This window comes from Mobula birostris, chromosome 6 (assembly GCF_030028105.1).
Source record: "Mobula birostris isolate sMobBir1 chromosome 6, sMobBir1.hap1, whole genome shotgun sequence".
Classification (NCBI taxonomy): Eukaryota; Metazoa; Chordata; class Chondrichthyes; order Myliobatiformes; family Myliobatidae; genus Mobula; species Mobula birostris.
The window spans coordinates 87,915,344-88,203,701 of record NC_092375.1 but is presented as its reverse complement, the minus strand read 5'-3'; the positions used below and the strand labels follow the sequence as shown (position 1 = coordinate 88,203,701).

Genomic DNA, 288,358 nt, shown 5'->3' with positions numbered 1-288,358 from the left:
CCACTGTCCAGTCTCCTCATTCTACCCCACTGTCCTTCTTCCTCATTCTACCCAGCTTTCAATCTTCCACATTCTATCCCACTGTCCATCTTCTTCAACGTACCCCACTCTCCATCTTCCTCATTCTTCCCCACTGTCCATCTTCCTCATTCTACCGCACTGTCCATCCTGCTCATTGTACCACACTGTCAATCTTCCTCATCCTACCCCATGGTCGATCCTCCTCATTCTTTCCCACTGTCCAGTCTCCTCGTTCCACGCCACAGTCCATCTTCCCCATTCTACGTCACAGACCATCTTCCTCATTCTACCCCACTGTCCATCTTCCTCATTCTACCCCACTGTCCATCTTCCTCATTCTACCCCAATGTCCATCTTCCTCATTCTACACTACTGTCCATCCTCCTCATTCCACCCCACTTTCCTTCTTTCTCGTTCTACACCACTGTCCAGCTTCCTCATTCTACCCCACTGTCCAGTCTCCTCTTTCTACCCCACTGTCCTTCTTTCTCATTCTACCCAGCTTTCCAACTTTCACATTCTATCCCACTGTCCATCTTCTTCATCGTACCTCACTGTCCATCTTCCTCACTCTTCCCCACTTTCCATCTTCCTCATTCTACCCCACTGTCCACCTTCCTCATTCTACCTCACTGCCCATCTTCCTCATTCTACCCCACTTTCCATCTTCCTCATTCTACCCCACTGTCTATCTTTGTCATTCCAACCCACAGTCCAGTTTCCTCATTCTACCCGACTGTACATCTTCCTCATTCGACCCCACTGTCCATCTTCCTCATTCTACCCCACTGTCCAGTTTCCTCATTCTACCCCACTGTCCATCCTGCTCATTGTACCCCACTGTCCATCTTCCTCATTCTACCCCACTGTCCATCTTCCTCATTCTACCCCAATGTCCATCTTCCCCATTCTATCCCACTATCGATATTCCTCATCCAACCCCACTGTCCATCTTCCTCATTCTACCGCACTGTCCATCTTCTTCATCGTACCCGCTGTCCATCTTCCTCATTCTACCCCACTGTCCATCTTCCTCATTCTACCCCACTGTCCATCTTCCTTAGTCTACCCCACTATCCATCTTCTTCATTCTACCCCACTGTCCATCTTCCTCATTCTGTCCCACAGTCCATCTTCCTCATTCTACCCTGCTGTCCATCTTCCCCATTCTATCCCACTATCGATATTCCTCATCCAACCCCACTGTCCATCTTCCTCATTCTACCGCACTGTCCATCTTCCTCATTCTACCCCACTGTCCATTCTCCTCTTTCTACCCCACTGTCCTTCTTTCTCATTCTACCCAGCTTTCCAACTTTCACATTCTATCCCACTGTCCATCTTCTTCATCGTACCTCACTGTCCATCTTCCTCACTCTTCCCCACTGTCCATCTTCCTCATTCTACCCCACTGTCCACCTTCCTCATTCTACCTCACTGCCCATCTTCCTCATTCTACCCCACTTTCCATCTTCCTCATTCTACCCCACTGTCTATCTTTGTCATTCCAACCCACAGTCCAGTTTCCTCATTCTACCACACTGTCCTTCTTTCTGATTCTACCCAGCTTTCCAACTTTCACATTCTATCCCACTGTCCATCTTCTTCATCGTACCTCACTGTCCATCTTCCTCACTCTTCCCCACTGTCCATCTTCCTCATTCTACCCCACTGTCCACCTTCCTCATTCTACCTCACTGTCCATCTTCCTCATTCTACCCCACTTTCCATCTTCCTCATTCTACCCCGCTGTCTATCTTCGTCATTCCAACCCACAGTCCAGTTTCCTCATTCTACCCGACTGTACATCTTCCTCATCCGACCCCACTGTCCATCTTCCTCATTCTACCCCACTGTCCAGTTTCCTCATCCTATCCCACTGTCCATCTTCCTCATTCTACCCCACTGTCCAGTTTCCTCATTCTACCCCACTGTCCATCCTGCTCATTGTACCACACTGTCCATCTTCCTCATTCTACCCCACTGTCCATCTTCCTCATTCTACCCCAGTGTCCATCTTCCTCATTCTACCCCACTGTCCAGTTTCTTCATTCTACCCCCTGTCCATCTTCCTCATCCTATCCCATTGTCCATCTTCCTCATTCCACCCCACTGTCCGTCTTCCTCATTCCACCCCACTCTCCATCTTCCTCACTCTACGCCACTGTCCATCTTCCTCATTCTACCCAGCTTTCCATCTTCCACATTCTATCCCACTGTCCATCTTCTTCATCCTACCCCACTGTCCATCTTGCTCATTCTTCCCCACTGTCCATCTTCCTCATTCTACCCCACTGTACATCTTCCTCATCCGACCCCACTGTCCATCTTCCTCATTCTGCCCCACTGTCCAGTTTCCTCATTCTACCCCACTGTCCATCCTGCTCATTGTACCACACTGTCCATCTTCCTCATTTTACCCCACTGTCCATCTTCCTCATTCTACCCCACTGTCCATCTTCCTCATTCTGCCCCACTGTCCATCTTCCTCATTCTACCCCACTGTCCATCTTCCTCATTCTATCCTGCTGTCCATCTTCCCCATTCTATCCCACTATCGATATTCCTCATCCAACCCCACTGTCCATCTTCCTCATTCTACCGCACTGTCCATCTTCCTCATTCTACCCCACTGTCCATTCTCCTCTTTCTACCCCACTGTCCTTCTTTCTCATTCTACCCAGCTTTCCAACTTTCACATTCTATCCCACTGTCTATCTTCTTCATCGTACCTCACTGTCCATCTTCCTCACTCTTCCCCACTGTCCATCTTCCTCATTCTACCCCACTGTCCACCTTCCTCATTCTACCTCACTGCCCATCTTCCTCATTCTACCCCACTTTCCATCTTCCTCATTCTACCCCACTGTCTATCTTTGTCATTCCAACCCACAGTCCAGTTTCCTCATTCTACCCGACTGTACATCTTCCTCATCCGACCACACTGTCCATCTTCCTCATTCTGCCCCACTGTCCAGTTTCCTCATTCTACCCCACTGTCCATCCTGCTCATTGTACCACACTGTCCATCTTCCTCATTCTACCCCACTGTCCATCTTCCTCATTCTACCCCACTGTCCATCTTCCTCATTCTACCCTGCTGTCCATCTTCCCCATTCTATCCCACTATCGATATTCCTCATCCAACCCCACTGTCCATCTTCCTCATTCTACCGCACTGTCCATCTTCTTCATCGTACCCGCTGTCCATCTTCCTCATTCTACCCCACTGTCCATCTTCCTCATTCTACCCCACTGTCCATCTTCCTTAGTCTACCCCACTATCCATCTTCTTCATTCTACCCCACTGTCCATCTTCCTCATTCTGTCCCACAGTCCATCTTCCTCATTCTACCCTGCTGTCCATCTTCCCCATTCTATCCCACTATCGATATTCCTCATCCAACACCACTGTCCATCTTCCTCATTCTACCGCACTGTCCCTCTTCCTCATTCTTCACCACTGTCCATCCTCCTCATTCCACCCCACTTTCATTCTTCCTCGTTCTACCCCACTGTCCAGTCTACTCATCCGACCCCACTGTCCATCTTCCTCATTCTACCGCACTTTCCATCTTCCTCATTCTACCCCGCTGTCTATCTTCCTCATTCCAACCCACAGTCCAGTTTCCTCATTCTACCCCAATGTCTATCTTCCTCATTCTTTCCCACTGTCCAGTTTCCTCATTCTACCACACTGTCCTTCTTTCTGATTCTACCCAGCTTTCCAACTTTCACATTCTATCCCACTGTCCATCTTCTTCATCGTACCTCACTGTCCATCTTCCTCACTCTTCCCCACTGTCCATCTTCCTCATTCTACCCCACTGTCCACCTTCCTCATTCTACCTCACTGTCCATCTTCCTCATTCTACCCCACTTTCCATCTTCCTCATTCTACCCCGCTGTCTATCTTCGTCATTCCAACCCACAGTCCAGTTTCCTCATTCTACCCGACTGTACATCTTCCTCATCCGACCCCACTGTCCATCTTCCTCATTCTACCCCACTGTCCAGTTTCCTCATCCTATCCCACTGTCCATCTTCCTCATTCTACCCCACTGTCCAGTTTCCTCATTCTACCCCACTGTCCATCCTGCTCATTGTACCCCACTGTCCATCTTCCTCATTCTACCCCACTGTCCATCTTCCTCATTCTACCCCAGTGTCCATCTTCCTCATTCTACCCCACTGTCCAGTTTCTTCATTCTACCCCCTGTCCATCTTCCTCATCCTATCCCATTGTCCATCTTCCTCATTCCACCCCACTGTCCGTCTTCCTCATTCCACCCCACTCTCCATCTTCCTCACTCTACGCCACTGTCCATCTTCCTCATTCTACCCAGCTTTCCATCTTCCACATTCTATCCCACTGTCCATCTTCTTCATCCTACCCCACTGTCCATCTTGCTCATTCTTCCCCACTGTCCATCTTCCTCATTCTACCCCACTGTTCATTTTCCGCATTCTACACCACTGTCCATCTTCCTCACCCTACCCCACTGTCAATCTTCCTCATCCTACCCCATGGTCGATCCTCCTCATTCTTTCCCACTGTCCAGTCTCCTCGTTCCACGCCACAGTCCATCTTCCCCATTCTACGTCACAGACCATCTTCCTCATTCTACCCCACTGTCCATCTTCCTCATTCTACCCCACTGTCCATCTTCCTCATTCTACCCCAATGTCCATCTTCCTCATTCTACACTACTGTCCATCCTCCTCATTCCACCCCACTTTCCTTCTTTCTCGTTCTACACCACTGTCCAGCTTCCTCATTCTACCCCACTGTCCATTCTCCTCTTTCTACCCCACTGTCCTTCTTTCTCATTCTGCCCAGCTTTCCAACTTTCACATTCTATCCCACTGTCCATCTTCTTCATCGTACCTCACTGTCCATCTTCCTCACTCTTCCCCACTGTCCATCTTCCTCATTCTACCCCACTGTCCACCTTCCTCATTCTACCTCACTGCCCATCTTCCTCATTCTACCCCACTTTCCATCTTCCTCATTCTACCCCACTGTCTATCTTTGTCATTCCAACCCACAGTCCAGTTTCCTCATTCTACCCGACTGTACATCTTCCTCATCCGACCCCACTGTCCATCTTCCTCATTCTGCCCCACTGTCCAGTTTCCTCATTCTACCCCACTGTCCATCCTGCTCATTGTACCACACTGTCCATCTTCCTCATTTTACCCCACTGTCCATCTTCCTCATTCTACCCCACTGTCCATCTTCCTCATTCTGCCCCACTGTCCATCTTCCTCATTCTACCCCACTGTCCATCTTCCTCATTCTACCCTGCTGTCCATCTTCCCCATTCTATCCCACTATCGATATTCCTCATCCAACCCCACTGTCCATCTTCCTCATTCTACCGCACTGTCCATCTTCCTCATTCTACCCCACTGTCCATTCTCCTCTTTCTACCCCACTGTCCTTCTTTCTCATTCTACCCAGCTTTCCAACTTTCACATTCTATCCCACTGTCTATCTTCTTCATCGTACCTCACTGTCCATCTTCCTCACTCTTCCCCACTGTCCATCTTCCTCATTCTACCCCACTGTCCACCTTCCTCATTCTACCTCACTGCCCATCTTCCTCATTCTACCCCACTTTCCATCTTCCTCATTCTACCCCACTGTCTATCTTTGTCATTCCAACCCACAGTCCAGTTTCCTCATTCTACCCGACTGTACATCTTCCTCATCCGACCACACTGTCCATCTTCCTCATTCTGCCCCACTGTCCAGTTTCCTCATTCTACCCCACTGTCCATCCTGCTCATTGTACCACACTGTCCATCTTCCTCATTCTACCCCACTGTCCATCTTCCTCATTCTACCCCACTGTCCATCTTCCTCATTCTACCCTGCTGTCCATCTTCCCCATTCTATCCCACTATCGATATTCCTCATCCAACCCCACTGTCCATCTTCCTCATTCTACCGCACTGTCCATCTTCTTCATCGTACCCGCTGTCCATCTTCCTCATTCTACCCCACTGTCCATCTTCCTCATTCTACCCCACTGTCCATCTTCCTTAGTCTACCCCACTATCCATCTTCTTCATTCTACCCCACTGTCCATCTTCCTCATTCTGTCCCACAGTCCATCTTCCTCATTCTACCCTGCTGTCCATCTTCCCCATTCTATCCCACTATCGATATTCCTCATCCAACACCACTGTCCATCTTCCTCATTCTACCGCACTGTCCCTCTTCCTCATTCTTCACCACTGTCCATCCTCCTCATTCCACCCCACTTTCATTCTTCCTCGTTCTACCCCACTGTCCAGTCTACTCATCCGACCCCACTGTCCATCTTCCTCATTCTACCGCACTTTCCATCTTCCTCATTCTACCCCGCTGTCTATCTTCCTCATTCCAACCCACAGTCCAGTTTCCTCATTCTACCCCAATGTCTATCTTCCTCATTCTTTCCCACTGTCCAGTCTCCTCATTCTACGCCACAGTCCATCTTCATCATTCTACTCCACTGTCTATTTTCCTAATTCTACCCCACTGTCCAGTTTCCTCATTTAACACCACTGTCCATCTTCCTCAACCTACCCCACTGTCCATCTTCCCCATTCTACCCCACTGTCCATATTACCCATTCTACCCCACTATCCATCTTCCTCATTCTGCCCCACGATCCATCCTCCTCATTCTACCCTGCTGTCCATCTTCCCCATTCTATCCCACTATCCATATTCCTCATCCAACTCCACTGTCCATCTTCCTCATTCTACCCCACTGTCCATCTTCCTCATTCTACCCCACTGTCCAGCTTCCTCATTCTACCCCACTGTCCATCTTTCTCATTCTACACCACGGTCCATCTTCCTCATTCATCCTTGCTTTCCTTTTCTTTTCAAATCTTTTTATTGTATATATAGGAAAAATAACATGAGTACATTGAAGTAACAACGCTTACAATGCCTCAGAAAAAACCATCATCTTAAAGATTGAAAACAAAATTTTGTGATAACAGAAAAAAACCTACTGAGCAGAAAAGTGAGAAAAAAAAAGAACACCCATAGGTGTACAACCCTGGAATCATGTGTAAGGGGGTTTTGTCTTTTATGTTACTGCGGAGGCTAATTAAAATGGCGTCTTTGTTATGTTAATCTGGGGAATGCGGCTTTGTTGTGTTAAACGCTGAGAAAGTTTGCGCTAGCAGCTTGTTGTGGTTTAGAGGGTGATGAGAAATACGTTATTAACCAATTGGGATAGCTGTTATGGTTTTGGTGTATTTGAAGATACTGTATGCGCGGGGTTTTGGGGGAGAAGGCGGGAGAGCGAGACAGAGGATGGACGAGGTGCTGTGAGTCCCTAACGGGGTCGGACCCTGAACGGGACGTTCAGCGAGGAGACGGAGATGGACTCGTGTGGAGCGTCTGGTCGACCACCGCTGTTGGTCCCAGGCGGCCGGTCGAGGTGGTCCGAGGGGGTCGCAGGATGAAGAAGAAGGTCCTTGAGCTCCAACGGTTTTGTGCACGAAGAGATTGAACTTTGATAAGTGTGGCGCCTTTTATTTTCCTTTTATATTTTATTCTCTTTTAATTATATAGTTCCAGTAATATCTATAAACTGTAAATCACTTAATTGCATCTGGTGTATTGTCTGTTATTTGGGCGGGGTGGGGTATCTCACACAGCATCCACACAAACGAATTATCCAGTTTGGCGGGGCCGAGGCTGTTTCCCTAGACGACAGCGAGCCGAGCGATCCTGAGGGTGGCCGGGGGTGGGGGGGGTGGTCTACACATGCGTCATACAAAAAGCTTCTAAAAATAAACATCAAACCACCAGCAAGAAAAGAAAATATACTAAAAAAATTTACAATTAGATCGTGAAAAAATTATATCAATTAACTCAAATGATAATAACAAGCAAATGAGCCCTATCTTTTCTCAAAATCAAATAAAGGTTTAAAGGTTCGACTTCTAATTTTCTCCAAACTAAGACATAGCATCACTTGAGAGAACTATTGTGACAACGTGGGAGCTGATGTATCCTTCCACTTCAACAAAATGGCCCTCCTAGCTACCAATGTAACAAGTGCAATAACATGTTGGTCAGACACAGAAATACCATGAAAATTTTGAGGAACTATTCCAAAAAGCACAGTTAATTTATTAGGTTGTAAATTAATTTTAAGTGCTTTAGAAATTGTTGAGAAAACCGACTTCCAGAACCATTCCAATATAGAACAAGACCAAAACATATGCGTCAGTATTGCTATCTCAGTTTTACATCTATCACAATGACGATCAACAATAGGAAAGATTTTAGAAAGTCTCTCGTTTGTCAAATGATAACGATGTACAATTTTAAATTGAATCAATGAATGGCTAGCACAAATTGAAGAAGAGTTAACCAACTTCAATATCCGCATCCAATCCTCCGTCATAAGAGTCAAATTAAGTTCCTTTTCCCAATCCTGTTTAATCTTTGACAAAGGACGCTTATCCCATTGTAATAGTAAATTATAAATTCTTCCGAATGAACCCTTAATCAAAGGATTCATACTCATAATAGTATCTAAGAGGGCAGCCTCCAATATGTAAGGGAAATTGCTTAAATATTTTTGTAAAAAATATCTAACTTGAAGCTATTGCAGAAAGTGTGAGTATGAAAGAGAATATTTATCAATTAATTGTTCAAAGGACATCAATGAATCTTCTTTAAATTTATCCAAAAAAGAATTAATACCTTAATTTTCCCAAAGCAGAAAAATTGGATCACTCAAAGAAGGCTTAAAAAAGTAATTTCAGTAAATTAAACTACAAAGTTTAAATTTTTTAAGTTTAAAAAAATTGCGGAACTGGAGCCAAATTTGTAAAGAATACTTAATCACAGGACATAGGTTTAAATTAACAACTTTACCTAATTGCATAGGTAAAGGAGCCCCCAATAACGAGGTTAAATAAAACTGTTTTACAACTTTTAGTTCCAGGTCTACCCAAATTGGCCGATCACTCTGATCAACCCAGTATAACCAAAAAGACGTATATCACAGATTAACAGCCCAATAATACATTCTAAAATTAGGCAAAGCAAGACCTCCATCCCTTTTCAATTTTTGTAAATGACATTTACTAATTCTTGGTCTTTTATTATTCCAAATAAAAGATAAAATAATAGAATCAATCCAATCAAAAAACTTCCTAGTCAAAAAAACAGGAATATTCTGAAATAAATATAAAAATTTCGGTAGAATCATCATTTTAACTATATGAATACGGCCAACAAGTGAAAATGTAAGTGGACTCCATCTACTAAATAAATACTTTATAGAGTCTACTAAGGGAACAAGATTAGCTTTATAAAGATCCTTATATTTTTTAGTAATTATAATACCTAAATATCTAAAAGAGTCTGAAACTTTAAAAGGAGTATTATCATATATAGAAACAGAATCATTTAAAGGAAATAATTCACTTTTACTAAAATTAATTTTATATCCTGAAAACCCTCCAAATTCATTAAATAATTTTAGCAGGGCAGGAATGGATTCGTCAGGGTTAGATATATAAACCAATAAATCATCAGCATAAAGAGAGACCTTATGCATGGTCTCATTCACAAATATCCCATGGATACTTTTAGCCTCACGAAGAGCAATAGCAAGGGGTTCTAATATTAAATTAAACAACAAAGGACTTAATGGACAGCCTTGCCTTGTCCCTCGTGAAAGCTGAAAAAAAGGAGACCTACGATTGTTAGTGACAACAGTAGCAATAGGGGCTTTATATATCATTTTAATCCAATTATTAAAATTAACACCAAAGCCAAATTTCTCTAAAACATTGAATAAATGTTTCCATTCGACTCGGTCGAACGCGTTTTCAGCATCCAAAGATACAGCACGTTGTGGAATATTAGAAGAGGATGAATATATAATGTTAAGCAGTCTCCGGACACTTGAAAAGGAATAGCGACCCTTTATAAAGCCTATTTGATCTTTACAAATAATTTTACCCAAAATATTCTCCAACCGTTTGGCCATTATCTTTGACAAAATCTTAGCGTCAACATTCAGTAATGAACTAGGTCTATATGAAGCACAGTCAGCAGGATCTTTATCTTTTTTAAGAATTAAAGAAATAGAGGCCTCATAAGAAATAGAGGGAACAACGCAGCGGGAAACCCCGCTTTCCATCTTCCTCATTCTACCACACTTTCCAGTTTCCGCATTGTAGCCATCGTCCATTTTCCTCATTCTAACCATTGTCCATCTTCCTCATTCCACCCCACTGTCCATCTTCCTCAGCCTACCCCACTGTCCATCTTCCTCATTTTACCCCACAGTCCATCTTCCTCATTCCACCCCACTGTCCATCTTCCTCATTCTACCCCACTGTCCATCTTCCTCAGTCTACCCTACAGTCCATCTTCCTCATTCTGCCCCACTGTCCACCTTCCTCATTCTACCCCACTGTCCATCTTCCTCATTCTACCCCACTGTCCATCTTCCTCAGACTACCAAACTGTCAAACTTCCTCAATCTACACCACTGTCTATCTTCCTCATTCTACCCCACAGTCCAGTTTCCTCATTCTGCCCCACTGTCCAGTTTCCTTGTTCTAACCCATTGTCCATCTTCCTCATTCTACCCCACTGACCATCCTCTTCATTCTAACCCACTGTCAATCTTCCTCATGCTATCCCACTGTGCATCTTCCCCATTCTGCACCACTGTCCATCTTCCTCGTTCTGCACCACGGTCCATCTTCCTCATTCAAACTCACTGTCCAGTTTCCTCATTCTAGCCACTATCCATTTTCCTCATTCCACCCCACTGTCCATCTTCCTCATTCTTCCCCACTGTAAATCTTCTACCCCACTGTCCATCTTCCTCATTCTATCCCACTGTCCATCTTCTAGATTCTACCCCACTAACCATGTTCCTCATTCTACCCCATGGTCTATCTTCCTCAGTCTATACCACTGTCCATCTTTCTCATCCTACCCCACTATGCATCGTCCTCATTCTACCCTGCTGTGCAGTTTCCTCGTTCTACACGACTCTCCATCTTCCTCATTCTTCCCCACTGTCCATTTTCCTCATTCTTCCGCACTGTCCATCTTCCTCATTCTACCCTGCTGTGCAGTTTCCTCCTTCTTCCCCACTGTCTATCTTCTACATTCTACCCCACTATCCATCTTCCTCATTCTACCCCACTGTCCATCTTCCTCATTCTTCCCCACTGTCCATCTTCCTCATTCTACCCCTCTGTCCAGTTTCTTCATTCTCCCCGACTGTCCATCTTCCTCATTCTATCCACTGTTCATCTTATACATTCTAACCCAATGTCCATTTTCCTCATCCCATCCCACTGTCCTTCTTCCTCAGTCTACCCCACAGTCCATCTTCCTCATTCAACCCCACTGTCCATCTTCCTCATTCTACACTGCTGTCCAGCTTCCTCCATCTACACCATTGTCCAGTTTCCTCGTTCTACCTATTGTCCATCTTCCACACACTACCCCAGTGTCCACCTTCCTAATTCCACCCCACTCTCCATCTTCAGGCAATTCAGGCAATAGGGGTGACACATTGAAACCTATCGAATTGTGCATCCTTGAGAGGATGTTCCCTATGGTGGAGGAGTCTGAAACCAGAGGATACAGCCTCAGAATAGAGGGGCATCCTTTTGAAACAGAGATGAGGAGGAATTCCTTTCACTAGAGAGTGGTGAATCTGTGGAATTCATTGCCACAGGCGGCTGTGGAGGCCATGTCATGGGAGAGGTTGATAGATTCTTGGGCATGACAGGATATGTGGGGGGGGAGAGGCAGGAACTTGGGGCTGAGAGGTAAAGTGGATCAGCCATGATGAATGATGGAGCAAACTCGATGGGCCAAATGGCCTAAATCTGCTCCTATGTCGTATGGTCTTATGTTCTCTCCACCCACCCTGCAGAAGCTGAGTTCCTTCAGAAGACTGATTGTTCCTTAAGGTAGGCATCATCCTCCCCGTTATAGGATTTTGCACAGATGACGGTTTACAATATGTGTATTGAAACTTAACACTTTCAAAAGCATTAAATTGGGTTAAGGATAGACTGTCCAGATAACAGGTTAGACGGAAAAACGCCAGAGAATTTAAATTTAAATAAATACTAATTAATTGGGATCTAGAATCCAGCAAAACTTGTTTGATGAGCTAATATGATTTACAGTATGCTAGTAGCTGAACTCACTTTTTTCCTCATTCCTCATGAATACATCTTTATATTTCTGAGACTATTAGGTCTGCACATAAAACTTATGTTCCTTCATTTTCTAACTAAAAGCAGGCTGTGAATAGGTTAGCTTTGTTGCATACCCAAGCACACAGCTCATTACTTCAAATCCTTGAAGCAAATATTTTACAGTGATCCTTACGCTGGCAAAGTGGCAGGTTAGTAAGCTTTGAAAACCGTGCAGGTGCTGCTCTTTATTTTCTTCCCCAAATGTAAAGTGCTCTTTGTCGCCTTGTCTCCAGCAGTCAGAGTAAAGCGTTGCACCTGACAGCTTCATCCGGGGGGTGGAGCGGGGGGCTGGCCTCTGGCTCCAAGCAAAAAAACAAGACCCATTTCATCCCAGAAGCAGCAGAGTGGTGCAAATAAGATCTCCACTGCAGACCGTGTATGCAAAGATCTGGTTAGTCCAACTGGTATAATTAGAAATCACAGCTACTGTTCCATAAAAAGCACTCAAAATAGGGCTTTGAGTATGTAAAAGCATTAATTCTTAATTGTGCATTTCAGTATAAACATACCTATGGCTAATGAGTGCATACATATGTTTTCCCATACGTATTTAAAAGTGTGGTGCCTCAGATGAGGAGGCATCTAAAAGCAGACATTTCCTGCAGTGGTTTGTAGGTAATGACTTGCAAAATGCCCCACTCTTCAGCAGTAACTGGTGTTATTTTTAACCATGAAAGCTCTCTCACTTTCAGCAGCAGCAAGTACAACATGGACCTCAGCAACCAAATGACATCTTCTGTGACCATAGTGCACTGATCTCTCCTCAGTAGCTATTGGATCCTGTGATTTGTAGTTTGGAGATTGTTTGGGAGTCTCAGAGCTCTGCAGTCTCCAGGAGGATTCTGGGAGGCAGAGGCATCGTGCAGGAACCTCTTGGCAAGAAAGCCACAAGCAGATATTTGAATCTATTTCTCTGACTAAAGTGACAATGGAGATTGAAGCATCAAGGCGAATGTGGAAGGTGAGTGCCTGTTGCCTGTCTTTTTAGTGATGGTGGGATCAGTGTGCTACCAGAGAGGGGAGAATGCCTATTGATGGGTGGTGGGATCACTCTACTATGGAGGGGAGAGTCTGGACTATTGATGGCTGGTGAGATTGTTCTGCTGCCAGAGAGGGGAGACCGCCTATTGATCACTGGTGAGATCGCTCAATGCCAGAGAGGTAAAGGGCTACCACTGTGCCAGGAGAGTGTTCCCCAGGTTTTCTGCCCTTTGGATATGGACTTGGACTATAGATATTTTCAGTCTTATAGTTTTTTATATTCTTTGTTCTTCACGCGATGTTTCTATTTTTTTTCTATGCAGGGCAGGGGAAATTGGGGGGTTGGGAGGTCGATGTATCTGTTCCGTTATTGTTCATTTTCTGTGCAGGGAGGAGGGATTGGGGGTGGGGGTGGATGATCATGCTGTCATTCTTTTCTCTCTTGGTTTTGTGGCTATCTGGAGAAGAAGAATTTCAGAATTGTATACTTTGACAATAAATGAACCTCTGAACCTTTGAACTGTTACCTTAACCTTCCTCCATCTTATCACAACGACATCAGGAGGGCCCTGTACTGCATTTGTCTCCTTATTTAAGTGAAGGATTGGTTACTTACTGCTTGTTACACCACTGGTGCTTAGGGCAGCAATGAAGGTCGTCCATCTCTGTCTGTCCTTGGCCACATACAGATATAGGATTGTTCATTGGTCTTTTTGTAACAGTTTTGTTTGTCCAGTCAGGATTGTTAGCCCTGAGCTGAACCCCTGAACCTGGAGGACTAGCGGACCACTCTTAGTCTGGCCTCTACCCCTTGACCTGTTTGACATGGATGACCCTACCAAGAGCCAAAGCATAAAGGCCTGACTTCAGCCAACCTAGCTCTCTGGGTCACTGAGGCACGCAAGCCTCCAAACCACAGCAAGGTGGTGGTCCTCTTGGAGGTAAGGAATTGGTCAAAACAGTCAGAATATACTGGTTTTGTTATGAGGAAAGGTAGTAAAGGCTAAGATTTTATCTACAGAGTTTAGAAAAGTGAATAGAAACCTGGTTGAAATGGGGCCCTGATATGGTAGATGCAGAGAGCATATTTCCTCTTCTGGAGAATTAGAACTAGCAATGCTATTTTTAAAAACCAAACTGTGGCCCATTTAAAACCGATATTTTTTCTCTCAAAGTAAGGCGGATGGTGGGGGGGGGGGTGCTGAGAACGGTGTTGGAATGTGAGATTTTGGAACTCTCTTCATCAAAGGACAGAGAAACAGAAGGTGGGAATGCTTTTAAGGCAGATGGACAGATCCCGGATAAGAAGTGGGGTGGGCAAGAGTGTGGTCTTGAAGTTACGGTCAGACTGTCATGGTCTCATTGAGTGGGCAGGCTGGAGGGATAAAGTGGCTTGCGTCTGTACGTTCACATGGTGACAAAATGAATCATGTGAAGGACAGTAACTTAAGCACCGATAAGTGAAGCGGTTATCATTGTGGATGAGCTGTTTCAGTATTGGAGGTGGGTGAGATGTTGACTGAATGAATCTGTTGGGATGGTCACATTTCGATTCTCCAAGCGTGCCAGCCCACTCCCAACTTGCTGACTCACTGATAGCACAACATGCTATGAACAAACAGACTGAGAGAGGTCGGGGCATAAAATGTGTTCAGATTCTGATTAATGTTTTCTGAATGAGATTTGTTTGTTCAGTAGAAAGAAAAATCAACCTTAAAACTCATTGCACAGATATTGTGCGGCTGAGAAATGGTGGCACAAATTTAACATGCATCGTTTGTAAGGTCTAAAGCTCCTGATCAGGAAATTGTCCTTCCTTCCCTCTCTCCCCACCCTATCTTCCTCCTCATGTGAGTCATAGAAGGGGAGAGCCAGAGCCAGTGACTGCGGTTACGTGGAATGCTGTGTGACACTGCTCGACAAACAGCAGCTGCACAGTTATCAGGCTTCACACATTGCCCTTGTGAATTCTGGTAAGTATTCTGGCTAGAGTTTATTGTCTCCACCTCCAAGAGGGCCACAACCTTGTCGTGGTTTGGAGGCCTGCATGCCCCAATGATCCGGAGAGCTATGCTGGCTGGAGTCAGGGCTTTATGCTTTGGCTCTTGGTAGGGTCACCCATGACAAACAGGTCAAAGGGTAGAGGCCAGACTAAGAGTGGTCCACCGGTCCTCCAGGTCCGGGGGCTCAGCTCAGGCCTAACAGCTCTGAGTGGTCAAACAAAACTGTTACAGAAACAGCAATGAAGAACCCTTCCACATCTGAGTGTGATGGTGTTCCTGTGTCTCCTCCTGGCACTGACAGTAGTGAAAGCAGAGAGGAAGCTACTGACATGATGAAGGACTGCCAGGGGTGGAGGGCCTTCATTGCTGCCCGAATCGGGCAAAAGAAAGAAGAACAACACAACTTCCCACTTGTATAGATGATATCACAATTCCTGTAGCCCCCTCTTTCTGTTCTACCAGCTTCTGAACACTGGTGGAAGTTGGGGGACGGGGGATGAATTTTAGACCCACCCACAAAAATGAAATAAGTCATCTTTTTGAACTAATCCAAGTCCATATATTTAAAAGTATTCTTCTCCAACTACTATCCATATGCAGGCTCTCACTTTTGTTTGGAAATTGGAATCGATGCAGTGAATTTAACCCAGGGCTAATTGGATTTGTAAGCATTTCCAGGTGAGGTCATGAAATGAAATGCAGCCGGATACTTCCTGAGCCATAGCGATCCCACATGCCACATCAGGAACCCAGGGTATCTCGCTGTTCCGTAAGCGCTCCATTTGGAGGATGCGGCCCACCTCATCCCCATGCACCCCAAGCTCAGGGCCAGTTTCTCAGTCCCAATGCGGAACACTGGGAGCATAGCTCCACAAACTAACTGTTTCAGAAACAATGACACCTGCTAGTGTGAAATTATTTCTGTTTGGTTTAGGCAACATATGACACACTATATGGAATGTTTCATTACAACAGTGAGCAGATCTCAAATATCCTACCAGACTCCATGAGTACAATTTGCTTCTTGCACTTCTGCTTGGTGAAATCATGAATTAGTGGGAAAATGGCATTCAGTTGAGCAGTTTCACCTACATTAACTGGGTACAGTGCCAAACTGGTACCTGCATTGAAGGGTCTCGGCCTGAAACATCGACTGTACCTCTTCCTAGAGATGCTGCCTGGCCTGCTGCGTTCACCAGCAACTTTGATGTGTGTTGCTTGAATATGGTGTAAGGCTCACTTGTGGAGACCAGGACAAGGGCAGTAACAGCACAGGAAAATGAGTAGGAAGGTGGCCTCAGTAAGATGTCCCTAGTGTGTTGGGAGAATAGAAAACTTTTCTACAGGATTGTGTTTTCTCTGAGAGCTGACGAAGACTTGATGGGCTGAATGGCCTCTTTCAATGTCATGAAGAAACGTGAAAATGAAAAATCATCGCCTCTTTTGGGTCTCCACAAAGTCATGCACGATCCTAAACTGGAAACACATTGTGAATCCCCATCGTGTCTGGGCCTCTATCCTGGAACTCCCCCCTCAACTGCACAAAGGAACCATCATGACCAGAAGGACTGCAGAGGCTCACCACCACCTTCCCAAGCACTTAGAGATGGGCAACAAATGCCGGCCTTGACGGCAATGTCCTGATAGTAAAAAAAATACATATTTTTAAAAAATGAAAAATAATCTCCAAAAATGCCTTATCTTTTTTTCTCCAGTCCTGCTGAAGGGTCTTGGCCTGAAATATTGACCGCATACTCTTTTCCATACATGCTACCTGCTCTGCTGGGTTCCTCCGGCATTTCGTGTGCGTTCCAAGAAAGCATGCTTGGCTGGTAGTAGTGGAATGAGACTTTGTATCCCTGCTACTTAAGAAATGTTGTGGGAGTCGGGGGGGGGGGTGGAGAAGAAAGGAACTAAGGAACTGCAGACTAGCTAGTCCAACCTTAGTGAGAGGAGATGCTGTGGGAACTTGTAACAGAGCTTTCATTGCTCCAGTTCAATCCTGGCATCGGGCACTCTCTCCCTGTCACCATGTGGGTTTCCTCCATTTTCCCCCAATATTCCAAAGACTTGCAGGTTGCTAGGTTAATTGGTTGACGCAAATGTTGCCCAGTGCGTAGGCAAGTGATAGAACTGATGGGAATGTGGGTAGAATAAACTGGGATTAGCATAGTGTAAATGGGTAGTTTCACCTGATGTCAGACAAAGGACCTGTTTGCATGCTGCACGACTGTGACTTTGAAATTAACAATAGGATTTAAGGAAGGGAAATCATGTTTGACAAATCTGCATGTTTCGTTCCAGCAGAATAAAGGAGGAACCAGTGAATATGATCTTTCAGAATGCCTTTGGTAAGGTGCCACACAAGAGGTTATGAAACAAAAGTACAGCTCATGGTCTTAGGGGGCAACAAGTGGATCGAGAATCAGTCAGCAGATAGAATCCAGCTGGTAGGTGGGCCGGTTGGTGGCACAACGACATCGGCGCCGGACCCGAGAGCGGAGGTTCCCGGGTTCGAAACCAGTCAGGTCCACTTTCCATCCGTGCCACGTTGAGTGTCGAGATTGCAAAGGGAAAATACTACGAAAATGTCTGTGTGGGGAGTGGCGTGCCACACCGTCTCTCTTTCTCGCTCCGTGCCCTGGAAAAAGCCATGAAAAATCCATCATCACGGACACGTAGACGCACACGCACAGACCCGCACGCACGCAGGCACACGCCAAAAAAAAAGAATCCAGCTAGTAGGAATAAATGGGGCTACCTTGAGTTGGGACTATAACTAGGGATGAAGCAGGGCTTACTGACATTTCTGCAGCTCTCACCAGTGAGCAGGATGAGGAGATCTAGTGTAAATAAATCCAAGTTGCTGGTGATGCATGTCTGGGCAATAAGATGGGTGGAGTGGAGAAAGAGGATTAAGGCTAAGATAAGTGAGTGGGTGGTGTGGAATTTAAAGTCAAAATATTGTGCTCATCTACTTTAATTGAAGAAATAGAATGGAGAGGCATTGAAACATGGTGCTCACCCTGCATACAGATCAACAAAAGTCAACATTCAGGAGGAGGGCAAGTGGCACATTGACTCTATTGCAAGAGTCATATTCCACTTGTATAGGATTCTGGTGATCCTGAAGGAGGACATTCTTGCTGTCGATGGAGTCGGTGCCCCTTGTTGGGATGTCTACAACCAATGGTTTCCCTTGCTGGGGCATCTAGAACCAATGGTTCCCCTTGCTGGGACATCTAGAACCAATGGTTCCCTTTGCTGGGGCACCTAGAACCAATGGTTCCCCTTGCTGGGGCATCTAGAACCAATGGTTCCCTTTGCTGGAGCAACTAGAACCAATGATTCCTCTTGCTGGGGCACCTAGAACCAATGGTACTACTTGCTGGGGCATCTAGAACCAATGGTTCCCATTGCTGGGGCCTCTAGAACCAATGGTTCCCCTTGCTGGGGCATCTAGAACCAATGGTTCCCTTTGCTGGGGCATCTAGAACCAACATTTCCCCTCGCTGGGGCACCTAGAACCAATGGTTCCCCTTGCTGGGGCATCTAGAACCAATGGTACTCCTTGCTGGGTCATCTAGAACCAATGTTTCCCCTTGCTGGTTCATCTAGAACCAATGGTTCCCCTTGCTGGGGCATCTAGAACCAATGGTACTCCTTGCTGGGGCATCTAGAACCAATTGTTCCCCTTGCTGTGGCATCTAGAACCAATGGTTCCCATTGCTGGGGCATCTAGAACCAATGTTTCCCCTTGCTGGGGCATCTAGAACCAATCGTTCCCCTTGCTGTGGCATCTAGAACCAATGGTTCCCATTGCTGGGGCATCTAGAACCAATGTTTCCCCTTGCTGGGGCATCTAGAACCAATCATTCCCCTTGCTGTGGCATCTAGAACCAATGGTTCCCATTGCTGGGGCATCTAGAACCAATGTTTCCCCTTGCTGTGGCATCTAGAACCAATGGTTCCCCTTGCTGGGGCATCTAGAACCAATGTTTCACCTTGTTGGGGCATCTAGAACCAATGGTCACATTCTCAAGATAAGCTGTTGGCCATTCAGGACGAAAGAGAGTAGAAATTTCTTCACCCAAAGGAAAGGTGTTCTTTGGAATTTTAATCCATACATACAAGATTGTTTAATGTCATTTCCTGTACACAAGTGTAAAGGAGAACGAAATAATTGTTTCTCCAGTTGTGATGCAGCACCAAAGAACAAAATAAGAAATAAAGAACACAATAATAACACTAAAAAACACACAATAAACATTGGTAAATACATAAGATAGTTAATATACACAGATTGACTGTATGTCCATTAGGTGACACCAGGCTTTACGTAAGGTGACAAATGGGAAATAATAAAGTAGTGGTGGAGTTAGTGGGTGGAGCTGTTGATCAATCTTACTGCGTGGAGAAAGGAACTGTTTTTGAGTTTGGTTGTCCTGGTGTGAATGCTATGTAGCCTTCTCCCTGATGGGAGTTGGACAATCGATGAGGTCCTTCATGATGTTACTGGCACCTTCCTGTACAGATGTCCTTGATGGTGTGTAGGTTGGTACTGATGATACGTAGGGCAGTTTTGACTCCCCATTGTAGAGCTTTCTTGTCATCCTCAGTGCAGTTTCCGTATCAATCAGTGATGCGGCTTGTTAGGATGCTCCCCACTGCATGTCTGTAGGGTGAAGTGAGTATAGATGTGCGTAGTCCGGCTCTCATCAGCCTCCTCAGAAAGTAGAGGTGTGGGAGAGCTTTCCTGACTGTGTAAGTGTGTTCTCAGACCTTGAGAAGGTGTGAATGCTATGATTTAAAACTGCTCAGTTTTCTCTGGTGTGCCAACCAATGTAAAGAGTGTGAGTGCTGAGAGTTCTCCTGAAGTCGATAACCACCTGCTTTATTGATGTTGAGGAAGACGTTATTTGCCTGGAACTGGGCCTTCAGCTCTTCCACCTCCTCTCTGTAGTCCATCTCATCATTGTTGGTGATGAGTCCCACCACTGTCGCGTCGTCAGTGAACTTGACGATGAATGATGTGATTGCTCAAGTGTTTGGCTGTGCAGTTACGTGTGAGGAGAACGTACAACAACAGGATCAGCACAGAGCGCTGGGAGCTACCCGTGTTGAGGATAATGGGGAGGGAGGAGCGGTTGTACATGCTGACTACCTGAGGTCTGTTTGTTAGGAAGTCCAACACCCAATTGCACAGTGGTGTATTTAGACTGTGGAGTAAGAATTTGTTCACCAGGTTCTGTGGGACACTTTTCTGTCCAAAAGGGCAGTGGAGACTTAGCTACTGAGTATATCCTGGAGATTGTTAGATGTTTGGAATCGAGAGATGTGGGCTTCCTGCCGGAGTGTGGTGATGAGGTGAAAGATCAACCATGATCTTATTGAATGGTGAAGGAGGCAGGATAGGCTGAGTGGTCTACCATGCTTCTATACCTTATGAAGGCAGTAATTGTGAACCATATTGCCTTTTTGCACGGGTTGTGTGAGCGCTACTGATTTGGGGAGCATTTGATTTACAAGTGGACAGTCCCAGTCACCAGCTCCTGATCCAAATACACATCACAGGGCTCCTGACCTTTCCTCAGGGTTGAGCACACATCAGGTTGCATCCGGATTCAGGCACCATGTTTCCACTTGGATCAACCTCAATTGGAAGCTCCACATGACAGCCATTGTGCATCATTCCCAGTGCAGCTCCTTAGAGTGCCTTTCTCATCACTCAGAGGGACCCCATTGACCTTTCTCATCACTCAGAGGGACCCCGTTGACCTTTCTTATCACTCAGAGGGACCCCGTTGACTGGGCAGCCTCAGAGCAGCTTGGAACTCCACGAGAGCATGATAACCAAGAGGGAGTGAAATCTCCAACATTCAGACACCAAGATACTCATTCCTGTGGTGACCAGTGGTGTTCTTCCTGGCTGTTCTCCACCAACAGGACCTTGTAAAAGCCATGCTGCTCACTCATGGTGAACCAGGGCTCCTGGAAATGTCCATTTGTGAAGGGCCTGCTCTCTGGGTTTTCAGAGGTACCATCACCAACCCAGACCTCTCAATGTGCAACGTATTCATAGACTCAAGAGATTCCGCAGGCGCTGGAAGTCTAGAGCAACACACACCAAATGCTGGAGGACCTCAGCAGTCCAGGCAGCATCTGTGGAGATGAATAAACTTTCGACGTTTCGGGCCAAGACCCTTCATCAGGACTGGAAAGGAAAGGGGGAAGATGCCAGAACAAAAAAATGAGGGGAGGGGAAGAAGGACTAGCTGGAAGGTGATTGGTGAAGCCAGGTGGATGGGAAAGGTAGAGGGCTGGAGAGGAAGGAATCTGATGGGATAGGAGAGTGGACCATGGGAGAAAGGGAAGAAGGAAGAGCACCAGGTAGAGGTGATTGGCAAGTGAGGAGAAAAGGTAAGAGGCCAGAGTGGGGAATAGAAAAAGGGAAGGGAAGGGGAAAAGTTATCAGGAGAAACCGATGCTCATTCCATCAGGTTGGAGGCTACCCAGACAGAATAAGAGGTGTTGCTCTTCCACTCTGAGAGTGGCCTCTCATCGTGGCACAAGAGGAGATCATGGACTGACATGTCGGGACGGGAATGGAGATAGGAATTAAAATGGTTGGCCACCAGGAAATTCCACTTTTGTGGGATGGAGCAGAGGTACTCAACAAAGCCGTATCCATTTTACGTCGGGTCTCACTGATGTAAAGGAGGGCTGCGTGGGGAGTACTGGGTACAATAGTCGATCCCAGCCGGTTCGCAGGTGAAGTGTTGCCTCACCTGGGAGGACTGTTTGGGGGGCTGAATGGAGGTGAGGGAGGAGGTGAATGGGTGGGTGTAACATTACTGTTGCTTGCAGGGCTAAGTGCCCAGAAGGAGATGAGTGGTGAGGGACAACTGGGCAAGGGAATCACAGAGGGAGAGATCCCTGTGGAAATCAGAGAGTGGGGTGGAGGGAAGATAAAGATGCATAAACATCATCCTCTGCAACCTCTGCCATATTCAACAGGATCATACTACCAAACATGTGCCGGTGGTCAACCATTCTAATTCCTATCCCCTTCCCTTTCCAACATCTTGGCCCATGGTCTCCTCTCGTGCCACAATGACACCACTCTCAGAGTGGAGGGGCAACACCTCATATTCCGTCTTGGTAGCCTCCAACTGGAAGGCATGATCACTGATCCCTTCTTATCCCTTCCCCCTTCCCTCTTCTTCTATTCCCCTTTCCGGCCACTTTCCTCTTCTCCTCACCTGGTGCTCCTCCTTCTTCCCTTTTTCCCATAGTGCCCTCTCCTCGCTGTCCAGATTCCTTCTCCTGCAGCCCTTCACCTTTCCCGCTCACCTGGCTTCGCCCATTGCCTTCTTGCTCGTCCTCCTCCCCCTCACCCTCACCTCTTTACTCTGGCATCTTCCCCCTTCCTGCCAAACAGCACGATGTGAAACGTGTTGTTGCTGGCCCTCTTCCTTCCAGCAGCCACCAGTGTTGTAGCATTCTTGGAACACGTTGGCAACATCTTGAAAACTCACTGGCCAATGACGAAAGGGCTAGTTGACAGGCAACAGGGTGTAATCAGGTTACTTTGAGGGCAGTGACTGCTCAGCTTGCCCAGGCCTCCCCTTTCCCACAGCTTGGCTCAGGTGTGCTGGCGAGCATGTAGGGACTGGAATGGCCATATCATTCGTCACCAGTTACTCACCGGACTGTGAATGAACAAAGTCCAAAGTAAATTTATTATCAACAGACATATATAACCATATAACCCTGAGGTTCATTTTCTTAAAGGCATTCAGAGTAAGTACAAGAAACACAATAGAATCAAAGGCTGATAAACAACCAGTGTGCAAAAGACAAGAAGCTGTGCAAGAACAAAAAGAAAAATAATAAATAATAAATTAATAAATAAATAGCTAGATAGATAGATAAATAAATAAGATAGATAAGCAAGCAAGCAATAAATATCGAGAGCATGAGATGACGTGTCCTTGAAAGTGGGTCAATTGGTTCTGGGCTGGGGTGAGTCCAGTTCAGTGAAGTTATCCCCCCTGAGGATTGAGGGGTAATAACTGTTGTGAACCTGGTGGTGTGGGTTCTGAGGCTCCTGTACCACCTTCCTGACAGCAGCCTAGGTGCCGGGGGTTGTTAATGATGGATGCTGCTTTCACGTAGGTGAGGATTGGCTCTGGTTTCCTTCTTCTGAGGTCAATAATCAGCTCCTTAGTTTTGCTAACATTGAGTGAGAGGTGGTTGTGGCACCACTCAGTCAGATTTTCAGTCTCCCTCCTGTATGCTGATTCATCACCACCTTAGATTTGGCCGGCCTGTGACAGTGGTGTCACCAGCAAACTTGAGTATGGAATTGGAGCTGTGTTTATCCACACAGTCACAAGTATATATCGAGTAGAGCAGGGGACTAAGCACACAGCCTTGCGGTGCACTTGTGCTGATGGAGATTGTGGAGATGTTGTCGCCAATCTGAACTGACTGGGGTCTGTAAGTGAGGACTCTGAGGATCCAATTCACAAGGAGATATCGAGGCCAAGGTCTTGAAACTTATTGATTAGTTTTGAGGGGATGGTAGTATTGAATGCCGAGCTGTGGTCAATGAAGAACATCCTGATATATGTATTTTCGTTGTCCAGATGTTCCAGGATTGGCATCTGCAATTGTCCTGTTGTGATGGTAGCAGATCCAAGTCGCTCTTCAGACAAGAGTTCATATGTTTCATCACCTACTTCTCAAAGCAGTTCATCACAGTGGATGTAAGTACTACTGGGCAACAGTCATTGAGGTAGATTATCGCGTTGTTCTTCGTCACCAGTATAACTGAAGCCAGGTCGAAGCAGGCTCAGACTGATGAAGCAAGAGCTTAAGGCTATCAGTGAAGACTCCGGCCAGTTGATCAGCACAGGTCTATAGTATTCGTCCAGGTACCCCGTCTTGGGTCGAATTCTTTGCCGAACATCCTGCAATGTACAAATAAATGAGAGCTTTCTAACATGAGTTAAGTCCTTACGTGGGATTACAGACTTGTGATTTCAGTTGATGTTTATGCCTCATTTCAGGCTGGTACAATTGGACATCAAATTGATTTGCAAGGGTATGGGATTAAGGCTATTGCTGTAGTTTAATAATAATAATAATAATAAGGGAGTACAAAGCAGGTTCACCAGATTGATTCCTGGGATGGCAGGACTTTCATATGAAGAAAGACTGGATGAACTGGGCTTGTACTCGTTGGAATTTAGAAGATTGAGAGGGGATCTTATTAAACATATAAAATCCTAAAGGGATTGGACAGGCTAGATGCAGGAAGATTGTTCCCGATGTTGGGGAAGTCCAGAACGAGGGGTCACAGTTTGAGGATAAAGGGGAAGCCTTTTAGGACCGAGATTAGGAAAAACTTCTTCACACAGAGAGTGGTGAATCTGTGGAATTCTCTGCCACAGGAAACAGTTGAGGCCAGTTCATTGGCTATATTTAAGAGGGGGTTAGATATGGCCCTTGTGGCTAAAGGGATCGGGGGTATGGGGGGGTAGGCTGGTACAGGGTTCTGAGTTGGATGATCAGCCATGATCATACTGAATGGCGGTGCAGGCTCGAAGGGCCGAATGGCCTACTCCTGCACCTATTTTCTATGTTTCTATGTTTCTATTAAGCTGCAGCAATAGCTTTTATCCCATACATTTGCAGATCAATTTGAGGTCCAATAGATGAATTTGTATCAGCCTGAAATGAGGCATAAACAACAACTGAGATCACAAGTCACAATAATAATAATAATAATTATTATTATTATTATAAATACTTTATTGATCCTGAGTGGGAAATACTTCTGTTACAGCAGCAACATTTGAAAACACACTTAACAGTGTGCAGACTCAATTAATGATAAAGTACAGAATAATAATATACACAGCAATGATTTCCCAATGTGCAATACTGTGCAATAATAATATATGAAATAATAAAACAGAGACCATTGTACTAAGATGACTGTTCTCCTGTCACACAGAGATGAACTGTTGTATTTGCTTAATGCATTTGGTAGGAAAAATTTTCTGCAATGGGGGTGTGGCACTGTTGATCAGAGATAGTGTCACGGCTTCAGAAAAGGAGGAAGTCATGGAGGGGTTGTCTACGGAGTCTCTGTGGGTGGAAGTTAGGAACAGGAAGGGGTCAATAACTCTACTGGGTGTTTTTATAGACCACCCAATAGTAACACAGATATTGAGGAGCAGATAGGGAGACAGATTCTGGAAAGGAGTAATAATAACAGGGTTGTCGTGGTGGGAGATTTTAATTTCCCAAATATTCTTTGGAATGTCCCTAGATCAAGGTGTTCAGGAAGATTTCTTGACACAATATGTAGAGAAGCCTACAAGAGGAGAGGCTGTACTTGATCTGGTATTGGGAAATGAACCTGGTCAGGTATCAGGTCTCTCAGTGGGAGAGCATTTTGGAAATAGTGATCACAGTTCTATCTCCTTTACAATAGCATTGGAGAGAGATAGGAACAGACAAGTTAGAAAAGCCTGGAGTAAGGGGAATTATGAGGCTATCTGGCAGAAACTTGGAAGCACAAATTGGGAACAGATGTTCCCAGGGAAATGTACAGAAGAAATGCGGCAAATGTTCAGGGGATATTTGCATGGAGTTCTGCATAGGTACGTTCCAATGAGACAGGGAAAGGATGGTAGGGTACAGGAACTGTGGTGTACAAAGGCTGTTGTAAATCTAGTCAAGAAGAAAAGAAGAGCTTATGAAAGGTTCAAAAAACTACGTAATGTGCTGGAGCTTTTGGAAAGCATGAGGTTGGATAAGTCGCCGGGACCAGATGAGATGTACCCCAGGCTACTGTGGGAGGCGAGGGAGGAGATTGCTGATCCTCTGACGATGATCTTTGCATCATCAGTGGGGACAGGAGAGGTTCCAGAGGATTGGAGGGTTGTGGATGTTGTTCATTATTCAAGAAAGGGAATAGAGACAACCCAGGAAATTATAGACCAGTGAGTCTTACTTCAGTGGTTGGTAAATTGATGGAGAAGATTCTGAGAGGCAGGATTTATGAACATTTGGAGCGACATAATATGATTAGGAATAGTCAGCATGGCTTTGTCAAAGGCAAGTCGTGCCTTATGAGCCTGATTGAATTTTTTGAGAATGTGACTAAACACATTGATGAAGGTAGAGCAGTAGATGTAGTGTATATGGATTTCAGCAAGGCATTTAACATGGTCGTCGTCATCGTGGCTATCCCTCGAGGTCGAGGATGATAGCCTTCATTCTGTTGATCTACTTAAGGGCTCTCAAGTGGCTTATGAGTCCAATCTTGGCTTTGAAAGTTCTTCTGCATTCAGGACAGGTAGTTCCAGATGGCAGATCGGGCTTTGGTTGTTGCTGCCTCTCTTTCCATTTTCTTCTCTTTTCTTCTAATTCCGCACAACCTGTTGGCTTCGAAAGTTGCTGTTCCTTCTCGGATGATGGCTTGCCAGAGTTTCCTGTCCTTGGCATTGGTTTCCCAATTGCTGATGTCGATGTTACGTTTCTTCATGTTGGCTTTTAAGACATCTTTGAATCTCTTCTGTTGTCCACCTCTTTTACATTTGCCTTCTTTAAGCTGGGAGTAGAAGATTTGTTTCGGCAAACGTTCGTCTTTCATCCGAACAACATGACAGCTCCATCTTATTTGGTTCTTGATGACGTAAGCTTCAATGCTTGTTGTTTTTGCTTCATTTATCACGCTGACATTGGTTCTTCTATCTTCCCAGCTGATATTTAAGATGTTTCGAAGACAGCGTTGATGGAACTTTTCAAGTGCCTTCAGATGTCGTCGGTATGTTGTCCAGGTTTCTGATGGATACAGGAACCTCATGCAAGGCTAATTGAGAAAGTAAGGAGGCATTGGATCCAAGGGGACATTGCGTTGTGGATCGAGAACGCAAGCCATGCCCACAGAAGGCAAAGAGTGGTTGTAGACGTGTCATATTCTGCATGGAGGTCAGTGACCAGTGATGTGCCTCAGGGATCTGTTCTGGGATCCCTACTCTTTGTGATTTTTATAAATGACCTGGATGAGGAAGTGGAGATATGTGTTAGTAAGTTTGCTGATGACACAAAGGTTGGGTGTGTTGTGGATAGTATGGAGGGCTGTCGGAGATTACAGCGGGACATTGATAGGATGCAAAACTGGGCTGAGTTTTGATGGAGTTCAACCCAGATAAGTGTGGAGTGGTTCATTTTGGTAGGTCAAATATGATGGAAGAATATGGCATTAATGGTAGTGTGGAGGATCAGGGGGATCTTGGGGTCAGAGTCCATGGGACACTCAAAGCTGCTGCGCAGGTTGACTCTGTGGTTAAGAGAGTATACGGTGCATTGGTCTTTATCAATCGTGGGATTGTGTTTAATTATGCAGCTCTATAGGATCCTGGTCAGACCCCACTTGGAGTACTGTGCTCATTTCTGGTCTCCTCACTACGGGAAGGATGTGGAAACTATAGAAAGGGTACAGAGGAGATTTACAAGGATGTTGCCTGGATTGGGGAGCATGCCTAATGAGAACAGGTTGAGTGAACTTGGCCTTTTCTCCTTGGAGCGATGGAGGATGAGAGGTGACCTGACAGAGATGTATAAGATGATGAGAGGCATTGATTGTGTGGATAGACAGAGGCTTTTTCCCAGGGCTGAAATGGCTAGCACGAGGGGGCACAGTTTTAAGTTGCTTGTAATTAGGTACAGAGGAGATGTCAGGGGTAAATTTTTTACGCAGAGAGTTGTGAGTGCGTGGAATGGGCTGTCAGCAACGGTGGTGGAGGCCGATACGACAGGGTCTTTTTAAGAGACTCCTGGACAGGTACATGGAGCTCAGAAAAATAGAGGGCTATGGGTAACCCTAGGTAACTTCACAGGTAAGGACATGTTCGGCACAGCTTTGTGGGCCGAAAGGCCTGTATTGTGCTGTATGTTTTCTATGTTTCTATGATCCTTGTGACAGCAGAGCTGAATGAATCTGTTCGAAAGGGTGCTCCACTGCTTATTCAGTAGATCATGGGGAAGATATGCCAGGTTGTCCATATTGTCTGTTTAGTGACCTCTTCTCCACCAGGAACTCAAAAGGAGATTTCAAAATCAAGAAGGTTTTGCACTGCTGTGTTCCTAGTTGTACCATTTCTCCGCTGAATCTAATTATTCTAAGGAGTGTATTATAAATGTGTTAAACCTTTGAGTCTGACGCTTGATGCCAATAGGCTCTGATCTAATCAGGTGACTGATTTGTGACTTTTTGTTCTATTCCTTCAGGTTCTGATCGATGGGTTTTCTTCCCATTGGACTCACATATTGTTTTTTACATATTTTCATTAGTCACTATTAAAGAAGTCTGTGTCAGCCAAGGTTTTGGCTGGTAGCAGTTTGAGTGCTTCCAGCAAACAGTCAATTTTCCAAACAACAGGAATTCTGCAGATGCTGGAAATTCAAGCTACACACATCAAAGTTGCTGGTGAACGCAGCAGGCCAGGCAGCATCTCCAGGAAGAGGTACAGTCGACGTTTCAGGCCGAGACCCTTTGCCAGTCCTGCCAGTTCTCAGGATTGCTGCCCGTGCTACGTGGCAGTGATGGTAAGAATTGGAGGAGATGGCAGTTGAATGCGTGGCTGAGGAGTTGGTGCAGGGAGCAGGGTTTTAGATTTTTAGATCATTGGGATCTCTTCTGGGGAAGGTGGGACCTGTACAGATAGGATGGGTAGAACCTGAACTCGAAGGGGTGCAATATCCTTGCAGGTAGGTTTGCTAGCATGGTTTGGGAGGGTTTAAACTAATTTGCGAGGGGGATGGGACCCAGAGCGATAGAGCAGTGAAAGAAGTGCATGGAGTAAAGCCAGATCTAACATACAGAGAGGCTTTGAGGAAAGAGAAGCAGAATAAATGGTGTAGAGACAGTAAGGTAGAAGGGCTGAAATGTGTGTACCTCAATGCAAGAAGCATCAGGAGCAAAGGTGATGAACTGAGAGCTTGGATACATACATGGAATTATGATGTAGTGGCCATTACAGAAACTTGGCTGGCACCAGGGCAGGAATGGATTCTCAATATTCCTGGATTTCAGTGCTTTAAAAGGGATAGAGCGGGAGGAAAAAGGGGAGGAGGTGTGGCATTACTGGTCAGGGATACTATTACACCTACAGAAAGGGTGGGTAATGTAGCAGGATCCTCTTTTGAGTCAATATGGGTGGAAGTCAGGAACAGGAAGGGAGCAGTTACTCCATTGGGGGTATTCTATAGGCCCCCTGGTAGCAGCAGAGATACACAGGAGCAGATTGGAAGGCAGGTTTTGGAAAGGTGCAAAAATAACAGGGTTGTTATCATGGGTGACTTTAACTTCCCTAATATTGATTGGCACCTGATTAGTTCCAAGGGTTTAGATGGGGCAGAATTTGTTAAGTGTGTCCAGGATGGATTCCTGTCACAGTATGTGGACAGGCCGACCAGGGGGAATGCCATATTAGATCTAGTACTAGGTAATGAACCGGGTCAGGTCACAGATCTCTCAGTGGGTGAGCATCTGGGGGACAGTGACCACCGCTCCCTGGCCTTTATAATTATCATGGAAAAGGAAAGAATCAAAGAGGACAGGAAAATTTTTAATTGGGGAAAGGCAAACTATGAGGCTATAAGGCTAGAACTTGCGGGTGTGAATTGGGATGATGTTTTTGCAGGGGAATGTACTATGGACATGTGGTCGATGTTTAGAGATCTCTTGCAGGATGTTAGGGATAAATTTGTCCTGGTGAGGAAGATAAAGAATGGTAGGGTGAAGGAACCATGGGTGACAAGTGAGGTGGAGAATCTAGTCAGGAGGATGAAGGCAGCATACATGAGGTTTAGGAAGCAAGGATCAGATGGGTCTATTGAGGAATATAGGGAAGCAAGAAAGGAGCTTAAGAAGGAGCTGAGAAGAGCAAGAAGGGGGCATGAGAAGGCCTTGGTGAGTAGGGTAGAGGAAAACCTCAAGGCATTCTTCAATTATGTGAAGAAAAAAAGGATGACAGGAGTGAAGGTAGGACCAATTAGAGATAAAGGTGGGAAGATGTGCCTGGAGGCTGTGGAAGTGAGCGAGGTCCTCAATGAATACTTCTCTTCGATATTCACCAATGAAAGGGAACTTGATGATGGTGAGGACAATATGAGTGAGGTTGATGTTCTGGAGCATGCTGATATTAAGGGAGAGGAGGTGTTGGAGTTGTTAAAATACATTAGGACAGATAAGTCCCCGGGGCCTGACGGAATATTCCCCCGGCTGCTCCACGAGGTGAGAGAAGAGATTGCTGAGCCTCTGGCTAGGATCTTTATGTCCTCGTTGTCCACGGGAATGGTACCGGAGGATTGGAGGGAGGTGAATGTTGTTCCCTTGTTCAAAAAAGGTAGTAGGGATAGTCCGGGTAATTATAGACCAGTGAGCCTTACGTCTGTGGTGGGAAAGCTGTTGGAAAAGATTCTTAGAGATAGGATCTATAGGCATTTAGAGAATCATGGTCTGCTCAGGGACAGCCAGCATGGCTTTGTGAAGGGCAGATCGTGTCTAACAAGCCTGATAGAGTTCTTTGAGGAGGTGACCAGGCATATAGATGAGGGTAGTGCAGTGGATGTGATCTATATGGATTTTAGTAAGGCATTTGACAAGGTTCCACACGGTAGGCTTATTCAGAAAGTTAGGAGGCATGGGATCCAGGGAAGTTTGGCCAGGTGGATTCAGAATTGGCTTGCCTGCAGAAGGCAGAGAGTGGTGGTGGAGGGAGTACATTCAGATTGGAGGATTGTGACTAGTGGTGTCCCACAAGGATCTGTTCTGGGACCTCTACTTTTCGTGATTTTTATTAATGACCTGGATGTGGGGGTAGAAGGGTGGGTTGGCAAGTTTGCAGACGCCACAAAGGTTGGTGGTGTTGTAGATAGTGTAGAGGATTGTCAAAGATTGCAGAGAGACATTGATAGGATGCAGAAGTGGGCTGAGAAGTGGCAGATGGAGTTCAACCCGGAGAAGTGTGAGGTGGTACACTTTGGAAGGACAAACTCCAAGGCAGAGTACAAAGTAAATGGCAGGATACTTGGTAGTGTGGAGGAGCAGAGGGATCTCAGGGTACATGTCCACAGATCCCTGAAAGTTGCCTCACAGGTTGATAGGGTAGTTAAGAAAGCTTATGGGGTGTTAGCTTTCATAAGTCGAGGGATAGAGTTTAAGAGTCGCGATGTGATGATGCAGCTCTATAAAACTCTGGTTAGGGCACACTTGGAGTATTGTGTCCCGTTCTGGTCACCTCACTATAGGAAGGATGTGAAAGCATTGGAAAGGGTACAGAGGAGATTTACCAGGATGCTGCCTGGTTTAGACAGTATGCATTATGATCAGAGATCAAGGGAGCTAGGGCTTTACTCTTTGGAGAGAAGGAGGATGAGAGGAGACATGATAGAGGTGTACAAAATAATAACAGGAATAGATAGAGTGGATAGCCAGCGCCTCTTCCCCAGGGCACCACTGCTCAATACAAGAGGACATGGCTTTAAGGTAAGGGGTGGGAAGTTCAAGGGGGATATTAGAGGAAGGTTTTTTACTCAGAGAGTGGTTGGTGCGTGGAATGCACTGCCTGAGTCAGTGGTGGAGGCAGATACACTAGTGAAATTTAAGAGACTACTAGACAAGTATATGGAGGAATCTAAGGTGGGGGCTTATATGGGAGGCAGGGTTTGAGGGTCGGCACAACATTGTGGGCCGAAGGGCCTGTACTGTGCTGTACTATTCTATGTTCTATGTTAAGAACTTTTAAGGAGCAGAAAAAAAACAGAATCTACCAAAAATAAAAGTACATCAATCTCTGCCAGCAGGTTAATGTCACCAGAAGTTCAAGTTGGAAGACAAGAGATGCGCGAAGTAACTGTTCAGTTGAATTTGGACCACAAAATGGAACGTGATCAGCAAGTCTGACTGACATTGAAATTACACAATCACGGCCACGCCAACGTAATAGCGGAGATTGCTCCAAAATCTCTGTGGAGGGTGAAGCTGGTGTACAGTTTGATGAGCATTCATCATGTTCACTCAGCCTTGGAGATGTGTCTCTATTTCCACGTTTAGTTCTCTTCCAAATTCTGTGATTAGCCAAGGAGTGTCCGCTCTACTGTCATTTGTTACAATGTAAATGCTTTTTTAGGCAAAGTGCTGATAAGTTCAGAAAGAAGTTAGGTTTGAACCAGGAACAGAAAGATTTTGTTGAAGTTTTTATTGGTGTGCTTGTTGTTGACAATTTTAGTTAAGTTATTGTGCAGTTCAAATGGTGTGGTGATATCACGTGCAATGACGTGTAAGAACGTGATTGGAGAGAGTTCTGAGCATGAGCAGAAATGTTAGAATGATCTGGAACATGGCTTGGTAAAAACGTGGTTTGGTTTTGTTGCTGTAAGTAAAAGTTCTAATTCTTCCAAAATATGATTCTCTATTGTTAACCCACGGTACGTATAAATATAAGAACACAACATGGTGTCAGAAGTTGGTCTGGAAGAATAATACGTTAGCTAACACAGAAGAAGCAAAGATAATCGAAGCAAAAAGAATTCAAACTGTTTGGTGTTTGCTAACAGTTTTAAAAATGAAAGGTTTGCAACCTCCGCCAACACTTCAGCTGACTGGGAACGTAGCCTAAACTGGAGAAAATTCAAGCAACGTTTTGAATTTTATTTGTCAGCGATCGAAGCTGATGGAAAACCGGAAAAAACAAAAGCTGCGTTTCCACTCCACATAATAGGTGACGATGCAATTGAGGTATATAATCATTTTATTTTTGAAGATGGAGGTGGTTTAAAATTGGAATCGGAAATGGACAAATTTGAAGCATTTTGTATCCCGAAGTGTAATTTGACGTACGAAAGGCATAAACTTTCTACACATGCACAAAGAGCTGCTGAAACAATTGATCAATATGTTACGGAGTTGAGACACCATAGTAAAACATGTGAGTTTGGAGAACTGACAGACTCTGTCATTAAAGACAGAATTGTTTGTGGCATTCGGGATAATGGTCTGAGAGAAAGACTGTTAAGAGAACAAGATTTCAACTTGGAAAAAGCCTTGATGCTTTGCAAAGCTTTGGAGACAATGATGTCGCAGGCTAAAGAACTTTTCATTAAAACCTGCCACGTAGACGCTGTGGAAAAGCACAAACATGTTAGAAATAATAATAAAATGACAACAAAACCGACAGAGAACAAGACGAAATCTGAGAGGAAAAAGTTATCTGATTACTGTGGGCGGCAGCATCGACCAAAACAGTGGTATGGGAAAATGGGAAAATGTGCAACGACTGTGGTAAGAGTAATCATCTTTCACGCTGTTGCAGAAGTAGAAAGAAAATAAAACAAGTAAATGCAGTGCTTGAAAATGAACTTGAGGAGTTTTATATAGATGTGCTTTGTGAAAACAAACAAAGTAAGAATGACTGGACTATTCCATTGCAATTTAACCAAAACAATATTCTGTTTAAACTTCATACTGGAGCACAAGTAAATGTTCTTGCAGAATCTGAGTTTAATGCATTAAAACCAAGACCAAAGTTACATCAGACAAATATAAAAGTGACTGGTTATTCAGGTGCAGACATTCCAGTTAAAGGAACACATGTGGCAAAAGTATCACACAAAAATATTGTGCACACACTTTCATTTGTGAAGGTGCCAAAGAATGTACGGTCAATACTGGATCTATCTGAGAGTCAGAGTACAGTGACTTGATGAAAGAGTATGAAGTCATAAAGAAAGCTCCCAGACCCATCCCTTTCTTACCAGCATCTGACAAATCATTGCCACCAAAACCAGGAGTCGCAATTTTGCCCTCTGGAAGTAACACACATGCATCAATGGGCCATGCATTCCATCACAATCTCACCTCTGCAGGAGGACAGAGGCCAAACTTGCCGGTACAGTACAATACTGATCTGAAGCCAAAGAGTGACAAGAATCAGGATCCAGCTGAAGAAGTGAAAGCACAAGTGAAGGAATTGAGAAGTTTTATTGAAATGATGAAGTCTCAACATAAAAAAAGAGATTACACTGTTAATGAATGAATTAGATGAAGAAAAGATGATTCATATTTTCTGTATTTTTAGCTTTCTGCCTAACTACCTATATGTGCTCTTCAGGACCTCATACCTTTTCCTACTTTTGTTGTTGGTACCAATGTGTACCATGACTTCTGGCTGTTCACCCTCCCCTTTCAGAGGCTAGACTCAATGAAACTTAGAAAAATAGAGGGCTATGTGCTAGGGTAATTCTAGACAGTTTCTAGAGTAGATTACATGGTCAGCACAACATTGTGGGCCGAAGGGCCTGTAATGTGCTGTAGATTTCTATGTTCTATGTTCATTACAAATGGAAGTGAAGGAATTAAGAAAGCTGCAGTACTTGAAGAAGTACAACCCAGATCGTACATGGTCCAAACAGAAGAAGGAACAATGTTAAGAAGAAATCGCAAAGACCTCAAGAAAGAGCCAACTTCAGAGTTTCAGTTAACTGATGCAGACCAGACAAAACATGGAAATAGCAATGAAACACAAGAACTGTGTGAACCACTTAGAAGCTCTACTCGTGTTCGTAAACCCCCAGAGAGACTGATAGAAACATGTTAAATTATGCATTTGCTCTGGTTAATGTTGCTGATTGTTTTTCTTTTTAAGGAAGGGAAGATGTGGTGATATCACGTGTAATGACGTGTAAGAACGTGATTGGAGAAAGTTCTGAGCATGTGCAGAAATGTTAGAATGATCTGGAACATAGCTTGGTAAAAATGTGGTTTGGTTTTGTTGCTGTAAATAAAAGTTCTAATTCTTCCAGAATATGACTCTTTATTGTTAACCCATGGTACGTATAAATATAAGAACACAACAAATGGTAGAGATTGGATGAACAATTATTTAGGAAATGGGGATTTAACATATGAGGGACTTCCTCAGTCCTGCGGGGGACTGCTGGTCTTGCTGCTTGATTGGAACTCAAATATAGAAACTTCTGATTTATGGCGAGTTCCAGGCTGGCAGTGGAGCAGGAAGCCTCCAGTGCGACCTTGAGACAAGCTGGGCTTCCCATTCTGCCTACTGAATGATTGGGAATGACCGATAAACTTGTCCAAGTTTGCCAGTTAGTATGGCTGGAGGACAAGGCATTCAGCAGCTCGTACACATTCACATTATCAGCTGTGGGAATCATTGAAACCATGTAGGCAGTGCATGCGGCCCTGCTGACCATTAAATGCAATCACTATAATTACATTTCCTTTTACAATTTTCCTTATCCAAAACGCATCTAATTTCCTTTTAAATTCTGTTAGTTCTAATCTTTGTCTCAATTGTTGCTTGTGGTTGAGCATTCTTTCTTGTAATAACACCCAATGTGCAAACTATTTGTTCCAATTTCTCTGTTCGTTCTTCCAGTCGCCCTTATTCCCAGATTCTTCTGTGAACCCATCAACATCGCCCATAGTCTGGAAATTGGACCAGATTGCTCGTCACCCTTCTCTGTTTCAGCCTTTCTTTGTATATTGCATCTAATTTCTGGCATAACTTTGGTGATTTCTTGCAGATCTGACAAATGTCTTCCCTGTAGAAGGTAACAGTAACTACATATATTAATTATTCCAAACAACAGCCTCATAACAGCAGTGGATGAGGGAAGATTTGTCAACGTAGGCTTGCATTTACCAAAGCTTAGAGTAATGAGCGGGGACTTCATTGCAACATATAAGATCCTGATGGCTTTTTACAGGGTCGGGCGTTTCCAATCTTTTAATGCCATGGAGCCCTACCATTAACCAAGGGGACCCCTGGACAGGGTGGACGTGTAGAGGGTGTTTCATCCCAAGCTTCAATCCTGACCTCGAAGGTTGTTCATGAGGAGTTTGCACGCTCTCCTTAGTGTGTTCTGGCTTCCTTCCACATTCCAAAAATGTGCGGATTGCTAGGTTAACTGCTAGGTTATTTGACCCTGGTATGTAGGCGAGTGGGAGAGTATGGGGACAGCTGGTGGCAATGTGGGATTTGTGTAAGAAGGGTGCCAGATCTCCTGCACAGTCATGATGCGCTGTTTCCTTTGTTCAAAATAGAGAACCGGGGTTACTGTTTAAAACTAAGGTGTCATCCATTTGAGAAAGAGCTAAGATGACCTTCTTGAAAACATGAAAAACGGCAGATCAGACGCTGAAATCTGATTCAACAAACTGCTGGAGAAACTCAGGAGGTCGAGCTGCAACTGTGGGAGGAAAGGAACTGTCGACTTTTTGTGTGGCCCCCCACCTGCCCCATAAAGGACAGATAAAGCAGAGTTTTGATCGTTCCTAAGGTTGAGATAGATGAATTCTCGACCAACAAATTATCTGCTGAAGAAACTCAGCAGGTCGCGTAGCAACAATGGAAGCAAAGCAATTGTCAATGTTTCAGGCTGAAACCCTGCCACAGGACTGATACTGATACTTGGCTTTGAACTGAGGTGCCAACAATTCCTTTCCTCCCACAGATACCGATTGACGTACCGCGTCCGTCCACAGATACCGATCGACGTACCGAGTCCCCCCCACAGATACCGATCGACGTACCGAGTCCCTTCCCACAGATACCGATCGACGTACCGAGTCCCCCCCACAGATACCGATCGACATACAGAGTCCCCCCACAGATACCGATCGACATACCCAGTCCTCCCACAGATACCGATCGACGTACCAAGTCCCCTCACAGATACCGATCGACGTACCAAGTCCCCCCACAGATACCGATTGACGTACCAAGTCCGTCCACAGATACCGATCGATGTACCGAGTCCCCCCCACAGATACCGATCGACGTACCGAGTCCCCCCCCACATATACCGATCGACGTACCGAGTCTCCCCCACAGATACCGATCGACGTACCGAGTCCCCCCCACAGATACCGATCGACGTACCGAGTCCCCCCACAGATACCGATCGATGTACCGAGTCCGTCCACAGATACCGATCGACGTACCGAGTCCCCCCCCTCACAGATACCGATCGACGTACCGAGTCCCCCCCACAGATACCGATCAACGTACCGAGTCCCCCCACAGATACCGATCGACGTACCGAGTCCGTCCACAGATACCGATCGACGTACCGAGTCCCCCTCCCCACAGATACCGATCGACGTACCGAGTCCCCCCCCCAGATACCGATCGACGTACCGAGTCCATCCACAGATACCGATCAACGTACCGAGTCCCCCCCCCACAGATACCGATCGACGTACCGAGTCCCCCCCACAGATACCGATCGACATACCGAGTCCCCCCCCACAGATACCGATCGATATACCAAGTCCCCCCACAGATACCGATCGACGTACCCAGTCCCCCCACAGATACCGATCGACGTACCCAGTCCCCCCCACAGATACTGATCGACGTACCGAGTCCCCCCCACAGATATCGATCGACGTACCGAGTCCCCCCCACAGATACTGATCGACATACCGAGTCCCCCCGCACAGATACCGATCGACGTACCGAGTCCCCCCACAGATACCGATCGACGTACCCAGTCCCCCCACAGATACCGATCGACGTACCGAGTCCCCCTCCCCACAGATACCGATCGACGTACCGAGTCCCCCCTGCACAGATACCGATCGATGTACCGAGTCCCCCCCCACAGATACCAATCGATGTACCGAGTCCCCCCCACAGATACCGATCGACGAACCGAGTCCGTCCACAGATACCGATCGACGTACCGAGTCCCTCCCCACAGATACCGATCGACGTACCGAGTCCGTCCACAGATACCGATCGACGTACCGAGTCCCCCCCCAGATACTGATCGACGTACCGAGTCCGTCCACAGATACCGATCGACGTACCGAGTCCCCCCCCACAGATACCGATCGACGTACCGAGTCCCCCCACAGATACCGATCGACGTACCGTCCCCCCACAGATACCGATGGAGGTACCGAGTCCCCCCCACAGATACCGATCGATGTACCCAATCCCCGCACAGATACCGATCGACATATCGAGTCCCCCCACAGATATCGATCGACGTACCGAGTCCCCCCCACAGATACCGATCGACGTACCGAGTCCCCCCCCCACAGATACCGATCGACGTACCGAGTCCCCCCACAGATACCGATCGACGTACCGAGTCCGTCCACAGATACCGATCGACGTACCGAGTCCCCCCCACAGATATCGATCGACGTACCGAGTCCCCCCACAGATACCGATCGACGTACCGAGTCCGTCCACAGATACCGATCAACGTACCGAGTCCCCCTCTACAGATACCGATCGACGTACCCAGTCCCCCCACAGATACCGATCGACGTACCGAGTCCCCCCCACAGATACTGATCGACGTACCGAGTCCCCCCCACAGATATCGATCGACGTACCGAGTCCCCCCCACAGATACCGATCGACATACCAAGTCCCCCCCACAGATACCGATCGACGTACCGAGTCCCCCCGCACAGATACCGATCGACGTACCGAGTCCCCCCTGCACAGATACCGATCGATGTACCGAGTCCCCCCGCACAGATACCGATCGACGTACCGAGTCCCCCCCCACAGATACCGATCGACATACCGTCCCTCCACAGATACCGATCGACGTACCGAGTCCCCCCACAGATACCAATCGACGTACCGTCCCCCCACAGATACCGATCGACGTACCGAGTCCCCCCCCACAGATACCGATCGACGTAACGTCCCCCCACAGATACCGATCGACGTACCGTCCCCCCACAGATACCGATCGATGTACCGAGTCCGTCCACAGATACCGATGGAGGTACCGAGTCCCCCCCACAGATACCGATCAATGTACCCAGTCCCCGCACAGATACCGATCGACGTACCGAGTCCCCCCACAGATTCCGATTGACGTATCGAGTCCCCCCCACGCAGATACCGATCGACGTACCGTCCCCCCACAGATACCGATCGATGTACCGAGTCCGTCCACAGATACCGATGGAGGTACCGAGTCCCCCCCACAGATACCGATCAATGTACCCAGTCCCCGCACAGATACCGATCGACGTACCGAGTCCCCCCACAGATTCCGATTGACGTATCGAGTCCCCCCCACACAGATACCGATCGACGTACCGAGTCCCCCCACAGATACCGATCGACGTACCGAGTCCATCCTGCAGAATATCTGTTGCTCTGGAACCCAGCGTCTGCAATCTCTTGTGTCGCTATAGCTAATTTTTTGACAAGCAAAGTGGTACAAGGTTACTATTGGTGAACAGATATGTGAAGTTGAGATTAATTTAAATGGTGGAGAATCTTTTCTCAACTTTCTTAGTTTGTCTTTAAATTCAGTGTCCCCTCCCATATCCCTTGGTATTACCTTTGAGTTCCTTAGGGCTAATAACACTTACAGGAATAGATATAGATGTTGGTAGCCTCACACTCAACCATTAGCCAAGGATGGAGAATTTGGGAGAGGCAGCCCTTCGTCCAAGCTGGGAATTTTGGGGGAGTTCCAGGGAACTGACCCTGAAGCCTATAATTTGTATGTCAATCTGCTGCTCTGAACTTCTGACTGTGGGCAGTGCAGATTCACAGAGACAGTGCAAGTGCTTTCTCGTTTCGGAAGCCAGCCCCTGGTCCATAAACATGACTGGAGCTTGTCAGTGTTGAGGTGATGCTGGGTTCCAAGATGACACTGTTCTAAATTGTTGTTGGAGTTTCACTCAAGTGGGCGAGTGGGAAGTATTCCATTACAGGCCTAATTTGATGTGTATGTGGTGAAAACCGCTTCAGGGTATCAGGAGCTGAGTCAGTTGCTGCAGATACCTCGTCCCTGGCATGCTGACAGAGCCACAGTATCAATGTGGTTGGTCCAGCAGGGTGTTAGTAATGACTCTGTACATCCAGGGTAAGTGATGAGATGGTCATACTCCAGTGCTGCCTGGCACCCTTGGGTGTGGTCTGACTCTTACAGCTGCCTCACCTGCTGAGGAGTTGTAAATGGAACTGAACACCAGCCAGTCATTAGCAGACACCTCTGTGTTAGAGGGAAGAAACAGTTGAAGATTCTTGGGCCTGGGACACTCTGTCCCAAAGAGCCCCTGTTGTAAGCTGCTGGGATGAGTAACCTTGCTCTGGAGCCTGGTCATCCTGGAAAAACTCAAACCAGTCAGCAGAGAGCAGATTATTGACTGATGGCATTGTTGGTGACGTCTCCCATAACTTTCCACACTGAGTTAGTTTGTCTTGCTTTGTGTAGACAAGGGATGTGTGTGCAAATAACAGTTCTATATGTTGGTGGTTGACTTAATCTTCATTTCACACCTTGACTTCTCTGGCAGTGGTTTCAACACTGATCCAATGCAAGCTATCAAAGGTATCAACTGTAAACAAGTAGGTTTCTTATAACATTGTATTCTCATGTCAAACAATGCCCTGTCCCATTGGGACAGCAATTCAGTAATTAGAGGGTGGTGAATCTGTGGAATTTATTGACCCTTATGGCTGTGGAGGCCAATATTTAAAGTGGAGGTTGATAGGTTCTTGGTTAGTCAAGGCATCAAAGATTTAAAGGTTGAGAGGGATCATAAATCAGCCCTGATGGAATGGAGGGGCAGACTAAATAGGCTGAGTGGCCTAATTCTGCTCCTGAGTCTTGTGGTTTTATGGTCTAATAAGAGATGTATAATTCTGCTACCAGAGTAAAACTGTGTCCCTTTAAATGTTGGCTTGGGGTAATCAAAAATTGATGGACCCTCTGTGAAGCACCAGTTTGAGTTTAATTCAGTAATTTCCCTCTCTTTTGAAGTGGGAAAACTCTGGATCGCTTGAAGGTGTAAATTGCAGACATGTGTCCTTCATCGGTCGACATTTTCAATGCAGTTTCTCAATTACTTTTGTTTTAAGAAATAATTTGCTTGGAATGAAACACAACAGATTATGAAGTCAGCTGGTCAGGTAGGCATGAACACGCATGCCTTGCAGCAGTCACTTTCTTAAACTTGGTAGTTGACATTTGTCTTCACTCCCCAGTCGTTGAATTTCCCCAGTGTTTTTTTCGACTCCAGTTACTACTTGTCCTAGTTAATTATCTACATGAATATAGAATTTGTTGTCAGTGCAATAAAGAATTTTGCATGTAGGTTTACTAACGGCCACATTAACAGCATTCAAAGGCACTTGGACAAGTACCTAGATAGAGGGATATGGGCCAAGTGGGACTAACTTAGATAAGAACCTAGGCTGACATGGGCCATTTGAGCCAAAAGGCCCGTTTCTACGCAGAACGATTCTATAACTGAAGTGTACAGATGAGGGTGTATACAATCTACCTTTGTATCTATATTTTCCTTATGCTTGGTGTGCATTTCATAATCGATCACATTCACTTACCTCTTCCTCACCAACCCTGAAGCTAGCCTCATGAGCTGCTCTTGCAAACCTTTTGATCCACTTTAATTATTTCACTTGTTAATACCTGCCTGCCTTTGCAGATATTAAACTTCTTCGTCTTGGCTAGTAAAGTGCTCTACCTGCAGCTTCATGCCAAGGACGTGATCTGCTCTTCGAAGCTCCAGCTGTAAACAACATTCTGATTTATTGGGAATTCGCAGAACTGGTTATGAAATGTAGCAGTGCGCACCTTGTTGCATCCAAAGTGGTTTCTGCTGCCTTGGTAACGGAGGTTTATCTTAAAACAGTCGGGAATGGAAACTGGTTTGCTGATGCTCAGACAAGAAATTTAGGCATATCAGTCCAATACAGAAGGATGGCTCTACTTTATATGAAGGAAATAGGTCACACAACCTACTACATTAAATTTGACCAAATAAATTCATGCAATAGTCGCATTGACAGAGAACGTTCATGTTAGATGCTATTGGCTGTAAACCAGCTGGCATAAGCAGAGCTTGCTATGCCTCAGTGAGCACATGTGCAGAAACCATTCCGAATAACTCCTGCCTCTAATTTCTCTGCACAGAATCTTTGCCGTGAGGCTCGCTTCAGTTTATCTCCCCTCCCCTTCAATTAATATCTCCTTTTGTCCCATGCCCAGTATGTTCTTCAAAGCTCGTTTTAGCACAGGAACAGACCTTTTGGCCCAGTGTGTTGTGCTGAAATAACTAAACTAATAACTCCTAACTAGACTAATCTCTTCTTCCCGCATATGGTCCACATCCCTCCATTTTGATTTGCTATGAGCCTCTTAAATGCATCTTCCTTTTCCTGACAGCCACACCTCAAAAGAAAACAACCATTGTTGGCCAGCTCTCTCCTTTCCCTCATAACTTTCTTTAAATATGTGCTTCCTGCCATTTCCTTGCCCATCCCTTGAACTTCCCAATCAGATGATGTATTGATTACTTTATCAACCACACAAATGGACTAGTTGTTGCTGTACCCTTTATTTATCCTCTTCCAGATCTCTGTGACATTTTGCACAGGGGATCCTCCTACTTCTTCTGAGGCAAAGGAGGCTAAGTGTGAGCAGACAGCTCAGTCCCCGCACTGCCGATAAACTACAACAGTGTCCCATGAATCCGATCCTGACTCTACCCCTACCTGGTGCCACCTGACCATCATCCCAGTCTGCATGTCTCCTTGGGCTCCTGTCTCACTCCTGCCCTTCTCTTTATACTGACCCTCATTATCCCCTCCTCCTTCAGTACTGATGCAGTGTCTCCAAACAAAATGTTGACAATAACCCCCCCACCCCACCCCCAAATGGATGCTGCTCATTCTATTTCAAATATCAGTAGTCTCTTGCATCTGCTTGATTCCACTCTGCCATCTGCAGACCCCCAGCATCTCTTTACTCCACCCTCTCTCTACCGGTCAGTGACATGAAGTGCAGGCCTCGAGACATTTGCTCTCCCAGCAATGAGGATATTTATACCTGTCATCCTCTGCATGGACTGCCTGCCCCATGGATTCCATCCCCTCCCTCCTGCCTAAGTCAGAGAACACGCAGCCGTGCGCATTTTGTGTGCTAAAATCAGAGACCGGGGGTTCGGAGACGGTAATCCTGAGGGTGAAGGAGGAGGAGATGCTGCCAAAAGACAGATGCAACATTGGACAAAGTGAAGGAGGCAGCAAGGCTGCAGAGACTTTGTACACTTTGGCTGATAGGCCAGTGAGATCAGGGCAGCTGGTGGATGTGAGCCGGCACCCTCGTAACAGTGAGCGTGAAAGGAAGGGACGAATGGAGCTGTGGAGGGAGACAACCCGTCTACACAGTCTATGCTGACCATCGACCACTCACCTTACCCACATTCCCACCAGCTCTCCCTTCCCCACACAGCATCTGCCACTCACTGACACACCAGGGGAAACTTAGCCCAACAAGCCCCCAGAGTTTTGGGACGTGTGAGGAAACCAGAGTACCAGGGTGAGGCAGCCCACACGGGGAGACTGTGCAGACACCACACAGACAACACCAGGGGTCAGGACCGAATCTGGGGCTCCGGGACTGTCAGCCTGTGGAACTACTAGCTGTGATACCACACCATCCACAATGACCCAGCACCAAATCCGGGAACATTCTCACTCAAGAACTCTCCAGTTAATGTTGAAATAGGAGCTGAGCCGAGCCATTGGTTCAGTCACAGTAACAAGCTCCCATGTTACTGTGACCTGTGGTTAGTTGCAAGGTTCCCCATGAACTGAAAGTGCAAGTTTGATATGTTCCATCACTGAGAGGCTAAAACGACAGTCACACAGAGGAAAGTGATACTGTAAATGTTGCCGCTGTATTTATTGTAAATATTTTCATTGAAACCCACAGTAATTGTAGAAGAGACAAGATATGAAGTATAACAATAGCAATAGAATTAACAAATAGAAACAAGTAAATGGCTTTAAGAGAATGTGGAGAAGATCTTAAAATAGTCAATTTTACTCAAGTACCCAACTAAAGATAAATACAGTATTTTCAGAACAGCTTCTGCAGTTTACCAAATGTTTATTTTTAAATTAATATATTTGTAAAATTGCCACCTGTACCAAGGTACAGCTTTCTGTCCATACAGATCCGCTCATTACAACATGCACTGAGTAGTACAAGGTGAACAACAATGGAGAGCAGAATATAGTGATACAGAGAGTACAGTGATACAGAGAGAGTACAGTGATACAGTTACAGAGTACAGTGATACAGTTACAGGGAGTACAGTCATACAGTTACAGAGCATAGTGTGATACAGTTACAGGGAGAGTACAGTGATACGGTGACAGAGAGTACAGTGATACTGTTACAGAGAGAGTGCAGTGATACAGTGACAGAGAGTACAGTGATACAGTAACTGAGAGAACAGTGATACAGTTACAAAGTACAGTGATACCATTACATGCAGAGTACAGTGACACAGTTACAGAGAGTACAGTGATACAGTGACAGAGAGTACAGTGATAGTTACAGAGAGAATACAGTGATACAGTTACAGAGTCCAGTGATACTGTTACAGAAAGAATGCAGTGATACAGTTACAGAGAGTACAGTGATACAGTTACAGAGAGAGTACAGTGATACAGTGACAGAGAGTACAGTGAAACAGTTACAGTGAGAGTACAATGATACAGTTACAGAGAGAGTACAGTGATACAGTTACAGAGAGTCCAGTGATACTGTTACAGAGAGTCCAGTGATATTGTTAGAGAGTACAGTGATGCAGTTACAGAGAGTCCAGTGATATGGTTAAAATGAGAGTACAGTGATACTGTTACAGAGAGTCCAGTGATACTGTTACAGAGAGAGTACAGTCATACAGTTACAGAGCATAGTGATACAGTTACAGAGAGAGTACAGTGATACAGTTACAGAGAGTACAGTCATACAATTACAGAGCATACAGTGATAGTTACAGGGAGAGTACAGTGATACAGTTATGGAGATAGTACAGTGATACTGTTACAGTGATAGTTACAGAGTCCAGTGGTACAGTGACAGAGAGAACAGCCATACAGTTACAGAGTACAGTGATATGGTTACAAAGAGAGTACAGTGATACTGTTACAGAGAGAGTGCAGTGATACAGTTACAGAGAGAGTACAGTGATACTGTTAGAGAGTACAGTGATACAGTGACAGAGAGTACAGTGATACTGTTACAGAGAGAGTGCAGTGATACAGTAACTGAGAGAATAGTGATACAGTTACAAAGTACAGTGATACTATTACATGCAGAGTACAGTGACACAGTTACAGAGAGAGTACAGTGATACTGTTAGAGAGTACAGTGATACAGTTACAGAGAGTACAGTGATACAGTTACAGCGAGAGTACAGTGATACAGTTAAAGAGTACAGTGATACAGTTTCAGAGAGTCCAGTGATATGGTTGAAGTGAGAGTATAGTGATACAGTTACAGAGTCCAGTGATACTGTTACAGAGAGTACAGTGATACAGTGACAGAGAGAGTACAGTGATGCAGTTACAGAGAGAGTACAGTGATATAGTGACAGAGAATACAGTGATACAGTTACAGAGAGTCCAGTGATACAGTGACAGAGAGTCCAGTGATACAGTTACAGAGAGAGTACAGTGATGCAGTTACAGAGAGTACAGTGATATGGTTGAAGTGAGAGTATAGTGATACAGTTACAGAGAGTCCAGTGATACAGTTACAGAGAGTACAGCGATACAGTGACAGAGAGAGTACAGTGATGCGGTTACAGAGAGAGTACAGTGATACAGTTACAGAGAGTCCAGTGATACAGTGACAGAGAGTCCAGTGATACAGTTACAGAGAGAGTACATTGATGCAGTTAGAGTCCAGTGACACAGTTACAGAAAGAGTACAGTGATACGGTGACAAAGAGTACAGTGCAGGCAGATAAAAAGATACAAACAAGGCCATGAAAAGGTTAAGTGTCCATGGAATCGATCAGTACCAGGGAATTGTTCAGTAGTGTTATAATAGCATAGAAGCTGTGCTTGAGCCTGTTGGTACGTGCTTTCGGACTTCTGTGTCTTGTCCTCAAAAGGAGTGGTTAGAAGAGAGAACGCCCTGTGTGGATAGAGTCTTTACTGAGCCAACAAGGAGTGCAGACAATTTATGGAGAGGTTGGTTTCTGTGTTGTGTAGTGCTATGTCCATAACAATCTACGGTTTCTTGCGGTCTTGGGCAGACCAGTTCCTCTCCCAGCCGTGATGAAATTTTCCATGGTGTACTTATAGAAATTGGTTTGGCTCAAAGTGGACCACCTGATTCCTTTCCAATCAGATCCTAACGCAGAAAAAAAACAGAGTCTTCAGGAACTTTTGAGGAGTTTTGGGTTTAAATGCTTGGAAAATTATAACAACCAATAAGCTTGAGGAGGCCTATTGGGGAAAAGCCTAATGTATTTTCAAAAATAATAACAGATTTTAATATTAGTACTTTGTTTGGATGACAAGCACAATTCTACAGCGGATTAGGAATAATACTGAGGATTTCCTATCTGAATATCACCTGGTAAATGACAGGTATCTTTATTTTTGAAGACAGGAAAATAGTGTCTGAACAAACATTTGCCTAATGCTGAAAGGTGCTCATGTGCATCTGGGTCTTCCATGTGAAGCACACCATCCAGCCCTTCATTCTTGCCGCATCTTTCTGAAGAATCATGGCTAATTATCTCAGTGCCACTTTCCTGAATTAATCCATACAGCACGGCATATCAAAATCCCTCTCTTCATTATCATGACCCAATCTCCACAGCTTGTTGGATAGAGAGATCTATTCTCACCTCAGCTCTGAATGGCCGACACCTTATTCTGAGATTGTAACTCCTGGTTCTAGACAGCCCAGCCAGGCTTTCCTACCTCTATGTGAACCCACGTTTTGCCAGAATGCTTTCCATCTGCTATGTGCTCTGATCCTGTGAAGCACTTGCCCTCACATCCTCCATAATAAATTCCAGACATTTCCCCAACCCTGATGTCCTTCTCTCTAAATATGCTCATGTTTGCTACCGTCCTCTCTCTGGGAACTGCTCTAAGATTGATGCAAGTTTTGAAAATGAAAACCACTATTTCACATCCATCTCCTCTAAAACCATTGAATGTAAGTAACTGGCTATTTGCAGTTCACCTGTCTGCAGGGGACCTGTCCTCCATTATTTCCTGTTTTAGTTTTTGTTTTCCTGAATTAAAACACAACTCTTCAAATTGTGACCCATGCTTAGGGCTCCCAATAAGCAACGTGCTTTGGACATTCTGGGTGGTGAACAGACGTAGATAAAGTAGGAAGTGTCAATGTTGGCTGGGCTCGTGTAAAATTTAAAAAAAAAGTTTATTGGCAAATGCAATGTTAGAATTTATTTTGAGAGGACTAGAATATAAAAGCAAGGATGTAATGCTGAGACTTCATGAGGCATTGGTCAGCCTGCACTTGGAGTATTGTGAGCAGTTTTGGGCCCCGTATCTAAGAAAGGATGTGCTGGCATTGGACAGGGTCCAGAGGAAGTTCACAAGAATGATCCCAGGAATGAAAGGGTTAACGTATAAGGAGCTTTTGATGGCTCTGGCCCTGTACTTGCTGGAGTTCAGAGGACTGAGAGATGATTTCATTGAACCATTCTGAGTCCTGAAAGGCCAAGACAGAGTGGATGTGAAGGGGATGTTTCCAATACCAGGTAAGTCTAGGACCAGAGGACACAGCCTCAGAATAGAAGGGAATCCCTTTAGAATAGAGGTGTGGAGGAATATCTTTAGCCAGAGGATGGCAATAGTGTGGAATTCATTGCCACAAGTCATTGGGTGGTGAAAGTGGAGGTTAATTAAGTTATTGATTAGGAAGGGTGTAAAAAGTTATGGGGACAAGGCAGGAAAATGGGGTGGAGAGGGATAATAAAAACCTATGATGAAAGGGTGGAGCAGCCTTGATCGGTTGGATGGCCTAATTCTGCTCCTACACCTTATATGCACAAGTATATTTCTGCACAGCTGCCATGGTGAACAGCATCACAGGATAGCCAGAATCTTTTCCCCAGAGTAATTTTTTTCCCAGCTTCTTAAACACCACCATCGTATCAAGTACCAGAGAACATGTGTTTAAGGTAAGAGGGGAAAAGTTTGAAAATGTATGGAGCAAGTATTTTTTGGACAAAATTGTAATACAAAAGAATTGACGCCCTTGAACTTGGATGCTGGAGGGAAGTGTTCAGAGTTCGTTGGACAGTAAGAAGATCCAACAAGTCAGTACTTGAAGAAATACAGCCAGACTGCTCACTCAGAGGCTTGATTATGAGACAAAAGCTCAAATACTTTGGCCACACCATGAGAAGACAGGGTTCCTTGGAGAAGACTCCCACCTTAGGTAAAACAGAAGGTAAGTGGAGAGGACGACAGAGGCTATGATGGATAGATAATATTACTCAGACAATGCGTGTGACCTTGGGGGATCTCAGAGACAGTTTCCAACAAGAAGGCTTGATGTGTCGGAGTCTATGAGGTCATGAACGGTCAGACTCGACAATGGCTGAACAAGAAAAGTAGATGCCTCCTGCCAATTAGCCAATACTCTATCCATCTTGTATCTTTCATGTAATTCCAGGGGCTCCTATCTTGTTAAGCAGCCTCATGTGTGGAACCTTGTCAAAGGCCTCCTGAAAGTGCACAACACTAACTGATTCTCCTTTGTCTATCCTGCTTGTTATTTCCTCAAAGAATTCCAACAGATTTGTCAGGTAAGGTTTTCACATAAGGAAACCATGCTGACTTTGGCCTATTTTATCATTTGCTTCCAAGAACCCCAAAACCACATCCTTAGCAATCGACTCCAACATCTTCCCAACTGTGAAGTCAAGCTAAACGGCCTATAATTTCCTTTCTTCTGCCTCCTTCCCTTTTTGAAGAGTGGAGTGACATTTGCAATTTTCCCATCCTCCAGAATCATTCCGAATCTAGTGTTTCTTGAAAGATCATTAATAATCCCTCCACGATCTATTCAGCCACCTCCTTCAGAATTGTGGAGTGTAGTCCATCAGGTCCAGGTGACTGATCTACCTTCCAACCTTTCAGTTTCCCAAGCGTCTTCTTCCTAGTAATAGCAACCCTAACCCTAATGTGTCGCCCAGGTGATCCAAAGCCGTGTGAAGAGCCAATGAGATTACATCTGCCATTGACTTATTGTGAAGGAACCCTGTTGGTTCCAGGAGCAATGGATTCATCCAGCCTGGATATATTTGTTATATCGATATATCTAGAAGCTCTAGCCATTTCTGCTCTGCCATCATTCTTGCTAGTGTCCCTTCCAATCAACTTCGGCAAGTTCATCTCTCGTGCCTCTGTAATTCCCTTTACTCCACTGTAATACTGATACATCTGACTTTAGCTTCTCCCTCTCAAATTGCAAGGTGAATTCTTTCATATTATGTTCACTGCCTTCCAAGGGTTCCTTCACCTTAAGCTCACTTCATTTAATCCAGTTCATTGCACAACACCCAATCCAGAATCGCTGATCCTCTAGTGGGCTCAACCACAAGCTGCTCCGTAAAGCCATTTCATGGGCATTGTACAGATTCCCTCCCTTGGGATCCAACACCAAGCTGATTTTCCCAATCTACCTGCCTATTGAAATTCCCCATTGTAACATTGCCCTCTTGACCTGCTCCTTTTGTACAGGTCATACCTACCCCCGAAGAGACCTCGATGATCCGGAAATTTAAAACCTTGCCCCTTGCACCAGTTTCTCAACACATTCATCTGCCAAATCATCCTCCTCTTACCTTCACTGGCACGTGGCACAGACAGAAATTTATAGATTGCTACCTCGGAGGTCCTAACTTTCAGCTCTTTACCTGACTCCCTAAATTATTTTTTCAGAATCTCCTTGCTTTTCCTACCTGTGAAGACTTTTGGCTGCTCACTCTCCCCATTTAGAACGTTGTGGACCTGATCCAAGACAATCCCTGGGGGCAACATACCATCTGGGTGTCTCCATCGTGTTCTACTTCTACAACAATGGTGATTCACTACCCTATCACCACTGTCGTCCTCTTCTCCCCGCTCCCCTTCCCTTCTGAGCCACAGCACCAGATGCAAAGCCAGAGCACTAGTTGCAGTGGTTACACCCTGGTAGGTCGTCCCTCTCAACAGTGTCCAAAACCGTATACAGTACATATTATTGGGGGAATGGCCACAGGGGTACTCTGTATTGGCTGCCCACTTCCCTTCCATCTCCTGACAGTCATCTACTTTTCTGCCTTCTGCAACTTAGGGGTAACTGCCTCCCTGTCATCTTCTCAGTTTTCCATATGAGCTGTAGCTCCAGTTCCTTGACATGTTCTCCAGGGTTGCTGCAGCTCAGTGCATCTGGCGCCGATGTGGTAACCTGAGAGTCTGGAGGTCTCCCAGAACACCCACATCTCACGTAACAAACACAGCACAGCCCCCAGACCCATTCTCGTTGCTCTAACTATGAAATAACAGACGAAGAATGAAGAAGAAACTTACCAGTTCCATACCTTGTCCAAGCTTGTTCTCATTGAAGTCTGATGACCCAAAGCCTCACCACTCTAACATTGGTCCACTCACACAATGGCCACTCTGCTTGTCCCTGACTTATTTTTATTTGCCCTTGCTAATGTACAAGGCCTCCAGCATCAATCTGACTGCAACTGTGCCACCAAGAAAAAACTGAAAAAAAAAGTTCTATTAATTTTTAATTAGTTATGAAAAAGGACAGATCTGGTCAACAAAGTAAAATTCTAAATCGGAGCAAGGTAAATTTTGACAGACCATGTGGCTGTCATTGTTTTCAGGCAAAAGGACATTTGGCAAAGAGGAGGCTTTGAGAAGTGATTGTGAGCATTCAAAATCTGTATGTTCCTGTCATCCAGTACAGAAGCCTGGATGATCACAGATATCAAGGCTCTGATCAGGAAAAAGCTGTTTTAAGTACAAGCAGGTGGGATTAAATGAATCCCTGGAGCGGTACGGGGTATGTTGAAGTACATTTGGAAATCACAAAGGCAGAAAAGACATGAGATAGGTGAGCAAACTCTTTTCGGGCTTCCAGTCAGGTACAGGTATCGATTATAAAGGCTCCTTGATGCAGATTTCCACAGTGTGTCCCGTCTGGCCGATATACGCTGCTCCACATTCACAGGAAGTCCTGTAAACGTCAGCCGTCCTGAGTCCCAGGTCATCCTTGTCTGGCATAAGCTGTGATTGGAGCTTCCTTACGGTTTTGTGGATAGTATTAATCCAGTATTTTTTTTAGGATCCTGGTGATCCTTTTGGAAACTGTGGATATATAGGGAAGACAGGTGGTAGCGACAGGTTCCTCCTCGTTGAGAGGAGCATCAAGGAGAACAGGTGTATCTGTTTGGGATACCCAGAGAAACAGGTGGTAGTAAGACATTGCATTCACAATAGCCATAGGATTGACTTCAATGGCACAAAACTTCTGTGCTATACCAATGGCTTTTGATACCACCTGGTGAAGGAAACCATTGAAATAAAACTACAGGAAAAAGTTTTTAACAAAGACAGGTCTTGTTCCAAGGAAGAACTGGAATTCAATTGTAAACAAGGTGGGAGAGCGGAAAGCTGATTGGATGACCAATCGGGGGTGTCAGACTCCGGGAGTATAAATACCAGCAGACTAGACATCATCCTTGATGAAAATGGCAGAGTTTGTCATTGAAATGTTGGTTAAAATCAATACCTGTACCTAGCTGGAAGCCCAAAAAGAGTTTATTCGTCATAAATGCCGGTAAAGCACAAGATTTTTTTTGGCATAAGATAGCTTTGACAGAGAAGTTTAAGGAGAATTCAAACATTTTTTTTAATGTACATTAAGGGGAAAAGAATAATCAGGAAGAGGATAGGGCCTCAGACCAAAGTAGACATCTTCATGTGGACCTGTAGGAAATAAGTGAGGTATTTAATGAATATTTCTTCTATATTCACTATGAAGAAGGGCATAAGTCTTCAGAACAAAATAGTGAATGGAGACACCTTGGTGATATTCCACAGCAGAGTAGATGCTGGCTATCTTAAAAGCATATGAAGTTAGATAAATCTCCAGGGTTTGATGAGGTAATACTGTGGGAAGTTAAAGACACTTGCAGGAGCCCAGGTGAGGTATATGCATCATCATTAGTGAAAGGTAAAATAGCAGAAGACTGAATGGGGGTTATTGTTGTGCCTTTACAAAGAGCTGCAAAGAAGAAAGACTGGGAACTGTAGACCAGTAAGTTACTAGTGGGATACAGGAGTTCACATTTACTACCTCAGGGGACAGAAGACCCCTGTGGGAAAAGATATACTTGAATTTCTTCATCTTTACTAGGTTCCTGATAAAGTGATTGTTCTCGAAGTTTTTCCTTCCACATTTCATTCCCCTTGCATCCACCGAAAGAGATGTCTGATTAATCAGGAGTCACGTATCAAGTCTCCAAGAGCAGAATAGCCCTGCAGATATTGAAATTTCAAAAAAGAAAATGGCGGAAACACTCTGCAGCTCTTGTGGAGAGTTGATATTTTACCTTTCTAATGATAGATTCTTAAATTGCTCAGTTATTCCATTTTCTGTTTCAAACTTTCAACATCTGCAGGGGTACTCTGCTCTTTAGAGGCTGAATATACGATTCCCAATTAATCATTAGTAATGATCTTTCAAGAATCACTAGATTTTGGTATGGTTCTGGAAGAATGGAAAATTTCAAAGGTCACTCCGCTCTTCAAAAGGGGAGAGAGGCAAAAGAAAGGAAACCTGACTTCAGTGATTGGGAAGATGTTGAAGTTGACTTCCAAGGATGAGGTCTCAGGGTACTCAAAGGCACATGATAAAAATAGGCCAGAGTCAGCATGGTTTCCTCAAGGGAAAATCTTGCCTGACAAATCTTTTGGAATCCTTTGAAGGAACAAGCAGGATAGATGAAGGAGAATCGGATGATGTCGTGTACTTGGATTTTCAGAAAACTTTTGACAAGGTGCCACACATGAGGCTGCTTAACAAGCTACGAGCCCATGGTATTACAGGAAAGTTTCTAGCATGGATAAAGCAGTGGCTGATTGGCAGGAAGCAAAGCGTGGGAATAAAGAAAGCCCTTTCTGCTTGGCTGTTGGTGACTAGTGGTGCTCCACAGGGGTCTGTGTTGGGACAATTCTTTTTATGTTATATGTCAATGATTTGGATGATGGAATTGATGGCTTTGTTGCAAAATTTGCAGACAATACCAAGATAGGTGGAGGGGCAGGTAGTTTTGAGGAAGTAGAGGGGCTACAGAAGGACCTAGATTGGGAGAATGGACAAAGAAATGGCAGATGGATAACGGTGTCAGGAAGTGTATGGTCATGAACTTTGGTAAAAGTAGTGAAAGGGTTGGCTACTTTCTAAATGGAAAGAACATACAAAAATCTGAGGTGCAAAGGGACTTGGGAGTTTTTGTACAGGATTCCCTAAATGTTAATTTGCAGGTTGAGTATGGTGGGGAAGGCAAATGCAACGTTAACATTCCTTTCAAGAGGACGAGAATATAAAAGCAAGGATGTAACATTGAAACTTTATAAAGCATGGTGAGGCCTCACTTGGAGTATTGAGAGCAGGTTTGGGCCCCTTATCTGAAAGGACGTGATGACATTGGAGAGGGTTCAAAGGAGGTTCACAAAAATGATTCCAGGATTGAATGGCTTGTCATACAAAGACTTTGATGGATCTGGGCCTGTATTCACTCAAATTCAGAAGAGTGAAGGGTGACCTTATTGAAATCTATCGAATTGTTAAAGCCCTGGATAAAGTTGATGTGGAGAGGATGTTTCTTATGGTGGGAGAGTATAAGACCAGATGACACAGCCTCAGAATAGAGAGGTGTCTTTTTGGAACAGAGGTGAGGAGGAATTTCTTTAACCAGAGAGCGGTGAACCTGTGGAATTCTTTGCCACAGACAGCTATGGAGGCCAAGTCTTTATGTATATTTAAGGCAGAGGTTGATAAATTCTTGATTGGTCAGGGCACAAAGGGATACAGAGAGAAGGCAGGAGATTGGGGCTGAAAGGAAAATAGCCTTGATGAAAAGAGACTTCACAGGCCAAATTCTGCTGCCATGTCTTATATTTGTTGCTATCATGTAGTTATGCCATCTCAATTAATTTTAAATCCAATGCTATGTATATTTCATCAGTCGCACAGGTTTCTATTTGTCAAGACATTGTCAAAGCAAATTTAGGTTAGGCTTGCATATGAGGTTTCAGAAAATACTCCCAAAAACTAGCATTTTTCTGGATATTATCAGCTCCAGTGGATGCTTTAGGATCTGATGATCTTTTATCAGGTGTTTTACCACAATATTTGGTCTTGAATTCATTCACACTGTTTATAATTTTTCAAAGTTTAAACGAGTTGCAAAGCCTACGCTTGGGGCAAAGTTTTAAAGAAATTAGTAGCAAACTTGGTAAGCTAACAAAGGGTCTTCGATCCAAAATGTTAACTTTCTTTTCCCATCTTCTATTGTTATTTTAGTAACTAACTTAAGGTATGTTTTAAATAGTTTTACAATATGATGGGTTGTACAAACACAAGAGGTTCAGTGGAAATGAAGAAACCATTTCAGTGGTAGTGATACATAAACACAGCAATTTATAAAAACTTTCATGGACAGGAACAGATTTGCAATGTGAATGACGATGAGAACTCAAACACTGTAGCTCCTTTACAGCTTCAGTCATATCCACACATGTACAATTGAGGCAAGTCAAATCTTCCTCAGTCTACACCTTAAAAAGGAGAAAAGTTAAAGATGTAATATCAGAATTTGGAGCAACTGCTTAAGTTATCCTGATTTAACAAGATCAAATTCAATGCCAATGATGAAGTTCATCTTATTTTTCTGAATGGCTAACTTTGAGAAAATCCCAGCTGTACAGATGAAGCAGAAAATTTTAACTTACATAAGCCATGCATAAAGTATGCACAGAAAAATGTTGCGATTTGTGCAATGAAATGCTCTAGCCTGTAGAATTTTGACTTAAAATAGATTGTTTCTTAATAAAAAGCAAATCTTCCATTGGGTGCTCTGTCTTTTTGTTTCTTTTGCAGCATTGATCCTCATTTTCATCATAATTTGGGTTCAGCTGCTCAGGTGGTGATTAATAGAATAAATTTATTCAACCAAATAACATTTCTTTTAAACTATCCAATTGCAGTCTATAGTTACAGGTAACACTGAAAAAAACAAATGCACAGTCAATTATTTACCAACATGAGTTTATTGAAAGTTTAGAAGTTGTGCAGCAGTCAAGTATAACTGAATGTGTTACAACTGTTTCAGAACATGCACCAGAATATAAGCAACACTATTACTGTTAATGTGAAATCTATAGCAGAGATCAGAACTGCTAACAGAATTTTTCAGGTCTGGGAGTGCTTAATTATGAAAACACACTCTTCGTGGGTGTTCTAAATATTGTACTACTGTTGAATACAGTTTTCTCAGAAGGTATTTAACAACCAACTAGAAGCAACAAATATATCCAGGCTGGATGAATCCATTGCTCCTGGAACCTACAGGAATCTAACCATTACAGTATAGATTTTGACAGACCAAAGGACTACTGAACCAACAGCATTCACAAAGAATCAATTTCACTGGAACCCAGGGACTCCCACCTCTCAAAGCCATTTCTGACTAAGAGACCACTCTGTCAGTGCAGTATTTGCCACTGCTTTACCTTGATAGAAATGGGACCAGTGGACCACTTTCTATTATCTGTCACGTACCATTAACTTACAAAAAAAAAGTCTTCCAGGCCTACAGTATTTTTGAACAGCATAATTGTTCACAAATGCCATTTCTGTTCAACAGCATAAAAAATGTCCAAATGCAATTGGATCAATGAAACAGCAAGATTTCAATCTGTACAACCTAATAGTTACAGCTCTATATTACACAATACTTACACTACATACACAATATACATTAGATGAACAATCTTTTGGATTGCCACAGATCTTTAGAGTCACATCTAAATTGAAAAATCGACCCCTCTCCACATCTTGGAGAAGAAGTGTAAACAAAGCAAACTTGTCCATTTAAGGTCCAAGGTGATAGTTCTGTAGTTCAAGTTAAATACTGCTAGTTTTGCCTTCATACTCCCATTTTGCCTTCATAGCTCATTTATAATTCAAAGTGGTCCACGGCACTGTAAAGGAGGGCACAGCCCCCTCGACTCCACAGACAGTATCTGATTGCCTCTGATCCACGTCTTCCTCAACCTTGTCAGGTAGTGGTTATATCAGCGCACGCACATACATGCGCATGCACACTCGACTATAGCTGTGCTGAACGAAATAAAACTGTGCACGCATTCTCACAGCACCAGCAGTGATCAGTAAGCAGCACTCGGGACTGCATGATAGCTTCTCCCCTTGTGCATACAACCACTCTCTTTGAGAACAAGGTTCCATTCCACACCCCTAAAGCAAACTCCTTTAGCTAAAGACAACTGCCTTATCACCGAAGAGAGTTTCCTTCTGGCTTTATACAACTCTAGTTCCCATAACCAATTAAGAATTGTCGGTGTGCGATGAAATATTACATGATGATTGAAATGACAGATTTATTTCTCCTCTCTGCAAAGCCCGATGGCCCCAGTGGTTTCTACAGCATGGACTTTAAGCTGATGATCCGCCGTTAGGTGGTGTGGATTGAGTGGTTTGTCCTGATTGAGACACTGGTGGAGAACAGCCAGTTGTCTGGAGCTGTGCTTGAAACTGAGCTAATTGCTCAGGACTAGCCAGAGTCTTCAGCAGATTGTTCTCCTGTTCTAACTGAGAGTTTCTCTCCACCAGCTCTTTGATCTGTTCCTTAAGGACTTCCACTTCCTCCCTCACTGCGTACATCAAGTGACTCTTCACCAGATCCTACAAAATAAAGATTCCAATTAAAGACCATTACATTGCACTGTACAAAACCACGATTTTAAACACTTATCCACTGCACATATAAAAAGAACCACGATCTGTTCAAGCAGTCAAATGATCTTTTCTGCTCGCTTGAGATGTTTCCTTGCCAAGATATTAATTTAACATCTGCCAAGAATAAACCACCTCTATAATACATTACAAAGCTTTTTATGGTTTCCCACGAGGATATTTGAAGATACTTATCTGTGATCTTCTGTTTAAAATTTCTAATTTATTAATATAATTTTCTCAATTTTTGAGAAGAAGCGAAATAGAATATGAAAATCCTTCAGGTGTTGAGATTTCAAATCTTGTGTAAAATCAGAAAAGCACATTCTTTGCAACACCCATCTCGTGAGAATACTCAAGACACAGATGGGTGGGTCTGAGAGTGTTAAAGGAAAGCGGAGCCAGGAGCGAACCAGCAGCTGGAGCAGGTGTGAGGGTCTATTCCTGCTTCCCGTGTCATATCCAACCTTTTACACAAAGCCACATCCCAAATGTTTGCCACCAGCACCCCGCTTCAGCTAATGCCCAAAGAGCTCTGATTTGTCACCTGCTTGTGAGTGAACTGAGTTTTCACCAATAAACTGCATACCTGGCACAAAACAGCACAAAATGGAGCAAGAGTGTAAGCAGGACATGAAGGGTGAGGCAGGAGAAACATACAGCTGAGTTAGTTACTTTATGTCGGCGCTCACAGAAGAGGGCATTGAAGGAACACTACTGACATCGAACAGGAGAAGTCAGATGAGAAGAGTTGGTGACACGGTAAATGGTCAGGAACATTTACAAGTGGAAAACTGCTAAACTCAGTTCTCTGAGTGAGTGGGTGCTAAACTCAAACACATTGTATCGCAGTAGTACAGAGCCCGACCAACTATCATTTTCCAGTTATCTGAGTGAGTGGCTGCATATTCATTCCCAAGACTGCCGTTTTTCCAGTGTTGGATCTTAGAATATTAATTTAACATCTGCCAAGAATAAACCACCTCTATAATACATTACAAAGCTTTTTATGATCTCAGGCACCAAAATTGTTTTTTTGACAGCAAAGAAAACGATGTTCCAGTAAGATATCTATGGACCAGCTAAGTGCCTGCAAACTGGAATTTAATCTATAGCTGTGAAAGGTGAGAAAATGCACAATGCAGTTTGAAGGAACAGCAGCGTTTGTGATGCACACGCACCTATGACAAGTAGCACGTTAGCTAAGGTGTTAAGGCAGCATTTGTGATGCTCGCCTTCACTGACACCGATCACAAGAGTAGGGAAGTCACGCCGGGACAGAACGAAGCTACAACTAGAGTAGTGTACAGTTCTGGTCATCACACTGAAGGATGGCTGAGATAACAGAAATGTTGCCAGGCTACAGAAGTTTAGTTATGAGCAGAGATTGCGTCATTTTCTTTGGCACACAAGATGGTCAGGAGAGAGGGGGAATTACACGAGGGTGTAAAATTGTGCTACAATCACATTCCCCTTGAAAGGAAGGTCAATAACGAGAAAAAGTAGTGAAAGCATATTTGATTTTTTGCCAGAATGAATGGGAGTTGAACTCCCAGTCTGAAAGATAGATATAGAAACCCTCATCAAATTTAAAACTGATGCACCCACAGAGATATTCAAAGGGTAGAAGTGGGAGAAATAGACAAGGATGGCTATGACACAACAGACGCTTGTATGATTAACTCTACCCATTCCCATGACTGAGGCAATTATTTGAAGCCAAGCTGAGATTCTGACCCGATTCTCTCTCAGTAAGCACATGTTCTACCTGTGCAACATCCCTTACTTGGGCTTATCCACCGCCAACTCTCTCTCTTGTGCTTACATCTACTCTCCCTATCTGGCTTAATCTACACGTGAAAACATACACAGCAGAAATCTGACTGTTAGTGCCCCAACTTCCTCAGCACTCTGATTACCCCTCTGCTCATTCACTCACACTGGTGTTAGCTTAAAATGCTCACTCTGGTTTGCATTCCCTCCCTATGTTCCCTTGTGCCAATTCCCTGCCCCTTTCCCCACTTATCCATTGGATGAGGCTTCAATTCCTGCTTGCTGAATACACAAATTTACAGCAGTGCGTGCCGCGATTTTAAAAGCATTAAACCAAAGGCAATTGGATTTGTGCCAAATGCTTTAAATGTTTGGGAAGTGGGAAGTGCGTTCAGTGAATGGAGGAGCTCCAACGCTATCACTAGCTACCGATTGACTCCCGCAGCAATCCTGGACCGTCTGCACTGCCCACCCCTCCCCCTCCCCGACCTGCATTCCCACTTCCGTCGTCTCCCGCTCTTGACAACTGTTGACGTCACCAAAACCCACAGAGTGCGCCACGTCACTGGCCGTGACCAATCGGCAGCCGAGTTATTTATAGCCGGGGTTTAAGGCTTGCGATCGAGCGGCGGCAGGCGGAAGATCGATGCGAGCGGCAGAGGCGCTGCGCCGGGGTTCGGGCTCTGCCACCCACCGGTCCGGGACCCGGAGCCACCTCGCCTAGCCCAACCAGTTCGAACACAGCCTCAGGGGACGGGGCGGAGCGGAGCGGGGCGGCCAGAGCGACTCCGTCCTCCACTCGCCATCGTGTGTCCGCTGGCCTCGGTGTTTCCAGCAAATTCTGGCATATTCGGACCCGCGGGGAGCTCAACGCTCTACCGCCTCCTGCAGCTGCAATATACAAAGGCCCGACCCCACTGGCCTGCTGCTACAAATATTAAAGAGCAGGCTAGTGTCTTGTACCACAATCTCTCACCCAATGCCATACCCAGATCTCCAGGACACTTGTAATACAAACGGAATGTTCACACACACAAGCACGGCAAAATAAACTCGACGTATGCTATGTGCAAGGCATTGCACAAACAGGGAAACTGTTCACTCAATCTGACGTTTCAGTAACATGAAAAGGTATTTTAATTTAGTCCGAATTATAAACATGAACATTTAGCCTCGCCCTGCAGAGACAGTTTCTGCCCGCGGTCATGCCATACAAAACAGATACAGGGAAGTGTAAACGCTGTCTCTGCTTCACCTTGAGCATCTCTGCAATGATTCATTCGCACAATAAATGTCCTCAGAGGACTAGCGGTGGAAACACTAAACACAATGTACAGCCATTCCTGAGTAGCATTATTGCAACCTGTGATTTGTGAATTATTTCTATTCCTAGCCTTACCTCTTCGGCATAGTCCCACAAAAATATTGCCCTTTCTCGCTCTCTCCCTGCTTCCCATAATTGCTGCATCCAAGAGCTCATCAAATTATCAAAATTGTCCCCCGGTATTACTGTGCGAGTAATAAATTTCTCTTTTCCCCTAACCGCCATATAGATATTTGGCTCCACTTACCATGGCTTGCTCGATCTTGTTGTCTATGGCTACCACACTGGCACCAGAAGAACTGGAAACGAAACACAAGAAAATAAGATTAAGGCTGCTATTCCCACTGATGCACAAAAAAACATGCGAATAACAGCCAAATCAATTCCCTGCCAAGATCAAATGTAGCACTGAAACCTGATAATAGCCTTGTTTTTGTGATATCTGATGCATTATATTCAACTACTCCCCCTCCCGTGCGAGCAGTTTGCAAGGTATGCAACACGGCGATATCCCACCACCCCAGTAATATTTTAAATAGATTTTAATTCATTGTAGGATCAAGCTTTGGACAAAAAGAAGACGCCGTTATCTTGACTTTTTGCTGACTCCGGGGTCCCCCGCTGTAATGCGGCAAAATAACAAGCCGGTGAGACGACGCCAGCCATTTTTCCCCCGCATTGCTCGACAATATATCCAGGAGCATACATTAAAGCAGAAGCTCCCAGGACTCAGAAAACACTCAAAAAAAAAACAAACTCGCTTTCCTCAGAAATACCCCCTCCCCCCACCACAAAGAGCTTAAGACTTCGAAGAAGCTGTCACCGCCTTTAGCATCGCAGACTGTTGCAATACAAGAGGCATTTGCTAAACTGTTATCTGCTCCCTCAAACAGAAACGACCTTTCATTGCTCCAAAAAGGCAACCACCGACATTTACCTACTGTCTAATTTCACGGAGGCGTTTTCTGTTCCAAGCAAAGAGGAAAGGAATGAAATCGAGAAATTCCTCAGCTGGTAAACCCCAAGCTCCATCGCCAGTGACTTAAAATATTCAGCATTCATGCTATTTCAAAAGGAAGATGCTTGAGAAACGGTGCTTTGCTGCCTGTGCCTGCCCGATCGCCGCAGAGGGAGTGTTGTGAGGGTTGGAGAGTGTGGATTTTGTCTGGGACTGCTAGTGAACCTGGAAAGCCACCTCCACGGCTCCACAAAGAACCCTGAGATGGTGACAAACAGCGCCCGCCGCCGCTCCTCCACAAAACCCCACGGCACACTCATCAGCATAATACATGCAGAGAACGCCGACAGCTGCGCCGCCCATTGGCTCACCTGATCGTCATTAGCATAATATATACGCACGGAGCCGAAGCCGCAGCCGGAGCCGCGCAGGTTCAGCGGGCCCGATTTCAGAATTTTCGCACGCCAGGTTACACATTCAGGAACGCCTGCAGTGTCAGGTCCGGGGCAGGTAGCGCACAGACTGTCAACAGCTCGAAACCCCCTTCTCTTCACTCATTATACAACGATTACGGGAAACTTTCAAAGGCGCACGAAGGCAAATTAAACTCATCTGCGACTAACGCACAAAGAACCTCCCTTGTTTGGTGGTAAAAGTACAGGATAACAATCCCAACGAATTGAAAATAAGTTTCAGATAATTTTAAAATAAAACAAAAAATCTACAAACAGCACCCAATAAAATGCAAAATAAAAACTGCTCAGCAATCCAGGCAGCACCTATGAAAAGGGAATTGGGGTTAATGTTTCAGTTTGAACGGTCAATATAGGCCAGCTCTGCGTGTCTTACTGAAGAAAAACTGCCAGCTAGTTCCGTAAACACTCAACAAGCAAAAATAAAACACATCTAGAATCTAGATTTAATTTTTTACTTAGAGATACAGTGCAGAACAGGTCCTTCAAACTGCACCACCCAGCAATCCCCAACAATACACAATGACCAATTCCTCCCTCCGTGTGACTTCGGAATGTGGGAAGAAAACCGGGGAACGCAGAGAAAACTTTCGCATTCCATAGGGCGGACGTACGGAGACGCCTTACAGAGGCTGCCGGCATTGAACTCTGAACTCCAACGCCCCATCACAGGGCATGGTTAAATAATCTGCCAGGTGCATGGAAATAGAAATTCAGTCCAGAGGCAAATCCGCCATTTGTCAGCTCTTCAGTTCCTTTTAATCACTACTATTAGAACTAATCCCACTGATTTGCATTTCCCTTCCAAGGTAAACTGTAGTTCTCTGGCTAATTCTTAAAATCCAACCACGAAGATGCTACAGTCAAGAAGGCTAACCTCAGAAAGCTGAAGAATTTTTTATTGCTGCATCATAGAAAGCATCCTATCCTGATGCACAACGTGACAAGACACTGAGGAGTTGTGGACCTCGCACAGCACATCACAGAAACCAGCCTCCCCTCTACGGACCGTTGATACTTCAGTGCTGCTTCGGAAAAGCAACCAGCATAATCAAAGACCCTACCCACTCATCCTCTCCTCTCCCTGCTTCCATTAGATGGAAGAAACAAAAGCCTGCAAGCACATACCATCAGGCTCAAGGACAGCTTCTACACCGCTAATATGGTTATTGAACAGACATCTTGTATATCAAGGTGGACTCTTGACCTCATGTTATGGTCTCGCACTTAATCATTTACCTGTACTGCACTTTCTCTTTAACCTTACGCTTTGTTTCTACATTGTTATTGTTTCACCTCGTTCTACCTCAATGCACTGTGTAACTATCTGATCTGTATGAACACTGTGCAGGACAAGCATTTCACTGTACACATAATAATAAACCAATACCAATATAATAATAATCAAATCATTCCTGCATCTCATCTGAGATATTTCCGCAAACAATTTTGATAGCAAGACATATTTTGGTGAAAGGTTAATACCATTTTCTCTGCAGCAATTTGAGTACTTCCAGTATTTTCAATTTTTCATATATTGTTGTACCATAGACAACCCAAGGTTAAAACCCACACATGAGATTTCCAGAATATATCTGCTGATGCCTGCTGTAATCATGCACTTATGTAATATTTATATGGTGTTTCACAGATCTATAAAACTAAATGAAACTAAGCCACATAAGGAAATGTTTGGATAGGTGACCTATAGCACAATTAAAGTAGTAAATGTTGAGAAGGGTTGTAAAAAGGTGGAAGGCAGCTAAATGTAAAAATTTACAGAGAGAAATTGGAATATTCTCAAGACCAGAACTAGATACGTGTAGAAGTGCTCCATGCTCTATGACACTTGGAGAGAGAGTTACATACTTAAATACCGGAACAAGGGCTAACTCTGGATTTAGGTCATGTTGTCCTCTATATAACTGTATTAGGCCTTTCTTGCTAATAATACATCAATTAAAATCAGTAAAATAAAGAAATTAAACTGAAAATTACATTTTACAAAAATAATACAAAATTATTTCAGCCTGGTTTGAAAAATCTTTGTTATAGACAAATTGTGCTCAACTAATGTGAAAGAGGATTTTGATTAAGTAATGAAAGTTTGTTTTTCAAACTGAAGGGAAAAATAGAGAGTTCCCCTGGGGTCAGTACAAGGTCTACCACATTTCATAATGTGTATCAACAGCCCCGAGTTAAGTATAGAAGGCACTAATTCTTAGAGGTGGAGTGAACTGCAAGGAGGATAGTGAACGACTTGAAGGAGATGCATTCAGGCTAGTAGAATGGGCAGATAAACATTGAGAAATGAAAAGTTTTACATTTTGAAAGCAATACTGAAAAGGGGATTATAAAAGAGAATATAATTCCAAGAGGGGTTCAAAAACAGGTTTCATAATGCATTGAAAGTGGCAAGCTGGGTTTAACGGTTAGACCCCTGGGTTTTATACACTGAGCTATAGAGCCATACAGCATAACAGCAACAACATAGTCATAATGAACTCTGGTTTAGCAACAGCTGCAGTGTTTCAATTTCTGGGCACCATCAGGAAAAATGTGAAGGTTCTAGTTCTGTGTGAAAACTGGAGAAATTGGGGTGGTTCTTCTAGGAACTGAGGAGTTTGTGAGGAGATCTAATACAGGGATTTTAAAACATGACAGTTATAAATTAGGTTAATAGAGATAAACTGTTTGGCAAAAGGGTCAAACTAGGAGACAGAATGAAAATGATGGGCAAAAATGCAATTTAACACAAAAAATAAACATAGTAATAGTCTGCAATGCACCGCCACAGGTAGTCCTAATGGCAGATTCATTAGGACTATAAAGAGAGCTGCTTAAGTACCTCAAGGAAAAGTGTATAATATTTTATAATTTATTATTTTACTGCATAACAACAGAAGTAAAGTTGGTGATTATGAGTTTATAACAAACTATGCCCTACACTAACTTTATATCAGAAGGTGGCTATTACGCTCTTGCTTGGCATATTTTCTTGTAATATCAATGAGTGGGTGTAAAATAAATACCATATTCAATCACTGGGCTTTAATATACAAACATACTGTCCCCTACTGTTCATGACTGGTAATAACATTCAACAGCTCAGCCGAAGAGCTACTAAATATACAAACACTACTCAAATTCATTAAGCAGTTGATTCTAACTCCATAGAAACTATGCTCATTTTGAAAGATGACAGAAATTGAGACAGCATTCTACAGAATGTTTTCTGAATTTCCCATAATGGCCTTTAATGCTTCCAGCATTTTTCACTTATATTTAACACTCCACATTGCATATTAAAAGGATCGTAATGGAAAACATTTTGGCACCAATTCACACAGAGATGACTAAAACCTTAGTCAAAGTGGTAAATGTTGAAGAACATTTTAAAAGAGATGAGAGGGTGACAGACAGGGAGAGAGAAAATGTCAGAGCTCAAGGCTAATGTAGTTGAAAACATGAAGTGTTGAAAATCAGCACTGCACAAGTGATCACGACTCTAAAAGGAGGAATTAATAACCTGATCAAAATTACAGAAAACAAACTATCAAATCCAGGAGAATAACAAAGGACACAGCGAAGCATGGAGGTTTGATTATAAATCCATCAAAAGCTGCTGATTTCTTTTCCAAACTTTGAAACTGTCCTGAGGGAGTGGTAGTAAGTTTTCTTTTTAAACCATTCTAATGTCTTCTGCAGGTGCTCCTATAGTGATGCTAAGATTTTGACCTAACAAAGAGATAGACCATTCTTCATGATGAGAGTGGCTCAATCCCCGCCAGGGAAAAGGGTTGTTCATATCAGAAGTAACACAACACAAGGCTGATAGGTTTTCTTTCTAACCTTCACTGTAATCTGTCACCTTTACGATCATTTTAATGACATCAGCTGCAAAAAGTTCCTGTTGCTTTCTCAAAATCCCTAAAATGCTGTTGGGATTTGAACTTGTGTTCTGCAGATTCATGCGAGACTAGCAACGTACAACTGATCAATCTCTTCTTAAATTATTACATCAAATTGAGCACAGCACAGTGAAGATCATCTCAATTTGTGGCTTTTGTAACCACATGTTTATCATTTTGTTTGTTTCTTGTAGAAAAAGAGCTTTGGATTCATCTTTCCGCCAGTGTAAAAGAATAACTTGTACCCAGTGCCACAAAGCCACTCAAAATTAAAATTCTGTAACCACAAAGCCTCTAAAATCTTTTTCGTCAAAGTGTTTTCCATCAAATGTGTCCCTATTGCCAAATTTTGGATTAACTCCATCAAGTAGGAGCAAATATAAAAACAAACAAGATGCCAAGAATCTGAAACAAATAACCAAAAGAATAATGTGTGCTCATAGTTCAGGTGAGATCCTTCATCAGTGCAAGGGGTTTCTGTTTTACTCTAGCTGCACACCTGGTATCAGTCAAAATAAACAACTTGCAGGCAGACATTCAAAATGGTATCGGACATTGAAAAAAACCTAACTGTGAAAATGTGACCACGGAGAAGAAGGAACATTTTAGAATAAAGTTACTTTAGCAGGAGATGAATCTTTTGTTCTCATAGGTTTTAATCTTACCTTGGAAAACAAAAAAAAACTTGCACAACTTGAAAGCAAAGTGCTGTAAATAATTATAAAAATAGGTCAGGCACAATCTGCAGAGGGAGAAACAGGTTAAGGTAAACAAAAAGAAAAAACTGATAGGATGGAAATTGAGAAAGATTGCACAACAGAAAATGATGCAATGATTGCTTATAACTGTACGTTAGGGACCAAACTGAAGTCTTGTATTTATAAGGCACCTTGCACACATTGGGATTTTCCACAGTAAAGAGAGATTAGCTTTGTCACATGTACATTGAAACATACAATGAAATGTGTTATTTTGCATCAAATCCAATCAGCGAAGGCTACAACATGCCCACAGCTCACTAACACTATCTGTACATCTTTGGAGGAAACTGGAGCACCTAGAGGAAACCCACATGGTCACAGGGAGAACATACAAAATGCTTGCTATAAAGTGCTGCACTAACCACAATGTTACCATGCCGGCCCACCGTACAGTACTCTAGCGCCAATATTTTGAAGTGCCATTACTATTGAAAAGGAGTAAACATTGCCTGGATCAGTATTACCAAAAAAAAAACACTATTGTGCTAACGATCACAAATAATAAATATTGGCCAGGGTGGAGGAATAACTCTAAATTTCATGCTGTCTTTTATGTCCAAACCAAGAACACATACAAAGCTTCAATTGATGCTTATGGTACAGCACACTTCAGTACACTGGCAGCATTTGTCTCCACACTGAAACAACAACCTTAACTTTGTCAACAGTGCTACCAGCTGAGCCATCCAATCTCCATAGATGTTGAAATCTACTGGACTGGGTGAACAATTTGAGGCATTGAGTTCAAGAGTCAGGAAATTACATTGCTGCTTTATGAAAATCTGGTGAGAGCACATCCGGAGTATTGCATTCAATTCTGATTGCCCCATCGCAAGGAGAGGTTTACCAGGGTGCTGCCTGGATTAGAGGATGTGTGCTATAGAGGTTGGACAAACTAGGATTGTTTTTTTATTGGGGCAGTGGAGACAGAGGACAGACCTGATGGAAGTGTATAAAATTATGAGAGATAGGGATACTCAGTATCTTTTGCCTTGGGTCAAAATGTCTAATTCTAGAGGGCATGCATTTAAGCTGAGGGGGGCATTTCAAAGGACATGTGCAGGCAAGTTTGTGTTTTTAAAAAATATATATAGAAAGTGTGGTGGGTGCCTGGTGGTGGTGGAGGCAGTAAAGAGGCTCTTAGACAGGCAAAGGAATATGTGGAGAAGAGGGACATGGACCATGTGCCGTCAGAAGGGATTAGGTGCACATAACTTAATTAGATTGGTAGAACATAATGGGCCGAAGGGCTCATTCCTGTTCTATGTACTCATGAGAACCATGCGCTGGTCAAAGCAGAAAACTTCATTCCTTGTTATAGCTTTCTGCAGGACTTCTGACATAAATCGCTGGGTTAATTCAGAAGGCAATTAAAAGTGCTATGGCTCTAATGGCACATATGGTTCAGACCAGCAAACCTTCTTCCCAAAAATAAAGTATTAATGAATCCAATCCATTTTCGTAATAATTCTGTAGATTTAATGCTTTACACTCTCAACGTAGTTGTGATCTCCGTTTGAATTCCCTAGTTTGGTAGAACCTGGACGACAGTAGACGAGAGTGTGTGGAAAATAAAGGATCTATGTATACAAGCTATTTTATGCATTTATATTTACTCATTATTGTCTTCTTTATCTTACTGTGCTTTTTTTTCAGCTGCATCAGATCTGGAGTAACAATTATTTTGTTCTCCTTTACACCTGTGTACTGGAAATCACATTAAACAATCTTGAATAATGTAAGATTGATATAAATGGGTGGTTCACAGTAAGTACAAACTCAATGGGCTGAAGAGTTCATTTCCCCGGTGCTCGGCACTAAGGTGAGGATTTGAATTCATGTCTACTTCACCAATTGTGCTGGAATGATTCCTGTTATCACATGGTTCTTGGGTATCTTGTTAGAAACACAAGGAACAAGAATTGGCAACAAGAAAAGCTCTTGAGCATGCTCATCTACTACCTCGACTCCATTTTACCCTAAGACAAGAAAATCTGGAGATGCTGGAAGTCCAGAACAACACACAGAAAATGCTGGGGGAACTCAGCAGGCCAGGCAGCATCTATGGAAATGGGTACACGGTCGACGCTTTGGTCTGAGACCTGGAAAAAAAGATGAGACACCAGAGCAAAAAGGTGGGGGGGGGGGGGAGAAGAGGGAGAAAGTAGTACAAGGTGGTAGGTGATAGGTGAAACCGAGAGAGGGGGGAGGGTTGAAGTAAAGAGCTGGGAAGTTGATTGGTGAATGATAAAGGGCTGGAGAAGAGGGAATCTGATAGGAGAGGGTAGAAGACCATGGAAGAAAGGGAAGGGGAGGAGCACCAGAGGCAGATGATTGGCAAGTAAGGAGATATCAATGCTCATGCCATCAGGTTGGAAGCTAGTCAGACAGAATATAAGGTATTGCTCCTCCAACCTAAGTGTGGCCTCATTGCAGCAGCAGAGGCAGCCATGGACTGATCCATTTTACCCTACCCTATCTCCATATTCCTCATTTCTTTACTCCAATAATCTTTCATTGCTAGGTTTAATTTACCTCAATGACTAAGTATATCCCGTAGGGATCTCTGCAGTCACATTTTGCAACCTTACCTTGGTAAAACAACAAGGAGGTGTTTATAGAGTCCCAACTACCCCACTTCTTTTACTTTTCATTATCTTAATTTAGCTAACATTAGCCCTTTCTTTTTTGTTCCTTGATTTCTCATGGCTTTCCCAGCAATTTCCACAACTATGTATTAGAAATGCACAGTACAAGGAACAATAACAACACAGAGCACATTATCCAACATTGATATAATCCCAATGTAATGAAGGGACACTCAGAAGTTGAACCTGCAAAGTCCCTCTTCTAACTCAATTCATCCTTCCAGGCCCCTCTGTTGCCATCCCCCAGCACTATGTTTGTCCCATCCACATTCAGGAGGAACACAAAGGGCAGCAGCATGTTACTGAGCAGGTGGAAAGAAGTGACCCTAGAAATCAACAATGGTTCTGGATCCTGTTAAGGTGAAACTGTGTGAAGGAAATCTTTTGCCAGGACCTACTACTTTCCCCACTTGATGAATCAGTAATTCTCTAGGTTGCTCACCACTTGGGAGAAGCACAGAATAACAAGGACAAATGATGTACTCTGGATGGGAGAAATACAAGGGAGGTTTGGGAGATATACGACAGCAAGTTGACCAAGACTTGAAGTTTGTGGTGATTAAAGAAACACAGGTGTAGATGTAGGTAACCTACTTAACATTATCTTTACTAGTCTACCTGCAGTCATGTACTAGTGACTACTGCACCATTTTTGTGAAGGCTATGTCCTATCTGTATACTGAAAGTATGTTTGGTTGTGCTGGGGCTGATTGTGTCAAATTCAGAATGGATCAACCAACTCAGAATCTAACTGTGCTGCTAATTGCCCTCAGTATGCCCAAGTCTATCAACCTGTCTCATTTGGCTTGAGACCCATTATCTTAGCCCTGTGATGCTGTTGCAGGACTTTCTATGGTGGAAATGTTCACTATGGACTGAAGTGGCCTGATTCTTCTCCTCAAACCGAAGCGGTCTTTGAAGGACATAACTGTGCCAAAATGCCATCTTTTCCCATAAATATTATAACATTTTCACCATACAATAATCAAGTCTAACCTCTGACATTTAATAACACGATCATCAAATCCGTCAGCAAGCATGCTCAGTGGTCACTTTATGGAGGTACACCTGCTCATTAATGCAAATATCTAACTCAAAGGCACTCTGATCCACTCAGTGTAAAACATCAGCCAGTCATTTGCTTCATTTTTATCTTCCTATTCACAAATGCTACCAGTCTACTCTACACTGCAAGAATATTCAGATTTACACTCAGTGGCCACTTTACTAAATACACATACCTGATAATGTAAATATTTAATCAATTATGTGGCAGCAACTCAGTGCATAAGAGCATGTAGACATGGTCAAGAGGTTCAGTTACTGGCCAGACCAAATATCAGAATACACAAGAAATGTAATCTAAATGACTTTGACCGTGGAATGATAGTTGGTGCCAGACAGCATGGTTTCATCATCTCAAACTGCTGATTCCCTGGGATTTTCCATGCACAAAAGTCGAGGGTTTACAGAGAATGGTGTGAAAAGAAACAAAACATCCAGTGAGTGGAGGTCTGTGGATGGAAACATCTTGTTAATGAGAGAGGTCAGAGAATGGCCAAATTGTTTCAAGCCAACAGTAACTCAAATGACCACGTGTTACAACAGAGGTGTGCAGAAGAGAGAAAAGCTTCTCTGATCACACAACAAGTCGAACCTTGAAGTGGAGGGGCTACAGAAGACGACGACAGCACCGGGTTCCATTCCCATACCTAATAAAGTAGCCACTGTGTGTATATCTGGTGACCACTGATCAAAAACTAAATTACACTAGTTGCAGAAATACCTTGCAGATCACAGGCTGGGTATTCCACTGATGCACCTACTCTGCTGGTCATCAATTCACCTGGTTTATATTTTCAGGAGAAACTGAAATAGTAATTTGGTGATGGACTTCCCCTGTGTGAGATCTGCACAGCAATGTACAAAATGATTTAAAATACTCTCATTATAATTACAAGCTACCATTACAAGTTTCTAATTGCAGGCATATTTACTGGATGCTTCATTTGGTACTTGGGCCCAATTATAATAGTGGGCTTTTCAAATAAAAATTGAGATCCTTCTATCTTGCTTCTTATGTGTTTACATTTAATGTGAGACTGGCATCATGCTGTGCTGGTTGCTCCACTTGCTGCTTTCAATTAAGGAAACATGGCCCATCACTTTGGATGGCCTCAGGCAGCGTATTATTTTATTTCCCCAAAGATTTCTATTCACTGGCCTCAGGAAGATTTGCAATAAAATCAAAGCTGCAAATGAGCATATCAAACATTACAGGAAAGAATTGCTGGAGTAAGTAAGTAAGTTAACACTGCAATTATATTCTGGACCACTATTGGGATGAACTATACGTCTTTTTTTGGAAAGGAGGGAATCTGAAGGATGAACCAGCTTATATGGTCAGAGTGGGATTATAAAAACTCGAGGATCCATGGGCTGCAATAATGTGACTCTCAGAAAGTTGCATAGTGTGATGAAAAATATTTAAATTAAGCTCAAACATCTATGAAATTAACAAATAAAGCTTCACACTTGCATTAATAAAAACTCAACTGTCAAGCAAAATAGTGACTTGAGGAGAGACCTAGTTTCACTGTACATGACCGTCATCACTTGTTTGTGATTTGAGCAGGAATGAAAGCTGGATGAGGAGCCCAGTTTTAACCACTGCGTTCACAGCAATTGTTCTGCATTTCTGTGTCTCCTGTTTAAAACTGCTGAACCGATGCCCAGTTTTGGACCCACACCGACTTTCAACTCCAAATTAAATCACTATCACACCTGTTAACCCTGACAACATGGACTTGGATTTAGTTCAAGATTAAAAAGGCACAAGAACCATACTTGAAATGAATTTATTCATACTATTCCTAGTTGGAACATACCAAAAAAAAATCTGACCAGTCTGGCACTGAATAAGTAATTTCCTCACACAGAGGTCATGAGAAGGACTAGGGAGGGAAATGGCAAATCAGAACAGAGTCGTTGCCATGGTTTAAATTTTCTATAAGTTCCTTTTACTGTCCAAATTTCACAGAAATTTGCATGAGAACCCTGTCCCTTGAACACAATTTTATCTTGCATGATTTTGCAGTAACTGTGTAATACTTTCCCTGCACTAAAAATTAAACCGTGCAATAATCACCTTGGCTTTATATAAGAATTGGTGAGGAAGATTAGAAATGACTGAGCTCTTAATCAAAAAGCTAAGATTTATAGCAGCTTTTAGACACAAAGAGAAACAAAGGAGGTTGAGGGAATTCAATTCCAGCAGGGGTCAGGAAAAAATAATAGTAAATTCACCTCCAATAATTGGTGGAGTATACCCGTCCGATAAAAGGGTGTGGAAGTGGACACTGAAGTGGAGGATGTTATAGAGGCAAAGTGCAAGGCTGAGGGGATTTGAAAAGGAAAAGACTGATTCTGAATTCCATGCACACAGGATGCGGAGGTTGGAGGGCTCAAGGAAATTAGTGTAAATATTATCTAGTCAGTAACAAATAGCAAATGCATGACCAAGTCATGCAATGTAAATTTAACTTAGAAGACTTAATAACTATAGCACTGTCACAAATTATGGCCTGAAATTAGCAATAGAGCTGGGAGCTCTTGACAGAACTGTCAGCTTTCTCTCTAACAATATGGAAGTTTGGTATTCTGTAAAATGAATGTCTCAAATTGATCACTATTATTCAGACTGTATTCCAACACAAGATTGGTTGAGCTCATCAACAGATCCTGATTTCCTTTGATTCTTAGCAGTTACACTAGGAAAACTGCCCATTGCTCTGGACCAGTTCAGAGAGAGGAACAGCTGTGAAAGAGAAAGGCAAACTACAGGTAATTCACCAATTAGAGTTAACTAAACGTATTTCTGAAATTCTTTCAAATTTTGAACATTTTAAATATCTTGCTTTAAATGTCAATAATGTAGATTTTTAAAAAATATTTTTCAAATGTTACATCCACAAATATCTGAATTCTTTTGACAGCCAATTCAGCCAAGTGAAAGTTGTGAATAAATTGATTTAAGAAGCCACAGAATGTATGATCAGAAGGGCCTGAACTATCAGGTCAAAGCTGGCATTCTACAAGATTTGAATGGACCCTTTGGCCCATCACATCCATGTCCATCTATACTAGAACTATCCCTTAGGAACCATTCAATGGAAAGCTAGAGTTAAATGTCAAAGTGGCTGTGAGGAAATTCCAGGCTATTCTTTCCTTCCAGTATTACAATACTCTGCTGACCCATAATATAAAAAGAGGTTTTTAGGTAACAAGCCTCCAGAAAATGTCTCTTTAAGGTTCTTCGGAATCAGTATCAGGTTTATTATCACCAGCATGTGACGTAAAATTTGTTAATGCTGATACACCAGTTTACATTTGAGAGCTCCTTCAAAGAACAAGAAAAGTTCTTCAAACTGAGAACAACTAGGGGATCCGCAGATTTTCACGTTATTAGTAATTGTGCTTTGGCTATGTAGAAATTAGTTTTTTTAAAATAAAATATACCTTTTATAAGATATTATTTGAATTAATGCAAGACTAAAATCATAGTTTTTGCTTACATTTTTAACTCACGTATTTTTCACAATGTGGTTCTTACTAGCAGAAGGCAGAATAGCAGTTACAAATACCTTTTCATTTTTTGATCAGCTAAGTATTAGCAGATTACACACATTATAAATTTTTTAATTGTGTAGTCTATTAACACACATTGATCATTGCTTCATGATCAAGTCATCATGGTGCACAGATGTGACGGTTGTGTCTCAGTCCCGCTCCTCTGACTTGGAACATCTGGCGGTCAGGTAACTAACATCCATTCAGTCTGCTGAGGGAGTTTGGCACTGTCATCCTAGTTGCAGTGTACGTTTCACCCGGCCAACATTAGGCTGGCTGGCACTGGAGGAGTAAAGCACTGTGATAAGCAGCCACGAGACAGTGCACCCTGATGCCCTTCTGCTCATTGTGGGGTCCTCAAATGGGCTAACTTAGTCTCTGTCAAGCACCACCAGCATGTCACCTGTGGAACCAGAAGACCCAGGCACTTGACCACTGTTAAATTACCATCAAGAACACTTAATACACCATCCCGCACCTGCATACTGGTAAGTGTGATCATCTGGCAGTATTTTTACTCCCAGCATATAGGCAGAGACTGAGGACCTCAACACCAATGGTGAGGATGCAGAAGGTATAATGAAGGGAGGCAGAGAAGCCCTTACAGGACTGCTCTGAATCAGCAGATTCGACCATATGCAGGGATTTGTGTTTGGATCTGAATGAATGTGCCACAATTGTCACCAACTTTATTAAGATCTGTGTGGTTAAGTGCGTGCCTTTGAGAACATACCAGACATACACAAACCAGAAGCTATAGATAAACCAGGAGATTCACAGTTCTCTGAGGGCTAGATCTGTTGCATTCAAAACTGGTGATCCGGAAATCCACACAAGTCCAGATATGACCTACTGCTATCTTAAGAGTGAGAAAGCAATTCCGAGTTAAGTTGGAGACTGAATCGAACGCACGTCAGCTATGCCAAGGTTTGCAGACCATTATCTCATAACAAGGCAAAATCTATCATACATGCCTGTAATGCATCACTCCCTGATGAGCTGCACACCTTTTATGCACACTTTAAGAGAGAATAAAGCTATACCTGTGCAAATCTCTGCAGCATCTGGCAACCCTGTGATAGATGTCTCAGAGGCCGTAGTCAGAACATCTTTCAAAAAGATGAACCCTTGCAAGGTGTCTGGCCCTGATGGTATATACCTGGCAGGGCACCGAAAACCTATGGCAGCCAAATGGCGGGAGTGTTCAGGGACACCTTCAATTTCTCACTGCTGCAGTTACAAGCTCCCAGCTGCTTCAAAAGGGCATCAATCATACCAGTGCCCAAGATCAGAGCCAGTTGCTTCAATGACTATCACTCAGTAGCGCTCACATCTACTGTGATACAGTGCATTGACAGATTAGTCATGGCAAGAATTAACTCCTGTCTGAACAAGGACCTGGAACTGCTGAAATTTCAAATATCAAAGTAAGTCTATTATCAAAGCACCAGATACAACCTGAGATTCATCCTCTTGTGGGCAATCACAGTAAATACAAGAAACACAAGAGAATCAGTGAAAGGCCACACCCAACAAAATGGACAAACAATCAATGTAAGCAATAAATAGAGAACATAAGATGAGGAGTCCGTGAAAGCCAGTCCACTGGTTGTAGGTACAGTTCAGTAAACGGGGTGTGTGAAAATTAGTGAAGTAACCCCCCCGGTTCAAGAGCCTGAAGGTTGAGGGTATAATTGTTCCCGAACTCGATGGTGTAGGTCCTGAGATTCCTGTGCCTTCCTGATGGCAGTGGTAAGAAGAAAGCATGGTTTGGATTGTGGGGGTCCTGGATGATGGTTGCTCCCTGTTAATGTGCTCAATGTTGGAAAGGGCTTTACCTGTGATGGACTAGGCTATATCACCTACTTTTTGTAGGCTTTTCCATTCAAGTGTATTGCGTTTCCATACCAGGCTGTGCTGCAGCCGTCAATATACTCTCCACCGCTCATTTATAGAAGCTTGTCATAGCTTTAGACGACATGCCAAATCTTCGCAAACTTTACGTAGAGGTGCTGTCTTGCGTTCTTTGTAATAGTGCTTACATGCTGGAACATATCTTCTGAAATGTTAATACCGGAGAATTTAAAAGTGAGAATCAGAATCAAGTTTATTATCACCGACATGTGACGTGAAATTTGTTAGCTTAGCAGCAGCAATTCAATACAATACATAATATAGAAGAGAGAAAAAATAAAGTAAATCAATTACAGTATACGTATATTGAATAGATTAAAAACATGAAAAAAGCAGAAAGACTGTATATTAAAAAAACTGAGGTAGTGTCCAAGGGATCAATTCCATTCAGGAATCGGATTGCAAAGGGGAAGAAGCTGTTCCTGAATCACTGAGTATGTACCTTCAGGCTTCTGTACCTCCTACCTGATGGTTAACAGTGAGAAAAGGGCATGCCCTGGGTGCTGGAGGTCTTTAATAATGGACGCTGCCTCTCTGAGACACCGCTCCCTGAAGATGTCCTGGGTACTTTTTAGGCTAGTACCCAAGGTGGAGCTGACTAGATTTACAACCCTCTGTAGCCTCTTTTGGTCCTGTGCAGCAGCACCCCATACTAGACAGTGATGCAGCCTGTCAGAATGCTCTCCACAGTACATCAATAGAAGTTTTTGAGTGTATTTGTTGACATGCCAAATCTCTTTAAATTCCTAACGAAATACAGTCGCTGCTTTGCCTGCTTTATAACTGCATCAATATGTTGGGACCAGGTTAGATCCTCAGAGATCTTGACACCCAGGAACTTGAAACTGCTCACTCTCTTCACTTCTGATCCCTCTATGAGGATTGGTATGCATTCCTTCATCTTACCCTTCCTGAAGTCCACAATCAGCTCTTTTGTCTGGGTCACGGACCTCGGGTTTCCTCCTCTTGTAGTCAATAATCAGCTCCTTGGTCTTGCTGGCATTGAGTGTGGGGTTGTTTTTATGTCACCACTCAGCCTGATTTTCAGTCTCCCTCCTATGTGTTGAGTCATCACTGCCTTTGATTTGGCCGGCCAATGCCAGTGGTTGCTCAACGTGTACAATGACCCAGTAAAAACATTTAATCATACTACTCTTGTCGATCTTCTATATGTATCATCTGCGCATATGTAACATTAGTCCTCTGGAAATGAATGTTAACATGTCATTTGCCTCCCTTCTGACTGACTCAACATGCAAGTTTTTCTTTAGGGAATCCTGTAGAGGGATTCCCAAGTCCCTTTTTACCTCCGATTTCTGAATTTCCTCATTTAGAAAATAGACTACACCTTTATTCCTTCTACTGAAATGCATGAACATATACGTCCCTACACTATATTCCATCTGCCACTTCTTTGCCCATTCTCTCAATCTGCCGATGTTACTTGTGCAAGACTCCATTTCTTCAATACTACCTGCCATCCACATACCATCGTATCACCTGCAAACTCGGCCATCAATTCCATCATCAAAATCACTGACATATAACATGAAAAGTAGTTCCAACACCAACCCCTGTGGAACATAACAATTCTCCAGCAGGCCCCTTTTATCCCCTTCTTTGCCTCCTTCCAGTTAGCCAAATCTTCTATTCACGTTAGTAACTTTCTTGTAATACCATGGGCTCTTTCTTGCCTTGTTAAACAGCCTCATGTGCAGCACCTCGTCAAAGGCCTTCTGAAAATCCAATTAAACAGCATCACTGACCCTGACCCTCCTTTGCCTATTCTTTCCTCAAAGAATTCCGAAAGATTTGAGAGAGAAGATTTCCCCTTAAGGAAACTATGCTGACATGCTGATTTTATCATGTGCTGCAAACCCCAAAACCTCAACCTTAATAAAAGAATCCAGCACCTTCCCAACCACTGAGGTTAGACCAACTTACCTATAATTTCCTTTCTTCTGCCTCCCTCTCTCCCTTCTTAAAGAGTGGAGTGACATTTGCAATTTTCCTTTCCTCTGGACCAACTCCAGAATCTTGTAATTCTTGAAAGATCATTACTAATGCCTCCACAATCTCCTCAGCTACCGCTTTCAAAATCTGGGTGTACTCTATTTGGTCCAGGTGACTTATCTACCTTCAGACCTTTCAGCTTCCCAAGCACCTTCTCCTTACTAACAGCAACTATATATACTTCTGCCCCCGACTCTCACATTTTCGGCATGCTGCTAGTATCTTCCAGTGAAGACTGATGCAAAATACTTACCAAATTTGTCTGCCACCTCTTTGTTCCCCATTACTACCTCTCCAGCATCATTTTGGAGTGGCCAGATATCCACTCTCGCCTCTCATTCACTATATTACTTGGCTAACTTAACCCTCATGTTTCATCTTTTCTCTCCTTATGAATTCTGTTGGTTTTTAAAAGGTTGCCTATCGTCTAATTTCCCACCAATTTTTGCTGTATTAAATGCCTTCTCTCACTGTTATGCTGTCTTTGTCTTCCTTTTACAGCCATAGTCGGGTCATCTTTCCTTTAGAAATCTTTGGGATGTATCTGTATCTGTATATTCCAAATATCTCCCAGAAACTCCAGCCATCGTTGTTCTGCCGTTGACCCTACTAGTGTTCCTTTTCAATTAATTTTGGCCAGCTCCTTTCCGATATACTTTATACTTTATTGTCGCCAAACAATTGGTACTAGAACGTACAATCATCACAGCGATATTTGATTCTGCGCTTTACACTCCCTGGATTATAAATATTAAATATTAAAGATATTAAAAATAGTTAAAATTAGTAAATATTAAAAATTTAAATTATAAACCATAAATAGAAAATAGAAAAATGGGAAGTAAGGTAGTGCAAAAAAAACCGAGAGGCAGGTCCGGATATTTAGAGGGTACGGCCCAGATCTGGTCAGGATCCGTTCAGCAGCCTTATCACAGCTGGAAAGAAGCTGTTCCCAAATCTGGCCGTACGATTCTTCAAGCCTCTGTAATTCCCTTTACTCCCACCATTAAGCACATCTTTCCCTCCCCTCCTCGCTCTGCTTTCCACAGGGATCGCTCCCTACACGACTCCCTTATTCATTCGTCCCCCCCATCCCTTCCCACCGATCTCCCTCCTGCCACTTATCCTTGTAAGTGGAACAAGTGCTACATATGCCCTTACACTTCCTCCCTCACCACCATTCAGGGCCCCAGACAGTCCTTCCAGGTGAGGCAACACTTCACCTGTGAGTCGGCTGGGGTGATATACTGCGTCCGGTGCTCCCGATGTGGCCTTCTATATATTGGCAAAACTCGACGCAGGCTGGGAGACCATTTTGCTGAACACCTACTCTCTGTCCGTCAGAGGAAGCAGGATCTCCCAGTGGCCACACATTTTAATTCCACATCCCATTCTGATATGTCTATCCACGGCCTCCTCTACTGTCAAGATGACGCCACACTCCGGCTGGAGGAATAACACCTTATATTCCGTCTGGGTAGCCTCCAACCTGATGGCATGAACATTGACTTCTCTAACTTCCATTAATGCCCCACCTTCCCTTCATACCCCATCCGTTATTTATTTATTTACCCCTCTCTCTCTTTTTTCTCCCTCTGTCCCTCTCACTATACTCCTTGCCGATCCTCTGGGCTTCCCCCCTCCCCCTTTCTTTCTCCCTAGGCCTCCCGTCCTATGATCCTCCCTTTCTCCAGCTGTATCCTTTGCCAATCAACTTTCCAGCTCTTAGCTTTATCCCTCCCCCTCTTGTCTTCTCTTATCATTTCAGATCTCCACCTCCCACTTTCAAATCTCTTACTATCTCTTCTTTCAGTTAGTCCTGACGAAGAGTCTTAGCCCGAAACGTCGTCTGTACCTCTTCCTAGAGATGCTGCCTGGCCTGCTGCGTTCACCAGCAACTTTTGTGAATGATGAAGATAACCTGTCTCAAGCATTCTTAATGCACCTTAACTAACAATAAACATAGGAAGTCATTACAAAGCCTCAGAGGGAAAGAATAATGTGAAAAGCCTTAAGAGCGCTATCTAATTTATTTCTGGAAGCCAAGAATAACCTATTTTAGAAGCCAATTAAATAATCGGACTAAAGATAATGCAAGCACCTTAACACTTCACGTCATCAGTCATCCTAAAGAGCTTAGTTGGCTCTATCCTGATCCCATGCCCTTTTAGTGCTCAATATTTAGTTACGAATAAATAGCTAATTTTACCGTGACACTGCTTCAGGTCACCAAACAGTGCATTTTATGGCTTTAATACGTTTTGCTGATGAAGTGTCAAGTATATTGTACAGTGCATCGGCATCAATTTCCCTCATTCTACATCAGATTGCAATTCCACAATGAAAAATTACCAATTTTACAGTATTTGATTGCTTATTATTTAAAAATGCTCACTTAGCTGAACTGTGAAAGTTCCCACTATCTAATCTATTCTGATGTAGCACTACTCTCTTGCACCAGTTTACTTCAAAAAAAAATCCAAACATTTTTATAACTAAACCAATGCCATTTTGAATGGAGAAGCAGGAGGCTTTGAGATGCATCACTGTGCCAGTAAGGCAGCAAGATAAAAGAGGCAGAAAAATCTTAGATTAACAAGATCCAATAACTCCCTAAGACATGGGGCCTGAAGTTGTTGACTTCTACAGAGCAATCAACCCACCTACACAATATTAACATGCTACCTATTACAAATAATAGGGTCAAAATGCTCGCACATTAATAAAATAATCAAATAAGCCATAATTGCTTCATCACATTGATTTGCTATTGTCACAAGTTCCATTGCTTCTCAGCTACCCACTCACAAAATATTAAATCAGTAATTGGCTTGAAATGTTTTGATATCAAAACAAGTCAATCCATATTCTTCATATGAACTCTTCCAAAGGCATAATCCTTTTCCCAGTGAAACAATGATATCAAGTCTATAACTGAAAATTAGCTGTAGAACACAGCTGGAAATAGAATGAGCGTTAAGCCAACGACCCTTACCTCAATATACATGAGACTTCTAGAGTACTAAATGGATGGAACCTATTGCTCCTTCTGGACTTATTCTTAGAGACTGACAATCACACGTGTCCAGTTCTATCATGCCAAATGCTAAAAGATTTACAGAGTTATTGTTTTATAGGACAGAAATAGGCCCTTCTGCCCATGTCAACAAAGATGCTAGTCCCATTTGCCAGCATTTGGTCCATAATCTAAACCTTTCCACGCCGTGTACCTGTCCAATTATCTTTTAAACATTGTTATTGTACCTGCCTCAACCACTTTGTCTGGCAACTCATTCCGCATGTAACGCCCTTTGTCTGTAAAAAGGGTTGCCTCAAGTTCCTATTAAATCTTCTCTCCACACCCCCCTCACTTCACAAACCTATGCCCTCTGGTTCAAATCTGGGGAAAAGACGAAGTGCATTCACTCTATTTATGCCCCTCAGGCTCCTACACTCCAACAAGTAAAGTCCTGTTCAGTTTCCTTCCATTATGCAGTACCTGAGATTTTGGCAATATCCTTGCAAATCTTTTCTGCATCCCTTCCAGATTAATAATATGTTATTGATCAAAATTGATGTTACAGTTTGAATTCCTCAGACATATATTCCATATGAAAAGGGCCTGTATAATCAGATCAAATTCATGACAAAGAGAATTGCATCTTACTAATATGTTAAAATGAAGTAGGGTTCTAATACCTTATTCAGCTGATTCTCATTGTCTTTTACCTTTCAAGTGGCTATAAACACCCCACTATCAGACTACTTTAAGTTAAAACCAACAGATCATTTTAAAGTCAAATAATTAGAGGCGATTTGAATGCTGCAAACAGACTGAATTAGTTGACAGAAGAGCTTATTCCTTTGTATCGCATGATAATGTGAAGCGCTTCTATAGGAAAAGGCTTTCGCTAATTTGATGTAATGGCTGCACATTTTTGAAGTTATTAGACATACAATCTGATTGTTATTAAATTTAAACGTATTGAAATTCTGCATTAAATGTCCCAAATCTGCCGAATCATATTCAGAGGTATTAAATACTAGAGCATTAAATGAATGGAACAAATTTATGATACCAAAAATTTGAAACTCAAAATGCTGGGAGATACTTAACAAATTAGGTAATATCTGTGCATGAAATATAACAGTTGTAGTTTAAGGTATAAAATCTTCAATCAGAACTGAAGGATATTATAAACAGTAATTAAGAAACATCAGTGTGGAAAGAGGAAACAAGTGCAATCAGAAAGACCACACAAGAAGATACACAGATTGGATTCACAAGTTGATTAACAGACAGAGTGATGGTCCAGGAAACAAAGAATGAGATCAAAGATAGGAAACATTTACAAGACAGTTCTTGAAGAGCTAAAGAGCAAATAGCAAATGTAATTAATTGGAAGTGTGAAAGTGAAGCAGACTCAAATGCTCTAGACATCTATTGAAAGAAATAGGTCCAAAAGGAACACACCATCACACAAATTCATGAGGGGAGGTTGGGATGGACAACCTTGCCCCTTAACATTAACCAACTTGCAGCTCCTATTTATGGAAACAAAGGCGATCATCACGCCACATCATCAGGTGAAGAGAAAATGGGAAACTCATTAAGGCATAAAGTTATTAAAGGGCAGAATGTTACAAAAAGCCCAGTCAAAAATTGAGGCTAAATGGAAGTCTAATAGTCAGGCTTGGTTGGCATCTGGTATGCTTTAACAGTCTGTTGTTACCAATACTATGCGGTGGTGTGCTGGGGCAAAGGCATCAACATGGGTGATGCCAACAAGCTCAATAAACTGTTTAGAAAGGCTGGCTCTGTTATAGGAGTCAAACTGGACACACTGGAGGCTGTGGTAGAACAAAGGACCGGACAGAAAACCCTGGCAACTCTGGACAATGTTTCTCACCCTCTGCATACCATCTTGGCTAAACAGAAGAGCACTTTCAGTAACTGCTCCAAAGAGCGCCATGAGGTAATTCTCACCCTCAGCCATTAGACTCTATAATGAGTCAACCTATAGCTAGGGAAGTGATGACCCCTCCTGTCCTGACGAAGGGTCTCAGCCTGAAACGTCGACTGTATCTCTTCCTAGAGATGCTGCCTGGCCTGCTGCGTTCACCAGCAACTTTGATGTGTGTTGTTGTGACCCTTCCTGTTAGACTGTTTGAGGTAACTTTTTTTTTATTCTTTCTACTTCTCATCTGATATTTGTACATCTGTGCACTGGTAATGTTACTGTGACACTGTAATTTCCTTGGGGATCAATAAAGTATCTATCTATCTACAGGTAGCCTGAACACACACACTCAATGTTTTAGGAACAGCTCCTTCCCCTCTGCCAGCAGTTTTCTGAATGGTCCATGAAAACTACCTCACTATTTAGCTTTTTATTTGCACTACTTTTTTTTATATTTCGATAGTAATCTTTTGCATGTAATACACCGTACTGCTGCTGCGAAGTAACACGTTTCATGTCATACGTCAGTGATAATAATCCTGATTCTCAGTAGGTGACAAAGACAGATACACTCACTAGAAGTACATTTGAATCTCCAAGGCATTGAAGACTCTGGATGTAATGCGGGTGAATAGGATTAAACAGGTGGCACAATGCTGGGCCAAAAGGCTGTTTCTGTGCTTTAGGAGTATGACTTTTTACCCCATATAGCTGTCAGGTGAGATAATACATGAAGCAGCAATACTTGAATACTCATTTTCCCAAGCTCCAGAATTCTATCATTAAGTTCTTTATCATCTCTCCCATTCTCTGAGATGCTCTGCAAGACCTACCAAACCTTGATACCTGTCTTAATATCTGTGCTTCTGCATCAAGTTTTCTTTGATAACAGATTTGAAGCACTTTGTAGCATGTTGCCAAGTCAAATGTGCCATATGAATGGGCAACCTTATTAATCCACTGTGAAAGCAGAATGTTAATCATAATAACATTAACCCTTTTTTATCGACACCACTCTAAAACAAGAGAAAAGGTAAGGTTGATCCTACACTCGACAATTAACGGTTGAGCTCCTCCTGTGAAATTACTGTTGAAATGTAGAAAGCATAACAGCAATGTGCATGTCAAGCTCCCTTAACAAAATTAATAACTACATAATCTATTTTTTAAATGTTGATTAACTGATAAAGATGAAATCCCTGTTCTTATTAAAAAGTAACGGCATAGCAAGTTTTCTGTCCAGCTGGGAGAACAGATGGGGCTTCAGTTTTGACATCTTACCCTGTCCTAGATATCTGTGCTCAAATCTTTGGAGTGGGACCAAAGATTAACAACTGTGTAGCTCTAAGGCAAAAGTGCCTATGACTGAGATTTGGCAGATTTAAGTCAATAATATTTATTGATCATATTTGTCTTGTTGATCACTGGCCTGCATAAGCTGAACATTAAGCATCAATTGCATTAAAAATCTTGAACAAGAGAAAATCTGCAGATGCTAGGAATTCAAGCAACACACACAAAATGCTGGAGGAACTCAGCAGGCCAGACAGCATCTACGGAAAAGCGTGCAGTGGCCGTTGGGCTGAAACATCGATTGTGCCTTTTTCCATAGATGCTGCCTGGCCTGCTGCGTTCCTCCAGCATTTTGTGTGTATTACAAATTTTGTTCCCTTAAAGTGTATATTAACTATTTCAGTACTCTTGTTAAAGTTTGCGAGCAACTCATTTTATTCCTGTATACATGCTGCATTAATGTTCATGTTCCTCTTGTTTGCCCCTAGGATGCAAATATTTACTGCAGGTCATTCTGGAATTGCATTTCAATCCAACACCTCTCTTGGTTTTATAACAGCAAGGTTGTATTAATAAAGCAATGCAGGCTAGTTAATTCAGTACTATAAATTAGAAATAGTAGCATACATTCTCAGACCTTAACACAGAATACATTCACCACTCCTCCGCTTCCCAACTCCCTTAAAGGGACTTTCCTTTCTAACCTGCAATTTCTTATTCACTCAAGGTTTAACCTGGATCCCATAGTTTTGAGTGTAATTAATAACCTTTCATGTGAAACTCTGTCAAATGAAAAAGGATCTAGTGCTTTCCTAGCATATATGATAAATAAACTCTTCTTGGGCTTCCAGTCGGGTAGAGTTTATTGATTATAACCGACGTTTTGATGACTAACTCTACCATCTTCATCAGGGATGGCATGCCCAGGCATCATCCCTGATGAAGATGGCAGAGTTAGTCATCAAAACATTGGTTATAATCAATAAACTCTGCCCGACTGGGAGCCCAAGAAGAGTTTATTCATCTGTCAAATGACTTTAGAACACTAGTCTGACATTTCATTGGAGGTTGGGAAGGCTGGTCAGCAAAGCAAACAGGCTTCAACTAAAATATTACTGTTCACAGATGACGCTTGAGCAGTTCCTGCAGTTTTTACTTCAGAATTTTAAAAAGCAAATGCTGGAATTTTCTACTTATGGATCACCATGGACTGTTGTGAAATATATGTATATTCTTTTAATATAAATATATTAATTCATTGGATTTGGTTACTGAGAATTCCAACATTTATTGTCCATTCCCAAGTATTGCTGAAAGTATGTCAGGCTGGGTAGGAATGGCATATTTCTTTCCCTGAAGAATAGTGAACCAGTTAGGCTTTAATAACAACCTAGCAGTTCTAAGCTTACCATTATAGAGACAAGTGTTTAATTTTAATTATTTAAATTGAATATCCCCTCAGCCTTTGTGGGATTCAAGCTTGTGTTTCTGGCACAGTGGTCCAGAACTCTTCCATTAGTCTATCAGTCAAAGCACCACATTCACTTTTACATTTTAAGCTTCAATACCTAATTACACAAAGAATAGCCCCGTGGGATTTTGATAACACCTCCCTAACCCACGTCTCATGGAATGATATTGTATGAGATCCAAAGAAATATGACTCCAAACTTATCCTTGAGTTGCAAAATATACCATCTTCTTGATTGGGTCAAAATTCTGAAATTTCATATCTAGAGACACTGGGAGACCCTCACCTGCAGGAGGTGAAATAAATAATCATCATAAAAATATAGGTTATTGTAATAAATACCCACATTATCACCCACTTGTCTAAATTAATCTTTTTGATACACAACAATCTATCTTATAGATGGATTGACTGTTTCAAAAGTTACAGGAAGGAGAAATTCCAGTGAATTTCAAACAATAGATTTCCCTAAACTGGCAACTATAATAGAAGTGAATCACTTGAGAAATTAAATAGAAACCAGAATAGAAAGGGATTCTGTGAAAAGAGAGGTTGATATACAAACCCTGATTTACAGGGAATCAGGCATGGAATAATGGTTAAATGGAGTGGGGGGTGGGGGAGGTGGTGAAAGTAAACATTGTCACAGTAATTTTGACAAGTGTACATAGTTGTCACCGGTTTTTAAAATATTCCCTAAGTATTTAGAAAGAAAATTACATTTGCGTTCTGCTTCAAAAATTGCCTTCATGAAATTTTCTTTTAAACAATGGATAAAATGCTGCTATCATATCCATAAATAGTGAAAGTAATAGTGTTAGTTTGCCTCAGTAATCCATTAACAGATAAATACATATCGTGTTGCGTTGTACAAGGTCTTATCTCTGTTCTAACAACAGATTAATCATCAATACACAGATTAAAATGGAAGAATTTTTAACAAGCATAAATATGCAAGGAAAGAACTGAAGACTTGAAAATGTGCAAGTTGGATATTTTGTTTAAATCAAGCAGGCTATTCACTGATAGGAGGAAAATGTGCCCTGGTGTAATATTTTAATTCTTTTCATATTTGTGCTATGAAATAAAACAATTTAAGTGTTTTATTTCTCTGGGCACATCTTAATCACCTGTTCGACCATCTTCAAGAAGACTGAATTAGGAATAAGAGGTGTGGATTTTCAGCCCAAATCCCAGCAACATAGGAGTGATATACCCTTGGGTTATTTTACTGCATAATTTAGGATTGTATGAATTTACACAGCACACGAAGGGTCACAGTTGTGACTGACGGCAGTAAACCTGCACTCGAAGAATGCAAATTTGGACGATGGAATAAACCAAAAGTAAATTCTTTGATACACTCAAGGAAAGAGAATACAAGCCAAATGAAATGTGTACCGGTGGCTCACCAAACTAGGTTTTCACTTGGGAGCTCAGTTTGCAAATATTGGAATTATACAGCATTTATAAGATGAATACTTTTGAGATTCAATACAAATTATCTTATAGAAAGTACATGTCACAATCTACAAGTTTCAGAAGTAAAACCCAATGCAAACAGTGATTCAGGCTCTAAAATTTAGATATTACCAATATAGCACATTTTTAGATACAGCACATTTATTTTTTTTATATACACAAAGATTCTCTAGTTTCCATCTCTCCAGACCATCCACCCCCTTAATTGCACACACAAGCTCTTATTCTAATGCTGAAATAGACCACCAGTTCATTAATCAAGCAAACTGAATCTCATACAAGTACCCAAATGCTATTGGATCTGCTCCATCAAAAGCCATTCAAGCACTGAACCAGCATTTACACAACAAGTTCTGATACCCCTCTACATGGTGTATGTGTAGATCATGGACCCACTTCATGACACAATTTTAAACATTGTTATATATTAATGGAGTGTCGGCTCGTACCCCTTCTTTGTGTCCTGTGTCAAAGAGTAACAGTGGGAGGAAGAGGATGACAAGTGCTCAGTGCTGGGCAGCCAGATACTCCATGTAACTCATGACTCATTGCCATATTTACCTAGATAACTTGGAGAAAGGAAACTGAGATAGCATATGTATTAGTGGATTCAGTGCAGATGTTTATTATAAATTGGAAGAATCTTGCTGGCTGAGGATGGTAATCAAGGCCAACTCACTGCATCTAGATGTGAGCACTCTAGCCACACAGTGCAGTGGTGTGACAGGAATATGTTGGTAATTTTATTATGCTAAGGATAGTGCCTCATAGGTCTTGGGCCATTTACATCAAGCATAGCAACTGAAACTCCAATAATGTGACTAGGAATTCTTGGCCTGCAAATTAGGAAGCAAATGGATCATGTATGTAAAATAGCTAGCTTTTCTTTGGTGCTTTTTCTACTTTATTTACTTCAATGTTAATTTTTTAAATATGTCTAAGTGTCAGAAATATTTAATGCAGCAATGGTTTTGAGAACTAGCAAAGCTCTTTGCCCAGCTTTATCTTCTAATAAAGCCAGTAAAGGATTATCTGAAGGCAATACTAGATGCCCAGTCACCTGGACCTTGGCACTTAATACCTGAGTGCAAAGGATCAGTGACACAGGTTCTTAACATCTAATCCAGCAAAGTACAAACAAGGTGTGTGGGACCCAAATAATATTGTATCTATAAAAGTACATCCAAATCACTATAATAGACAAACACAATCTGCCTAAACTTATTACACAAATAATTATACTTCTTCTTGTCAATACTGAGAATACCATTTAAATAGAAAGATGTGATCCTCCGGAGTAATACTTTCTACAAAAGTTATTTGGAGTCAGGTGTTCCAATCAATGAGATGAAATTGGAGGTGTAGGTCGTAGAGGTGCACTGCTCTTTAAAAAAGACACACTAGGTCAGGTTACGGACAGAGCCTGCACTTCTCTATGTACACCATGCCTCAATCAAAACAACTTTCAGAGGAACACACATAAAAGTTGCTGGTGAACGCAGCAGGCCAGGCAGCATCGCTAGGAAGAGGTGCAGTCGACGTTTCAGGCCGAGACCCTTCGTCAGGACTAACTGAAGGAAGACTTTCAGAGGACCTTAGAAGAATTGTAGACACACATGAAGCTGAAAAAGGCGACAAAAACATTTCTGAAAAAGTGAGTGTTCATCAGTCCACAGTAAGAGAAATTGTCTACAAATGCTGGAAACTTAGTACTGATGCTACTCTCCCAAGGAGTGGCCATCCCACAAAGATCACAATGTGCAGTGTTAGAGGAGGTGAAAGAGAACTCAAGGGTAACAGCAAAAGACCTGCAGAAATCTCAATTTGCTAGTCTCTGTTCATGTGTCCACTATAAGAAAAACACTGAACAATGGTGTTCATGAAAGGACGCAATGGAGAAAACCATTGCTGTCCAAAAAAATTATTGCTGCATGTCTAAAGTTTGCAAAAGACCACCAGAACATTCTACAATGCTTCTGGAACAATGTTCTGTGGACAAGTGAGACAAAAGTTGAACTTTTTGGCAGAAGCACACATTGCTACGTTCGGTTGGAACACCAACACCAAAAACCTCATCCCAACTGTGAAGCATGGTGGAAGGAGAATCATAGTTTGGGGCTAGTTCGCTGCCTCAAGGCCTGGACAGTATGCCATCATTGAGGGAACAATGAATTCAAAATTGCGTCGAGACATTTTACAGGAGAATGTCAAGGTGGTGGTCCATCACCTGAAGCTTAATAAAAAAGTTGGATAATGATCTGAAGCAAGAAAAAAAAATATCAACAACTGAATGTCTTAAAAAGAAGAAAATTCAGGTTTTGGAAAGGCCAAGTCAGAGCCCAGATCTCAACCCAACTGAGATGCTGTGGTATGACCTGAAGAGGACTGTTCATATAAGGTATCCCAGAAATACTGATGAACTAAAACAGTTTTGCACAGAGGAATGGTCTAAAATTACTCCTTGTCGTTGTGCAATTCTGATCAGCAGCTCCAGGAAACGTTTGGTGGAGATTATTGCTGCTAAAGGAGGTTCTACCAGTTATTCAGTACAAAGGTTCACATATTTTTTCCAGCCTGGAATGTGAGTCATTAAACAATGTGTTCAATAAAGACATGAAAAGTACAATTGTTTGTTATTAGCTTAGGCAGAATGTGTTTTGTCTATTATTGTGACTTAGATGAAGCACAGACCACATTTTAAGTAATTATGCAGAAAGCCAGGCAGGTAATTGCAAAGGGTTCATAAACCTTTCCTTGCAACTGTACAAATCTGATCTTTCTCTTTGCTAAGTCTAAGCTCAATTAGTAAAAGAGACATCAATTACTGTCTGCACTAACAAGCAGTGCTGTCTAATAATTTGCTTACCAATGCCCTATTTGAATTCCTGCAATAACACTTGGTCTCTGACTATATGAAAGGCTTACTCCAAAAACATCTACAAGAGCAGAGTTCCAAGAGAAACGGTAACTACCCTGGATACCAAGACCTTACAGCAAAGTAAATAAAAATTAGGATTGCCTAAAGAATCATGGTTGCTACTATTGGAATTCAGTCATATCCATCCTTGAACTTCCAAAATGGACTACACTGAGCCATCAGGAAATGATTTGTCTATTAACCATCTCTCCATGACGCAGTCAAAAGTGCAGGTGAATTATACCACAAGAGGACTGCTTTGCTAAATGAGGCAAAATATAATGCACTCAACAAACGTCCCCAGAGTCCCCAAAGACTTCCACATTTCAGGAACATGATGGAATATTCCACTTTGCTGAAGCTCAAGACAATCCAGGAGAAGGCAATCCTTGACTGCCATTCCCATCTTTAACATACACTGTGTGGGCATTTGTTTTTATTCATGTAGCATTGGATTTCAAACAAGCAGCATGAAAGGAGACAAAGGAGGGTGATAATTTGGAAGCATTTTGCATGAGGGGCAAAAAACAAGCTGCTAGAGGAACTCAGGTCAGGCAGCATGTATGGGGATAAAAGAATGATCAATATTTTGGTCAAAGGCCTGCATCAGGACTGAGTTTAAAAGGATAAGAGGAGGGGTGGGGCAGTGGTGGGAAGTAATAAGTGGCTCCAGGTGCCCAGGGGTTGATTGGGAGATGAGTCAGGTGGGGAGTGGAGAAAGGAGACAGCAACATCCATGCTATGCTCTCCTTTTGCTGCTGCCTTTGGGAAGGAGGTACATGAGTATTAGGTCCCACACCATCAGGTCCAAGAACAATTACTCTTCAACCCTTAGGCTCCTGAACAATCATGGATAGCTTCACTCACCTCAACACTGAACTGATTCCACAACCTATGGACTCACTTTCAAGGACTCAAGTTCAAGTATATTGTCATTCAGCTGTACTCATGTATACAACTAAACTAAACAATCTTCCTCTGGGACCAAGGTGCAAAGCAAAATACATTTTTCATATACAACACACAAAACAATTTTAACACAATAATATTAATATAAAATACAAAACAAATCCAAATTGACAAAGTACATACACAACAATGAGTTAAACATACAACAGCGTAACACTACTGACGTTGTTGTAAATAATGTGTACTGGGTGGTAGCAGGATGTTCACAAGTCTCAGCCTGGGGGAAGAAGCTGTTACCAGCCAAACAGTCCTTGTTCTTGTACCGTGGTGTCTTCTGCCCAGCGGTAGGCAGTTGTGAGATGGATGGGAAGGGTCCAAGACAACACTGTGGGTTCTGCGTGCACTGTGCTTCTGGATATATGGGGGTGGGGTAGCACTGATGAATCTCTCAACAGACTCATAATCCATGGCAGGGTCATAATCCAAAATACCTTGCAATTCCCAGACCAGACAGGGTCAGGACAGAAAGTGCTTCACAATGTAGTATGCTCAATCTATTTTGTTTTCCAAATCAATGCCAATGATTTACAACCCTATAACTTATTTCCTCTATATTATTTCATTTTTCCCTATTTGCAGAGTTTGGTTTTTTTTGCACATGTTTGTTATTGTGTATGGCTTTTCCCATTGATTCTATTGTATTCCTTTATCCTACTGTGAATGCCCTGAGGCACACCACTGGTCACCAACCTCCATGCAGAATATGAGCCGTCTAGAACCACTCTTTGCCTTCTATGAGCAGACAATACTGGATCCACAAAGATCCCCTTGGATCCCATTACTCCTTACTTTCTTAATGAGCCTTGCATGGGGTACCTTATCAAATGCATTACTGAAATCCATATACACTACATCTACTGCTCTACCGTCATCAATGTGCTTAGTCACATCCTCAAAAAATTCAATCAGGCTCGTAAGGCACGACCTGCCTTTGACAAAGCCATGCTGCTATTCCTAATCATATTATGCCTCTCCAAACATTCATAAATCCTGCCTCTTTGGATCTTTTCCTTCAACTTACCAATACTCACAGGTCTATAATTTCCTGGGCTATCTCTACTCCCTTTCGTGAATAAGGGAACAACATCTGCAACCCTCCAATCCTCCTGAACCTCTCCCATACCCATGGATGATAAAGATCATTGCCAGAGGCTCAGCAATCTCCTCCCTCGCCTCCCACAGTAGCCTGGGGTACACCTCATCTGGTCCCAGAGACTTATCCAACTTGATGCTTTCCAAAAGCTCCAGCACATCCTCTACCTTAATGTCTATATGCTCAAGCTTTTCAATCCACTGTAGGTCATCCCTACAATCACCAAGATCCTTTTCCATAGTGAATACTGAAGCAAAGTATTCATTAAGCATCGCTGCTATCTCCTGTTCCATACACACTTTTCCATTGTCACACTTGATTGATACTATTCTCTCACGTCTTATCCTCTTGCTCTTCACATACTTGTAGAATGCCTTGGGGTTTTCCTTAATCCTGCTCACCAAGGCCTTCTCATGGCCCCTTCCGGCTCTCCTAATTTCATTCTTAAGCTCCTTCCTGCTAGCCTTAGATCTCTAACATTGCCCATCTCGATCTCTAACATTGCCTAGTTTTTTGAACCTTTCGTAAGCTTTTCTTTTCTTCTTGACTAGATTTTCAATAGCCTTTGTACGTCACGGTTCCAGTACCCTACCATCCTTTCCCTGTCTCACTGGAACATACCTATGCAGAACGCCACGCAAATACCCCCTGAACAATTACCACATTTCTTCCACACATTCTCCTGAGAACTGTTCCCAATTTGTTATTCCAAGCTCTTGCCTGCTTCATATTTCCCCTTACTCCAACTAAACACTTTCCTAACTTGTCTGTTCCTATCCCTCTCCAACGCTATGGTAAAGGAGATAGTGATCACAATTCTATCTCCAAAATGCCCTCCCACTGAGAGATCTGACACCTGACCAGGTTCATTTCCCAATACCAGATCAAGTACAGCCTCTCTTGTAAGCTTATCTACATATTGTCTTTTTTTAATTTTTTATTTTTATTGAAGGAATGACACAATACAGAATATATAATGGATTACATTTTCCTCCATTTTGCTTTAATATCGTACCCCCAAAATAAACCTCCCCCCACCTGCCTTCCCCGAACATATCACGGTAGCTAATATATTTTCAACACAACAATTCACAGATACAAGTACGGACATTTCACAACCATACCCCCACACTACTTCAAGACGACAGCTCACACACATCTGCAACATATCAGATGATCCAAAATACACTCATATTTACAATTCATCAACCACCCTGTGAGGTAAATTATAAGCGTGTTAAATGGGAGGCAACTTCCCAAGTACAATCAAATGCCCTCAACTAGTAGGTAACTCCTTAAGACTCCCAAAATATGATAAGAAAGGTCCCAATTTCGAACAGAACTTTTTCACAGACCCCCTCAAAGTGAATTTAATCTTTTCTAATTTCAGAAAAAACATTACATCTTCTAACCAAGCAGCAGCAGTTGGGGGAGTGGCAGATTTCCAAACCAGCAAAATTCTCCTACGGGCCAATAGCAATGTAAGTGCAATGATATCCGACTGGCTTGCATTTAAACCCAAATCATCATCTGCCACACCAAATACAGCTATAAGAGGGCAAGGTCTCAGTGTCACCCCCAAAACCTCACTGATAATTTTAAAAGCCAGTGCCCAATAGTCATCAAGCCGAGGGCATGACCAAAATGCACGTACTAAACCAGCCGGAGAGAAGGAACACCTGTCACAGCCAGCATCTGTCCCAGGGTATATGTCTGCAAGTCTGGCTTTACTTAAATGTACCCTGTGTAAAACTTTAAATTGTATGAGCCCCAGTCTAGCACATGATGATGAGAAATGAACCCTATTCAATACTTTTGCCCAATATTCCTCAGCCAGATCGATACCAAGGTTATCCTCCCACTTAGTCTTAGTTTTGTTTAGATCTTGAACTCCAAAAGACATCAGCTGAGAGTATAGTTCAGAGATCAGCCCTTTATTGTTAAAGCTAAGAGTGAGTTTTTCCCCATAACATTGCAGGTGGTAGGTCAGGAAAAGAGGGAAATTTTTTCTTGACAAAGTAAATCTGCGAATCTGCAGATATTTAAAAAAAATGATTATGCAGAAGGCCATACTTACCGTGCAGGTTATCAAAACTATCAAATATGTTATCAGTATACAAATCCTTAATGCGCATGGGAGGCAGATTTTGGAAAGATGCAAAAATAACAGGGTTGTTATCATGGGTGATTTTAACTTCCCTAATATTGATTGGCACCTGATTAGTTCCAAGGGCTTAGATGGGGCAGAGTTTGTTAAGTGTGTCCAGGATGGATTCCTGTCACAGTATGTGGACAGGCCGACCAGGGGGAATGCCATACTAGATCTAGTACTAGGTAATGAACCGGGTCAGGTCACAGATCTCTCAGTGGGTGAGCATCTGGGGGACAGTGACCACCGCTCCCTGGCCTTTATAATTATCATGGAAAAGGATAGAATCAAAGGGAACAGGAAAATTTTTAATTGGGAAAAGGCAAACTATGAGGCTATAAGGCTAGAACTTGCGGGTGTGAACTGGGATGATGTTTTTGCAGGGGAATGTACTATGGACATGTGGTCAATGTTTAGAGATCTCTTGCGGGATGTAAAGGATAAATTTGTCCCAGTGAGGAAGATAAAGAATGGTAGGGTGAAGGAACCATGGGTGACAAGTGAGGTGGAAAATCTAGTCAGGTGGAAGGCGGCAGCATACATGAGGTTTAAGAAGCAAGGATCAGATGGGTCTATTGAGGAATATAGGGAAGCAAGAAAGGAGCTTAAGAAGGGGCTGAGAAGAGCAAGAAGGGGGCATGAGAAGGCCTTGGCGAGTAGGGTAAAGGAAAACCCCAAGGGATTCTTCAATTATGTGAAGAAAAAAAGGATGACAGGAGTGAAGGTAGGACCGATTAAAGATAAAGGTGGGAAGATGTGCCTGGAGGCTGTGGAAGTGAGCGAGGTCCTCAATGAATACTTCTCTTCGGTATTCACCAATGAGAGGGAACTTGATGATGGTGAGGACAATATGAGTGAGGTTGATGTTCTGGAGCGTGTTGATATTAAGGGAGAGGAGGTGTTGGAGTTGTTAAAATACATTAGGACAGATAAGTCCCCGGGGCCTGACGGAATATTCCCCCGGCTGCTCCACGAGGCGAGAGAAGAGATTGCTGAGCCTCTGGCTAGGACCTTTATGTCCTCGTTGTCCACGGGAATGGTACCGGAGGATTGGAGGGAGGCAAATGTTGTTCCCTTGTTCAAAAAAGGTAGTAGGGATAGTCCGGGTAATTATAGACCAGTGAGCCTTACGTCTGTGGTGGGAAAGCTGTTGAAAAAGATTCTTAGAGATAGGATCTATAGGCATTTAGAGAATCATGATCTGATCAGGGACAGTCAGCATGGTTTTGTGAAGGGCAGATCGTGTCTAACAAGCCTGATAGAGTTCTTTGAGGAGGTGACCAGGCATATAGATGAGGGTAGTGCAGTGGATGTGATCTATACGGATTTTAGTAAGGCATTTGACAAGGTTCCACACAGTAGGCTTATTCAGAAGGTTAGAAGGCATGGGATCCAGGGAAGTTTGGCCAGGTGGATTCAGAATTGGCTTGCCTGCAGAAGGCAGAGGGTGGTGGTAGAGGGAGTACATTCAGATTGGAGGATTGTGACTGGTGGTGTCCCACAAGGATCTGTTCTGGGACCTCTACTTTTCGTGATTTTTATTAACGACCTGGATGTGGGGGTAGAAGGGTGGGTTGGCAAGTTTGCAGACGCCACAAAGGTTGGTGGTGTTGTAGATAGTGTAGAGGATTGTCAAAGATTGCAGAGAGACATTGATAGGATGCAGAAGTGGGCTGAGAAGTGGCAGATGGAGTTCAACCCGGAGAAGTGTGAGGTGGTACACTTTGGAAGGACAAACTCCAAGGCAGAGTACAAAGTAAATGGCAGGATACTTGGTAGTGTGGAGGAGCAGAGGGACCTCAGGGTACATGTCCACAGATCCCTGAAAGTTGCCTCACAGGTGGATAGGGTAGTAAAGAAAGCTTATGGGGTGTTAGCTTTCATAAGTCGAGGGATAGAGTTTAAGAGTCGCGATGCAATAATGCAGCTCTATAAAACTCTGGTTAGGCCACACTTGGAGTACTGTGTCCAGTTCTGGTCACCTCACTATAGGAAGGATGTGAAAGCATTGGAAAGGGTACAGAGGAGATTTACCAGGATGCTGCCTGGTTTAGAAAGTATGCATTATGATCAGAGATTGAGGGAGCTAGTGCTGTACTCTTTGGAGAGAAGGAGGATGAGAGGAGACATGATAGAGCTGTACAAGATAATAAGAGGAATAGATAGAGTGGATAGCCAGTGCCTCTTCCCCAGGGCACCACTGCTCAATACAAGAGGACATGGCTTTAAGGTAAGGGGTGGGAAGTTCAAGGGGGATATTAGAGGAAGGTTTTTTACTCAGAGAGTGGTTGGTGCGTGGAATGCACTGCCTGAGTCAGTGGAGGCAGGTACACTAGTGAAGTTTAAGAGACTACTAGACAGGTATATAGAGGAATCTAAGGTGGGGGGTTATATGGGAGGCAGGGTTTGAGGGTCGGTACAACATTGTGGGCCGAAGGGCCTGTACTGTGCTGTACTATTCTAGTCTATGTCTATGTCTATAAGACCGTTCAAACCCCATTGTCTGAAAGCTGAACTGAATGTGGAGGGAGGAAATAAATGGTTTTTATGAATCGGGCCCAAAACTGAAGCTGATATGAACTTACAGTGGCAGCGAAATTGATTAAAAAATTTGAGGGTGGAGGCTTATCTACATATTGTGTCAGGAAACCTTGCTGAACATACCTAACAAATTCCACGCCATCTAAACCCCTCACTCTAGGGAGATGCCAATCAATATTTGGGAAATTAAAATCTCCCACCACAACAACCCTGTCATTATTATACCTTTCTCCAGAATCCGTCCCCCTATCTGTTCCTCGATACCCCTGTTACTATTGGGTGATCTATAAAAAACACCCAGTAGAGTTATTGATCCCTTCCTGTTTCTAACTTCCAACCACAGAGATTCAGTAGACAATCCCTCCATGACTTCCTCCTTTTCTGCAGCCGTGACACTATCTCTGATCAAGAGCCACGCCCCCATCTCTTTCACCTCCCTACCCTGTCCTTTCTGAAACATCTAATGCCTACATGTAATGTCTACATGAAATTTGCTTTCATAACACCAAATCACATTCCATGAGCTGGGGCTGGGTCACATTCCAATTGCTTTCAAGCTTTGTGTAGCAGCATTTGCTTTCTTTTTCAACGTAACTTGATCATAACTTGCCATTTCCATGCATTGTACACGATATGACTTGCACATGGATAACCATCTGAACCCAGGCCTGCAACTCGCATCATGACCATGTAGATAAAAGGGCAAAAGGCATAAATGGGCAACCAAGGAAACTTGCACTGTTAAAGCAACTCCTATTTTGTTTCATCTTAGCCAAGTACAAAACTTTGCATTTGACTAGACCTGTTCCTTGCAAAAGGTATTTTTAAAAAGTATGTAACTGTCATCTTGAAGTATTTAAAAACTGAGCTTGTCGTCTGGAACTTTGCAATTGCACTCAAATTCAGCTCAAATTATTTGGGGTGCATGGAGGGGGGGAATAACAGTGTCTGTTTTGTTTGACACCATGCCTTGCCCCATATACAGAAAAATCATTAATAGTGACACAGCTCACATTTATAGTGAAACTCACAATTCAGTTTTGAATGTGCATCAGTAGAGTAGTGCAAGGCAAGATTGAAAATTGAGCTTCAAAATCCATATGATCTATTACACATGCTCATTTTTATCTTCAGAACTTTGCTTGCCTAACTCAGCTTTGCTGTGACCAACTTTGCATCTCTTATCCATACTCTCTTATTCAATGTTTCCCCAACCTTGATCACCCAACGGTCAAATGCCGTCCGTTCTACTTACAGAGGGAGTTCTCCTCCATGGCTCTGAGTGCAGCTTACAAACCACCAGTGTCCAGCCCAACACATTTCAAATCATAGTCGGGGACTTCAACCACACTTGTTTGAAGAAAACCCTGTCCAATTATCATCAACATAATCTGTACCACTAGAGGTTCCAACATACTAGGCCACCATTATACGAGGATAAGGAATGTCTACTGATTCATGCCCAGACCACATTTCATAGAATTGGTTCACTTGGCTCTCCCTCCTCTACCTATAGGCAGACGGAGGCTGAAGAGCAAAGCTTCAGAGATTAGGACAACAATGAGTTGGTTGCGGGAGGCTGAAGAGTGGCTATGGGATTGCTTTAAGTTGGTAGACTGGGCCATGCTCAAGATCTCATCTGTGGATCTGAATGAATACACCATGGTTGTCACGGATTTTATTAAAACAGGTGTACATGACTGCGTCCCCACAAAAATCAATAGCTTTCCCAACCAGAAGACCTAGATGAAGCAGGGTTCAATTATACCAATGCCTAAGAAGTAACCTGCCTCAAAGACTACCGGCCAGTAGTATTTACATCCACACTGATGAAGTGTTTTTTTCAGAGGTTGGTCATGAAACATATCACTCCTGCCTGACAGGGGACTTGGATCCACTCCAATTTGCCTACTGGAGCAACAGGTCCATAGCACATGCCATCTCATTGGCTCCTCATTCAACCCTGGAACATTTGGACAGCAAAGGATGCTTTTTATCGACTGGTTTGACATTCAATACCATTCAACCCCTCAAAATAAGCTTCAAGCCCTTGGCCTCAATACCACCTTGTGCAACTGGATTCTCATTTTCCTCAGTTGTAGACCCCAGTCCTTCAGGATCACCAACAGCACAGGTGCACCACAAGTTTACGTGCTGAGCCCCCTGCTCTACTCTCTTTACACTTATGACCGTGAGGCTAAGCATAGCTCCAATGCCATATTCAAGTTTGCTGACAACACCACTGTCATAAGTATCAAAGGTGGTGATGAATCAGCATGCAGAGGGGAGACTGAGAATCTGCCTGAGTGGTGCCAGAACAACCACCTCTCACTCAATGTCAGCAAGACCAAGGAGCTGACTATTAACTTCAGGAGGAAACCAGAGGTCCATGAGCCAGCCCTCATCAGAGGTCAGGTGGAGAGGGTTAGCAACTTTAAATTCCTCAGTATTATTATTTTGGAGGATCTGTCCTGGGCCCAGCTTGCAAGTGCAATTATAATGAAAGCACAGCAGCATCTATACTTCCTTGGGACTTTGTGAAGATTTGCCATAACATCTTAAATTCTGACAAACTTCTATAGTTGTGTGGAGGAGTATATTGCTGGCTACATCACAACCTAGTATGGGAACACCAATGCCCTTGAAAGGAAAATCCTACAAAAAGTAATGGATACAACCCAGTCCATCACAGGTAAAACCCTCCACACCATTGAGCACATCTACACAAAACATTGCCGCAGGAAAGTAGCATCCATCATCGGGGGCCATCCCCAACACCAGCATCCAGGACATGCTCTCTTTACGCTGCTGCTATCAAGGTACAGAAGCCTCAGGACTCACACCACCAGGTTCAGGAACAGTTATTACCCCCTCAGCCAGCAGTCTCCTGAACCAGAGGGGATAAATTCACTCAATTTCACTTGCCCCATCACTAAAATGTTCCCACAGCCTATTCAAGGACTTTGCACCTCATGTTCTCAATACTTATTGCTTATTTATTATTTTGTTTTGTACTTTGTTTACTGTCTTTTACACACTGGTTGAAAGCCCAAGTTGATGCAGTCTTTTATTGACTCTATTATGGTTATTATTCTATTAAAGATTTATTGAGTATGCTGGCAAGAAAATGGATATCTGGGTTGTATGTGATGACATTTATGTACTTCCATAATAAGCTTACTTTGAACTTTGATCTTAATGCTCAATATTTCTAAAGTTTTCTTTCACTGAGAAACTCAAACTGATATCCTATTCCATAAACATATCAAATTACTCTCACTGCCTATTGTCAATATTCCAGATCAAAATCATCTTAATTTACAAATAATTATACATCAGAAAAGGGGAAATAAGAGCACAACAGAATCTCGGCTTTATGTCAATTGACTATTGTAAAATGATGTGGCTTTGTTGAACTTCTACAATACATTTGCATACCTCTTTGGGTATTTTATTTGTATCAAAAGTTAGAAAATGCTGTTGCACAAATTCTCCAGAACATAATAGCCAAACAAGGCCAAGTCATGGAAAAAATAAACTGCATCGAGGATGATTACATTGTGGAATTCTGTGCTATAAACCTTTGTTAAAGTACAGCCCATTAAGTATTTCTAAAGGGGAAGTCAACACTGCCACACAAAAAACAAAACTGCACTGAGAGAAAAAGCTTTAAAAAAAATGGGTGTCTAACTTCACTGCTATTTTCTACTGTTTACCTCACAAGTGCCTCAAGACCCCTGTTATTTGAAACATGCAACATAAATGAACTTGGTAGTGGCCATTGTTGAACCTGCCTTTGTGAAGAATTTGATACTGAGGAAGGTTTGTGAAAAAACTCATTCCTGCTCAAGCAGGTATTTCACACTTTCAGTAACTGTAGTCACCATTTACCTTTGGACTCTGTAAGAATATTTAATATATGAAGCATACAAAGACAAGACTGATTCAAGTACAATGCTAAACCAACAGGGTGGATAGACTTGTAAAGCTGGAACTGTACAATAAAATCCAAAGCCCTTAAGGAATGTTCATCATCAGGCCAAAAATCCTTTAAAAACAACAAAGAAAACATGTATGTATAGCCTTGCGCAAGAAAGGTGAAAACTTTGTTTTGTTGAATACCTGAGCACAATGAGTGAAAATTAATCACTACAGGATCTGGTCAACATAATATTCATATCAACATGCATATGGTCTTCAATGATTTTTGTCATACTTACAAAATGTATTTCTTTTCGGGGGGGGGGGAGGGGGGAGAAGAACTTCTGACCAAAATATCTAACACTTTGTACAAATACTATCCACTGTACAACCTGTATGCCTGCAGGCTACAGGGGCATATAATCTGAATGCACAATGAAAACCAAGCAGCTTAACAATAAAACAAGTGCATGTAAATGTGCTGCACAAAAAGCCACCGAAACGGTTGGTTATCTATTTAAAATTTTGTAAGCAGCTCAAACGTTAGGTATGTTGAAATTTTTTTTTGCTGGAAAGCACTACAGCAATGAGGTTTGAAACAAGGAATTCCAGTTTACCCATTTTATTGCAGTCAAACACAGTCTGAATTGCCTAGAACAGAGTTGACATGCAAACTGCGACAAAGGGGATTGCGAGCACCATCAGGAAAAAACAGCCTCCATTTGTTTCTCCAAAAAGTTACCGAAGGACGCGATAAATCCAAACATTGATATTAATTAACCTACTCTGGTTAATAGACACAATTCAGAATATGTCAAAAATAGATTAAAATCAGATTACTGACGCAGGTAGTAAACTACTCCAAATCAACATGTGCACTATGAAATCCACGTGTGAACTTGGCATTGCTTCATCAAAATGGAATTGCCTGATGATTGGTAAAAATGTTTTTTTTAAACAAAATATATTTCGTAATTTCATAGAACTGTTCCAGAAATACCTCTTTAAATGTTGCTCCAACTCCCAAAATAGCACTTTGATGGCCACTCTGTCTCGGCCTCGAGCACGGAGCACTGTATTTTTCATTGATATAGTCTTACGTTGCATGATCCAAAGAAAAAAAGTAATCAATAACTCCAAAGAATCTATTTCTGAGATACAATCCAGCATTCTCCAAGAAACAACACTATGCAGTTCATAGTAAGATCAGAAAACACACGCAGGCCACTTCTTAAACACACACGTATTCTGTAATGTCTGCGGAGTTTCAGTGTACGGCTAAGCTTATTTACTTCTTACACGCAAGATTGTTCCACACCTCCCAGCTGGTTCCTGGCAAGTGTGGAAAAAAAACAAGTCAGGTAATGACATCACTGGATTTTGATCACCTGACACAGTTATATAAACCGTCAGAGATTAAAATCTTTAGTATAAGCGATTATACAACTCAGTAAGCACAGACCTACAAACCAACATAATAGCTCCTGTAACTAAAAGTGCTTTTAATGAGCATTAAATGTATTTGGAATCTTGTTCAATTTATAAACTAAAACTCAACTCTGGTATATTTTTGTTGCAATACTTAACAATTAACAGAAGGCAGCACTTTCTGCTAATTGAAAAGCAAGATTACTTTTCATATGCAGGCCCATCCATGGCCCTAATTTTTAACCTCAAGGGTAAGTGCAACTACTGGCATATGTAGAACACCTTTAATATAATAAAATGCCCACACAAGCGTTATCAAATAAAATGGAATTCAAACTGCACAAAGAAATAGCAGGATAAAGGACAAAACATTTAGCCAAACAAGGTTTTAAGAAGCATCTCAAAAAGGGAGAGGTAGTGAAACAAGAAAGTAAGGAAGTCCCAGAAAGTCAGGTTCAGGCAGCTGAAGGCATGACAGCCAATGAGAAAGTAATGAAAACTGGGTGCTCATTCTGTGATTAGACTTGGAGATTACAGAGTTAGCAGGTAGGTTGCCTATAGAACAACATGAAAAGAAGAATAAGATTTTTTTTTTAAAAAGACACTACTATATTAGCTGATACTTTCACCAGATATTGCTACAAGTTTTGGTAGCAACTCAACACCCCCCGATTTATACAGATGCAATAAATGCAGATCTTTCCGGTGGCACAACTTGTCAATGAGAAAGTGTGAAAGATATCCACTTCTAATTTTGTGTCATGTGAGAAGCTACAGTTTCTGCGTTGAGTACTCCTCCAAGGTCAACCGAAAACTGACTTTATTCAACGGTAGCCACAGGGCGGGAAGCAGAGTGAGGGAATTCAAGCTCTGCCCCATCTCCACATATGCCCCATGCAGGTCAACTGAAATCCAAATATCAGACCATGAGAAAGAGACCATGCAAAATAAATAACCACAGCCAGTAACAGTGAAAAGGTCCTGCAATGGACGCTGCTTGACCACATGAACCATTCTAAGAGTTCAGTAACAATGTGATTTTCTTGCTTATTCTATCCATCTATGAGTTTGCACAGAGACAAATTACTGATCAGTAAATATCAAAAGTGAGGACATCAAATGTTAGCAACGATTCATTACTTTAACTTGGAAGCACAAAATCAGTTTGAATAGCCTTGCTCCAGATTTTATGGTTTATTTCAGCATTTATCTTGCCCCAAACTTCTTTCCTCTCCCAACCCCACCTCCCACTAAGCAGCATACATTACAAATAAAAATTTTATTTCTTACATCCATCTCACAACATGAGGGAGTAAAAATCTTTATGTTGCATGTCCATCACTATGTACAAACAATAAGATAGGGAAATGTGGGAAGAAACTGCCCGAACACCAAGATTGTACACATATTTGTTTCGTATACATGTAAGTACAGTCAGACATGCAATCAGATCAATGTGTATTGATAAATCTGATGGCCTGGTGAAAGAAGCTGTCCCAGAGCCTGTTGCTCCTGGCCTTAATGCAGCGATACCGTTTGCCAGATGGAAGCAGCTGAAACAGCTTGTGGTTGAGATGGCTAGAGTCCCTGATAATCCTCCAGGCCCTTTTTAAACACCTGCTGCTGTAAATGTCCTGAATAGAGGGAAGTTCACATCCACAGATGCGCTGGGCTGTCTGCACCACTTTCTGCAATGCCCTGCGATTGAGGGTAATACAGTTCTCATACCAGACGGAGGCACAACCAGTCTGGATGCTCTCGATGGTGCCCCTGTAGAAAGTCCTGAGAATTTGGGGACTCATGCCAAACCTTTTCAGCCGTCTGAGGTGAAAGAGGTGCTGTTGTGGCTTTTTCGCCACACTGCCAGTATGTACAGTCCAGGTGAGATCCTCATTGATGTATATACCAAGGAATCTGAAAATATTTCCCCACTCAACTGCAGTCCCATTGATGTCAATCAACAGGCACTACCTATCTCTGTTCCTGCTGTAACCTACCATCAACTCCTTTGTTTTTATGACATGGCTGAGAGGTTGTTTTCTTGGCACCACTGTGTCAGGGCATTGACTTCTCCTCTGTAGATTCTCATCTTTGTTGGAAATACGGCCTATCAATGTCGTGTCATTTGAAAATTCAACCGGAAGCAGCAAGCAGAAATCCTGATTGTTTTCAAAAAAAAGATAAAGGAAAACAGAGAAAGAAGGATCTCTATCAAAGCTTCAAATGAATATTACATTTGGATTGAGCACCTCATGCTAGCTACAATAAAAACATGCTTTCAGTGGTAAACAGCAAAATATAAACAAGATAAAAACATGAAGAGCTTTGTTACATTCTATTATAATGAGGTCTTTGTAATACATCAGGAATACCAGGTGAGGACTTGCAGCTGACGTGATTGCACCCTCCTAACAAAGAGGTCTGGACAATCAGACCGTGAGCCTTGAGGGATCACTTACCCACATCACATTGTCGTCTCTAGACAGTTGCTAAGAGTTTAGAAAGGTACAAGATTTATTTTCATTCAGACAACTGGATTGCAATTTCTTATGTAAGAATTGAAAAGTGTTTGGGAAAATAGTAAATTAAACCAATTTGCTTATTTTCGGTTATTAAATCAAGAATATTATGAAATTCCTCAATTCCACTGGAACATATCAAAATTTGAAACAAATGGCATCAATACACCATTTAAAATATTGCAGATGCTGGAAGTCTAAAATGTAAGCAACTTTCTGGTGATACCAAGCAGGTCAGACAGCCCTGTAGAAAGAAAAAAAACTTAACAATTCAGGTCGTTAGTCTTTTACAATAAGATCAATAACCTGAAACATTAGCTCTTTCTCTCTCTCCATAAATGCTGCTCGACTTGCTGACCATCACCAATAATTGTTCATATCTCAAAACTCAACATGTTGGTTGGGTGCCCAAAATAGGAGAATTACCTTTGTAGCTGGGAGTTGAACTGTAAATTAAACTGCACTTAAAACTGAACCACTAAGTTAAAGAAAAAGGCTTTAACTGCATCTGGGATAGGACAAAGCAGAATGGAAAGTACTAATTCCCAAGAAGTTCAACCTGACATTGGAAGGACAAACACTGTGTGGTTTCTAAATTCTAGAGGTGAGATAAAGATGAAGCAAGCATTGGCAGAAGAATGGAGAGTGGTGTTCAGAAAAAGTAGCCTCTGTATAGGGAGTGGGAATTTTTCCCCAAGGAGGCACTTATATAGAATGAACTGCCAGCAGAACTGGCTGAGGCAAGTACAATGACAACATTTAAAAGCTACTTGAACAGATACATGGATAGGAATGACTTCCCAACCTGGGGTTCACTGACTCCTAGGTTAATGATAAAGGGTCCCCTAATGGTAGAACCCAATTCAGAAAGATAGGGGCTAAACATAGGTAAATGGCTCCATCTTAGATGGCTGAATTGTTCAGCGTGGGTAAGTTGGGTTAACAGGTTATACTATAGTGTAAAACTATGACTATGGTTTACATATATGGTGCAAGTTTAAAGCCTGTACTTTGAAGTGAGGGATCCTCAGGGGTAGAACTGAACTTTTTAAATATATTATTTTGAATACGGTATGTAAACTAAAGTTAAAGTCTGTCCCAAGGCTTGTGGCCCATCAGGCCGGTGCTTATGCTGGTTTCTGTATGTAAACTAAGAGTCACAAATTTCAAGGCACTATTATATCATAAAAAGGCAATTAAGTGCAATTGCTAGCAGAATTTGAACCCAAGTACAAAATCAAGAATTGATCATGAAGTTTGTGAAGCATAAATTAAGGTTGATACCCAAATTAGTTTATTGGGATCATAGTAATTTTAAATAGAATACTGAGTTTCAAACTGCTTCTTATAAAGTGCCTTGTAAAGGTATGCAGCCCCCGAATCTTTTGAGTATCACAAGCAAAGATTTTGATCAATTTAGCTTTTATTTGTGAATCACACACTCCTTTATCCTCGCCCCCCACAATAGAGTCCAAAAAACAGGTTAAACTGTGAAGCATGAACTAAAATCTGAAATGTCAGCAGTTCAAAAGTATTCACCCGCCCTTTGCTCAGTACAACAACCTCTCACAGCTGTTACAGTCAGTAGTCTAATCACAAACAAGAGAAAACCTGCAGGTGCTGGGAATCCAAGCAACATACACAAAATGCTGCAGGAACTCAGCAGGCCAGGCAGCATCTATGGGAAAGAGTACAGTTGTCGTTTCAGGCCGAGACCCTTCAGAGGACAGTCTTTTTGGATAAGTCTCTACTAGCTTTGCACAACACAATGCAGCAAGATTTGCCCATTCCTCCTTGCAAAATTTGTGCCAGGGTTAGTTGAAGAGAGGTGGTGGACAGCAACTTTGAGGTCTTGCCAGAGATGAAGGATCAGGATTCTCAGTAGGCCACTCAATGGCATCAATTTTCTTCATCTGAAGCCTCTATGATTATGCTGGCAATGTGCTTTGGGTCATTGTCCTGCTGAAAGACAAGCTTCCTCTCCAGTTTAAGCTTTCTGGCAGAGGCTAGCAGGTTTTTAACCCAGGATCTCTCTGTATTTAGCAGCAGTCAATTTCCTATTAATCCTGACCAGATTTCCAGTCCCTACTGCTGAAAAGCATCCCCTTAATATGATGCTACCTCCACCATACTTTACAGAAGGGATGGTGTTACCTGACTGATGTGCAGTATTAGATTTGCACCACACCTACTGCTTAGTGTTGAGCCAAAAAATTTCCACTTCAGTCTCATCCGACCACAAGACCTTCTTCCACATCTTCTAAGTGACACTCTGCAAAGTCTTTACAGGCAAGGAGTTGCTCTTTTTTTCAAAAAAAAGAGCCAGGGCTTCTTCCTTGTCACTCCTCCTTAAATACTCTTTTTGTATGAGCCTTAGAGATTATGGAGCCATGAACTTTATCTCCAGTGGTAACCTGACTTCTGCAGCTCACTCGGAGTGACTGTTGGAATCACAGTAGCCTTTCTTACAAGGGCCATTCTTCGCCAGTGACTAAGTTTACGGGACAGCCTGAGCTAGGCACTGTGGCTGTGGTTTCATATTTTTTCCACGATGCACTCCACTGAGCTTCAAGGTAAGTTCAGTGTCTTTGAAGTGGTCTCGTGCCTTACCCCAGGTTTGTGCTTCTCTATTATCATTTCCCCAACTTGTCTTGAATGCTCTTTTGTCTTCATTTTGGTTTGTTCTGTTGAAAATCTACCATACTGTTGGACCTTACGGAGAGGGAGTATTCATTTTCAAGCATTCATTGAAAACAGGTGATCATCTAACTTTCTACATCAGCAAATTGGGTGAGTTGGTAAGGTAATACACAGTATTGCACCTGAGGAAAGTTGGTGTAGTAATTATAAAGGGATGAATACTTTTTCAGCCTCACAATTTTGGTTGTCAATTTTTAGCAAATTGTTTACACGCTTTGGAATTTTTCTTTTGATTTGACATGATGCACAATGTTCTTTAGATTAGCTCAAAAGTCCTACTTCAATATATTTTAAATTTAGAAAATGACAGTGAAATGTGAGAATAGTTGTGGGGGCTAAATACTTTTTCAAAGCACAGCATGGTAAAGGTTAAATGACTGAATTTCATCTTTAATGTGCTGTGTCATTTATCACTGTCTTGCAATGGTCTCATCGGGGTGAATTTGTACCAGTATTACAGGTAATACAAGCAACTTATAAGAGATCATTTGTTGACCTTTGTAAACAACAAATCATCTCCAACTTGGATATGGAATCTCCTCATTCAATTACATTGACAGCAGTTGGCAATGGTTGATGAAACTATCCCAACTTGAGATATTATCTCCTGAAAGTTTTAACTAATCTGTCATTTTCATACACGAGAGAACCCAAAGATCAGACAGAACTACTTTTAAGTCACATACTTCTAAAATGTTTTTTAAATTTTGAAACAGAAGGCAATCAGTACCTTATGATAATGCATTTTCAAAAGCAAATGCATAGAGAACAGAAGCAAGAGATGACAGAAATACAAAAGGAAAAGTGATAAATTAGCACAATTAGACTGGCAAAAGATTATAGATTCCAGTACTCAGTACTGTTTGAGGGACAGATCCAAGCACAATATAGGCTAATGCTCCAGTGTAACATTTAAATACTGCTACTCTGTTAAACCAGTTTACTCATTTGAGTAGGCATAAAAGATCTCATCATATTATTTCAAACAACAGCAGAGAAGCAATCATAGTCAAACAACTAATAATACATTGAATCCATGGAAGAATGGATCCAAAACGGTTGATGAATGTTTTTGAGATTCCAAAGCTATTTACCAGTGGTATTCTAGCATGCTCAGTATTTAGTACACTGCTTTCTGTGATACACACTAATAGTTTACACAAACATGAGGTGCATAATAAAGTTTGCAGACAATACGTACGCTGAACTTGTGATTAACAAGAGGAAAATTTTAGACTATCTGTATCTAAATAGTCTTATCAATTGGCCAGAAAACGACCAATGGAATTTACAAGAGGTTAACAGAAGAAAAACTTGAGATTACACGAAGATACAGATGTTGTGGTCAATTGGTCAGAAAATGACCAATGGAATTTAATGCAGAGTAGGGCAAGGTAAAGCATTTGGAAGGTGTGGCTTGGCAAGGGAATGTATGATGAATGGGGTATATCCTATACTGTGGCGGAACAGTGAGTAAATCCAGAGGTAGTTCAAAAAGTATAGATGAAGTATAGACAATATAACATTAGTTATGTCATAGCGAACGCTGCAAAAAAATTCTGATGATAGACAGAGCTTGCTTACTTGCTTCTTTTCAAACATGGACAGATGGAGTGAGTCTTAATTAAGATACAAAATTATCAGGGCCCATAAATAAAGTAAATAGTATTATCCAGCTTTTCCTGGCAAGAGGGTGAAAATGCAGAGAGAAGAATTTCCTTATACCAAAGGTTGAATGAATCTTGAAAGCAGTAGGAATCCAGAAAGTAGTGCTTGAAGTAAATTCAGTATCATTTAAACATTATTTGAAGAGCTGTAACCTACAGAGCTATGAACCTTGTGCTGGAAGTTTGGTTTTTTTTCCAGCCAGCAAGAACACAGTGTGCTGAAATTTTCTACAATTCTACATTTGCCCTTCAGTTAACATCACTGGAACAGATTATCTCATCTTTATCGCATTGCTTATCATGAGCAATTTGGCTGAGGTATTTCTGCAAATAGTACAATAAAATGATCATCCCCATTTATATGATAACTTAAAAGTTAAAAACGCAAAATAGTAAATGCTATGATCTGTATTATAACAGTAATATGGGAGAGTTTAAAAACATTACAGAATTAATGAAGTGAAGCAGAAAGGATACGTGTGATTACCATTACCGGAGAAAACCATCAAATGGACAAATTTGGAGAAGAAAAGATTACTTTCCTTCTAAAAGGCTGAGGGAAGAGGAATTAACAGCATTCAAAAATCATGAGTTTGATAAATTAAATTAGGAGAACCAATTCCAATTGGCATACAGTTCAGTAATTGCATGGAACAATTGTAATGTTGTTAGGAAAAGAAATGAAGTGTAGCTCTTTTTAAACCAAAGGTCTTCAGCAGTTTTGAGAAAGGCAATTGGATACAAAAGATTAAGCTTTTGTATTTCATTTCAATGGCCTTTACATGCATGAAAAAAAGCACTGGCAAATGCTGACAAATGTAAAGCTCTACAAGTCACTTCAAAATACAATAGACTTTAAAGAACAGCAAACTGTAGAAGTATGATAAAATTGGTAAAAATTTACCATACCATGATAAAAGATAAAATTGTTCCATTTTTAAAATTAGAAACTTTTTCATAAAATTTATCATTGAATCTGAAGAACTAACCTTTACTGAAACATTCTAATTTAATTGTCTTTTTTCTAATTTTCAGATGTCATCAGCAATTTGGTGAATAGGTTAGATGATTCAAGGGCATTAATAGGAACAGGCAAGTAAGACACCTTTCCAATTAAAGCAACACAGACAAAGATTTTCTTTTGTTAGCAATTAAATATGGCTTAAAGGGGAGCAGGAATGACAGCTTAATGTTATTGGTTACAGGGTTTTCAGATGAGATAGAGAATGGGATTAAAAAGGTAATGGAATGTTGGTTAAAAAATAAAGCTGAGAAGGGATAGGTTAGAAGCATCATCAAATGACATTATTGGTATTTGTCAGGAGCAGGGAGGAATTCTGGATTAAGGTTAATGAAGGGAAGTTCGACAGGTGTATGGAGAGTCTAGAAAGAACATATGTAGTAGTAATCACATTTCAGAGTCATGGAAAAATATAACAAGCAGAATTAGGACACAGTCAATTTTACTGAAAATATTTTACTGAAATTATTTAGTAAAATTAAACTGGAAGCAGCTATTTATGGGTAAATCAGTCCCAGACTTCTGAGGGATGCTCAAGAAGATTCAAGGGCTTCAAGATAAACATATCTCCATACATGTCTGAGATTGCTGCTCCCCACAAGGATGAGGGGGGCGGCTGTAGGAAAGATGAGCGACAGAACCATGGCACTGTGATTCAGGGGCCATTCAGGAGGGAAGAGAGAAATGCTGTTATAATTGGAGGGGGAAAGACACAATTCTCCCTTACAAGGATCAAGAGTCCTGAAGGTTGTAGTGTCTGCCTGGTGCCTGGGTTTAAACAGTTCATCTGAGTTGCAAAGGAACTTGGAGCGGTAAAGATCCAGTTGTCAAGGTGCAAATGAGTACCACGACTTAGGAAAAACAAGGAAAGAGGCTCTGCTGAAGGAATTTACACAATTAGTGACTAAATTAAAATGCAGAAGCAAAAAAGTAATAATCTCTCGATTGTTATCTAAAACCCATGTAAATTGGCACAGAGTTAGTAAAATCAAAGATTAAATATGCAGCTCAAAGATTGATGGGAGTTGTATACAGGCCTCCATACAACAGTCAGGATGTGGAGTACAAATTACAGTGGAAGATATAAAAGGAATGCAAAAGGCAATGTTACAATGGTCACGGGGGATTTCAGTATGTATTAGGAAAAACAGGTTGGAGCTGGATCCCAAGAGAAGAAATTTGTAGAAAGCCCATGAGATTTGCTTTAAGAATAGCTTGTGGTCGAGCCTACTCAGAAAAAGGCTTCTCTGGATTAGATGTTGTGAAATGAATATTTGATTAGGGATCTTAAGGTTTCAATAGGTACATTTAATATCAGAGAAATGCATAAAATATAACATCCTGAAATTCTTCTTCTTCGCAAACATCACGAAAATAGAGGAGTGCCTTGAAGAATGAAAGACAGTTATAATATTAGAATCCCAAAGCTCCCCAACTCCCCCCTCCCACGCATAAGTAGCAGCAAAGCAACAACCCTTAAGAGGCAGTAATCATAACATGATGGAATTCACCCTGTAGTTTGAGAAGGAAAAGCTAAAATCAGATTTATCAGTTTTACAGTGAAGGGAACTAAAGAGGCATGAGAGAGGAGCTGGCCAAAGTTGACTGGAAGGAGACACTGGCATAGATGATGGCAAAACAGCAATGGTTGGAGTTTTTTTTTGGAAGTAATTCAGAAGGCACGGGAAAGACACATCCCAAAGATGAAGTAGTATTCTAAAGGGAGGATGAGGCCCCGTGGCCAACAAGGGAAGTCAAAAACAGTATAAAAGCAAAAGAGGGTATATAACAAAAAAGTGGGAAGTTAGAGGATTGGCAAGCTTATAAAAAGGGGCAAACAAAAAAAGCAATGAGAGAAAAGATGACATATGAACACAAGTTGACTGTGGTTGTTACTTTTTAAGGTGGTGCTTGGGAAGCTGAAGGTAGATAAGTCACCTAGATCAGATGGACTACACCCCAGGGTTCTGAAAGAGATAGCGGAAGAGATTGTGGAGGCATTAGTAGTAATCGTTGAAGTTTCACCGGACTCTGGAATGGTTCCGGAGGGGCTGGAAAAATCACAAATATCACTCCACTCTTTAAAGGAGGGAGGGGGACAAAAGGAAGGACATTATAGGCCAGTTAGCCTGACTTCAGTAGTTGGCAAGATGTTAAAGGCCATTAGTAAGGATGATCCTTTGGGGTAGTTAGGGCCACATAATAAAATAGGTTGAAGTCAGCATGGGTCCTTAAGGGGAATGTTGCCTGACAAATTTGTTGTAATTCTTTGAGGAAATAACAGGCAGAATAGACAAACCAGCACCAGTGGATGTTGTTTACTTGGATTTTCAGAAGGCCTTTGACAAGGCACATTAAGATGCTAAACAAGGTAAGAACATGGCATTACAGTAAAGAGACTAGCACAGATAGAAGATTGGCTGACTGGAAGGAGGCAAAGAGTGGGAATAAAGGGAGCCTTTACTGGTTGGCTGGCTGTGGCAAACAGTTCTGCAGGGGTAGTGTTGGGGCTGCTACTTTTCACCTTACATGGTAATGATCTGGATGACAAGATTGTTGGATTTGTGGCCAAGTTTGCAGATGATACGAAGATAGGTGGAGGGGCAGGGAATGTTGATGTAGAGGCAGAGGAGGTTCACAAGAATGATCTGAGGAATTAAATGATTAATGTATGGGGATGGTATGATCGCCTCTGGCCTGTACTTGGAGTTTAGAAGAATGCAGGGGAGGAGGTAAAATCACATTGAAGCCCAGCAAGAATTGAAAGGTGCAGACAGAGTGGACATGTGGATGTGGAGAGAATGTTTCCAATAATGGGAGAGTCCAGGACCAGAAGGCACAGCCTCAGAACCGTGATGAGTAGGAATGAGTAGGAATTTCTGTTAATTTCATTTAGGTATACTTAAAGCAGAGGTTGATAGGTTCTTGATAAGCAAGGGGGTCAAAGATTACAGTACAAAGGCTTAAAATGAGGTTGAGAGGATAAATAAATCAGACATGATCAAATGGTGAAGCAGACCTGAAGGGCTGAATGGCCTAATTATGCTTCTATGTCTTATGCTTTTATAAAGAAAAAGCACAAGACAGACAAATCTAGAGATCCCTGAATGACTCAACTAAGGGCTCATTATTGGTAAGAAAAGCTTAAAATGGAAACTTCTGCATTATTGAGCTCCATAGAGAAACCCTGAAAGATTAGAGAAAGTGTGGATGTTAAATTAAAAAGGGAAATAAGGAAAACAACGAGGTTGTGATGAACAACCAGCAAGTAATATTAAAACAAGTCCAAATCAATTTTATGTATATAAAGTGTAAGTGGATAATTAAGGAAATGAACAGATAACTACTATAAGGGAGTCCAATAAGATAACTAAATTGTGGAAACAAATGTAGAGAAAGTTCTTACTATGTTCTATCATCATCATCATAAGGATAATGACAATATTGTAAGAAGGTGGCAAAATACTAGCTGGGAGAAAGAAAGAGGAAGGCTTTGAAAGTGAAGAAATCACTGTGCTCAAGTCTTTTTGCAATAATGACTGAACTAAACCAGCAGCTTTCTAAATTGTTTGCTGAGTCTATGTACTAACTTTAACAAATTAAGAGTTTTGTGTTCAAAAACACCCAAGTTCCTCTGGACACCAGAGATTTCCAATCTTGCACCATTTAACATGCTCTGCTTTCTATTTTACTGCCAAAGTAAATTTCAGCATATTTTTGTCAGATATTTTCCCTTAGTCTTGCTCTTGCCCGTTTACTTCGCCTGCCCACATCCCTCACGCCACCCTGCCAAACTCTACCTTACTGAATCATTAGCAAATTCCTATCCAAATCAGAAAAAAAGCTGTGAAAGACTTAAGTCATAGAAATGATCTCTTCTATCCTCTATTGGCCACAACCTCCATAACCCATTTATCCCTACTCAGCCCATTAATTAATCCTCACTCTTCAATAGCATATCATTTCCATTACCTTGCCGTGTAGTTTTGTAATAATAATCTCTGGCATGGTACTTGGTATCTTATCTGAAAGTGCATGTGCATCAACAGGTTTACTCTGCAATTTATGGACTCTAAAGGTTCCAACAGATTTGTTAAACATAACATCCATTTCAGAAATCCAAAGACACCCAACAGTTCCTTTGTAATGTTGATGTGTTGCAGGATATCACTGTACATCTGCAGAACTCACCAACTTCAAACCCTTCTCCCTGGTAAAAACGAATGAGAAATATTCTTTTAAAACCTTGCTCATTTTTGACTCCATACATAAATTACAAGACTGGGCATTAAGGGAAACTATTCTTTGCCTAGTTACTCCTGAATTATTTAAGGATTCTCCTTTCTCAGGGATATTTCATACCCCCTTACTGCTACATTCCTTTTACACCTTCAGGTGCTCGCTTGATTCCAAACTGTCTATACCTGACATACAGCTTTTCCCAGACTAGACCCTCAATATCTCTCATCAACCAGTGTTTCCCAAACATTCCAGTTTTGTATTCCACACTGAAAGGAACAAGCCAGTCCCGACTCTTCCAATCTCATTTCTGAAAGACTCTCACTTACCAGACATCCCATTACCTGCAAACACTGCAATCAACTTCTGAAAATTCCAGTTTGTTGCCATCAAAATGAGCCGTTGTCCAATTTAGATCTTCAACTTGTTCCCATCTTTTTCCAAAATTATTTTGAAACCAACAAAATGACGATCACTAGTCCCAGAGTACTCTACCATTGTCATATCAACTACTTGCCCAGCCTCACTTAAGGAGGTCAAATGCAGCTGTCACAAGGCCATCAACACATTGCTTCAAAAGCACTTCACATATTCTGCCCAAAATTTTAGCAAAGCTTTTCCACAAGGTAGGCCTACAAAGTAAAAGTGCACATGACCAAAATACAATGGCAAGTTGGATCTAAAATTAGATCAGTGTCAGAAAGCAAAGGGCAATTGTTGCAATTACCAGTGATGTTCAGTACTCACTCAATTCTTTGCTTTTTGTATTAAATATTTAAGATTAATGTGTGGAACATACTAACGCAGATCATACAAACATTGTCTGGGTTGCAAACAATGCAGAAGGAATGCTTCAAACTGAAAGTGGATTTCAATAGACTGGTCAATTGCAGAGAGAAGTGGCAAATGGATCTCAGCTTGGAGAAGTGCAAGGTCATAACTGGGAAGGCACAATAAAGCAAGGGAACACACGGTAAAAATTAGAATACCAGGAGATGTAGATCTTGGAACACATGTGCACAGATACTTAAAATTAGCAAGACTAGTGATTCTACGGTCTAAAAGTCACGTGGGTCCTTTTTCCTTTCTTATTCAAGATAAAATGTAAGAGCAAGAAGAATATACCAGAAAACTATGTAGCATAAGCTGGAACACAGCTTGAGCAGTGCAAACGTTCTGGTCAAATTATAGAAGTACAACTGCTATAAAGAGAGTTCATATAAAACAGTTATTTCTAATCCTAGTAAACTCCAAGTATGGATTGGCAGTTAGAAAAAGGAAGGACAAGCACAGTCGGTGATCCAAAGATGGGCACTACGGTAGCATCGTGGTTCATGTGATGCTATTACAACTCGGCGTTGGAGTTCAGAGTTCAAACCCAGCATCCTCCGTAAGAAAGTTTGTACGTTCTCTCTGTTTGCGCATGTGTTTGTTCCTGGTGCTCCAGTTTCCTCCCACAGTCCAAAGACATGCTGATTAGTAGGTTAATTGGTCATTGGTATTGTCCTGTGATTAGACTAGGGTAAAAATAGGTGGGTTTCTGAAGGTGCAGCTGTTGGGGCAGAAGAGCCTGTTTTGTATCTCTAAATAATGTGGAGACTACATCCCTCTGAATAAACTTTCTTTTATGACATGACAAGGTTGCTTACATAATTACAAAACTGAGGGACCAGAGTCATAGCAAAAAAAGCCACAGTCATCCAAGTCAAAACAAATATATAGTCTTAGAATTTACGTCAGATTATGAAGGTTACTGCTGCATAAATTTACAAATGCAAATCTTAAATTGGAGACCAGATCAAAATCAGAACCACACAAATACAAAATACTGTGCGATTTAAGGCAGCATTGGTGTCAGGAGAAACAAGAGTTAACCCTTCTGCTTGATGATTTGTCTGCTTTTTCTATTTTAGAAGCAGAAGCAGCAATTTTAATAAAGCAAAGACAATCGTGATGCAGTGCTGTAATTTGGGGGGGAGGGGAAAGAAGAGAGAAACAAGAGCTTGGATAATGTGATAGTCAAGTTACTACCACCAAGAGAGCAAAGCTGAGGTGATTGCCACAGTTGTATGTTCTCTAAACAGAAAATTAACATGCTACCAAATAAGAAGTCCCAAATGGTCCACCTCAAAGCTTGAACTGCTGAACAGAAAGAATAACAAAATTTAGGGATATATTTCAGATATGCAAATTTTTTTTCGAAAGTACTCAGAACTTTGATGTGAAAAGAATTGATTTGAATGAGAAAAGCCATCGAGATGACAAGTGAAGGTGACACAGGTTACAATTCCATATACATCAACAAACAAGCCTAACAATGTACTGCTGTTTTAACTACATATTCTTCAAAAGCACTAAATCCAGAGTGCATTGCAAAATTTCAATCCCTACAAAGAATGCTGATGTTAAATATTTCATAATACAAGACACTACTACCAGATACGGTAAGTTTCCTACAAAATGGTATCTTTTATAAGACAACTATTGCCATGAGCTAAGACTTCAGACAAAATAAAACATTCTTACCAATATGAAAAACATAATAGAAGCTGAGACACATACAAAATACTGGAGGAACTCGGCAGGCCAGACAGCATCTATAGAAAAAAGTACAGTCGATGTTTCAGGCCAAAGCCCTTTGTCAGGACTGGAGGGAAAAAAACTGAGGGGTAGATTTAAAAACTGGGTGGAGGGGAGAGAGAAACACAAGGTGATTGCAGAAACCTGAAGGGGGAAGGATAAAGTGAAGAGCTGGGAAGTTGATTGGAGAAAAGAGATACAAGGCTGTAGAAGGGGGAGTCCGATAGGAGAGAACAGGCCATGGAAGAAAGAAAAGGGGGTAGGACCACCAGAGGGAGATGATGGGCAGGCAAGGAGATAAGGTGAGAGAAGGAAAAGCAGACCGGGAAATGGTTGGGGGGGGGGGGGGGGGGCGGTGGCATTAGCGAAAGTTCAAGAAATTGATGATCATACCATCAAGTTGGAGGCTACCCAGGCGGAATACAAGGTGTTGCTCCTTCAGTCTGAGTGTGACCTCATCGTGACAGTAAAGGACCGCGGATTGACATATTGGAATGGGAAGTGGAATTAAAATGGGTGGCCACTGGGAGATCCCACTTCTTCTGGCCGACGGAGCATAGGTGCTCGGCAAAGCAGTCTCCCAATCCCCATCGAGTCTCACCAAAACAGACTCATGGGTGAAGTGTCGTCTCACCTGGAAGGAATGTTTGGGGCCCTGAATGGTAGTGAGGGAGGAGGTGTGGCACTGGTTCTGCTTGCAAGGATAAGTGCCAAGAGGGAGATCAGTGGGGAGAGACAAGGAAGTCGCATTGGGAGCGATCCCTGTGGAAAGCAGAAAGGGGGGGGAGGGAGGGAAAGATGTGTTTGGTGATGGGACGCCATTGGAGATGGTGGAAGTTCCCAAGAATTACGTGGACACAGGGGATAGTGGGGTGGCAGGGCAGGACAAAAGGAACCCTATCCCTGGTATGGTGGTGGGAAAATGGAAGAGATGCAGTTGATGGCAGCATTGATGGTGGAGGAAGAAAAAGGAGGACATCTCCTTCGTTCTAGAATGAAAAGCCTCATCCTGAGAGCAGATGCAACAGAGACGGAGAAATTGAGAAGGGGGTGATATTTTTATAAGTAAAAGGGTGGGAAGAGGTATCACTGTCCAGGAGACAGTGAAATCAAGAAAGGGGAGGGAGGTTCAGGTAAATTTGAGGCAGGGTGGAAGTTGGAGGCAAAGTTGATGAAGTTGACAAGCTCAGCATGAGATTTAATTGCTTACAGGCAGCCACAAAGCAAGAAGCCCAAAAGAACCCAATTACCAAAAGTAAAGACCAACACCTAATGTGGGGGCAAAAACCTGCCCCTTTTCCTTGAAGCTTCCAAGCTATTTAAAGGTTGTTATCTAATTGTTTGAATCTTGAAATTAGATTCATTGAAATACTAAAAATAACCCTAAAAGACTGATCAGTATTTGTACGTCACACAATTAAAGCCACAGGTAATGCTGCACGTGAAGAAGAGCTGACTTAGAGAACAGCTCAAGTTTAGATGTCTTGGAATTGACTGGGACAATTATATAAAACAAAGATCACTTCCAGCCTTTAAACCAGTGATTCCCAACAGGGCAGTACTGCACTACCTCCCCCAACCCAGAGGTAGTTACATGTCCTAAGGGGGCATTAGGGGAAATAGAAATTGTCGGGAGGTGTTCAAGATACTTGTTGGGGGGGTGGGGGGGGGGGTAACCATAATTTCCAGAACAAGACCCAGCCAACCGTTAGCAGAACAGGCACCTCCAAAACAAAAAGGATGAGGCATTGAAACATGGCAAGGACCAGAGCTCTGTAGGCAGTGAGTGCTGGTCGTCATAACATGTCTAAACCTCAGCAATCTCATCCAACCTTACTAACCAAATAGACACCATTGGGGATGCATAAATAAGCAAGCAAGGTGCCCAACAGTTCCCCTTGACTCGTGACACAGAACGAGTTCATGCAATTTAACAGTTGGTAAGTCAAGTACACCCTCGCAATGATACAGCGCTGGCCAGAACCGAGCGGTTAAATAGAGCCGATCAGTGAACCTGCCAACTCCAAGTGTGCCTCTTGAGGTGTTCAAAGTGACCTCAGCTTCATATGTGCAGTCAAGAACTATCTTTAGGGATTACGAGACCTTATATGATTAGTCAATCGCACCAACTGGAATAGTATGAAGGTAGCCTGCCAGCTCTATCCCAACCAACATTCAGATTCCAATCTGAATCCTTGCCAATGTAATTTTTACTGTTGCGATCGTCTTCATCTTCGTCTCATCGTTTCATCTGTGTCAACTTGCTGCCGTTGTCAACATCCAATAGGCATTCCAAGTTTGTGTTAACTTTTTTATTCTAATTTAGCCCTGTTAATGATGGATAAATAAATACAGCACAATCCCTGAGTCTGAAGGCAGTGAAGTCTTGAATTCTGTTCCTGCTAAGAAACAGAAATTATGGGAAGTGCACCAATACAAAGTTACACACCCGGAGTATGGTCTTATTCCATTCCCGTCAGATCAGCAACACCCCACGAGTCTCATTTGTAATACTGTACTGTCTAATAAAGCCATGAAACCATCAAGATGGCAGGAACACTTCGTAAAAGGTACCTGAAAAGGCTACTTATGGTATTACTCGGTTCTAGAAGATGAAAGAAGCATTTGAAAAACGTTGTGCACTCAGGTCATTTGCCAAGAAAGCTAAAAGTGAGCTTGGTAGTGGTCTCGATGCTTCCTATAACATTTCCAGAAAGCTAGCAAAGTGTGGAAAATCTCATACAATTGGTGAGAGATTATTAATGCCTGCTGTATCAGAAGTGCTCACCACTGTTCTCAAAATGGATCCCAGAATTTTATAATCAATTCCTCTAAGTAATAACTGTAGCTCATTGTATTGACGAAATGAGCGAAGACATTGAGCATCAACTATGCACAGAGCTACAAAAAAAACAGAATTTGGGATACAACTAGATGAGTCAACTGTGTGAGACAACAAGGCATTACTAATGGCATATGTATAGTTTATCAAAAATGGAAACGTTTATGAAGAGATTCTCTTTTGTAAAATGTTAAAAGCAAATATCAACAGAGAATCAATCCACAACAAGCTCAAAATGTATATAGAGGATAAAAGTATATGGAATAGGAATACGATTTCTTGCGCAACAGATGGCGCACCATATGACTGGTCACCATGCTGGTTTAGTGGCATTTATGAAAAAAGAAATTCCAAGTCTGTTTGTGATCCATTGTGTAATTCATCGTCTACATCTCACAGCCAAAAACTTCAGCAGGATTCTTGCTATCAACAAAATTCAAGCTCATCCATTAAATAACAGAATTGGACAATCTGGAAATTCTGGACTAGGCAATTAACTCATTTATTTGCAAGGTGGAAGAATAGGACGAGAGCTTACAAGAAGAAATTACTGAAATTTAGAATAAAGCAACAGCAAAAATGTTTTTCAAAAATATCGGCTTTTGTGGGACGTGTCTACACTGTCATACAAAGTTTTCTGGGCTTTGGTGAAGAGCCAAATTGCTCTTCATTGCATTTCCATCCTCCTACCTTGTTGAAAGAGGCTTCAGTGCAGTGAGTCACATACTCACAAAAATCAGAAACCACTTGGACATTGCTATGTGTGGGGACCCAAGCTTTTGCTGACACAACTTGAACCAGATATTTCAGCTCTTCCTAAAAGCCATCAAGCTCAAGGATCACATTAATATCGAAGTTGCTATACAGCACACAGGTACTATGTAAACTAAGTTTAAAAACAAATAAAAGTTTAAAGCAGAATCATTTTTATCATGTTAGCATATGGTAGATACGTTTTTACACTGTGGGGGTGTTAGAAAGTATATTGTACCCAAGAGTGGCATTGGCGAGTATGCAGGTGCTTTAGGGGGCCATTGGGCGTAAAAAAGGTTGGGAAACACTGCTCTTAGCATATAGGAACATTGCTATGTAAGGAAGCAGCAAATGAATCCCCATAATTCACAAAATTATTCAGTCCAGAGAACAGCCTTTTGCCCAGTTTGTCCAAATTGGTTCTCTGAAATGCAATCCAATTAAGATCACTTTATTTTACCCCTGACCTCCCCCACCAAATAGCCCTACAAATGTATCCCCTTGAATTATCTAAATTCTTGAAGTTCTTGAACCTGTTTCCACCATCCTTCTAGTAAAATTGTTCCAAATACAGATGGTTAGAAAGTGTTCCCTTTAAATAAGCAACTATAATCTAAGAATCAAACTGAAGTGCAAGTAGGCAGAAAACTGGATACAAAAACAGAAATTCAGTCACACGTCATATGTGGAAACAGAAACACGTCTCAGGTCAGGGACATTCCCTCATAACTGAGGGAGGATGGAGTGGAGGGATGTCAGTTCCAAAGCTGAGTTTTTGGCGGGGTGGAGGGGACTAAAGTGCAAAACTATATGGAGATTGGGCAAGATAAATTAGGTGATAAAGACAATAACCATTGCTGATGGAATGTGTTGAGAAAGGAACACAAATAGAATAATGGGAAATGGAGAATATAGAGAAGGTCACACTGCGAACATTGAATGCAGTTCACTGGGTTGGGAAATGTGAGTGAATCACTGCTTCACCTGGAATAATGTCTGGCTTGCTAGATGGAGGAAAGGGGAGATGCTGTATCACCTGCAAGTTGCAAAAATAAATAGTGCAAAAGACAAATAACAAAATAGTGTTCATAGACCATTTTGAAACATGATAGCAGAGGGGAAGAAGCTGTTCCTAAAATGTAGAATATGGGTCTTCAGGCTCCTGTACCTCCTCCCCAATGGTAGTAACGCAAAGGGGACAACGTCCTGGATGGTGAGGGCCTTTAATAATGGGTGCTGTCTTCTTGAAGATGTCCTCTATGGCAGGGCGGGGTGCCCCCAAGATGGAGCTGGGTGAGTCGAACTCTCTGCAGCTTTTTGCAATCTGTGTACTGGAGATTCTAGTACACAGACTGGAAGAGGCTGCAGAGGGTTATAATGTGTCAGAATGTGCTCCGCCGTACCTCAATAGAAATTTGCAAATTGTTTTGCACAGTTATACCCAAGAACTTACAGCTGCTCACCTTTACCACCACTGATCTCTCAATGAAGAGAGGTGCGTACTCCCCTGAACTCTTGAAGTTCACAATCAATTTCTTGGTCTTGCTGACATTGAGGGCAAGGTTGTATGTGAAGGAGGCATAGAACTGGGAGAGGTGGATGTGGACTGAAAAACAGCCCAGGGAAACCATGATCTCAAGGAAATGCAGAAAATAGAGAAAAGACATGACAGGTGCTGGGATCATGTTGGAGCTGGAAACATGGCATCTTCTGTATTGGGGAAACACAACACAGATTGGGTAATCAGTTTGTGGAACACCTGCACACAAGTCCCAAGGGAATCCTAAACTTCCTGGTGTAGGTTACTTTAATTCTCAACCGCACTCTAATTCCAACATTCCTGCATTACCATACTGAGGTCAAACACAAAACTAAAAGAACATCACACCCTTCCTTCAAGGCATTTTGCAGCTTTCTGGAATGTACATTACATTCTCTAACTTCAGAAAAACTGCTCTCTCATCACTTCCACATTATTGTATTTATTTCCCTTTCCTAACCAATTTCTTTAAAATGCCTCGGTAATGGGCAGTGCACATGCTTTGTATCTATCACCTGATCAATTTAATCCATCTCCATATATAAACTATTCTACACCCAGCCCCATATCAGTTACAAGGTCAACTTCTGAACATACCTCCAATAAATTTAAACATCCACATAGGTAAAAGCACTCTTACCTACAAGCGGCAGAACTAGTTTTCTCTCTAGCCACTTTTAGTGAATACACTTAGGTGCTTTTGATGCCATTTATTGAAATACTGTGGAGATATGGTTACCCTATCAAGTGATCTTGTGTATTTTCCAATTGTGGGCAAAATCAATTTATGGGCATCTGTAAAAAAATTGACTGTAGTCTTTTCCTGATACCTCATACCACCTCTCCCCTCACCTAGATCAGCTTTGAAGCCAGCACATCCTGCTCTCTCCCTAGCTTTAATGAAGGGTCCCTGTCCCTAAACATTAACTGGTTTCTCTTTCTGCAGATGCTGCTTGATTGATACCACTCAGCCAGATTTTCAATCTCCCTCCTATATGCTGATTCATTACCACTTTTCATTCGGTCAACGACAGTTGGAAACTTAAATATGGCATTGAAGCTGAGCTTAGCCTCACAGTGATAAGTATAAAGCAAGTACAGCAGGAGGCAAAATGCACAGCCCTGTGGTGACCTGTGCTGATAGAGATCATGGAGTTGTTGTTGACAATCCAAACTGACTGAAGTCTGCAAGTGATGAAATTGAGGATCCAGTTGAACAAGGAGGTATTGAGGCCAAGGTCTTGAAGCTTACTGATTAGTTTTCAGGGGATAATAGTATCAAATGTGGAGCTGTAGTCAATGAAAAGCATCCTGATGTATGCATCTTCACTGTCCAGATGTTCCAGGGTTGAGTGAAGAGCCAATGAAATGGCATCCACTGTTAACCTGTTGTGACCTTAGACAAATTAAAGACTTAGAATGATTTTGTGGGGACACACTCCTCTGTTTTTATAAAGTTCATGATAACTGTGGTGTATTCATTCAGATTCTTTGAAGAGCCCCTGAACTCAGCCCAATCCACCAACTCGAAGTAATCATGTAGCTGTTCCTCTGCCTCCTGCGACTACCTCTGTTGTCCTTGTCTCTGGAGCTTTGTTCTTTAACCTCTGCCTGTATTCAGGTGGGAGGACAGCCAAGTGATTAGATCTCCAAAATGCAGTCCAGGCATGGAACAGTAGGCATTCCTAATCGTAGTATAGCAGTGGTCAAGAGTGTTGGGACCCCTGGTGCTGCAGGTGGCGTGTTGATAACTGGCAGAGATTTCTTCAAAACAATCCCGATGGAGGTCAGTGACAATGACTTGGAAGACACTGGGGTAGGTTGTTTCCTGTCTGCTGATGGCAGCACTCCATATCTCAAATGCCTTTTTAATGTCAGCCTTTGGCAGTGTGTAAAATGCTGCCATGATCACATGAGAGAGCTCTCTTGGTAGTAGAAAGGTCAGCCCTAACCATTAAATGTTCCAAGTAAGAGGGAAAAAGTGCTATTGCTTAAGAAACTACCAATAAATGTGAGAATTCATTTGCTCTCCTCCAAACTTCTAAAGAGTGAACTTAGGAAACCATACAATACCATTCTGGTTTCAAATTTCGCAATATTAAAGTCTCCAATCGAACAAGCAGATCAAACAGCTGATCTACATGCTTAAGCTGGCTGGTCAGGTAAGCACCTTCTGTTTTAGATCTCTCTTTCTCTGGCCTTTAAAAGATCCGGCTAAAACAATCATTCAAAAGCAATAACTGAAACCACATCTCTTTCATGACAAGACTATCAAACTAAACTGTTCCTTCACCATTTGCGTACAAGCACCTAGGAATTTGTCAATTCTCCACTCACTGGGCAACTATTCCATTCTGAACACTTGAAATCTTTCAGTTTAACCAAGCAGATGCCGACATTTAAAAAATACATTCTAAATTTTATTAATAACCAGAGTGGGCTTGTGGCCAAGTGGTTAAGGCATTCGACTAGTGATCTGAAGGTCATGAGTTCGAGCCCCAGCCGAAGCAGCGTGTTGTGTCCTTGAGCAAGGTACTTAACTACACAGTGCTCTGCGATGACACTGGTGCCAAGCTGTATCGGCCCTCCTTGGACAACATCGGTGTCATGGAGAGGGGAGACTTGCAGCATGGGCAACTGCCAGTCTTCCATTCAACTTTGCCCTGGAGATTGAAGACCTTCCAGGCGCAGATCCATGGTCTCGCAAGACTAACGGATGCCTTTATTTAATAACCATGTACACGTCCATACTGTTTTTGCACAAGTCAATAATTGTTTTCAAAGTAAACTTGTTTTTAAAACATCATCTTTCTTTCACAGCCTATATTAATCAAATTAATTTTCAAAGTCTTGATTATTCCAGACAATTGATAACCACCTACATTTTTGTTCCTTCTGAATCCAAATCATGGAAAAAAAGTAACCACTGTTTTATGAATTAAACACTCCATTGAACAGTACACAGATGTATTAGGTTAGTTCTATCAACTTTCAATTGCTCAACATTTCAGTGGATGCTAGCTTTAAAGCTGGTGTTGAAATGCTCTTAATTTTGAATTCATAACTACAAGACATGAATATAAACATGTAGTCAGTTGCTTAAAAAGTCATTACAATATCAAGCACTGTGCATAAACATCTCAAATGCTTGAGGTACCTCCTACAGTAGATAAAGTAATCCCTGACAGAGATAAATTGAGTTATTTTATTGTCCTTCAAACAGGAATTTATATCTCAAGAAGACGACCATGTAAGCCATTATAATTATTCAGCCAAGATAAGCTATGAAGGTTAAGTTGACTTTCTAACTCTTGACCCTTAAAGTGTTCGTTCTTCAGCAGTTCATCCAAGTACTTTTAAAATGAAATTGGGATTTTTGCCTCATTACTCTTTCAGGTAGAAGCTTCAGGATCCACACCCCCCCCAATTCTTTTTGAAAAAAAAGTATTTCTCAAATGTGATCTAATCCTTCTTTTGGCCTTTTATTGTGCCCACTTAACCAGCGCATTTAATTGCTTGCGCAGCCAGCAATGACCTTGCTATCAATTCAAAGAGTCACGTACATTTATTAACCGAATTTGTACTATACAGAATACAACCGTGAGATTCGTCCTCCCACAGGCAGCCACAAAACAAACACCATGGAACCTGTTCACAGAAAACACCAAACCCCCATCACGTGATAAAAGAACAGAATGGCAAAAGCAAACCAACATATAGAATACTAAACATCAAACCAGAAGTATTCAGTTTAGTTCAGTGTTGCACCACTAGCTGACTGCAGTCTGCAAAACCAGCCTTCGCCCCACCACTCTGTGTAAAAAAAACTTACTCCCGACATCTCCTCGGTACCTATTTCCATGCACCTTAAAACTATGCCCCCTTGTGTTAGCCAATTCAGCCCTGGGAAAAAGCCTCTGGCTATCCACATGATCAATGCCTCTCATCATCTTGTACACCTTTATCAGGTCACCCCTCACCCTCTGTCGCTCCAAGGAGAAAAGGCCTAGTACACTTAGCCTGCTCTCATAAGGTACGTCCCCCAATCCAGGCAACATCCTTGTAAATCTCCTCTGCACTCTCGCTATAGTATCCACACCCTTCCCGTAGTGAGGGGACCAGAACTGAACACAGTACTCCAAGTGGAGTCTGACCAAGGTCTTATGTGACTGCCCCAGTTAGCTCCTGGTCAATGGTGACCAACTGCACACTAACGTTTGGGAAAATCTGCAACCTCAAGGGTAGCACACTCTTAGAGACAATCACTGCAAATGTCATTTACCAATAACCAGACCATACTCGGCTGTTGTCCATGTCCTACACCATCTAGACACACACTTTGTTTTCTGAGGAGTTGAGAAAGGAGTTGAATGTTGATGGTGGTTAATGGTCAGGAATGGGGGCATTTGACAATGAACATTCAATTTCATTTGCAAATCTTTTTTTTAAAAAAAAAGCAATTCACATACGTGCACAGTAGGACCAAGGTAACATCCAGATAGGGTTGAGGTGTAGCAAATGACATTTATACCATAAAACTGCCACACAACTAAAGAGTTTAAAAACCTACGTACCTTGAACTGCGTTTCCCATCAAATGACATAAATCTTGATAGAAATAGATCACTGTTTTACTATCAATATCCCCAAGGGCTACCACAGGCCAGGAAATCAATCGAAACACAAATAAATTCTATGGTTACGGGAGAAGGTCAGGTGGAAATGTGTGGTCACACCACCAAAGTCAAGATTGCCATGAAATATTCCCCAATTAGTTGGTTAAGTATAACCCCAACCACTCTCAAGAGGCCTTACACCAACAACATACATATCCACCAACTCATTTGATTACCTTCCCATTAACCAGCTTTGATGCTCATTTCTTCTATGACCATCATAAGCTGATTGCAGGTGGAGCCATCCTCAAAATGTGCCAGAGATTTCAGCAATTTTGTCAAAATATACCAAACTAAGGTAATGCTTTGGTTAAGATATCTTCTGTTATGCTGTAGATATTTCATTTTAGCAGTTTTTGCAAAAGCAGTGTGTCCTGTTGGTATAATATTTTTGGTTTCGGCTAAAGATAATGGGCTATGATGCTCGACTTAGGAATGTTGTGTCAGCCAATCAGGATGGTGGAATTAGGAGAAGGTTCTAGAGAGTGCTGAGTGGAGAAAGATTTGTGACAGATACCGGTGGGGCTCGTGGTCTTTTTGGCAGGAGCTGCGGAAAGGACAGGAGGGAAGATGCCTGAGAATGCCCTGGGAAGGAGTGTCCCTGTTGCATGAAGCGCTTTGTCCAGATGGATGGCCCCAGGAGAAAGGGCCAATACTCCCGAGAGAGAGCCTGTTTGTTCAAGATGGATTTTGAGCGAAGTTCAGAATCTGGTGTGTGCTTTCACACAGACCACAGGTCCAGCACGAGTAAAAAGATAACTTCAAGTTGAGATCCAATTTTATATGCACATTTGGACTAGGTTAATGGAAATGGGCCATTTTTTTTTCTTTCTTTTCCCTCTAACTGTTCAATGAAGTTGAAATTTATAAATATACTTCCTTTATAATTTAATGTGGTGTACGATCTGTTATTTCTTGCTGACCAACAATTGTGTATCAGCAGTATTTACAGAGCATTAGCTCAAATCGAAGTTTCTTTATTCGGAATATCACAACGTTCCTGTTTGGCTGAACCCCAAATCATATCAACCCTAGACGTATATTGTTTATGAAAGGTGGCCTTCTCACCACTGTCGTGTGACTGCTAGCAGAGCTGGCTAATGAGCCAAGTTTGCATATGAGCCCGGTGAGGGGGTTACACTAATAATCTGTCACCAATTTACTACATGGTAATGCCAGCTTCCCCTCCAAGTCACACACTATCCTGACTTGGAAATATATTGCTATTGCATCATTGAATCACATCCAGATCCTTAAACACTGAGGAAGAATTTACTATCCAATTCAAACAGGCCACCTCCTTCATTCTCCTTCCACTTCGCTTCTAGAGTTAATAGTCTGTGTCATTGTGGATGGGCATTAAATTCCCAGAAAATCACAACAAGTCACAAACAGAATAGACTTTAGACTTCAAAAAATTAAGGAATTCTTTATTCAGTATAAAATTTTCAACTTGGCATCCATAAGTAAGCTTTTCTATAAGATTTAAAGAATGAGCAAAAGACATTATACATCCAAAGTAAAAACAAAAATATCCAACAGGCCAGACAGCATCTGTTGGGAGAGAAACAGAGCACAGCAGGTCAATAACCTTTCATCAAAACAATACAACTACAAATCAAAGACGTTTTTAGTTGTGAGGAAGGAGGAAAGATGCAGAGCAAAAGAAAATGTCTGAGAGGGTGAAGTCCAAAAAAGGTTAAATCATGCAAATGATTGCAAGTGTTGGAGGATGATGGAGGTTTGTTAATTACAATTAATCACTCATCTTCTATCAATACTATTTGCCTCACTTGGTCTGCAACCTACCACAGATGTGTCTTTTTTCCCCTCTCCCTTCCACTCCTTTGCACCCAAACAAGCATTTTTTAAACTTTTCCTAGTTATAACAAAAGGTTTTTTCACCTAAACTGATTTTTCTCTCCACAGATGCTGTCTGACCCAAGTATTCCTGGCATTTTTCATTTGAATTCAAGCTTCAATAGAAAGGCCAATGCCTTCAAGTGTTTGGTTGATTGGAGAAAACTGTGGAGACAAATATTTTACCAACTTCCACCATAATCGTTTGAGGCTTATGATGAGAAGCCCGTTTTCACAAGGATGATTAATATCTGGAACAGGCACTACTCCTGAATTATTCACTTGCAGTCGCGTAAGAAGATTAAGAAATCACAGGAATCTTGAAGAGGAAATCTCAGATTTTCTGTAAAGGGTGGCTAACATTTATGTTTAAATGCCAATTCATAAAAACACAATTTGACCAATAATATTATTTACACCATCCTGATAAGTCTCGGTACAAAATATAATAGCAAAATTTAGAATCTCTTCAGCACCCTTTTTACAGAGCCAGTTGGATAATACGACAAAGCCAGCTGAAGAAATTTAAGTCACATGAAGAAAAAATTAGAGTGCAAGAAGCAGTAAGTATTTGGAATGTGCCATCGATGGAAAGTAACCTTCAAAAGGGAACTGGCTAAATAAATGAAAGTTACAAGAATGTAAGCAAGTGGGACTGCCTGCATTACACGACTGAAGATGCACAAGTAGTAACAATGGGCTAAACAATCTCCATCTGTGCTGTACTATTTTACAATTCCATGATCTGCATGCATAACACTTCTCATTACCAATCACGTTAATCACTTTCACTACAAACTAAACCCAGCTCAGAAATAGGTTTTACGCCAATTCAGAGAAGATGCAATGCCAATTAAGAATTTATAAACCACAGTTAAGCTGATCACCAGGGAACCACAAGCTGAGAAGCTGACCAGGTTCTAGTACAAGACCAGGTGTGTTTCAGAACTCAATTGCTATTCAGCAATATTTAAATAAAACATTCATTTTGTTTCCATCAGAACAATGTACAGAGCATTCAAATACACAAAAAGTTAACTTTCACACAACAGAAAGTGTACAAGATAAATAACTCTGGATTTAGATCACATTTTGATCTTTGTATTATATAATGTGAAATTACTCACACATGCAAACAGACCCCAATAAAAATAGGGCTATTTTAACTGCTCCTTAATCCAATGGAAGTTTAACCTACCACATCCAGTTAAGCACCTATGCAGTTATAATTAGAACTGAGACCTGAAAAAGCAGGTTCCCAAAAATAACCAAACCAGTTTGCATTGAGGACTATATTATCTGATAAATAATCAGTGTTAATTGCCACTTGTAAAAATTTCCATTGCTTCATTCCAATCATTGGATAATTAACTTCTTTGTGCATTAAGAACAACTGAAGTGAACTAGTAGTCCATCTCACGGATAACACTGCAAAAAACCAATGGTATAATCTTACAATGCCTTTCATGTAAATATTGAAAGAATCAATTCTGCTGCATGAATCACAAAGTTCAATATGGTTTATAATTATTTTCCTACTAATACAGCCTTAATGCATCAAAAACAATCAGATGGCAGCAGAATATGGTGATATGTCATTTATAGAACTTTCTGTGCCTGACATGTTGTGTGTGTAGTCTCTAGCTTGCTCCAACCCCAACTGCCCACCCACTCTCCCCCCAATAATATCATGAAATCAGTTCTTCGTTCTTCTATTGCCATTTTCTGTAGGTCTTCCTCTAGACAAGATACAAAGCACAAGGCAATCCACAACTTGTATGACCCTCTAGATAAGGGTGTTTTTCCTCAAACTTCAGGGCGAAAATCTTTTAATGCACTAGTTGCTTTACACGAAAGCAATGAAGAGACCAAGGATATCTGGATGCTGGTCAAAGGACCAGAGATGTTACTTTGATCAGTGAAGGATGAGGGCTTCCTAGAAATCAGTGGGGATGATGTTTTATTTCTGTAAGGAAGCTTCAAACACATCTGTGAATCTTTTCCTCTGACACCTGGCAATCTTTTGCTGTGTCAGAGCTGCTAACAGAGTTACTATTTTGGAAGTTTGGTATTGGACATGTGAAGAACATGGTCTGTCCAATGACTGTGCTTCATAGCTAGGACATTAAGCTTAGGGGAGGACATTAACACTTATTTCTTCACTTGTCTTCCAAATTCATTGGAAGTATTTTATATCATTCGCGGTATCTTTCCGGCGCCTTGAAATGCTGGTAGGCAGTTCTAACCAAGGGATCAGTGTTGCCCAATAAATCATAAAAGTTTTGTACCAAGGACTGACCTGTAAAGACCTTTTTCTTCAACTGACCCATGGCTGTGTATGTGCATTGAAGCCAATGTGAATTTCGTCACTGAAACTTGATATGCTGAGGGGTATTAATCACCCAGCTCTACTTCCTTTGATTGATGAGATTTGGTGTGTCAACAAAGATTCTTGTAAATTTCCATAGATGGGATAGTGGAGAGCATTCTGACTGGTTACATCACAGGGTGGTATAGAAACATAGAAAATAGGTGCAGGAGTAGGCCATTCGGCCCTTCGAGCCTGCACCGCCATTTATTATGATCATGGCTGATCATCCAACTCAGAACACCGCCCCAGCCTTCCCTCCATACCCCCGACCCCCGTAGCCACAAGGGCCATATCTAACTCCCTCTTAAATATAGCCAATGAACTGGCCTCAACTGTTTCCTGTGGCAGAGAATTCCACAGATTCACCATTCTCTGTGTGAAGAAGTTTTTCCTAATCTCGGTCCTAAAAGGCTTCCCCTCTATCCTCAAACTGTGACCCCTCGTTCTGGACTTCCCCAACATCGGGAACAATCTTCCTGCATCTAGCCTGTCCAATCCCTTTAGGATCTTATACGTTTCAATCAGATCCCCCCTCAATCTTCTAAATTCCAACGAGTACAAGCCCAGTTCATCCAGTCTTTCTTCATATGAAAGTCCTGCCATCCCAGGAATCAATCTGGTGAACCTTCTCTGTACTCCCTCTATGGCAAGGATGTCTTTCCTCAGATTAGAGGACCAAAACTGCACACAATACTCCAGGTGTGGTCTCACCAAGGCCTTGTACAACTGCAGTAGTACCTCCCTGCTCCTGTATTCAAATCCTCTCGCTATAAATGCCAGCATACCATTCGCCTTTTTCACCGCCTGCTGTACCTGCATGCCCACTTTCAATGACTGGTGTATAATGACACCCAGGTCTCGTTGCACCTCCCCTTTTCCTAATCGGCCACCATTCAGATAATAATCTGTTTTCCTATTTTTGCCACCAAAGTGGATAACTTCACATTTATCCACATTAAATTGCATCTGCCATGAATTTGCCCACTCACCCAACCTATCCAAGTCACCCTGCATCCTCCTCACAGCTAACACTGCCACCCAGCTTCGTGTCATCCGCAAACTTGGAGATGCTGCATTTAATTCCCTCATCCAAGTCATTAATATATATTGTAAACAACTGGGGTCCCAGCACTGAGCCTTGCGGTACCCCACTAGTCACCGCCTGCCATTCTGAAAAGGTCCCGTTTATTCCCACTCTTTGCTTCCTGTCTGCTAACCAATTCTCCACCCACACCAATACCTTACCCCCAATACCGTGTGCTTTAAGTTTGCACACTAATCTCCTGTGTGGGACCTTGTCAAAAGCCTTCTGAAAATCCAAATATACCACATCCACTGGTTCTCCCCTATCCACTCTACTAGTTACATCCTCAAAAAATTCTATGAGATTCGTCAGACATGATTTTCCTTTCACAAATCCATGCTGACTTTGTCCGATCATTTCACCGCTTTCCAAATGTGCTGTTATCACATCCTTGATAACTGACTCCAGCAGTTTCCCCACCACCGACGTTAGGCTAACCGGTCTATAATTCCCCGGTTTCTCTCTCCCTCCTTTTTTAAAAAGTGGGGTTACATTAGCCACCCTCCAGTCCTCAGGAACTAGTCCAGAATCTAACGAGTTTTGAAAAATTATCACTAATGCAACCACTATTTCTTGGGCTACTTCCTTAAGCACTCTGGGATGCAGACCATCTGGCCCTGGGGATTTATCTGCCTTCAATCCCTTCAATTTACCTAACACCACTTCCCTACTAACATGTATTTCGCTCAGTTTCTCCATCTCACTGGACCCTCTGTCCCCTACTATGGAACCTTCAACACACAGGATCACAAAAGGCTGCAGAGGGTTAGACTCTGCCAATTCCATTACAGGCACAACCTTCCCACTATTGAGGACATCTTCAAAAGAGGCTGCCTCAAAGAAGCGACATCCATCATTAAGGACCGTCACTCGCCGGGACATGCCCATTTCTTGTTACTACGTCATGGGGGGAATCCTCGAGCTTGTGGACTCAAACTCAATGATTCGGAAACTGCTTTTTGCACTTTTTACCTGCTTCGCAATTTCACGTCTTCACAATGTATTACTGCAGCAGAGCAACAAGTTTCACATCATAAGACAGTGATAACAAATGTGTCTCTGCGGCAACTCCCAAGATATGTGGTGTCCTACATTTACCCAATTCTTGACACGATCACTGCTTAAGTACCATTGTATAAGCATATACACTATGACTTGCCTTTCTTGAAGCATTTCATTTTCATCACAATTTTAGCTAGCAATAACAAATTAAATTCTGGGCTTATAAACAGATTTCTTTAGTGTCAGAGAACATAGTTATGAAATAAACAAAGGAGGTAATTTTTACCCCGCTCCATATTATGCCTGATTGAATGCCTTGAATCTCATGATGTTGGAGCTCACCATGAGACATGCTTCAAGATTTCATTAACTGTTTCTTTGGATGCCAAGAACCTCCATTTGGGATGTAGCACTAACATAAAATTGTACTTTTGAGGTTTATTAGCATGGAGCATTGTACTTTCTAAGGAATAAATGCAATCTCTTGTGCAAACATAGGAACTTTAACATAGAAATTCAGTTCCTTTGTAGGTCAACTTTGAGGCAGGATACCAATACAGCACAAGTAACATAAGGAACAGTGTTAAATTTCAGTATCTCTACTTGATACTATAAAATGGGACATAGAACATTATAGCACACTACAGGCCATTTGGCCTACAAATCACTTCACAAGTCACTTTTACAAGTTACACAAAGGCAGTTTGGAAATAATGAATAATATTTCGACTACTTAAACCATGTGTTTGTTTTAAGCATAGACAGAATATACCCCAAGGTATGAAAGCAGCCCACATAGGTACATCCAGGTTAGGATTGGTCATACTTAGAGGACTACTGGGAAAGTTCAAATTATTAATCATACAAGCTGAAGTGAAAAGCTTCCGATTTCAGTTAAACTATTCCAGTACATGTTATCTGTCAATAAGGAGAGTATAATGATGACAAAAGGAGTTATGAAGTCACAATCAAACGTTCAAATTCCACCTTCAACAGTTGTGGAACTTCAGTTCAGTTAACCAGGAATTTTTTAAAAATAGTCATTATTGACAACTGCAAAATTATCCAATTACTGTGTTAAAAATCAGCAATTATTAAATGACCTCTGGTAGGAATATCTGCCATCTCTACCTGGTCTGGCCTATATGCGATACCAGACCCACCAATATGCCCTCTGAAGTGACCGAACAAGTCACTCTACGTAAACATTACAGCACAGTACAGGACCTTCAACCCATGATGTTGTGCCAACCTTACATCTCACTCTAAAATCAATCTAACCATGACCTCCTACATAGGCACATGGATAATAGAAAAATTAAGGGCTAAGAGTTTCTTAAAGGTCCCTAATGTGTCTGCCTTTACCACCACCCCTAGCAATGCATCCCATGCACCCACCACTCTCCGTGTAAAGAACTTACCTCGGACATCCCCACTCTACTTTCCTCCAATCACCTTAAAATTATGCCCCTTTGTATTAGTCATATCTGCCTTGGGAAAAAGTCTCTAGCTAACTACTCTACCCTTGTCTCTCATCATCTTGTACACCACTATCAAGTCATCTCTCAACCTCCTTCCTCCAAAGAGAAAAACCCTAGGTAGCTCAACATATCTTCATAAGACATGCTCTCTAGTCTAGGCAGAATCCCAGTAAATCTCCTTTAGCCTTCTAAAGTTTCCACATTGTTCCACAAGTGGATACATTGCAATAATCTGTGGGCCACTAGCCTGGGGAAGTGTACAGCGATACAGACACAGCAGAGAAGTCAGAGAAGTTGAGTGAAGTCTCAGGGAGAGAAAAGATGTTTGTAGTTGAAAATAATAAACAAACAGTAAGATGGAGCAAATACCTGCAGCACCTACTTACCTAATAAAGTGACTCTCTCCCCACCCCCACAAAGACATTTGACTTTGAGAGAAAGCTCAGACACAGATTTAGGGTTACAAGCAATTTCACTCACGCTTCAGAAGAGCATAAAGTAAGCACACCTTGGTCAGACCCCACTTGCAATACTGTGCTCAGTTCTGGTCACCTCACTACAGGAAGGATGTGGAAACTATAGAAAGGGTGCAGAGGAGATTTACAAGGATGTTGCCTGGATTGGATAGCGTGCCTTATGAGAATAGGTTGAGTGAACTTGGCCTTTTCTCCTTGCAGCGACAGAGGATGAGAAGTGACTTAAAAGAGGTGTACAAGATGATGAGAGGCATTGATCGCGTGGATAGCCAGAGGCTTTTTCCCAGGGCTGAAATGGCTAACATAAAGGGGCATAGTTTTAAGGTGCTTAGAAATAAGTACCAAGGGGATGTCAGGAGTAAGTTTTTCCACGCAGAGCGGTGAGAGCGTGGAATGCACTGCTGGCGGCAGTGATGGAAGCAGATAGAATAGGGTCTTTAAGAGCCTCTTAAATAGGTATATGGAGTTTAGAAAAAATAGAGGGCTATGTGGTAGGGAAATTCTATGCAGTTTCTAGAGTAGGTTACATGGTCGGCACAACATTGTGGGCCGAAGGGCCTGTAATGTGCTATAAATTTCTATGTTCTATGTATATACTGCATGGGGAACAAAGCAGATGACATCATGGGAGGACTAGGACTGACAGGTGCTTAGGAAAAGGAGTACAAAACAGTGCAGGCCAAATTCAAAGAACATTTCACAGGAAAGCACAATGTGATACTGTATATGACAGGAAACAAGGTGCAGTCAGAAAAGCTCAGCCGAAATACAGAGAAGTGTAACAAAGCAGGTTAAGTATCCAACTTTAGATGTAGCAAATATCTATTCCACAAAGTGTTCTGCCCAGCAAAAGTTGAAATGCCACCAATGCAATAGAGTTGGCCATTATAAAAGTGTCACTCAAAAACATTTCTTCAGGAGGTCAAAGAAGACCACAATTCAAATGAAGAGGGAGCTTTCCTTGGGGCTCTAGATTCAATTGGACAAGGCTGACTCAGTTGCAAAATGAGGCAGCGACTTTCAAAACAGGCACTGGGGCAGATGTCACAGCCATCCCCAAATGTCTTGTTCACAAAACTGGCAAAGAAAACATGCATTACTCTAAACCCAACAAATAAGGTGCTCAAGGGACCAAGGAAACACAAGTTCAGTGTGAAAAAAGTGTTTAATACTTCCATCTGTAAAAATGAGACACAGTTAAAAGAGGATATCTGTTGTTCAGAATCTCTTCTCACTACTACTGGGATAACATGCCATCAAGAAGCTGAACCTCATTGCAGGGCTGGATTCACTAAACAATATTCAGTGGCAGGTGAAGTACCCAGGGCTGTTCACAGGCCTGGAAGTACTGAAAGAAGAGATCCATCCAACAGAGCAGTGTTGGCATCCTACCCTCTAACCACAGTGAGGCATTTAGCAGTCCCTTTGATGAAAGAAGTCAAAGCTGAACTTGAGAGAATGGAGGTGGTTGACTTCAAAAGTAGAGTGAATGGACGTACTGACTGGTGTGCGGGCATTGTTCCTGTTCCCAAACCACAATGAGGATCTGTGTCGATCTAACAAAGGTGGGAGACGTTTACTCTGTTTCTGTTGAGCACACATTGGCTATATTGGACAGAGCAATGATCTTCATCAAACTACATCCAAACTCAGGATTCTGGAAGATCAATTTAGCTCCCGAGTCGCAGAAGCTCACAACCTTTATCAGATAAATGGGCCATATGCCTTCAACAGACTCCCTTTTGCCATCTCATCAGCCCCTGAACTCTTTCAGAGGAGGATGAACCAAATTTTGAAAGGCTTAGACAGAGTAGATGTGGAAAGGATGTTTCCCACAGAATGGGAGTCCAGGACAAGGGAGCACAGACTCAGGATAGAGGGGTGTCCATTTAAAACAAAGGTACAGAGAAATTTTTTTAGCCAGAGGGTAGTGAATTTGTGGAATTTGTTACCACAGGCAATTGTGGAGGCCAGATCATTGGGTGTATTTAAGGCAGAGCTTGATAAGTTCTTCATTGGACACAGCATCAAAGGTTACAAGGAGAAGGCTACGGAGTGTGGCTGAGGAGGGGAAAAAAGGATCAGCCATGATTGAATGGCGGAGCAGACTCAATGGGCCAAATGGCCTAATTCTATTACTATATCTTATGGTTTAAAATGACAGGACACAGACGATGTGCAGTTAGATGGGATTAGTTTAATTTGGTATCCTGGGCCAAAGGGCCTATCCTTAAGCTGCACTATTCTATATCCTGTTCTGAAATTTAAAGAGATTAGTGAGGTTTGTTTTATTTGTCACATGCACATCAAAACATTGAAACTGAGTGAAATGTGTCATTTGTATCAACAACCAACACAGTCTGTGGATATACTGGGGGTAGCCAGCAAGTATTGGCATGCTTAAGGCGCCAACGTAAGTTGTCCACAATTTCCTAACACTAACCCACATGTCTTAAGAATGTGGGAGGAAACCAGAGCATCAGGATAAAACCCAGGTAGTTACAGGAGAAAGTACAACTCTTTACAGACGGTGGAGGGGAAACGAGTTGGGTCACTTGTACGGTTACCTTGCTGCCACACTGTACTGTTCATAAGAGGGGTGATACAGCTCTGTGTTCTGAACTGGATACCCACTCTTATGGATGGAGAAGAGTACATAATGAGAAATCTACTGAAGCATACATTAAGCCACTGATATTCCTACAACATTTTCCTCATAGCACTTGTAAAGTATAAAGGTATAAAATGATTTTCAGGTTCTACAAGGCTGAACACAAAGCAGGATGATGCTTCAAAAAGCTTTGAGGAACGCCTACATTCAGACCTTATGGCAACCCTGAGATTCCCATGACCTGCTGTTTCAATTTTCCAAACCACTCTGACCTATTGTCCTCTCATGTCCTGTCAAAATGAGACAAGCCTGAGGAACACTTGGCCCATCTGGGACACTGCAGCCCTCTGGAGACTCTGTATTGAATTCTACAGCAGACTTCTCACTCTGTAACAGTCATTTATCAGAGATATTGGCTCAGGGTGGTTTTGTCCCTTGCGTGTGTGGATGTACCCAGCCTCATCTCTGGGAATATCTAAAACACGAGACACTCTGCAGATGCTGGAAATCCAACTCAGAAGGTCAGACAGCATCTGTGGAAATGAATAAACAGTCAACATTTCTGCCCGAGATTCTTCTGCAGGACTGGAACGAAAGGAGGAAGATGCCAGAATAAAAAGGTGGAAGGATAGTGAGAAAGATAGGTGAAGCCAGGTGGGAAGGAAAGGTTAAGGGCTGGAGATGAAAGATTCTGATAGGAGAGAAAAGTGGACCACAGGAGAAAGGGAAGTGGTGCAGTGGGGGTGGAGGGGTGGGGGAAGAGACCTAGGTGGAAGTGAGAGCAAGGTGAGAACAAGTAAGAGGCTAGAATTCAGAATAGAGGAAGAGGAGAGGGGAGAGAGATTTTTTTTAAACCAGAAGGAGAAATCAATATTCATGTCATCAGGTTGGAGGCTACCCAGACAGATGAGATGGTTGCCTCATTGTGGCACAAGATGAGGCCACAGACAAACATGTTGGAACAGGAATGGGAATCAGAATTAAAACGTTTAGCTACCGGAAAGTTCCACTTTTGGTAGATGGAGCGAGGTGTCTGATGAAGTGGTCCCCTCATTTACGACGGTTCTCACCTATGTAGAGGCTGTATCAGGAGAACCGGACACAACAGACGACACCAGCAGCTTCGCAGGTGAAGTGTTGCCTCACCTGGAAGGACTACTTGGGACCCTGAATAGGTAGATGTAGCACATTGGCCAATTGCAGGGATAAGTGCCAGGATAAAGATTAGTGGGGAGGTACAAATGGACAAAGGGATCATGGAGGAAATGAAATGCAAACACAAGGAAATCTGCAGAGGCTGGAAATTCAAGCCACACACACAAAATGCTGGTGGAACGCAGCAGGCCAGGCAGCATCTATAGGAAAAAGTACAGATGATGTTTTGGGCCGAGACCCTTTGTCAGGACTAACTGAACGAAGAGATAGCAAGAGATTTCAAAGTTGGAGGAGGAGGGGAGATCCGAAATGATAGGGGAAGACAGGAGGGGGCGGGATGAAGCTAAGAGCTGTAAAGTTGATTGGCAAATGGGATACAGAGCTGCAGAAGGGGGAGGATCATGGGATGGGAGGCCTGGGGAGAAAGAAAGGGGGAGGGGAGCCCAGAGGAAGATGGAGAACAGGCAAGGAGTTACTGTGAGAGGGACAGAGAGAAAAAAAAGGAGGGGGAGAATAATAAATAAATAAGGGATGGGGTAAGAAAGGAAGAAGGGCATTAATGGAAACTAGAGGAATCAATGTTCATGCCATCAGGTTGGAGGCTACTCCCTTGTCCATTCGTAACCCCCCCCATCCCTACCCACCGATCTCCCTCCCGGCACTTATCCTTGTAAGTGGAACAAGTGCTACACCTGCCCTTACACTTCCTCCCTCACCACCATTCAGGGCCCCAGATAGTCCTTCCAGGTGAAACGACACTTAATCTGTGAGTCAGCTGGGGTGATATACTGCATCCAGTGCACCCGGTGCAGCCTTTTATATATTGGCGAGACCCAACGCAGTCTGGGAGACCATTTCGTTGAACATCTACACTGTCCGCCAGAGAAAGCAAGATCTCCCAGTGGCCACACATTTTAATTCCATGTCCCATTCCCATTCTGATATGTCTATCCACGGCCTTCTCTACTGTCAAGATGAAGGTACACCCAGGTTGGAGGAACAATACCTTATATTCTGTCTGGGTAGCCTCCAACCTGATGGCATAAACATTGACTTCTCTAACTTCTGTTAATGCCCCACCTCCCCTTCGTACCCCATCCCTTATTTTTTTCCTCCCTCCCTCTCCTTTTTCTCCCTCTGTCCCTTTCACTATAACTCCTTGCCCATCCTCTGGGCTCCCCTCCTCCTTTCTTTCTCCCTAGGCCTCCTGTCCCATGATCCTCCCCCTCCTCCAGTTCTGTATCCCTTTTGCCAATCAACTTTCCAGCTCTTAGCTCCATCCCTCCCCCTCCTGTCTTCTCCTATCATTTCAGATCTCCCCCCCCACTTTCAAATCTCTTACCATCTCTTCTTTCAGTTAGTCCTGACGAAGGGTCTCGGCCCGAAACATCGACTGTACCTCTTCCCATAGATGCTGCCTGGCCTGCTGCATTCACTAGCAATTTTTATGTGCGTTGCTTGAAATTCCAGCATCTGCAGAACTCCTCATGTTTGCATCTCTAAATAACTGGATGCTTTCAATGAATATGTTAGAATAATCAACTTCAAATTCCATATTTGTTTAGAGTTTTATATCCTGTGGTGCAATGTACATCAATTCATATTTCATGATAAAGATCTTCTTAGTTTGCTAGCACAATTTGACCAGATTATTAATACTAACTTGTGGTCTCCACTAAATATTATTCCAGTCCAAGAAGCCTCTACAACATCAGTTACAAACAGCAAGGACTTTTGTTCCTGACCAGACCCTGGAATTCTACTGACCACAGTCTATTTGACAAAGCCTTTCACTACAACTCTGACAATTTTCAGTGTTAGATTATTTGCCATTCATTTCATAAGCCCTAGGCTACTCTGCAAATCACTGACGTGCCCTCTGAAATGCAAGTTATTGCATTTATTGGATAATCCTTCTCTACTTACTTGGTTACCTCCACAAAGAATTCCAGCAGTTTTGTGAGGCATAACCCATTAAGCTCTGAAACCCTTGCTGCTACAGCATTATTCTGGATGAAGAGAGAGTGAGTTTACTACCACACTTTATTATGAATGATTACTGTTTAATATTTTTCTTTGCTCTGGAATCTTTCAAATCCATGTTTTTTTAAAATTTTATGTCATTGATTAATGAAAAGCTGATTAATGAAAAGCAGATTAATGGAAACCTTGAACTTTATCCTTTTGTTGCTGAGTTAGTGGATTCCCTCCCAGTCTACAGGTAATACAAATAGTGTTCTCCAGTTACATATTGGCACTCTGGATACGATTATCAACCCTGCACGCATAGGTGCCAGGTACTTCTACCACACCAGATGAAGGAATTATTATACTCCCAGTCTGAGATTAAAATTTAAACCATTAATTAATTCTGCTCTTATCAGACATAATTGCTGTCCACCACACAACTCAAAATTATTTAAGAATAAAAAAGGGAAAAAACAAGCGTTCTCTATTCCAACCAAAACCATAGGCTCCTGACAAACACATATAGACCTTCTGGCAATACAGTACTAATATCTTTTTTTTCTCCATCCCTGCTTAACTGTAGCTGATTAGGCACACTTTGAAATAAATGCTTTATGATTACTCACTGTCTTGATTGGCTTGTCCCAAGCAAAATATTCAGAAATAATATACATTTTGATTCTAAAACATCAGGCTGTCCCGGAATGGTTCAATATCTCACATTACAAAAGTATTATTTGCCGATTCTGAGGAAACCAAAAGTAAATTTGAAAATTATAAACTTGCAAAAGCAACAGAATGCAAGATTATTACATGGAGCATGTTCATCCAGCAGCAGGAGGAAGGGGCAGTTCTTAATTACTGCACATTATAATCATGTTACTGAGTATTAGCAGCTGCAAAAAAAATCCCTTATAATTTAAGATACTGTAATTAAAGTTGCTGAGTATGTAAAATAATAACTGGTTTGGGCAGACCACAGCATTGCTTTAGAAAGCTTGAGAGGCTTTCAAAACAACTCTCAAACTGTGGGGCACATGAAGGGGCAAAACACTCATATTTGTGACACAGCATGAAAAAAAAAGGAACACCAAAATCCAAAGCTTTACTTAATGGGACTATCGACAGAGTTAACATTTTTAAAGGAGTTTCATTTCATGCCATTCTGAGTGGAAGGGACTTTAATCATTTTACGCAAGCCACTAGTAATCCACACACAAAGGTACAAGCAGTGAACACTGCACAGGCAGAGTTGCCATGGGGAACAATCTTTCACTCCGTGGTTAGCTAGAGCAATTAACTGTTGTTACTGACAACAGATCTTTTCCATTCACAAGCTCAAGATTAAACAGAAATTGAAATAACAGACTGAACTGGGACAATTCCAAAAAACCCCACAAACTTGAGCATTAAGTATTTATACAGGGAAAACAGAATTTTATATACTGGCACGAAATCATTGGTATGTACGAGCACTGAAGAAATGTTTAATCTTAAATGTTAACAATTTGAGATTGAGACAAGGATATTATTACAATTTACATTAAAGAAAAACTCTTAATACATAATCCATAATTTGATTTAAAGTTGGAAAACTTTTTATTTTTAAATTTAAGTCTATTGTTTTCAGTCTTTAAAACAAAATTCTCATAGTCTAAATAAAAATATTTTCCAACATTAAAGGGTAACTGAGAAGTCAACAGGTTCACATAGAAACATAGAAAACCTACAGCACAATACAGGCCCTTCGGCCCACAATGCTGTGCCGAACATTAATTTGCCCTTTCTCATTTGTTTAAGTTCTTCTGTAGCTTCACTAATTCTTCCAAACTACCTGCCCCTCCATTTATCTTCATATCATCTACAAACTTTACAACAAAGCCATCAATTCCATCATCCAAATCATTGACATATAATGTAAAAAGAATCAGTCCCAAAATAGACCCCTGTAGAACACCACTAGTCATTGCAGCCAACCAGAAAAGGCTCCCTTTATTCCCACTCTTTGCCTCCTGCCAATCAGCCACTGTTTTATCTAACCTCCTTTAAAGATTTCCGGTACGAATCATTTCCAGGCAACAAGATTCACTAGTGCAACTCAAGAAAGGTAAGTAAATATTTCCCCACAACTCAAGGTTCAATCAGTAATGAAACATCAAGACTGTCAAACAAGGCTGCGAATTTCCATCTCATTTGACCTATGGATTTTATTTATTTTTACTCGCATAATGTAGCACTAAAAAGGCAATACATGAATCAGAAATTGTTTTATTGTTGTACTGTTAACCCTGAAATATTCAACAGAACAGCAGCTATAAATGTTCACACATTGTAGTTGCCTTGTATTAAACTGAAAAAAAAATTTTGTTCACAAATCAAGATTGGCCCAATAATCACATTTTCCAACAATAACATGGATTTACACTACATCTCTAACATATAAAGCATCTAAACATAGAAAATAGGTGGAGTAGGCCATTCGGTCCTTCGAGCCTGCACCGTCATTCAGTATGATCATGGCTGATCATCCAACTCAGAACCCTGTACCAGCCTTCCCCCCATACCCCCTGATCCCTTTAGCCACAAGGGTCATATCTAACTCCCTCTTAAATACAGCCAATGAACTGGCCTCAACTGTTCCCTGTGGCAGAGAATTCCACAGATTCACCACCCTCTGTGTGAAGAAGTTTTTCCCTCATCTCAGTCCTAAAAGGCTTCCCCTTTATCCTCAAACTGTGACCCCTCGTTCTGGACTTCCCCAACATCTGGAACAATCTTCCTGCATCTAGCCTGTCCAATCCCTTTAGAATTTTATATGTTTCAATAAGATCCTCCCCCTCAATCTTCTAAATTCCAACGAGTACAAGCCTAGTTGATCCAGTCTTTCATCATATGAAAGTCCTGCCATCCCAGGAATCAATCTGGTGAACCTTCTTTGTACTCCCTCTATGGTAAGGATGGCCTTTCCTCAGATTAGGGGACCAAAACTGCACACAATACTCCAGGTGTGGTCTCACCAAGGCCTTGTACAACTGCAGCAGTACCTCCCTGCTCCTGTACTCGAACCTCTTGCTATGAATGCCAGCATACCATTCGCCTTTTTCACCGCCTGCTGTACCTGCATGCCCACTTTCAATGACTGGTGTATAATGACACCCAGGTCTCGTTGCACTTCCCCTTTTCCTAATCGGCCACCATTCAGATAATAATCTGTTTTCCAGTTTTTGCCACCAAAGTGGATAACCTCACATTTATCCACATTAAATTGCATCCGCCATGAATTTGCCCACTCACCTAACCTATCCAAGTCACCCTGCATCCTCTTAGCATCCTCCTCACAGCAAACACTGCCGCCCAGCGTCGTGTCATCTGCAAACCAGGAGATGCTGCATTTAATTCCCTTATCTAAGTCATTAAACTTCCCAAAGGCAATGCATTTGGGAAGTCGAGCTGAAGGACAAAAACAACAGACACAGTAGTAATGAAATAAAAGGGATTTGTAAGCAAAGCTGGCAAATTGAAAATCAAAGCACTGCCACCCTGGGAGCCAATATGGATTAATAAATATTGAGGTGATGGTTGAACTGGGGACTGATGCAAGTTCAGAGACAAAACAGTTTTAATCAGCTCACATTTATGAAGAAGTCAACTCAATGCCACATTGGAGCACTAGAACAGATGAGTCTAACATAGGCACAGATGAGACTTTTACTCACAGGCAAAGCGAAGCAAGGACTACAGTGGGCTGTTATGAAGCTGGAAGTAGGATGCCATAGTGAGGGAGCAAATGAAGACCACTTTTTCCTCATTTCCCATGCAAATGAGGTAGAAATGTGGTGTCAACAAAAGGTGATTAAACAATTTATGATTCACCAAATTAAATATTTAGTTAAAGAATCATTGTAATTATCAGCACAAAAGAAAAAACGCTTAAAAGCAATAAATGTCAGTATTGGAAATCTACAAGTAAAACAGTAAGTGCTGGAGGTACACAGCAAGCTGGACAGCATCAGTGGAGAAAGAAACAAAACTGATGATCTTCCATCATGTTTTCAAAGGTGATCATCAACCTGAATTCTTCCTGTGCTCCTCTCCACAGATGCCTCCTGCCCTAATAGGTCCTGTTTTAATTTTGAATAAACTTCTACCATTGGAAGACATTTAAACTCTGGTATAATGACATCTGTGGGGTCAATACACAATATTGTTGTCAGTTAGACATGGGCATCATCGCTTGTCTATTTTACATCTCATCTCTTTAACCAAAATAAGTCAATGTGCAACAATGCCTCCTTTTTTTTTACAAGCACTATTAAAGCAAATGGCTTACAAGTAGATGTGGACATAACCTTGCACCTTAACCACTTGATTTCTCCCGGAAAAATGCAAAGCAGAGAACAGTGCAAACAATACAGACAAATGCTCGTTGCATTTTTATGTTAATCGTAAAAGGAAGTTTTTGGACATATGGTACATGTCAATATCTTGTCAGACAAATCTAGTTAATTCAAATACTTGTCTCTTTCACTGCTGCACTGCATCTCTCCTCATTAGATCCTCGCCTATTTTCCCAGTATTTATCCAATTGCATTTGAAGACCATTTCCAAATTAGCTTCCAATATCCAATTCAAAATTACTCACTGTTTGAAGAGGTTTCATCATATACCTTCATTTTACCAGTCACCTTATTTTCAGGACAAAAAACTATAGTTATTTAGTTGCTCAACAGTAAAATTCTGTAGACACAAGTAATCAAAGGGCATTTGTCCAAAATGAAAGAATGTAGTGGACTACAGGGGGACTTTATCCTTACATATATAATGGTGCATATTATATTCCTGCTGGAATGCTGGGTCACAGCAGTTACCAACTCACTGGATTTCATGCACCGCTGCTGGAGATGAGGCTTAGTTGTATTAGTTGAGTGAAAGGATACCTTTTATATTTTCCCCCTCTGCTTTATATTTAAGATGGCTGGCATATCTACCTAGACCTCATTCATTTGAGGAGGGGTCGTCCATGAGGATTTAGAAATAAATTTGTTTTCTTTATTTTTAATCTTAATGTTAATTTCAGTTCAAATAATTTTTCAGGTTTATCTAAATTGTTTCAATTCTTTTAAAATGCTTCGGATTAATATTAAGCTAATGAAAAGACTGTTTGTGGTTCAAGATGATTGAAGTTGAGGGGGTATACCAGAGGGCCCTTGGATCTGCCCTGAGAACTGGTCAACAAGCTACTTGGTTTCTTCGGATGGTCACAGCAGGAAGACCGATGGGGCCACAGGAAGGTTATCCAGCATGGTAATTAAGGCACAAGCAAGGTGGTATGTGATGCAGTTCATCAATTTAAAAGATGTTCCCAATAAGAATGCAACACTAATACTAAGCACAGATTGAAAATGTACAAAAGCTGCTCTCGCTACACAAAAACACTAGTGAAGTTCCATGTCTCTCTCCCCCAAAAGTGCCTCAGATTTTTATCAGAAGCAGAAAATAACTATGTATGCATCAAAGCTGAAATACTTTCACCTAAAATCTGGATCAAAACATTCAAGGTTCTTAGGTTTACAGATGACAAAGATAAGCCACATGAATTCAAAGTGGCAAGAAAATTAATAGAGTAAGCTGTTCTTGATTCGGAGAATACTGGGTATTTCCAGGTATACAATGCAACATTATCATAGAGTATGTGAAAATAATTTCATGGATTTATGTATCACTTTCTTCACATGGGGAACAACCAGCCAGGGAAATGGTTATTTTAAATTTAGTATTGTGTAATCTGAAAGGGTTAATGTGATGAGCTAACATTAAGAGGCCCTCAGGGAAGAGTTATCACCATTTAGAAAATTAAAGTGATTTAGTTAAATATGGAACTAAGGTATTGAAACTTTGATGCAGAATCAAAAAGGGTAGCAAATACTGTACTCAGTGTTATATCTCAATGCACAGAGTACAAGAAATAAGGTGGACGATCTTGTTGCACTATTACAGATGATCAGGTATGATGTTGTGGCCATCACTGAATCGTGGCTGAAGGACGGTTCTAGTTGGGCACTGAATGTCCAAAGTTACACGTTGTATTGGAGAGATAAGCAAAGGGGGTGGCGTGGCGTGGCTCTGCTGCTAAATAATGGCATCAAATCAGTAGATAGATGTGAAATAGGATTGGAAGATATTGAATCCTTGTGGGTTGAGTTAAGAAACTGCAAGGGTAAAAGGACCCTGATGGCAGTTATATACAGGCCATCCAGAAGCAGTCAGGATGTGGACTACAGATTACAATGGGAAATAAACAGGCATGTCACAATTTCAACATGCAGGTCAATTGGGAAAATCAAGTTGGTATTGGTTTTCAAGAAAGTGAGTTTGTTGAATGCCTACAAGATAGTTTTTTTTAAAAAAAGAGTGGTTTGCCATTGAGCCTACTAAGGGATCAACTATTCTGGATTGGGTGTTATGTAATGAACAGAGGTCATTAGGGAGCTTAAGGTAAAATAACCCTGAGGAGACAGTAATCACAGTATGATCGAGTTCAATTTGAAATTTGATAGGTTGAAAGTAAAGGTTAACATAGTAGTATTTCCATAGAGTAAAGGAAATTACAGTGGTATGAGAGAGGAGTTGACCAAAGTAAATTGGAAGGAGATACTGGCAGGGATGACAGAGCAGCAATGATGAGAGCTTCTGAGAAAAATGAGGAAGGTGCAAGATAAATGTATTCAAAAAACAAAGAATACTCAATAGTACAACTGTGGCTGACAAGGAAAGTCAAACCTAATGTAAAAGCAAAAGGGAGGGCATACAACAAAAAAATTAGTGGGAAGATAGAGGATTGGGAAGTTTTCAAAAATCTACAAAGAGCAACCAAAAGAATCATTAGAAGGGAAAAGATTAAATATGAAAGCAAGCTAACAAACAAAATCAAAGTTTTTCAAGTATGTAAAAAGTAAAAGATGTGAATGGATATAGGACGGCTAGAAAATGAGACCGGAGAAATAATAATAGGGGACAGATGGCAGATAAATTAAATTACTATTTTGCATCAGTCTTCACTGTGGAAGACACTGGCAATGTGCCAAATGTCGAAAGGTGTGAGGGAAGAGAAGTGAGTGCAGTTACTATTTCAAGGGGGAAAGTGCTCAAAAAGGTGAAAGACCTAAAAGGTACACAAGTCATCCGGACCAGATAATTTGCACCCTAGAATTCTGAAAGAGATAATGCTAGACATTGTGGAGGCATAGGTAATGATCTTTCAAAAATTATTGGACTCTGACATGGTGCCAGAGGACTGGAAAACTGCAAATGTCACTCCATCCTTTAAGAAAGGAAGAAGGCAACAGAAAGGAAATTATAGACCAGTTAGCCTGACTTCAGTGGTCAGGAAGATGTTGGAGTCAATTGTTAAGGATGAGGTTATGGATTACTTGGTGACACAGGACAAAATAGGACAAAGTCAGCATGGTTTCCTTAAGGGAATATCTTGCCCGACGAACCTGTTGGAGTTCTTTGAGGAGATTACATGTCGAATAAATAAAGGTGATGCAGTGGATGTTTCATATTTGGACTTTCTAGTAGGCCTTTGACAAGGTGTCACACACGAGGCTACTTGTCAAGTTAAGAGCCCATGGTATTACAGGAAAGTTACTGGCATTGTTAGAGCATTGGCCAATTGGTAGGAGGCAGTGAGAGGAAATAAAAGGATCCCCTTCTGGTTGGCTGTCAGCAACTAGTGATGTTCCGCAAGGGTCGGTGTTGGGACCACTTCTTTTTATGCTGTATATCAATGATTTAGATAATGGTATAGATGGTTTTGTTGCCAAGTTTGCAGATGATACGAAGGCTAGTGGAGGGGCAGGTAGTGTTGAGAAAGCAGGTAAACTGCATTAGGAGTTAGATTAGGAGAACGGGCAAGAAAATGGCAAATTAAATACAATGTTAGAAAATGCATGGTCATGCACTTTGGTAGAAGAAATAAATGTGCAGACTATTTTCTAAACGGGAAGAAAATCCGGAACACTGAGATGCAAAGCGACTTGGGAGCCCTTGTGCAGAACACCTTAATGGTTAACTTGCAGGTAGACTCAGTGGTGAGGAAGGCAAATGCAATGTTAACATTAATTTCAAGAGATCTAGCAAAAAGAGCAAGGGTGTGATGCCGAGGCTTTATAAGGCACTGATGATACCTCAGTTTAAGTAAGGTGAACAGTTTTGGGCTCCTCAACTAAGAAAAGATATGCTGGCATTGGAGAGGGTTCATAGGAGGTTCAAAAGAATGATTCCGGATATGAAAGGATTATCATACGAGGAACGCTTGGGCTGTACTCACTGGAATTTAGAAGGAAGAGGGGGGCATCTCATTGAAACCTTTTGAATGTTGAAAGGCCTAGACACAGTAGATGTGAAAAGGATGTTTCCCCATGGTGGACAAGTCTAGGACAAGAGAGGAATACATTTCAAACAGAGATGCAGAGAAATTTCTTTAGCCAGAGGGTGGTGAATTTGTTACCACAGGCAACTGTGGAGGCCAGGTCGTTGGTTGTATTTAAGGCAGAGACGGTTAGGTTCTTGATTGGCACAGCAAAGGTTATGAGGAGAAGGCCAGGGAGTTGGGCTGAGGGCGGGGGAGGAGAAAGGATCAACCATGATTGAATAGTGGAGCAGACTCAATGGGCCAAATGGCCTAATTCTGCTCCTGTGTCTTATGGTGTAGCAAATTGCAAGAACAGTTTATTGAAAAGCATAAAATAAATGTGAGAGCTTCTTATGTTACGTACCCAGTAACTGGGATGGCAAACCAGCAGAAATGGACCACTTAGTTGGAGTCTGGTTTAACAGAAACTAATAAAGTTTTATTAAAGAAATAAGTAACACAGTACTCTAATCGTAAGGATATAAATGCAACAGGTTAGCAATGATGAAAGACACATGCACACAGAACTAGGGTAATAGGAATCAACCAAGCTCTACCGCAGTCTAGGGGTAAAATGATCAGTCTCAGTGACGCAGAGTTCAGTTCAGCTTAGTACAGTTCGCAGTAATTGCTGTTGTGCCTTTTTTGGGGGGGGAGAGGGGGGGAGAGGGGGGGAGGGGGGGGAGGGGGGGGAGGGGGGGGAGAGGGGGGGAGAGGGGGGGAGAGGGGGGGAGAGGGGGGGAGAGGGGGGGAGAGGGGGGGAGAGGGGGGGAGAGGGGGGGAGAGGGGGGGAGAGGGGGGGAGAGGGGGGGAGAGGGGGGGAGAGATGCAAATTTGATTCAGCAGACCCTTGATGTTCTTCGCAGTTGGTTTTCGGGCAGACACTTTTTTTTAATGTCTTCTGTGGTCACTGACTGTGACCCCTCCGTTCCAGGTACGACCGTTATTCCGCAGTGAACCCGGCACCCAGGCAAGGGCAGACACACACACCAGGTTCCCGCCGATCGTACCTTTTCACACTGTGCGTCTATAGTCGGTTCCCGCGACCAGACCTCCAACCTCACACCAACTTGTGGGGGCACACTGCTTTTCCAGGGTCTCGTTATCTCGTGATCTCATGCCTTAGCCAACCTGTTCTTTTTATCCCCCTGCTGGGGTATTGCCTGTCCATCAAACTTCAAACAGTTCAGGTTCAAAGCAACCGGTCTGTCAATATTCTGAAATGTGTTTCTTTCTCATTAATCTCTCTCTTCTCTCTTATTAGCATTTTGACTGTTTCTCCATTGTCTCACTTATCTCTCTCATCAGCAGCAATCTTCTGATAAACTTGGTTTGTCGTCACACTATAAATATGTAACAAAAAGAATTTGCAGAAAATTTGCATTTCTTGCAGATTGAGGCAAGATAAATTATACTGAGGAATATGGAAATTACAAAAAATTAAACTGAGATCTGGTCTCTAAAACTCCCAAGATAACATAAAGCTCTGGGGATGAAATAGAGGATAACAAATCCAGAATGCAAATGAGGAGCTCAAGTAACTTAGTAAATAAAACATTTCAGAAGGAAAACAGACAAATTCCCAAATTGGCAGTAAGGGGTTGCTGACTGCACTGTTTGTCATCTTCCAAATAGGTCCTCGTATGGTTTTCTAAGATTAAGCATATATGACTCCATGATTTAAGGGAAGAAAAGAATTAGTTAATGCTGGCTCACAGAACAAGCTGAGAAAAGGACTGATGGGGACTTCTGAGGATATGTGACAATTTGGTGATGGACAGATTCATAACAGGTAGAATACAACATAGACAAGTGAGTACATCCAGTTCAGAAGGAAAATCGAGGAGGTGGAGTTTCTTTACGGTGAGAGACTGAAAAGTATTGGTGTTCAAAGGAAGCTGGGCAACATTTGTACAAAAGTCTCTGGAAGTTAATACACATGTCCAGGAAAGCAGATAGCATACTGGGCCCCAAGAGGATTTGAGAAAAAAAGGCAGAGATATGTTGGACCAATATTATAAGGTCCTGGTGAGACACTCTGGAATATTGTCTAGAGGTCTGGTCTGCCTATCCAAGAATGGATATACTTGCATAGAGGGAATGGAAAGAAGACCTAGTAGATTAATTCCTAAAATGGTAGATCTGCCCTAAGAGGCGAGGCGAGGCAAGGCAAGGCAAGGCAGACATGTCTTACAAGGCAAGACCAGGCACACAGCACCTACGCTCAAGTATATAAAATGTGCGTTACCTCAACATAATGAAAAAGTAGTTACAGGCCTGACAACGTTTACATAGAGTTGATGCTTCCTGGCTGAAGTACAGACTGTCCACAGGTTATGAATGTGACTTATTGACACCTGTATATACAGTTGAGCTCCCATAATATTCAAGTCAAATGTCTAGTGTATGCACATAGGTTTGTTCCTTTAAAATGCAGAACTAGTTTTCTCAGCCTCTCCGCTTTTGGTAACTGCTCTTTCTGAGCAGCCTTAAGTGCTTTTAATACCACCCATTACAATACTATGGAGGCATGATTACCAAATCAAGTGATTTGTGTGTATTTTCTCACAGATAAAATCAACTTAAGGATAAAATTGACTATAAGGACATCTGTATAAACAGAACTGCCTCATTACCCAGGGACAGCTTGTGTCTTGAACCAGAGGTTGCAAATGCAAATAAGGGTTCATCAATAGGACAGAGATGAGGAAAATTGTTATCCACTCAGATGGAAGTGAATCTCTGAGAGTTGTTGAGGCACAGTTGAATATGTTTAAGTCAGATCAACAGATTTTTAGATAGTACAGAATAAAAAGATGAGGTTGATGCAGAAAGCAGCACTGATATTAAATATTAATCATGGTCTTATTAAAATGGTACAGCACATCCAAATGATCTAAAAAGAAACCAATTCCTCTATTCTAATGTTTCTTATGTTCCTATGCAATAACTTATTTCCAAAAGGATAACAGTTATATATTTTAAAAATGTAATACAGAACTATTATAATAATACTGAGTTTAAAATATACTGCTCAGGTTCAGTCTTTTCTAGCAGAAGATACAGGTGATTGGTCAAGGCTGATTTATTGGGATAGATCAGGGAATTCCCTTTGCTGCTTGGTAAAAAAAAAACAAATTTCAAAATGATTAAATTGAAATTTTTAAAAATCTTAATGGCAACAACTTCCTTTTCTCTTTAACTAGAAACAGAACTGCAGGTATCATATTTTACATAAACAACTATTAAATACAAGGAAGAGTTGCTCAAGACAGTCTTGAACTTTGGAATAGATTATCAAATTGCGTACAGAATAGGAATTCATTCAGTTTCTTTTGTGAAGGTGTACAAAGAATTCCCTTCAATGGGGCTCAGGGAAAGCAAGTATTGGCCACATCAGGATGGGTTCTGGCAGTCTCTTGAAATGCTACATTTTCTTCAAAGACTGGAGAGGAACTTCCTTCACTAACTTGGTGGTCAATTGCCACCATGTGACCAGACTTGTGAGAAAGTGGTAGTGCACAGCATTGTCACTATTATGCCCTTTCTTTACAGGTGTGAGCAAGAGCAGAAAAGCACGAAAAAGTGACTGTTTGAATGAAAGTGATTTCTTGTATAAACACTTCATCACATGTGAATTGGCCGGAGTTCTTTTACTTCCTGCCAGTTTCATTTCTTTGCAAATTCAGTCCTGGCACTGATAATCATTGAGCCAGCTTGATCTGGCTTCATCACTCGTAAATGCGTGGCTGAGGGATTGGAGCAGGGGGCAGGGATTCAAGTTTTTGGATCATTGGGACCTCTTTTGGCGCAGGCGTGACCTGTACAAAAAGGACGGGTTACACTTGAATCCTAGGGGGACCAATATCCTGGCAGGGAGATTAGCGGGGGCTACTGAGGTGACTTTAAACTAGAATGGTTGGGTGGTGGGAATCAAATTAAAGAGGCTAGGTGTGAGGAGGTTAGTTCACAACAGGGGGATGGAAACCAGTGCAGAGAGACAGAGGGGTGTAAAGTGACGGTAGAAGCAAAAAGTACTAAGGAGAAAAGTAAAAGTGGCAGGCCGACAAATCCAGGGCAAACATTAAAAAGGGCCACTTTTCAGCATAATTGTATAAGGGCTAAGAGAGTTGTAAAAGAGCGCCTGAAGGCTTTGTGTGTCAATGCAAGGAGCATTCGTAATAAGGTGGATGAATTGAAAGTGCCGATTGTTATTAATGATTATGATATAGTTGGAATCACAGAGACATGGCTCCAGGGTGACCAGGGATGGGAGCTCAACGTTCAGGGATATTCAATATTCAGGAGGGATAGACATGAAGGAAGGGGAGGTGGGGTGGCGTTGCTGGTTAAAGAAGAGATTAACGCAATAGAAAGGAAGGACATAAGCCGGGAAGATGTGGAATCGATATGGGTAGAGCTGCGTAACACTAAGGGGCAGAAGACGCTGGTGGGAGTTGTGTACAGGCCACCTAACAGTAGTAGTGAGGTCGGAGATGGTATTAAACAGGAAATTAGAAATGTGTGCAATAAAGGAACAGCAGTTATAATGGGTGACTTCAATCTACATGTAGATTGGGTGAACCAAATTGGTAAAGGTGCTGAGGAAGAGGATTTCTTGGAATGTATGCAGGATGGTTTTTTGAACCAACATGTCGAGGAACCGACTAGAGAGCAGGCTATTCTGGACTGGGTTTTGAGCAATGAGGAAGGGTTAATTAGCAATCTTGTCGTGAGAGGCCCCTTGGGTAAGAGTGACCATAATATGGTGGAATTCTTCATTAAGATGGAGAGTGACATAGTTAATTCAGAAACAAAGGTTCTGAACTTAAAGAGGGGTAACTTTGAAGGTATGAGACGTGAATTAGCTAAGATAGACTGGCAAATGACACTTAAAGGATTGACGGTGGATATGCAATGGCAAGCATTTAAAGGTTGCATGGATGAACTACAACAATTGTTCATCCCTGTTTGGCAAAAGAATAAATCAAGGAAGGTAGTGCACCCGTGGCTGACAAGAGAAATTAGGGATAGTATCAATTCCAAAGAAGAAGCATACAAATTAGCCAGAGAAAGTGGCTCACCTGAGGACTGGGAGAAATTCAGAGTTCAGCAGAGGAGGACAAAGGGCTTAATTAGGAAGGGGAAAAAAGATTATGAGAGAAAACTGGCAGGCAACATAAAAACTGACTGTAAAAGCTTTTATAGATATGTAAAAAGGAAAAGACTGGTAAAGACAAATGTAGGTCCCCTGCAGACAGAAACAGGTGAATTGATTATGGGGAGCAAGGACATGGCAGACCAATTGAATAATTACTTTGGTTCTGTCTTCACTAAGGAGGACATAAATAATCTTCCAGAAATAGTAGGGGACAGAGGGTCCAGTGAGATGGAGGAACTGAGCGAAATACATGTTAGTAGGGAAGTGGTGTTAGGTAAATTGAAGGGATTGAAGGCAGATAAATCCCCAGGGCCAGATGGTCTGCATCCTAGAGTGCTTAAGGAAGTAGCCCAAGAAATAGTGGATGCATTAGTGATAATTTTTCAAAACTCGTTAGATTCTGGACTAGTTCCTGAGGATTGGAGGGTGGCTAATGTAACTCCACTTTTTAAAAAAGGAGGGAGAGAGAAACCGGGGAATTATAGACCGGTTAGCCTAACGTCGGTGGTGGGGAAACTGCTGGAGTCAGTTATCAAGGATGTGATAACAGCACATTTGGAAAGTGGTGAAATGATCAGACAAAGTCAGCATGGATTTGTGAAAGGAAAATCATGTCTGACGAATCTCATAGAATTTTTTGAGGATGTAACTAGTAGAGTGGATAGGGGAGAACCAGTGGATGTGGTATATTTGGATTTTCAGAAGGCTTTTGACAAGGTCCCACACAGGAGATTAGTGTGCAAACTTAAAGCACACGGTATTGGGGGTAAGGTATTGGTGTGGGTGGAGAATTGGTTAGCAGACAGGAAGCAAAGAGTGGGAATAAACGGGACCTTTTCAGAATGGCAGGCGGTGACTAGTGGGGTACCGCAAGGCTCAGTGCTGGGACCCCAGTTATTTACAATATATATTAATGACTTGGATGAGGGAATTAAATGCAGCATCTCCAAGTTTGCGGATGACACGAAGCTGGGTGGCAGTGTTAGCTGTGAGGAGGATGCTAAGAGGATGCAGGGTGACTTGGATAGGTTGGGTGAGTGGGCAAATTCATGGCAGATGCAATTTAATGTGGATAAATGTGAAGTTATCCACTTTGGTGGCAAAAATAGGAAAACAGATTATTATCTGAATGGTGGCCGATTAGGAAAAGGGGAGGTGCAACGAGACCTGGGTGTCATTATACACAAGTCATTGAAAGTGGGCATGCAGGTACAGCAGGCGGTGAAAAAGGCGAATGGTATGCTGGCATTTATAGCGAGAGGATTCGAGTACAGGAGCAGGGAGGTACTACTGCAGTTGTACAAGGCCTTGGTGAGACCGCACCTGGAGTATTGTGTGCAGTTTTGGTCCCCTAATCTGAGGAAAGACATCCTTGCCATAGAGGGAGTACAAAGAAGGTTCACCAGATTGATTCCTGGGATGGCAGGACTTTCATATGAAGAAAGACTGGATGAACTGGGCTTGTACTCGTTGGAATTTAGAAGATTGAGGGGGGATCTGATTGAAACGTATAAAATCCTAAAGGGATTGGACAGGCTAGATGCAGGAAGATTGTTCCCGATGTTGGGGAAGTCCAGAACGAGGGGCCACAGTTTGAGGATAGAGGGGAAGCCTTTTAGGACCGAGATTAGGAAAAACTTCTTCACACAGAGAGTGGTGAATCTGTGGAATTCTCTGCCACAGGAAACAGTTGAGGCCAGTTCATTGGCTATATTTAAGAGGGAGTTAGATATGGCCCTTGTGGCTACGGGGGTCAGGGGGTATGGAGGGAAGGCTGGGGCGGGGTTCTGAGTTGGATGATCAGCCATGATCATAATAAATGGCGGTGCAGACTTGAAGGGCCGAATGGCCTACTCCTGCACCTATTTTCTATGTTTCTATGTACTATTCCACCGCCACATTTTTTTTTGTCTCTCTGGTTCTGATGGCTTAAAACCTCACTAAGAAGCAGGTAGGCTGCAAGCAGCAATACTGATTTCACACTGCAGAGCATCTGGGGATATAGTGAAGGCACCGTGTAGGAAAAATTTTGTTGAAGCTTTCTTATGCCATCCTAGACCCAAGGAAATATAGTTCAATCATTCCAAATACTAGTCAAAAATACTCTCTCATGATTCAAGCATATAGTTTTCAAAGCTTAGTCAATCTGAAAGCAGGTAGTTACTACAGGGAAAAAAAAACAAACTGGGTACAGCAGTATCTGTGGAGATAAAAGGATGAACAACATTTCATATTGGGGGAAGAGCGTGAGAGTCAGAAAGCAGTCTCTTTAAGTGTCACCAACCAAGGCATTACATTTCACATTTGGCCAGGTTAAACTCCATCTGTCCTGCCCCCCTGATCTCTTTCCCGGCATGTATCCCTGCTTTTAGCATCCCCCTCCCCGCTTCTATTCCCCACTCTGGTCTTTTATCTCTTCTCACTGCCCCTCCTCCTCCCATTTCTCCCATGGTCCACTCCCCTATCAGTCTTCCTTCTCCATTTCCCACCCATCTGGGTTCACCTGTTACCTTGCTTGCCCTCCTTCCCTTCGGCCCACCTTTTTATCCTGGTGTCTTGCCCCTTCCTTTCCAATCCTGATGAAGGGTCTCAGTCCAAAACATCAACTGTTTACACATTCCCATGCATGCTACCTGACCTGCTGAGTTCCTCCAACGTTTTGTGAGAGTTCCATTTCTCCACCTATACCTGCAACTGATCTATATCCTACTGTCTTCTTTGCCAGTCTTCTGCACTGCCCACACCACCACTATTCACCCAGGTCATTTATATACATCACAAACAGCAGAGGTTCCAGGACAGATCCCTGTGAAACACAATAACAGACCTCCAGTTAGAACAAGACCCTTCAACCACGACCTTCTGCCTTCTACAGACAAGCCAGTTCTAAATCCAAATGGCAATTCACCACCGATCTTACGCATTTTTATCTTCTGGATGAGTCCCCCCCCCCCCCCATGAGGGACTTCAAACCCCTTACTAAAGTCCATGTAGACAACGTCCACAGCTCTACTTTCATCAATCACCTTTGTGACCTCGTCTAAAAAAAATCAATCAAGTTAGTTAGACACAACTTGCTCAGCATAAAACCATACTGGCTCTCTCTAATTTGCCCATGGTTTTCCTATCCCCAAGAATTCTCTCCAGTAACTTCCTTACCACGGACTTGAGACTCACCAGTGTACAGTGTTCAGTATATTCCCTGGTTCCCTTCTTGAGTAATATAACAACATCAGATATTCAACAGTCCTCCATGTTGCCTGTGGCTACAGTGGACATGAAGACATTGGTCAAGGCCCCAGCAATTTCTTCTCTTGCCCCTCTCAAAAACCTGGAGTACATCCCATCAGGCCCTGGGGACATATCCACCTTAATGCTCTTTAAGGGACCCAATACTACCTCCTCTTACTTCAAAATGCCTGGCATACTAATATGCTCCACATTAATCTCCTTACCCTTCACATCCTTTTCCATGGTAAACACTGATGTAAAATACTCATTAAAGACCTCACCCACATCCTCTGCATCCAACTCCCTGGTTACCCTCTTGCTCCTGATGTATGTACAGAATTGCCTTTTGGAATTCTCTCTTTAGTCCTACTTGCCAAGGACATTTCATGACTCTATAATGGCTTTCCTAATACCCTTCTTGAATTCCTTGACTACTTTATAAACCTCAAGGACTCTGTTTGATTAAAGTTCCTCAGCTTTACATATACTTTTTCTTCTTGACTAAATTCATCACCTCTCTTGACATCCAAAGTTCTTTTACCTTGCTTTTTTTGTCCTTCCTTCTGACTGGAACATGCCTGCCCTGTACGCTGCACAGTTGGTCTTTAAACATCCTCTATGTCAAATGTGGACTTGCCCAAAACACAGCTGTTCCCAATTAACTCTCCTCATTCATGTCTAACACTCTTATAGTTAGCCCTGCTCCAATTTAATACACTCTTGCAAGATCCATACTTCTCTTATCTACAGCCATCTAAAACTTAGGGTTGCTATGGTCAGTCTTACGAACTGTTCACCCACTGAAAGATCAGTCACCTGGCAAGGCTCATTACTCACCACAAGGTCTAGTACAATACAGCCACTCCTTTGTTGGACCATCTACATACTGATTTAAGAAACCCTCACCTAACAAATTCTGCCCCATCTAAACTTCATGCATTCAAGAGTCCCAGTCTACATTAGGGAAGTTGAAGCCCCCACGACAACATCACTGACGTTTTTTTTACACTTTGCCTGCATATCCACAATGTCCCAGTGACTACTGGTAATGTAGTACCATCCCAGAGTACCATCCCTCCCGACTTTTGAGTTCTTCCGAAATGTTCTCCGTTATGTTACTTCTGAGAGCAGCTCTGATATTGTCCTTGATTAGTAGTGAATCTCCTCCACTTCTTTTACCTCCTCCTCGATCTTTCCTAAAACCCTGAAACACTGGGACATGAAGCACCTATTCCTGTCCCTCTCTCATAGTTCCGTGTACTGATCCAGACTCCAAGTTCATCAATTTTACCCATATTATTCCAAACATTAAAATACACACACTTCAAACTCTCCCTCCATCATATCTGTTACTTTACTCCTGCCTGTTTTTACTAGCCCCGTTATCTACTTTTCTTGCCAACTCTCCACTGTCTGACATGGTGCTCTGGGCTCCATTCCCCTGCAAAACTAGTGTAAATCCTCCTGAGTGGCACTAGCGAACCTCCCAGCCAGGACAGTGATTCCCCTCCAGTTTAGTTACAACATGTTTCTCTTGTACAAGTCACATCTGCCACAGAAAAGGTTCCAATGATCCAAGAAACTGAAAACCAGCCCCCTGCACCTGTTCCACAGCCACTAATTCATCTGTACTATCATCCTATTCCTACCTGATTACCATATGGCACCGTGAATAATCCAGTGATTACCACCTTGCAGGTCCTGCTCTTCACCCTCTTTCCTTGCTCTCTATATTCACTCTACGGGACCTCTTCCCCCTCCGTACCTATGTCATCGGTGCCAGTGTGCACCACAACCTCTGGCTGCTCAATCTCTCCCTTGAGAATATCCTGCGGCTGCTCCGAGTCATCCTGGACCCTAGCACCAGGAAGGCAACACGCCATCCTGATGTCTTTTTAGTGGGCATAGAACCTTCTGTCCATCTCCATAACTATCACGTTTCCTATCACTATCGCTCTACCTGTCTTTATTCTTCTCTGCTGAGCCTCAGAGCCTGCCATAGTGCCACTGGCTTGAATGCCACTGCTGTGCTCTAATGGGTAATTCCCCCCCCACACACACACAGCCAAAGGGGTATACTTGTTACTGAGAGGAATGGCCACAGGGAAACACTGCACTGACTGCTTACTCCCTTTGCTTCTCCTGATGGTCATCCATCTTCCATCTAAAGCCTTAAGTCTGGGTGTGACCACATCAGTAAAAGTTTCATCTGAGGTTTTCAGCCTCCTGTATGGTCCCAGGTCTATCCACCTCCAGCTCCTTGACCTTGTCAGTCAGGAGCTGAAGTTGGATGCACTTCCCGCAGATGTAGTCATCAGGGAGACCGTTGGGTACTCTGTAATCCCACCTCTTACAGGAGGAACATTCTATTACCTTAAGTACTTGTTACACCCTTGTCTCCAACTTCTCAAGCTTAGGTTCTACAATCAAATGAATGGTTCCAAATGACTCCACACACTTAGTCTGACAAGTGACAAATTTTTCAGTGAGAACAGGCAGAGACAATGTCTGACTGCTACCATATTTTTACTGAACCTCTGCGTGGACAGCTTCATCTTCTGAGATACAGTAAACAGAACCAAACATTGTGCAATCAGCAGCAAATATTCCCCACTTATGACAGTAATCAAATAAAGGTCATTGATGATGGCCCAGGGACTCGTTGCAGCAAAGTCTTAAGCCTGAGATGATTAACCCAATAGGTGTAAGTCTCTTTTCCAGCCAAGGTGAGTTTTTCCTTTGGACATTGACTTGTATTGCCAGGATTCATTGACGTAATACATTGAAATTCTGCTTTGTTATCAAGGTCAGGCACTGTCATACCTCCAAAATTCAGTTCTTTAATCCTCATTGGCCGTAATAGGTTCTGGTACCAAGCAGGCTTGCGAGAACTAAACTTGGCTTTATTGGCAAATAGTGCCTCATGATAACTGTCAAAGAGACCTGCCATTATTTTGATGACTAATAGAAGACTAATTGGCCTAATTCCGTGCCTTCTATTACAGGATAAGCCTAGACAATTTCCCACACTGGCACTTAATATTGAAGTAGATTTTGAAACGTCTTCAGCCATTTGTCAGCCCTACGTTCCTTGTAGAATTGAGTGTCCTCAGCAATTTCTTGTAATATGGAATGAATCCAGCTGGCGGAAGGCTGGTTTCTGTATTAATGGAGCATCAGCAAGGTGCTTGTATGGTTCATCGTCCACTTTCTACTTCTGTCTGAAGATGACGGCAAATATTTTAGCCTGGTCTCTAATACTCAACCTTTGAGGGTGTGAATGTTCATGGTGAACACCCCTTCTGAAAATACTTAATTATGAATTACTATGACTGTGTGCAGTAAAAGTGAAAGCCTTTAATCTTATCTAGGATGAGTTTTCTTGGTTTCCTGTTAAAAGCAGACTTCACTGTTTTGATTCTATGTTGTAACTTCAACAGGCTGGAAGTTCATCTGCAGCAACACATGCTCTTCTCAGGTAGGTTTCCTGGATTATTAGCAAAAATATGCATAAAATGATCAAATTCAAACTGTGCTATCAAATGGCACATCCTAACAGAGGCACTAAAGAACAGATGGAAGAAAAATGAGGAAGTGATATTTCAAACTGGGAATCTCACAGAAGGAAATGAAGGAGACCTCAGATATGGAACAAACCAGTACTGAAGGATTGTACAAATAAACCATCTTACAAACTTAGGAAGAGACTCAAGGTAGATCAATAATAATTTTATATTGGCACCAGTGGAAGTCTAAATTACAAGAAACCTGCCAATTGCCTGGAAGGAGGTTCATGCATGGCCTACTCCAGACAATATTCAAATCATTATTGTGCATGGGTAGACAAGATGCAACGCTGGTTTGCATTTTCTGTAAACATATTCAGGTAATTCAAAACAACTCACTAGCAAATAGTGAACTGACAACTGTACAGGTGGTTTCTCAACATCTGGCACTGGCCCGAAATACAGCTTATAACTGGCTATCAAAAAAATCAGATTCATCCCTTCTCCAGAAAGCAAATACCAAAATACATCAGCTGAATGCTATTTTTGATAACACTGCTAGCACATTCCAGGTACTTGTTATATTTAGATTAGCTTTATGAACATAACAACTGAAAGGTACTTAGTGTAGACAGGTACCAAACAAATGTTTGAAACACTCCTTTGAACAAAAAAAAATCATTTAAAAACTTCACTTGAAACTGCAAACTGCTAAATCGCCAATTCTTTTTTGAGAGGAAGAAGGTGCTTCTCCCTTTCTTCTACACGATACTCAGCAACTAAAATACTTTGGGCCAATCTATATAGCTGAGTTCTCAAAAATGATTATTCAGTAACTGGCTGGCAAAGTCCAACAGGAAACTGTCAAATATATTAATCTCAAAGCTTGTTTTGCTTTTGAAGTTACTCAACCAAACATTTCCTCTCTTCACGACTGCAGTTTTACAGAAATATGGTACAGTGAAAAGATTGCTCTGCAAGTTTGCCAATTTACTTTGATAAATTTCTGCAACCTTAGCATATAGTTCCTAAAATGTGGGGTCACTTAGGTTTATGTCAGTCCTGGATCTATACTCTTGCTGAAAGGCAGGTGAAGCACACCTAGAAGCTGAAATTTCTCATTTCAAATCCATTCAAGTCTATTAGACCAGTTGCCAATGTGGTCTGTGAGTGGCCATACCTTTCCAGGCAATCGTGTTAATATAAGACGATAGCCATAAATCAAATCTTCAAACTGTCGAATATTCAGCACCCTATGTCTCCAGTACATGCTCCAAACTTGCTGTTCAGTTCAATGGTTGCCTTTAGAGCAATGGTAGTTATTACCTAACAAAGCAAATACATTCATTGCAGTGGAGTCTTATTCAGCAGCAAGTGTACAACGGAAAACAGAAAATCTAATTTAGTTGTTAAAAATGAACTGCAGATCACAAGGTTTGGGGTCAGTAGCATGTAGAAGCTGAAAATCGTTGCGGGGAGGAGGGGGATCCGAGGTACAAATAAGTTACATTTTGGACTGTGCTTTGTAAACTGCTGAAGAAAATGTCTCATACTAATAGCTAATCAGATATTCTATTCCTCTCTAGCAATGTTGAACATTAAAAGGTGCAAACTTTACCCTATTTTCATAACTAAAACCAAATATAAAAAAGTTTGTTCACTTTCATGAAGGCAATATGTACACCAAAGGTGATAAGTATAATCTTTCAGCTGCAATCTATTTACATTTTCACTGAATAATGTTTATTTTAAGATAGCACCAATCAGCCTGACTTGTCAAAAATACAAACATTTGTAAATATACACCATCACATTAAAATATTTTAACATTAATTATATAGGTGAATAATCTGTATTTTATTACTTGCTGCAAAAAAAAAACTAGTCCTCAGTTGCTAAGATTGGGAAACCTCAGCCGACACTCCACTATCTTGTGTAAGAAAATGCTACATTGCCTATATTCATACCCATTGGATCAGCACACAACTAAAATGCCAAGTAAACTGGCTTTTCTGTTCAATACAAACAAGTGCACGACTCCCATAGGATGTTCTTCTGCCCTGGTTTCTTACAGCCAGAACTAAAGTATCTACTACCCACACCACACCCATTTAATTTGACGGCATTTACACAGACCGATGATTTTTTCCCCCAACAAAAGTGGCAGCACGTCTTGTACTTATGTCCTGTTCAAGAGGGTTTAAACTAATTTGTCAGGGGGGTGGTAACCAGAGTGATAGTGCTGAGGATGAGGCAGCTGGTTAACAAACAGAGGTAGTGTGTAGTCAGGCCGCTAGCAAGGAGAGAGCAAAATTGCAGTCAACTGGATGAGTTGCAATGTTAAAAATGGACAAAAAGGAAAAGACAGGGTGTTATATTTGAATGTGTGCAGTAGAGTGAACAAGGTAGCTGAATTTGTAGCACAATTACAGATTGGCATGAATGATGTCATGGGCATCACTGAATCATGGCTGAGAGAAGATTATAGCTGGGAGCTTAATGTCCAAGGATACACATTTTATTGAAAGGACAGGTAGGAAGGTGGGCAGCTCTCTTGGTTAAAAAAGTCATTAGAAAGAGGAGATATAGGATCAGAAGGTTGTGGGTAAAGCTAAGGAACTGCAAGGGTATAAAGATCCTGATAGGAGTTATAAACAGACCCTCCAAACAGTAGTAAAAAAATTTGCTCTACAAACTACAATGGGAGATAGAAAATGTATGTCAAAAGGGCAATGCTACAATAATTACAATTTCAATATTCAGGTAGATTGGGAATATCAGATTGGTGCTGGAGCCCCAGAGGGGGAATTTAGAGAATGCCTACAAGATGGCTTTTTAGAGCAGTACGTGGTTAAGCCCACTAGGGGATCAGCTATTTTGGATTGGGTGTTGTGCAATGAACCAAAATTGATTAGAGAACTGAAGGTAAAGGAACCCTGAGGGGCCAGTGATCATAATATGACAGGATTCACCCTGCAATTTGAGGAGAAGCTAAAGTCAGATTATCAGAATTACAGTGCAGTAAAAGGAATTACAAAGGCATGAGAGAGGGGCTGGCCAAAATTGATTAGAAAGGAACACTAGCAGGGATGACGGCAGAGCAGCAATAGCTGTTCGGAAGGCACATGTCCAAGAGGAAGTAGTATTCCAAAGGTAGGATGACACAAGCTTGCCTGAAGACAACATAAAAGCCAAAGGGAACGCATACGATAGAGCAAAAATTACTGGGAAGTTACAGGATTGGGAAACTAAAAAACAGAAGGAAACTAAAAAGTCATAAAGGAGGAAAAGATGGAATGTGAAGGTAAACTAGCCAAATAATATTAAGGAGGATACCAAAAGTTTCTTCAGATATATAAAGTGTAAAAAAAGGCAAGAGTACAGTGTTTTTGGAGATGAGAGTGGATACTGGACACTGGAAAACAAGGCTGAGGAGGTAGTGATGGTGGACAAGGAAATGGCGATTGAACCAAACAAGTATTTTCCATCGCAAACACCAAGAATTCTGCAGATGCTGGAAATTCAAGCAACACTCATCAAAGTGACTGGTGAACGCAGCAGGCCAGGCAGCATCTCTAGGAAGGGGTACAGTCTCTTCCTAGACCCAGACCCTTCGTCAGGACTAACTGAAAGAAGAGCTAGTAAGAGTAATCTCTTATCTATCTAGCTCTTACTAGCTCTTCTTTCAGTTAGTCCTGACGAAGTGTCTCGGCCCGAAACGTCAACTGTACCTCTTCCTAGAGATGCTGCCTGGCCTGCTGCGTTCACCAGCCACTTTGATGTGTGTTGCAAGTATTTTCCATCATTCATCAACGTGGAAGACACCAGCAATATGCCGGAAGTTCAAGAATGTCGGGGCAGAAGTGTGTGAAGTTGTCATTACGAGGGAGAAGGTTCTTGGGAAACTGAAAGGTCTGAAGGTAGATAAGTCACCTGGACCAAATGGTCTACACAACAGGGTTCTGAAGGAGGTGGCTGAAGAGGTAGTGGAGGCATTAGTAATGATCTTTCAAGAATCAATTGATCCTGGCATGTTTCTGGAGGAATGAAAATTGCAAATGTCACTCCAGTTTTCAAGAAAGAGGAGCAGAAGGAAGGAAATTATAGACCAGTTAGTCTGACCTCAATGGTTAGGAAGATGTTGGAATCGATTAAGGATGTGGTTTCAGGGTACTTGGAGGCACATGATAAAATAGGCCGTAATTAGCATGGTTTTCTTAAGGGAAAATCTTGCCTGACAAATCTGTTTGATCTCTGATGAAATAACAAGCAGGATAGATAAATGAGAATCAGTGGAAGTTGTGTTCGGGAGGCCTTTGACAAGGTACCACACGTGAGGTTGTTTAAGAAGAGCTCATGGTATTACAGGAGAGATAGAAGCATGGTCTAGCACTGGCAGATTGGCTGAAGGCAGAGTAGGAGTAAAGGGAGCCTGCTCTGGTTGGCTGCTGGTTTCTAATGGTGTTCCACAGGGGTCTGTGTTGGGGCCGCTTCTTTTTATGTTATATGTCAATGATTTGGATGACAGAATTGATGGCTTTGTAGCCGTTTGCAGACAATACAAAGCTAGGTTGAGGGAAAGGTAGTTCTGAGAAAGTAAAGAGGCCACAAAAGGCCTTAGATAAAGAGAATGGGCAAAGATGTGACAGATAGAATACAATATCAGGGAGTGTATGGCCATGCACTTTGGTAGAAGAAATAAAAGCACAGACTACTTTCTAAACAGAAAATTCAAAAATTTGAGGTGCAAAGGGACTTGGGAATCCTTGTGCAGGATTGCCTAGAGGTTGATTTTCAAGTTGAGTTGGTGGTGAAGAAGGTAAAGGCGATGTTAGCATTCATTTCAAGAGGACTAGAATAAAATACCAAGGATGCAATGTTGAGGCTTTATAAAGCATTGGTGAGCCTCACTTAGAGTATTGTGAACAGTTTCAGCCCCTTATCTAACAAACGATGTGCTGACGTTGGAGGGGGTTCACGAAAATGATTCCGGGATTGGAAGTCTTGTTATAAAAGGAATGTTTAATGGCTCTGTGCCTCTACTCACTGTCATTCAGAAGAATGAGAGGTGACTTTTTTAAGAAAGGAGGAAGGCAGCAGAAAGGAAATTATAGACCAGTTAGCCTGACCTCAGTGGTAGGGAAGATGTTTGAATCAATTGTTAAGGATGAGATTATGAAGTATTTGGTGACACAGAATAAGATCGGACAAAGTCAGCATGGTTTCCTTAAGGGAAAATCTTGCCTGACAAACCTGTTGGAATTCTTTGAGATTACACATGTTGAATATTTGGACTTTCAGAAGGCCTTTGACAAGATGCCACACATGAGGCTGCTTACTCAGGTATTACAGGAAAGTAACTAGCATACTTAAGAGCAAAAAATCCTTTTCTGGTTGCCTGCCACTGAGTAGCGGTGTTCCGCAGGGGTCTGTGTTGAATGCTGTATAACAATGATTTAGATGGAATAGATGGGTTTGTTGCCAAGATTGCAGATGATACAAAAATTAGTGGAGGGCAGGTAGTGTTGCAGAAACAGGTAGGCTGCAGAAGGACTTAAACAGATTAAGAGAATGGGCAAGAAAATAGCAAATGAAATAAAATGTTCGAAAATGCACGGTCATGCACTTGGTAGTAGAAATAAATGTGCAGACTATTTTCTCAACAGGGAGAAAATCCAAAAATCTGAGATACAAAGGGACTTGGGGGCCCTTGTGCAGAACACCCTAAAAGTTAATTTGCAGATAGAGTCAGTGGTGAGGAAGGCAAATGCAATGTTAGCATTCAATTCAAGAGATCTAGAATATAAGAGCAGGGATGTGATGATGAGGATTTATAAGACACTGGAGAGGCCTCACCTTGAGTACTGTGAACAGTTTAGGGCTCCTCATCTGAAAAAAGATATGTTGGCATTGAAGAGGGTTCAGGGGAGGTTTCACAAGGATTATTCCGGGATTGAAAGGGTTATCGTACAAGGAACATTTTAATGGCTCAGAGTCTGTACTCACTGGAATTTAGAAGGGTTTGGGGCAAGGGGGGATGGGACAGAAATCTCATTGAAACCTTTCGGATGTTGAAAGGCCTAGATAGAGTAGATGTGGAAAGGATGCTTCCCATGGTGGGGGGAGTCTAGGACAAGAGGGCACAGCCTCAGGATAGAAGGACATCCACTTAAAACAGACATGTGGAGTAATTTCTTTAGACAGAGGGTGCTGAATTTATGGAATTTATTACCACAGGCAGTTGTGGAGGCCAGGTCATTGGGTGCATTTAAAGCACAGGCTGATACGTTCATGATTGGACACGGCATCAAAGGTTACGGGGAGAAGAGCTGTGGGGGGTGGGGGGGGGGGGAGAGAGGATCAGCCATGATTGAATGTGGAGCAGACTCGATGGGCCAAATGGCCTAATTCTACTCCTATATTTTATGGTCTTAGCACTTCATTGAACCTTTTGAATGTTGAAAGGCCTCAATAGTGTGGATGTGGAGAGGATTTTCTTTTTCCCTATGGTTGGGGAGTCTAAGATCAGAGGAGACAATCTCAGAATAGAGGGGTGTCCTTTTGGAACAGATATGAGGAGGAATTTCTTTAACCAGAGAGTGGTGAATCTGCGGAATTTGTAGCCACAGGTGACTATGAAGGCCAAGACATTGGGTATATTTAAGGTCAAGGTTGATAGATTCTTGATTAGTCAGGGCATGAAGGGATATGTGAGAAGGCAGGAGACTGGGGCTGAGGGGGAAAATGGATCGGCCACCATGAAATAGCAGTACAGACTCAATGGGCCAAATGGCCTAATTCTGCTCCTATATCTTATGGTCTTATTTCTTCCCCACAAGTAGATGTAAGCCCATCTAGTGCTTCATGGCTGTTCCGGTGTTCAATACTATGATGATTTTTAAAAATCAGTGCCATTCTCCTGTACTGTCACAATATCCCGGATTTCTGTAGTAGTACATAAACATAACAACATACCAAACTTTACCAAGAATGTCATCGGTGGCTCGACCTCCACTGTCCCTTGAGCAGAGAATTTTAAAACTTCATTGCGAAGTAATTTCTGCTCGTCTTTGTTCCGACTTGGCCACAACCCGTTATTTTAAGCATCCTTAGTTGTCACGACATGGAAGAAGGCCCAGTCAACTCCTTGCCTGCATCACCCCCACACGCAATCCCATTGGTCTAACTCCCCCCTCATCTTATTCTTCTGTTGCCATGCAACATTTTATTTTACATGCCCAACTCCCCATTTTGATTCTTTTGCCATTTACACACAAGGGACAGCTTCAAGTCAATTAACTTACCAGTGTGTAGGTGGGATGCCAAGAAAAACACACAAATACTTGACAGACGGCACACAAGGTCAGATTGAAACTATACTAACTCCAGTGCCATGCCTGTGTTGACAAACCCCTGGTTCGAGATAACCCAGACAGAAATCAGTATCACTGCACTAACCCCCTCAAGATCTTTAGCAGTTTTGTACATTTCAATCATTCCAAAGAAATCATCTCCTTATTCCAATCTCTAGACTATAGGCTTAATCTAAGCCATGACCAACAAATCCAAGGGACTTCATACTCAACTATAATTCAAATTGAGGACATACAGTGGCACTGGGTTAACTTGTATAGAAATAAGGAATTTACGAAGGGATACAGACCAATTAAATCAGCTGGCAATGATTTAGCAGGCAAGAGTCTACTGTGGGGAAATGTAAGGCTAACTACTTTGGTAGGAAGAACGTTAAGAGAAGATTTTTTTTAAATGGGAGGGACTACTATACAGTGTTATTAGCAGACACAGATGAAATACAAAGATAGCACATTGGTACAGCAATTAACAAACAAATAGAATGCTGATCTTGTACAGTTAAGGAATGGAATAGAGACGATTCATTACTTCTGAACAAGGTGCAGGAATACTGTGCATAGTTTTTGTCTCCTTATTTAAAATACTATTGTATTACAAGCTCTTCAGAAAAGGCTTACAGTACTGTGCAAAAGGCTTAGGCACCCTAGAATTTTTAGATACAGTTATAGATGTTTATTTCTTTGTCTTCTGCACTGTCAGTGGAAAAAAAGAAAAATGTTTATTTCCAGAAATTTATTTTCCAAAATTTTAAATGTTACAGATTTTAAAATATTTTTTTTAAAGTAACTTTAATAGACTAGTTTTCAAGCAAAAACATGGTTACTTTATGTAGCCCAGTGCCTGATTAAACAAAGATGACAAACAGGTGCTAATAACTGAACTAAACTGATTAGCTGAAACAAATGGGTGTAGTAGGAATCAAGCTGGACAAAGGACAGCCATACTAAAAGCTGACAGTGTGGCAGATGTGACAGTTTAACCCTCAAATTATCAATTCTTACACTATAGTAAGAGTGAGCATAGCAACATGACACAAGGTGGTCATCCTGCTTCAGCAAGATCTCTCCCAAATAGAAATTTCACAGCAGACAGGAGTTCCAAGATGTGCTGTTCAAGTAATTCTGAAGCAGCAAAAAGAATCAGTGGTTGGTCATGGAAACTGTAGTAGGTGACTGTCTCATCCATTGTGCAATACTATCAGGGAGGTGCCTGATTTGTCCCAACTTCATTCTGCAGCAGGACAATGATCCCAAACACACAGCCAAGGTCATAAAGAACTACCTTCAGCAAAAACAAGAGCAATGAGTTCTGCAACAGATGGTATGGCCTCCACAGAGCCCTGATCTCAACATCATTGAGGTTGTCTGGGATAACCTGGAGAGACAGAAGCAAGCGAGAAAGCCAAAGTTTGCAGAAGAGCTGTAGCAAATTCTCCAAGATGCTTGGAACAACCTACCAAATTATTTTCTTATAAAACTGCATGACAGTGCACCCAAAAGAACCGATGCAATTTTAAAGGCAAAGAATGCTAATGCCAAATATTGCTTTGATTTAGTTGTTTGTTGTACTGCTCTTAATAGTAATTTTTTTTGATATTTTGAAACTTTTCATTTCATTATTCTTTACATTACAGGTTTTTTTTGCACACGTCTAAAATTCTTGCACGATACTGTATTTGGTTAATTTCTGGGATGAAAGAGCTGCCCTATAAAAATCTGAACAGTTTGGGCATCAACTCATTGCAGTCAAGAAGAATGAAATATCTTAGGGAAATGTGGTTCTGAGATGCCTTAACAGGGTCAGAACTGAAAGTATGTCTCCCCCTTGATCGAAAATTTAGAACTGGGGACCACTGCTTCAGCATTAAGGAGCTGCCTATTTAAGAATCAGATAAAGAGGAATGTTATCTCTGTGACAGAGATAATATTTGGATTTCTTCACCCCAGAAAATTCAGGCTGAATTATCGAACATATTCAAAAGAGATTTCTGGTCTAATACAATTTGAGGATCATGAGAAAACAGCAGCAATGCACAGCTGGAATGAAAATCAAACCAGCCATGATCTTATGACGCTACAGAACTTGAGGGGCATATTGCTAACTCTTGCACCCATTTCTTATGCTCTTAAGGCTACTCTTCCATCATGACTAATTAGTGACTGAATTTTCTTTAGTGTCTTTCAATATTCATCAGGAAAGAGAATAACAATACTATAGATGCTACAATCTGCAGAACTTTAGATGAGGCAGCTTCTGGAGAAGAAAAAGCACTATTGACATTTGGAGTTGAGACCTCCATCTGAAAGCAGGACAACATCAAATCGGATGGTGTTCCTATTTGTAAAAATGAAAACTAAGCTAAGGGGTGACCTGACAGAGGTGGCGTTTAAGAACAGAAGTGAGGTGGAGTAGGTATAGAAAAAAAAATTGTGGAAGAGTGCAAAATTAGACATCAACAACACCAAAGAGAAACAAATAAACCTAAAGAATACCCACAATGAGTTCTTGCAAAAAGCATAAACATACAGAAGCTAAGATAGATATGTATATGAAAGAGAAAAAAAACAGCAGGGTTAAATATACAAAGATGGGTAAAATCTGAAAGATAAATACTATCATTGACCAGCTTCTGTACTTAATTCACTTTCACTAATCAAAATTTGAGAGTGAAAATATCTACATGAAGAGCTACCTGATGTTGCTGAGTGGGTTAACTTTGAGCATAACAAATAGACTCTCCACATCTATCTTTTTATTAAGAATACTACAAGAAATAAATGAAGGTACGAGTCATGCTACCCCTCACAAGGGCCTGAACTAATTCCATACCTCTACATTTTTGATACACTATCAAATAAGCCACAGGGGGTTGTTGATTTTTGACCACCTTGAACAAAGAATGCTTTATTAGTGTGTCCTTGTTACTAGGTTTAACGAACAGAATACACAAAGCCTACAAACACTGTACTTTGAAAGATGGCACATTCTACATCAAAGATTCAGCCCCAATATTGGTTACCAACAAAGCATACAAATGTCATACATCAATAACTTCAGAAAGCGAAAATACATTAATGTTGAGTTACTAATATTGACATGGCATTAAACTAACAGACTGAGTGAAAGAAGTGTTCAACCAAATGTCTTTTGATCAGTAGCAATATTTAAGTTAGCTTGAGTACAGTGAAAAGAAAAATTTAATCTGGTACACTGCAAGTATTTTTCAAACTTTAGAAACAATAAGAAATCACAAAACTTTAAATAATTTGTACCCTAACTGTGGTTTCATTGTGATGATAATATGTTGTTTTCTTTAAATAATAGCTCTGAGTTCTATACTAAACACTGGATGTGAGATAAAAGATTCTCAAAATACTGCCTGCCTCTGCATGCTGGATTGTTACGCATTTCAAGACTGAGGGGGTAGCACAAAAAAAATTTTCAGCATTCGTATACTTTCACTTCTAAATTTACTGTTTCATCACCAGATAATCTAAAATTCTGCTATTTAAGTCACAAAAATGAACTTTTACGTCTGATGAACACACATTCTTATGACAATGCAATTTACTCAACTCTTGCTGCAAGTGCAGATCTGTAATAAAATTGTTAAACCAGATTAAACTACACAACTTTGCAGTGGAGTTTTCCTATAACTACAATGGTTAGTCAGCGCGTGTTTCTCAAGTTAAGCTTCGAAAGACTGAACCAAAGACAGACTTATTGCAGAGGAAGAAAAGCAAAAGGAGTTGGTCTTTAGCGCACAACATCTAGTAGCGCAGCAACAGACTGGCAACTTGCATGCTCATCCTTTCATACAATAACAAGTTTACTTGCAACAACCCATGGGGGAGACAAAGAGAGAGCACAGATTTAAAACAAACTAATATCACTGATTCATTACAGAATTTTCTGCCTAGTTCAAAAAACTAGGCATGGATAGAGATCTAGAAGATTAAAAGACTGGCAGGAAGGAGCTTAACAAATGAAATTAGGAGAGCCAGAAGGGGCTATGAGAAGGCCGTGGCAGACAGGATTAAGGAAAACCCCAAGGCATTCTACAAGTATGTGAAAAGCAAGAGGACAAGACGTGATAGAATAGGAACAATCAAGTGTGACAGTGGAAAAGTGTGTATGGTACCGGAGGAGACAGCAAAGATACTTAATGAATACTTTGCTTCAGTATTCACTACAGAAAAGGATCTTGGTGATTGTAAGGATGACTTGCAGCAGACCGAAAAGCTTGAGCATGTAGATATTAAGGAATAGGATGTGCTGGAGCTTTTGGAAAGCATCAAGTCGGATCAGTCACTGGGACCGGATGGGATGTACCCCAGGCTACTGTGGGAAGCGAGGGAGGAGATTGCTGAGCCTCTGGCGATGATTTTTGCATTAATGAGGACAGGAGAGGTTCCGGAGGATTGGAGGGTTGCGGATGTTGTTCTGTTATTCAAGAAAAGGAGTAGAGATAGCCCAAGAAATTATAGGCCAGTGAATCTTACTTCAGTGGTTAAGTTAATGGAAAAGATCCTGAAAGACAGGATTTATGAACATTTGGAGAGGCATAATATGATTAGGAATCGTCAGCACGGCTTTGTCAAAGGCAGGTTGTGCCTTACGAGCCTCATTGAATTTTTTGGGGATGTTGATGAAGGTAGAGCTGTAGATGTAGAGTATATAGATTTCAGCGAGGCATTTGATAAAGGTACCTCATGCAAGGCTTATTGAGAAAGTAAGGAGGCATGGGATCCAAGGGGACATTGCTTTATGGATCCAGAACTGGCACCCAGAGAAGGCAAAGAGTGGTTGTAGATGGGTCATATTCTTCATGGAGGTCAGTGACCAGTGGTGTGTCTCAGGGATCTGTCCTGGGACCCCTACTCTGTGATTTTTATAAATGACCTGGATGAGGAAGTGCAGGGATGGATAAATTTGCTGATAACACAAAGGTTGGGGGTGTTGTGGATAGTGTGGAGGGCACCAGAGGTTACAGTGGGACATTGATAGGATGCAAAACTGGACTGAGAAGTGGCAGATGGAGTTCAACCCAGATAAGTGTGAGGTGGTTCATTTTGGTAGGTCAAACATGATGGCAGAATATAGTATTAATGGCAAGACCCTTGGCAGTGTGGAGAATCAGAGGGATCTTGGGGTCCGAGTCCATAGGACACTCAAAGCTGCTACGCAGGTTGACTCTGTGGTTAAGGCGGCATACGGTGCATTGACCTTCATCAACCGTGGGATTGAGTTTAGGAGTCGAGAGGTAATGTGGCGGCTATATAGGACCCTGGTCAAACCCCACTTGGAGTACTGTGCTCAGTTCTGGTTGCCTCACTACAGAAAGGACGTGGAAACCATATAAAGGCTGCAGAGGAGATTTACAAGGATGTTGCCTGGATTGGGGGGCATGCCTTATGAGAATAAGTTGAGTGAACTTTGCCTTTCCTTCTTGGAGCAACACAAGATGAGAGGTGACCTGATAGAGGTGTACAAGATAATGAGAGGCATTGATCGCATGGATAGTCAGAGGCTTTTTCCCAGGGATGAAATGGCTTGCACGAGAGGGCATAGTTTTAAGGTGCTTGGAAGTAGGTACAGAGGAGATGTTAGGGGTAAGTTTTTTTTTTAAAAAACACAGAGAATGGTGAGTGCATGGAATGGGCTACCGGTGGCAGTAGTGGAGGCGGAAATGATAGGGTCTTTTAAGAGGGTCCTGGATAGGTACGTGGAGCTTAGAAAAATAGAGGGCCATGGGTAAGCCTAGGTAGTTTCTAAGGCAAGGACACGTTCGGCACAGCTTTGTGAGCCGAAGGGCCTGTATTGTGCTGTAGGTTTTGTATGTTTCTATGTCCCATCATTCCATGAAAGTCATTTCAGTCCTGATGAAGTGTCTTGGCCCAAAATATCAACCGTTTATTCATTTCCATAGATGCTGCCTGACCTGTTGAGTTCCTCCAACAATTTGTGTGTGTTGTTCCAGATTTCTAGCATCTGCAGAGTCTCATGTTCATCATTTTAATTATCTCTTGAGCAGTATTCAGAGGTGAGATGAGGTTACAGTGAGATCGGGAACCAGAGACCCAAGTTTTCAGACTTGCTTAGCTCCATAAACTTGAGTTCGATCCTAGCCTAATCCCATTTGTAGAGCTTGCACATGTGACCTGTGACCATGTGGACTTGTTACACATGCTCTCACATACAGATATGTGCTGCTAGGGTAACTTGCTATTGCAAAGTATTTCTTAGAATTAGATGGTGACAATAACCAAAAAGGTAAAGTTGACTAGTATTTGAGATGTGCTGCAGGGAATAAGATAAAGGAAAAAGGGATAACAGGGTTTTTTATTTTTACTGAGAGCCAAGATGGATTCAATGGCAGAATGGCCTTCTGTGTAATAATATGTATCCTGGTATGATATAGTGATTGGGCAAGAAAATACTGCCTGAGTTAGAAGATCAGCCATGAGTTTGCTGAATGGCAACGTGGCCTCAGGAGGCCTGCTCCCAGCTCATCGTCTTAATCCCAAAGAACCAGTGAAATAGTATCATGTTAGAAAATGGAATAATTTTGCAAAGCTTGTTGTAAATTATACAACATCAAAAATTGAAAGATGTTTAAATGGACAACACTAAAAGGTTGTGAAAGCCTGCAGAAGACAGACATACTGAGATGCAATATGCAACAAGACCCATTCCAATGTAATGGACACTTGCACTTCACAAATAAAACATAATATTGAAAATAATTCTCTTGCAACTTAAAACAGGGAACAATGCTTACGCTGAATATAGCAACCACGTCTGAATCTTTAACAAACTGTTACTCATATTTTAGTTTTAATACTGAAAAGGGAGTCATTTGACCCACTGAGATGCCGGCTCACTCATTCCTCTACTCACCCCATTGTTTTCCCCGCATGCTCATCCACTTACACCCTCTTCTTCCATCTGCTAACCACCAACTCAAAGGCCAAGAGTGACCACAAAGCAGCACCCAACATCAAAGAACATCACCCAGGCTAAACACTTTTCTCGCCGCTGCCATTAGGTAGAAGGTACAAGAGCCTCAGGACTCGCACCATCAGGTTCAAGAACAGTTACTTCCCTTCAGCCATCAGGCTCTTGAACAAAAGGGGATAACTATATTCATTTAAAGACTTATTATTTCATGCTCATTATTTATTGCTACTTATTTATCATCTGCATTTGTACAGTTTACAAATGCTGATGTTTAAAGATCCTTTTGCAGTTACTGTTGTATAGATTTGCTTGTATGAACTCTGATAATAAATGTTATTTGGAACTGAAGTGACGAATTCACCAACGAACCAAAATACATTTGGAAGATGGAAGGAAACTGGAACCCTCGGGGAAAACCTACATGATCACAGGGAGAACTTGCAAACTCCACATAAACAGCACCATCAAATTCCAATTAATGGAGCTGAGAGTCAAGACGCTACCAGCTGATACTATATTCCATTTTATGTCAGTATCAGGATTTAAGTTATGCCAGCAACTGCAAAAACAGTGTTGTTGAAAATAGAAACATCAAAAACCTACAGCACAATACAGACCCTTCAGCCCACGAAACTATGCCGACCATGTCCTTACCTCAGAAAATACCTAGGTTTACTCGTAGCATTCTATTCTTCTGAGCTCCATATACCTGTCCAGGAGTCTCTTAAAAGACCCTATCATATCTGCCTTCACCACCATCGCCAGCAGCCCATTCCACGCACATTCTCATACACCAGCAGGTTCTCATGAATCCATCAGATACTGCTGACCATGCTTCAGTTGCTATCAGAAATTGGTGTGACTCTTGGCACAAACATGTTTTTATATTTTGCTCCATAATTAAGCAAAACTTAAATGGGTTGAATTTCATTTTTACATTAAGGTTGCAGTTTCTGAATAGTTTATTCTTATTCTACATCACAGCTGTATCGGTATGTCTTGTGAACATTTAGCTGACCTCTGGCTTTATTCACCAACCAATTTCTACAACTGAATAAATTTTAGTAAATTACTTTGCCCTTTTTTTGTTCACTAATAATGAATCACTGTCTTGCTAAAAGTAAAGCACCCACCCATCTGCAAGGGACACAAAGTATATTAACACTATTAAAAAGTCAAACTTCAAATGGCTGGTAAAAGCAGAGCTTTTCTTCCTCATGAATAACTGATGGGATTTTCTTACAGTGTAAATGACTGAGCTATAAATTTTTTTTTAAATTCTGAAGCCCCATGTACAGAGCAAATCTGTTTTGAAAATAAGTTTGAAATTTGCAAAGAAACAAAAAAAAGACAATGTACAACAAATTTAAAGAAACTGACATTGCTTATGAATTCCCTGCAGAATTGTCACTTCAATACTTGCCTCTTCTGTTCTAAATTTCCATTTCCAGGACAACATTCCCAGATAAAGCAAAAAAATCAATGCAAATCATAAAAGTGTTTTGTTTTCCGTCTATGTACTTCTGCTGTTAACCAAATCACATAATTACAATAGGAAAGGGAGAGAATTAAAATCTGTTTAGAGGCATTTCAGCATTAATACTAACTATCCAAGTTTACTCACACTGTATAACAATCACTCCCCAAAACAACATTCTTTTAAAATTAAATGCAGTTTATATATACACTACAAAAGATAATGATGTTACAAGGTAAAAGAGGTGAATATCTTCAAAAGATGATAGATACACTTATTAAATTAAATCCTGTTCCAGGATCACAACAATCCCACTACACAAATGACCTTGCAAATTTTTCTTATAGATTTTGCGGTATAGCTTTACAAAACAAATCAACCTTAGAGGTCTTGGACTCAGCACACCATTCCATTGGACCACACACTAAGAAATGATTCCATTTGAAGGTTTTCAAAGTATTAAGTGCTATTTCTTACCTGATAAAATGATTGGAGGACGATTTAAACCAGCATTAGGTTTTTCACAGGACACAGCATATAGGGAAAAAAAAGAGAAAGACAAAATTAGAGATTTGTTTCAAATACCAATTAGTTGCATCTCCTAGAACAGAGCAGTATTTAACCCAATTTCTACAAATATCAGTTGACTCACAATCCTATTGAAACAAATCACAAACTAGTCTACTCCTTTTTGGAGTAAGATGAGTTTCCTGTTTTGTGTATAGAAGTGGTACTTATGCATAAATTCAAAATGATTGCATTCCGCCCACACTTACTGTCTTGGCTAGGCATTAAGAACAGCCCCTTGGGAATGGTACAGATGACTACTGCTTGACTGTCAACATTTGTCTGGGCCTTGGCAAGAGGAGAGGGGAAAAGGGAAGAAAACTGGAGAAATAAGCATTTCTACTGCTGCTGCATCATAATGCCTCCATGACATCAATTTGCTGTGACCAGTCCCAGTTTATTAAACATGTAAAGTGGGCATAAGCAGGGGAGGGAGAGATGGGAAAGCTTTCTAAGCACTTGATTTACCAATGCCTCCGGCAAGCCAACTGCTGTACGTATAATAACCGGCCAGCATTAACACTGCAGGCAAGGGTAGGTGGCTTCTGTACCATTCCTCTACTATAACGAGGATTCAGACCTGCACCACACTATTCTCCAAGGGACAAACTGTCATGTTCTATTGAATTATCCAACTTCAATTTAATAACATTTTGGATACATCAGAATTCATTAATGATAATGTAAGCAGTGTCAAAAAAATTATGTGCTTCTGATTTTCCCATTCTGTTTGAAAGCATTATATACCAGTTTCACCCTCAAAGGCAAAATTGTCAGTGAGTGGGTCACCTGACTACAGAGCTGTCCTTTTTATGGTGGCAACAGTGGTCCCAGGAGCCAATTCTGAAGTAACATTTTAATACAGGAGCTTGTTTCACAAAGCAATGAGGTTAACAAAATGTCACTTTAGCAGCACTGCTGAAGGACAACAGATTAAATAGGGTTCAAATAACTAATGAAATTATGCACATTGGAGTTAAAATCAAAACAGATTACAACATCAAGTCTAATAGCATTTTGAATCATATTAACATTCAGGGCATATAAACCTGGCTCAAAGGCATGCTTATCCACTCAGTGCAAAACATCAACCAGTCATTTGCTTCCTTTTACATTCCTATTCATAAATGCTAACCAGCCTACTCTACTCTGCACTGAAAGAATATTCAAATTTACACTCAGTGGCCACTTTATTAGGTTCAGTCGGCCCTTCTTATCCGCGAGGGATTGGTTCCGGGACCTCTCGTAAATACCAAAAAACGCAGATGCTCAAGTCCCTTATTCAACCTGTCTAAACGCGGTGGACCTTAGGACCCAGCGGAACCCTGGACCTTATTTAACCGGCAGCCGCTAGGACCCGGCAGCGGAGCTCTGAATCCGCAGTGTTTCTGATCACGAAAATAATCACAATGCAATTTAAAATAAAGTGGAAATAATAAAGCAATCAGAAAGAGGTGAAACGGCAGTCACTGGAAAAGCGTTAGGCTGCAGTCGGTCAACGACTGGAACAATTTTAAAGGATAAAATGAGAAAGGCCCTGCCTGATTAAAGCTACAATTATTACTAAGCAACGCAGTGGTTTAATTATTGGGTTTTGGGTTTCGGGTTTCTGAGCCTCTACATCAACCCGGCAGGGATGGAGAGCACGCTCGGGAGCGATCCGTCACTGGATCGAACTCGCGAACTTCTGTTCCTGAGCCCGGTGCTGAAACATACATTTAAGTATTTTATATGCATAGGAAGGTAAAATATATACGATATACTAAGCCATTCAGCCCTTCGAGCCTGCACCACCATTCAGTACAATCATGACTGATTATCCAACTCAGAACCCTGTACCTGCCTTCTCTCCATACCCCGATCCCTTTAGCCACAAAGGCCATATCTAACTCCCTCTTAAATATAGCCAATGAACTGGCCTCAACTGTTTCCTGTGGCAGAGAATTCCACAGATTCACCACTCTCTGTGTGAAGAAGTTTTTCCTCATCTCGGTCCTAAAAGGCTTCCCCTTTATCCTCAAACTGTGACCTACAATCTTCCTACATCTAGCCTGTGCAATCCCTTTAGAATTTTACACGTTTCAATCAGATCCCCCCTCAATCTTCTAAATTCCAGAGAGTACAAGCCTAGTCAATCCACTCTTTCATCATATGAAAGTCCTGCCATCCCAGGAATCAATCTGGTGAACCTTCTTTGTACTCCCTCTATGGCAAGAATGTTCTTCCTCAGATTAGGGGAGCAAAACTGCACACAATACTCCAGGTGTGGTCTCACCAAGGCCTTGTACAACTGCAGTAGTACCTCCCTGCTCCTGTACTCGAATCCTCTCGCTATAAATGCCAGCATACCATTCGTCTTTTTCACCGCCTGCTGTACCTGCATGCCCACTTTCAATGACTGGTGTATAATGACACCCAGGTCTCGTTGCACCTCCCCTTTTCCTAATTGGCCACCATTCACTTATAATACCTAATACAATGTAAATGCCATGTAAAATAGTTGTTATACTGCATTGTTTAGGGAATAATGACAAGAAAAAAAAGTCTGCACATGCTCAAACAGCAAGTGCTGAAAGAGCACTTCCGGGTTTTCTCAACTCGCAGTTGGTTGAATTTGCGCATATGGAACTCACGGATAAGGAGGGCCGACTGTATACCTGTACGTTAATGCAAATATCTAATCAGCCAATTATGTGGCAGCAACTCAATAAACAAAAGCATTCAGACATGGTCAAGAGGCTCAATTGTGGTTAAGACCAAACATCCGAATGGCAAAAAAATATGATTTAAGTGACTTTCACCATGGAATGATTGTTGGTGCCAGATGAGTGGTATAAGCATCTCAGAAACTGCTGATCTGGGATTTTCACACACAGCAGTCTCCAGAATTTACAGAGAACAGTGCGAAAATCAAAATACATTCAGTGAGCGGCAGTTTTGTGGGCAAAAAAGTCTTATTAATGAGCCAGGTCTGAGGAAAATGGCCAAACTGATTGAACAGCAACTCAAATAAGCAGGCATTCTAACAGTGGTGAGCAGAAGAGCATCCCTGACCACACAACATGTCCGACCTTAAAGTTGATGGGCAATGGCAGCAAAAGACCACAATCATACAGAACTACACTCAATAGCCACTTTATTAGATAAAGGTATATATTTGCTTATTTGTGCTTTAACTTCCTCATGCAAAATAATTGTTATAAAAATCTTTGCCAGTGCCTTAAATCTAAGGTGCAAAGTATGTCTAATTAACAAAAAGAACTCTTCCCACTAACTCACTAAAAGTTAGTTGTTCCATTGATCAATTAAACACAAATAAAAATAATCTGCTCACAAACACAAGAATTAAATCATTCCTGGAAAGTTGCCCTTAAAGTATCAAAATGGGACAAGAAAAACATTCACAAAATACTGGAGGAACTCAGCAAGCCAGGCAGCATCTGAGGGGAATAAACAGTCACCACCACTTCAGACTGAGACCTTTCATCAGGACTGGAAAGGAAGTGGGCAGATGCCGAAATAAGGTGGGGGATGGAAAGAGCAAAGGTAAAGGGCTGAAGGAGGAATCTGATTGGAGAGGATAGTAGACCATGGAAGAAAAGGAAGGAGGGGAATTAGAGAGATTTGATGGGCAGATGAGGAGAAGAGAAGAGAGAGAGAGTGACCAGAATGAGGAATGGAAAGAGGAGAAAAGAGGAGAAATTGCCAGAAGATAGAGAAAATTATGTTAATGCCATCAGGTTGGTCCACTGCTCATCAGGTTTGAGGCTACCCATATGGAATATGAGGTGTTATTCCTCCAATTTTCACCTACCCTCTTCCACGTTCTTGCTCATCCCCCCCTCCCCACCCACCTGCTCCTTCACCCAGCACCTGCTAGCTTGTAACCGTTCCCTTCCCCCCTACTTTTCTTATTCTGGCTTTTGCCCTTTTCCTTCCCCGTCCTGATGAAGGGTCTCCGCTCAAAACGCTCACTGTATATTCCCAACCATAGATGCTGCCTGACTTGCTGAGTTGCTCCACCAGTTTGCGCGCTTTGCTCAAGATTTCCATCATCTGCAGAATCTGCTTATGACAACAACCTTTGGTTATTGGTTTGAGCACACAAAAGGGCAACCCAACACGACTGGAACTTCGAATCTCTTCACACTGTCTGAAATCTAATGAAAAATAGTGAAAAGCACAGGTCTAAACAGACACAAAGGTATTGCTTGGAGAGCCAATGGACTAAAGTTGTTCGAGAAAACAAAAAACAAAATCATGAATCTGACTTTGAGAACAAAGGAGTGTGCAGATGGAACAACATTCTAGTTGCAACTACGCGCCCAACACAATCTCAATGTGCAGACGATGACCGCAAACAACTGGTTAAATTAAGCTGCTTATGGATACCAACATTACAGTAATTCCTTTATGTCAAAGAATACTTTTAATATTTAGCCCTCAATAACGTTTCCCCCTTTAGCATACAGCATTCATTTAGCAAACACAATTGCAGCTGGCCTTTTGCTGCACCCAAAGTTAGAAGTAATCAAGGAATGATTTCTGCACAGTGCCCCCACCCGCACAGAGGTTAAATTACTTGGAGTTGCAAATGAAAGGCTAAAGGGAAGATACCATTTAGGTATCACAGTTGTTTCACAGGTAGAGGATTCACCAGATGATTTTGAGTGTAAAGAACTAGGGCAACCTTAAGAAACATTGAAAGTCCATGAGATATGAGCTCATTTGGCACACTGGATCAGCAACAGTAACGGAAGGGTTGCTGCACCTAATCACACCTGTTAGCATAAGTGCATAGCTCTGGAGATCAAGTACCATTTAAATATAACCACACTTCTTCCTCTAATGTACTTGAAGGCAGCAAGCTTATGGTTAGGATAGCCAGAGAATAGAGGGGTAAAAATGCTACTTTCAAGATTACTCAAGGATAGACGGAAGGGAAGCTACAGAGTGAATAACCAGACCAAATTCAAGTTCCAACAACTCAAATTTACAAACAAAATCATTGCTTGGCAATAACTTCAAGGTTTCAGAGAAAATGGACATGATCAAACAAGGGAATTTTTTTTTATATTTTGTCTAAATTCACGCCAACAATTTACCTCAGCACTGAGTGTTGTCAAAAACCTAGGCCAACTGTTTGTGCTTTAGGGAACAAAACTATAAAACTAGCTCACATTGAACAAAACACAATTAGCGTACAAATTAGTGTACAAATGCACAAATATAGCACTCGAGATTTGACTCAAGGCTCAAATAACTGACAAATTATACAGGGAAACACAGCTCTATACAATTAGCCATGCAAACAAAACCAGAGGAATCCTTGATCCCAGCAATGGAAGAAAATTAAAACATTTTATTTTATTTTGCCCTCAATTCAAAAAATTAACTAAATCAATGCCCTACATTGAAATACAGCTTCACCTGATCTGCATCCACTTGCCTAAGGAAATGTTAGCCTTGAAAATGTCACACCAGAGCTAGGATCCCAACAAAGACATCAATACAAGCTTAAGGCGAAAACAAAACACTGCACAATTTCAATGAAGTAGTGCTTCACAAAGAAAAGGCAAGCTTGCACATTTCATGTGCTGTGTTAAAAAGGATACTAAAAAATATCTTCAACAAGTGTGGACATGATGAGAAATAAAACTATTCACAATTATATAATGTGGAAAAAGCAAAGCAAAAGCAAGAGGTGTAACACATCCAATGCCTTTAATTTACAAAGAAATATGGTCTCATGCCATCGGTGTTTTGGTTCCATTGCTTATAAGACATAGGAGCAGAATTAGGCCATTCAGCCCATCCAGTCTGCTCCACCATTCCATCATAGCTGATCCCAGATCCCACTCAACCCCATACACCTGCCTTCTCACCATATCCTTTGATGCCCTGACCGATCAGGAAACTATCAACTTCCTCCTTAATTAGACCCATGGACTTTGCCTCCATTAGAGTCTATGGCAGAGCATTCCACAGATTCACCACTCTGGCTAAAAAACCTCCTTACCCCTGTTCTAAAAGGTCACCCCTCAATCTTGAGGCTGTGCCTTCTAGTTCAGGATACCCCCACCATAGGAAACATCCTCTCCACATCCACCCTATCTAGTCCTTTCAACATTCGGTAGGTTTCATTGAGATCTCCATGCGTTTCTCTAAAATTCCAGTGAGTTTAGGCCCAAAGCTGCCAAATGCTCCTCATATGTTAACCTCTTCATTCCTGGAATCATCCTTGAGAACTTCCTCTGGACACTTTCCAATGACAGCACATCCTTTCTGAAATATCAGACCCCAAACTGTTAACAATACTCCAAACGCAGCCTGACTAGTGTCTTATAAAGCCTCAGCATTATCTCCTTGTTTTTATATTCTACTCCCCTTGAAATAAATGCCAACATTGCATTTGCCTTCTTTATCACAGACTCAACCTGTAAATTAACCTTCTGGGAGTCTTTGACTCTCAAGTCCCTCTGAACCTCTAATGTTTGAGCCTTCTCCCCATTTAGATAATAGCCCGCACTATTGTTCCTTTTATCAAAATGCATTATATTTCCCAACACTGTATACCATCTGCCACTTTTTTTTTTAACCCATTCTTCCAATTTGTCCAAGTCCTGCTGCATTGCTTCCTCAGCACTACCAACCTCTCCACTTATCTTCATGTCATCCACAAATTTCACCACAAAGCCATCAATTCCATTATCCAAATCATTGACAAACAATGTGAAAAGTAGCGGTCCCATTACAGACCTCTGAGGAACACCACTAGTCACTGGCAACCAATCAGAAAAGGCCCCTTTTATTCCACTCGCTGCATCCTGCCTGCCAGCCATTCCTTTACCCATGCCAGTATCTTTCCTGTAACACCATGGGATTTTATCTTGTTAAGAAGCCTCATGTGTGGCACCTTCAGTCCTGACGAAGGGTTTCGGCCAGAAACGTCGACTATGCTTCTTCCTATGGATGCTGTCTGATCTGCTGCATTCCACCAACATTTCGTGTGTGGCCTATAATTTCCTTTCTTTTGCCTTCCTCCCTTTTTTAAGACTGGAGTGACATTTGCACTCTTCCAATTCTCTGGGATCATGCCAGAACTGAGTGATTCTTGAAAGATCATAATCAATGCATCCATCATCTCTTCAGTAACCTTTCAGAACTCTGGGATGTAGGCCATCTGGTCCAGTTGATTTATTCACCTTAAGACCTTTCAGCTTGCCTAGCACTTTTTCCTTTGTAATAGTAACAGCACTTACTCCTGCTTCCTGACACTCATACCTCTGGCACACTGCTTGTGTCTTCCACAGTGAAGACAGATGCAAAATAACCATTACGTTCGGCTGCCATTTCTTTGTCCCCCATTACCACCTCACCAGCATTGTTTTCCAGTGGTCCAATATCAACTCTCACCTCCCTTTTACTCCTTATATAACTGAAAAAACATTTGATATCCTGCTTTATATTATTAGCTCACTTATAGCTTTTTCAGTTGCCTTTTGTTGGATTTTAAAAGCTTCCCAATCATCCAACTTTTCACTCACTTTTGCTACCTTGTAGGTCCTTTCCTTGGCTTTTATGCAGTCCTCAACTTCCTGTGTCAGCCAGAGTTGCCTACCCCTGCAATTTGAGAACAACTTCTGTCCTGCACCTTGTGAACTATTCCCAGAAACTTCTCCATTTCTGGTCTGCCATTATCCCGCCAGTATACTCCTCCAATCCACCTGAGCAATCTCCTCTCTCATGCCTCTCTAATTCCCTTTATTCCATTGCGATACTGATACATGCGAGTTATGCTTCTCCCTTTCCAGTTGCAGTATGAATTCAATCATATTATGATTTCCTCCTAAGGGTTCCTTTACATTAAGCACCCTTACAAGATCTGGGTTATTACACAACACCCCATCTAAGATAACCTCTCCCTGAGTACGTTCAAGCACAAGCTGCTCTAAAAAGCCATCTCATAGGTGTTCAACAAATTACCTCTCCTACGATCCAACAGCAACCTGATTTTCCCAATCCCCTTGCATATTGAAGTCCCCCATTACAATTGTGTCATTACCCTTATTACCTGCCTTTTCCAGCTCCCTTTACAATCAACCCCACATCTTGGCTCCTACATATGATTCCCATAATGGTTTTTTCACTCTTGCGGTTTCATAACTTCACCCACAAAGATTCAACATTATCTGACTCTATGTCACCTCTTTCTAAAGATGTAATTCCATCTCTTACGAACAAAACTGCACCATCACCTATGCTTTCTGCCTGTCCTTTCAATACGAAGTATATCCTCTGATGTTAAGCTGCCAACTATGGGCTTCTTTCAGTCACGACTCAGTGATGCCCACAACGTCATACCAACCAATCTCTAACTGCGCCACAAGTTCATCTATCTTATTCCGAATGCTATCCGCATTTAAATACAGCACCTTCATTCCTGCATTCTTCACCCTTTTGAATTTTGCTTCTGTGGTACAATTTCACTCTTTGCTCTGTACCCAGTCACTGGCTTGACCTTTCTTACATTCATATTACACCCATCATCTATATGTAAACCTGTTAGCTTATCCTCAGCTCTATCATACTGGTTCCCACCCCCTGCCACATTAGTTTAAACCACTCCCAACAGCTCCAGTAAACCTGCCCTCCAAGAAGATTGGTTCCCCTCGGATGCAAGTGCAATGCGTCCCTCTTGCACAGGTCTCACCTGCCCCAGAAGAGGTCACAATCGTCCAGAAATCTGAATCCCTACCCCCGCTCCAATTCTACAGCCTCACATTTACCTGCCACCGCACTCTATTCCTATTCTCACTGTCAGGTGGCACAGGCAGCAATCCCGAGATTACTACCCTTGAGGTCCTGTTTCTCAGCTTTCTTCCTAACTCCCTGTATTCTCTTGTCAGGACCTCCTCTCTTTCTCTACACATGTCATTTGTACCAATGTGGACAACGACATTAGGCTGCTCACCCTCCCTTTTCAGGATATTGTGGATGTGTTCAGAAACATTGTGGACCCTGGCACCTGGGAGGCAAACTTACATCTGTATTTCCTTTTCGCGCCCACAAAATTGCCTATGTCCCCCCCACCCCCAACTACAGAGACCCCCATCACTGCTGCCATCTTCTTCAGCTCCCTACTCTTCTGAGTCGCAGGGCCAGACTCAGTGCCAGAGGCACAGCCACTGTTGCTTCCCCCAGGTAGGCCATCCCAACAGTATTCAAAATGAAGTACTTATTGTTGAGGGGGAGGGCCAGCAGAGTGCTCTCCACTTTCTGACATTCTGCCTTCCCTCTCCTGACAGTCACCCATTTCTCTATCACCTGTAGCCCTGGGGTGACTACCTCCCTGTAGCTCCTATCTATCTCTGCTTCACTTTCCCTAACAAGCCAAAGGTCATCGAGCTGCAGCTCCAGTTCTCTAGCACGGTCTCTAAGGAACTGCATCTCAATGCACCTGGTGCAGATGTGGCCACCAGGGAGGCTGGAAATCTCTCAGAAATCCCACATCTGACACCCAGAGCAGAACACCAGCTCTGTACACATACCCCCATTCTCTTAAGATTTAAGTAAGAAATAAATGAACTTAAGTACTTACCATCCCTCCGCCTGTTCTCGCTGAAGCCCTGTTGAGCCAAAGCTTTACTACTCTGCCTCAGGCTACTCCAATGATGACCGCTCTGCTAGGCGGTAACTTTCTTTTATAGAGACTGGGTTTTTAAAGCTCTTCACTGGACCTGGCAGGAATGCTTCTGTTGCGTCTGCACAGTACTCCAATCAACGACTCCCGTCGAAAAATTTCCCACTTTTTAATGCCATGGACACCTTTGGCAGTCTGATGAAGCCTATGAACCCCTTCTCAAAATAATGTAATTGACTAAAAAATGCATGGATTACAAAATAAGCCAATTATATTGAAATACGGTTATTAAAATGACATATTGTCCTTGCCAATTTAAAAGTGAACCACATCTAAATGAAATAATTAAGTTTTGCACAGTCCTGATGATCAAGGCATCCTTGATCTGCTGTAGCAGGGGTTCTTAAACTGGGGACTGTAAATTTGGACAGGAAAAATTTACATTTTTATTTTCACTAATCTCTAACAGAAATTTAGCATCCCTTTCAATGATGAACGTAGGCAACAGACCACAATAGTATTAGCAGTACCTGTGACCTTGTCACCAACAGAAATCAGATATTTTCATATTACATTACAGTTATTATAAACATCTCATATCACTTACAACGCGCTCATTATTACTTTAAAATTGCGGTGGTTATTAGACCCACTATTAGACTGAACATGATTATAGTCTTTCTGTCTGCAGACACTCATGCAATGTAGCTGGCCAACTATCAGGCAGCCCTGCAACTGGATGTCCAACATGACTTGTGTTGCTCTGTCAAAGACTACCCCACAGCTCAATGTTCTTATTCAAGCTAAGCAACAACAGCGTTTACACCAATATGTCCTTAAAAAATAAAATCTAATTTTAACTTGCCTATATTTTAAATGTATAGTCTTGTTTATTAACACATTAAATAAGCAACACATACATTACTAACAACAGACAAAATGTTGGAGGAACTCAGCAGCTCAGGCAGCATCTATGGAAATGAATTAACATTTTGGGATGACAGCTCTCTTCATGACTGAAAAGGAAGGGGGAAGAGGCGAGAATAAAAAGGTGACAATCTGATGCTTGATTAATACCAATAGCCATATGGACTAAAAGGAAATCCTGTGCTGCCACCTAGGGGCAGTTCTTCAGATTGCTACTTGGAACTTGTACTCCTGTGAATTTCCATTCATAACCTTCTGACCCTTTCTTACATTTGATAAATCACTATTCATTTTCCCCAATCAAGCTTGCATGGGATTTTCCATTCAACAATGATTAAATAAGCAATTCAAAACTGTCTATAATCCCTTACTTTGTTATGTGGAATGGAATTCACAGAAAAGTTACAGCAGGAAGTTATCATTTATATACCACCTAAATGAACACAAATTACAGCACAGTACAAGCCCTTCAGCACACAATGTTGTGCCAACCATTTAATCTAACACTTTCCTTCATCTACCTAAGAATTTCTTATATGTCCCTAATATGTCTGCCTCAACGCCCACACCTGGCAGCACATTCAACTCTGTTAAAAAAAAATTACTTTTGAGATCCCCCCCTCCCCACATACTTTCCTCCAATCACCTGATAATTATGCCTCCTGGCATTAGTCATTCTGCCCTAGGTAAAAGTCTCTAGCTATCCACTCTCTCCATGCCTCTTACCATTTTAAGCATTTCTATCAAGTCACCTCTCATCTTCCTTCTCCCCAAAGAAAAAAAGTCCTAGCTCACTCTGCCTATCCTCATAAAACATGTTTTCTAATCTAGAGAGAACCCTGGCAAACCTCCTCTACACCCTCCTAAAGATTCCACATCCTTCCAAATGGAAGGCTATCTTAAGAGTGAAGAAACAATTCTGATTGAGATTAGAGACAGAATCGGATGCATGTCAGCTCTGGCAGGACTTGCAGGCCATTACTTCCAACAAAGGAAAACTTCCAACATCAATGGCAGAGATGCTTCACTTCCAAATGGGTTCAGCGACTTTTATATTTGTTTTGAAAAGGAGAAGAAAACTACATTTATGCAAATCCCTGCAGCATCTGCTGTGATCTCTATCTTGGAAGGCAACGTCAGATCACCTTTCATGAAATGAACCCTTGCCAGGTGTCGGGCCCTGGTGTACCTGGTATGGCACTGAAAACCTGTGCCAACCAATTGGCAGGAGTGTTCAAAGACAATTTCAACCTCTCACTGCTGCAGTCAGAACTTCCCACCTGCTTCAAATGAGTGACAATCATGCCAGTGCCCAAGAGGAGCAGGGTGAGCTGCTTCAACGACCAGCACTCACGTCTACAGTGATGAAGTGCTTTGAAAGGTTGGTCATGAACTCCTGCTTGAGGACCTGGTCCCCCTGCAATTTGCCTATTGCCAAAATAGGTCTATAGTAGATGTAATCTCTCTGCTGGTTCTCAACCCGGCCATGAATCATCATGGCAATAGTAATACTTATGTCAGGCTGCTGTTTATTGATTACAGCTCAGCATTCAACTCAATCATACCGAGTTCCAATCAACAAGCTCCAAAACCTGGGCCTCCATACCGTCCTCTGCAACTGGATCGTTGACCTCCTCACCAGGAGACAGTCTATGCCGATCAGAAATAACATCTCCTCCTGCCGACAATCAACACTGGTGCTCAAGGATGCATGCTGAACCCACTGCTCTACCCAACTCCCACAACTGTGTGGTTAGGCACAGCTCAAATGTCGTCTATAAAATGCGCCAATGACAGTATTATTGCTGGCAGAACATCAGCTAGTGACAAAGAGACGTACAACAGGGAGGTAGGTCAGCTGATTGAATGGTATCGCAGAACAATATTGCACTTAGCATCAGTAAGACCGAGGAATTGATTGCAGACTTCAGGAAGGGCAAGTTGAAGAAACACACACCAGTCCTCTTAGAGGGATAGAGTGGAAAGAGTGAGCAGTTTCAAGTACTTGGGTGCCAATGTCTCTGAGGATCAATCCTTGGCCCAACATATTGATCAATTACAAAGAATGCATGACAGCAGCTATATTTCATTAGGAGTATGAACAGAACTTATATGTCACCAAAGACGCTAGCAAATTTCTACAGTCGTACTGTGGAGAACGTTATTGGCTGGTATGGAAAGGCCACTGAACAGGATTGGAAAAAGCTGCAAGAAGTTGTAAACTCAGCCAACTCCATCACAGGCACTAGCATCCAAAAATACTTCAAAAAGACAATGCCTCAAAAGGTGGAACCCATCACTAACAACCCCTATCACCCCAGGACATGTCCTCTTCTCATTGCTACATCAAGGATGAGGTACAGGAATCTGAAGACATATACATAATGTTTCAGGAACAGATTCTTCCCTTCCGCCATCAGATTTCTGAATGGACACCTCCTCGGTGTTTTTCTGTCCCTGTCTTTTTGCACTACTTATTTTTTATATATACTTAATGTACAGTTTTTAATATATATTGCATTGTACTGCTGCTGCAAAACCACAGATTTCACAACATAGGTCAGTGATATTAAACCCAATTCTGATGAAATGCAGGCATTCTGGAAAGTAAATCATTTATCCATGTTTCAGCTCTTCAATCATTTCCCCACTCTCCCTGCACATTCACATTAAGATTATCAGAAAAATGTTTATCACCGACATACAGCATGTCTCAAAATTGGTTGTTTTGAGTCAGCAGTACAGTGAAGGACAAAACTTAAAGTTACAATAAATAATAGTGCAAAAGGTGAATAGTGAGGTAATGTTCATGGACCATTCCGAAATCTGAGGGAAGAAGCTGTTCTTACAACATTAAGTGTGAGCCTTCTGGCTGTATCTCCTCTCCAATGGCCAGTGAAGAGAAGCCAATATGTCCATATAAAGGTCTTTAGTGATGGGTGCGGCTTTGAGGCTCCACCTCTTGAGAATGTCCGTGACGGAGGAAGGCGTGTGCCCGTGATGAAACTCTGAGTCTACAACCTTGTTCAATCCTGCACATTGGAGACTCTGTACCAGGCAGGTGATACGAATGTTCTCCACCATATGTCTGTAGAAACCTGCTAGTCTTTGGTGACATACCAAGAGCTGTAGGCATGCCTTTTTCATGATTCCATCATTGTGTTGGGGCCAAGATAGATCCTCAGAGATGCTGATGCCCAGGAACTTGAAGCTGCTCACTCTTTCCACCACTGACCCCAGTGAGGGCTGTTGTATGTTCTCCTAGCTTTCTCTTCTCCCAAAGTCCACAAACAATTCCTTGATCTTGCTAATATTGAGTGCAAAGTTACAACATTACTCGATTAGCCAGTCTTGTTCCCGTGTCTCAACACCAGCTGAGATTCTGCCAACAACAATGGTATCATCAAAATTATAGATGGCATTTGAGCTGTGCCCAACCACACAGTCATGTTATTTCTGATCTGCGCTGACTGTGATCTCCCAATATTGATGTCAGGGATCCAGTTGCAGAAAGAGGTACAAAGACTGAGGTTTAGAAGCTTGTTGATTGGTTATGAAAGGATGATGGTGTTGAATGCTTAACTGTAATCAATAAACACCAGCCTGACATAGGTTATTGCAGTTGTCTAAGTGCTCACAGTCAAGTGGACAGCCACTGAGATTACATCTGCTGTAGACCTGTTGTGGTGGTAGGCAAAGTGCACAGGCATGACTTGATTCTAGCCATAACCGACCTTTCAAAGCCGTTCATGGTAGTAAATATGAATATAACTGGGGGAATAGTCACTAAGGAGCTCATCCTGGTCTTCCTACATCACCTTATGACTAATACCATTTTAAAGCAAATGGAACTTCTGACTCCAACAGTGACAGGCTGAAGATTTACTTGAATGCTGGCCAGCACAAGTAAATCAATACCCTGTAAGGTACACAGCCGGGACCTGACACCTTGTTAGTTCATCGTCTTAAAGGATGTTCTAACATCAGCATCCAAGGCAGATCACAGGGTTTCCAGGTGCTGTGGGATTTACACAGGTGTAATTTTATTCTCCTTTTCAAAACATGCATAAAAGGTATTGAGCTCATTGGGGAGTGAATCATCATTGTTATTGATACAGTTAGGTTTTGCTTTTTTAAGGACTCTTAAATGTTTTCAATTCCATTAGAAAAATTATCAACATCCCTTGAAACTAAAGTTTTTCCAGATGCCTTCAAAATTGCAGTTGCAAAACCCCTACTTAAAAAGCATTATCTTGGTAGGTGAGGTACTAGCCAACTACTGGCCTATATCAGATTTTTCTTTCCAAGGCAAGATTCTTGAGAAAGTCTTGATTTCCACACTTATGCCAATGACACACAACTGTACATCTCTGTTGAGTCTGATGAAGATAACACCCCATCTTCGCTGACTTCTGGTATGACTGCAATAAGCAAATGGATGAGCAATAATTTCCTAAAACTAAATGAAGATAAAACCAAAATACTTTTGGGTTGGTCCCAAAGCCAAGAGGTAAACTTCTTGATTAAACTTGGCTCCCCCTGTAAAATCATAAGTAACAAGACATGATTCAGACTTGAATCTTAAATCCCACCTAAAATAGTGACCAGAGCAGCAATTTTACAATTAAGAAATATTGCAGAGGTACCTCCATTTGTCACACAATGATGCCGAAAAACTAATTCACGCCTTTATATCAAATAGACTAGATTACTGCAAACAACAGGAATTCTGCAGATGCTGGAAATTCAAGCAACACACATAAAAGGTGCTGGTGAACGCAGCAGGCCAGGCAGCATCTCTAGGAAGAGGTGCAGTCGACGTTTCAGGCCGAGACCCTTCGTCAGGACTAACTGAAGGAAGAGTGAGTAAGGGATTTGAGAGGGGGAGGGGCAGATCCAAAATAATAGGAGAAGACAGGAGGGGGAGGGATAGAGCCAAGAGCTGGACAGGTGATTGGCAAAAGGGATACGAGAGGATCATGGGACAGGAGGTCCGGGAAGAAAGACAAGGGTGGGGGGGGCACCCAGAGGATGGGCAAGAGGTATATTCAGAGGGACAGAGGGAGAAAAAGGAGAGTGAGAGAAAGAATGTGTGTATAAAAATGAGTAACAGATGGGGTACGAGGGGGAGGTGGGGCATTAACGGAAGTTAGAGAAGTCGATGTTCATGCCATCAGGTTGGAGGCTACCCAGATGGAATATAAGGTGTTGTTCCTCCAACCTGAGTGTGGCTTCATCTTTACAGTAGAGGCGGCCATGGATAGACATGTCAGAATGGGAATGGGATGTGGAATTAAAATGTGTGGCCACTGGGAGATCCTGCTTTCTCTGGCGGACAGAGCGTAGATGTTCAGCAAAGCGGTCACTTGATTACTGCAATGCACTTTTTACTGGCCTTCCACAGCAAACTATTGACAAACTTCAATTTATTCAGAACACTGCTGCTAGATTTTTAACTAAAATTAGGGTGAGGGAGCATATCACTCTCATCCTAACTACTCTGCACTGACTTCCTGTATCTTTTAGAATTGATTTAAAGTTTGCTTACTTATTTACAAAGCTCTCAATGGTCTGGGACAGGAATACATCACAGAATTGTTTTTGTTTTACATACCCTGCTTGAGTTCTCAGGTCTTTTTCCACTTGTCTCTCAAATTTACACGATCTCTCTCAAAAGATCATTGGCAGATTAGTGTTTTTTCAAACTACATTCCTAAACTGTGAAACTCAATACCTAAGACTATAAGGGACACTTTAAAATGCCTTTTAAAAACCTATTTAACCTTGCTTTTAACTAACATCTGTCTTTTATTTTCATATTTGCACTTTACCCATTCTAAAGCAATGTGAACTACATTGTATGAAAAATATTCTATAAATAAATTATTATTGGAAGTAATATTATGCAGACCAAATCCTGTCACAGCTGTTGTGCTTCCGATTGTGTCTCTAACTTCTGTCTTTCTGCTCTTGAATGCCACAGATCTAGCCTTCAGCAGACCAAACCACGTGGCTCATCTCCGACATTGTAGATTATTGCAAAACCACAGCTGTTTGCATTAAAACTGCAACTGTTGAATCACGAATGGTTCAGATCACATGAATATAAATGGTGCTGCTAAACCCCTCCAGAAATACAATTAAATCAATCCACTTTCATCAATCCTATTCTGATAAAAAAACAATGGGCTCAGATAAAGCTCAGCCAGCAGATGTGTCTGTCACTGGAATTTTGGTACAGTATCAATGAACTACTATCTCTGATTCCTATTTCCTTCCATGCCCTTTGCACAGTCTGGAATTCTAAAAATATATCCCAAATATCTTTGAAGAAAAATCGTTCGGCCCCACCCAACTCCTTCTCAGCCCTTGCTTCTAAAGCAGGCCTTTCTTTTATCATTGTCAATCTCTCATCTTTCTCAGTACATGCAAATAACAAAACCCACTGAAGTTAATTTGAGTCCTTGACATGCTCCCCCCTCCCCTCAAAATACATCCCTGAAATTCCTGGGAAACAAGTACTTCCAAACACCCAGATTTACTGTGAAAATGATAACAAGGACAATAATGGAGCAATAACTGCTCCATGCAATAACACTCAAGAATTGGCAATTATTTTACCCTGTTTACAATAATCAAGGCCATAAAACTTTGGCTTTCCATTGAAAATACAAAGAAAATTGTGCAACTGGTTCAACAGTAAATATCCCAGAATTACGTAATAAGCACATTTCTGGTTTGATTGATGTAACCCATTATTCAATGTTTATCTCAAGTAAACTCTGAACATTCTTTTCTGGGAAACAGTCACCTTACAAAAATCAAGGTAAAAATACTAATTTTTAGAAACTCCTATTTTTAACTCCGCAACTACGATCTGATTTAAAAGTGGGAAACTATTTTGCCATGCTATTACAATTCTGCCTGTGCCTGTATGATCAAGAGTATGGGGGAGAAAGAAACTGAGGTGCAGCAACGTGATGCAGACCCCAGACTGAATACCACCTACTCGCCATTGGCATTGGATATAGAGCTGGTTTACCAGGATGACATGGATGAAGGAAGGGATGCGGATTCTCCTCCAAGCAAATAAGATTAAGAGGCAATCTAATGAATATATCCCAGCTAAGGGGCTTTCACAAAACAGGTAGAGAAAAATGGTTTAGATCATAAGACATAGGAAAGATGGGCCATTCCATTCTTCAAGTCTGTTCTGCAATTCCATCACGGCTGATTTATCATCCTATTCTCCTGCCTTCCCACATAACCTTTAATACCCTGATCAAGAACTTATCAACCTCCGCCTTAAATATACCCAATGACTTGGCCTGCACAACTGTCTGTGGCAATAAATTCCACAGGCTCACCATCAATTGGCTCAAGAAATTTTTCCTCATCTCTGTTCCAAATGGATGGTCCCTATTCTGAACTATTGCCCTCTGGTCCTAGACTCCCCTACTACAGGAAACATCCTCTCCACATTTACTATCTAGGCCTCATACTGAGATCTCCCCCTCCCCATCCTTCTTAACTCCACCAAGTAGAGACCCAGAGTCATCAAACACTCCTTGTATGTTAACCCTTTCACTCAGTGGATCGTACTTGTGATCCTCCTTTGGATCCTCTCCATTGCCAACACATCTTTTCTTAAGATAAAGTACCTAAAACTGCTCACAAATGCAGTCTGACCAATGCTTTATCAAGCCTCAGCATTACATCCTCGCTTTTGTATTCTAGTCCCCTCGAATTGAATGCTAACATTGCTTTTGCCACCTACTCAATCTGCAAGTTAACCTTTAGGGAATCCTGCACAAGAATTCCAAAGACCCTTTACACCTCTGATTTTTGAATTTCCTCTCCATTTATAAAATAGTCCAAGCTTTTATTCCTTCTATCAAAGTGCATGACTATACACTGTATTCCATCTGCCACTTCTTTGCCCATTCGCCTAATCTGTCTAAATCCTTCTGCAGACATCCTGCTTCCTTGACATTACTTGCCTCTTCACTTATCCTCGTATCATCCACAAATTTGGCCATAAAGCCATTAATTCCTTCACCTAAACCATTAATATATAACGTGAAAAGAAGTGGTCCTAACACTGACCCTTGCGAAACACCACTAGTCACTGGCAGCCAACCAGAAAAGGCCCCCTTTATACCCACACTTTGCCCCTGCCAGTCAGCCAATCTCCCATCCATACTGGTACAATTCCAGTAACACCATGGGCTCTCATCTTGTTGAGCAGCCTCATTTGCACCACCTTGTCAAAGGCCTTCTGAAAATCCATGTAAACATCCAGTGACTCTCCTTTGTCTATCCTGCCTGTTCTATCGTTTCTCAAAGAATCCCATTAGACTTATCACACAGAATTTCCCCTCAAGGAAACCATGCTGACTTTGGCCTATTTTGTCATGTGCCTCCAAAAACCCTGAAACCTCATCCTTAATAACAAATTCCAGCATCTTCCCAACCACTGAAGTCAGGCTAACGAGCTGATAATTTGTGTACTTCTACCTCCCTCCCATTTTTAAACAGTGAAGTGACATTTGCAATTTTCCAGTCATCAGGAGCCATTCCAGAATCTAGTGATTTTTGAAGGATCATTATTAATGCCTCTACGATCTCTTCAGCTACTACTGTCAGAACCCTACAGAGTTGTCCATCTGGTCCAGGTGACTTATCTGCCTTCAGACTTTTCAGATTCTCAAGCACCTTCTTAGTTAAAACAATGACATTCACTTTTGCCCACTGACACTCTTGAATTGATGGCATTCTGCTAGTGTCTTCCACAATGAAGACTAGCACAAAATAGTATTAAGTTAGTTTTCCATTTCTTTGACCCCATTACTACCTTACTAGCATCATTTATGCATATTACATATACACATATATATATATATATAATATATATACACACACACACAATATAAAAAAACTTTGTATCCTCCTATTATTGTCCATTATACCTTCGCATTTCATCATTTTTCTTTATGGCTTTTTTCATTGCCTTCATCTGGTTTTTAAAAGCTTCTCAACTCTCTACCTTCCCCCATTTTTTGAAATATTATATACTCTTTTGCTTTTATGCTGTCTTTGACTTCCCTTGTCAGCCATGGTTGCATCATCCTCCCTTTAGAATACTACTTAATCTTTGGGATGCATCTTCCCTTTGCCTTCCAAATTGCTCCCAGAAACTCCAGCCATTGCTGTTCTGCCATCATCCCTGCTAATGTCTCCTTCCAATCAACTCTGGCCAGCTCCTCTCGCATGCCTCTGCAATTCCCTTTACTCCAGTGTAATACTGATACATCTGATTTTAGCTTCTCCCTCTCAAACTGCAGGGTGAATTCAATCATTATGGTTTGATGAAGTAAGTTTGATCAATAACCAAAGATCATAGAATTAAAAAGATTGACAGAAAAATTAAGACAAATGCCCAAGTTCTTTATCATTTTCCCTTCATGAAAAAAAATGGAGAGGTGATGAGTTCCTAATTATAGATTGGGTAGATAAGAACTACAATGCACAAATTGCATTGGTGGCCAAAACTTACTCCATGTAAACTTTCTCAAGTCTATCAATACATGCTGAAGATGGCCTAGCATGCAATGTTGAAGGTAAAAAGCATAGCATGAAAGTGAATCAGCAAGCTCTCTCAAAAAGCTGCCATATGGGTAACAGGACAAGTGCCCTTCTTTTAGGCTTTGTAGCACAGATGATGAAACTACAGTACCAAGCATCTTGCACTAATGATAGACTTGCTCTATCAGTTTAGGTATCTTGGAATTGACAATGTGATGCCAAGTATTATTGATGATTATACACCTCAAAACACATACAATTCCTAGTGCTGGACAGTTCAAGCAGATGCCTGCCCCTAAATCTGACCCCACATGTAAAACATTCTCCAGGAAATTTGCAGATGCTGGAATTTCAAGCAACACACATCAAAGTTGCTGGTGAACACAGCCGGCCAGGCAGCAACTACAGGAAGAGGTACAGTTGACGTTTCGGGCTGAGACCCTCCATCAGGACTAACTGAAGGAAGAGCTAGCAAGAGATTTGAAAGTGGGAGGGGGAGGGGGATATCCAAAATGATAGGAGAAGACGGGAGGGGGAGGGATGGAGCCAAGAGCTGGACAGGTGATTGGCAAAAGGGATATGAGAGGATCATGGGACAGGAGGCCCGGGGGGGGGGGGGGGGGTGCCCAGAGGATGGGCAAGGGGTATAGTGAGGGACAGAGGGAGAAAAAGGAGAGAGAGAAAAAGAATGTGTGTGTATATAAATAAATAACAGATGGGGTACGAAGGGGAGGTGGGGCATTAGCGGAAGTTTGAGAAGTCAATGTTCATGCCATCAGGTTGGAGGCTACCCAGACGGAATATAAGTGGTGTTGTTCCTCCAACCTGAGTGTAGCTTCATCTTTACAGTAGAGGAGGCCGTGGATAGACATATCAGAACGGGAATGGGACGTGGAATTAAAATGTGTGGCCACTGGGAGATCCTGCTTTCTCTGGCGGACAGAGCGTAGGTGCTCAACGAAACGATCTCCCAGTCTGCGTCGGGTCTCGCCAATACATAAAAGGCCACATCGGGAGCACCGGACGCAGTATATCACCCCAGCCGACTCACAGGTGAAGTATCGCCTCACCTGGAAGAACTGTCTGGGGCCCTGAATGGTGGTGAGGGAGGAAGTGTAAGGGCAGGTGTAGCACTTGTTCCGCTTACAGGATAAGTGCCAGGAGGGAGATCAGTGGGGAGGGATGGGGGGGGGACGAATGGACAAGGGAGTTGTGTAGGGACATTCTGTCGAGAAACTTTTAGCCTTGAAGTTGAAAACAGACCATGCAAATAGTGCTGGAAATAGAAAGTCAAGTGACAAAAAAATAGGCACAATTAAAAGAATCAGGATGAACACAAGAAAACAATTCCCATTGTTTGAAGTTCAATGTGCATATTTAAAGATTTTTACTTTTCACGTAAAAATCTAACTCCCTAGGGTTCTGGAAGTAGTGGAGCTTGAGAGGGATGATGGCGCCTAACGGCCACTCCTTTGCTTGCATCTTTAGAAAAAGCTCTATTTCTACCTTTAATATCTTCAGTTTTCCTCAGGGTTCTTTTGAAGACCCTGACCTGGAGTTACACGCAGGCTTCGGTTCTTTGTGGGGATGGGACCCGTTCTCGAGGTTCCACAACTGGCCGCTATTGATTGGGTTAAAATTCCCGAAAGAAAGAAAAGACAAACAGCAGAAATGGAGATTGAGGAATTTCTAAAGGCGCCAACCTTGGAGCCACTAGAGGATGCCAGGAAAGCGGAATTGGCAGCTGTGGCCAAACGGTTGAATCTTGTTAAGGGGAAGTCGATAATGAGGAGAGAGGAGATACACAGCGCTATCGTAGAGCACTATGTATCTAAAGGTGTGTTTCCCCAAGGGGAGCTGGAGGTGGTGTCTATTGAAAAACCTGCTGGAGACGCAGTACAGGTGCAGCTTGAAAAACTGAGACTCAAGCACGAGTTCTGGGTACGGCAGCTAGAACACGAAGAGAAGCAGTTAGAAAGGCAGGAGAGAGAGAAACAGTTAGAAAGGCAGGAGAGAGAGTTAGAAAGGCAGGAGAGAGAGAGACAGTTACAACGGCAAGAGAGAAACAGTTGGAGCGAGAGGAGAAACAGAGGGAAAGGGAATTTGAGCTGGAGAAGTTAAAGATAAGGGCAGAGCAGGGGCCTGTGCCAAACCAAGGTGGAGGGTTCCGGGCGACCCAGGAGGTTAGGCTGGTTCCTCCATTTGACGATACCGATGTGGATCGGTACTTTCTCCATTTCGAAAAAGTTGCTACAGGGCTGGCCGAGGGATAAGTGGGCTGTTTTGCTTCAGAGTGTACTGAAAGGGAAAGCCCAAGAAGCTTACTCAGCTTTGTCCGCGGAAGATGCCCAGAGGTATGAGGTGGTGAAAGGGGCCATCCTCAGGATTTATGAGTTGGTCCCGGAGGCATACCGGCAGAGGTTCCGGAATGCGAGGAAGCAGTGGGACCGCACATATTTAGAGTTTGCCCGTGAGATGCAGACATATTGTGAGCGTTGGTGCGCCTCAAAGGGGGTAGAGGGGGATTATGACAGACTGCTACAGCTGATCCTGATTGAGCAGTTTAAAGGTTGTGTCCCTGAGGGTATGAGACCCCCACCTAGATGAGAAAGAGGCAGACACTTTAGCCGCAACTGCTAAGTTAGCGGATGAGTATGCGTTGACGCATAAAATGAAGTTTGCCCTGAGTAAAGGCTACCAGAAGGGTAGTCAGGACGGCGGGGAGAGTCCGCCAGAAAAGTCAGAAAAGAAGCCGGGGACTAGTGAAAAGGATAAGGTAGACCGGGAGCAGTCTGGTAGGAAGTCTCCTGGGGTCGTCTGTTATAATCGTGGAAAAGTCGGACACTTTGCGTCCAGGTGCTTTGCCCCAAAGAAGGAGATGGGAAAAGGAAAAATGGCGATTTTGACTGGCTGTATCGAGCTGGTAAACGAACCGCTCGGAGAGGAAAGGTCTGCCAAAGTTCAAGAAGGGCGCGAGAAGTTTATCTCGGCCGGATTGGTGTCAGTGAAGGAGGGGTTAAAACCAGTTCCAGTGCAGATCTGGAGAGACACGGGAGCATGTCAGTCATTGATATTGAAGAGTGTATTAGAGTTTAGCTCAGAGACCCAGACTGGGGAGGTCACGGTTAAAGGTATTGGGGGAGGGACAGAGGCAGTCCCTTTGCACCAGATACACCTACAAAGCAACTTGGTCTCTGGACCAGTCACGATCGGGGTGAGGCCCAAATTACCGATGAAAGGCGTGGAAATCTTGCTCGGTAATGACCTCACCGGGGGAATTGTGTTCTCGACAGTGAGCTTGACAGGTCAGCCTGCCAGCATTGAGGCCCCGCCCATGGACTCACAGGTTCATCCCGGGACTGCCGAAGTAAATTTAGCTGAGATGTACCAGGAGGAGGTAGAAAGTGAAAAGAAGGAGTGTAGTGAAACAAGAGGTAGTGAGGGAGCTGAGACAGACTTAGCATTAGCCAGGAAGAATTTTGTGCAGGCGCAGGAGCGAGGTGAGGGGCTGATGGTTTTGGCGGAGACAGCTCTCTCTGACGCAGAATTAAGAAGGGAGCCAGTAGGCTATTGTGTGGAGGAGGAAGTGCTAAGGAAGAAAGGGAGACCAAGTACTGTACCCGCAGATGAGGAATGGGGGGTGGTGCAAAAGAGTTATGGGGATGAGATTTTTAACCTGGCCCACAAGGTACCCCTCGGTGGACATTTTGAGGTGCTGGAGGAAACAGTTGGTGGAATCATGAAAGAGGTTTACCGGCTGCTCAGGAGGAAGGATGTTATTGATTATGGCAGACGCGAACTGAGACGGTCACAGGCTTTTGATATGCTAACAAACCTAGTCGGTGTTAGCGCGGAAATCAATGAAGCTAGGGTCCCCCTGATAAGAGAAAAAAACCATTTTGAAAAGATGAGTTTGGTATCGACCAGATGGGAGAAGGCTATTGTTTTGGCCAGCTCTGCTGATAAGATCTCTCCCTTAATCCCCGAACAAAGCGACTCTTTAAGAGAAGTAATTAAACGGCTCGCACACGTGTGTTTGATTGTCCCGAGGCGATGCAAAGAACTGGGACGTTGGGTGGTGTTTGTTACGCTAGGTCAGCCTAGTGAGCAACAGCCCTATAGAATGAGTAATTCAGTGACGAAAGGGCTGACGAACACAGAGGTGTGCATTGGCGATGTAATACGGCTGTCTGAAGCCAGCTTGATAGTGAACCTTGAAAAAAATGAGTTCGGGCACACGAAGGTCACTTATCTGGGAATTGTGGTAACACCGGGGCAGCAGGCAGCGATGCAAGCTAAGGTGCGGGCTATCTCTGACATCCCAACCCCGACAGACAAGAGGGCCCTCAGAAGGCTCTTGGAGATGGTGGGGTACTGTAGGAAGTTTTGCAATAACTCTGCAGTTACTACCCCTCCCCCTCCTACTAAGCCCTTGCGAGAGAAAACTAAGTCGGAATGGGACGACCCTTGTTATTGTGGTCCGGGGCGAAACCCAATGAGAGGTTACACTGATCACAATTCATCAGTGTTTTTGGCCACTATGAAGTTTGCTAAGTTGGAGCCTGGTTTAAGGGATTATTAATAACACATATAAAAGGAACAGAAAATGTGAATGGCTGACTGTCTGTCAAGGTGTTGACAACTTAAAATTCGCTGTATTAGCCAAATGGCTGATGAAGATGCATATTTGTGTGTATCAAATAATGTACTCATGTTTGTAATTTTTACCCCGGTAAAAATCCTTAAAGGTGAGGGGTGTGACGAAAGTACACATAGACTAAGATATTGACTGTCCTATGCTATCACTAGTGGGATCAACAGTTGATCTGCCACCTGTCTCCAGGAGAGAGAGAGATAAGTAAAGACAATGGAGCAGCATTTGGAAATGTTAATGAAGAGATGGGAGAGTTTAACAGAAGGAGACAGCGGTCTGGGAATTGTCAAAGACCAGCTCCTCTTTGAACCCTGAACTGTTTGAAGTGATGGACAGGCGATACCTCAGCAGGGGGATAAAAAGGGACAGGTTCGCTAAGGCAAGACACACACAACACCACGAGGTAACGAGACCCTGGAAGCGGTGCACCTCCCACAAGTCGGTGGGAGTTTTGGACGGCTGATCGCGGGACCAAGCCATAGACGCACAGGGTGGAAAGGTACGATCGGCGGGAACCTGGTGTGTGTCCGCCCTTGCCTGGGTGCCAGGTTCACCGCAGAGAAACGATCGTATCTGGAAACGGAGGGGTCACAGTCGGTGACCTCAGAAGACATTACAAAGGGCTCGCCCGAAAGCTGACTGCGAAGAATAACGAAGGTCTGTGTGGAAGCCGTTTGAATATTCATTCGCTTTTGCTCTCTCTCTCCTTCCTCTCCCCCACACCCCCCGTCCACAGCGATTACTGTGAACTGAACTGAACTCAATTGAACTGAACTTTGCGTCACTTTGAAACTGATCATTTACCCCTAGACGACAATAGAGCTTGATTGATCCTGTTATCCTAATTCTGTGTACATGTGTGTTTATCATTGCTGAACTGTTGCATTTATTACCCTTTTGATTAGAGTACTGTGTTGCTTATTTCTTTAATAAAACTTTCTTAGTTCCAGTAATCCAGACTCCAACTGAGTGATCCATTCCTGCTGGTTTGGCAACCCAGTTATGGGGTACGTAACAGTGGGGATGGGACCCGTTCTCGAGGTTCCACAACTGGCCGCTATTCGACATGTCGACATGCCAAGGGTTTGGCCTGAGAATCTCGATCATGTTTGGAAGCCTAAGATCTCGGGGCTCTGGAAATGGGCGGATTGAGGGTCGGTGTCACAGCAGGAGACTCGTGTCGTCGGGGAGGTGGGAAAATCTTTCGCTGTGGGCCCGAAGACCTGAGGTCTTTGCGATCTTTGGGCACAGAGCTTGGAAAAAGCAATGAAACAGACTTTTAAGAATGTAAACCAGTGGGTTGTTGTAATGTCTCCTGCTCGCTGCAAAAATGGGGGACACCTCCCACTCCCTTGCCGGGGGAGGGAGGGGGGAGAGAGGGGGGGGGAGAGGGGGGGGGAGAGGGGGGGGGAGAGGGGGGGGAGAGGGGGGGGAGAGGGGGGGGAGAGGGGGGGGGAGAGGGGGGGGGAGAGGGGGGGGGAGAGGGGGGAGGGGGGGGAGGGGGGGGAGGGGGGGGAGGGGGGGAGGGGGGGGAGGGGGGGGAGGGGGGGGAGGAGAGGGGGGGGAGGGGGGGAGAGGGGGGGGAGAGGGGGGGGAGAGGGGGGGGAGAGGGGGGGGAGAGGGGGGGGAGAGGGGGGGGGAGAGGGGGGGGAGAGGGGGGGGAGAGGGGGGGGAGAGGGGGGGGAGAGGGGGGGGGAGGGGGGGAGGGGGGGGAGGGGGGGAGGGGGGGAGGGGGGGAGGGGGGGAGAGGGGGGGAGAGGGGGGGAGAGGGGGGGAGAGGGGGGGAGAGGGGGGGAGAGGGGGGGAGAGAGGGGGAGAGAGGGGGAGAGAGGGGGAGAGAGGGGGAGAGAGAGAGGGAGAGAGAGAAAACGAACCTGTGATTTGTTGAATTTCGGATGAAATGCGAAGCATTTGGGGTAACTTTGGTCTGTGTCTTTGCTATTGCTTAGCACACGCTTGGGCTCGGTGTTGGTACCAATGTGTGTTTCTGTTTTGCCGATGGGGGGGGCGGGAAATCATTGCTCACTGCCGTTTACGCATGGAAGGGGGGAGCTCGGGGGGGGGGACTTTGGGGTTCTCACATTTAACTGTCGTTCATTCTTTGGGGCATTTCTCTTTTTGTGGATGTTTGCGAAGTAAAAGCATTTCAGGAAGTATATTGTACATTCCTCTGATATTAAATTTGACCTTTGAACCTTTGAACGTCATAGCAAGATTTATGGACAAAATAAACTCAACACTGCCACCTAATTCAAAAAGCACAGCAAACACATTTCAGACACCCAAAATAATAGAATAGTGCAGCAGAAAGATGTCTATTGAATAGTCAAATCACCAACATCTTTTCCAAAAAGCCATTTAGTTATTCAACTGAGAATACACATTTATAAAGCAGCTTTCAAGTGTAGCAAAATACTTCCTAGTAAGTAACTATCTTGTGAAAATTTGCCACTAAGTCATATAAAAAATGACTGATTCTGCAGATGTATTAAAGGGCAGGCCAGTGTTCACTAAATTGCAAAAACTGGAAGTCTGGGTTTTCTGCGCACACAATGCTAAATGCAGAAATGCTGAACTTGCTGTCAGTCATTTCAGACCTCTCCACAAGATCTGCGGCTTTGAAGCTTTTGCTACGTTTAGCAAAAAAAATCAACCAAAATAATGAGAACTCAAAGCATTCTGCAAATAAACAACACTATGAACCCCCAAAACTAGTTTTCATGGCATGAGATTTGATAGTACCCTATTTAAAAAGAACAAAGTCATAACCATTGTTTTGCCATCTTTACAGACATAACCAGTAATTTTAAGCATATAATAATTATATTTTATGAAATATTAGACTCTGGCTTTATTGTAAAGGTTTATGGTAATTCAGCTTTTCCTTAATTGCATGTGTTTAACTCTATTTTGCACTTGACAAAATAATTAGCTAAAAATTGTTACCTTCTGAATCTTTGTCAGCAAATTATGATTGGCTGCTGAACTATACCAACGCATCACAGAAACCACATTTTCTCATCTCCAGATTCTGTAACATTCTACTAGTATCTATAAATATGCTGATGCTACTACCATTGTTGGCAGAATCTCAGATGGCGACAAGAGGTTGTACAGGAGCGAGATACACCAGCTAGTGCAGTGGTGTCACAGCAACAACCTTGCCCTCAACGTCAGTAAGACCAAAGAGCTGATTGTGAACTTCAGGAAGGGCGGGATGAGTGAACACAAACCTACTCCTCATAGAGGAACCAGAAGTGAAGAGGAAGAGCAATTTCAAGTTCAAAAGATCTATCATGGGCCGAACACAACAATGGCTATATTTCATTGGGAGTTTTAGGAGATTTGCTTTGTCACCTAATACTATCAAAAGCTTCTAGATGTATTGTGGAGAGCATTCTGACAGGCTGCATCGTTGTCTGGTATGCAGGGGAGGGTGGGGGGGGGGTGCTACTGCACAGAATCAAAAGCTACAAAATGTTATAAAATTAGTCAGCTCCTTCTTGGGTACTAACCTCTGTAGCATCCAAGTCATCATCAAGGAGCGGTGCCTCAGAAAGGCAGTGTTCATTATTAATGGTCCCCATCACACAGGCCATGCATGCCCTCTTTTCATCATTACCATCAGGGAGGAGGTACAGAAGCCTGAAGGCACATAGTCAGCAATTCAACAACAACTTCTTCCCCCTGCTATCCAATTCCTAAATGGGCATTGAACCCATGTACACTACCTCACTTTTTTAAAATTGTTTCTATTTTTACACTATTCTTAATGTAACTAATATACATACTGTATATATTTACTGTAATTGATTTACTTGTTTCTACATTATCATGTATTGCATTATACTGCTGCCACTAAGTTAACCAATTTCACAACAGCGATAGTGCCAGTGATAATGAACCTGATTCTGATATTGAAGTAGGTGACATATGACACATAGATGGGGTTTAGGCTGTGGAGCAGTAGTCTCTTGTGGCTCAGCAGTTGCAAACTACCCAACATGGGCACTGTCCACCGTCGTAGCGTAATGGTTAGCATGAAGCTATTACAGCTCAGGGTGTTCCAGAGTTCGGAGTTCAATTCTGACACCGTTCTGTAAGCAGCCTCTGTATGTCATCCCCGCGGAATGTGTCAGTTTCCCTCGGGTGCTTCAGGTTCCTCTCACCAGTCCAAAGACATACCAGCTAGGTTAATTAGTCATTGTAAACTGACTCGTAATTGAGGTTGTGGGGTTGCTAGGGCAACATGGCTTGAAGGGCCAGAAGGGACTACACCATGCTGTATCACTAAGTATTCCTTAAAGAATAAGGAAAGGTAAAGCTACTACTCCCAGCAAACAAGTCCAATGATCAGTTCTGTATCCATACAAAACAAACCCCTTTAATTAGTGCACTCAATACAACATGTACAGGGAAATAAGCATTAGTGGCAAGTCAATCAAATGTGAAGGGAAACTGAAGTTTATAAGAGCTACTTTTACTGCACCAACCACTGAGGAAGGTATGATTAACCAAACAGAGCCAAGAACATTCTGAAAGATTGAAGCAGTGACAAATTACTTCAATATTACATAGAATTTTTTTTATAACAAGGCCTTCTGCCCTGGAAATCAACATTATTCTGGCAGCAGATATGTTAAAGAAAAAAGAAAGTAGAAAAACCATTATACATGCATACTTGAAGATGCAGAAAACTACATTCCTTAAAAGGAGAATGAGAAAAAAGTACATGTAGCAACTGGAAATGGTACTGCTAATGAGAGCTACCAGCAGCATCACCCAGTGTGATGGTGACCCACTAATTAGACTGATAATGGTGTGTTATAAATGCTGGCCCACTATGTTAACCAGACCACAGTGTGATATGAATGCTGGCCTACTAATTAGCCTGACAGTAGTGTGGTGTTAATACTAGCCCACTAAATTAATCCAGTGGGACATTAATGCTGTCCACCAGCTACAATCAACAGCAGTGACATTCATGCTAAACTGGTCCACCAGCTGCATATTAATGGTGGTCCAGTGAATGACAAAGAGAGACGACATAAACCATGATGCCTGTGTAAGCCCTCTGATTATGCTTCCAATAACATCCACCCTATCACCCCTTTCCCACAAAAATTTGTTTATTCGATGAAAGTTACAAATGAATCTCTTTCCATAACCTTTACTGCCGCTCCTAACTAGAGAAAGACCTCACATAATAAAGCCAAAAATTATCCATCAATTTTACTAATTTCCCATTTTCTAGCACTTAGCTTTTATTTTACATTTCCTGTTTTTGCAGCTTTCATGATTTTCAGTTATTGACTCCCAACTTCACCTGTTGGACTAGGATTTAGCTTCTGCCCAATTTGCTTCACTTTCTCTCATTTCTCTCCTTCTCTGTGTGCCACTTGGCCAGATAATACCAACTTACAGTTAACAGTGGATCAATTCTGATGGATACTTTTAACAGATAATATCAAATATATACAGGTTAGCATGAAAAAATCTACTGTCATTTGAACTGTAATACTGGATCATAACCTTAAAAATCACATCCTTAAACCAGTTAACGGAATATTTTTGAAGTAGATCCCTGTTACTTGATCACTTCCTGTCAGAGTCACCTTATGTACAGACACACCTGTAGCTAGCAGGACTATGTACATATAATCAATGTAACACAAACTTGAATCCAGCCTATAGTTTCAAAGCTGAACTGTAATCTGACTTTCAGAACTAAGTGCATGTTGAAAGTGTGGGCCATTACTATTGTAACTCAGAATGTACAGTCATAGTAATATAGTATGGAACTTGTCCACGCCAACCATGGTGCCTGCTAAGCTGGTCCCTTTCACTCATGGTTGGGCCATATCCCTCTACCACCTCCTATCCATATACGTATCCAAATAAAAATGAAAATTGAAGTATTCAAAAGAATGTATGTAGACTGGGTTAAAATGCATTCTTTGGAGACACCAGATGTAACAATCAGAAAGAGGATTCATTGCAGATGATTTTAATCTAACATATGTACTTATATTTCTGTTTTTAATTATGTTCTTATCTTAGTATTTTTATACTGCATCAGATCTGGAGTAACAATTATTTTGTTCTCCTTTACAATTGTGTACTGGAAATGACATTAAAAAAAACTTGAAATAATATTAGGTGATCAGTGTGCGCCACATCCATAAATAATTGTCAACAAGATTAGACATTGCATGGTAAACTAATTTCTGAAATTCTAAATGCTAATTTAAAGACAGGCTTCTGCCATTGTACACAGAATTATCAGTTGTAGGATTATTGATACACCGAGAACATGCCAGGATTAGAAAAATATGCTTGTATTATTAAAAATGATCTGCCACTAGATGGCGAAGTACATCAATATTAAAATTCATCAGCCACAACAGCATCTACATTTGGTAGGTAAGCCAGCAACATTAGCAGATCTTCCTGTGCGTAATCATTTTCCTATAATTTAACAACAAACTTCAGAAAATAACTGCCAGATACTTCTGATTAGTAGCTGCAACATGGACCTGACCCAAAAATATCACTTAAAAGATTTGGGCCATGGGAAAACTGCTCTGTTACTGGCAGTTTACAACTTATGTGCAGGTGAGAAAAAAAATCATCTTCAATGAATTCTCTTTCTGATTGTTACATCTGATGTCTCCAAGGAATACGTTTTAACCCAGTCTACATACATTCTTTTGAATACTTCAATTTTCATTTTTATTTGGATACGTATATGGATAGGAGGTGGTAGAGGGATATGGCCCAAACATGAGTGAAAGGGACCAGCTTAGCAGGCACCATGGTTGGCATGGACAAGTTCCATACTATATTACTATGACTATACATTCTGAGTTACAATAGTAATGGCCCACACTTTCAACATACACTTAGTTCTAAAGTCAGATTACAGTTCAGCTTCGAAACTAGAGGCTGGATTCAAGTTTCGGGAAAGGCTGCTGGATGAGCCAATTTACTTCACGATTCCTCTATGACTATTAGCTTGTCAAGTGACATTCAGATCTTCCTGATTGTCTGATGTCGTACCTCAGACTTAAGTTTTGAGGACAGTGCAGTGAGATAGGGGTCAGGTTAGGGCTTCAGGTCAGGGATGAAGAGGGATCAGAGGTCAGCGGCAGTAAATGAAGACATTGGTCAGGGTGCTGTGGTCGAAGGTCAGCAATTATAGAGGTCTGGTCGGCAGGCACCGAGAAGGCCTGCAATCTTTAAGCCAGCAACTTCCAGTCCCAGGTCGACAGTCTGTATGGGCAGTGAGTGCTGGATAAGGGCAGGAGTCATGAGGGCCAGCAACTTTCCCCTCCCCCTACAGGTCACCGTGGTTAAGAGTTACATGTGAGAGTCTGGAAGTCAAGGGCCAAAGGTCAAACTCATGAACAGCTAGTCCTAGTATGAGGTTGAAGGCCCAGTGTCGAGGAGCCTGAGAGCCCAGACCATGGACTGGAGTCCCAGAGGAGGCTGTCCATGTTTATGAAGGGGTGGGAAAGGGGCTTGTCTCATATTGTTGTCGTCATTATTTTCTGCATATGTTGTTCTGCTGCACATTGTGGACATGGTATGTTGGCACTGGAATGTTTGGGTGTCGCTTGCAGGCAACCCCCAGCACATCCTTGGGTGTGTTGGTTGTTAGTGCAAATGATACATTTCACTACGTTTCCACATACATGTGATATGGTTACAGACAATCATGGGGAAAATATACAAGCTCCTTACAGCGGTGGGAACTGAACCCGGGTTACTGGCACTGCATTAGCCACTACATTACAGTTCCTCCTTGTATGTTTCTATGTACATGTGATAAATAAAATCTGAATCTGAGTCTGAATCTTTGCAAGTTCTTTTGGAGAACTGCAAACAAGGAAAAAAAACCAGCAACTATGTCATGCTTTAGCACAGGGGTCCCCAACCTTTTTTGCGCTGCGGACCGGTTTAATATTGACGATATTCTTCCAGACGGTTGACCGGGGGAGGGGAGGGTTGCCAACGGACAAGAGTAGCAGTCAAAAAATACGTTGTGTTTACCCTGAGAAAGACTACAATGGCCATGAAGCCTTGCGCGGGCACCAGTGCGCATGCGTGACCTGCGCATGTGTGTACCTGCCGATATTATTCTCTGCAAATCGTTTTGGCGATTCTGTTCGGGGGGGGGGGGGGGGGGGGGAGTTAATCACGACCGGAATATTGGTAATAAGAAGGGGCTAATACACTCAATTTCGTTTCTAAAAGGGTTTGTCTAACAAATTTAATATTAAACACACAGCGCATATTTTCCTCGCATGAATATAGTGATAAGTCAATCATCAGGGGAGGACAGGGGAGCTTGAAGTAAGTGTTGAAAGAACTTCCAGTAGAAGTGGTAGAGGCAGGTTCGATATTATTTAAAGAAAAATTGGATAGGTATATGGACAGGAAAGGAATGGAGAGTTATGGGCTGAGTGCAGGTCGGTGGGACTAGGTGAGAGTAGCTTTCGGCACGGACTAGAAGGGCCGAGATCGCTTATTTCCGTGCTGTAATTGTTATATGGTTATATAAGTCACTTATCAGTCAATAGCATCATAATGTTTTAAGTAATGTTTGGATATTAAACACACGGCACCTATTTTCCCCGTATGAACATATAAAATCATTGCAACACACCAATATCGCTGAATCAGTGGGCGCTCTGGGCTTGTTTTCCTGCAACAAGACGGTCCTATCGAGGGGTGATGGGAGACAGCGATACTCGAAGGGGGTTCCTTATGTCCAGTCTATTCCGCAATTTAGTTTTCGTTGCATTCATTGCAGAGTTATGTTGGAAATGGAAGCAACGTTTTCAGTGCTTTCGTGGCTTTCTCAGGATATTTAGCCTTGACTTTGATCCAGAATGCCGGCAGAGATGTTATGTCAAGCATACTTTTCAGCCCACTGTCATTTGCAAGCTCGAGGAGTTGATCTTCTTCCCGCGCTGACATGGATGACGCGCTGTTAATGACCTCGCGTGTGTTCAAGCTCAACGGTGGGTGTGACAGGGAATGAGTAAAGATGCAGCTGACTCATATCGCCAAATCATATCATTTCCTCGCGGCCCGGTAGCAAATGCTCTGCGGCCCGGTGGTTGGGGACCACTGCTTTAGCAAATAAATGATAGGTCCAACTATTCTAAAAACACTTTATGAGAAGTTCAACAAGACAAAACCAAACATCACTGGAACAAAAATATACCATTATAAGATAGTGAATAACTTATCTGCAATGGTAGGAAAGAGTGAGGGTTAAAATTAGCCTCAATATATAGTTGGGAACTCTAGGTTAGACTGAAGATTAAAGATGCCAGTTTAAAATTCTACTCTACATATGCAGGCAATCCATTCATGAAGGAATTGTGAACTAACATTTGATCAAATTAAATAGTTTATTGCCATATGCAAAAATACATGTAAACTTACTTAGAGCAGCAACCCATAGCTTCACATAAGCAGCATTCCCAAGAAAAAAAAAATTAAACATAATTAGAATAAAAAGTGTCTATTTTAGTACAAAGTGATTAAGAGATTCTGCAGATGCTGGAAATCTTGAGCAAGGCACACAAAATGCTAGAGGAACTCAACAAGTCGACGTTTTGGGCCGAGAACCTTCTTTAGGACTATCAGAGGCCATAGTGTAGCTAAACTATAATGATTAGTGTTGTGCAAGAACTGAATAGCTGAAAGGAAGAAGCCATTTTTGAACCTAGTGAGGGACTCCAAGCTTCTGCACCCCCAGACTGATGGCAATTGAGAGAAAACAACGTATGCAAGATGGTGGGAATCTCTGATGATGGACGTTGCGTTCTTGAGGCAGTGCCTCCTGGAAATACTACCAATGCTGGGGAGGGCTGTGCCTGCAACGTATTGGGCAGAGTATACTAAATTTTCCTGCTTCTTAGCACTTGTGCAATCAAATTGCTATACCAGATCATGACGCAACCAGTTAGGACACTTCCCACAGCGCATCTGTAGAAGTTTGTTACAATGTTCAGCAATAAATCACACCTTCGAAGAAAAAAAGATGCTTTTCTGTGCTGGCTCTACAAATCTCAAGTACATCCACTTTCATAACTTCCATGGTGAAATGTAGTACTATCTGAAAGCTGGCGGAAAAGAAATTAATAAACAAAATCCATGTTTTTTTTTTATTTCGAAAGTTTTCCTCCTAAAAATGACATCATACTTTGTATGACCGTGAATGTGAGGTGGAAACAAGTGACTATCCGATCAATAGGAAGGGAACATTAAATACAGAAACAAACACTGTCCGAACTTCAAAAGATGTGTAAATAATTGCAGTTGTGTGTTCCTTAGAGACTAGTGCTCATCTTCCCAGGAGACACTGGAAACCACCAGGAAAGAGAATCACGGATGCAGTGCAAGTAAGGAGCGCAAAATAAAATAGCAGGAGCATAAAAACTGGAAGGCTGAAAGGTGATATAGAAACAAAAACAGTCCTACAAATTGGAATATAGCAAATATATCACATTGGAGAGTGAAAACAATGATAGACCAGCTCACCTATAGTAGGCAATGACATGTGGCATCTCACCAGTTCACAACCTACATTGGTGATTTAGAACAGAACAGAACTTTTGGTCTACGATGTACCAACCATTCAACCTGCTCCAAGATCAATCTAATCCTTCCCTCCTGCAGAGCCCTCCATTTTCCATGGGTCTATCTAAAAGCTTCTTAAAAGTCAGTGTCTGCTTCTACCGCCATCACTGGCAACACACTCCACACACCCTGCACTTAAAAACTTACCTCTGACAACCCTTCTATACTTTCACTTTAAAATTATGCCCCCTCGTATTAGCTATCTCTACTCTGGGGTGGGAGAGAGAGACCTCTGGCTGTCCACTCAATCTATGCCTCTTATCATCTCGTACACCTCTATCAAGCACTTCTCATCCTCCTACACTCCAAAAAGAAAAAAAACCTAGTTCGCTCAATCTATCCTCAAGACATGCTCTCCATTCTAGGCAGCATCCTTGTAAATTTCCTCTACACCCTTTCTAAAGTTTCCACATACTTCCTATAATGAGGCAACCAGAATTGAACACAATATTCTAAGCATGGTCTAACCAGGGTTTTATAGAGCTGCGACATTACCACGTGGCTCTTGAACTCAATCCCCCAACTAATGAAGGCCAAAACACCATATGCTTTCTTAACAACCCAATCAACTTGTGCAACAACTTTGAAGGGATCTAGGGATGCAGACCCCAAAATCCCTCATTTCTTCACACTGCTAAGAATCCCTGTGTACTGCTTTCTAATTTGACCTTCCATAGTGAATCATTTCACACCTTTCAAGGTTGAACTTCATCTGCCACTTCTCAGCCCAGCTCTGCATTCTGTCAATGTCCCACTGCAACCTACGACAACCTTCTACACTACCCACAACATAAAAAACCTATATGTCATCTGCACAATTTGGTGAGAGAATCAAGTGAAATATATCCAGGTTTAATTATTAAGAATGTGGGCCAGTGTGGGCTGTGTAAAAGGATGCAGAAGTTGATAGGTTAAGTCTGTGGCCGTGCACATATATTGTAGAATTGATAATAAATTTACTTTGAACTTTGAAGCAAGTGAAGTCTCATTCTAAAGGACATGTTTGTGACTTCTGCAGATCAGTAAGTGTTTGCATCCTGTTGACACATCAATGAATCTTGATTCTCTGGCCAGATTTTTTGTGTGACAAATTAAGCGGACTGTTCGCTCAAAGTGACAGAATGACAGATCTCATTGAAAAATACTAATTCATTGAGTCTTGAGGGATGCTCACTGAATAACTGTGAACCAGAGAACATATTTTTAAAACAAGGCTTCAGACACTAAGGACAGAGATCAGAAGAAACTACTTCACCAGAGGGTACCATGTGAAATCTTCCACCTAAAAGGGATGGGGAGGCTCAGAGACAGGGTCTGTTAGATTTTATGAAATTAAGGGAATCAAGGGATATGGAATTAGTGCAGGAGAGTGATGCGGAGATAAAAGATGAATTTATTGAATAACTGAGCAAACACAAATAAGCTCAATGAGTTATTCCCGCTTCTCTTACTGCACACTTACAGGTAGAAAACAGTACAGGTATGCGTCACTTAACGTCCATGATAAGTTCCGTGAAATTGGACATTATGTGATTTGGACACGGTGCGAACACCATACTATATACTTAGCAAACCTATACGGAGTACTGTAGTGTACCTGTATTGACTAAATCCATGTCATTAGCAGTTTCTCCATATCTGATATAGGTCCTTCACGCATTTTCGTGAGCCTTGTAGTTTTCAGTGAAGCCGATCCTTTAACAGCTTCAAGAATTTTTTGTTTTTCAGGATCGTCGTGATTGTCGAGCGCGACATGCCTAAATCCTGAGAAATAGCATGCACTGGTTTTCCACCTTCATATTGTTTAATAACCTTTTGTTTCACTTCCAAACCAATACTTTTTCTTTGCCTCTTGCTGCTGCTATCACTAGGAGTGGTTTTACTGCGTTTGGAAGCCATGATGCACTTTAAGGTAATATTTTCGAAAGAAAATTAAACAGAGAAATAACGCTATACACTCAAGAGACGCGCGATTCACGAGATTTGTTACGTTCGCTACGTCATGTTCTCCGATCAGGACTACGGACATATATGTGATCAGACGTTGCCGAATGGACGTTAAGCGGCGCACACTTGTTTACTTCATTAATTAGATGAAATTTTAGGACTGAAAAGAGAAATAAGAAAATAATTTAAATCAGTCATTGAAAATGAAAAAAAGTAAAATTAAATGGAGGGAGAGAAAGTGGTAAGAGGGAAAAATATTCAAAACATTAAAGCCCTCTTCGAGCAAACTTCCTATTGTAGAAACGAGTATCCACAATTTTGTTTCCTTTCTGTGCTGGAAAGATTAAGCTGCATTCCAGAGATATAAAATCTATTAAAAGGTTCCTTGTTAAGTGACAGCCCTAATTTCTGCTGAGTTTATTTCACCCTAACAGTACAAATGCAGCAATTTTGGCACACATGGTGGCAGTGATGTTTTCAAAAGTCAAGAGATAGCAAAATGAGTCGATCTGTAAGTCACACTCTATCCTTTTCAAGTCACTTATCATTGGGTTATTTATTCAGTAGCAGCAAATCATTTTTCACCAAATTTTGCAGCTCAGTTTCTTTAAGACTCTTCAGACTTTTCTTTTGAATATCTGATTTGAAACACAACCTTTAGGTTTCACAGTCTTTTATCCTGAAGTGAAGTGGGGCAATGGTTTAAAACATGTTGCAATACTAAACTTTCAGCAACTGTGAAGTAACATTTCCTGCACTTGACCAACAATTTTACCATAGAATAGATGCAAAAAGTGAAATCATACATTTACTTGTTTGCTGTGTTAATGCCATGGCCACAAACCAACCTTTCTTCTTTCAGACAGGACACAATTGGTGGCGTGGTGAGACAGCAAGGACACTAAAAGTAGATCTGAATGAACTGTGTGAATGAAGTGAAAAGGACTATTACCCCATTTCTTCACTTCAGGATAAATGATTGTGAAACCTAAAGGTTGTGATTCAAATTCAATATTTAATTTCAAGAGGCTCGTCATGAGGGACATCAAGACCCTGCTGCCCCCCTCACTGGACCCCCTGCAGTTCGTGTACCGTCCCAACCGTTCAACAGACGACACCACTGCCATCACCCTCCACCTGGCCCTAACCCACCTCGACAACAAAGACACATGCGTTCGAATGTTGTTCATAGACTTCAGTTCAGCATTCAGCACAATCATTCCTCAGAAACTAAATGGAAAGCTGAGCCTACCGTGCCTGAACACCTCCCTCTGCAACTGGATCCTGGACTTCTTGACTGGGAGACCTCAGTCAGTCCAGAATGGGAGCAGCAGCTCCAACACCATCACACTGAGCACAGGGGCACCCCACCAACCCCCCCCCCCCCCAGGGCTGTGTGCTCAGTCCACTGTTGTTCTCTCTGCTGACCCATGACTGTGCTGCAACACACAGCTCGAGCCACATCATCAAGTTCGCCGATGACACGACCGTGGTGGGTCTCATCAGCAAGAACGATGAGTCAGCATACAGAGAGGAGGTGCAGCGGCTAACTGACTGGTGCAGAGTCAACGACCTGTCTCTGAATCTGAACAAAACAAAAGAGATGGTTGCAATACACAAAGTTGCTGGTGAACGCAGCAGGCCAGGCAGCATCTCTAGGAAGAAGTGCAGTCGACGTTTCAGGCCGAGACCCTTCGTCAGGACTAACTGAAGGAAGAGTGAGCAAGGGATTTGAAAGTGGGAGGGGGAGGGGGAGATCCAAAATGATAGGAGAAGACAGGAGGGGGAGGGATGGAGCCAAGAGCTGAACAGGTGATTGGCAAAAGGGATATGAGAGGATCATGGGACAGGAGGTCCAGGGAGAAAGCAAGGGGGGGGGACCCAGAGGATGGGCAAGGGGTATAGTCAGAGGGACAGAGGGAGAAAAAGGAGAGACAGAGAAAGAGTGTGTGTATAAAAATAAATAACGGATGGGGTACGAGGGGGAGGTGGGGCATTAGCAGAAGTTAGAGAAGTCGATGTTCATGCCATCAGGTTGGAGGCTACCCAGACAGAACATAAGGTGTTGTTCCTCCAGCCTGAGTGTGACTTCATCTTTACAGTAGAGGAGGCTGTGGATAGACATATCAGAATGGGAATGGGATGTGGAATTAAAATGTGTGGCCACTCGGAGATCCTGCTTTCTCTGGTGGACAGAGCGCAGGTGTTCAGCAAAGCAATCTCCCAGTCTGCGTCGGGTCTCGCCAATATATAGAAGGCCACATCGGGAGCACCGGACGCAGTATATCACCCCAGCCGACTCACAGGTGAAGTGTCACCTCACCTGGAAGGACTGTCTGGGGCCCTGAATGGTGGTAAGGGAGGAAGTGTAAGGGCATTTGTAGCACTTGTTCCGCTTACAAGGATAAGTGCCAGGAGGGAGATCAGTGGGGAGGGATGGGGGGGGGGGGGAGAACGAATGGACAAGGGAGTTGTGTAGGGAGCGATCCCTGCAGAAAGCGGGGGGGGGGGGGGGGGAAGATGTGCTTAATGGTGGGATCCCGTTGGAGGTGGCAGAAGTTACGGAGAATAATATGTTGGACCCGGAGGCTGGTGGGGTGGTAGGTGAGGACCAGGGGAACCCTATTCCTAGTGGGGTGGTGGGAGGATGGAGTGAGAGCAGATGTACGTGAAATGAGGGAGATGCGTTTGAGAGCAGAGTTGATAGTGGAGGAAGGGAAGCCCCTTTCTTTGAAAAAGGAGGACATCTCCCTCGTCCTGGAATGAAAAGCTTCATCCTGAGAGCAGATGCGGCGGAGACGGAGGAATTGTGAGAAGGGGATGGTATTTTTGCAAGAGACAGGGTGAGAAGAGGAATAGTCCAGATAGCTGTGAGAGTCAGTAGGCTTATAGTGGACATCAGTGGACAAGCTGTCTCCAGAGACAGAGACAGAAACAGAAAGATCTAGAAAGGGGAGGGAGGTGTCAGAAATGGACCAGGTAAACTTGAGGGCAGGGTGAAAGTTGGAGGCAAAGTTAATAAAGTCAACGAGCTCTGCATGCGTGCAGGAAGCAGCACCAATGCAGTCGTCGAAGTAGCTAAGGAAAAGTGGGGGACAGATACCAGAATAGGTACGGAACAGATTGTTCCACAAAGCCAACAAAAAGGCAGGCATAGCTAGGACCCATACGGGTGCCCATAGCTACACCTTTAGTTTGGAGGAAGTGGGAGGAGCCAAAGGAGAAATTATTAAGAGTAAGGACTAATTCCGCTAGACGGAGCAGAGTGGTGGTAGAGGAGAACTGATTAGGTCTGGAATCCAAAAAGCGGAGAGCTTTGAGACCTTCCTGATGGGGGATAGAAGTATATTGGGACTGGACATCCATGGTGAAAATAAAGCGGTGTGGGCCAGAGAACTTAAAATCATCGAAAAGTTTAAGAGCGTGAGAAGTGTCACGAACATAGGTAGGAAGGAATTGAACAAGAGGGGATAAAACCGTGTCGAGGTATGCAGAAACGAGTTTGGTGGGGCAGGAGCAAGCTGAGACAATAGGTCTGCCAGGACAGGCAGGTTTGTGGATCTTGGGTAGGAGGTAGAAACGGGAAGTGCAATGTGTGGGAACTATAAGGTTGGTAGCAGTGGATGGGAGATCCCCTGAGCGGATAAAGTCGGTGATGGTGTGGGAGACAATGGCCTGGTGCTTCTTAGTGGGGTCACGATCGAGGGGTAAATAAGAGGAGGTATCTGCGAGTTGTCGCTGTGCCTCGGCAAGGTAGAGGTCAGTACGCCAGACTACAACAGCACCCCCCTTATCGGCGGGTTTAATAATAAGGTTAGGATTAGTGCGGAGGGAGTGGACAGCAGAGCGTTCCGAAGGAGTGAGGTTGGAATGAGAACAAGGTGCGGTGAAGTCGAGACGGTTGATGTCCCGTCGACAGTTAGCAATAAAGAGATCCAGAGCAGGCAGAAGACCAGAGGGGGGTGTCCATGAAGAATAGGAGGGTTGAGGACGGGAGAAGGGGTCATCGGTGGGGGTGGAAGAGTCCTTGCCGAAGAAGTAGGCTCGGAGACGGCGGAAGAAGAGTTCCGCATCGTGGCGAACACGGAACTCGCTGAGGTGTGGGCGAAGGGGGACAAAGGTGAGGCCCTTACTGAGGACAGAGTGCTCTGCCTCCGACAGTTGAAGGTCGGAGTGGATGGTAAAGACCCGGCATGGATGAGATCTGGGATCAGAGGGGGGAGGCTGGGGGTGTTAGTGGAGAGGGGAGGGTTGGGGTGAGAGGAAGATGGAGCCTCTGAGGACCCAGGAGCTGACGATGGGATCTGAGGGAGACAGGGTTGCAGAGTGGTGGTGGGGGAAGAGGAGACGGAAGTCACAACAGCAGCAAATAAAGACCCGGCCTGGAGTTCAAGGCTGGAGTCACAGTTGGTGGTTGCGCAATCACTTTGAAGGTGATGGTTGTTGACTTCAGGAGGACACGGAGCGACCACTCTCCACAGAACATCGACGACTCCTCTGTAGAGACTGTTAAGAGCACCAAATTTCTTGGTGTTCTCCTGGCGGAGAATCTCACCTGGTCCCTCAAAACCAGCTCCATAGCAACAAAAGCCCAGCAGCGCCTCTACTTTCTGCAAAGGTGAAGAAAAGTCTATCTCCCACCCCCCATCCTCACCACATTCTAGAGGCTGTATTGAGAGCATTCTGAGCAGCTGCATCACCGCCTGGTTCGGAAATTGCACCATCTCGGATCCCAAGACCCTGCAGCGGATAGTGAGGTCAGCTGAAGGGATCATCGGGGTCTCTCTTCCCACCATTACAGACATTTACACCACACACTGCATCCACAAAGGAAACAGCATTATGAAGGACCCCACACACCCCTCATACAAACTCTTCTCCCTCCTGCCATCTGGCAAAAGGCACCAAAGCATTCAGGCTCTCATGACCAGACTATGTAACAGTTTCTTCTCCCATGCCATCAGACTCCTCAATACCCAGAGCCTGGACTGATACCAACCTACTGCCCTCTACTGTGCCTATTGTCTTGTTTATTATTTATTGTAATGCCTGCACTGTTTCGTGTACTTTATGCATTCCTGGGTAGGTCTGTAGTCTAGTGTAGTTTTTGTGTTGTTTTACGTAGTTCAGTGTAGTTTTTGTATTGATTCATGTAGCACCATGGTCCTGAAAAATGTTGTCTCCTTTTTACTGTGTACTGCAGTGGTCCCCAACCACCGGACACACGGTACCAGGCCACAAAGCATGTGCTACTGGGCTGTGAGGAAACGATACGAGTCGGCTGCACCTTTCCTCATTCCCTGTCACGCACTGTTGAACTTGAACATAGGGCTACCAACTGTCCCGTATTTGCCAGGACATCCCGTATACTGGACTAAATTGGTTTGTCCCACATTTCCCCCGCTAAGGTACAGCATACCTCTGAAACCTTTCGTGCCGAAATGGCATAAAGCGAAGAAGGAATTACCATTAATTTATATGGGAAAAATTTTTGAGCGTTCCCAGACCCAAAAAATAACCTACCAAATCATACCAAGTAACACACAAAACCTAAAATAACAGTAACACATAGTAAAAGCAGGAATGATATGATACATGCACAGCCTATATAAAGTAGAAATAATGTATGTACAGTGTAACCGGGAAGATCAAGCCAAAACCGATTTGTAGGGGAAAAAAATTGGCACGCATGCATACACAGGTGTCCGTGCAAGGCTTCATGGTCATGGTAGTCTTTCCTGGGGTAAACACAAGTGTCCCGGGATCTGACTGCTACTTTGGTTCCTTACTTGGGAGTGAGAAAGTTGGCAACCCTAACTGTAAAAGACATGTTGAGGTGAGTTTAACACTACTTGAACACACCACCCGCCCGGTCGGCCGGTCCACAAGAATATTGTCAATATTAAACCGGTCCGTGGTGCAAAAAAGGTTGAGGACCCCTGGTGTACTGTACCAGCAGTTATGGTCAAAATGACAATAAAAGGTGACTTGACTAATTTCTGAACTAAGTGGGCCTCTGCATCTCTTCCTGCAATTGGATATTTGACTTCCTCAATAGCAAACCTCAGTCAGTAAGGATTAACACTATCTCCTCAATGACAAACAATACAGGTGCACCTCAAAAGCTTTATGCTTAACCCTCCCTCCCCCCCTCCCCCCCGCGGCTCTATTCTCAATAAAACACGACCATGTGGCTAAGCATTGCTCCAATGCTACTTTCAAATTTGTGGACAGCACTGTTGATGGACAAATCACAGGTATTGTTGAGTCAGAGCACAGTAGAGAGATAGGTGACCCAGTTGAGTGGTGCTACAACTACAAACTCTTGCTCAATGTCAGTAAAACTGAAGAACTGATTGTCAATTGAAGAACTGATTGCCGACTTCGGGATGAGAAAGAGGATGCAGGTCTACAAATGGGAGATCAGAGAGTCAGCAGCTTTTAATGCTTAAGTATTAACATATTGGATGGCCTGCCCTGGACCAAGTATGTAGATGTAATCATAAGGAAAGCACACCAGTATCTTTACTTTCTTAGGAGGTTCAGCTTTTCACTTGTTAACAAACCTGTGTGCCCGTCAACTATTATTATTTTTAAAATCGATGCAACACAGAAAGCACTCTTTATGGATGCATAGAAGTTCAAAGTACATTATCAAAGTTTGTACGATATATATAAACCTGAAATTCAAACCTGCAAACAATAAAAATTAAATGACACAGAATTAAAGTTCACAAAAGTGAATCCACAGACATGAAGACAGTTCAGCACTGTAGCCGGTCCAGGGGTCCCTTAGTTGCGAGACAAGTAACCCTTGTAGAACAGCAAGCCAAGCACCAACCTGTCCCTTCCTCTGGCCCTGACACCCCAACCTTTTCAATCTTGCCCTACGTTTAAATTGGCCCAACATCAGCTCGTTCCTTGCTCTTGGGCCTGGGTCTCGCCCCACTGCCTCAACTGTTATGCACCTTCGAGACTCCAGTTCAAAATAAAATTATGTACATATACATCACCATATACAAGCCTTAGATTCATTGTCTTGTGGGCATACTCAATACGTTCAATAACCATAATGGAATCAATGAAAGACTGCAGCAACAGAACTGACAACCAATATGAGAAAGACAAACTGTGTGTAAACCCCCTTACATGTGCAAATACAAAAATAAAATAATAAATAAATAAACAATAAATAAATATCTAGAACATGAGATGACAAGTCCTTAAAAGTGATTCCATAGATTGTGGGAACAGTTCAGTGATGGGGCAAGTGAAGTTTATCCCCTCTGGTACCACAGCCTAGTGGTTGAGGGGTATAACTGCAGCTGAACCTGCTGGGCGAGAGTCCTGAGGCTCCTGTACCTTCTTCCTTATAGCAGCAATGAGAAGAGAGCATGACCTGCGTGATGGGGGTTCATGATGGAGTTTTGTCTCAGGAAAGCAGCATCCATGTAAATGTATTCAATGATGAGGAAGGCTTTACCTGTGATGAACTAGGTTGTATCCACTACTTTTTGTGGGATTTTCCATTCAAGAGCATTTTGTGGGATTTTCCATTCAAGAGCATTGGTGTGTCCATACCAGACTGTGATGCAGCCGGTCAATATACTCCCCATCACAGATCAATAGAAGTTTATCAAAGTTTTAGATGTCATGCAGAATCTTCGCAAACTCCTAAGGAAGTAGAGTTTGCCATACTTTCTTCGTAATTTCACTTAAGTGCTAGGCCAAGACAGGTTCTCTGCAATGATAACACCAACAAATTTAAAGTTGGGACACTCTCCATTTTTGATCCTCCAATGAGGACTGGCACATGGACTTTTGGTCTCCCCTTCCCATCAATAATCAGCTCCTTGGTCTTGCTGACATTGAGTAAGAAGCTATTATGACATTACTCAGTCAATCTCCCTCCTGTATGCTGATTCATCACCACCTTTGATTCAGCTAGTCTATGAGTGGTGTCGTGAGCAAACTTAATTATGTCATTAGAGTTGTGCTTAGCCACAAAGTCATAAGTGTAAAGGAAGTGTGGAGAAGGGGGCTGAGCACACAGCCTTGAGATGCACATGATGATGCAGATCGTGAAGGAGATGTTGTTGCCAATCTGAACTGACTGGGTTCTCTAAGTGAGGAAATTGAAGATCCACCTGCACAAGGAGGTACTGATTTTGACGGTTACTGGTAAGTCTTGAGGGATTGATAGTAATGAATGCCGAGTTATAGTCAATAAACAGCATCTTGCTGTATGCATCTTCGCTGTCCAGATGTTTCAGGGTTGACTGAAGAGCCAATGAAATGGCATCTGCTGTTGACCAGTTGTATCCATGGGCAAATTGCAGCGGATTCAAGTCACTTCTCAGGCAGGAGTTTCATCACCAACTTCTCAAAACGCTATCTGTGTATGCAAGAACTATTGAACATTAGTCATTGAGGCAGGTTACCACGTTCTTCTTAAGCACGGTATAACTGAAGCTTGTTTGAAGCAGGTGGGTACCTCAGAATGCCAAAGCAAGAGGTTAAAGACTTCAGTGATCAGTCCAGCCAGTTGATCAGCACAGGTCTTTAGTACTTGGCCAGGTACTGCATCTGGGCCCAGTACCTTCTCTGGGTTCACCCTCCTAAAGCATGCTCTCATTTCAGCTTAAGGGACTGAAATCACAGGACCATCAGGGGCTGTGGGAGATCATGACGGTTCCTCCATGTTTTGACAATCTAAATGAACTTAGAAGGCATTGCGGCCATCTGGAAGCAAAGTCCTGTTGTCACCCATGTCACTGACTTCACTTTGGAAGATTAAAGCAATCAAGTCCTGTCACAACTGCTGAGCATCCTTCACTGATTCAAGTTTAGTCCAGAAAAGTGAGATGGCTTTCCGAAGATCATACTTGGACCTCTTGTAACTTCCTTGGTCACCAAACTTGAATGCTTCTTATCTGGCCCTCAGAAGATTACAGATCTGATGGTTCATCCAGGGCTTTGGGTTGGGGAAAACTCAATGATTTTGTGGGGATACACTCATCTACAACTGTTTTTATAAAGTTCTTGACAACCATGGTGTATTCATTCACCACAATTTTTATTGCACCTGTGACTATATGTACTTGTATATTCACATGACAATGAACTCAACTTTGACTTTACTTTGATTTAAAGAGCCAAAGAACAGCATATCAAATGTAGACAATTTGCACCATCTCCCATCACACCTAAACCACTACGAACAGTAGGTGTCAAACCTTTTGATTTCATTTGAAAATTGAAAGTTCATGTGAATCATATGAATTTTCATTCCTAATCTGAAGCTAATAGAAACTAAAAGGGTACAAAACAGACAATGCACATCCACTTTGACACACAATGCAAATTAAACACTTGGAAAATATGTTCTAGACCCAAAGCAAAATAAATTCAGATTTTTGGTCGTAAAGTCACAGCTAAATACACTCCACTTTATAAAAGAGCACAAAAAGATACTTCACAAATTTTTGATTGAGTATAACAATTTCCATTTCTGAAAGGGATTGATCCCAAGAAAAATAATGAGTAGCAAAATTGTAGGATAACTTTCAAGAAAAGAATCTTTTTTGCAGGCAAGATCTTGGTTCCTGATGAGCTGGATGCAAATTGCCATATCAATTCCCATGTCTGTTACATTGTCATTTGACTATTTATATGGAGATGTTCTAGGCACATTCTAATCTATAAAGGACCTTCAAACATTGAGCACTTTAGTTCTGAAGCTACAACTTACATTAGCAATAAAAAGCTGGCATCAGCCTACTACAAAGCCATCAATTCATCAAATCAAAAAAAAAGGGACTTTAATAAATACTGATTTTGCTCATTGTTTGATTTCATTTTGAGTCTAAAGATCAAAAAGCACAAAGGTCTTTTACATTTAGAGTAACCCCATTGTCTAAGTGAATCAGTTTTGGCAAAGCTGCGTCTGAAATTAAGTTTCCCCATTGTTTTTGGCTGGCAGGCATGGACTGTGGCCTGGGCTCAAGTGCTTTCTGCACTTTGATGATACAGCGATTACCACAGAAAACACAAAACACCTTACCAAATGCATGTGCCCACTTATTTCCTTAGACATATTGATGGTGCAATGGTTACAGCTGTTTCTAATTTTAATCTCAAGTTGTTAATGGTGGGGAATGAAATATAGAATTGCACCAAAACATGAGTGAAGTGTGAGGTGGTTCATTTTGTTAGGTCAAATATGATGGCAGAATATAGTATTAATGATAAGACTCTCAGCAGCAAGGAGAATCAGAGGGATCTTGGGGTCCGAGTCCATAGGACACTCAAAGCTGCTGCCCAGATTGACTCTGTGGTTAAGAGGGCATACAGTGCATTGGCCCTCATCAATCGTGGGACTGAGTTTAGGAGCCGAGAGGTAATGTTGCAGCTATATAGGACCCTGGTCAGACCCCACTTGGAGTACTGTGCTCAGTTCTGGTCACCTCAGTACAGGAAGGATGTGGAAACCATAGAAAGGGTGCAGAGGAGATTTACAAGGATGTTGCCGGGATTGGGAGCATGACTTATGAGAATAGGTTGAGTGAACTCTACCTTTTCTCCTTGGAGCGACCGAGAATGAGAGGTGACCTGATAGAGGTGTATAAGACGATGAGAGGCATTGATTGTGTGGATAGTCAGAGGCTTTTCCCCCACGGCTGAAATGGCTAGCACAAGAGGACACAGTTTTAAGGTGCTTGGAAGTAGGTACAGAGGAGATGTCAGGGGTAAGTTGTTGTTCTTACGCAGAGAGTGGTGAGTTCGTGGAATGGGCTGCCGGCAATGGTGGTGGAGGCAGATACAATAGGGTCTTTAAGAGACTCCTAGATAGATACATGGAGCTTAGAAAAATAGAGGGCTATGAGTAACACTAGGTAATTTCTAAGGCAAGGACATGTTCGGCACAGCTTCATGGGCTGAAGGGCCTGTATTATGCTGTAGGTTTTCTATGTTTCTATGTTTCCAACATTAAATACATAAGCAGTACAGGATGCACCTTAATTCTCTTTCAAGTTTACACTCAAAGTGAAAGTAAAACTAATATATATCAGCTGATGAATTGATTACTACTAAGAACTTTTGTATAAAAAAGGATTCAATAATAACTTTAAAAAAACTTTAAGGGCAAATTCCAAGACTATGGCAAAAAGGAAATTGTGACAATTTTAGACAACCCCTTGAAAATTCCACCAAAAATGGCCCGTGTGCTGTAAAATTCTACCCTAGCAACGATCCTTGTCACTAAAATGATAGTATTCCATATTTTCCCCTTACGGGGCTAATTCAATATAGATAAAGAGAAACAATATTAGTTCTCACAAATAGGTCTCAAGAAAGACACAGAAGCTATGACATTAAATTTATTGTTGACACAAAAATGGATGGGAAATTAACTGTGGAAAGGACATAGGAATAAAGATAACAATGCCACATCTTATTAATAGAGGAGTTGAACACAAAGTTATGCTCTAGTTATAAAAGCTACTGATGAGAATTTCTAAAGTATAGTCTTGCTCTCCCTTTCAAAGGAATGACTTTAGCATGAAAGCAGCTCAGAGGTTTACTTGACTAATATCTGAACTGCAAGAGCTGCCTTTATAAGGTTTATTCACTGGAGTTTAGAAGAACAAGAAGGAATTTGACTGAAAAAAAAATCCTGAGGGTTCTAGACACAATGGGTTTTGTGGAGAAATCTAGAATTGAAGAAAGCACAGCAGTACCTCTACTTCCTTAGGAGTTTGCGAAAATTCAGCACGACATCTAACTTTGACCAACTTCTATAGATGTGTAGTGGAGAGCATATTGACTGGCTGTATCACAAGCTGGTATGGAAACGCCAATGCTCTTGAATGGAAGATTCTACGAAAAGCAGAGAACAGGCCCGAGTCCATCACAGATAAAACACTCCCCAGCATTGTCCATGGAGCAGGAAAGCAACACCCATAATCAGGAATCCCCACAACCCAGATCGCGCTCTCTTCTCGCTGCTGAAATCAGGAAGGTGGTACAGAAGCCTCAGGACTCTGAGATTGAGGTGAAGGAACCTTTAGGAGACAGTGATCATAACATGATTGAGTTCACTGTGAAATTTGAAAAAGAAGCCAAAATCCGATGTGTCGGTATTTCAGTGGAGTAAAGGAGATTTTAGTGGCATGAGAGAGAAACTGGCGAAAGCTGACTGGAAAGAAACACTGGCGGGAAAGACGGCAGAGCAGCAGTGGCTAGAGTTTATGCGAAAAGTGAGGAAGGTGCAAGACAGGTGTATTCCAAAAAAGAAGAAATTTTCAAATGGAAAAAGGATGCAACCATGGCTGACAAGAGAAGTCAAAGCCAAAGTTAAAGTAAAGGAGAGGGCATACAAGGAAGCAAAAGTTAGTGGGAAGACAGAGGATTGGGAAGTTTTTAAAAGCTTACAAAAGGAAACTAAGAAGGTCATTAAGAGGGAAAAGATTAACTATGAAAGGAAGCTAGCTAATAATATCAAAGAGGATACTAAAAGCCTTTCAAGTATATAAAGAGTGAAGGATAGGTGGGAATAGATATAGGACCGAAAGAAAATGATGCTGGAGAAATTGTAATGGGAGATAAGGAGATGGCAGAGGAACTGAATGAGTATTTTGCATCAGTCTTCACTGAGGAAGACATCAGCAGTATACTGGACACTCAAGAGTGGCAGGGAAGAGAAGTGTGCGCAGTCACAATTACAACAGAGAAAGTACTCAGGAAGCTGAATAGTCTAAAGGTAGATAAATCTCCCGGACCAGATGGAATGCACCCTCGTGTTCTGAACGAAGTAGCTATGGAGATTGCGGAGGCATTAGCGATAATCTTTCAAAAGTCGATAGATTCTGGCATGGTTCCAGAGGACTGGAAGATTGCAAATGTCACTCCACTATTTAAGAAGGGGGCAAGGAAGCAAAAAGGAAATTATAGACCTGTTAGCTTGACATCGGTGGTTGGGAAGTTGTTGAAGTCAATTGCCAAGGATGAGGTTACGGAGTACCTGGAGGCATATGACAAGATAGGCAGAACTCAGCATGGTTTCCTTAAAGGAAAATCCTGCCTGACAAACCTATTACAATTTTTTGAGGAAATTACAAGTAGGCTAGACAAGGGAGATGCAGTGGATGTTGTATATTTGGATTTTCAGAAGGCCTTTGACAAGGTGCCACACATGAGGCTACTTAAGACAAGAGCCCATGGAATTACTGGAAAGTAACATACGTGGATAGGGCATTGGCTGATTGGCAGGAAACAGAGAGTGGGAATAAAGGGATCCTATTCTGGTTGGCTGCCGGTTACCAGTGGTGTTCTACAGGGGTCCGTGTTGGGTCCACTTCTTTTTACATTGTACATCAACGATTTGGATTATGGAACAGATGGCTTTGTGGCTAAGTTTGCTGATGATACAAAGATAGGTGGAGGGGCTGGTAGTGCTGAGGAAACAGAGAGTCTGCAGAGAGACTTGGATAGATTGGAAGAATGGGCAAAGAAGTGGCAAATGAAATACAATGTTGGAAAGTGTATGGTTATGCACTCCGGCAGAAGAAATAAATGGGCAGACTATTATTAAATGGGGAGAGAATTCAAAGTTCTGAGATGCAACAGGACTTGGAAGTCCTCGTGCAGGATACCCTTAAGGTTAACTTCCAGGTTGAGTCGGTGGTGAAGGTGGCGAATGCAATGTTGGCATTCATTTCTAGAGGAATAGAGTATAGGAGCAGGGATGTGATGTTGAGGCTCTATAAGGCGCTGGTAAGACCTCACTTGGATACTGTGGGCAGTTTTGGTCTCCTTATTTAAGAAAGGATGTGCTGACATTGGAAGGGTACAGAGAAGATTCACTAGAATGATTCCAGGAATGAGAGGGTTAACAAATGAGGAACATTTGTCCGCTCTTGAACTGTATTCCATGGAGTTTAGAAGAATGAGGGGAGACCTCAGAAACATTTCGAATGTTGAAAGGCATGGACAGAGTGGATGTAGCAAAATTGTTTCCCATGGTGGGGGAGTCTAGTACTAGAGGGCATGACTTTAAGGACTGAAGGGCACCCATTCAGAACAGAGATGCGAAGAAATTTTTTCGGCCAGAGGGTGGTGAATCTATGGAACTTGTTGCCACGGGTGGCAGTGGAGGCCAAGTCATTGGGTGTATTTAAGGCAGAGATTGATAGGCATCTGAGCAGCCAGGGCATCAAAGGTTATGGTGAGAAGGGAGGGGAGTGGGATTAAATGGGAGAATGGATCAGCTCATGATAAAATGGTGGAGCAGACTCGATGGGCCGAATGGCCGACTTCTGCTCCTTTGTCTTGTGGTCTTATGGACTCACACAAGGTTCAGGAAGTTATTACCCCTCAACCATCAGGCTCCTGAACCAGAGAGGTAATGTCACGAAAGTTCACCTGCCCCATCACTCAACTATGCTCATAAGCTGTTTTTTCAAAACCATTTCCTGAACGAGTTAATTCTGATTACAACTTGAACCACACATGTTAGAAAGAAATCTAATCTTTATGTGCCCTTGAAACAGCAATATCTCTTCACAACATTTTCTCATTAAAATCCCTGGAAAAAGCTTGTGGCTCGGTTGATTTTTGAGGTGTTTAACTCCCTGCCTAGCTGTGTTTTACGTGCAAAGCGAGGACAATAGATATCTCTTTCAAGGACTCTTCATCTCATGTTTCAATATTTATTATTTATTCTTTTTGTATTTGCAATTTGTTGCCCATCCTATTGCTAGGGATTGGATTTGTTGAGTATGCCCGCAAGAAAATAAACCTCAGGGTTGTATATGGTGATATGTAATTTGATAATAAATTTACTTTGAACATATGAGACACTTAAAAATAAAAGATTGCATATTTAAAGCAAAAAAATGAGGTATTTTTATTCCTCTTCAAGTGTCACAAGTCTTTAGAACTCTTCTCCAAAGCGTGGTGTTAAGAGTCTTATGACAAAGGCAACACACACAAAATGCTGGAGGAACTCAGCAGGTCAGGTAGCATCTATGGAAATGAATAAACAGTCAAAGTTTTGAGCCAAGACCTTTCCTCAGGACTAGAAAGGAAGGGGGAAGAATAAGGTGGAGGAGGTGAAAGGAGTACAAGCCAGAAGGTGACAGTGGAGAAGACGACATGAAGAAAGAAGCTGGGAAATGATCAGTAGAAAGGTTAAGAGTACTGGCGAAGGAGGAATCTGACAGTAGAGGAGAGTGGACCAAGGGCAAAAGGAAAGGAACGGCACAGTGAGAGGTGAGAAGAGAAGAGGCAAGAGGGGAGCCAAAGTAGGGAATTGAAGTGGGAAGTAGGAGGGGAAAAAGTTATTAGAAGTTGGAGTAATTGATGTTCATGCCTTCAGGTTGGAGGCTACCTAGACGGAATATGCTCCTCCAACCTGTTAGTGGCTTCATCGTGGCAGTAGAGGAGACCATGGACCAACATGTTCGAACAGGAATTGGAATTAAAATGTTTGGCCACCAGGAAGTCCCGCTTGCGGCAGAAGGAGCAGAGGGGCTCAATGAAGCAGTCCACCAATTTACGATGGGATCACCAATGTAGAGGAAGCCACAATGGGAGCACAGGACATAACAGACGACCCCAGCAGATTCACAGGTGAATTGTTGCCTCACCTGGAAGGACTGCTTGGGGTCCTGAATGTAGGTGAAGGAGGAGGTGAATGGGCATCTGGGTCATTTCTTCCGCTTGCAAGGAAAAGTGCCGGGAGGGAAATTAGTGGGAAGGGACAAATGTACAAGGGAATCACGAAGGAAGCAATCCTTTGGAAAGCTGAGAGCATGGTGGGGGGGGGGGGTGGTAGCGTCCCACTGGAGGTAGCAGAAGTTGTGGAAAATGATGTGCTAGATGCAGGTGCTCTATCCCTGTTAAGGAGGCAGGATAATGGGGTCACCTCCTAGCCTCTTACTCACCCCTCCTGTACCCACCTGATTTATCAGCTTCGAGCTTGTGCCCCTTCCCTGCCCCCCACCTTACTCTGACTTCTTCCCTCTTCCTTCCCAGTCCTGATGAAGGTTCTTGGCCTGAAATGTCGACTGTATATTCATTTCCATAGATGCTGCCTGACCTGCTGAGGTCCACCTGTGTTTAAGATGAGAGCAGATAGGTACCTGATAAGCAATGAACTAAAAGTTTACCATGGATAGGCAGGAATTCAGAGTTGAGTTGATAGTCAGACTGGCCATGATATTAAGTGACAGAGCTGGTTTAAAGGGCAAAGTGATCCACTCTAGCATCAAATTCATATGTTCCTAATATAGGTCTAATAACTCTAAACTATACATTCAGAAATCATTGGCTTTTGCCAGTAGAATTGCAGGTGAACAGGAAACTTCTATATTCACCATGGTCATAAATCCAACGGACTAACACTCGTTGAATGAACAGAGCAGGACATGCTAGAAGCAACACCAGCATCAAAAATAATCAGACAATAACTCGACTAGGGTGAACGGCATGCTCAACAGCAACAATGTTAGCAGGCTGACAGCCAAGTGACATAGAGACCAGAGGATTGGAGAAAATCAAGTCTCTGTGGTTTGACCATTACATGTTACAAATGTTGATGAACAATTGAACAGGTAAATTGAGTTAATTGCTCCAAGAACATCCGCAGCCTCACAGAAACAAGGATCATCAGCAGTTTGGGTTTTTAGAGCAATAGCTCCGATATTTCTACAAAGATGATGCTTTGTGGATAGCATTTTCTGCAGCACAAAGAGGCTGCAAGCAGAACTACAGGGTGAATGTCAAATAGAAATAAAGAGCAGTATTCAGTTCTGAATATTGATGGGGGTGGGGGGAAGAAGAGGATCCCCTGAGAAGTGGAGCCAGAATTATTGGCAGAGTGTCAAAATCAAGCTTATTATCATATGCACAAGTACAATGAAAAGATTACTCCCAGCTATACAGGGATGGAGGGAGAAAAGTCAAGATAACAATGAATATTTTGAGGACATCGTAAACCTTCATTCCGAAAGCAGGTCACATTCAAATAAGCAGTCAGCACGGATTTGTTACGTAGATAATGTACTTCATGTTGTTTAAACAGATTTCATTCCAGTCTGTTGATTCCAAGGGAGAATAGCAAACTGGATCTCTAAATAGTGGAAGGAAGCAAAGGAGAGCAACTGATGGTGTCTGGTGCTCACAAGGTTGTGTGTAAGTGTTGGTGAACAACCGGAGAACTATTTTCCTCATTTTTAGATGTGCTTATTAATAAAGCAATCTTAAGAATGCACTGATGGTGCTGATAAGTGGTGAAGTTTTGTGTGCAGCTCTGATGAGAATCATCAAATATTCTTGTTTAGGACTACTACAGTTGAAATCCAAGATCACAGACATAGGTACTTCAATAAGCAGCATTGTTTGAAAATTTTTAAAAACTATCAATACCCAAAATCAATAGACCTTGAACAACAGAGTCAGGAGCCGTTCCCTTCACGAAATGAAAGTCTCTGGAAAATAAAATGGAAGACCATAGAGCAAGGTTGATGAACCAGAGAGACATCAGGGACTGCTATCTACTTTGCCGTACAGAAACATGGCTATCCCCCGCCACTGCAGACTGATGGCTTCACCAATCTCTGCAAAAACAGGAGTTATTTATTTATTATATTTCTCTCTCTCTCTCTCTTTTTCTCCCTCTGTCAATCTCACTATACTCTTTGCCCATTCTCTGGGCTTCCTCCCTCCCCCTTTCTTTCTCCCTAGGCCTCCCGTCCCATGATCCTCTCACATCCCTTTTGCCAATCCACTTTCCAGCTCTTAGCTCCATCCCTCCCCCTCCTGTCTTCTCCCATCATTTTGGATCTCCCCCTCCCCCTCTCAAATCTCTTACTATCTCTTCTTTCAATTAGTCCTGACGAAGGGTCTCGGCCTGAAACGTCGACTGTACCTCTTCCTATAGATGCTACCTGGCCTGCTGCGTTCACCAGCAATTTTTATGTGTGTTGCTTGAAATTCCTGCATCTGCAGATTTCCTCATGACAGCTCACTCTTTTAAAGGTAGAGGAGAAGTATGCTTTATGATTAACTCATCATGGTGCACAGATATGGTGGTTCTGTCCCAGTCCTGCTCACCTGACCTAGAACATTTGGCGTTCAAATGTCACCCATTTCATCTGTTGAGGGAATTTTTCGCCACCATCCTGATAGCAGTGTACATTCCTCCTCTGGCCAAAGTCAGACAGGTACTGGAGGAGTTGAGCATCCTGATGCCTTCCCTATCATTGCAGGTGAATTCATCTAGGCCAGCTTGAAGTAGTCTCAAAGCAACTACCATCAACAATATCACCTGTGGAACCAACACACTTGATCACTGTTACACCACCATCAAGTACGTTTAGGGTGCCACTCTATGCCCACACTTTGGAAAGTCCTATCACCTGGCAGTACTCTACTCCCGCGCATATGCCACAGCACCAGAGGTGAGGAACGAAGAAGGTATGATCAAGGGAGGTGGAGGAAAGCTTATGGGACTGCTTTGAGTCAGTGGATTGGACAATATCTAGGGATTCATCTTTTAATCTGAATGATTATACCACAGCTGTCACCAACATCATCACGACCTGCGTGGATGAGAATGTGTCTTTGAGGACATACCAGACATATCCAAACCAAAAGTCCTGGATGAACCAGAAGATTCATAGTCATCTGAGGGCTAGATCTGTGGCATTCAAGACTGGTGATCCAGAACTATACAAGTAGTCCAGGTACGGCCTGCAGAGGCCATTTTAACAGCAAAAAAAAAAAATAATAATAATAATAATACTGATCGAGTTCAGAGGCAGAATCAGATGCACATCAGCTCTGGCAGCGTTTCCAGGCAATTACTTCCTACAAACCAAAACTTATCATGAATTGCTGTTACGCTTCACTCCCAGATAAGCTCAATGTCTTTTATGCCCACTTTAAAAGTGGGAATAAAACACCTTTGCGAGTCCCTACAGCATCTGGAGACCCTGTGATTTCTGAGGCTGTCAGAAAATCTTTCAAGGGAGGGTGAACCCTCGCAAGGCATCAGGCCCTGATAGTCTACCTGGTAAGGCACTGAAAACCTGTGCCAGCCAAAGAAGTGTTCAAGGACATCTTCAATCTCTCATTACTACAGTTGGAGGTTCCCACCCGCTTCAAATGGACGACAAACATACCAGTGCCCACAAAAAGCAGAGTGAGCTGCCTCAACACTTATCATCCAGTGGCATTCACGTCTACTGAGATGGCGCTTAAAATACTACTCTACTCTCGCTACACCCACATTTGTGTGGCTAGGCACAGCACAAACAGCATCTATAAATTTGCTAATGACAATTATTGTTGGGAGAATTTCAAATGTTGATGAGTACAAGAGTGGGATAGATCAGCTGATTGACTGTTCTTGTAACAACCTTGCATTCAACATCGGTAAAACCAAGGAATTGACTGTGGACTTCAGGAAAGGAAAGTTGAGGAAACACACACCGGTCCTCATTGACGGATCAGCAGTGGAAAGGGTGAGAAATTTCAGGTTCCTGGGTATCAACATTTCAAAAGATCTATCATGGGCCCAACATACTGATGTAATTACAAAAATGACAGCAGCTATATTTCATTAGGAGTTTGAATTGAATTGATATGTCACCAAAGACACATAACTTTCTGCAGATGTACCGTGGAGAGCATTTTAACTGACTGCATCACTGTCTGACATGGAGAGGCTACTACACAGGTTCAGAAGAGGCTACAGAAAGTTGTAAACTCAACTAGCTCAATCATAGGCACTAACTTCACCAGCATCAAGAACACCTTCAAAAGGCCTTGCCTCAAAAAGGCAGCATCCATCATTAAGGATCCCATTATCCAGGACATGCACTATTCTCATTGGTATCATTAAGAGGGTACAGGAGCCTGAAGACACACACTTAACATTTCAGGAACAGCTTCTTCCCCTCCACCATCAGATTTCTGAATTAAGTAGTGTAAAAAGGGAGAAAAAATGATCCATTCAATTTTTTAATATATACATTATAATTTATAGCTTTTTTTATTATGTATGCTGCCACAAAAATAAATTTCATGACATATGCCAGTGATATTAAACCTGAGTCTGATTGCATGTAATTAAGTTTGAAGATAAGCAAAATTTTGTCTTGGCAGGGAGCTGCAAAGATTCTGCATTCCCAAGGATAAATGTCGATGCCAGTACATTACCACCAATCTCCAGTGTTCTAATATCAAGTCGTCACTTTTTATTGTCACTTCGACCATAACTGCTGCTACAGTACACAGTAAAAACGAGACAATGTTTTTCAGGACCATGGTGCTACATGAAACAATATAAAAACTACACTGAACTACGTAAAACAACACAAAAACTACACTAGACTACAGACCTACCCAGGAATGCATAAAGTGCACAAAAAGTGCAGGCATTACAATGAATAATAAACAAGACAATATGCACAGTAGAGGGCAGTAGGCTGGTGTCAGTCCAGGCTCTGGATATTGAGCAGTCTGATGGCTTGGGGGAAGAAACTGTTACATAGTCTGGTCATGATAGCCCGAATGCTTCGGTACCTTTTGCCAGATGGCAGGAGGGAGAAGAGTTTGTATGAGGGGTGTGTGGGGTCCTTCATATCGCTGCTTGCTTTGCGGATGCAGAGTGCGGTGTAAATCTCAGTAATGGTGGGAAGAGAGACCCCGATGATCTTCTCAGCTGACCTCACTATCCGCTGCAGGGTCTTGCAATCCGAGATGGTGCAATTTCCGAACCAGGCAGTGATGCAGCTGCTCAGGATGCTCTCAATACAACCTCTGTAGAATGTGGTAAGGATGGGGGGTGGGAGATGGACTTTACTCAGCCTTCGCAGAAAGTAGAGACACTGCTGGGCTTTCTTTGCTATGGAGCTGGTGTTGAGGGATCAGGTGAGATTCTCCACCAGGAGAACACCAAGAAATTTGGTGCTCTTAACGATCTCTACGGAGGAGTCGATGTTCCACGGAGAGTGGTCGCTCCATGTCCTTCTGAAGTCAACAATCATCTCTTTTATTTTGTTCACATTCAGAGACAGGTTGTTTTACTGGACCTTAATTAGTGATTATATTTTAAAGATAGCCTATACTAAAATATCAAAACATTGACTGCATAGCATTCTTGAGGTGCAGATCACTCAAATCTGCTGGTCATTTTATTGTTTTTGTCCTGATCCATCATTCAAGACTAAGCATGAAAAGTGCCGTCAGGCTTCTGCCAGCACCCCTCTCGGACTAAACACCAAAAGGAATGAAGCCAGCCACTACCACTGCTTCTCAGCCACCACCACTGCTTCTCAGCCACCATATCCCAGCAGACAGGCATGTGCCTGCGCACGCACACACACTTTGTGCAGTCTGCCTGATTTATAAGCTAACTAAAAAGAAGCCAAGACAGTGGGGTTTCAAGAATATGTCTAAAACAAATTCCTACCCTCTTGCCCTGTCTGTCAAGAAAATAGTTAAACATGTTCAACTGATTAACAACCCTTTCCAAAATGTTTTGACTTGAATCCAAGCGGTTCAGCCAAAAATCTTCTAAGATATGCACCAAAAGATCACTCTCTGCAACATAATATCACAGGAAAATCCAGGAGATAGTTGTCATCTTCCTCATCATAACTCAGGATAGCAGTTTTTTTTTTAATGCTTTGACATTAATTGTAAAAATCCCACTCTTTAAGAAGGAGGACAACTCTGATGGAAAATATTTTAAATGCAATTCAATACAATGACTCACTTCATTTATAAATTAGATACAATATTTAAAATTTAAAAAGCCCTGGATACAATTTATATTGAATAAAGGTCAATTCAAAAGGATCTGGTTAACATGAGGCAGAATCAGCTAACATTTTTCTGAAAGAAAGATCAGTATATTTTGCAATGCAACATTAGGTCTGTTAAGGACACACGGGGGACTGCTGTAAAATTACTGCTTTTTTATTCTTCAGAAACAATGTATCATTCATGTGACTTCGTCTTTTAGGAAAGTATGTTTACATGAATTATGATTCTTGTGACAAATACTAGGTTGCTTTTTTGAATATGAGGCTTCAAATGTACAGTTAACTGGGTATGGAGTATAAACATTATATAAACTGTTAGACATAAAATTAATGGTTTTAAAGCAAAAAACTTCTGATATAAATTTAAAAGATGGTAGACATCTCCACATTAACAGATTGCCAATCCCAATTTAATTTCTTTTTGATTTTTCCAAGATTTAACATACCATGGATAATAAAAAGACAATTAGATGTAAAATCTTGATGTTACCATTCACTGTTATCTGCAGACAGTCTAGCAAATATGGTATGATATGCTATGCTTTATACTTACAAATAAAGTAAAACATACTGGCATTTTTAAGAATAATTATTGCTGCTATCAGCACCATAAGAATCAGTCATGTAGAATCAGTACAGATTATCAAATTGCCAAGGAGGAATTAAGCAGTATATTGCAGATGCCATCAAAAATAATATTAAGGTCACCAATAATGGATTGAAGTGCTTCAATTGTAAGTACAGAGATTCTTCCAAAATGACATTTTGATCTTAAAAAAAAAGTGTAACAAACTCATTGCTAGTGCAAAATGGAATTGCTGGAGGAACTTAGCTGAACAGCGACAAAAGGATAGTCAGCATTCCAGATCAAAGAGGAAGGTAGCCAGTATAAAGAACTGAAGAGGAGAGTGAAGCAGGAGCTGGTGGGCAACAGGTGGAACCAAGTGAAAGGGGGACAATAGGCAGATGGAGCCAAGTAGGGGTAAGGGTGAAGACAGAAGCAGAGGCTAGGTGATGAAAGGAGGGAGACAAGGGTGTTAGATTCAGGAATTTGATAAGGAAGGTGATAGGTAAAAGTAAAGCCAAGTGAGGGGGAAGGTAGATGGATGGGAAAAGGGTGGAGGTGAGAAGCTAGGAGGTGATTGGTACAAAAAGTAAATGACTGAAGAAGGAATCTAATAGGGGAGGAGAGTGGACCATGGGAGAAAAGAGGGGCACCAGAAGGACATGATAGCATGCAAAGGAAGGGATAGGAGGGATGGTGAGTAGATAGAATCAATTGGAGAGGGTGGTATAAAAATGGAGGGTGCTGAGAGAACCCCTCCTGCCTCCATCCATCCATCACCCCTATTCTCACCTGATTCCTCCAAAATCCTGCCAGCTCCTGCCTCATCCTCCTGAACCCCTCACTTCTTTATACTGACTACCTCCCCCTACACCAACTGCTGATGCAGGGTCGAGACCTAAAATGTTAGCTGACCCTCTGCTTTCACAGGTGCTGCCAAACCCATCAAGTTCTTCCAGCAATTTGTTTCTTTTGCTCAAGATTCCAGCATCAACAGAAACTTCTCTCTTTCCCCCACCCTCCTGCCCCAGTTTCAAAAGAACTTGGAATTTTAGAAATAATCCTTATAAACTTCACCTCCTAAAACTGGTCATGGAACCAAATATCAGACATGATGATGCCTTTAGAAAATAAAGACACCAATCTTGGAAATTCTTCATTATGAGGCCCCCAAAGCATGCACAATTTTTTTGTTGGCATGCAGCATATACCACCACCCCTCGATTCCTTAAACCTCGCCCATAATAAAAGGATACATGATGATTACTGCGCCCATGATCACAAGGAAAACATGCAAATTGGACACAACTCCACTAGCTGCACCGGTGGAACACTGCAGAAAAACAAATATACCCCAAGTGGGTGGTGGTGGTGGTAGTAGTAGTGGGGAAGGAAGAGAGAAGACTTGCTTTCATGCAGTGTTTGCAAAGACCTGACAGTATAACGACCGTCATTTCATTCATCTGATCACTGATGAGATACAAAACTGTAGAGTCAAAGAAAAAAAAATGTCTTCACCCTCAGCTAGTTTTTGTTGGCAGTGGTAACATTCGTTGGCTACCAGGACAAACTGAAAGAAGATGTTCACTATCCAGGGGTGGTGAAACAATGGCACATGCAAAATGGTTGTTGGCACACAGCATGCAGAGCCACTCCTCAATTTTTTTTAAACCCCATCCATAATAAAGATATACGATTATCTTTATTGACAAATGAGGCAGCAAAAGATCATTTTTTTTACAACCTGGGAGCAGTGAGATGTTTTCACAGCAAACGTTTCATGCCAAATTGGTGCCAGCAAGATGGTTGTGATAATGCTTGACGTTGGATGATACATCCTGAAATTGTTGCAGACTTTGTGTACGCATCAGTATTTGGATATTAAACAGTTGGGTCAGTTGGCATTACTTCTGCTGTGCTTATATTTTTTCTTCTGTTTGTTTTATACCTCACTCGTTTTATACCTTTGATTGTGTGGCAAAGTACAACTCCGATGCCACATTTAAGTTTGCTGATGGCAATACTGTTGTTGGCAAAGTCAAAAGGTGGTGATGAATCACCATATAGGAGGGAGTTTGAAAACCTGCTTGAATGGTGCAACAACCACCACCTCTCACTCAACTTCGACAAAACCAATTGACTACAGGAGGGAAAAGCTTGAGGTCCATCAGTCAATCCTCATTAGGGGATTTAAACTCCTCTGCATTACAATATCGTCCTGAGCCCAGCAGGTAAATGCCATCACAAAGCGGCACAACAGTGCCTCTACTTTCTTGGAAGTTTGCATATATTTGATAAGTCACCTAAAACTTTGATAAACTTCTGTAGATGCACAGTGGGGAGTATACCGTTTAGTTACATTACAACCTGGTGTGGAAGCATCAATGCCCAGGAACAGAAAGGTCTACAAAATGCGGTGGATACCACCCAGTCCACCACAAAGCCCTCCCCCATCATTTTGTACATTTAGGAGCACTGCCAAAGAAAGCAGGACCCACCAAGGACTCCCGTCATCCACGCCATGCTTTCTTCCAGCTACTATTATTGGGTAAGAGGTACAGGAGCCTGGGGTGCAACACCACTAGCTGCAGGAACAGTTATTACCTGAAGCTGTGCGGATAACTTCACTCACCTCAATACTGAACTGATTCTACAACATATGGACGCACTTTCAAAGAATCTACAACTCATGTTCTCAATGTTATTTATTTATACTTTATTTGCACAGTTGTCCTCTTTACACACTAGATATTTGTCAGTCTTTGTTATGTATAGTTTTCCATAATCATTTCTTTATTTTCCTGCAAATGCTTGTAAGAAAATGAATCTCAAGGTAGTATATTTACCTTGAAATTTGATTTACTTTGATTTGTCATCGTTAGTGTAGCAAGTCTCATTGAGAGTAAACTGTCTGCATTCTCCTTTCCTTCACTTTTATGAATATACACAATGCTTAATTCCACATTCATCTTTCTTATGTTATACACTAACAATATTATTTAGAAATATTTTTCAATTGTCTAATAGATTATTAATAATTTTGAACAGATTTTCTAAAATGCTTCATTTATTCCGATCTGTATGTTATACCTCTATGAATAGTAAAACAAGGAATACACATAAATAAGCAACAGGACTCATCCTTTTTCTTTAGAAAAGTCCATAATAGAACATAGAAATATGGAAAACCTGCAGCACAATACAGGCCCTTCAGCCCACAAAGCTGTGCCGAACATGTCCTTACATGTTACTGTTATTAATTCATTACTCAATGACGATAGCTGTTGGTTATGACTAGACTGAACTCCTGCCTTAGCAAGGACCTGGACCCATTGCAGTGTGCCTATCGTCACAATAGGTACGGCAGACGCAATCTCAACGGCTCTTCACACGGCTCTAGACCACCTGGACAACACAAGCACCTACGTCAGGATGCTGTTCATCAACTATAGCTCAGCATTTAATACCATCATTCCCACAATCCTGACTGAGAAGTTGCAGAACCTGGACCTCTGTACCTCCCTCTGCAATTGGATCCTCAACTTCCTAACCAGAAGACCACAGACTGTGTGGATTGGTGATAACATATCCTCTTTGCTGACGATCAACACTGGTGCACCTCAGGGGTGTGTGCTTAGCCCACTGCTCTACTCTCTGTATACACATGACTGTGTGGCTAGGCATACCTCAAATACCATCTATAAATTTGCTGGCAATACAACCATTGTCGGTAGAATCTCAGGTGGTGACGAGAGGGCGTACAGGAGTGAGATATGCCAACCAGTGGAATGGTGCCGCAGCAACAAGCTAGCACTCAACGTCAGTAAGACGAAAGAGTTGATTGTCGACTTCATGAAGGGTAAGACGAAGGAACACATACGAATCCACACAGAGGAATCAGAAGTGGAGAGTGAGCAGCTTCAAGTTCCTGGGTGTCAAGATCTCAGAGGATCTAACCTGGATGTAGTCATAAAGAAGGCAAGACAGCAGCTATACTTTATTAGGAGTTTGAAGCGAGTTGGCATGTCAACAAATACACTCAAAAACTTCTATAGTTGTACCATGGTGAGCATTCTAACAGGTTACATCATTGTCTGGTATGAAGGGGCTACTGCACAGGATCGAAAGAAGCTGCAGAAGGTTGTAAATCTAGTCAGCTCCATCTTGAGTACTAACCTACAAAGTACCCAGGACATCTTCAGGAAGCAGTGTCACAGAAAGCCAGTGTCCATTATTAAGGGCCTCCAGCACCCAGGGCATGCCCTTTTCTCACTGTTACCATCAGGTAGGAGATACAGAAGCCTGAAGGCACGCACTCAGCGATTCAGGAACAGCTTCTTCCCCTCTGCCATCCAATTCCTAAATGGACTTTGAAGCTTTGGACACTACCTCACTTTTTTTAAATATACTGTATTTCTGTTTTTTCACATTTTTAATAATCTATTCAATATACATAATTGATTTATTTGTTCTTTTTATTTTATTTATTATATTTTTTCTCTCTCTGCTAGAGTATGTATTGTATTGAACTGCTGCTGCGAAGTTAACAAATTTCACTTCACATGTCGGTGATAATAATCCTGATTCTGATTATTACACGGCATGTGAGAGAAATTATTGCTGGTTTGGGCACACATGCTCAAAAGCTCAGCACCCCTACACTACGGATATTTCAGATATTGAAGCAAAATTCAGAAATATCCCATTTAAGTATTCCTCTTGCAAAGTTCACTGCCCAAGTACATGCTCTCAAAAAGCTTTGCCACCCCTGGTCTAAGCAAACCATCCTTCTGTGAATAACCCATCAAGTAACCCCATTGTGAACTTAATTCTAGTGAAAACTTGCTTTTTCTTAATCCAAGGTAATTCCTAACTACATCTCAGCAATTGTTCCTTCAAGAAGAGTCCTGAACAATTCCCATCAGCGCCCTTTGTATTTTCAAAGGGTTAGTTAGGTGAGTGGGAGTGGAAGATGAACAGAGAAACTGGGGTGCTGGTGGAAAGGTAAGGAGCTGAAGGAGGAATCTGATCGTAAAGGAGAGAGGACCATGGGAGAAAGGGAAGAAAGAGCACCACAGGGAGTGAAAGGCAGCTGACAGAAGAGGAGGGGAGGGGGCCCAGAATGGGAAATGGAAAAAGGAGAGAAGATAGAGGGGGTAGAAATTACTGAAATGGAGTTGAACAAAGTCCTACAGATGGAATGTGTCGGTTTCCTCCCAGTACTAAGACATTCTGGTTAGTAGGTTAATAAGTCATTGTAATTTGTCCCACAATTAGGCTAAGGTTAGATTGAGCATTGCTGGCAAAGTGGCTCGAAAAGGCAAAGAGCCCTATTCCGCATTGTATCGCAAATTAATAAAAATAATAATCTTGTTTATGAACCTACAAACCTGAACACAAAGATCACATGTCTAAACAGCAGAAATTCAAAGTTAACTCATGCCCTCTCTGCATGTGGCAAACTGTTTAATTCACATCAACAAATGCAGCATAAAACTGTTTCACTTTGTTTAAATATTCCGAGGCCAGTCAATTTTAGGGCTTCAATCAACATGAACAGTTTCATTCTGTCCTATCAACTAAAAGCTTGCAGGAACTTGGGGACCAAACCCTACATTATTAGCTCATTCAATAAATGGCTGTATTTCATCAGTCTATTTACAATGCAAAGTCATTCCCAAAGGAATTAACCAGGTAATGGCAAATCATAGACATTCTCAGTCCTGACCTGATCTGATAAATCCCCTGTGTACATACATCTATTGATGCTTCTGGACACATCTTCAGTGATGTTCCTGGAATCATTGGGTGTTTCAGGTCTTTCAACATCATACAACCTCCTCCAGGTGACCCAGCCGGGGCTGATCAGACCCCAGCTTGTGTCCAGATGGCTAGCTACTTACGACTCCATGGCTCCCCTCTTTTGAGCCACAGCCATCTTGAGGCCCTCTCTGCCCCATCGGTGGTACTGCGGATGGCTCTCCTCTTCCTCTCTCCCTCGATGCCCAAAATGCTGAAGGGTCTAACTAAAGAACGGGCTACGAATCCTCTACAATCAACCTCCACTGGGAGACACCTTGCTCTCCATCCAGCCTGCTGACAGTTGCTGACCAGTCCTGAGTACTTGGAAAGCTTCCTTTCAAAGGCCTCCTCCAAGCTATCTTCCCATGGGACTGTCAGCTCCAGCAGCACCACTTGCTTAGTATACCCAACACAGGAAAAATATAGATTAATTCACTGAGCAATTATTTTTCAGATGAATTTTACGTCCACAAATCACTTTCTTCAGTTTTGTTAGTGAAATGGTTTCTTGGTACTAAGCTTTTTAGTGACATGATGTATAGAGATTTGAGGCATTAGCCAACCCCATCATTTAAATTCCATATAATAACTAATTTTGTACATCCTAAGAGTGCCAATGTATGCTAAAGATTAATTTTAGAAGGAAAAATAAGATTCTTTCAGATTGACAAACTTCAGTGCATGCTTAAAAACAGTGCTTGAAATACTCAGGACAATGGAGGGAGAAACAAGCTAAACACTTCAGATTAACAACCTTCCATCAGAACATAACAAATTTCACTGTCCTTCCCAAAATCATTAAATGATATGATGGCTATCGAAGCTCATCATGCCCATAATAAGCAATTAGAAGTACGTGCAAGAAATGAATCCAAAATACTTAGCGTGTAAAAGTACTATTCAACCTGCAGATAGAATTCTCCTTCTTTTCAGATATCACCATACATTGTCTTTTTGCAATTGACAAATAGACCCATTTTTTGCACCTTCTTCAACAACTATATCAACTAAGTTTTGTAGTTCTTCCTCCATACTTGCAATTAACACAGTGTCATCTGCATATCTAAAATTATTAATGTTTTCACTTTGATTCCCAAGATGTCTCTTATTTTTTGTAATATTGTTTCACTGTACACATTAAACAAATCAGGGGAGAAAACACACCCTTGTCTAACACCTCTCGATTTTCGTAAACTGACTCACTTCTCCATCTATTCTCATAGCGGCAGTTTGTTCCCAGTACAGATTTCTGATTAGGCGGAGGTCTTTCAAATCTAGATCTAGAGTTTCCTGTAATATTTCAAACAACTTATTGTGCTTCACTTTATCAAATGCTTTTGTGTAGTTGATAAAACAAACAAATCTTTTTGCACTTGAATAGCTCGTTCTCATAGTATCCTTAACATCAATATTGCTTTTCTTGTACCTTTGTCTTTCACAAAACCACATTGTTCTTTACCTATTTCAGCCCTCTCGTCATCAAAATTCATGGAAGTATCTTGGTGATATGACTCATTAAACTTAAGTAAAGACATCCGTTAGTCTTGCGAGACCATGGATCTGTGCCTGGAAAGTCTTCACTCTCCAGGGCGCAGGCCTGGGCAAGGTTGTATGGAAGACCAGCAGTTGCCCATGCTCTCCACGACACCAATGTTGTCCAAGGGAAGGGCATTAGGACCCATACAACTTGGTACCAGTGTCGTCGCAGAGCAATGTGTGATTAAGTGCCTTGCTCAAGGACACAACACGTTCCCTCGGCTGGGGCTCGAACTCACGACCTTCAGGTCGCTAGTCCAGTGCCTTGACCACTTGGCCACGTGCCCATCATTAAACTTATGGTCCTATGTAATTCACATTCTATTGCCCCAGGTATCTTAGGAAGAGTGATAAATACTGATTTTTTTTCATCTCTTCTGGTATTCCAGTCTCATAAATGTCATTGATTAAATCAGTAGTTTTTTCAATTCCATAATCTTCAAGGGCGATAATTTGTTCTATTACTAATTCATCAGGACTTGCTGCCTTTTCTTTCTTCATCTTATTTATTGCATTAAGAACTTCAGATTTTAAAATACTTGGACCTTCAATGTTCTTCTTTATTTCTGGTTTTTTGCCTCAATCGTCTTCAAACAATTCCTGAATATACTCAGTCCATCTGTTCATAATCTCATCTTTTTCCATGATTATGGTACCTTCCTTTGCTTTCAAACATCCACCTGAAGAACAGAGGAGCTTTACGGTGATATCCAAAAAGGAGAATCCTATCCGCAGGCTGAGAATAAACGGGGAAGACATAAAACAAGTACAGAATTTTTGCTACTTAGGAAGCTGGGTGACATCAGATGGCAGGTGCAACATGGACATTAAAAGAAGAATAGGGACGGCAAGACACCTTTACGAGAATGAAGAGTACACTGACCAACACTACACTAGGCATGACAACCCGCCTCAGAGCACTGAAATATTACGTTTATCCAGTTACGTTGTATGGCTCAGAACGTTGGACAATATCTAGTAACATGAGGAAACGAATTGAAGCAGTAGAGATGTGGTTTTTGAGGAGGATGTAAAGAATATCATGGATGAAACAACTATCTAATGAGGATGTCATGAACAGAGCAAGCACAAAAAGAGAAATAATGTATGAGATCATGAAAAGGCAACGTGACTTCATTGGACATGTGATCAGGAAAGAGGAGTTAGAATGCATGGTAATTATGGGAAAGATTGAAGGGAAGAAAGCAAGAGGAAGGCAAAGACAAATGATGATGGAGACAGCAGCCAGAGAACTGGAAATGAATACCAATGAATTGATCCTCTTGACCCGAAACAGGAGTGTGTGGGCCGTGGCAGTCAAAGCTCAAACTGGGCATGGCACCTGATGATGACGACGACGACTATTCAACCAACTTTTCCAGATCATAACATACGACATTAAAAAAATTTTTGACCCTACTACTTTGACAATCATTGCTTTATATTCCTTCTAATCACTTGAAAGAAGCTTTCTATACTGATGCAATCAAAACTATTCCCGATTTAGTACATCTATCAAATTCCACCTTAACCTTTTTCATAGCTAGTCTCTCCATATTTCTGGTGGGTTTCAATCTACTATTAAATTGTCTGCACACATAAGCCTTTTCTAAGATTGGGTTATGAAATCTATAAAACTGTCATTAAGGAAGGAATTAAAAAGAATGCTTTAACATTTTTTGCCTCCTGTGTCAGACAACATCCAACTCTCAGAAACTGACTAAATACAGTGGATTCCATGGACCATTAGTTAAATTAAGGCAGTTTCTTAACTGAGAACTCAAAGAACAAAAACTAATCAAAAAAAAAGGATACCCTTTGTATATTCGGGACATTGTGCCACTTAATTGGGACAGGAGACTGGTGCCAAACCATTACCTAGCATCTGTTATGTGCAGTTGTGGGGCTTTTAGACATTACACCATGCTTACAGCAGTTTTTAAATAATGTCAGGTGTGTGCGCTTGTGTACAAAAAGCAGTGATTTTTGTTACTAATAGTTGGCAAAAATATGCAGTGTTAATTCAGAACTATTTTGATCACTGTGGTTTCAAGCAATCAGGCTTAGAGATGTTAGAAACAGCCAGGAGTGAAAATGAAGTGATTTCACTACTTCAGCAAGTTAGGAACAATGAAGAATTTGAAGGTATTGACCATCATCTTGAATGTTACAATGAAAATGAAGATTTAGAGGATGCAATCTTCAGAAGCATTTTATGAAGGCAGCTCATTATCTGCACTAGGTGTCTGTGCTGATTTTGTTCATTTAAAGTCTATCAAAAGAACACAGCAGCCATACACTGGATGAATTCCTAATCTGGTAACTATTACCAACTAATCCACAGTTTTATAGTACTGTAGTACTACTTGTAGGGTTCTAATTTGTTCTGCATCTCATTTAAATACATAACTTGTTACTCAGTTAAATTAGTTCCCCATTTTTAAAACCTTTTAACCATTTCATGATACTTTGACTAACTGAAGCAGTCTCTTAACAGGGCCAAAATATACTGATCCGGATGTGTTCCAATTAACCAGAATCCACTGTCTGATTGAAGCTTTCTATGGCCATTTTAAAAGGGTGACCCTGATCACCATTTCCTAGATGGAACTTGTTCCAATCATACCATTTTCCAGAATCAAATCCAGCTGTTTTCCAACTAATGGGGGTTGGTTATACAGAATGAAAATTCTCTTAAATTCTCTGCCCTACTTTCCTTTTATTACTCCTCTGTAATTCCTGCTTCTTCCTGATATTCAACTACACTTGAAAAATCAACTCCATTAACTAGGAAAAAGCCTTCAAATCAGGAAAAACAGACCATTTGTGGTTACAGCACCTTCAAGCGGCAAAGAGAAAATATTTTACAAGGTATGACGGCTGCTCAGTTCAGAGCATGTTTAAACACAACATCAGACCAATCACGGTTCAGAACCTTAAGATTAACTTTGCAAAAAAAAGATTAAATATTGTACAAGATACAATTAGAATTAGTGAAATTGGCTTTAAAACATGTCATGCTCTTTCATGCTACTCCAGCAATACGCATGAGCTCAAAAGGCAGCAAGCCAACCAAATGACAGTACAAACAAACTTCAAATTTTGGGAATAAATGATTACATCTGTTAATTTTTTTTTAAATCACATTAATAACCTGTTTCACTGATTTTCCTGTGATTATTTTTTCAACTGCTGTTTATATAGAAAAAACTGGACTTCACAGCTACACTGAAGCTTCCTCCAGAACCTCATCAACACACAGTGGTCAAAGGCAGGAGAGAAAGGTATTCGTATCTGTCCAATGCAGAAAGCAATTCCTAATTTTGCCAGCAAAGTTTAAAATGAAGTAAGTGATTTCTACATAAGACTATCATAATATCGATGTGTAGATCCTTAGACTTTGAAAATAGATATTCATTTATCTAAATTAACGGTACAAATGGAAAATCAGTTGGACAACATCTGACAGTATTTGAAGGCTTGAAGTTTAAACAGATTTGTGATCATACTTCCCCTGTGCATAAACTAGCTTCACTAAACTAGTGTCTAATAACACTAGCGTTGCTGCAGATGAACTTCCAACTGGGTGAAGTTGCAACATAAAATCAAAACAGTGAAGTCAGCTTTCAACAGAGGAAACCAAGAAAACTCATCCTAGATAAGATTAAAGGCTTTCACTTTTACTGCACACAGTCATAGTAATTCATAATTAAGTATTTTCAGAAGGGGTGTTCACCATGAACATTCACACCCTCAAAGGTTGAGTATTAGAGACCAGGCTAAAATATTTGCCATCATCTTCAGACAGAAGTAGAAGGTGGGCAATGAACCATACAAGCACCTTGCTGATGCTCCATTAATACAGAAACCAGCCTTCCGCCAGCTGGATTCATTCCATATTACAAGAAATTGCTGAGGACACTCAATTCTACAAGGAACGTAGGGCTGACAAATGGCTGAAGACGTTTCAAAATCTACTTCAATATTAAGTGCCAGTGTGGGAAATTGTCTAGGCTTATCCTGTAATAGAAGGCACGGAATTAGGCCAATTAGTCTTCTATTAGTCATCAAAATAATGGCAGGTCTCTTTGACAGTTATCATGAGGCACTATTTGCCAATAAAGCCAAGTTTAGTTCTCGCAGGCCTGCTTGGTACCAGAACCTATTACAGCCAATGAGGATTAAAGAACTGAATTTTGGAGGTATGACAGTGCCTGCCCTTGATATTGAGGCAGAATTTCAGAGAGTATTATGTCAATGAATCCTGGCAGTACAAGTCAATGACCAAAGGGAAAACTCACCTTGGCTGGAAAAGAGACTTACACCTATTGGGTTAATCATCTCCCAGCTGCGTGAGATGTGGGACATTTGAGAGATTTTGAACTTTTCCTGTGCTCATGGACTTCTTCATCAAGTTATGGTATTGTTGCACTGTTGTAACTATATGTTATAACTATATGCCTCAAGTTTACCTGGTCTATTTCCGACACCTCCCTCCCCTTTCTAGATCTTTCTGTCTGTCTCTAGAGACAGCTTATCCACTGATATCTACTATAAGCCTACTGACTCTCACAGCTATCTGGACTATTCCTCTTCTCACCCTGTCTCTTGCAAAAATGCCATTCCCTTCTCGCAATTCCTCTGCCACATCTGCTCTCAGGATGATGTTTTTCATTCCAGGACAAGGGAGATGTCCTCCTTTTTTTAAAGAAAGAGGTTTCCCTTCCTCCACTATCAACTCTGCTCTCAAATGCATCTCCCCCATTTCACGTACATCTGCTCTCACTCCATCCTCCCGCCACCCCACTAGGAATAGGGTTCCCTGGTCCTCACCTACCACCCCACCAGCCTCCGGGTCCAACATGTTATTCTCCGTAACTTCCGCCACCTCCAACGGGATCCCACCACTAAGCACATCTTTCCCTCCCCCCCCCTCTACTTTCCGCAGGGATCGCTCCCTACGCAACTTCCTTGTCCATTTGTCATCCCCCCCCATCCCTCCCCACTGATCTCCCTCCTGGCACTTATCCGTGTAAGCGGAACAAGTGCTACACATGCCCTTACACTTCCTCCCTTACCACCATTCAGGGCACCAAACAGTCCTTCCAGGTGAGGCGACACAACACTTCACCTGAGAGTCGGCTGGGGTGATATACTGCGTCCAGTGCTCCCGATGTGGCCTTCTATATATTGGCGAGACCTGACGCAGACTGGGAGACCGCTTTGCTGAACACCTACGCTCTATCCGCCGGAGAAAGCAGGATCTCTCAGTGGCCACACATTTTCATTCCACATCCCATTCCCATTCTGCCATGTCTATCCATGGCCTCCTCTACTGTAAAGATGAAGCCACACTCAGGTTGGAGGAACAACACCTTATATTCCATCTGGGTAGCCTCCAACCTGATGGCATGAACATCGACTTCTCTAACTTCCGCTAATGCCCCACCTCCCCCTCGTACCCCATCTGTTATTTATTTTTATACACACATTCTTTCTCTCACTCTCCTTTTTCTCCCTCTGTCCCTCTGACCATCCTCTGGGTTCCCCCCCCCCAACCCGTCTTTCTTCCCAGACCTCCTGTCCCATGATCCTCTCGCATCCCCTTTGCCAATCACCTGTCCAGCTCTTGGCTCCATCCCTCCCCCTCCTGTCTTCTCCTATTATTTTGGATCTCCCCCTCCCCCTCCCACTTTCAAATCTCTTACTAACTCTTCCTTCAGTTAGTCGTGACGAAGGGTCTCGGCCTGAAATGTCAACTGTACCTCTTCCTAGAGATGCTGCCTGGCCTGCTGCGTTCATCAGCAACTTTGATGTGTGTTGCTTGAATTTCCAGCATCTGCAGAATTCCTGTTGTTTGCGTTATAATTATGTGGTTTTGTCAGTTTTTTCAGTCTTGGTTTGTCCTGTGTTTTGTGATATCACACCAGAGGAAATATTGTATCATTTCTTAATGCATGCATTACTAAATGACAATAAAGGAGGACTACATGTCTTCATAATCTAATCTCAGGCTTAAGACTTTGCTGCAACTAGTCCCTGGGCCATCATCAATGACCTTTATTTGATTACTGTCACAAGTGGGGAATATTTGCTGCTGGTTGCACAATGTTTGGTTCTGTTTAATGTATCTTAGAAGATGAAGCTGTCCATGCAGAGGTTCATTAAAAATATGGTAGCAGTCAGACATTGCCTCTGCCTGTTCTCGCTGAAGAATTTGCCACTTGTCAGACTAAGGCTACGTCCACACTATGCTAGATAATTTTGAAAACGCCAGTTTCAAGTAAAAACGACAGGCGTCCACACTAAGCGTTTTTCAAAATATCTCGGGTCCACATTAGGCGGATATTTGGAACGCTCTGCTCTCCACTCCCTCCGCACTAATCCTAACCTTATTATTAAACCCGCCAATAAGGGGGTGCTGTTGTAGTCTGGCGTACTGACCTCTACCTTGCCGAGGCACAGCGACAACTCGCGGATACCTCCTCTTATTTACCCCTCGATCGTGACCCCACTAAGGAGCACCAGGCCATTGTCTCCCACACCATCATCGACTTTATCCGCTCAGGGGATCTCCCATCCACTGCTACCAACCTTATAGTTCCCACACCTCGCACTTCCCGTTTCTACCTCCTACCCAAGATCCACAAACCTGCCTGTCCTGGCCGACCTATTGTCTCAGCTTGCTCCTGCCCCACCAAACTCGTTTCTGCATACCTCGACACTGTTTTATCCCCTCTTGTTCAATCCCTTCCTACCTATGTTCGTGACACTTCTCACACTCTTAAACTTTGATGATTTTAAGTTCCCTGGCCCCCACCACTTTATTTTCATCATGAATGTCCAGTCCCTATATACTTCCATCCCCCATCAGGAAGGTCTCAAAGCTCTCCACTTCTTTTTGGATTCCAGACCTAATCAGTTCACCTCTACCACCACTCTGCTCCGTCTAGCGGAATTAGTCCTTACTCTTAATAATTTCTCCTTTGGCTCCTCCCACTTCCTCCAAACTAAAGGTGTAGCTATGGGCACCCGCATGGGCCTAGCTATGCCTGCCTTTTTGTTGGCTTTGTGGAACAATCTATGTTCCAAACCTGTTCTGGTATCTGTCCCCCACTTTTCCTTCGCTACATCGACGACTGCATTGGCGCTGCTTCCTGCACGCATGCAGAGCTCGTTGACTTTATTAACTTTGCCTCCAACTTTCACCCTGCCCTCAAGTTTACCTGGTCCATTTCCGACACCTCCCTCCCCTTTCTAGATCTTTCTGTCTCTGTCTCTGGAGACAGCTTATCCACTGATGTCTACTATAAGTCTACTGACTCTCACAGCTATCTGGACTATTCCTCTTCTCACCCTGTCTCTTGCAAAAATGCCATCCCCTTCTCGCAATTCCTCCGTCTCCACCGCATCTGCTCTCAGGATGAGGCTTTTCATTCCAGGACAAGGGAGATGTCTTCCTTTTTTAAAGAAAGGGGCTTCCCTTCCTCCACTATCAACTCTGCTCTTAAACGCATCTCCCCCATTTCACGTACATCTGCTCTCACTCCATCCTCCCGCCACCCGACTAGGAATAGGGTTCCCCTGGTCCTCACCTACCACCCCACCAGCCTCCGGGTCCAACATATTATTCTCCGTAACTTCCGCCACCTCCAACGGGATCCCACCATTAAGCACATCTTTCCCTCCCCCCCTCTCTCTGCATTCCGCAGGGATCGCTCCCTACGCAACTCCCTTGTCCGTTCGTCCCCCCCATCCCTCCCCACTGATCTCCCTCCTGGCACTTATCCATGTAAGCGGAACAAGTGCTACACATGCCCTTACACTTCCTCCCTTACCACCATTCAGGGAGGTGAGGCAACACTTCACCTGTGAGTCGGCCGGGGTGATATACTGCGTCCGGTGCTCCCGATGTGGCCTTTTATATATTGGCGAGACCCGACGCAGACTGGGAGACCGCTTTGCTGAACACCTACGCTCTGTCCGCCGGAGAAAGCAGGATCTCCCAGTGGCCACACATTTTCATTCCACATCCCATTCCCATTCTGACATGTCTATCCATGGCCTCCTCTACTGTAAAGATGAAGCCACACTCAGGTTGGAGGAACAACACCTTATATTCCGTCTGGGTAGCCTCCAACCTGATGGCATGAACATCGACTTCTCTAACTTCCGCTAGGCCCCACCTTCCCCTTGTACCCCATCTGTTACTTATTTTTATACACACATTCTTTCTCTCACTCTCCTTTTTCTCCCTCTGAATATACCCCTTGCCCATCCTCTGTTCCCCCCCCCCCCCGACTTTCTTCCCGGACCTCCTGTCCCATGATCCTCTCGTATCCCTTTTGCTTATCACTTGCCCAGCTCTTGGCTCCATCCCTCCCCCTCCTGTCTTCTCCTATCATTTTGGATCTCCCCCTCCCCCTCCAACTTTCAAATCCCTTACTCACTCTTCCTTCAGTTAGTCCTGACGAAGGGTCTCGGCCTGAAACGTCGCCTGCACCTCTTCCTAGAGTTGCTGCCTGGCCTGCTGCGTTCACCAAATACTGGAGCATATGGAGGCAACCGACAGGGAGTTCACGGACAGTATGACTCAGCTGATGACAAACATTGAAAAACTGACTAACTCTGTTGCATTAATAAAGTACCTTGTTAAATGTATAAAATGTCTGCATCAGCGTTATCTTGTATTTCCATACAATGTTACATTAGGCTGTTACACATCTATTGTCAGAGAAGTACTTGCATAAATAGGTGAACCACCTTCATACAAGCAAGGACAGAAAACAGGGCAAAGTGAGTATACTTATTTATTCAGTAAGCTATGGGTCAAAGTATTTGGCGAGTACATAACTCCTCTGGCTTCAGTCTCGTTGCCGTCTGTTCTGAAATTGTTAGGTGGTGGCGTTCAAGAAAACAACGAACATCTGTCCCGGCACGTCATGACAGCGTTTTTAAATAGTCAAAAAAGCTCACTTTACAATTGAACTCTCACACCGTTCACACCGACTGCGCGTTATAACAGCCGTCCGGCAGTGCTTGCGCAGTACCAAGCAGAAGCAGAAAAAAGCATTGTTGTTGTGGTGTTGTTATGACAACGTTTTTAAATCTCTCCGTTTACCCCGTACACACTACGCCAGATATTAAGCGTTTTCAGATTTATTCACTCTGGGGAGTGTTTTCGAAAATATCCGTTTCCGGGGGCTGAAAACGCTGGCTCGGTGTGGACGGGAGGGCAAAACGAAGAGAAAAAGCTTCGTTTTCAAAATTATCCTGTGTAGTGTGGACGTACCCTAAGTGTGCTAAGTCATTTGGAATCATTCATTTGATTGTAGAACCTAAGCTTGAGAAGTTGGAGACGAGGATGTAACAAGTACTTAAGGTAATAGAATGTTCCTCCTGTAAGAGGTGGGATTACAGAGTACCCAACGGTCTCCCTGATGACTACACCTGTGGGAAGTGCATCCAACTTCAGCTCCTGACTGACAAGGTCAAGGAGCTGGAGGTTGGATAGACTTGGGACCATCCAGGAGGCTGAAAACCTCAGATGAAACTTTTACTGATGTGGTCACACCCAGACTTCAGGCTTTAGATGGAAGATGGGTGACCACCAGAAGTAAAGGGAGTAAGCAGTCAGTGCAGTGTTTCCCTGTGGGCATTCCTCTCAGCAACAAGTATACCCCTTTGGCTGTGTGTGTGTGGGGGGGGGAATTACCCATTAGAGCACAGCAGTGGCATTCAAGCCAGCGGCACTATGGCAGGCTCTGAGGCTCAGCAGAGAAGAATAAAGACAGGTAGAGCGATAGTGATAGGAAACGTGATAGTTATGGAGATGGACAGAAGGTTCTATGCCCACTAAAAAGATATCAGGATGGCGTGTTGCCTTCCTGGTGCTAGGGTCCAGGATGACTCGGAGCAGCTGCAGGATATTCTCAAGGGAGAGATTGAGCAGCCAGAGGTTGTGGTGCACACTGGCACCGATGACATAGGTACGGAGGGGGAAGAGGTCCCGTAGAGTGAATATAGAGAGCAAGGAAAGAGGGTGAAGAGCAGGACCTGCAAGGTGGTAATCACTGGATTATTCACGGTGCCATATGGTGATCAGGTAGGAATAGGATGATAGTACAGATGAATTAGTGGCTGTGGAACAGGTGCAGGGGGCAGGTTTTCAGTTTCTTGGATCATTGGAACCTTTTCTGTGGCAGATGTGACTTGTACAAAAGGAATAGGTTGCACCTAAAGGAGAACCCCTATCCTGGCTGGGAGGTTCACAGTGTCGATGAGGAGACAGATTTTGGGGTCCAAGTTCACAGCTCCCTGTAGCTGGCTACACAGGTTATTAAGGTAGTTAAGAAGGCATGTGGCATGCTTGGTTTTATTAGTCAAGGCACTGGGTTCAAAAGTCAGGGTTATGTTGCAGCTTTACAAAACTCTACTCGGGCTGCATCTGGGGAATTGCATCCAGCTCTGGTCATCCCATGATGCTGCCTAGATTCAAGGGCATGGGCTATCACAAGATGTTGGACAAACTTTGGTTTTTTTCTCTGGAGCGGCAGAGGCTAAGGGGAGATCAAATACAGGTTTATCAATTATAAGAGACACAGATTGAGTAGACTGACGATATCTTTTTTTCCCTATGGTTGAAATGTCCAGTACCAGAGGGCAAGCCATTAAGGTGACAGCAGTTAATTTCAAAGGAGATGAGATGAGGGGAAAGTTGTAGAGGGAATGTGAGGGAAATGCAAGCGTACGGACATTGTGAAGGCAGAAGAAATTAACTTAGTCAGCCATTTGGTTACCAATTTAATTGGTTTGATGCCATATTTTGGCTGAAGGACCTGTTCTGATGCCGTACTGTTCTATATATTCTATTACTTGTGCTACAAATATGCCAGGCAAAGACAGTCTTCTCACAGCAAATTCAAATCATCCATCCATGACATTAGCCTTGCCAAAACTTCACCTACATCCTGAGTGTACCATTGACCAGAACTTAACTAGACCGGGTACATAAGTGTTATGGCTACAAGATTAAGCCAGTCACCATCCCAGATTTTCCAATGCCTTAACACAATGTATAAAGCAGAAATTGGGAATATGATGGAAAATCACAAGGTAAATGCAACACTGCATGTAGCTCTGATGGGAATCATCATATATTCCCATTTAGGACTACTACACAGTCACAGCCATGGGTACTTCAGTAAGCAGCATGGTTTTAAGACTAAAGGAGCTGACTACAGTGATCAGCAGTCATGAAACAGCACACATGGATGCCTTTCCTATCATTGCAGAGAATCTCAACCAGGCCAGCCTGAAGATGTCCCAGAACAACTTAACACAACACCTGTGGATTCAGAGGAGCCAGTACACTTGACCACTGTTATACTATCAATTGTGCCATCACACGCCCACACTTTGAGAAGTCCAATCACCTGGCTGTATTTCAACTCCCAGGGTATACACAAAGACTAAAGACCACAGCACCAGTGACAAGGACCAGAAGATATGGTCATGGGAGGCAGAAGAGTCCTTACAGGACTGCTTTGAGTTAGTGGACTGGACAATATTCAGAGATTCATCTTTGAATCTGAATGAATACACCATAGTTGACACCAGCTTTAAGTCCTGTGTGGATGAGTGTGTGCTGGAGTACACTGGCAGGAGTGTTCATGTACATTCTCAATCACTCACTACTGCGGCTGGAGGTTCCCAGCTGCTTCAAAAGAGCAACAATTATACCAGAGCCCAAGAAGAGCAGGACAAGCTGCTTCAAGAACTGTCGCCCAGTTGCACACACATCTACTGTGATGAAGTGCTTTGAGAGGTTGGTCATGGCCAGAATCAACTCCTGCCTAAGGGCCTGAACCCCTTGTAATTTGCAGACTGCTGTTTATTAATTATAACCACAGCATTCAACGCAATCATACCCTCAGTTCTAATCAAAAAGCTCCAAAACCTGGGCCTTCATGTCTTCCTCTGCAACTAGACCACTAACCTCCTCACTGGGAGACCAGTCAGTGCTGACCTCCTCCTCGCTGACAATCAACACTGGGACATCATTCAGGAACATCTTCTTCCCTTTGCCACCTGATTCCTAGATGGACACTGAAGCTTTGGTCACTACCTCACCTTTTTTTAAATATACCGTATCTCTGTTTTTGAAAGTTTTTTAATCTATTCAATATATGTAATTGATTTTTAAAAACGCAAACAACAGGAATTCTGCAGATGCTGGAAATTCAAGCAACACATCAAAGTTGCTGGTGAACGCAGCAGGTCAGGCAGCATCTCTAGGAAGAGGTACAGTCGACGTTTCAGGCCGAGACCCTTCGTCCTGATGTCTAGTTGCAGAGGAAGACATGAAGGCCCAGGTTTTGGAGCTTTTTGATTAGAACTGAGGGTATGATTGCGTTGAATGCTGTGGTTATAATTAATAAACAGCAGTCTGCAAATTACAAGGGGTTCAGGCCCTTAGGCAGGAGTTGATTCTGGCCATGACCAACCTCTCAAAGCACTTCATCACAGTAGATGTGTGTGCAACTGGGCGATAGTTGTTGAAGCAGCTCGTCCTGCTCTTCTTGGGTTCTGGTATAATTGTTGCTCTTTTGCTGCCTAGCCCACTGCGTTCACCAGCAACTTTGGTGTGTGTTGTATGTAATTGATTTACTTGTTTAGTTATTATTTCTATTTATTTTTTTTCCTCTCTGCTAGATTATGTATTGCATTGAATTGCTGCTGCTAAGTTAACAAATTTCATGTCACATTCCGGTGATAATAAACCTGATTCTGATATCTCAAGGATGTATTCTTAATCCACTGTTCTACTTTTTCTACACTCATGACTGTGGCTAGGCACAGCTCATACGTCATATACAAATCTGCCAGTGACACAAGTATTGTTGGCAGAATTTCAGACGGTAACGTGGAGGCATAGGGAGCAAAATAGATCACCTGGTTGAGTGGTATTGCAACCACGACCTTGCACACAATGTGAGTTAAGACCAAGGAATTGATTGTGGACTTCAGGAAGGGAGAGTTGAGGGAATACATACCAGATCAGCAGTAGAAAGGGTGAACAGTTTTAAGTTCCTGGGTGTCAACATCTCTGAAAATCTATCAAAGACCCAATATCTTGATGCAATTACAAAGTCGTCAAAACTTCATTAGGAGTTTGAAGAGACTTTGTATGTCAAATTTCTACCGATATACCATGGAGGGTATTCCAAATGGTTGCAACACCAGCTGGTATAGAGGGGCCACTGCACAGGACTGGAAACTGTTGCAGAAATTTATAAATTCAGCCAGCTACATGATGGGCACTAGCCTCCAAGGGCACCTAAAAAAGATGACATCCATTATGAAGGATGCCCATCACCCAGGACATGCCCTCTTCTCATTGCTACCATCAAGGTGGAGGTACAGAAGGTACAATATAAAGAAACCCACTCAATGTTTCAGGAACAGCTTCATCCCCTCTGCCATCAGATTTCTGAATGGACAATGAACCCATGAACTATATCTCACTTTTTTTTAAAAAAAACTTTTTGCACTATATACCTACAGTGCCTATAAAAAACATTCACCACCATCCCCTGGAGGTTTTCGTGCTTTATTGTTTTACAACATTGAATCACAATGAATTTAATTTGGCTTTTTTTGACACTAATCAACAGAAGACGACTCTTTGTGTCCAAGTAAAAACAGATCTCTACAATGTGATCTAAATTAATTACAAATATAAAACACAAAATAATTGACTGCATAAGTATTCACCCTTGCAAGTCAGTATTTAGTAGATGCACCTTTGGCAGCAATTACAGCCTTGAGTCTGTGTAGATAGATTTCCATCAGCTTTCCATTCTTCTTTACAAAACTGCTCAAGCTCTGTCAAATTGCATGGGGATCATGAGTGAACAGTCCTTTTCAAGTCCAGCCACAAATTCTCAATTGGATTGCGGTCTGGACTCTAACTTGGCCACTCCAGGGCATTAACTTTGTTGTTTTTAAGCCATTCCTGTGTAGCTTTGGCTTTATGCTTGGGGTCATGGTCTTGCTAGAAAACAAATCTCCCAAGTCAGAGTTCTCTTGCAGACTGCATTAGATTTTCCTCCACAATTTCCCTGTATTTAGTTGCATTTATTTTACCCTCTCCTTTCACATACCTTCTAAGGCCTGCTGCAGTGAAGCATCCCCACCACCATGCTTCATGGTAGGGATGATGTGTTTTTGATTATATGCGGTGTTTGGCTTGTGCCAAACAGCATTTAGTCCGATCGCCAAAAAGCTCAATTTTGGTATCATCAGACCATAGAACCTTCTTCCAGCTGACTTCAGAGTCTCCCACTGAGATTTCATTAGAGTTCCCCCCCCCCCCCACAACAGTGGCTTTCTCAGGGGCACTGTCAAGCACACCAATAGTTATTTTCTTTGCAGAAACTTCAATGTTCACTTCAATGTTGGGAAAGTTAGCCCTTTAGCAATCCAGTTAGCCCTTTCTTGCGCTTCAGAGCATAGAAACATGCTGTTTAGAAAAACACTTATCGTCTTGCATTTCCAGTATAGTTATGAGCTTGGTTTCAGTACAACTCATCCCAAGGCATTACCCAGTGGAACAGGAGCATTATGTGGTCTCTATTGCTTTAAGTTCAAATGTACACTTTTCTTCTCAGGATATGAAGGAATATTCACAAATTGACAAATAAAAGCTGGTGTCACTTAGAGTGAAGACTAGTTGAGGGGAACAGATGCAATGTTTGAAGATGGCTTTACTACGTTAGGTTAGAGTGACTGCTTTGCCATTGGTAAGAAGTTATGCAAGTTACTCCATTACATTAGTCTGAAGAAAAATTCTTGGCTGACCCTGAACATTGCTATCATTGATCGCTAACGCTGTCTCTCCATGATCACAAACTGGCTTCAAGTTACGTGCCGGTGCACAACCTCCTCTTCATCTTCTCCAACTAACATTTCACACAACAGCTACCTCATCAGCCCTGATGAATTCAGGGCCCCAGCACACAACGGATTACAATGCAGCACTAAAAGGTAGCCTTGTTCAGTCACAGGATGACTAACATGACAACAAATACCTTATGTCACTGGAATAAAGACAACGTTGGTCCTGAGATTGTTAGTAACATGTGTTCAAAGCTCAAAACGCAAAGTTTCCATTGCTTTCACACAGGGTGCACAGTAGTACAACAATGAATACAGCTTCAAAGCTTCACCTAACTCACTGCAGCTTGAACATCTGATTGTGCCGGTCTCAATTTCTCCCAATTTCAGTTCCCTTCTGCAGCCCAAAGACTTAATAAGTTAAAAATTAAATTACTTCTTACTGTAAATAAGTGGCAAAAAACTAAAGGGGTAGTAATGACCATGAGAAAGTTGCAGGTAGACTGACAGAATTGTTCTGCTGACAGCCAGCATAGACCTTAATTGGCCTCTTTTTATGCCACAAGTCAGTAATACAATTCTAACAGAGAAACAAGGGCACAAATCTGTGCTCAAATACTTACCACTTGAACAGAATGCCAAAAATCTTTTCAGATAACTGTATCTTGATTACACCCTCAGAAATCAAATTTCTTTCCTTTGTTAATGAGAACATGTATGCATTTAATCTATTCTCTTTGGTCTCAATGAGATCAGTAAAAGTTGTGTACAAAAGTAGGCTTAGTGGGTAGTTACAAATCTTATTGAATATAGTGTCAAATTCTAAGAACAAGTGGCTATTTGGTTACTATCTTGAACATTTAAGCCAGGTGAAGCTGATCTTATTTGAAACCAACCTCAAACTAAAGAACTTAATCCACAAAGTAAAATTTAAACCTATATTTTATTGCAAACTGGAATCAACATTTCAAATACGTACTTTTAATACAACTTGCAAAAGCTATTTGGGAATACAAAGGGAATTAAAATATGCTATTCATCTAAATTTAGTACTCGCAACAATGTAATATCATCTGTGCATTCATTTCAGTCTTGGATACTCAAGTTTCTGAATGGTCATGAGTGCTTCCCATGTTTCAATCTAAAGTAACATCAACAACTGTCCATTATCTTTCACGAATCATTAACCTCAAGATTATAAATCTCTTACACCACCTGCTTCTGTTAATGATCACCACCTGTCTACCCCAAAAATCAGAAAATCCATCAAGATCAAAAAGATTCAAATAGTTGATACTTGCAACAGGATGCAAAAGCTCATTTCTTTCAGACAGCGGGCAAAGCACAGTAACAAGGCAGCTCGGATCAATTACACAAACACTGCAACTTGCACATGCACACTAGACCTTATAGAACTGTGGTCTTGCAATTAATCCCAAGGTTTCTAATATGGCTGCAAGAAAAAGTTTGTGAACCCTTTGCAATTACCTGGTTTTCTGCATTAATTACTCATAAAATGTGGTCTGATCTTCATCTAAGTCACAATAATAGACAAACACGATCTGCCTAAACTAATGGCACACAAACAATTATACTTCTTCTCGTCAATACTGAGTACAAAAAACATGTGAAGCTCTGGGGTAATGCCTTCGACAAAAGCTATTTGGAGTCAGGTGTTCCACTCAATGAGGATGAGATTGGAGGTGTGGTTTGTAGAGGTATCCTGCCCTAGGAAAAAGACAAGCAACATCCGGTTACTCACAGAGCCCTCCTCTTTTCAAGAAGGGTCTGTTTTGTGGAGGTTATTGCTGCAAAAAGACCCCAGTTATTAAATACAAGGGTTCACATTGTTTAATCATTCACAGTCCAGGCTGGAAAAACTATATGTTCAATAAAGACATGAAGAAAATACAATTATTTGTGCGTTATTAGTTTAGGCAAATTGTGTTTGCCTATTATTGTGACTTAGATGAAGATCAAGCCACATTTTATGAGTAATTAATGCAGAAAAACAGGCAATTACAAAGGATTCACAAATTCTTTTTGCAACTGTAAATGCATCACTCTAGCACTGAGACTGCTCAATATCTCTTACAAGGATTATTTCTATCAAAACCCTCATCTATGTCTTTGTTTCATCTTGACATAATTAGTAAAATTCTCCTGTGGTAACTTCCCATTCATCTATGAGTACAAAGGAATTTTTTCAAAAATTTGCCAGTTGAGTCTTAATCCACAGCAAATCCTATTTAGCATTCTGTTCTTGTTAGATAACACTGAATTCTGGTGTGGCAAATAATTCCATTTTTAAATCTCATTCTTGTTTTCAAATTACATCATGGCCTGACTCATCCTTAGTAATCAGCTTCAGCCCGGGTGAGCTTTGAGATAGAGCCACTTCTCTAGTTCACTCTTCTAGCACTTCTGCTTTGGAGCTACTCAATAGAATGACATGGGAAGAGGCCATTTAATTTATCAGATCTGCTTAATCCCATTATCCAGCACCAAGTCTTACAGGTCAACCTTCACATACTTTTCAAATGTGAGTACAGCCTTTCTCATCTTTTCAAGCCATGAGTTCAGGACATCCATCACCCACTAGAATATGGTTAAATAAATGTGTTTAATTGGTTAACCTATTGCATTAAATCTATCTCCCCTGGTTTTTAAACTTCTGTTATCCACCCACATCATTCAATTTTATACATTACAATCGCCTTCCTTCAGCCTCCAAAGAAAACAATCCAAGCTGATCCTTTTCCCTCCCAAATTCTACTGTATCTTCTGCACACCTTCCAAAACATTACATCTTCCCTCAAGTGCAATGACCAGAACTATACGCAATGGTCTGACTAGTTAGTGTGCCACAGTTCCAGTACAACCTTGCTGCTCCAACACCCTATGTCTTATGGGAAAGTATCCTTTTGCAACTTTATTTTAAACCCCAAGCTGCCATCTTTCAGGATCGTTTTATGTATAGACCAAAGATCATTTCTTCCACATCACTCAAATTTCTTCAATGTATTATCTTGTTGCACCTCCTCTCACTTTTTGGGATTAAATTCTGTCTGTTACTTTATGCCCAACGGCCCAGATGATTGATATCATCCTATAGTCTAAACTTTCCATTTCCCTGTCAATTACACAAACATTTGCTCTTTGTAAGTTTATCTAGCCTGTATGTGGGACTAAATCATTCATATTCCAAAACGAAAGAGACAAGTACTAAGCCTTGTGGAACCCTACAAATACAGGTACATCTTCAGGAAGACCCTTTTCTTTCCACCACTATCCTATCTGTACAGAACTGCGCTGGAACTGAACTCCAACTCCAGAACACTCGACCTGCAAAAGAGTCACACTAACCACTATGCTATCTTGGTGCCCAATATGGCTGAGAGAGAGGAGGACCGGTGGTGGGTGAAGGCTGTTTCTCAAAATGGAGGCCGGTCACTAGTATGCCACAGCAGTCAGTTTTAGAACTCACTATTCATTATTTATACAAATGATTTGGGTGCAAATGCACAAAGCTTAACCAGTAAGTGTGCAGATAATATGAAATTAGGTGTTGTTAATAATGAAGGTCATCGTAGATTAAACGGTAACCTTAATCAATTAGGGTAATAAACTGAGGAATGGCAAATGAATTTCAATACAGATAAATGTGAGGCGATGCACTTTGAAAGTCAACTAACATAGATCCTGTACTATGGATAGTAGGACACTAGGGAGTGCAATGGAATAAGAGATACCCAGGAGTACAAGTGCATAGATTGTTTAAGGTAATGCCATAAACAAATGGTGTGAGAAAGGCATTTAGCATATTTATCTTCAGTCAGATCATTGAGTATAGTTATTAGGACATTATATTGCAGTTATAAAAGTCTGGTAGGCCTGTTGTAGGAAAAACATAGTACACAAAAGATTTCAGAATGTTGCCAGGACTAGAGGGTCCAAGTTATAGGCAAAGGATGGCCAGGCTAACTCTTTACTCCTTTGAACATAGGAGATTGAGGAGTGATATTAGGTTATAAAATTATAAGGGGCATAGATAAGGTAGATAGATGGCAGTCTATTCGGTGGAATCAGAATCAGATTTACCATCACCAGCATGTGACGTGAATTTTTTTTTAAACTTAGCAGCAGCAGCAGTTCAATGCAATACATAATCTAGCAGAGAAAAAACAATAACATTTTTAAAAATAATAAATCAATTACATATATTGAATAGATTAAAAAATGTGCAAAAACAGAAATACTGTTAGTGTCCATTTAGGAATCAGATGATGGAGGGGAAGCTGTTCCTGAATCGCTGAGCGTGTGCCTTCAGGCTTCTGTACCTCCTGCCTGATGGTAACAGTGAGAAAAGGGCATGCCCTGGGTGCAGATCCAAAACTCGGGGGCATAGATTGAAAGTGAGAAGAGAAAGATCTAAAGGGACTTGAATAGCAATTTTTCATGCAGTTGTATATGGAACAATACATGTATAGGTACAATGGTATCGTTAAAGCAGCACCTGGATAGGTACTTGCAAAGGCCTAGGAGGCATATGGATTGACTGTAGGTAAATAGACTAAAAGCATGGACTCAATAGGCCAATGTCCAAGCTATGTTTTTCAATGACAACCCTCCCAAAATAATTACGAAGTACAAAGTTTGTATACAATGTACAACCTAGATTTATCTCCTTACAAGCAGCCATAAAACAAAGAAACCCAACTGAACCCACTTTTTAAAAAACAACCTAACACACAATGTGCAGAGATTAAAAAAACAAACTGCGTAAACAATAAAAGTAAGCAAATAGCATTCAGAACTGAAGTTCACGAAAATGAGTCCACAACCACAAAGCCAGCAGCCAATCCAGTCGCCCGTTCAATTCAATGCAAGATAAGAAATGTCCTGTGACAAGAACTAGCATGGGACCATTGTATAATTGATGCTGAGTGTAAACAACTACATTTTTACTTCTAAGCACACCTAGAGCTCAGGGAGTGAGTTATGACCAAGCCAGACAACAAGATAGCACTGTAGACCTCAAGGTGTGGAATCACTTAAGGATAACACTTAGATAACGAAAGGGCAACAAAAAATTACTTTAAATTTCAGTTCAACTTGCCCATTGCTGCAACTGAGATGGAATGAAAGAGAAAAACCTGCACCGGCACACCTGCCTGACAAACATAAATTTTCCAAGGGCATTCTACATCAATCTGATAACACTAACAACTCAGCATGGACTGCACAATGAGCAAGTAGCAGCTATCAACATCTTTGATTTTGGGAAGTTCAACAGTGGTAATGCAGCTGTGTTGTGCAATTCCATAGAAAATGATTGTAAATGTTGGCCATGCAGACAAATGGTTTCAGTACCTGTTTGTTCTGCAAGGCAATTAATTAACCTAGCAGTTCTAACTGCCAGTAGGTCACAGCAGAAGGATATGCTGCTAACTTATTTGTGGGTATAATTACTGTAGAAATGCTTTGCAACTGACAATCTCCAAAAACACTGGAAGCAGGTAGTTGTTTTCAGTGACTAAAGTTCCAGCATACAAGTACCACATTTGTAGCCCTACAATTGCAGATCAAGCCTGCTATCATTTTGTAGCATCTAAACCATAAAACACTGGTATTATGTTTTTTTTAAGTGTCAAAGAAAAATTAAATTTGGGGGGTAAACATGCTGTTGTAGTGTGACAAAAATGTCCACTCATTTCATGGGTCACTGACACTAGGACAAGGCTAACATAAAGAATATGATGATAACAAAGATTTGAATTAGCTATGGAATGATGCAGAAGTTTCAGATGGCAAAGTAATTCAAAACCATAGAAGTTCCAAAACGTAGCAAAGCAACATCGTGGCAGTATAATCTAGAACAAATCAAACTTGGGAGAAATAAATAAGCAATGTGCAAGTGAAGTGATGAGTCAGGCAAACACATCAGGCTGTGGGGCCTAAAGAAGCTCTCTTCACACAAATGCTGTGCACAGGGAATAAACCAAACAAATGCAGGCGCCAACCCAACTTGCTGAATACAGCAAGATTGAAATTACTATGACAGAACAGCAAGACCATTAGATTGGATACCCAAAAAAAAATCTACAACAGTTGCTTGGGGAAGGAGGTTGGCAGTGTGATTAGGTAATATGGGAAGCCAGCATCGCAAATAATGACAAATTAATTTTGACTAAACAGGGATGAAAAAAGACATGCGAGGAGTGGGGAGCTTATATAACAAAGAAAATAAGAAATAGAAAAGAATGCAAGACTGAGGAGAATTGACCATTAACCCCTTGGTAGCAACGGTGAAATAGTGGGCTGTACAAGTGGAGAGAATGACCAGGTATTTAGCAAAGATAGAATGTATCTTAATAACTTTTTAACTTCCATATAGAGATGAACAGACAGGTTAAATTCAGAAAAGGGGGAACTTCAAGGGCATTCAGGATGATCATCAAAAAAGTAAGCAAAGAAGAAAAATATGAAAGGGAAATCAAACATTGCTGACGTAGTAAGTTTTCTTTTGTTGAGAAAAGTGCAGAAGTTCTAATGAATAAGGACATTAAAAGGGCATTTGATGAAGAATCACAAAAGCTGAAGCAAGATGAAGCAGAGCAAGAATAAGAAAGAACCTGCTGCATTTAGGCAGGAGTGTAGGGTGGCATTACCTATGGTCATTGCTAAGACTATTTTTCCAACATGCATTATAAACTTATATCTGGGTGTACAGGAGAGGACTGCAAAACCTGGAAGCAGAGTCAACAATATGGATGATAGTGGTAGACATCATCAAGAGAACAGACAGTACGACAACATATAGACAGTTAAATTTAAAGTGTAAAATTATACTTTTAAACAAGACTGAAAAGAGCTACTATAACAAAACAATTGATTTTTTTTTTAAAGTGTTCAAGCAAAGAGGCCAGATCTTTATGTGCACTAATTTTTGAAGACAGCAGAATGAAAAAGCAATTTAAAAATCATTCAATACCAAGGCTTCATAAATTAAAACAGAGTACAATAACAATGAACTTTTATAAAGCATCAGCCCAACTACAAATTCAAGGCAGAGTTAGATTTTAGAGCTTTAAAGGAAACCCAGAGTTATGAAAAGCAAACATGAACACAGAGTTGAAGCCAAGATCAGATCTACTGTGCTTTTAATTAAATGGCAGAGCAGCTTCAAGAGAACACGTAACCTACACCTGCTCCCATTTCTCGTGTTTTTAAATTATTTCCATTCTGGTCATTAAGCTTTTTGAAAGTGTGAAGGGCTTAGACAGGATACAGAAGAGATTTAAATGACTAACACAAGAATGAGGAGTATATATTATGGTAAAAGATGTCAAAATGGTAGAGAAGTCAAAATGGTTCTCATTGGACTAGAAGAGGTTGAAAGCAATGTAGGAAATTTATTTGACATTAAGAAATGTAGAGTCAAGGTAGCATCTCAAATACATGGTCTGACAGGATGGCAGAGCTGGATTCAATTGTTGTTTTCAAAAGGGATGTAGATTAGTATCTGTAAAAACAAATTAGATAGTGGCATGAACTTTTTAATGTACCTTCTGGAGCAAACAGGGATTTGAAGGGTTAAATGGTCTTTTGCGCTGTCACCATTTGTTGATTTCATGTAATCCAGACACCTGGAAAAGGTATAAAAAGTAAATGGTGGCTTTCTTTGTAACAACTACTGGCCACAGGAGTAGAACCAGAAGACTAGAAGCAGGTAAAATGTTACTCCTTTGTTCAAGAAAGGTAATAGGGATAATCCCGGGAATTACAGACCAGTGAGTCTTATGTCAGTAAACTATTGGAGAGGATTCTTACAGACAGGATTTACAAGCATCGAGAAGCATACTTCGATTCAGATAGCTGGCGTACTTTGTGAGGGCCAAGTAGTGCCTGACTGAATTCTTTGAGGAAGTGACAAAACAAATTGACGAAGGTAGAGCAGTGGATATGACATACACGGATTTTAGAAAGGCATTTAACAAAGTTTCCCATTGTAGCCTTATTCAAAAAGTCAGGAGGCAATGGGATCCAAGGAAACTTGGCTGTGCGGATACTGAGCCATGGTGTGCGTGGAATTCACTACTAGGGGTGACTGTAGAATCAGATACTTTAGAGACACCTAGGCACGTAAATGAAAGAAAAATGGAGGGATATGTGGGAAGGAAGCATTAGATTGATCTTGGAGTAGGTTAAAGGGTTAGCACAGTATCTGGGCCAAAGGGTCTACACTGTGCTGTACTGTTCTATGTTCCATACTCTAAATACAAAGTGGGAATGTGAAAAGCAACATATATAAAAAAAAATCCAGTATCAATGCAAATTATTTATTACAGACATTAAGAGAGAGAGGCCATTGAGTAGTGCTTGGTCCTTATAAACTAAAAAGTGATAATGTGAACAAAAATAAGTATTCTTTAATTATTCTGTGTCATACTTACAACAGAATAAGATGGCCATACTTGTATCACTGTCAAATTTCCCCTTAACCTGGGGACTTTACGCTGAATTCAATTCCCCTGCTCCTGCCAATATTCTACATCTTCTCTGATCTTTCCTAAGGACTTGAATTCCTAGCATGTAGTGCCCAGCATTAAATACAATAATCATCCAGCTAAGCTTCAGAAGCTTACAGTTTTCTAGCATAATGCTTTTTAGTGTGTCCATGAAGCCAAAGATTCAAAGCATCTTCAAAATGAAGAGCCACCTCAATTTATCATTCTGCCTTTCAAAATGTTAGTGCTCCCGTCCTCAAACCCCTCTGTTCCTGCACCTGCTCAAAAACTACACTATTAGTTTACATCACCTTTTACTTCCTTCCAAAATATATTGGTTCCAACGCCTCTGCTGCATTAAATTTCATCTACTAAGTGTCCATTCATTATACCAGTTGTCAGTGATCCCTGCAAGTCTGGTGCTATCCTTCTTGCAGATACTATATTTCAAAGTGTTGTATCATAATGTCAAGTTTGCACATGATCTGCATTCCCAAAACGCAGGTATCAGAAAGAGCACCGATCCTTACAATAATCCCTTGGGTACACTAATGCTGGTTTCTCAAATCTAAAAAGGAACTGTTCACCGCCACTATACTTTCTGTATTTTGTTTTGCATTAACAAAACTGCTGTCCCTTTAACATAGGCTTTAATTCTACTTCTATTATATTCTACAAAAGTACATTTTTGAAGTCCAACAAATTGAAATACCTGATTTAAAGAGGCCCATTTCTTAATAAGGCATCCAAAGCTCCACCTGAAGATAATTATATTTTCACTTACACGTCAATTTTATCCTACTAGTTACTGAAGAGAACAATACTTTGGAAAGTTAATCTTTCGAATCGTTCAAGTTTATCAATCACATGCATCATGAAATCTGTTATCTTGCAGCTACAGGACTATTCAGACAAAAGTTACTGAAAACAACAAAAAGAGTGCAAGAACGAACGAGATAGTGTTCATGGGTTGATGGAGCATTCAGAAACCTGATAGCAGAGGGGAAGCTATTTCTGAATCATTGTATGGGTCTTCAAGTTCCTGTACCATCACCTAGCACATCAGCTAGTATCAACAAAAGGGCATGTCCTGGTGAAGGTCCTTAATGAGGGTCTTAAGATATCCTCAATAGCAAGGAAAGTTGTGCTCATGACTGAGCTGGCTGAGTGACAACCCTCTGAAGCCTCCTTCAATCCTGTACATAGAAGCTTCCATTCTAGGTGCAACTGATCAGAATACTCTCCACCATACATCTGAGGAAGTATGCAAGGAATTTGAGGAGAGTTTGGTAACCAACTCTCCTCAAACTCCTAATGAAGCAGAGTCAGTCACGTGCCTTCTTTGGAATTGCATCAAAGCAGCTTCCCATACAACCCAATTACCAAATGTTTTCAGGAGTTAAATCCCTGAAACAACCATCTCCTGAGCTTAAACTGTTTCACAGAAAATTGTGAACATATTAGTTTTCCAATGCACCATGCATGATAGATTAAGTAAATACAAGCATAAAATATGAAAAAAAGGATCACAAGAGAAATTGCCTTTAGATAGCATCTTTACATATCATAACAAAATGTCAGAAGATCCTAAATTCTGACAGGCTTGGCATGTAGATGCTTAGAGACCGTTTCCCTTGACTTTCCTCGAACAAGAGGACATAAGCTTTGGATATAGACTTGGCCACTTTACCAGTTTACATACAGGAGCACTGGGTTCAGACTGCACAAGAGATCTGATCATGCATTTTACTGGTGCTGGTTATGCTGTCCAGGATACCAGAAGAAACAGAATTTCCTCTAAACAACTTTAAAAGATCCATTTGGCCTAAGCCCTCCAGACTTGATTTTGATCTGATATATCATTCTAAGCAGAGAAACTCGAGACAGTAAAGACAATACAGTGAAGATTCATTCAAATGTGTTAATCTATGAAACACTGCATGATCCAAAATACATACCTGCATTTAAATATTAAGCTACCACGAATCACTGAAGATTTTGACAGGAAGTTCACAAGAGTACTAATCTGCTTCCCTACCTCTTTCATAAATGTTAGCCTGATACAAATAAGTAAACTCATGCCTTACACAAATCTGTGCAACAAATAGAACTTAAGCTTTAAAGTTCACCAGAGCTTCTCCACAAGGTGAGTTAAAGATTCTAGAAATAACACTAATATTTTGCATCATGCATAACCTGCTACAACCAATTATTTGGGAATCAATGTTAAATAAATTGTTTCCTTACCCCTTCAATAAAAAAATTATCCATTTTGGTTCGAAGCACCTTACAGCATTCATCAGCAAATCAAATGTAACCGCTGACCTATTAACTAATGTTAAAGTAGCTCTCAATGAAAATAATTGTAATAAAGTGAATTGGAAAGGGCATAATAATCTACAGAAATTTTATAAAACTCATAGGCATGAAAAGGATAGAAAACAAAAATAGCATAGGATGGCCTTCAATGACATTACCATCACTTTCAACACATGGAGGTGGGGTTAAAACTGACTAGAAACTGAACTGGAGTGTGTACGTGTACACACACACACGTATATACATATACACACACACACACACACACACACACACACACACACACGTATACAAGTCAAGGGCTAGCAATGCTGCAGCAAGTAACTCACTTCCAAACTACCCAGATTCAGAGCATGTCCACCAGTTGAGAGTCTCAAGTCAGGAGTGTGATGGAATACTCTCTACAGGTCCACATGTGCAGCTTATACACAAGCGGCATATTGGACATAGCCATCCCACCCCATCCACATTCACTCTCACTCACTCCACCACTGACACGCAGTAGCAGCAGTTTGTACCATTTACACCACGCACTGCAGCAACACACCAAGACAACTTTCCAAACCCACGATTTCTACCAACAAGAACAACGGCAGCTAATGTACAAGAACACCACCACTTGGGAGTTGACCTCCAAACCACACATCATCCTGATTTGGAAATATTACCATTCCTTCACCATTGTCAGGTCAAAATCCTGGAACTCCCTCAGTACACTCAGCACACCACAGAAACCACAGACTCTGCCTATACTTCTCACTACGTCAGTAAAGCAGCCAATATAATCAAAGACCCCTTCACCCCAGTCATTCTCACTTCGTTCCCCCTTGCATGACGCAGAAGACAGAAATATCTGACGCTCATATCTCCATGTTCAAGGACAGCCTCTATTCAGTTGTTACAAGACTGTTGAACAGACCTCTTGTAGGATAAGGTGGATGCTTGACCTCACCTTAGTGTCCTCCTACACTGCACTTTCTCTCCAACACTATTGTTATTCTTCTTCCCTTCTACCATCTCAATGAACTGATGTGATGAAATTATCTATATGGATGACATGCAAAATAATTATTTTCACAGTAGCTCAGTAAATGTGACAATGTTGAACCAATTTATTATGTGTATACCTGCACCTGAAAGACCGCAAATTCCTGCTCACCCAGCCTTTTCAAAGCCCCATTCCTTGAAAGAATACAGGAGGATTTTATTCATGCGTTGCTTTTAAATGTCTATCACAATTTTAGTTCCGTGTTCAAAAAAAATGAAGTAGTTAACAATTTGGACAGTAATGAACTTGGCAGTCAAACTGAAGAGGGAAACAGACAACATGCAGTAGCTATTCAAAGTTTGAACAATTAAATATTCATTGTGACTGATAGGAATAAACATCAAAACTTGGCGAGTACCAAAATACACAAACTCTGATTATTCAAAGAGAAAGGGAGCTCTCCTAGCACACTAACCAATTACCCCTCACTCAACAACTAATACAAATGAGTGAGCATATACACAAATTCACCAAAGTCAGTGAGGCAGATTAATAAGGGCAGCAGAAAAGCACTGAGAACTCATTTGTGACACTTGGTAGCAGTAGATGATACAGAAACGATAATGGGATCAGGAGTACAGATCAATGCAATATAAAAATGCTTAATGCTCAATTTAGAAAATTAATTACAAATGATAGTACAGAACTCACTACTATATGGAATTATTGAGGCAAATTGCACTAATGCATTTAATAGAAATCTGAAAAGAAAAAGGTGTATTGAAGGGGAGAAGAGAGTTAAATAGAGCATAAGTATACGAACCAATGAAGTTAAGGCCTGTCACACTGCTACAGTGCTACAAATAGCACTCGGTAACACTAAATGCCAGTCTCAACTTATTTTCAGAAGAAAAAAAAAGTTTTCAGCAGCCACATACATTAATATTCACTACAACTTCACAAACTCTTGACCAATAAACCAATTTATACATTATTGCTACTTTATCATCAACAGAAACAATCTGGGCATCAGATTGCCCAACATTAAAAACACATTTATCTAACCTGCGCATTCAGTATCTCAACAATTATGTGAAGCCATGAAACCAAAAGTTAAGATGTCTCAGAGGAAGTATATTAATGAAAACCACAATTAACTGCACAAGTAACACATTAAAGATCAGATTTTCGCCTGCATTAATCCAATACTAATTTGTGTGTTTTTATCATCAATTCTGCTACTGCCAATCTTGGAACAATAAGTAATTTTTGATCTTTATGGTAAATAAAAACAGCTATATCTGCAATAAATAAAATGCTACATCCTGAGTCAAATGTGAAAGCTTGCAAGACATAACTTTTAAGGCCACAAATAACTTGTACTTCAATAATATGGTCAGAGAAAAATTGTCAAAAGGAGCATTCTCAAAAAAATAAAGATAATAGTGCAGTTGAAAAAAGTTCAGATGCTTATCTTGTCAAAGCATTTTGAGGCGTAAAGAGGTGAAAAGCAGAAGAGGCTATGGACTTGGCAGCTAATAGTAGAGACTACTGGTAAGACAATTCAGAGACAAAGAAAAACAAAATTAGATCAGCACAGATATTGCAGGGCAGTGGAAGCTAGAGAATACTGAAAAGTTAGTGAAGGACATGGCCATGGAGGAATTTTAAAGATTTTATTTTAAAAAGTAAAAGCTTTACTTAACTAGGAGTCAATACAAAGTCAGCAAGTATGAGGGTCATACTGGCCAGGGCATAGACAATTGTGTTATGGACAACTTCATTTACAGAGGATCACACAGAAAAACTTAGGAGTACATAACTGTCAAACGTCAGATAAGTTGAACAGGGACAGACATGGACAAATGTTGTCTGTAGCTTACCTTGGGGTAAAAAGATATCATTAAGATCACAAAAGTTTGGTTCACTTTCAAATCATTGCCAAAAAGATCGACCAGTCTCAAATATGATAAATGGTCCATTAGAACTTTATTAGGTGGATGCCTGACAACAGAAGACAAACACACCTTCAGAAGATCAATAAAGAAAATCAAAGTTGTGGGATTGGTGCAGTATTGGGGACTAATGCTGATGAACAGAAAAAGTCAAGAGTGTATAGTTTGAGGTGCCAATTCAGTTGCCTGAAAACAAACAACTCAAACTGCTTATGGGGATAACTATCTGATATAAACCCCTGATATTGAGGCTTACCAGTTACCATTAATTATAAACTAATACAAGAATAGAACCCATAGAAGGAATAAAAAAAATCAATGGAATAATGCACTTCAAATATATCAATAATAACAGGAGGAAACTGATGTGTGAGAGCAGATGTCTGTTTGGTGATGATTTGAGCCAATGTGGTAGAAAGTTAACAATAAGCAATATCAATGCCTTGGCTCAATTCTGGTGATAAACAACACTTAAAATACTCAAAGGAAGAAGCTAAACAAGGACAGAATCAGAGGAGACGAGACAGCAGTTACTGGAATGTGGAGCAGCACACACAATACTGGGAGGAATTCAGCAGGTCAGGCAGCACTTTTGGAAGGAAATGACAGTCAATGTTTCAGGTTGAGACACTTCATCTAGACTGAAGGAAAAAATTGAGATTAAATGTGATCCATTCAAGATTACAGCACAGTTTGTGCATGCCAACAACTTAGTAAGTACATAGAGAGAAAATGTACAGAAAAATTGAGGAAGAATGTAGAACAAATGTCATTTAGTGAGCACTTTAGAAGAATGGCTGCAAAATCAAGCACACATTAAATTAATTCTATTATTTCTCTGCAAAGAAAGCAAATTTGAAAAAGAAAAAGGAAGATTATCAGGGAAGAAGAATTCCAGCTGTAACATTCCCCTTACAGAGAAGTGAGGAAGAGATTTGAGATGTTGATAGCACAGCAAAAAACTTACGAATACGAATCATATCATACCAAAGAACTAAATGCTGCAGAGGAGAAATGCTTTAACTGTGAGTTATTATGAGTTGGAATGAACAGGTTGCAGAACCCGATTGAATAATCATTTTGAACGGAGAACAGTACAAGTAAATCAAAGGGGAAAGAATTACAGCTGTTTGGGGGAAGGATGTGCATAGTTTATGTTGCCTTCACAACCTCTGAACATCTCAAAGAATTGCAACCAATTAAGCACTTAGTTTGAGTTGTAATGCAGAAAACATAACTAATTTGGAGAAAATAAATTTTGGAAAAAACAAGACATAATAGTGTCTAGGCATTGGTTTAAACATCTTTGCCTTTTTTCCTTCACCAATTACTCCCCTGCCTTTTCTACAAAATAGTGCTATGCATCTTTATTGCTCAACTGAGGCAGCAATCATCTCCCTCACTTACTAGAGTGCAAGTCAATTCTCATATTCTAAAGTCCCTAAAGTAGGACTTGAACCTGCACCATTCTGCTTTAGACAACAGTGCTGTCAACCAAATGCAGATAATAGTTCTTTCATAGAGAGGACAGAGACATAGTAGCCTGAATGCCCACTGTCTATTCAAATCATTCTACAATTAAATAAGTTCTTTAATCTTTCCAATTACTTTATTCCTTTGAGTTTATGGTTCTTGTATTAAACAGCATATAACAGATCCCAATTCAATTTATTTCTAATCTTTTCCATTAAAGTTTGGCTTAATTATTCTTGAAAGCATTAATTACTTCACTGCTGGAAAAATGATAGGCTAAGTTGATAAAGTCCAGTGTACAGGTATGAAATACACTTCACCCAATGCTACTTTCAAAGCCTCTCAAAAGAATTAACTTTGGCACCACATCTTCTGTCCATGACATGCTGTAGTTCAGTATCACCCACGACATAACATCAGATTTCCCATGTAATTAATGTAATCAGGTCTTCCCTCCACCCTTCAAATGTAGCTTGTATTAAAATCAGCCAAATGAGATATTTCAATTACAACACCTCCCCATACTTCAATTCTTAAACTCTGAGATCAATCAAGGAACAATTGTCAGCAGCTGTTCTATAAAATCAAACCCACATCCTTGTCTTCACCACAGCTAGTAACTGCTGGAGGTTGTTTGTCACACACAAGCTGAGCTTCCAACAAACCAAATCCTCTCTAAAGATACTTGGATATTCCATACTTCATAAATCTGCCTCCTACACACAACCGTTTCTCAACTTCAGGACTTCCAAAATCCTACCACCAGTATCTTAGACTAGAAAAAATACCATCCACTGAAAACCTCAGCTTTCAGTCCTACAATGGCTCCCAGTCACAGTTCCCCAATTTAAATTATCCTGGTAAACACATCCTATCTCAACCTCACCCCATTAAACTCAATAACATCATCCCCCAGCCATTACTGAGTTCTCAACCTGTAGCTTCCTATCCATTGCAAAACCCCTTCACCTCCTTGACAGTTGTATTGGACCATCTACTCTTGATTCCTTCACTCAAGGTCTCTTTCACTTAAGGGTGCCTTCCACTTTTAAATCTTAACTATCAAATATTTAGTTATCCGTGTTAATTACCTTCATCAGCTTCATATTTCCTAATCTCAGCTTTAAAATGAGCCTGGAAACATTGAAATCTTTGATGGTTGCAGAGTGTCAGATGACCTGTCTCCATGCTGTAGAACTATGGCTGTTATTAATGCATCCATCATTAAGGACCTTCACCAATCAGGATATACCCTCTTCTCATTACTATCAGAGGTGAAGCAGGGTAGCCTAAAGACCTACACTCAATGATTCTGAAATAGCTTCTAAACCTCCGTCATCAGATTTATGAACAGTCTGTGAACACCATCTTATTACTCCCTTTCTCCCAGCACCCCCACCACAACTATTCTTGTAATAGTAGTTTTGTGCCTTTGCTGCAAAACAAATTTCACATTATCCAAGTTAGTGACAATAAATCTGATCGAGTTGTTGTCCCCGTCCTCACCTAATACATTTCCAACATTATTTATGTCCCCAAACGTTTAATTCATACAAACACTTTACACTTAGATGTAATGGATCTGTAGTCCTAAAAGCTACAGTAATGAGATATCACTACATGAGAAGCTTGTCAGTGACTTTCCAGCTCCAGGACTTGCTTTATTAGATTGTCTAAGTTCTGCATTAAAATGCCCAAAATACCCTCCTGCTATACCAGTACACACATCTACAATTCAGACGGAAGGATACTTTTCATCACAATTTCAAATATACAAGCTATACAGAGCACCTTACAGTTTAACTGCGTGACCACATTAAAAATCTACCAATCAGCTATATAGGACCCTGGTCAGACCCCACTTGGGAGTACTGTACTCAATTCTGGTTGCCTCACTACAGGAAGGACGTGGAAACCATAGAAAGGGTGCAGAGGAGATTTATAAGGATGTTGCCTAAATCGGGGGAGCATGCCTAATGAGAATAGGTTGAGTGAACTTGGCCTTTTCTCCTTGGAGCAACGAAGGATGAGAGGCGACCTGATAGAGGTGTATAAGATAATGAGAGGCATTGATCATGTGGATAGTCAGAGGCTTTTTCCCAGGGCTGAAATGGCTAGCACGAGAGGGCATAGTTTTAAGGTACAGAGGAGATGTCAGGGGCAAGTTTTTTTTTTCTACACAGAGAGTGGTGAATGCATGGAATGGGCTGCCAGCAACAGTGGTGGAGGCAGAAGCAATAGGGTCTTTTAAGAGACTCCTGGATGGCTACATGGAGCTTAGAAAAATAGAGGGCTATGGGTAAGCCTAGGTAGTTCTAAGGTTCAGCACAGCTTTGTGGGCCAAAGGGCCTGTATTGTGCTGTAGGTTTTCTATGTTTCTAAACAGGGCACTACAAGGGGAAAATCACACCACCAGCAGTATTTCTCAGGATTTGTAAAAGGGTCAAAAAATTTCGACCCTCAACAGACAAATGAGAATCAGTTGACTGAGAACTCCTTGCTGAAGAGATTTGGGTCACAACATATTTCACGTTCAGTTGTTTCTGTTGGAACGAGAATTATAGGAATGTAACCAATGTTCGCTACTCTATATAGAATACACATCTGATGGAATGCAAACTAGAAATCAAATGTTGATGTATAAATATTTCACATATCATCTCAAATCAAGGAAAAGTGGTTTTATCTCATTCTAGTGTTCCAGCTTGAACAGCTTTTGCATTAAAGTGAAGAGCATGCACTCCAGTTAATATCATTGGAAGCACAAGCTTGGTGGGTCAAATACTCTTCTGCATAACACTGGACTGCAACAGATATAAGGAACTGACAGAAATGTTCCTTCAATACAGTACATGGGTTTTATTTCTCCAAACCCTCAATTTCCTCAAGGGAAGCAAAGGCTGCATAAGACTTGATGCCTTCAATAGTTCAAAATACAAAATGTTTTTGTAAGCCAATTTCCTCCACTTCCACAACAGCAGCTTGTCAAAACCCACTGCACATATCCTAAGCCAAACCAAGTACATTCACGCATTACCTCTGTGTTTTCAGTAACCTATATTGGCTCCAATTTGGAATTTGCATTTTAGATCCTTAAAATTATCACCAAATTCTCCAATTTTCCCCTACTTATCTAGAAATCTTTTCTCCTGACTAGTTCAGATGATCACCTGAAACCCACATACCTGTGCACCTTCTCAAGATCCTTTTTGCTCCTAACCAATTCCAAAAACAAACACAAACACAACCTGTCACACTAGATTCTGCCTTTCCAAAGGATTATCAATCCTTTAAAAGCCTCTCAGACCGAATTATCAATCTCTTTCCAAAGTTACAAATAACAAATATAAATCTCAATGAGCCACTTTCTGGAGCTTTCAAGAACACAAGACTTCAAGAAATGTGTACTAGCAACAAGAAAAAAATGGGTATAATGAATACTGTAGGCAGGCGGTACACCATTTGAAGACAGTGTAAAATAAAATTAGGATTTGATAGATTCACCAACAAGTTGAGAGACTGGTGAAACAGGGGGACTAAGTAAATGAATTATTCACACAAAGCAGAAACATCCAAAAATATTTTTTTTTAAACTCAGGAACATTAGGAAGATCAATGATATTTTAAAATATTTTCCTGAAGGAAAACTTGCAAGAGTTTTTTTTTACAAAAAGCAGGTCAAAATTTTTGCCAAAGTTTACTGCAGAATGTCAAGCTAGACAACCTCCATTTCTACTCAGGGAAAAATGTTACATCAGAATGGCTCTTGCACTTCCTATCTTGTCAACGACTTTAGAAATGGGAATTCACGACAGGGATGAAAGGCCAACTAATTTATTTTAAGGCCCAGGTCCCCGGTTATGAACCTTTGTTATATATTTTAGTAAGATGGTCTCACATTCTTCTGAATTCAAGCAAGCATAATCTCTTCACTACAGGAATCAATCATGGAACAAGTCACAATAGACATTTAAGATCAACACAATTTTGAATCAAGATAGAAAGAGCCCAAGGAATAGTTTCATATATATTCAATGAAGGTTTATGGAGATGAAACAGAAGAGTGAAGTTGAAGAAATGGAGAACCAGCGAGCAGGTGAAAAGAAAAAGTGGTCAGAAACTCAGTTCTGTATCAAAACCACCACCAAGGCAGTGAAGAAAATGGTTCAAATTCAGATAATTATTTAGAATCAGAATCAAAACAAGGGAGCGTATATTGTTGCTCAAAGGATCAAATCATGGAAATATTAGACTGATGGGAGAACTGGAATTTCTTAACCATTAGAATAGTCTTACATTAGTGCCCAGATCTCACTGCTGAAATATATTAACTTGACATATTACATCACAGCAGTGGTCTCAAGTACACATTAAAAAGGGCTTCCATTATTAACTGTTAAGCAGAGCTAATGTATCCTAAATCTGAAAACTTACTGTAAAAAAAACCTCAAACTGTATTCTCTTGTGGGATACAATTTATGTTGGTGCAAATTTCTGCAGCCACCAACTGCTTCCTGTAATTTCCAAAGTTTAACTGAAAAGCATCACAAATGCAGTTGCATCTTTCCAGGAATAATATCTCAATAAAAATTGGAAATGGAACTTAGACAATGATGCTCCTGCCAATAACACCAGAGAACAGTTAAAAGTGTAGAAATTCATTGTTTAACTGGAGATAATCTTTCCTTAGTTCCATCGTCCACAGAATAGAAGCTAATGAAAAGACATGTTGATTTACAAGTGCATTCTTGTAATGAAAGTCAATTTACAGTTTCATAATAAAACCTTGAGTCCCCACATAAACAGAATATGCTATTTCTTGCACATATTTTCTAAAGAAAATTTGCATTTCAAATGAAAATATTCTACATGCAGATTCATGTCTGCTTTGACTCAAAATTGTACTAGTCTTCAAAAACTGCATTAAACATTGCATTTTAAATTCCAATTTGGCTGAAATTTTCCTAAATTTAAAAAACAAAACAGGCATTTTTAAATAGAGATGGAAAAAGAACAGAAACTGGTAATTTATTAAAACACGAGGAAAAAAAAGTTGCACTTGTATTGCAGGGGCTTTGAGATCACACTATCATTGACAGCCATCGTTTTATCCGAATCCATCAACCATCTGTTAAGCATTTGTACAAGCTTTGGCACAAGGCACCAGTTTTACAACAGCTCCATGCCAATCATCAATGAAAAGGAAGGAAGAATCAAGCCCCCTGATTAGAGTGCTATAGCTTTACACTGTTCAACAGCAATGTAGGACAGGCAGGCCAAACACTGGGTGATTCAGTGTTCAGCTCATATTCTACATGGGTCAAATGACCTGAACTATTTTGATAAGTATTGTATCTGCAAAGTAAACCTTTCCTCTTTAAATCTCAATTTCATAACTAATGAATACTTAAAGAAGAGCTTCACAAACTACAGATTAAAAACAAAGCTGTCCTTCAAAATTACTAAATAAGTGATAAGGCCATCATCTTCCTTTGGACAAGTTGAAATTAGTTAATATCAGTGTACAATGAGTAGTTTAAATACCTCTGAACAAAACAGGTGGGAAAACACTGAACTCAGGGTAAAAACACATTAATGTCCAGAGCATGTGAAGTGTAGCTACCATTCACACGAAAAGCACAAAACTAACACACCACAAGTCTTGGCAGGTGCACATACATGTAGTAAAGAGCATACATCATTTTCTTAAAGAACTCATAAGTTGTTGTGCCAAAACCTACTCTTACCTCTCGTCTTCACCATCCACAGGTTGCATGGACAGTGGCAATGTCTTTAAGGGTAGAAGTGATGCAGAAGCCGGTAGGTTGGCACTGCTGGCAATTTCCTGGACCAGAGCATTGGCTGCACTCAACACAGTTTCTCCAATAGCTACCTGATGTACATTAAGCACTGGCTGGTCTGCAGGTGGGCCGGAATCTTCCACTGCTTTCAACAATGACTGGCCTGCAGCTTGGTACTGGCCAGAGACTGCTGCCAATTTCTGCAGCCCTCCTTGTACCATAGGGAGGCTCACATTTGTTGGATTGGATGGCTGGTTACCATTCTGCACAGAAGTCTGAGTGGTGGTTTGTTGTGGAACAGCACTTACGGGTGCAGTAGGTATACTGGTGGATACATTAGATCCAATACTGGGCAGGTTGGCAGTAACAGTAGATGGTGTAGAACTTATTCCAGTTATCTGTTGGTTGTTCACACTTTGAATAATATTCTCAACTCCTTGACTTTGAGGTTGTGTTAATAACTGTTGTTTCTGTGGCGCTGTAGGTACTTGCTGCACAAGCCCTGGCACACTGCCTGGCTGCTGTACCAGTCCACCTTGCAAAGGCTGTACAATTTGCTGTGCTGAGGGAGGTGGAGGAGCAGTTGCCTGTAAGCCAGTCTGCGCTGACGGGTTTATAGATGGAGAGACAGACTGTTGTAACAATGACATTGTACTCCCTTGTTGACCTGCTACCAGTTGCCCGTTGGCAGGACCAGCAGGTGGCATCATTGCTGAAACATGTCCCACAGGTTGACTTGGTGGCAGTCCAGAATGCACTTGTGCTAATACAGACTGCGCTTGGCCTGGCAGTGCTGCTGATCCAACTCCACTACTGCTCTGCTGCATAGCTTGTGCAGGAGGCTGCATCTGAGAATGCTGCACGTATTCTGTAATGCCAGCAGTTGCATTTGATGACATAACATGCTGCGTTGATATTTGTGAAGCTGGCTGTGGCTGAGCGTACGACAGTTGCTGAGGCTGGCCGACAGCTGGCAAGGTCTGTGAAGGTTGCTGCTGAGGATATGGTAACTGCTGTGGAATTGGTGCTTGTGGAACACCAGTCACATTACTGATATTTGCTCTACCAGAAAGAGGTGTACTTGTCTTCTGCTGTGCGTGCATAACATCTTGTGAATGCAACTGAATTTGCGTGAGCTGCGGCTGAGAAGCACTTTGAGGCAAAGGGCCGCTGCTGCTGAGATCAAGCTGCTGGTTGCACAATGCTTGAAAGGCCTGTTGCTGAGGTCCAGATGCCAGAGCTGGCTCTCCATTGCCAGCATTCTCAACATAATAACCTATTGCACTCAAAGTACTGCTCACCGAACTCCCTCCACTTGTGCTTTCCCGTTCCAGATTTGCATCAGCCGCTGCTTGCTTTACATTCTCCACTGTCCTGTTCATCGACAAGCTTTCGACCAGAACTGCGGCATTATCTTTGTCATAAAACTCCGTACAAACCCATCGGCCCTTCTTGAACGGTTCAGTGCTAGAATCCAGTTTCACAACTCTAAATCTAGAACTGCCAATTGCAGGCTGCTGGCTTCCTGTGGGCACCTGAGCTCCTGCTGCACTTGTGGAAGCTGCAGTACTAGTAGCCCCGACAACACTGGTAGTACCCCCAACAGTATTAGCAATGACATTACCACTAGTCCCACCAACACTGATGTTTACATTACTATTAATATTGCTCACTCCACTTACACTCCTGGTGTTTCCATTAGCTGGGGCGATATTGGATGTCAGCGGTGCAGAGGGGCCAACCGAGCTGTTCACCAATCCAGGAATGGATGCACTGATGCTATTTTTCTCAGTACTAGTAGCAACGTTTGCAAAAGGCGTTATTCCTCCTGCCGAAGGAGGGGTCGCAGCGGTGGCACCAACCAACCCGGACCCTGGCACCATCGCTGGGTGTAGGTGGTGGTGGTGGTGATGGTGGTGGTGTAGCGGATGAGGGTGATGTAGGTGGTGTGGATGGAGACCGTGGATGCTGCCATTATACAAAGTTGTCTGATGCTGAGGCAGGCGAGGCTGATTTGGAGACAAGGCGCTGGGGGTCTCCGCATCCCCGACATTGTTTAAAGTTTCTTCCGAGGAGCTACGCTCAGGCTCGTAGTCGGTGGCCCTGGAGACATCCAGGATCTCGGAGGAAGACAGGTCCTCGGTGTGAGACTCGTCCATGTCGTCGTAGCTCTCGGTGTCCTCGGCGATGCTGTTGTTGGAGCCGGCGTTATTCTGTGCCGGAGTCACGCTGGTAATTTGAAAGCCACTCTTCTTCTTAATCTGGGCCCCGGCCACAGACACCGGCCCCGGCGGTGCAGTAGAAGGATGGAGGCTGAGGCTCTGCGGCGGATGCGGCGCGGCCGGAGGCGGCACCGACCCGGGGTTGGGCCCGCCACTGGGACCGGAGCCCGGCACCACGGCGGCTGAGCGCAGGTTACCCGGCGGCATTTCGTCCGGGTGCGGGCGTCCGGCTGCGGCACCCATCAGGCCTCCGAGCGTGACCGAGGAGGAGGCGGCGGCACCGGCCGCGCTGCTGCTCCGCCGAGGGTAGAGCGGCTGCGCCATCTTCCTGTCCGCCGTGCTCTCCGACTGCTGCATCATCGCATTTAAAATTAAAAGAAAAAAAACCCCTTCCCTCCCTCCCTCCCTCCCTCCCCTGACTCGCACACTATCACCACCAAACTTCCCCCCTCCTCCCAGCCCGGTCGACTGCGGCAAACCAGCCCGCTCGGAGCGGGGAGCCCGCGGCTTTCAGCTGAGTCTGACCCACCTTCCGGGCGGCCGGGCAGGCGGGCAAGCGGCCGGCCGGCGTCTGCTCAACCCTCCTCCCCCCTCCTTCGCAACTCAAAGGAGACGCCTCCTCCACCTCTCCTGCCGCCGGCTCATTTAAACGGGCCGCTGGGGGAGGAGAGGCGGGGTGGGAAGGAAGATGGTGGTGCCGGGTTGCGCGGGGCGGGGGGTGTGGAGTGAGGAATACGGCCACCGGCCTTTCAATCACAGGTAACAGAAGCGGAACACCCTCACCCCTCCACCCGCTCGCTAGCCCGGCGCTGATTCGGCGGCAGCTGCAGCATCGCAGGCCCAGGTCCGGCTGCTGGGAGCGAGGGGGTGGTGCTGACCTTTTCACTGCATCATTCAAAACTGACTGTGGGTGTGATGGGTATTGGATGCGGAGGGAGGGAGGGCTGCCGCCCGTTCTCGGGGCCGGGGTCGGGGTTGCTAAGGACAGGCTGCGACTCGCGGGCTCCCCGTCTCTATTATTTTCCCACTCACACAGTCTCTGTCACTGGAAAGCTGAGCAAGATGGCGACCGCGCAGGCGCACCGCTTCCCTTCCCTCGCCCGCCCCGCCGTCCAGGCAGACATAAAGCCCGTCTGGAAACCAGGCGGGGACGCCCGAGTTCCGACGGAAACTGCCGAACGCTCTGCTCCGGGATCCGACGGAAACTACCGAACGCTCCGCTCCGAGATTCGACGGAAACTGCCGAACGCTCCGCTCCGAGAACCGACGGAAATGACCGAGCGACTCTCCGCCACCACCACCCCAACATTTCATTATCCGAGGATTGCCGAGTGGATGTCGAAAATGACCGAAGTAAGAAAACCTGCACGTCTGCCAGGAACGGAAAGGACGAGTTTCCGTCATGGCGTTGGTCACTATGAAGGGTTGTATGGTGAATCAGGCACTTCTGAAAGTTTATCCGCCAGTATAATATAGAGTCTGCAACAAACTAGTTCGCACACAGTCTATTCCGGAGCAACAGCGGGAATATGGTAGTAACCAGTTGATCTGTCTTTGTAGATTTACCAGAATATTGGGCGAGAGCTGGGGCTTTCTTGGGAGGTGGAGGGAAGGCTTAAATGATGTGTTTATTATTATGAATGACCTAAACAGAGTAGTTAAGAAGAAGGGTACAAAAACCGGGGGTGAGATTCAAACGTGTAAGATACAGTCACGAAAGAATGGAGTCTGGGGAACACACAGTGTGCTGGAGGAACTCAATGCGTCAGGCAGCATCTGCGGAGGGAGATGAACAGTCAACGTTTCAGTTCGAGACCCAGTGCGTTCATGCAGCTTCTTGCGTTGCGCTAGATTTTAAATAATTGGAAGAGGATTAGAATTTCCCTGAGAAGGTAACAAATCACTTGAAAGCTGCGTCTGCAACCCTGGGGGAGGGTGGATTATTAAGTATAAAACGTGTATATTTTATGTATTCAGTTATTGAGATACAGCATGGAACAGGCTCGCACAATTTAATCCTAGCGTAATCAGGGAAATTTACAATGACCAACAGCTACATCTTTGGGTGGGAGGAAACCAGAGCCCCTGGAGGAAACCCGCGTGGTCACGGGGAGAAGGTACAAACTAATTACAGGCAGCCGTGGGAATTGAACCGGGGTCGCCTGCACTGTAAAGTATTGTGCTGACCACTATGCTACCTCTGGCTGAGTAGTTGGGAGAACGTGGAATTGGGGGTGATGAGGATCTAGCACAGAAGAAGGTTTAAGGCCAGCATTGATCAGGCATGATCATACTGAACAGTGGGGCAGGCTTGAGGGGCTGATGACCTACTCCAGCTTCAATCGTTCTGTTCTTGTATTAGAGAGGAGACGAGCAGCTTTTTTTTTCCACTCAGAAGCTTTTAGCATTTATGTCATTTAGCATGAAAGCCTCATTACGCCTGACTGGCTGGTGTACTTGAGCAGTGGCCTTCTGGGTGCAGTGCTGGAAAGCAAGGCTGGATTCAGTGGCTGTGGACACGATGGGCCGAGTAGCCATTCTCTGTGATTCCATTCTAAAGGACTGTGGAGGGCCATGCGCTCGGGAAAATCTAGGCAGTCTCTAGAGTAGGTTACATGGTCGGCATAACATTGTGGGCTGAAGGACCTGTAATGTGCTGTCGATTTCTATGTTCTAAAGTCTCTGGTTATAACTTGTGACCAGGCGAGCAGAGAGTACAGCTGCATTTAAAATAAGAATTAGATGCTGATTCGGGCATCCGGCTCTTCGAGCCTGCAGCACCGTTCATGAAGCTTAGCCAAGGACTTGAGTCACAGGACTATTTTCCTGCAACGCTCCTTCATGGCTTCCTTAATATCCAGAAATCTGTTTTGACTGAACTCAGTGACTGAGTCTCCACAGCCTTCTGAGGTAGAGAATCCCTAAAAGTTCTTTCACTCACAGCCTGTGAGTGAAGGAATCTCTCCTCATCTCATCCTAACTGGCCTACCCCATATTCCGAGACTGTAACCCCTAGATGTAGACTTCCCAGCCCAGGGAGGCAGCCTTCCTGCGTCACCATGTAAAACACTGTTAGAATATAGTACATTTCCATGAAATCACATCACATTTTTTTAAACTCAAGGGAACACATGCCTCATCGGTTAAATCTCTGCTCAAATGGGAAACTTGCCTTTCCTGAAACCAGTCTGGTGAATTTTTGATCCTCTCGCTCATCGGCAAGTAGATAAGGAAATCAAAACTGTACCGAATATTCAGGGAGCAATCTCAGCAAGGCCCTATGTCATTGCAGTACAACATCTTTACTGCATCTATTCAAATCCTTTCAAGTAAAGGACAAAGATAGCTTGCAATAAAGGATAAATCCTCTTGTAAGACCAAAATAGGACAGTGGGATCATTTGGGTGAACTCACACCTCCGTGTGACATGCGTGGCGCAGTGAATTTACAGATAATGCAACTACCTCCCAACCCTGTGCCTTGGGTTTGACCCTGACCTCCAGCTCCCCTTGGTGTCTGCTCATATCCCATGTCCGTATCGGGTTTCCCACCAGAGCTGCAGTTTCCTCTCCCGTTCCAAAGTCCTGCTTGTTGTAGGTTTATTGACTATTGTAAAGTGCCTCTCGTGTGGGTGCCTTGTGGGAATATCAAGTAGTTGTTAATGGAAAAGTATGATAGAATAGACTTCAGGGAAATAAAAGGGAATGTTATATCTGTGTCTCTTCTGCTGGTCATAAATCTTATTAGTTTGACAAATGTGTTCAACAGTTTTGTATCCCTTGAAAGGGTTGCAATCAGATACTCTCATTGGTCACCTAACATTTCCTTGATGGCAGGAACTCCTGGGGACTGATAGAGGAGCATTTCAAATTTGATAACTATCCCCACAACTGAATGAGTCAAAACTCGTTATGTAAAATTTGTTGCCCATTTAAAAAACGAAGCAAATAGTCATCTAAGCATTTCACACTCAGATGAGTCACTCCCCATCTCTGCACCTTGCTCCTTTAGCCATTGCAATGATTATTCTTCTAAAATATTTGGCTATCAATTGCTTTAAGATGTCCTGAGGTGAAGTAATGATAGATACATGAAAAGTTTTTAATGACTGGCATTTCTGTTAATGTTGAAGATATCAACACAAATTGGCCAGAATTATGATTTCGTTCTCAGTGCTGGTATTCTCCATGATATGATAGCAGGGAATGAGGCCATTCATTCCACTGATTATGTAAGGGCAATCCAGCTAACCCACTTCCCGCCCATTCCCCATCTTTGGCACACGCCCCTAACTCTCTGTACTCTGCATCGACAACTGCTTTGTTCCCTTGTGCAGAACTCATCAGTTTCATCACTTTTGCCATCAAACTCCACCCTATTTTCAAATTCACCTGGAATATTTCTGACACTTCTCTCCCTTATCTGGATCTCGGTCTCCATCTCAAGAGATAGGCTATTAACTGATACTGTATCTAAAGTAAATATACGGAGGCTCACAGCAATCTTTATTACCACCCTGTTTCCTGTAAGGACTCTATCCCCCCCTCCCAGTTTCTCTGTCTTTGCCCGAGGTGTTCTCAAGAAGAGACATTCCATTCTGAGACTTTTGAAATGTCCTCCTTCAAGAAATGTCATTTCACCTGTGCCATAGTTGATGGAGTCCTCATATGCATTTCCTATTTGCTGCACATCTGCTTTCACCCTCCCACCCCAAGACAGAACAGAGAGAGAGTTCCCCTTGCCCTTACCTTTCACCTCACTAATCTTTCCATCCAACATTTCATCCTTTGCCATTTTCATCAGCTGGAACAACCACATCTTCCTCTTTTCCTCCACTTTATACCCACGGCAGGACTACTCTCTCCATGATCCACTCTTCCCTTCCAATCCGCCCCTCCCTGTCCCCTAGCACTTACTCTGTAGCCTTGGAGGTTGCAACACTGGTCCCTACACCTTACCCAGGGACCTAAATAATTCCTTCCAGGTGAGTTGAAGGTGCACATGTATCTCCTCGAAAGTCACCTATTCCATTTGATGCTGCCAAGGTAGCCTCCTCTACATTGACAAGACCAACTGCAAACTAAGCAACCACTTTGCAGAGCACCTGTGCTCCGTCCACAATGGCCATCCAGAGCTTCCAGATGCGTGCTGTTTCAACTCTCCCTCCCATTCCCACACCAACCTACCTGTTTGTCCTCGAGCTTCTCCACTGCCACAGTGAGGCCAAACACAAACCTGAAGAACAGCACTTCAGATTATGCTTGGGTAGCCAATGTTTTAAACATTGAATTTTCCAGTTTCAGTTAACCCACTTCCCATATCCTCCTCTCCCACTCCAAGAATTCCACTCCACCCACTCGGTTCCTGCAGCATTTCATTTTTTGCTACAGATTCCAGCATTTGCAGTCTCTTGTCTCCAGCGTGAGGTTTTCCATTCATGAGGGCACTGGAGGTTCAAACTTCAAAATGCTGATCAATAGATTACTGTATATTAAGGGCGTTAATCAAAAACTGTTGACAAACCAGGAGGTACGTCATCAGCTGAGGGCTAGATCTGTGACATTTATGTCTGGTGACCCAGGTCTCTACAAGAAAACCAGGAATGACTTGCAGAGGGCTATTTCAAGAGCAAAGAGACAATTCCAAGTGAGGCTGGAGGTGACATTGGATGCATGTCAACTCTGGTGGGGTTCCTGAGATATTACTTCCTACAAAGCGAAACCCAGTAGCATGAATGGCAGCAATCCTTCACTACCAGATGAGCTCAATGCCTTCTATGCCCGGTTTGAAAGGGAGAATATAACTACAGCTGTGAAGATCCCTGTTGCACCCGGTGACCCTGTGATCTCCATCTTGGAGGCCAATTTTTGGCTGTCTTTCAGGAGGGTGAACCCTCACAAGGTGGCAGGTCCCAATGGAGAACCTGGTAAGGCTCTGAAAACTTATGCCA

General features: G+C 42.2%; 1 protein-coding gene across 6 annotated transcripts; it reads right to left on the bottom strand.

Annotated features, from left to right (window-relative positions):
• Positions 1–55,502: 55,502 nt before the first annotated feature.
• On the bottom strand, positions 55,503–282,797 carry tsc22d1 (TSC22 domain family, member 1). 6 transcript variants are annotated; one of them, XM_072260813.1, is made up of 3 exons: positions 280,133–282,797; positions 60,571–60,622; positions 55,503–57,175 (listed from the first exon to the last, which is right to left on the bottom strand). In XM_072260813.1, the coding sequence occupies exons 1-3, from the start codon at positions 282,766–282,768 to the stop codon at positions 56,927–56,929; spliced, it is 2,937 nt and encodes a 978-aa protein (XP_072116914.1). In that variant the 5' UTR covers positions 282,769–282,797; the 3' UTR covers positions 55,503–56,926. The 6 variants fall into 6 exon arrangements, 5 of the variants coding, with proteins under 5 accessions (XP_072116914.1, XP_072116917.1, XP_072116918.1 ...); XM_072260816.1 differs by lacking the exon at positions 280,133–282,797 and adding an exon at positions 101,428–101,708; XM_072260817.1 differs by lacking the exon at positions 280,133–282,797 and adding an exon at positions 61,261–61,592.
• Positions 282,798–288,358: the final 5,561 nt, after the last annotated feature.

Excerpts from the sequence above, each read along its gene's own strand:
- tsc22d1 (XM_072260813.1), bottom strand. The coding sequence starts at position 282,768 with ATGATGCAGCAGTCGGAGAGCACGGCGGACAGGAAGATGGCGCAGCCG. Across the intron at positions 60,623-280,132 it reads GTGGATGGTGAAGACGAGAG|TTCTTCTGGTGCCAGTGTGG; the intron begins GTAAGAGTAGGT and ends TTTCGTTTCCAG. Across the intron at positions 57,176-60,570 it reads ACAAGATCGAGCAAGCCATG|GATCTGGTGAAGAGTCACTT; the intron begins GTAAGTGGAGCC and ends TTTATTTTGTAG.